Genomic DNA, 288,358 nt, shown 5'->3' with positions numbered 1-288,358 from the left:
CGAATATCTTGCATGACGCATTTTCGTAGAAAACATTTCAGATAAAATCTTGATTTTAGAAGGTATTAAGATTACGCCAAGATTAACTTTGACTTTTTTAAATAGGAATTACATTTTTATGACATATTCAACGATATGTCATATATGTAGCTGATGTCAAGACGTCAGATTCGAAACACTAGTTACAAATTTTTTTTCGATAAGAACTTCTTGAATTATGAATCTTTAAAGTTTAACTACTGTCAACATTAACAATATCATACAAGAAATACCATGCAGAAGTACTTAATCTTTAAAAATTTATAATTCAAGAGAAAGTTCTTTTTCTTAAAAAAGTACTGTTACGAGGGTTCGCTTACACAAAAAAGGATTTATAACTAATATTTCGAAAACATTTCAATGTTAACCATATGGATATGAAACGTCATAAAAAATACAGATTCTTATTTTAAAAAACCAAAATACTTTCACTCAAGATTAAACAAACAACAGTTTTTTATGACCGACGCAGAACTAAACAAATTTTATGTGAAACATTTTCCACGAACATGTCATTTACAAGATATTCGAAGTGAATAATTAAAATGGCAAGACATCCAGTGTATATTACATATGAAATATAAATAATTATTTAAAAAATAAATATAATATTCAAGTAAGACGTTCTACTTCACTAAGCTACTTAGATTTATTTTACAAAATTCAACAAATAGCTTTAATTAAAAAAATTTTATAAAAAACAAAATCAATTTTACCTTTAAAATAATGATGATTATACCTTTTAAAATAATGATGATTAATGTTTGTGGATTATCTCTGATTAGATAAACTAATACTCTACAGTGAATGAGATGAATATTGAAACTGAATTTAAAGTATAAATTCAAACGTTGTGCACGGTGTGAAGGCGGAACGTGAACTCCTTGAACAAGGATTCGGCATGCAACAATTCGGGAGAAAGTTTTTATGATAGGCAAAATCTCGTAGGGATGGTAAACGGTCGCGTCGGAAAATGCCGTGTGTTCAACATATGTTAATTGTTTTGAAGGAGTTAAAGGATCGATAGAAAGCTAAGGTAACTGAAAGTGCCATGCAAGAGTTGTAAAAAAATTTCTAAGCAGTAAAAACAGATGTCGGATACACGCATGCGAGTATAAAGAAAATGGAAAGAAAGTTGAATTTTATAAAATATATGAAGAAGAAAATTTTGAATTTTGGAAAATATATGAAGGAAATGGACATCATGAATGTAAAATTATATACAATATTTAATTTATACACCTAAGTTTAATTTATACATGTAAATGTACGTGTGCGTATATGTATGTATGTATAACAAAGATGGAGTGGAAAACATTGATTTCTACATGTTATTACTCAACTAATGTGTTTAATGACAAGAATATGAATGACAAGAATAAAATCGATTTGAATGAAATAAAAGTCAAGCGAAGACTAAGTGTTCCATCTGAGCATTCGAGTGGCTCGGATGCGTATGCCGCAGTGACATGAGATAGTTGAAGTTTACCACGTACACAAGCTGAGAATAGCGTTCGTATATCGGCTGCTAAGGTTATTATTTATTTCGCGTTCTTGAATTCGTCCGTAGCATCATGTGACACTTTCAATTGACACTTTCAGTGTTTCACACACATACCCGAGCTGCAATGGCAGCAATAGTATTCCTCGATGATTAGATGCGTAGTCGAAAGAGTCATACGCATGAAACGCGCACGTATTTGTTCTTTGAAGCGCGGAGGAAATCGGGTTGCGAAGAGGAAAATGGGGGATACTTCGATGTTGCGTAAATCGCATGATCGAGAAAAAAAGCAATGTAAGACATGGTGTCGGGGCCAGCTTCTTCATTAAATTTCAAGTTTTTATATTATTAATAAAATAAATACCGGTCGAATATAATATAATATTCTATAGCTGTCTCACTCATTCTACCGACATTTATTTTATTATAAAATTTAATGAAAAATATAAATTCTTATAATAATTATAAATATTATAATTACAAATGGTTAGATTCTCATATCTTTGGCGCCATAATATAAAAGTAAATTCCAATAGTATTTTTAGCGGAGAATATAGGAAAAATAGTTTAAAAATTCTACAATTAATAGATATTATTAATAAACAATATTAATGTTAATGAATATGTAATTTCATGACACTGTATATAAACTATATACGTTTTCGTTTGACATTATCTTTGAAATCAGATGGAATAATGATTGACTTCTATGTTGTTGATATTTTTTACGACTTTGAAAATTATTATATTTTTTACGACTTGAAGGAAGATGTTGTCAGGCGTACTTTTCAAGACGAGCTAAATTTTAGTTATAAATCAGAATAGGTTATATCTTCCGAAAGTGGAACCCCCCCCCCCCGTAGGGGAAGCAGAACCCACGCATATATTTTGCAAGACGAAACGAAGTTCACTCTCAACAAGGATCAAGATTAGATATAAAATAAATTTTGTTTATTAATGATATTTATTGGTCGTAGAATTTTTTAAATATTTTTCCAATATTCTCCGCTAAAAATACTATCGGAATTTATTTTTACATTATAAAGGCGCCAAAGTTATGGGAATCGTGCCTTACAAATATCATAATTATTATAAAAGTTAATTATTATAAGAATTTGTTCTTTATTAAATTTCAAATCTTTATATATTTAATTACTATATATAATAATTATGTATAATAAATGTTATAAAAAATATTCTAATATTATATTTATTTTTTTATAATATTGGATTGATTTGACATCGTGAATAAAATCGCCTATTAGGCATTTCACTCGCTCGAATAATCAAGTAGACAATGCGAGTGAGATAGTTATAGAACGCATCCAATGATATTCGATCAGCGTTCGATAAGAGACAATTTGAGTTATTTTTTAAATATAATCATTCAAAACATTTTCTTATTCAAAATGCTGAAATTATCTTAAAAATCTATACAACAGATTATTTATAAGGGAAATATGCAACATATATTTTGAGGACATATTCTTAATAAAAATATTCGGATTTTTCATTTCTTATATTTATAAAAAAAGAATCGCGGACATGTACAGAAAACATGTACATAAAAAGTTCTATAATAATAAAATTTGTAGAATTAAATTTATTTCTTCAATTATTATCAATTATCCTTAGTGCTAGGTAGCAGTGGCATTAGTATCATACTAAGGCGCAGATAATAATCATCGGACCGGCTTAGGAAAGGGAAACTTGGGTATGGCCATACTGGCACAAGTTGCCAAAGTGCGATGTACACTGAGAAAAAAAGTTGTTAACTTGACCAAACCATTCAACTAAATTATTATTTTTTTAATTAAAATATTAAAATATTTAAGTTAAATAGATGTCATGTTAGATTTAATATGTATTACTTAATTTAAATAGTTAAATATTTCAATTAAAAAAATTATTTAGTTAAATGGTTGTCAAGTTAAAAACTTTTTTTTCTCAGTGTAGAAAAGAGAGGGGCCTCACTATATTATCTACCTAGGAACATTCAATGGATAAAGTTTAGATCGGTGCTGTTGATGAGTTGTGCGATCCGACTGACCATCGGCCCTGCGTAGGGTCCGGACCCCGCGGTGTGAAATGGACTACCGGACATATGGCGGTAGACAACCAGACTGCATGATTCTATGGTTACTGGAAAATATCTTGAAAATAGCCGCATGGAACGTTCGAGGGATACTGGTCCCGAGTAAACTCACTATCATCGAGCAAGAGCTGGATCGGTATGGAATCTCAATAACGGGAATATCGGAGACATACTGGAAAAGTAGTGGTCACTTCATGAATAAAGATCATATATTTTTCTGGCAATGAAGAACAAAGTCAGAATGAAATGTATTGATCTGTAGAAGCTTAAATCATTTCGTAGCAGGCTATAATCTAGTAAGATATAGAATAATCACTGTTAAAATCAAAGCAAAACCAGTGGAAGTTAATATCATCCAAATATATGTCAACATTGAAAGTTCCGGACGACGAAGCGAAAAGTTTCTATCAACAGTTAGAAACAATTTTGTCAACGATGCCAAGCTGCGAAATAACCATAATTTTAGGCGATTTTAACGCCAAAATAAGTGAGATAACGCAGGACGTGCATGCTACATCAGCCGTTGGAAAGTAGAATATAGGGCTTTGAAATATAAGAGGCCAAAAACTGTTGGAATTCACAATAGAAAATGTGCTCAAAATTGCCAATAAAATGCCTTGTTCCGATACGATATACGTCACATGTACACTCACCAGGCGATCGGTACAGAAATCAGATAGATTACGCAGTCATTAGTCTACGCTGGAAATCCTCAATTAATGACATGAAAACTTGTCCTGTAGCGTATTGTGGCTCAGATCGTATCAATTCGTTATATTTTTCCTCCAAAAGATTGAATGACTTGAATAAGGGCACCAAGCACGAAATTCGCATGACTCCAAAAAGATCTTTCTACATAAAATTAAACCGATAATTAATCGCGACAGCAAATAAGCTTCTTCGGCTCAGTCACGGAATTGGTAGAAGAGATAATAAGAATAACGAGTGCGTATTATCGCTTGGCAGCGAGTTCGGCCGCGAGCGAGTGGAAAAAAGATATCAATTATGCGCAATCCTCCGGAATTTGGAAAAAATCGATGTTGGATGGATTGGAGTTTCTCCTCAGCGCAAGGCTTATCTAAGCCCTGGCAACGACAAATTTTCATTAAATTTATTATAATTAAATTTATTTATATTATCAATTATCATTCGCCTTAGAAATCAATATTTCGATAGATGAAGTAATCGCACGATAAGTAAATGCTCGCGTAAGAAAGATCAAACAACAATATTCTTCGATATATCGCAAGATAATAAAATAATAATAATCACGACTCGAGACAAAAGTGATCGGCGTCAAATCAGAATACAGTATCGGCCAATTGAGGCCAGCTGGACACTCAACGTATTAATGTTTTCTCCGGCAAGAATATATAAATTATAAATCTGTAGCATATAAATTTCAAGCATCAACTGGGAAATATACATTTTGATTGATGATAATTGAAGAAATAAATTTACTTCTACAAATTTTATTATTATTAAAGAACTGTACATGTCCGCGATTCTTTTTCTTTTAATAAGAAATGAAAACTCCGAATATTTTTATTAAGAATATGTCCTCAAAATATGCGTTGCATATTTATATACGTATATCCCTTATAAATAATCTGTTACATAGATTCTTAAGGTAATTTTAGCGTTTTAATCGAGAAAATATGTTTTGAATGATTATAATTTAAAAAATAACTCAAATTTGCCAAAAATATAGGAATTTTTAAATTATGTGCTTAAATGTTAATGATGTATACTTTTTATAAATATAAGTAATTAAGAAATCTTATTATATTTAATAAGCATGTGGCCTTGAAATATGCGTTTCGAGATATATCGAACAATTTATTGAATATTCTAATTGTAACTTTTTCACTTTCAAAATATATTCTTTCATTGATGAGATTAAAAATAATTTAAATTTAACCAATCGTACTATCAGACTCTTTTTAATTGTGATAGTCATAAATTAAATTTAACCAATCGTACTATCAGACTCTTTTTAATTGTGATAGTCATAAATTACAATAATGCATTTTCACAGATGTAAAAAACGAGAGATATAAAATATTTTATATTTTATATCAAAATATGTCAGATTAAGATATAAAATATCTCATAAACTATTCAACTTTTAACTATTTTATTTTAGCTATTATAACTTTTTATGTCAAATATTATAAGGAATCTATTTACATAAAATATAATTAAGATAGTTCCATTAAAAAAAAAGTTAATCTTGAAATAATTTTGAAAAACGCTATTCAAGCTACGCAATTCAAACTAAGATCATGCTATTATGTCTTGCTTGAAATTATATAATTTATATAATTATATAATTATATATTTTCCGTCTAAAATATTTTTTTCTAAAATTTTGCTCTTATGAAATATTTCGATGAAAAAATTAAAATGAGACAACCTGTATATATGTAAATTAAGAATTAAAGAAAAAATTTAAATCAGGCTTATAGGATCTATCGGACAGATTGTTCATAAATTATATATAAAACGCATACATTGAGGTCACCTTAATATAAATATTTGAAATATTTTAAAATCAATATTTTCATTGTTTAAAACTTATTTAGTCACAAAAATTTATTTACATTTACATTATCTAAAATTGTTATATTATTTATTAAAGATAAAAGATCTCGATTGAGCTTCGTGGATCAGAATATTCTCAAAACGGCCAGAGTGGCGTCATCTATTAGTAATTGATAAAATTTATGCTGGCCTCAAACTATGCGTATGATATATATACGAGATTGTCTCCGAACAATGCGTTTGACATATGATTAGTTTGAGACCTGTCCTCAAAGTATACAAATGTCCCCAAAGCATACATACGCTCGAGATTCTGTCCTCGTTATATGCTCACGACATATATATATATATATATATATATATATATATATATATATATATGTATATACAGGGTAGGCCATTTTAATCTTCGGACGTAAATATCTCATATAGTAAGCAAGATGGAAAAATATGTTTAAAACAAAAGTTTTTTGACTATGAGGGGGACATAAGATGGTGTCATTGATTTGACCTTGTGTAATCATTTGAAGGTCACGTGAAGGTCATTTCAATTTTTTTAAATGGAACACCCTATATATTTTTGCACATTCTTGTAGCTTATCTCGAGAGCTTTCCAAAACACTATAATTAAGTACCTTTTCGTTAAGTACTTTTTGAGTTATGAGGCTTGAAATAATTTCTTAATTTTACATAAACCGTAAAATATCTTGTAAAATATTCATTTTTCGATTATCTTACCTTAATACTTTTATGTACAAAATAATGAAAGGAATCAATTGGTGTAAAGAAAACACATAGTTGTTTTTAAGAAAAAATATGTAATTTGCAATTAACAATTCCATATTTTTTCTTAAAAACAACTATGTGTTTTCTTTACACCAATTGATTCCTCTCATTATTTTGTACGTAAAAGTATTAAGGTAGGATAATCGAAAAATGAATATTTTACAAGATATTTTACGGTTTATGTAAAATTAAGAAATTATTTCAAGCCTCATAACTCAAAAAGTACTTAACGAAAAGGTACTTAATTATAGTGTATTGGAAAGCTCTCGAGATAAGCTACAAGAATGTGCAAAAATATATAAAATACATAAAAATATATATAGGGTGTTCCATTAAAAAAATTGAAGTGACCTTCACGTGACCTTCAAATGACTCTTCAAGGTCAAACCAATGGTACCATCTTATGGCCCCCTCGAAACCAAACAACTTTTGTCTGAAACATTTTTCTCTCCCGGGCTTGGTTTTCGAGATATTCGACTGGATGGATTAAAATGGACCACCCTGTATATACACACACACACACACGCACGCACGCACGCACGCACGCACGCACGCACGCACGCACGCACGCACGCACACGCACACACGCACGCACGCACACGCACACGCACACGCACACGCACACGCACACGCACACGCACGCACACACACACACACACACACACACACACACACACACACACACACACACACACACACACATATATATATATATATATGTACACGTATATACAGGGTGTCTGATAACTTTTTGCAGTCCCGAGGTGTGAAGGTAGATTAGCTCAAATTACCTTCACACTTCAGGACTGCAAAAAGTTATCAGACATCCTGTATATAAAGTCAGATATGCAATTGTATCAAACGATAACATTGCATTTAGATATATTAATGATTTAACCAATAATTCTTATAAAATTTTGAATAAATAATTTTTTGAAAAAAATGAAGATTAAGAGAAATTTAACGAAATACGAAATTACTTGTATATGTATATTATACCATTATATCATTATTCTATTTTTTAATAACTTATAAAAATTTCAAATATCTAAAGAATTTTTGATTAATTACAAGCACTTTTACTGTAGACACAGATAATGCAGTTAATAGCGACAATTATGGGCATTAATATCAAATAATAATAATATTGGCTGTAAAAATATTGCCTAATAATAATAAGAATAATACTTAATAATAATTATTATTATCATAATAACCACAATGACGTCCATGACCATGAAATTATCAAACGTGACTAACATATAATGGAGTCAATATTTATCGCACGATAAAATGATATAATTGAAACGCTTATTAGCAACATTATCACAATAACTACAATGGCACCTATGAAACTATCAAACATGACTAACATATAATGGAGCCAATACTTATCGTACGATAAAGAGATATAGTTGAAATGTTCTAGTGACACGTTATAAACTTTTTTCTCTCTTACTTCCATAATATATAAAAAACTTATATTAAATGCGATGTGTTAAAACTCGTTGTTTTATCTTAAAAACTTTAAATTTTGTTGTATTTAACATCTCCATATTATATAATTTTGTTGCAATTGTAAGATCACAAATTATCTGTCTCATCGAACGAATTTCAAATTTTATCTGATTAAAAATCAAAATAACTGACTTCAAAACATCACTTTCAATCTTATTTTATTTTTGTCTAAATCTCCAGTAAATTTTATGGAAAAATTTCTAAAAGAAACAATCGCACTACAGTTATAAGAAAACAAATTATCATAAGTAAAATCTTACAACCAGAAGACATTGTACTTTGAAATTATTCATCTATCCATTTCGCGACTAATCTATGAATTATATGCGAATGTTTCTTATGATCCTCTACCAAAACAACATACAATGAATCGATTATTGCGGAAGATATCGCTTGCCATAAGGCGTTCAAGTTCATTAAGTATCATTCAAGAACGAGCCGATTATGCACGCCTTCGATAGATATGTGCAATTCCTTCTTAGAGACGTGCGATCCGATCGATGTTCATACGCAATAATTTGAAATTACTCTCGTAATATTTTGTTGCTTATGTCCAAAATTTACGAGTTTCGTTTGTTAGAATAAAAGGCGAACGAAAATCTTGATTTATGATAGAGCAAGGTAAGTAATAATAGGTTGCAGTAATAAAGACGTACAGTGCTAATCAAAAAATTAGGCAAATTTAATATAAAACTCAAAAACAATTATATATTCTTATCTGTATTTAATTCACTGCAAGTTGTGATTTTTAATTATTTTAACGTTTCTTAAATGCTGTAGTATTTCTATTCGAGTCTATGTAAGATAGTCGTATATAAGAAACATTTAATAAAAAACAAAGGTTTCATAAACGATTAATAGATCTTTAAATAAACATTTTATACAGATCTAATTTAAAGAACACAAAAACCTCTAATCAAAATTTTATGTCTATATCAAATGATCTCTTTGATTAAAAAGTTGTTGATTCATCTCTACATGATTTCTTACTGGATTGCATTTTATAATTTTGTTATTATTATAATATAGCAATCAACACATTAAATCGTGTTTTTGACTCTTATAAGTCTAGTTTCTTATTATTTTTTCATATATAAGGATATTATGCTGATATAAATATGCACAAAGTATTGTTGCATGTAAACTATATTGCTATGTTGCTGCAATGTTACATTGTAATATTTCCGTAAGCGGACATTTTACTGTTGCTGCAATACTGCAGCAATGTTGTAGCAACATTTCACAATGTTTCACACATCAATTTTGTTTTTGAGGGAGACATTTAAGTACATTCAATGCAACGAAATATTTTTACCCCCTTCATCGGGGTAGCTACCCCTTCAAAAATCTTAAATGACGATATAGAGGTCAGACGAAATAGAGATCAGAATCATAAACATCTTTTAATTCTTTGTACGACTCTCTTACTTTTTTTTATTTTTTATTATTTATTTAAGTGAATATTTTTCGAGGAATCGCGCACTTGGAAATTTTAAGTGGCTTAAGTTTTAAGTTCATTTTAAAGGAATCAAAGAATCGTCAAAAAAAAGGATACGACAGCCAATCTCTGTCGCTTTCTATTCAACGCTTAGAAAGAAAGAGAAATGACGTTTTCTCATCTATCATTCTATCTCTTTCAATTTTTCTGATCACACTTTAGTACACTGTTTAATACACTAAACTTTTAGTTACGGATAGCGCAGTCTATGTCGGTGGAAAAAAACAATTTTGAGAATATTTAAAATAATTTTTAAGAAAAAGTAAAGAAGAAAAAGAAAAAATTACAACTTGTCGAACATTAATAGACTCAGTTTTAATAATAATAAAAATAATAATACATAATATATAAAAAGACAGTACACGTAAAGATGCTCTTTTTGCATTTATCTTTATTATTTTATTAAATTTTAGTACTATACTTATTTAAAATGTTATTTTACGTTATATACAAGCTCTATAATGATATTAAGAAAATATTGCAAATTAATCGAATTAAGAGTAATTAAAATGACAAATATACAAAGAATATGAAATCTATCTTAAATTATACAAATTTAAATGTTAATATTTCTTTATCATCAATTCATCTCCTGAAAGCACTCTATTATTATAAATATGTCCAACAATAAACATGGATTTAAGAATATTTGGATTTAATATTAATAGATTTATTAATATAACTGATATTTTTACACTTTTATGTCATTATTTTACATTTCTTCGTTATTATTAATTTATTATTTATAAAATTCGCGGATAAAATATTGTTGCCTTATGATGAAGGTTATCGTAATGGTTTCCAGTCAAAGTCAACTAAGGACCAAAATCAATCAAATAAATCATATAACAAAAATTCATCAAAATCAGAAGTAATAGGGGAACTAGCACAATATATATTCGACAGACTATTGTTTGTGAAATATATAAGTATATAAACATATAAGTATATAAAAGTTAATAGTTAAAAAGTTAAAAGTTATAAGTTAAAAAACTGTTTGGATTAGGTTAAGACAGAACACACCTTGCTATATAACTGTATATATTTAAAAAGAAAGAGATTTACAAGGAAGGATGTACACGACGCACATGTGTACGTCCTGACGCGTGGAGGAAGAAGTAGTAGCGGACCCCGGCACCGGAAGAGAAAAGCGAAGCGCTACACGTGGGGCGGATCGCGAAACAGGGTGCACGGAATGGCGCGACTTACAAAGATGAATCCCAATCCCCACAAGAAGGGCGGATTGATTAGCAAACCTATTTTTGCTCTAACACTCCTCCTATCAATACGACCTAATCGTTTGATACGAACTAAACATAATTCTTTGGATTAATTCTTTGGATTAAGTATAAATCATATGCACTAAATTCTATCTTCTCCTTAAAGTTATTATTCTTTCAGACCTAACAATCTAACGCACTCTTCGTGCTTCGCTTTGGTTAAAGGCTTTGTCAATATATCTGCTGTCATTTTTTCAGACGGTAAATAATTCACGCTTATTTCTCCTTTATCTCTAATCTCTCGCGAAAAATGATACCTGATATCGATGTGTTTACTTCGGCCATGAAACACTTGATTTTTATTCAACTCTATCGCGCTTTGGTTATCACAATATATCTCTGTTGCGTCCACTACGCAAGATTTAAAACCTATATGATCTAATAGACGTCTTAAATATACTATTTCTTTACATACTTCAGAGAGGGCTACGTATTCAGCCTCCATCGTGGATAGAGCAACAGACTTCTGTTTCTTTGATTCCCAACTTATCGGGCCGCTGGCTAACATAATTACATTTTCACTACATGACTTACGATCCTCTATATCGCCAGCCCAATCCGAATCCACATAAGCTCGCATTTTCTTACAGTCTTTAATATACGTTATACCATAATCGATGGTGTGTTGCAAGTATCGAAGCACCCTTTTAGCGAGTTTCCAATGGATCTCTTCTGGGTTCGTGCAAAATCGGCTTAATGCACTAGCAGCAAATGCCAGATCCGGGCGTGTCGCATTCGCCAAGTAGATTAAGCTCCCTATTAGCTCTCTATATGGCTTGTATTTCATGCTTATTCTTTCTTCTTCTAATTGCATCCCTTTCGTTAGCTTTTGGTTTGGTTCAAATGGGGTAGATATTGGTTTACAATCTTCCATTCCAAACGTTTGTAACATGTCTGTGATGTATCTTCGCTGCGTTAGCCTCATTTTTCCCGTAGGTCCATCTCTTTTTATATTTATTCCGAGAATATCATTCACAGGACCTAAATCATTCATCTGAAACTCATTTCTCAGGACTTCTTTTAGTTTTTGTAGTTTATGAAGGCTTTTGGATGCTATAAGTAAATCATCTACATAAATTATGATAATTACTCTATCATTTTCATTTGTACTCACGTATACGCAAGGATCCACGTTGCTATTCGTCATGTTTATTCCTTTTAGGTAATTATCTAATTTTTCATACCAACATCGACCCGCCTGTTTCAGGCCATAGAGTGCTCTCTTCAATAAACAAACCTTGTCCTCTTGTCCTTGAACTTTGAAGGCCTCAGGCTGCTCCATGTAAATTTCATCTGGTAAGTTGCCTTGTATGTAAGCGGTCACAACATCCATCTGATGTACATGCATCTCCTCCTGAACGCATCCGGCGAGAAAAGCGCGTATCGTCTCATATCTGGCCACAGGTGCAAATATTTCGCTGTAGTCCACGCCTTGTCTTTGTTCGCAGCCTCGTACTACTAAGCGTGCTTTATGTTTGTCTATTGATCCATCTTGCTTCCTTTTTATTTTGAATACCCATCTATTAGATAATATCTTTTTAGATTTGGGTCGCGGTACGAGTTCCCATGTTTTGTACTTCATTAGGGAATTGTACTCCGATTGCATAGCATTTAGTCATGCTTGTTTATCAGTTCTATTATTTATTTCTTCTACATTTGACGGTTCACCTGACGTTTCTTCATCGTATCTTATTTCTCGATATAGTTTTCTCGGTCTACCCCTTTTTCCGGTTTTTAATAACTTCGGTCGACCGGAGCATCTTTTGGAGATTATCGGGGTAACAGTCTGTTCTTCTTCTCTGTCCTCTTCACTTTCTTCATTCGATTCTTGCTCGAAGGTTACGTCACCATTCGATTCTTCATCTTCATCTTCATGAATGGTGATCGGTTCCGTTGGCTTAGTATTCATTGACTTCGTCGATTCATTCCAATCCGGGTTCAGTAAAACTCCATAGTTTTCTTCCGGGCTGCTCGTTTGACTCTCTAAGTCTTCGATGAATCGTACATCGCGTCTCTTTATTACAGTTTTTGTACCAGGAGTCCACAATCTGTAGGCCTTTGATTCCTGTGAATAGCCAACTAATATCTATTTCTTTCCTTTTGGCTCGAACTTACCTCTAAAAGGTTTCTTCTCGAGGGCTATGACTTTACTGCCAAATATGCGCATGAAACCCACGTATGGCTTCTCAGTTGACCAGGCTTCCATGGGTGTCAAATTTTCCAATAACTTCGTCGGACATCTGTTGCGAATATAAGCTGCAGTATTAATAGCTTCGGCCCATAGGCTATCGGGAACTCCAGATTGCAATAGCATGCATCGTGCCATTTCTACTAGGGTTCTGTTGGCACGCTCAGCAACGCCGTTTTGTTGGGGGCAATACTCGACACTTAGTTGTCTCTTGATTCCTTCCTCTTCAAGAAAATCGTTGAATTCCTTGGATATATATTCCTTTGCGTTGTCGGTACGAATCTTCTTTATTTGGCAACCTGTCTCCTTTTCAGCACGTTTTTTATAGGCTTTGAAGGCCGTTATTACGTCCGATCGCTTCTTCAACATCACGACTTCCACGTATCTGGATTTGTCATCTATGAACGTGACAAAGTATCTGGCTCCGCCTAAAGAAGGAACACTCATGGGGCCGCAGATGTCAGAGTGTACTAAACCGAGCCTTTTTTTCTCTCTTTTAGTTGAATTTTTATAGGGGAGCTGATGAATTTTGCATTTATTACAAATTTCACAATTAAGTTCTTTGGAATTACCTTTCATATTTAGACCAATTACCATTTCCTGAGAATTTAATTTATTTAAAAATTTATTTAAAAAAATCTCTTAGGTTTAAGTGGCCGAACCTTTGGTGCCAACGTAGGAAGTTGTCATCCTTAACGTCGCGTGCCGCCAGGACCTGTGATTGTTCAGCTTCATCTACAACATACAATTGACCTTGTCTTTTAGCTACTAACGCTGTAGAGCCATCCTGTCGATTCACAAACGCGCACTTCTCCTTGAATGTCACTGTATAGCCATTATCAGTCATACGGGATACCGAGAGCAAATTACTTTTAAATTTCGGCACTAACATTGTGTCTTTCAACTTAATGTCATTTACTTTACTGTTTCTTAATGTCACTTTCATCTTCACGTCACCAGTGCCACCGGATTCAACGGTGTCTTCCATAGCGGTATGGACATTACACTTCTTATTCGTGTCTAGCTCGTGAAATTTTTTCTTATCATGGCACATGTGGCTTGTCGCGCCGCTATCTAAACACCATTGCATCGATCCTTGTGGTCCAGCATATTGGGCACTCGCGAACATAGCATCCTGCACGTTGTTTCCTGCGTGACGTTTTGACTTGCTCTTGCATTTCGCCGACTTATGCCCAATTTTATTGCATTTGTAACACTTTCCTGTGAACTTGTAGTTTTTTGTATGTTTCGTATGAGTATCCTTTGTATTTTTATTGTATCCTTTGTTATTCACCATTAGAGCGTTATTTTCCGAATCGTGATTTTTACAATCATTTTGATCGATGCGTCGTGCTTCTTCCTCGATGAGTTTTGCCTTAAGAAAATCAATTGTCGGTATGTTATCTCGTGATTCCATGGCAACACAGAAGTTCTCATATTCAGTCGGTAATGAGTTTAGCATCATTATCGACGTTAGTTCTTCCGGTAGTTTTATTCCAGCATCTTCTAGTTGCTCTACTTTATCGACAAAACTATTAATATATTCCATCATGCTTTGTCCTTGTTCCTTTTTCATGCGATATAATTGTTTGTACAAAACGGATTTTCTTACCGGGCCCTTAGATTCATACGCTTTTCAATTTCTCCTGTGCCTCGTGCGATGTAGTTGCCTTTTTGATGTGGTTTAATTGATTCTTCGACGTACTCAGTAGAATCAGTGCCAACGCTTTTTCGTCTCTTAATGTCCACAGATCACTGTTTTCGGTTGTACGAATCTCGGCTCCACTCGTACTTCCACAGTTCGTTGCATACGAGTATACTTTTTATTTGAATCTTCCATGATTCATAATTAGTGTCGTTCAGCTTCTCGATATTTTGCGTTCCGATAGTAACCGACATGGCGTGCTTCTTCAGAGCGTTACTTCTTACAAAGGCAATAAGAGTTAGGCTATACTCACGCACACACTTTTCGTCTCGTTATATACTGCGTGTCCTGGGCCCATAACCGTTTGGATTAGGTTAAGACAGAACACACCTTGCTATATAACTGTATATATTTAAAAAGAAAGAGATTTACAAGGAAGGATGTACACGACGCACGTATGTACGTCCTGACGCGTGGAGGAAGAAGTAGTAGCGGGCCCCGGCACCGGAAGAGAAAAGCGAAGCGCTACACGTGGGGCGGATCGCGAAACAGGGCGCACGGAATGGCGCGACTTACAAAGATGAATCCCAACCCCCACAAGAAGAGCGGATGTTTGATTAGCAAACCTATTTTTGCTTTAACAAAAACATATACGTATAAAAGTATACAAGCATATAAGTATATAAAAGTTAAAGATAAGAGATCTAAACTGTAAAATTTTAGACTTATATTGTAAAGTCAGTGATTACAATAATGCATACTTTATGCAAATTTTGCTCTTAAATTCTTTGTAAATTAAATGAATATTAAGAACGATGTAATAAATATTTTGAAAGATTGTGTATAAAATATTCCGATGTTTTTTTATATTTATATTAAAATTTTAATTTATACAAATTTATTTTTATGTTGTTTAAACTTAGATATTCGATAATTACACATAATATTATTAATATATTACTTATTTATGTATTATGTATAGTTTAACATTGCATTTAATATAAGTTTTTTTATATAATATGGAAGTAAGAAAGAAAAAAGTTTATAACGCGTCATTAGAGCGTTTCAACTATACCATTTTATCGTACGATAAGTATTGGCTCCATTATATGTTAGTCATGTTTGATAATTTCATAGTCATGGGTGTCATTATGGTTATTATGATGATAATATGCGTTTTAATTATATTAAATTATCGAGCTAGTTGAAGTTTGGAACGTTCTTGGAGCAATTTTTAGAAAGTACATATATATAAATAACAAAATACATCATATATATGTAAAATAGTATAATATAGCACAGCATAAAACATAATATTTCAATATGCCCTACAAAAGACACCCTTATTATCGAAAAACCACCCTTCAGATAATTAAAAAAATTCCAGCTTCAAAAATAATTTCTCCCATTTCTACTATCACACTCGGTGACTTCCAAGTGCCAAGTGCATAAAATGGGACCGATATTAGTCCGGTACACTCTGTGGAAGACATCCTTACTATCAAAAAATCACCCTTCAGATAACTAAAAAAATTCTAGCTTCGTCAAAAATAATTTCTCCCATTTCTACTGTCACACACGGTGACTTCCAAGTGCCACGCATAAAATGGGACCGATATCGGCCCGATATATCCTGCGGAAGACACCCTTACTATCGAAAGAGCACCCTTCCAATCATTAAAAAAATTCTAGCTGTCCCATTTTATGCGTGCCACTTGTAGTAAGGGTGTCTTCCGCAAGGTGTATCGGGTCTTAATATCGACAAAGTACTAAACACACATTATTTATTTCAAATTTCTGACAAAAATTATAAAAAAAATTTATGAACATTTACGGCGTACAACAGTGTCTTCATATGAATTGATATCGGCCCCATTTTGTGCGTGGTATTTGGAAGTCGTCATGTGTGACAGCAGAAATGGGAGAAATTATTTTTGACGAAGCTAGAATTTTTTTAGTTATCTGAAGAGTGGTTTCCCCATAGTAAGAATGTCTTCCGCAGGATGTATCGGGCCAATGTCGGTCTCATTTTGTGCGTGGCACTTGGAAGTCACCGTGTGTGACAGTAGAAGTGGGAAAAATTATTTTTGACAAAGCTAGAATTTTTTTAGTTATCTGAAGGGTGGTTTTTCGATAAAATAGGGTGTCTTTCGTAGGGCGTATTGAAATATTATGTTTTATGCTGTGCTATATTGTACTATTCTACATATATATGATGTATTTTGTTATTTATATGTACTTTCTAAAAATCGCTCCAGGAACGTTTCAAACTTCAACCAGCTTATTATTATTTGATATTAATGTCCATAATTGTCGCTATTAATTGCATTATCTCTGTGTCTACACTAAAAGTGCTTGTAATTAACCAAAAATTTTTTAAATATTTGGAATTATTTTTATAAGTTATTAAAAAAATAACATAATGATGTAATATACATATACATTAAGTAATTTGTTATACAAATTTCTCTCTTAATCTTCATCTTTATCAAAAAAAAATATTTAATCAAAATTTTGTAAGAATTATTGCTTAAATCATTAAGATGTCTAAATGCAATGTTCTCGTATTTGATACAATTGTATATCTCACTTTATATATATATATATATATATATATATATATATAATTCTTACAAAATTTTGATTAAATATTTTTTTTTTATAAAGATGAAGATTAAGAGAGAAATTTGTATAACAAATTACTTAATGTATATGTATATTACATCATTATGTTATTTTTTTAATAACTTATAAAAATTATATATATATATTAATTCTTTTTCATTTTATATGTTAAATTATGTAATAATTATATTGATCAGTTCTAATATACTTTTCATATTATTTTAAATTAAACAATTATTAATAAAAAAATATCTCTCTATATATATTCTATTTCAAGAATTTAAAATTATTTTTATAACGCACAATAAGATATCATAAATGATGTTTAAAATTTAATTGCACAAACATAAAAAATGCATTATTTGCAGATAATTTATTGTAAAAGTTGCAATTAGTTGGAAATTACTTTGTTGCAAATAAATTTAATAACATATGCAATTTTATATAATTATTTGACTGTTTTATAAATACAGAACTGAATATTGGTACGTCATTGTATAGCAAAATTTAACGTGCAACTTTTCATTGCAATTTAACTTGAAATTTGCATTACAAATTTGTCGAAGAAGAATTAAAAGTGAGTATCAAATATATAAATTATATACGTTGAATTCTATTAGATGATTTTAACTTAAATGTCCACTTTTCTAAGAAAAATAATCATTTATTTTTAATAAACTAATTCTAATATAAATAATTCTCTTTAAAAAAAATATAGAAAATAAAGATATTCCGAATCTCTTTATAAACTCTTTATTACAATATCTATCAAATTAATAAGCTATCCATTAGTATATCTTATTCTTTATCTCTATTTTACACATACACACACATACATTTATATATATACTTATATGTATATTCTTTAATATATATTTTTGTCAATATTTGTGAAATAAAAACAAGTGAAAATGTATTTCAGTGCACAATTGAATTGGACAGATGATATTAAATAAATTAATTAATCACGAAAAAAATGGATCAAATTTTTAGAATTATATTTAAAATAATTTGAAGAAAGAATAACAAGAAAGAAAGAGAAAAATTAAAATTTTTAATAATATTATAAGCTATTATTTTCTGAAATATTTAAATAATATATCTAAATTCAAAAATACGTATTATTAATTATTATTATATGAGTTATCGAAATTTTAAAATTTGCAAACATACCCAAAATATTTGGGAGCTTATTTACATCTCATCATTGTAAATAAATTGAATAATATTCCTCAAATTCTTATGTTTCAAGATCTTTTAAATCAAAACATTTTTTTGTTAATATTTTGTTACTGTATTAGTTTCATTCTTATAAAGAGAGTAATTATAATAAGCTACTTTATAATCGTATGTTTAAAGATAAATAAAAAAAAATCTACGTCTAAAAGTGAATCTTTTAAAACTATGTCATTTATATCTATCGAAATTATTCAATAGCTCTTGTTTTTAGGATAGATAATGTATTTAAAACTCTTTAAAGACTTTAAAAGACTTTATTTCATCTTTAATTATTCAAAATTTAAAATATTTAATAGACTTTTAGCTTTAGTAAAAATGTATAACAAAACAAAGTATACTTGATATTCTTCTATTAACTCTTTATTATTTTATTAAATTTAATTTAATCTTATATCTATTCAAATTGTTATTTTACGCTACATACAATAGAACTTATATATAGTCAAAAAATGTCGTAAATTAATCGATTTAAGCAACATTAAATATACGAACAATATATTATCTCAAATTAAAATCGAATAAATAGTTTAAGGTTCAGTGTAAAACAAATAATAAAAAAGTAATTAAAATTCCGGGTCAATGAACCGAGATCGCGTATCTTGTGGCGACAAACAAAAAAAACAGCACCTATATATTATTTTGGCAAAGATGGAAAAAACTATGAAAATAACATATGGATCAAGTGCAAGATTTATTGACAATAGACAAACGTTTCTACCCCATTCGGGTTCTCTTCAGTGAAAAAAATAATTAACTAATTGACAAACGCAAACAAAAGAGTCGAGTAGTACAAAACATTATTAGCATGTAAAAGTCGCAAAAATAAAATAAAAGTGTCATTGCGCATCAAAGATTAATTTATGCCTGTGAACGTGTGCAGACATGACGCTCGAAAATTATTTATAATAACTTACAAATTAACAATTATGGAGTTGCCGGTATATAAAGGTATCGGAACGCATAAAAGACAGCGACGAATCTGTTTACGCATGAGAGACAATAACCAATCAGTGTACATGTGCAAACATGACACTCATCTTAGGCGTTGAAAAGTCTCTAAAAAGGATCGTTCCTCAATATAAAAGCATGGCAAAATCCAAGAATTTAATAATCAGAAGTAGCAAGTCATTAATGTGTTTATGGTCCTGAAAATTACCGTGGTAAATCTGTAAAAATTACAAACAGAAGGAGTCAAGAAGACCCAACATACATGTCAACAGATGTCGCAAAAATAATATGTTATATACCGAAGCAATAAAATAACAAAGACGAACCGTTATACTTTTGAAATTAGACGCAAAGATACATAACATGAAATAAGAAATAAAAATAATGTGAAAAGGTTCGTAAATTAATGAAATTAATGATCTTCAGGATGAAGGCTGTGATGTGACTTGCAAATGTGATAAGCGCTCACCAAGAAGATGAGGCCAGACAAAAAAAAGGAAAAAAAAAAATCGCAAAATAATAACCGTTGAAACAAAAGGTAAGAAGCAATTGAAAAAATTCGATAGAAAGCTCACCAAGACGCCCGAAAGAAAGCAGAAAGGAGTTAACCAAATTAGGCCCATCCAAGAGCCCGAGAAGCGTCGAAACTCATGTATCGATGGATCGCAAGTTCGAACAGTAATAAGACAGGCATGCCGAAATACCGAAGCTAGCTGTTAGAGAGGGAGGGGATAAAGGAAATAAAAAAGGGGGGGAAGGAAAAAAGGAAAATGAGGAGTAGGAGGAGAGGGAAAGGATAGAAATAAAAGAGAGATAAAAGATATGCTAGACTAAATTTCTAAAGGAGTTAAACTAATTTTTTTTAAATGGGAAAGTAAGAGCTATCCAGCAGATCCGTATCCTCTTTGATATTAATACTATTAGATTGATTTTTGATATGCAGCATTTCAGATACCAGTCTTTTGATGTAATGTGGTTCGTTGTCTAATATGGAAACGTTATTCCAATCAAATTCATGACCTGCTAATCTATGCTCCGACACAACGGTTAAATTAGCAGATGGATTATCTCTGTTAGAACGATGTTCTTTGAGTAATGAGTTGTCTCTTAGTTTGTCCTACGTAAGAGGCATTACAGTCAAGACAATTAATTCTGTAAACTACATTGGTTTTTTGTTCGTTGGGTAGGGGATCCTTGTGTACTTTGATGAAACAGTTTAGCTTATTAAGAATGAGGAATGCTAATTTTTTATTAAGGTGATGCGACAGAGGTATAAATTTAGGAGCTATGTTTTTAATGAAGGGGATCGCAAAGTAGGAGGGGGGGGGAGGATCAGATGTAGAAAGACAAGGAGAAGTAGACGAAGGAAAAGAGTTGACTGAATTAGGAATAGAAAAAATTAGTTTGTGAATTCTATTGCCGATAACTTTAAAAATTAAACTAAGAGGATAACTATTTTCAATTAAAATTTTAATGATGAAATGCAGATTTTTTTCATGGAACTGCGGGTGCGAGACGTGGAACACTTTATCAGTTAAGCTCACAATAATACCTTTCTTATGGGCCATAGGATGGTGTGAATTAAAATTTAAGAAACGTCCTGAAAAAGTAGGTTTTCTGTACCAGTCCGTTACGATTTTATTGTCCTGAATAATAAGTGAAACGTCAAGAAAACTCAATGATCTATTTTGTTCAATTTCTACTGTAAATTGAATTCTATGATAGAAAGAATTAAAGATTTTTTTAATATCTGAAATGAGTGTGAGGGGAGCAGCCGATATAATATCATCGACGTATCTAAAGTAGAAAGGAACACTACAAGGCAATTGTTTGAGTGCTTTCTCCTCCAAATCACACATCACTATATCCGCTAAAATCGGTGACAGTGGAGATCCCATTGGTGTGCCAAATGTTTGTTTGTAAATAACATTATCAAAAGTAAAAAAAGTGGAATTCATTACTAATTTTACACCTCTTACAAACTCATGGAACGGAAGGGAGCAGCCTTTTTTTATATCATGCCATCTCTTGGCAAACCCTCCCACTGCTAAATCTAGAGGTATGTTAGTGAACAGAGAAATCACATCTAGCGAAAAAAGGTTTAAATTTTCATCAAAAGGCAGATCCTGCATAAGTTTAGCGAGGTTAAAACTATTAGTAACATGACTAGAAGGATTGGGGATATTTTTATAAATGAGATTGTGTAAAAATAAAGCAAAGGAGTGTAAGGGACTTCCTATGGAAGAGACTATAATTCTGAGCGGAATGCCAGGTTTGTGTATTTTAGGCAGGCCGTAAGCTCGTGGTAAAGTTCCCGCACTAGTTTTGAGAGACTTCGCTTTAATATTAGTAATATAATTTTTATCAACCCAATCCTTCAACAATGTTTTTAAATTGTTATTTAGACTGTTCAAGGGATTTCTGTCTATAGTCTGGTATGTGTTCAAATCGTGTAACATCTCATTCATCTTGTTTTTATATAGAGATTGGTCAAGACAAACAGTAACGTTACCTTTATCCGCTCTGGTGAAAAGTAAGTTAGGGTGGTCTGCAAGGAATTTTTTTGTTTTAACAATCCTGCTTTGAATCATTTTATCTAAACTGGAGGAAACCGAACTTGAGGAAAGAAAGCCCTCCAAAATATGTATCGTATGGTTGCGAACATTAGTGGCTACATCCGGATGTACACCGCGAAAATGTTTTTCCATGTTTTTAATGTATTCGTGGACAACATAATTTTTTTGAGGAGCAGAGACCGGCAAACTAAACTTTTCCCCAAGCTGAAGCAAAGATATGACCTCTTCCGAAATAACTGTGGAAGATAGATTTTTAAACCAATTAGGTTTTAATGTGAAAAAATTTTTTTCAAGGTTAAGACAAGAAGTAAGAGAGGGATAATTTGAAGGATGGAGGGACACACAATAAGATTCAAAGGTTGAAGGTGAAGGGGTTGACAGGAATATTGGGGAAGGAAGGAGTGAGACGAAGATTTTACAGCTGAACGGAGCTTCGAACAATAATATGAACGTTTATCTCTTGGAGGAATCGACACATGATAACGAATCGCATCAATGTCCTGCATAATATTTTCTTCATGTTTCTTAGTCAGCCAGTTAAATTTGCTTTCCATAATACGATTTTGTTTATGTTGGAAAAATATAAAAAAGCGTGATTGGTAGTAAAAAAACTGAGACAATAATTTTCGCGGAAAAAAGTTGCATAGTTTACCATGTGATATCAATCTGAATTTGTGTAGAGAAGTCAATTTACGGTGTGCATCTTCAATTTCAAGAAAAAGAGATTTATAGAGGAAAGCAGAAGTAATCTTATTATGTGAGTTCCTAATTCTATTGTTAAAAAACGTAAGAGACGTGCTAATCTTATTGTTACGTAAATGTGCTGGTAAAACTTTGTGTTGTTTGCACATTTTAAGAAACCACAGTTGAGACTTGCAAATAATGACACTTTTAGAGATATTCGTCCAACTCTTCAACAATCGTTTGCCCTCAGTGCCAAAATGTTGTTCGATATATATAAAAAAATCGTTGTTAGCAAAATTATTGAAACGCATTGTTTAGACCTGCATAAATTAAACAAATTAAAAAACGAATAAATAGTTTAAGGTTCAGTGTATAACAAATAATAAAAAAGTAATTAAATTTTTTCACATTAAAACCTAATTGGTTTAAAAATCTATCTTCCACAGTTATTCCGGAAGAGGTCATATCTTTGCTTCAGCTTGGGGAAAAGTTTAGTTTGCCGGTCTCTGCTCCTCAAAAAAATTATGTTGTCCACGAATACATTAAAAACATGGAAAAAAATTTTCGCGGTGTACATCCGGATGTAGCCACTAATGTTCGCAACCATACGATACATATTTTGGAGGGCTTTCTTTCCTCAAGTTCGGTTTCCTCCAGTTTAGATAAAATGATTCAAAGCAGGATTGTTAAAACAAAAAAATTCCTTGCAGACCACCCTAACTTACTTTTCACCAGAGCGGATAAAGGTAACGTTACTGTTTGTCTTGACCAATCTCTATATAAAAACAAGATGAATGAGATGTTACACGATTTGAACACATACCAGACTATAGACAGAAATCCCTTGAACAGTCTAAATAACAATTTAAAAACATTGTTGAAGGATTGGGTTGATAAAAATTATATTACTAATATTAAAGTGAAGTCTCTCAAAACTAGTGCGGGAACTTTATCACGAGCTTACGGCCTGCCTAAAATACACAAACCTGGCATTCCGCTCAGAATTATAGTCTCTTCCATAGGAAGTCCCTTACACTCCTTTGCTTTATTTTTACACAATCTCATTTATAAAAATATCCCCAATCCTTCTAGTCATGTTACTAATAGTTTTAACCTCGCTAAACTTATGCAGGATCTGCCTTTTGATGAAAATTTAAATCTTTTTTCGCTAGATGTGATTTCTCTGTTCACTAACATACCTCTAGATTTAGCAGTGGGAGGGTTGGCCAAGAGATGGCATCATATAAAAAAAGGCTGCTCTCTTCCGTGAGTTTGTAAGAGGTGTAAAATTAGTAATGAATTCCACTTTTTTTACTTTTGATAATGTTATTTACAAACAAACATTTGGCACACCAATGGGATCTCCACTGTCACCGATTTTAGCGGATATAGTGATGTGTGATTTGGAGGAGAAAGCACTCAAACAATTGCCTTGTAGTGTTCCTTTCTATTTTAGATACGTCGATGATATTATATCGGCTGCTCCCCTCACATTCATTTCAGATATTAAAAAAATCTTTAATTCTTTCCATCATAGAATTCAATTTACAGTAGAAATTGAACAAAATAGATCATTGAGTTTTCTTGACGTTTCACTTATTATTCAGGACAATAAAATCGTAACGGACTGGTACAGAAAACCTACTTTTTCAGGACGTTTCTTAAATTTTAATTCACACCATCCTATGGCCCATAAGAAAGGTATTATTGTGAGCTTAACTGATAAAGTGTTCCACGTCTCGCACCCGCAGTTTCATGAAAAAAATCTCCATTTCATCATTAAAATTTTAATTGAAAATAGTTATCCTCTTAGTTTAATTTTTAAAGTTATCGGCAATAGAATTCACAAACTAATTTTTTCTATTCCTAATTCAATCAACTCTCTTCCTTCGTCTACTTCTCCTTGTCTTTCTACATCTGATCCTTCCCCCCCCTCCTACTTTGCGATCCCCTTCATTTAAAACATAGCTCCTAAATTTATACCTCTGTCGCATCACCTTAATAAAAAATTAGCATTCCTCATTCTTAATAAGCTAAACTGTTTCATCAAAGTACACAAGGATCCCCTACCCAACGAACAAAAAACCAATGTAGTTTACAGAATTACCATAATTGTCTTGACTGTAATGCCTCTTACGTAGGACAAACTAAGAGACAACTCATTACTCGGATCAAAGAACATCGTTCTAACAGAGATAATCCATCTGCTAATTTAACCGTTGTGTCGGAGCATAGATTAGCAGGTCATGAATTTGATTGGAATAACGTTTCCATATTAGACAACGAACCACATTACATCAAAAGACTGGTATCTGAAATGCTGCATATCAAAAATCAATCTAATAGTATTAATATCAAAGAGGATACGGATCTGCTGGATAGCTCTTACTTTCCCATTTTAAGAAAATTAGTTTAACTCCTTTAGAAATTTAGTCTAGCATATCTTTTATCTATCTTTTATTCCTATCCTTTCCCTCTCCTCCTACTCCTCATTTTCCTTTTTTCCTCCCCCCCTTTTTTTATTTCCTTTATCCCCTCCCTCTCTAACAGCTAGCTTCGATATTTCGGCATGCGTGTCTTATTACTGTTCGAACTTGCGATCCATCGATACATGAGTTTCGACGCTTCTCGGGCTCTTGGATAGGCCTAATTTGGTTAACTCCTTTCTGCTTTCTTTCGGGCGTCTTGGTGAGCTTTCTATCGAATTTTTTCAATTGCTTCTTACCTTTTGTTTCAACGGTTATTATTTTGCGATTTTTTTTTTTCCTTTTTTTTGTCTGGCCTCATCTTCTTGGTGAGCGCTTATCACATTTGCAAGTCACATCACAGCCTTCATCCTGAAGATCATTAATTTCATTAAGTTACGAACCTTTTCACATTATTTTTATTTCTTATTTCATGTTATTTATCTTTGCGTCTAATTTCAAAAGTATAACGGTTCGTCTTTGTTATTTTATTGCTTCGGTATATAACATATTATTTTTGCGACATCTGTTGACATGTATGTTGGGTCTTCTTGACTCCTTCTGTTTGTAATTTTTACAGATTTACCACGGTAATTTTCAGGACCATAAACACATTAATGACTTGCTACTTCTGATTATTAAATTCTTGGATTTTGCCATGCTTTTATATTGAGGAACGATCCTTTTTAGAGACTTTTCAACGCCTAAGATGAGTGTCATGTTTGCACATGTACACTGATTGGTTATTGTCTCTCATGCGTAAACAGATTCGTCGCTGTCTTTTATGCGTTCCGATACCTTTATATACCGGCAACTCCATAATTGTTAATTTGTAAGTTATTATAAATAATTTTCGAGCATCATGTCTGCACACGTTCACAGACATAAATTAATCTTTGATGCGCAATGACACTTTTATTTTATTTTTGCGACTTTTACATGCTAATAATGTTTTGTACCACTCGACTCTTTTGTTTGCGTTTGTCAATTATCATAATTAATTATTTTTTTCACTGAAGAGAACCCGAATGGGGTAGAAACGTTTGTCTATTGTCAATAAATCTTGCACTTGATCCATGTTATTTTCACAGTTTTTTCCATCTTTGCCAAAATAATATATAGGTGCTGTTTTTTTTGTTTGTCCCCACAAGATACGCGATCTCGGTTCATTGACCCGGAATTTTAATTACTTTTTTATTATTTAATATATTATCTGTCTTATATTCTACAAATTTGAGTTTTCTTCATTATCGAGTCACCTCCTAAGAGCATTCTATTATTAAATAAATAATGTCTAAGAATAAACATAAAAATCAATAATACTTAAATTTAATATTAATATATTTAATAATATAATTGTGGGATATTTTTTAATTTTTGTATTATTATCTTGTATTTCTTCGTTAATATTAATTTTTTATTTATAACATTCGCAGATGAAACTTATATTTGCTTTCATGATAATGATGGCTATCGGAATGATATCGACTGTTACAAGTCAGGACGACTCTGGTTCATCAGGAGGAAATAACAATTCTTCAATCGGAAAATTAATCAATGCGATCTTATCATTTGTATTCGCACTTTTATCGTCATTGTTACCTGATTCCATATATAGACTCTTGTAAAGTGACTAAAGTTTTCGTCTATAAATATGTTAAACATAATAATATAAGTGAACTTCAGTAAATAAATGTTAAACAGCATGTCATATAAACTTTTTTGATCAGTTGAATAAAACTGATTGTCAGCAAAAGAAAATAATGTGTAATTCTGTAGATATTATATCACTCCACATACAAACCTTTCGCTTGAAAAAATCTTATTTTATTTTTTTACAAAAGTGCTTAGAGAATTATCTTCCTAGATTTTCAGAGCTTTCCTATAATCTTCTTTTATTTTCTTATTTTATCTTAAAAACTGAAAATTTTATTGTATTTCTAATGATTTCATAACTGAATGATGTCAAATTGAAAAAAGAAAGAAAGAAAGAAAGATGGAAGACTGTGCTAAATAATCCGTTTAGCTTTTGGAATTTTTTAAAATTTTCTATGATATTTCATTAGATACTCTAAATCGCATATTTATTCGCAAATGTATGAATATATAGTGTGTGAATAAATTAATTTCTTAATTCTTATAAAGAAATTTATTTCTCAATATCACATTCATATAATATAATCTTCTTATCTTTCTGTTAGAATTTGATGAATATAAGTATATGTATAATATCTCCACATCTCATATAATTTTGTTGCGATTATAAAATCTGTCTCATCGAGCGAATTTTAAATTTTATCGGATGTTAAAAATAAAAATAACAGTAATTATACAGAAAGAGGGCAACCTCATGTACTTTGACCTTGACATATGTTATCAAGAACATGACCCTGAGTAACTTTTCCTTATGACTTAATCGGCGGTCTCTTATAATTTCTGAGATATTTAAAGTTAAAGTTGGATTTGAAAATTTGGTTTGTGTTATATAACGTAACCCAAACGAAATTTTAGTTTTAAATCAGAAAAATGGCGGTCGAACTCGCAAGTTGAAGAAAAACGCAAAAAAAGGTAAACAATTTAAATTTGTATAGAATTTAATACAATTTAATATAATTAAAAATATCACAAATGTATGTGTACACACACACACACACGCGCGGGGGTGCAAGGGGGGGGCCTTCGGCCCCCCCTCCCGCAACCGCCCCGCCGGTAGGCAAGGTGAACCTCGCTTTACAACTTACAGCATATATCCATTGTAATTGAACTCTTCGCAATGCGTCCTCTACCGGCGGGGTGTTTGCGGGAGGGGGGCCGAAGGCCCCCCTTGCACCTCCCGCGTGTATGTGTGTGTGTGTGTGTGTGTGTGTGTGTACACATACATTTATGATATTTTTTAATTGTATTAAATTGTATTAAATTCTACAAATTAAATAAGAAAAGGCTTAGAACCGTGACGTAGAGTGGTGGTACAGAATGACAATTCAAAAAATTAATAATGCTAAGACAGAGCCATGAATGTTAAAAAATAATTTAATAAGGAAATATCTGTCAGAGCAAATAATCATTTAAAAACATTTAATAGACAAACGCACGTTTTGACCTTCTACAGATCCTTTTCAATTTTCAATTTTAAATTGAATAAAGCGTTGTCTCGATTGTGCTTGCTCTTTGTTCTCTTTCTTTTTTACAGGCTGCCACCTCGTTATCGTTTTACGTTCAAATTTATTCCGTTTGACGTGCCTAGACAGATTGGATATTAGAGAGACTTATCATGGAATTATATCTTTCTTTTTATCACTACGACTTTCATTTTTATGGACATCCTTTAATCTTTTAATTTTTATCTTTGGACTGATTCACCGAGGGATTTTTAAAACCAGACGTTCTTCTCTCTTTGATTCCATCTACATATAGCGGTTTGAGGTTTGATAGCGAGGTGAGCTGTGCTCTCATTGCAGCATTTTATAGCCATTGATTATGTTTTGTTTGACTATTTATTTCGTTTATGCATTTTTATCCGAGCGTAATACCGACCGTTATTCTTTGCGTTTTTAAATAATTTTTATCTGTTGTTAAGGTCCTTCTGACCTTCTTTGTTTTAAGCTTCAGCGTTTACCTTTATAATTTTATATGACATTGAAAAGGATCTGTAGAAGATCGAAACGTGCATTTGTCTATTAAATGTTTTTAAATGATTATTTGCTGTGACAGATATTTCCTTATTAAATTACTTTTTAACATTCATGGCTCTGTCTTAGCATTATTAATTTTTTGAATTGTCATTCCGTACCACCACCCTACGTCACGGTCCTAAGCCTTTTCTTATTTAATTTGTGTTATTACTGTACGGACCGTTAACCCTTTTCGTTTTTTAAGTTTTGTATTAAATTCTATATGCAACTTTAACTTTAAATATCTTAGAAATTATAAGAGACCGCCGATTAAGTTATAAGGAAAAGTTACTCAGAGTTATGTCCTTGATAACATATGTCAAGGTCAAAGTTATACATGAGGTGCCCTCTTTCTGTATAATTACCCAAAATAACTGACTTCAAAAACGTCACTCTCAATTTTATTTTATTTTTGTCTAGACGAGCCTCCATATAGAAAAATTTCTGAAAGAAACAATTAATCGCACTATAGTTAGACAATATTAGCATACAGAATCTATCTTGAGGATATTGAACTTCCCATGCTTGCAAAACGAGGAACAGGTATAATTCATTGTCCATCTTCGAATATAAATCTGAAAAGTGGTCTTTGCGATGTGCGAAGATTAAAGGCTAATAATATCGATGTCGGTCTTGGAACAGGCAAGAATTTTATTTTGTAAAAATTTTATATTAATAATGACATATAAAATTCAATAATCAATATTAATCAACATTCCAATGTAATAATTAATCAAATATAATGTTTATATATTCAATGCAAAATTAATCGATATAATGTTCATTATAATGTTAATAATAAATGTATCTTCTCTCAGATATTTCAGCTGGATCAAGTTACAGCATCTTGGATGAAATGAGATCGGCTTTACACGTATCAAATTCTGTACATCTAATGAGACATGATTATGTACCATTTGATTATAAAGATGTCTTCTCTATGGCAACATTAGGAGGTGCTAAATGTAAGGTTCGAATACATATTAGAAATGATAATTATCATAATAAAATATGTCTTTTTATATAATAATATACAGTGATGGGAAAAAGTTCCGGAACGGTTAAATAACTTTTGAACGGTTCGAGATATAGGGCTAAAATTTATATGAGTTCAATGGGACTATAATATCGTTCGTTTAACGACAAAACCCCTCATCCAGCCCCCAATGGTGGGCAGGGGGCGACGGGGGGGCGAATTTTTGTAATGGCACGGGGGGTCGAGTGACGGCTCATTTGAAAGGGTTTTTCAAGACGAATACAACGGATTTTGGAAAAGTTCGCTACGATTTTTTTTCGCGGACTTATGATGATTTAAAAGTAGTCAGTTTGAGCACTTAATACATTAAACACAACACATACGCAGAAGCACACACATCAGAGGGGGTTTGGAGTCAATAAATACCATGGAAATGACGAGCTATGGGGTCCCTGTCTCTGCTGTGACACACGCGCACACACACACACACACACACACACACACACACACACACACACACACACGCACGTGAGAGGCTAGGGGATTATTCACGTTAAACCAACACCCCGAAGGGATCAGTTTCCTGCTACGTCCACGTCGTTGATCCTGGGTGACGCCGAGAGCAGGACACACACACAGTCACACACACACACGCGCGCGCGCGTCTGAGACAATTTTGAATCAATAAAAATTCCATGGAAATTTTTATCCCGTCCGTTCGTGGGCTGTCGCAACCGACTACTTTTAAATCATCATAAGTCCGCGAAAAAAAATCGTAGCGAACTTTTCCAAAATCCGTTGTATTCATCTTGAAAAACCCTTTCAAATGAGCCGTCACTCGACCCCCCGTGCCATTACAAAAATTCGCTCCCCCGTCGCCCCCTGCCCACCATTGGGGGCTGGATGAGGGGTTTTGCCGTTAAACGATCGATATTATAGTCCCATTGAACTCATATAAATTTTAGCCCTTTATCTTGAACCGTTCAAAAGTTATTTAACCGTTCCGGAACTTTTTCCCATCACTGTATACTATAATTTTCAATCTAAGTGTATATTGACTGTGTTCCCAGATAGCACATGAACGTCCCATTGACGTCCAGTGGATGTCCGAATTCGGACATTGGGACATCCAAAAGACGTGTGAATTAAGTTCGACGGACATCCATTGAACGCCCATAAGGTGTCGGTTTGTCACAACTTCGGACGTTCAAAGTAATACTCAAAAAGGGACCTAAAATGGACATCATTTTCAGTGCCCTACTCTTCCAAATTATTGTTGAAATAAACATCAAAAATTCATAAACTCAGAAAAAAGTTTATATTTAATTATGTATAATTGTGTAGATATAATTATGTATGGATTTTGACCTAATTTAATCATATATAAAAAATTATTCTTTATTATACATAAATAAATCGCATTATGCATCCTTTATAACATATAAAACATAAATTTTTGGCCCAACAAAATTAAATAATATAATAAAATAATATAATTTATCTATTTCATATAAAACTTTACATAAAATTCATGTAAAAATTTTATTTATATTTATACTTGCTTATTGCACTCTACATTTTAAATAAGTAATTTAAAAATGTAAAGTGCAACAACCAAGTTTAAATAGGTACCGTATTATTTTCGTTTATTCGCCGGACATTTACTTGTCCGATTTATAAAATCAATTTAATATCTGAAGCTCTTGCAATGAGATCAGAAATTAAATTGAACAATATATCTTTAATTTTATTTATTACCCTTTGCAAACTTTATATAATTCTCATAACTAAAACTTAAATACGAGAAAGATTGCGCATCGCACGTAATTTCAGATAATTTCATAGATAATTTCAGAGAATATACACTCGAGGAAAGACTCCAAAGATTTATATATTCCGGCAATGATCATAATATGGTATCAGTTTATGTAAAGGGTAAAAAAATTAAATAAGAAAGATTTTATTTTATAAAGCGTTACTGTTACAATTATTAAATATCATTTCGTAACGAAAATAAGCTGTTGAATGAATTATAAAATGCTCCTATGTTATAAACAAATTTATAATTCTCGAACAATAATAGACTCAGTTTTAGTAATAATAAATATAAAAAGACAATGCACGTAAAAATTTATCTTTATTATTTTATTAAATTTTAATACTATATTTATTTAAAATGTTATTTTACGTTATATATAAGCTCTGTAATATTAAGAAAATATTGCAAATTAATCGAATTAAACGTAGTCAAAATGTCAAATATACAAAGAATATGAAATCTATCTTAAATTCTACAAATTTAAATGTTAATACTTCTTCATCATCGAATTATGTCCTGAAAGCACTCTATTATTATAAATATGTTCAATAATAAACATGGATTTAAGAATATTTGGATTTAATTTTAATAAATTTATTATTATAACTGATATTTTTTAACTTTTATGCCTCTTAAATTCTTCGTAAATTAAATGATTATTAAAAACGAAGTAATAAATATTTTGAAAGATTATGTCTAAAATATTTCGATGTATTTTTTATATTTATATTATAGTATTAATTTATATAAATTTATTTTTATGTTGTTTAAACTCAGATATTCGGTAGTTACATATAATATTATTTATATTTTACTTATTTATGTATTATTTATAGTTTAACATCGCATTTAATACAAGTTATTTTTATATTTTTTAAGTTATATACAGAGTGTTCTAAAAAGATATGTCAAAAATTTAAGGAGATATTCCTCACACCTGAAGGATGAAAAAATGTTATATGGACATAGGTGCGGAAATGCTTATTTCAGGAGTTATGTTGAAAATACTGTTAGCTGTATTACACAAGGAAAAATTTAGGATTAATTATTGTAAACGACAATTGTTTAATTAGGCTTATTTACATTTGATTTTAATGTGACCTTGAGTATGTTACAATAAATGTTGAAAATGTTCACCATTTTCCTGAATACAAGCAGTGACACGTCGACGCATCGATTCACGGACACGTTCAAAAATGTCTGACGTACAGCGGATTGTCTCGCAACCTGCAGTGATACGGTCACGAAGATCTTAAAAAAAAAAAAAATGAAATTGTAATAATGTTGCTAAAAAGTGTTTTAACTATATCATTTTATCGTGCGATAAGTATTGGCTCCATTATATGTTAGTCATGTTTGATAATTTTATAGTCATGAGTGTCATTATGGTTATTATGATAATAATAATTGTTATTAAGCATTATTATTATTATTATTAGGCAATATTCTTACCGTTAAACAATATTATTATTATTTGATATTAATATCCATAATTAATAATTGTCGCTATTAATTGCATTATCTCTGTGTCTACAGTAAAAGTGCTTGTAATTAACAAAAAATTCTTTGGATATTTGGAATTATTTTTATAAGTTATTAAAAAAATTACATAATGATATAATATACATATACATTAAGTAATTTCGTTATACAAATTTCTCTCTTAATCTTCATCTTTCTCAAAAAAAAATATTTATTCAAAATTTTGTAAGAATTATTGCTTAAATCATTAATGTATCTAAATGCAATGTTCTCGTATTTGATACAATTGTATATCTCACTTTATACATATATATACAGGGTGTCCCTGAGCAAGAGCTCACGAACTTGTGAGGAGGTAGAGCGCAGTAAATTAAATAAAGAAATCCTATTTTCCATGTAACGATTTTTGTAATAATAATAGAAATATTAATTTATTGAAAGTTCATCACAGTTACTTTCAAGGTCAATTTTAAGATTGACAGAGGCACTTTTAGAAAAAACGTTTGATACAAAAGTTTCTTATTTTTTCACGTACAATTCGAATCTGTAATAAAAAGTAGCATGTTCCCCTAAAAAAATTCAACATCCGATCCGGATGGCGTATTTCCGGTCGGAATCAAAAGTTGAAAATATCACCATTTGATAGAACGTACCCGATTTACTTAAAAATTGTTCGCGATTTTTGACAAAAGCCATTTATTTTCATTTTAAAAGGGGTGTACGGGTGGTCTGAGACACCCTGTATATATACATATATATATATATATATATATATATATAGTAATTCTTTTTCATTTTATATGTTAAATTATTTATTAGGTGTATAACTAAATTCCCGCCGTTTTTTTACTTGAAAAATGCATTTATTTCAATAAGAAAATGAATTAATATATTAATCAAAATATAATCCTTTGTTTTCAATGACTTTTTCCCATCTTTTTTGCAAAAGTTGGATTCCGCGACGATAGAACGACTTATTTTTTTAAGCAATCCATTGATCGATACATATTTGGATTTCTTCGTAATTGGAGAAGTGTGTATCGGCGAGCACGTGTTGCATTGATAGGAAAAGGTGATAATCCGATGGGGCCAAGTCTGGAGAATAGGCGGCTGCGGAAAAACTTCGCATTCGAACTCCAATAGTGTTTCTTTTACGATTCTTGCAACATGAGGTCACACGTTGTCATGCAAAAGAATCACTTTACGTCGATTACTGACCTTTTTCGCATCAATTCATCATTCTCAATCAGTATAATTGTTGTTGATAGCCATCAGCCGTGACTGTTTCAGAAATCAATCGATGAGCTTCAGCTGCAGTTTTATTTAAATCAAAGCAGTAAAGAAGTATATATCGAAAAAACAACTTATCACATTTTTATTTTAAATCGATTCAAAAAATATCTCTTTCACAAAAAATGAATTCTTGCGCATTCAATTTTATTGACAAATGCCTAACTTCACTACATTTGCAGCTGGAACCATTTAATTATGAGCGGCGGGAACTTAGTTATACACCTAATAATAATTATATTAATCAGTTCTAATATACTTTTTATATTATTTTGAATTAAACAATTACTAATAAAAAATATTTTCTCTGTATACTCTTTATAAGAATTTAAAATTATTTTTAAAACTCACAACAAGGTATCATAAATGATATTTTAAAATTTAATTGCACAAACATAAAAAATGCATTATTTGCAGATGTCTTTTTAAGAGTTGCAATTAGTTGGAAATTAGTTCGTTGCAATAGAATTTAATAATATATGCAATTTTATATAATTACTTGTTTTTCTGTTTTATAAATGCAGAACTGAATATTGGTATGTCATTGTGTAGCATAATTTAACGTGCAACTTTTCATTGCAATTTAACTTGAAATTTGCATTACAAATTTGTCGAAGAAGAATTAAAAGTGAGTATCAAATATATAAATTATATCCGTTGAATTCTATTAGATGATTTTAACTTAAATGTGCTCTTTTTTATACAAAATAATCATTTATTTTCAATAAACTAATTCTAATATAAATAATTCTCTTTAAAAAGGATATAAAGATATTCCGAATCATAAACTCTCTATCACAATATCTATCAAATCAATAAATTATTCATTAGTATATCTTATTCTTTATCTCTATTTTACACATACACACACATACATTTATATATATACTTATATGTATATTCTTTAATATATATTTTTGTCAATATTTGTGAAATAAAAACAAATGAAAATTTATTCCAGTGCACATTTGAATTGGACAAATGATATTAAATAAATAAATTAATCACGAAAGAAATGGATCAAATTTTTAGAATTATATTTAAAATAATTTTTAAGAAAGAATAACAAGAAAGAAAGAGAAAAATTAAAATTTTTAATAAAATTATAAACTATTATTTTCTTAAATATTTAAATAATATATTTAAATTCAAAAATACGTATTATTAATTATTATTATATGAGTTATCGAAATTTTAAAATTTGCAAACATACCCAAAATATTTGGGAGCTCATTTACATCTCATTTTTGTAAATAAATTGAATAATATTCCTCAAATTCTTATGTTTCAAGATCTTTTAAATTAAAATTTTTTTATTAATATTTTGTTACTATTAATTTTATTCTTATAAAGAGAGTAATTATAATAAGCTACTTTATAATCATATGTTTAAAGATAAATAAAAAAAAATCTACGTCTAAAAGTGAAATCTTTTGAAACTATGTCATTTATATCTATCAAAATTATTCAATAGCTCTTGTTTTTAGGATAGATAAAGTATTTAAAATTCTTTAAAAACTTTAAAAGACTTTATTTCATCTTTAATTATTCAAAATTCAAAATATTTAATAGACTTTAGCTTTAGTAAAAATATATAACAAAACAAAGTATATTTGATGTTCTTCTATTAACACTTTATTATTTTATTTTATTTAATTTAATCTATTATATCTATTCAAATTGTTATTTTACGCTACATACAATAGAACTTATATACATTCAAAAAATGTCGTAAATTAATCGATTTAAGCAACATTAAATATACGAACAATATATTATCTATCTCTATTATATCTATTCAAATTGTTATTTTACGCTACATACAATAGAACTTATATACATTCAAAAATGTCGTAAATTAATCGATTTAAGCAACATTAAATATACGAACAATATATTATCTGTCTTATATTCTACAAATTTGAGTCTTCTTCATTATGGAGTCACCTCCTAAGGGCACTCTATTATTAAATAAATAATGTCCAAGAATAGACATGAAAATCAATAATTCTTAAATTTAATATTAATAGATTTAATAATATAATTGTGGGATATTTTTTAATTTTTGTATTATTATCTTGTATTTTTTCGTTAATATTAATTTTTGATTTATAACATTCACAGATGAAACTTATATTTGCTTTCATGATAATGATGGCTATCGGAATGATATCGACTGTTACAAGTCAGGACGCTGGTTCATCAGAAGTAAATGCCAATTCTTCATTCGTTAGTGCAATCATAAAAATAATCCAAGGGATCCTTTCATTAGTAGGGACAGTAATATGTACTGTCACACCTTTGAGTCTGATATGTTAAACATAATAAAATAAGTAAACTTCAGTAAATAAATGTTAAACAGCATGTCATATAAATTTTTTTGGTCAGTTGAATAAAACTGATTGTCAACAAAAGAAAATAATGTGTTGTAATTCTATAGATATTATATCACTCCACATACAAACCTTTCGCTTGAAAAAATCCTATTTCTTTTTTTACAAAAGTGCTTAGAGAATTATCTTCCTAGATTTTCAGAGCTTTCCTATAATCTTCTTTTATTTTTTCTTTGTTTTATCTTAAAAACTGAAAATTTTATTGTATTTCTAATGATTTCATAACCGAATGATGTCAAATTAAAAAAAGAAAGATGGAAGACTGTGCCAAATAAATCGTTTAACTTTTGGAATTTTTTAAAATTTATTTTCTATGATATTTCATTAGATACACTAAATCGCATATTTATTCACAGATGAATGAGTATATAGTGTGTGAATAAATTAATTTCTTAATTCTTCTAAAGAAATTTATTTCTCAATATCACATTCATATAATACAATCTTCTTATCTTTCTGTTAGAATTTGATGAATATAAGTATATAATATCTCCACATCATATAATTTTATTGCGATGTAAAACTTTAGAAAAAGACACCAGGGTTGAATCGTCTTGACCTTGACATATGTTGTCAAGATCACTGTCCTGAGTAACATTCAAAAGATTTTAGCCGTCGCTCATTATTTATTAAAAAGTTATTAACAAAAGAATTTCCATGAATTATATGCAATATGCGACTATACGAATTCCTAAGCAATGTTGATTTGACTTCTAGAAGGTCAAGATTATTTTAACTTTCTATGCAAAACGAGGTCCACCCCACACCACCCCTGAATCAGTGCGAAACGAGGTCTAAATGAAAATATTTCAAGAAAGGGAATTAATCAGGTAGTGAAACAATGATAGGTTTCTGTGTTTTTGATATTTCTTATGACTTTAAAATTATTTAAGAAAAGATGAGTTAATACAAGACAGATTGTTGTACAGTTAACCTGAAATTCTACGAGTTTCTCGCTTTAACAACAAAATATGATGAGTTATTAAACTACTTGTACGCGAAAAATGTTACATTTGTAACTTTCTATGCAAAGTGAAGTGTATCCCGCATCACAAACACGGGTTGGGTTAGGTTATATCTTCTGAAAGTGGAGCCCCCCGCAGAAGAGCGGAACACACTGTCCACGCATCTACTTCCTAATATGAAGCAAAATTTACTCTTAACCAGTTCACTGGTAATCAACGTCACCCGAAATCAATGTTTTGTGCCAAAACTGGTGAGAGCAAATAAATTCGTATTTTACATAAAAGTTTATCTATAAGGGGTTTTTTGCGTCGCTGGTGACGAATCAAAGGTCGAAATTTCAAAATTCAAAATGGCGAATCCAATATGACGGACTAATTTTATTTCATTATGGAGAAGATCAAATTCGATATGTTCGCGTTTTTCGAGTCTCTTATGATAAATCTATAGACAAAATTGCAAAATTTAAACTGGCAGATCCAATATGGCGGTTTCTAGTGATTAACTTTGATATTCCATTATGGAAATATATCACACTCGGTACGTTTTTTGGTCGCAGATAACAGATTAGTTCAAGACATTCAAACTTGAACATATCGAATTTGAATCTTCTCTAATGGAATAACAAATATAATAATAGAATAACAAAATTAATTCACCATACTAAATCCGCCATTTTGAATACGCGACTTACGTCCTTAGTTAAGATTTTGAAAAATGCATATATATTTTTTGCAGAAATAATATAAACTTTTACAAGAAGGTGGTGATATCCCTCTAGAAACCACCTTATAAAGATAAAAAAAATACGTCAAGTACATAAAAAAATATCTTTAAGAAAATTTAACATATATTTTCTGTAGAAATAATATAAATTTTTACAAAAAGCGGTGAGATCCCCCTAAAAAACCTTATAAAGGTAAAAAAATACGCCAAGTACATAAAAAAATATCTAAAAATATCTAAAAAAGTGATAAAAATAAAATATTTAAAAACCGATATGAGATCAATACTATTACAATAAATTATATGATGTTAATTCGTAATCGATACTAAATGAGTTAAGATTACTTTAATTCCTAAAGTATTTTTTATATGATGTATATAATTTAAAAAAGAAGGAGGGGAGGGGCACGCCAAGATTTCATATTTTACTTCGACTTGAAGGTCATTTATGCGATTTAGAATTTGTGTGTAAAACTTTTTTAAATTATATACATCATATAAAAAATGCTTTAGGAATTAAAGTAATCTTAACTCATTTAATATCGATTACGAATTAATATCACATAATTTATTGTATCTTGGCTATAGTATTGATCTCATATCGGTTTTTAAATATTTTATTTTTATCACTCCTTTAGATTTTTTGATTTTTTTAATGAATTTTTTTTTACCTTTATAAGGTTTTTAGGGGGATTAAGTAATTTCGTTATACAAATTTCTCTCTTAATCTTCATCTTTCTCAAAAAATTATTTATTTAAAATTTTATAAGAATTATTGCTTAAATCATTAATATATCTAAATGCAATGTTTTCATATTTGATATAATTGTATATCTCAATTTATAAATATATATATATATATATATATATATATATCATGATTCTTTCTCATTTTATATGTCAAAATATGTAATAATTATATTGTGTGATCAATTCTTATATGCTTTTTATATTATTTTGAATTAAACAATTACTAATAAAAAATACTTTCTCTATATATTCTTTATAAGCATTTAAAATTATTTTTTAAACTTACAACATGGTATCATAAATGATGTTTTAAAATAAATTATATAATAATTAAAATAATTTATATAATAATTAATTCCACAAACATAAAAAAATGCATTATTTGTAGATAATCTATTTTAAAAGTTGCAATTAGTTGGAAATTAGTTTGTTGCAAAAGAATTTAATAACATATACAATTTTATATAATTATTTGACTGTTTTATAAATACGGAACTGAATATTGATGTGTCATTGTGTAGCAAAATTTAACGTGCAATTTTTCATTGCAATTTCCCTTGAAATTTGAGTTACAAATTTCTCGAAGAAGGATTAAAAGTGAGTAGCAAATAAATCAAGTACATGTGCGTTGAATAATATAAATAATTCTAATATAAATAACTCTTTTTAAAAAGAAAAATAAAAAATAAGAACAAAGATACTCCGAATCATAAACTGTTTTTATCACAATATCCTATCTAATCCATAAACTATCTATTAAAATATCTTATTCTTTATGCATATCTCTTATATGTATATACTTTAATATATTTTTATCGATATTAGTGAAATAAAAACAAGGAAAGATTTATTTCAGTGTACAATTGAATTGGACTAATGATAAATTAATCACGAAAAAACGGATCAAATTTTTAGAATTATATTTAAAATGATTTTTGAGAAAGAATAACAAGAAAGAAAGAGAAAAAGAAAAAATTAACATTTTTAATAAAATTATAAACTATTATTTTCTTAGATATTTAAATAATATATCTAAATTAAAAAACACGAATTATTAAATATTATTATATGAGTTATCGAAGTTTTAAAATTTGCAAGCATATTCAAAATATTTGCGACCTTATTTACATCTCATTATTGTAAATAAATTGAATAATATTCCTCAAATTCTTATACTTAAGATATTTCAAATCAAAACACTTTTTCATTAATATTTTGTTACTATCAATTTCGTTCTTATATTGAAAAGGAAATAATTATAAGCTACTTTATAGTCGTATGTTTAAAAATAAAAAAGAATCTAAAAAGTAAAATTTTTTAAAACTATGTTATTTAGATTTATCAAAATTATTTAACAGCTCTTATTTTTAAGATTAGTAGATAAAGTATTTAAAACTTTTTAATAGACTTTATTTCATATCTTTAATTATTTAAAATTAAAAATATTTAATAGATTTAGCTTTAATGAATATATGTAACAAGATAGTATACTTCTTTTTATTTTCATCTTTATTATTTTATTAAATTTTAATATTATATCTATTCAAATTGTTATTTTACGCTACATACAAAAGAACTTATACAGGGTGACCCATTTTAACTTAGGCAGCCAAATAACTCGAAAAATAAGCAAGATAGAGAAAAATGTTTTAGACAAAAGTTGTATGGTTTCGAGGGGGCCATAAGATGGTATCATTGGTTTGACCTTGAAGAGTCATTTGAAGGTCACGTGAAGGTCACTTCAATTTTTTTAAATGGAACATCCTATATATTTTTATACATTCTTGTAGCTCATCTCGAGAGCTTTCCAAAACACTATAATTAAGTACATTTTCGTTAAGTACTTTTTGAGTTATGAGGCTTGAAATAATTTCTTAATTTTACATAAACCGTAAAATATCTTGTAAAATATTCATTTTTCGATTACCTTACCTTAATAGTTTTATGTACAAAATAATGAGAGGAATCAATTGGTGTAAAGAAAACACATAGTTGTTTCGAAGAAAAAATATGTAATTTGCAATTAACAATTCCATATTTTTTCTTAAAAACAACTATGTGTTTTCTTTACACCAATTGATTCCTCTCATTATTTTGTACATAAAAGTATTAAGGTAAGATAATCGAAAAATGAATATTTTACAAGATATTTTACGGTTTATGTAAAATTAAGAAATTATTTCAAGCATCATAACTCAAAAAGTACTTAACGGAAAGGTACTTAATTATAGTGTTTTGGAAAGCTCTCGAAATAAGCTACAAGAATGTACAAAAATATATAGGGTATTCCATTTAAAAAAATTGAAGTGACCTTCACGTGACCTTCAAATGACTCTTCAAGGTCAAACCAATGATACCATCTTATGGCCCCCTCGAAACCATACAACTTTTGTCTAAAACATTTTTCTCTATCTTGCTTATTTTTCGAGTTATTTGGCTGCCTAAGTTAAAATGGGTCACCCTGTATATAGTAGAAAAATATCGCAAATTATAATCGAATTTAGCAACGTCAAATATATGTCAAGTATAAGTTATCTGTTTTATATTTTACAAAGGACCCCGCACATTTTATATGAAAAAAGTGGCTTCGGTCAAATTGGCTGAAATTGAAATAAGTTGTAATTTAGGTGATGCTGATCAAAAGTTTTCGTTTCTTATTTTATTGTTGTCTAAACGAGCCTTCAGTAAATTTTATGGAAATATTTCTGAAAGAAACAATTAATCGCACTACAGTTATAAGAAAACAACTTATCATAAGTACAATTTTACAACCAGAAGACATTGTACTTCGAAATTATTCATCTATCCATTTCGCGATTAATCTTTGAATTATACGCGAACGTTTCTTTTCAACCTTTATCAAAACAACATATAATGAATCGATTATTGCGGAAAATATCGCTTGCCATAAGGCGTTTAAGTTCATTAAGTATCATTCAAGAACGAGACGATTATTCGCGCTCTCAGTAAATATGTGTAAAAATCATTTTCTTATTGTATGTGTGCAATGTGTTCAATATGTGTGAATTAACATTATGCGTGCAATGTGTATGTACGCAATAATATAATGTGTGCAATATACATGTATGCAATAATGTGTGCAATGTACATGTGTGTAATAATATTATGTGTGCAATGTGTATGTGTACAATATAATGTCATGTGTGCAATGTGTATGTGCGCAATAATATCATATGCGCAATCGTACTTCCGTAATTTTATTTTTTTTGTGTGTACAATAATACATGCAATCGGGATGTAGGCAATCGGGAATATCGACAAAAGAAGCTGTCCTCAAAATGTTGTGCGCAAACGAAGCAGCTGGCAAATGGGAATGTAGGCAACTGAAGCCTTCTCTAAAGTTAAATGTGAAAGATTCAGACTGTAAAATTTTAGACTTATATTGTAAAGTCAGTGATTACAATAATGCATACTTTATGCAAATTTTGCTCTTAAATTTTTCGTGAATTAAATGATTATTAAAAACGATGTAATAAATATTTTGAGAGATTGTGTATGAAATATTCCGATGTTTTTTATATTTATATTATAGTTTTAATTTATACAAATTTATATTTATATTGTTTAAACTTAGATATTCGGTAGTACATATAATATTATTTATATTTTACTTATTTATGTATTATTTATAGTTTAACATCGCATTTAATACAAGTTATTTTTATATTTTTTAAGTTATATATTATGGAAGTAAGAAAGAAAAAAGTTTATAACGTGTCATTAGAGCGTTTCAACTATACCATTTTATCGTACGGTAAGTATTGGCTCCATTATATGTTAGTCATGTTTGATAGTTTCATGGGTGCCATTATGGTTATTGTGATAATGTTGCAAATAATAATTGTTATTAAGCATTATTATTATTATTATTAGGCAACATTCTTACCGTTAAACAATATTATTATTATTTGATATTAATCTCCATAATTGTCGCTATTAATTGCATTATATCTTTGTCTAGTAAAAGTGCTTGTGATTAACAAAAAATTCTTTAGATATTTGGAATTATTTTTATATATAAGTTATTAAAAAATAGCACAATGATATAATATAGATATACATTAAGTAATTTCGTTATACAAAGGACCCCGCACATTTTATATCAAAAAGTGGCTTCGGTCAAATTGGCTGAAATTGAAATATGTTGTAGTTTAGGTGGTACTGATCAAAAGTTTCTTGAGGCAAAAAGTCCAAAAATCAAAAGTATAAAAAATACGATGATTTGAAGTGGGTGGTATTGAAGTTTAAAAAAACGTCTGTTTTTGAATACATAGATTAAATTAATATATAAATGTTTGAAAAAAAATATTTATATATGATGTGTGTCATTTCTACAATATTTAATGATTCTGAACTCTTTTTGTCATGCGTGTCTGTTACGCAGAGATCAGGTACAGCGCGCGCGCGCACGCGCATCTACGCGTGCACGCATACATAACAGAAAGGATTTGGAATCATTAAATATTGTAGAAATGACGCACATTATATATAAATATTTTTTTTCAAACATTTATATATTAATTTAATCTATATATTCAAAAACAGATGTTTTTTAAGCTTCAATACTACCCACTTTAAATTAGGGCTAGTGATGTATTTCGAAGTCTTCGACAGTCGAACTTCGAAGCTTCGATATTAAAATCTTCGAAGATCGAAATTTCGAAGTTTCGAAGCTTCGAATAATTAAAATTATACAATTTATTAATTTAAAATAATAATAATTATTATAATACCGCGATACATTTATAAAATTATATGACAAAATCTGAATAAAATATATTCTATTATATGTTTTACTATTTTTATTTTTATTTTACAATAATATCAATTATAAAAAAATGCGCTTTAGGAATTAAAGGAATCCTAATTCTAATTTAATGTAAATTATAAATAAATAGTATATAATTTATTGTACTTGGCTAATTGTGTTGACCTCATATCTGTTTTTTAATATTTATGTACTTGTATTACCGCGTCGTTTGATTTAGTTTTAGTTAATAATAATTTTCCAAATAATAATCTTCCAAAGTCATACATTCCAGAACTATAAAATAAAAGTTTTAGAAATGAGAAATAGCGAGTCAGAAATAAATGCTCAAAGTTATTTTTAATTCATAATTTTTTATGTTTAGAATTCTAGAAATAAATATTTTCTTTTTTTCCCGATAAAGTATTTATAATAAAATTGCGAGTAAAAGCAAATATTTGTAGGTCATGTGACGTTATGTTGCTTTTCGGAACTCGTGATTTCGAATTCTTAAATGTGAAATATAAAGTGTGAAATAGGAATTTTGAAGTCAGTGTGTGATTGTTGAGCGAGTAAAACACACGCATCTAAGCTAATAACGAGCCACGTAAATTTTTTTATCTCTTTTTGGAAATATTTATTATATCATTACTGTTGCGTAGAAAGTGACGCATATAAATTATTGAATTATTTGTAGACATATAGTGATTATTTGTTCTATATTTCTCTCCAAAAATTATATTTTCTTAAATCCAATTATATTATATATTCTTCTTATATATAATATAACCAATAAAATTAATTTTTTGAAAAAAATACAAAATTATATATTTTATTTTATTCTTAAAAATAAAAATACATGACTACTTATTCTAATAAGAATTTATTTTGAAATATAAAAACACTCGTTGAAACATTTTCAGAGGCAAGGCAATTCCGTTGTGACGAAACAATATTGCCTGCAGCTGAAAAAATTCTCTTTGATGCAACGGATGCCGCGGGAATACATAAATATTTTTTTCGCCAACCGAGCTAAGTGTGGAAATTTTTTTTCATGTGATTTCCACCATTGAAAAGGATCCATATTAATATCAATTTGTAGCTTACAAAGATATAATTGAATCTGCTGAGCTGCGAATGTTAAATATATATTTACAGGCTTTTTAAAAAGAAAGTCTAATGCACTATTTGACAATGTTTGCGCTTGATTCTGAGTCTACTGGAGTAAAAGATTTTGCTTCTAATTCGATCATTTCTCTAATCGCGGTTCGTTGTAAAATTGGCTCAGCTTGGAGATCTTTATGATGAGGATCTAAAAACGATGCTTTTTGATATATCTCCTTGCGACTCCATCTGAAAACGAGTAGATAGTGCCTCTGCCAATGCTTTTGATATATTTTCAGTTTGACAAGAAAGATGATTGACAATCACAGTTCAAATTACTGGACGCACCATTGATAATGAATCTCCGGATAATACCGTTATTGAAATTTCAAGTGGTTTAAGAACTGGTCTTAAATTTTCGAGCATATTCCATTCATTTTCATTTATCTCTAAATTTTTGGCTTGCAAAGGAGTTATCAGCGTTCGATCCGCAAGAACAGCTGTAATAGCGCCACGATTCTCTATAAGTCTTTCAATCATAAGCAAATCTGAATTCCATCGAGTACGAACGATTTGGATCAGCTTTCCTAAAGATAAGCCTAATTGTTCTTGTTTTTTTGCAAGAGCTTGTGAAGCAATAACAGAATGATGAAAATGAGATACAATTTTGCTTCCTTTAGCAAGCACGATGGAAATATTATCTTCCTTCAGCACATCTCTCACGGCTAAATTTATCGTGTGTGCTGCACAACTACAATTGAATTCAACATTCATCATGTTCACTGCAGCAACAATATTACTTGTGTTATCATGGACATTAGATACAATTTTGGTGTCAATTTGCCATTCAGCAGCAATATTTTGTAAGCTGTCAGCTAAATTTTCCGCGATATGCTTTTCGCTAAGTTTTTGCATTTAATGTGAAGATTTTTGGCTCCCATAAGTTATTTAAAATGTGAGCATTTATATTCATGTAACCTTCTTTGAGATCGAGAAGTCCAACAATCCGTATCCAGAACAATAAATTCACACATATCTAATGTGTGCTGGATCTTCGATTTTAGTTCGTCTTCAAGAATACGTAAACGACGAAGTATTGTTTGACTGCATGGGCATTTGTATCTAAGTTCAATTTCTTTCATGAATGTTTTAAAAGCAGGATTTGAAGAAAAACTAAAAGGCAATCGGTTAAATACAATTAATTTAATTAGCGCTTGTGTGATCTTCTCGCTGCGTTCTTTGCTAAGAGATGTAACCGTGCGTGCGCGTTTTTGTAGTACAGTGGCGGAATCAATGGAAGAAATATTGTTTATATGTTAGAAGAAGATCCTTCCATTGGATCATCCATATCCGTGCTATCTTGTACTCTATAAATGAGGCAAACATGTAAATTATGTATTATAATATTATTAAAAACATGTAAATTATGTATTATTTATTGTATTATTAAAAACATGTAAATTATGTATTATTTATAGTATTATTAAAAACATGTAAATTATGTATTATTTATTGTATTATTAAAAACATGTAAATTATGTATTATTTATTGTATTATTTAAATAATAATCAGATTGAAAATTAAAATAGTACTTACTAAATAATACTTACTTTCTTTTGTGAACGCGTTGTTGCCTTGCATTTTCGTTTGGTATTAAAGAATGAACTTTTTTTAAATGCTCTATTAAAGTGCTTGTAGAATTATGTGTTCGAAGTACGGCATCACATATTTCACAAGTTGCTGACTGGCCGTCAGTAGCTTTCAAACAATACTACCCAGCTCTTCATTTTCTCAATTTGCTAATATTCACACTATAAATCTCGATTGCAACTTTATTTCACTCGAAGATTTACACGAATCTACTTCAAAGAGGTGTGTGTGTTGTATAGAGATTTGTATATACAATAACCACAAGCGACTGAGACTGCTCTCAAAATGTCCTGTCATGTCTCTCTTACAAAGGAGAAGAAAGACAATCGCATGATAACGCGTGTAAATAAATATCGTGTGATATACGAGGTGTGATATGTGTGCCATTCAAGAAATATACACGGTGAGTCATTTTAATCTATAATCCCAATTATCTTGTTGGCAAAGCATGACAGAGAAAAAATTTTCCCACAAAAGTTGTTTGTTTCTTTGGGGGCCATAAGATGGCACCATTGGTTTGACCTTGAAGAGTCATTTAAAGGTCACGTGAAGGTCACCTTCAATTTCTTAAACGGAACCTACATTTTCTCATTACATATTCTTGTAGCTTATCTCGAGAGCTTTCCAAAACACTATAATTAAGTATTTTTCCCTCAAGTACTTATTGAGTTATGAGGCTTGAAATAATTTCTTAATTTTACATAAACCGTAAAATATCTTGTAAAATATTCATTTTTCGATTATCTTACCTTAATACTTTTACGTACAAAATAATGAGAGGAATCAACTGGTGTAAAGAAAACACATAGTTGTTTTGAAGAAAAAATATGTAATTTGCAATTAACAATTATGTGTGACTGTGTGTGTGTCCTGCTCTCGGCGTCACCCAGGATCAACGACGTGGACGCAGGAAACTGATCCCTTCGGGGTGTTGGTTTAACATGAGTAATCCCCTAGCCTCTCACGTGCGTGCGTGTGTGTGTGTGTCACACACGCACACACACACACACGCGCGCGCGCGCGTCTGAGACAATTTTGAATCGATAAAAATTCCATGGAAATTTTTATCCCGTCCGTTCGTGGGCTGTCGCAACCGACTACTTTTAAATCATCATAAGTCCGCGAAAAAAAATCGTAGCGAACTTTTCCAAAATCCGTTGTATTCGTCTTGAAAAACCCTTTCAAATGAGCCGTCACTCGACCCCCCGTGCCATTACAAAAATTCGCCCCCCCGTCGCCCCCTGCCCCCCATTGGAGGCTGGATGAGGGGTTTTGTCGTTAAACGATCGATATTATAATCCCATTGAACTCATATAAATTTTAGCCCTTTATCTTGAACCGTTCAAAAGTTATTTAACCGTTCCGGAACTTTTTACCATCACTGTATATATATATATATATATATACAGGGTGGACCATTTTAACCTTTAATGGAGAATAACTCGAAAACCAAGCCCGGGAGAGAAAAATGTTTCACACAAAAGTTGTTTGGTTTCAACACATAGTTGTTTTTAAGAAAAAATATGGAATTGTTAATTGCAAATTACATATTTTTTCTTTAAAACAACTATGTGTTTTCTTTACACCAGTTGATTCCTCTCATTATTTTGTACATAAAAGTATTAAGGTAAGATAATCGAGAAATGAATATTTTACAAGATATTTTACGGTTTATGTAAAATTAAGAAATTATTTCAAGCCTCATAACTCAAAAAGTACTTAACGAAAAGGTACTTAATTATAGTGTTTTGGAAAGCTCTCGAGATAAGCTACAAGAATATGCAATGACAAATAGTAGGTTCCATTTAAGAAATTGAAGGTGACCTTCATGTGACCTTCAAATAACTCTTCAAGGTCAAACCAATGATACCATCTTATGGCCCCCTCGAAACCAAACAACTTTTGTGTGAAACATTTTTCTCTCCCGGGCTTGGTTTTCGAGTTATTCTCCATTAAAGGTTAAAATGGTCCACCCTGTATATATATATATATATATATATATATATAATGTATAAAAAATATATAAAATTTTATATTAAAATTTTATAAAAAATTTTATAAAAATAAGAACATATGAAAAATTTATAAAATTTTAAGTTAAAAAATTGTTAAAGAGGCAAAAGAAAACATTAATAAATACATACAGAGTGAGTAAAAAGTCTCAAAGAGCATTTATTTCTTAATATTTCAAAATTATAATTCAAGAATAATTTTGTATATGTGAGCATATATGTTAATTAACTCACATTTATTCAGAATATTTTCATGATTTTTTATATAAATTCGCATTTGCATAAATGTAATTTCGAAGCTTCGAAGCTTCGAAGTTAACTTCAAAATTTGAAGCTTCGAAAACACCTCAAACTTCGAAGCTTCGAATTCTTTCGAAGCTTCGAATCTTCGAAGTTGTCAAAAGTAACAATCCTACTTCAAATCATCGTATCATTTATACTTTTGATTTTTGAACTTTTTGCCTCGGGAAACTTTTGATCAGCACCACCTAAACTACAACATATTTCAATTTCAGCCAATTTGACTGAAGCCACTTTTTTCATATAAAATGTGCGGGGTCTTTCTCTCTTAATCTTCATCTTTCTCAAAGAAATTATTTACTCAAAATTTTGTAAGAATTATTGCTTAAATCATTAATGTATATAAATGCAATGTTTTCGTATTTGATACAATTGTATATCTCACTTTATATATATGTATATATATATATATATATATATATATATATATATATATATATATATTGTAATTCTTTTTCATTTTATATGTTAAATTATGTAATAATTATATTGATCAATTCTAATATACTTTTTATATTATTTTGTATTAAACAATTATACTAATAAAAATGTTTTCTTCATATATTCTTTATAAGAATTTAAAATTATTTTTTAAACTCACAATAAGGTATCATAAATGATATTTTAAAATTTAATTGCACCAAGATAAAAAATGCAATTATTTGCAGATAGTCTATTTTAAAAGTTGCAATTACTTGAAAATTAGTTTGTTGTAAAAGAACTTAATAATATATGCAATTTTATATAATTATTTGACTGTTTTATAAAAACAGAACTGAATATTGGTACGTCATTGTATAGCAAAATTTAACGTTCAATTTTTCATTGCAATTTCCCTTGATATTTGCGTTACAAATTTCTCGAAGAAGGATTAAAAGTGAGTAGCAAATAGATCAATTATATGTGCGTTAAGTAATATAAATAATTCTAATATAAATATCACTCCTTAAAAAGAAAAATAGAAAATAAGAACAAAGATACTCCGAAACATAAACTATCTCTATCACAATACCAATCTAGGTTACGTTCCAAAACGTAAGTAACCGAGGGAAATTTTACTCGAGGGCTGATTAGGGCTGATTCGCTAGGGCTGATTCGAACCAATCGGAAAAGCTTAAAAGAGTTTCGAAACGGCCATCCAAGTAAAATTTCCTCGGTTAGGAAACGTTTTGAAACGTAACCCTAATCAATAAACTATTTATTAAAATATCTTATTCCTTATATGTATCTCTTATATGTATATACTTTAATATATATTTCTATCAATATTAGTGAAATAAAAACAAGTGAAGATTTATTTCAGTGTACAATTGAATTGGACTGATAATAAATAGATAAATTAATCACAAAAAAACGCATCAAATTTTCAGAATTATATTTAAAATAATTTTTAAAAAAGAATAACAAGAAAGATAGAGAAAAAGGAAAAATTAAAAAATTTTTAATAAAATTAAATTTTTAATAAAATTTTTAATAAAATTATAAACTATTATTTTCATAAATATTTAAATAATATATCTAAATTCAAAAACACGAATTATTAATTATTATTACATGAGTTATCGAAATTTTAAAATTTGCACACATACCCAAAATATTTGCGAGCTTATTTACATCTCATTATTGTAAATAAATTGAATAATATTCCTCAAATTCTTATGTTTCAAGATCTTTTAAATCAAAACATTTTTTTGTTAATATTTTGTTACTATTAGTTTTATTCTTATAAAGGGAGTAATTATAATAAGCTACTTTATAATCGTATGTTTAAAGATAAATAAAAAGAAATCTACGTCTAAAAGTGAAATCTTTTGAAACTATGTCATTTATATCTATCGAAATTATTCAATAGCTCTTGTTTTTAGGATAGATAAAGTATTTAAAACTCTTTAAAAACTTTAAAAGACTTTATTTCATCTTTAATTATTCAAAATTAAAAATATTTAATAGACTTTTAGCTTTTGTAAAAATATATAACAAAACAAAGTATACTTGATGTTCTTTTATTAACACTTTATTATTTGATTAAATTTAATTTAATCTTATATCTATTCAAATTGTTATTTTACGCTACATACAATAGAACTTATATACAGTCAAAAAATGTCGTAAATTAATGGATTTAAGCAACATTAAATATACGAACAATATATTATCTGTCTTATATTCTACAAATTTGAGTCTTCTTCATTATCGAGTCACCTCCTAAGAGCATTCTATTATTAAATAAATAATGTCTAAAAATAAACATAAAAATCAATAATACTTAAATTTAATATTAATAGATTTAATAATATAATTGTGGGATATTTTTTAATTTTTGTATTATTATCTTGTATTTCTTCGTTAATATTAATTTTTGATTTATAACATTCACAGATGAAACTTATATTTGCTTTCATGATAATGATGGCTATCGGAATGATATCGACTGTTACAAGTCAGGACGCTGGTTCATCAGAAGTAAATGCCAATTCTTCATTCGTTAGTGCAATCATAAAAATGATCCAAGGGATCCTTTCATTTGTAGGGACAATAATATGTACTGTCACACTTTTGAGTCTGATATGTTAAACATAATAAAATAAGTAAACTTCAGTAAATAAATGTTAAACAGCATGTCATATAAATTTTTTTGGTCAGTTGAATAAAGCTGATTGTCAACAAAAGAAAATAATGTGTTGTAATTCTATAGATATTATATCACTCCACATACAAACCTTTCGCTTGAAAAAATCCTTTTTTTTTTCTTTTTAACAAAAGTGCTTAGAGAATTATCTTCCTAGATTTTCAGATCTTTCCTATAATCTTCCTTTATTTTTTCTTTGTTTTATCTTAAAAACTGAAAATTTTATTGTATTTCTAATGATTTCATAACCGAATGATGTCAAATTAAAAAAGAAAGAAAGAAAGAAAGATGGAAGACTGTGCCAAATAATCCGTTTAACTTTTGGAATTTTTCAAAATTTTCTATGATATTTCATTAGATACTCTCTAAATCGCATATTTATTCGCAGATGTATGAATATATAGTGTGTGAATAAATTAATTTCTTAATTCTTATAAAGAAATTTATTTCTCAATATCACATTCATATAACATAATCTTATCTTTCTGTTAAAATTTGTTGAATATAAGTATATAATATCTCCACATCATATAATTTTATTGCGATTGTACAATCGCAAATTATTTTTCTCATCGAGCGAATTTCAAATTTTATCTGATGTTAAAAATCAAAATAACTGACTTCAAAAACATCATTCTTAATCTTATTTTATTTTTGTCTAAACGAGCCTTCAGGAAATATTTCTGAAAGAAACAATTAATCGCACTACAGTTATAAGAAAACAACTTATCGTAAGTACAATCTTACAACCAGAAGACATTGTACTTCGAAATTATTCATCTATCTATTTTCCGATTAATCTATGAATTATATGTGAACGTTTCTTATCAACCTCTACCAAAACAACATATAATGATTCGATTATTGCGAAAGATATCGCTTGCCATAAGGCATTCAATTTCATTAAGTATCATTCAAAAACAAGCCGATTATGCACGCCCTCGGTAGATGTGTGCAATTCCTTCTTAGAGACGTGCGATCCGATCGATTCATACACATTAATTTGAGATTACTCTTGTAATATTTTGCTCCTTATGTCCAAAATTTATAAGTTTCGTTTCTTAGAATAAATCGGGAACGAAAATCTTGATTTATGATGACGATGAGCAAAGTAATTAATAATAGGTCGCAGTAAGACGTACGATGCTAATCAAAAAATTTAATATAAAATTAATAAAAAATATAAGACTCGAAATATAAAATTAAACAAATCAGTTTTAATGGCAATACGAGTCAAGTGTCGATCTTATAACACAGTTATTTATTATACAATCAAATAAGTATGGAAAAAATTACAAAGAAAAGTTTGCGAAATATAAAATTAATATAAAATTATTTATTTTTATTTTTTTATCCAAGTGTATGTAAGATAGTCATATATTTATATTTAATAAAAAACAAAGGTTTCATAAACGGTTAATAGATCTTTAAATAAACGTTTTATAGAGATCTAATTTAAAGAACACAAAAATCTCTAATCAAAATTTTATGTCTTTATCAACCGATGTCTTTGATTAAAAAGTCGTTGATTCATCTTTTCAACATTTCTTAGGATTGCATTTTATTTTTCGTTATTATTATAATATATGAAATCAACAAATTAAATCCTGTTTTTGGTTTTTGTAGGACTAATTTCTTATTATTTTTTCATATGTAAGGATATTACGTTGATATAAATATACACAAAGTTATTGCATATATATTAGTATTATTGCACATATACTATATTGCTATATTGCTGCAATGTTACATTGTAATATTTTCGTAAGCTGACATTTTATTGTTGCTGCAATATTGCGGCAATGTTGTAGCAACATTTCACAATGTTTCTGCAATGATGTTTCTGCAATTAAAATTTATATTTTATTTCCTGCATATCTCATGATAAGACAATATAATTTTCTAATTTTATTTATATGTGTATAGATAGAAAATTTTACATTAATACATAATCTCACGTAAACAAAAAATATGTCATATTACTCAAAATTTCTTGTAGAATCCCCTTGTGAGGGCAATTATTACGCGAAAATTTGCATTGAGCTGCAGCATGGAATTAATGCAAGCTCTAGCAAAGATTGTTAAAGAAAAAGATTTACATATACAGGTATATTAAACTCGCGTAATATTCATCACACATTAGTATTAATTTAACATGTTTTTCTTTTTCTGTAGAGTCTCATTTCTGAGATTAAAGACCAGGTAAAAGGAATAAAAAGAATATTCGGAGAAACCACATGCACAGCTGTTTATGAATCCGTTGGTCTTCTTACCAACAAGATAAGACTTAACTTTATTTTGTCAATCTATTAAATAGGTTGTGAAAAAAAGATATTATATTTATTATTCTTATATATAATAGAAATGTTCCGACTAAATATATGTATATAAAACATATTTAATGTTTTTCTTTACAGACTATATTGTCTATATTGACTATATTTTAGCGCTTTTGATTCAAGACAAAGACGGGCGCTCTCGTCGCTATCCGAATCCTTGCATAACTATCCTTCGCGTACCCACATCCTCACGCGGGCACCGCGAACGCGACCGATTAATTAAAAATCGAATCATTAAGACGTACGTCAATAACCGCGGAATCATTTCGACCAATATCTTATTGTAATAAAAAAAATATAATTTGTTGTAATTTCACCGTGCGCCGCAAAAACCATCAAATCGAACAACTGACACTTTCAATATCCTTGCATCGATTAAAGCCGCGAAACCAGCTGATCGCCGGAGCCACGCGCCGCAAAAACCGTGTCAAAACAGTGTCAAAAACTCGGCCAACCGTCTTGCGGCCGAGACTCGCGCGACCCGTAATCGCCTAAGAATTATATAAAGGCGGTTTAAATACACAAATAATCATTACCTGCGTATACGCTATAGACTCGCACGCGCACACACATACACACCCACACACACACACACACACACACACACACACACACACACACACACACACACACACACACACACACGCACGCACGCACGCACGCACGCACGCACGCACGCACACACACGCACACGCACACGCACACACACACACACAATTGTATTCAATACACATAATAAACACTCACATTAAATAAGACATTGTGTAATTTTTCTTTTTCGTTCTCTATTCCGTACGAACCCCGATTTTCGACGAGCTGTCCGTCTATAATTATAATCAAATTCACCGCGGAAAACGAGAAGTTACAATTTTATATTTTAGAAATGTTGATCATAATTTTATGTAATACTGAAATATATGAACTACTCATATAAATTGATAAATATATAAGTATATAAATATATAAGCATATAAGTATATAAAAATTAAATGTGAGAGATTCAAACTGTAAAATTTTAGACTTACATTGTAAAATCAGTGATTACAATAATGCATATTTCATGCAAATTTTGCTCTTAAATTCTTCGTAAATTAAATGATTATTAAAAACGATGTGATAAATATTGAGATTGTGTCTAAAATATTTCAATTATGTTTTTTTTTATATTTATATTAAAGTTTTAATTTATACGAATTTATTTTTACATTGTTTAAACTTAGATATTCGTTAGTTACGTATAATATTATTTATATTTTATTTATATATTATTTACAGTTTAACATCGCATTTAATATAAGTTCTTTTATATATTATGGAAGTAAGAAAAAAAAAGTTTATAACGTGTTATTAGAGCGTTTCAACTATATCATTTTATCGTACGATAAATATTGGCTCCATTATATGTTCGTCATGTTTGATAGTTTCATGGGTGCCATTGTGATTATTGTGATAATGTTGCTAATAATTGTAATTCAGCATTATTATAATAAAAGGCATTATTTGCAGATAGTCTATTGTAAAAGTAGCAATTAGTTGAAAATTAGTTTGTTGCAAAGAATTTAATAATATATGCAATTTTATATAATTATTTGTGTGACTGTTTTTTAAATATAGGACTGAATATTGGTATGTCATTGTGTAGCAAAATTTTACGTGCAACTTTTCATTTTTTTAATACATATGCGATTTAGTATCTAATGAAATATCATAGAAAATTTTTAAAATTCCAAAAGCTAAACGGATTATTTGGCACAATCTTCCATCTTTCTTTCTTTCTTTCTTTAATTTGACATCATTCGGTTATGAAATCATTAGAAATACAAAATTTTCAGTTTTAAGATAAAAGAAGATTATAGGAAAGCTCTGAAAATCTAGGAAGATAATTCTCTAAGCACTTTTGTAAAAAAGAAACAGAATTTTTTCAAGCGAAAGGTTTGTATGTGGAGTGATATAATATCTACAGAATTACAACATATTATTTTCTTTTGTTCACAATCAGTTTTATTCAACTGATTAAAAAAATTTATGTGACATGCTGTTTAACATTTATTTACTGAAGTTCACTTGTTTTATTATGTTTAATATTTACAAACGCTAACCTTATAATTATAACAATATCCTCTATCATTGACACTCTATATATGATATCCTGTACAAATGATAAGATCGTATAGACTAAATTTATTTCACTGAGTGAAGAATTGTTATTTCCTTCTGATTCATTTTCTCCTAATTCATTTTCTCCTGCTTCATTTCCTCCTAATTCATTTCCTCCTAATTCATTTCCTTCTAATTCATTTCCTCCTAATGAATCAGAGTCAGCCTGAAACAGTCGATATCATTCCAATAGCCATCATTATCATAAAAGCAAATGCAAGTTTCATCTGCGAATTTTATAAATAAAATATTAATAATAACAAAGAAATACAAGATAATAATACAAAAATTTAAAAAATATCAATTATATTATTAAATCTATAATATTAAATTTACAGTATTATTAAATTCATGTTTATTTTTGAACATAAGTATGATAATAGAGTGCCCTTAGAAAGTGACTCGATAATGAAGAAGTATTAAGACTCAAATTTGTAAAATATAAAATAGATAACATATTGTTCGTATATTTGACGTTGCTAAATTCGATTATAATTTGATGATATTTTTTTACTATATATAAGTTCTTTTGTATGGAGCGTAAAATAACAATTTGAATAGATATAATATTAAAATTTAAAGAATAATAAAGATGAAAATAAAAAGAAGTATACTGGCTTCTTATTACTATTCTATTACTTATACTGTCTACTTTTATTAAAGCTAAGTCTATTAAATATTTTTAATTTTAAATAATTAAAGATATGAAATAAAGTCTATTAAAAAATTCTAAATACTTTATCTACTATCCTAAAAAGAAAAGCTATTAAATAATTTTGATAGATCAAGATGGCATAGTTTTAAAAAATTTCACTTTTTAAATTCTTTTTTATTTATTTTTAAACACACGACTATTAGGTAGCTTATAATTATTTCCTTTTCAATATGAGAACGAAACTAATAGTAAAATATTAATGAAAACGTATTTTAATTTAAAATATCTTAAGTATAAGAATTTGAGGAATATTATTCAATTTATTTACAATAATGAGATGTAAATAAGGTCGCAATATTTTGAGTATGTTTGCAAATTTTGAAACTTCGACAACTCATGTAATAATAATTAATAATTCATGTTTTTCAATTTAGATATATTATTTAAATAGCTAAGAAAATAATAGTTTATAATTTTATTAAAAATTTTAATTTTTTTTTCTTGTTATTCTTTCTTAAAAATTATTTTAAATATAATTCTGAAAATTTGATCCGTTTTTTCGTGATTAATTTATCTATTTATCATCAGTCCAATTCAATTGTACACAGAAATAAATCTTCCCTTGTTTTTATTTCACTAATATCGATAAAAATATATTAAAGTATATACATATAAGAGATACGTATAAAGAATAAGATATTTTAATAGATAGTTTATTGATTAGATAGGTATTGTGATAGAGATAGTTTATGATTCGGAGTATCTTTGTTCTTATTTTTTCTTTTTCTTTTTAAAGAGAGTTATTTATATTAGAATTATTTATATTATTCAACGCACATATAATTGATCTATTTGCTACTCACTTTTAATCCTTCTTCCAGAAATTTGTAACATAAATTTCAAGGGAAATTGCAATGAAAAATTGTACGTTAAATTTTGCTACACAATGACATACCAATATTCAGTTCTGTATTTATAAAACAGTCAAATAATTATATAAAATTGTATATGTTATTAAATTCTTTTGCAACAAACTAATTTCTAACTAATTGCAACTTTTAAAATAGACTATCTGCAAATAATGCATTTTTTATGTTTGTGCAATTAAATTTTAAAATATCATTTATGATACCTTCTTGTGAGTTTAAAAAATAATTTTAAATTCTTATAAAGAATATATGAAGAAAACATTTTTTATTAGTAATTATTTAATTCAGAATAATGTAAAAAAACATATAAAAATTGATGAATATAATTGATCAATATTATTATATAATTTAACATATAAAATGAAAAAGAATTATGAGATATACTTTATATATATATATATATATATATATATATATATATAAAGTGAGATATACAATTGTATCAAATACGAAAACATTGCATTTATATACATTAATGATTTAAGCAATAATTCTTACAAAATTTTGAGTAAATAATTTTTTTGAAAAGAGTAAGAGCAATTAACAATTACAATTTTTTTTTTCGAAATAATTATGTGTTTTCTTTACACCAATCGATTCCTCTTATTATTTTATACATAAAAGTATTAAGATAAGATAATAGAAAAATGTAAAATTAAGAAATGATTTCAAGCCTCATAACTCTGAAAGTAGTTTATGAAAACTAACTTAATTATAGTGTTTTGGGAAGCTCTCGAGATGAGCTACAAGAATATGCAAAAGCATATAGGGTAACCCATTTAAAAAGTTGGAGGTGGCCTTCACGTGACCTTCAGGTGACTCTTCAAGGTCAAACTAATGGCACCGTCTTATGTCCCCCTCGAAACCATACAACTTTTATCTGAAACATTTTTTCGTATCTTTTAGACTTTACGTGATATTTCGATGGCAAAGTTAAAATGAAACACCCTGTATATATACATATATATACATATATATATACAGGGTGTTCCATATATATATATATGGAAATAAATAGCTTAAAATTATTCCAGCAGACACTGGTTTTATCTGTAATAGGTTTTTGGAATAATTGTAATGTTCCCTTTTGTAATTTTTTAATTATTTCTTCTTTTTTGTACGCAGACATTTTATAAAGATGATTCACTTTTATTTTAACACAGACTTAAGCTTTACTATTCGAAGGCATGTATATGACTGATGAACTGAGTATTTTTCATTATGCGTAATTAAACGTTCGATTATTCAAACAAGGTCAAGGTACTAAAGATAAAAAAAACAATATTTTTAAATAAAAAAATAAAGACATTAAATAAAATCATGTTTCTGCTACAAATATAATTATTTTATTTAAAATATAAATATTTTTATTTATTTAAATCTTTTCTTTACCAGTGTATTTATAAATAAATATGGATATATATTTTTAATTATATATATAATTATCTAAATAACTAGAAGCGAACTAATAATAGTCAATACGTTGCAATTCAGGCGCAAGGATATATTTTAAAAACAATAATAAAAAGGTTATTATTCTCAACGAATTTAAGTAACACAATCGTGTCAAAAATTAAAAATCAAAAATTGAAAAATAAAAAATCGCTTAATATTTATTATCCAAGTATATACAATAAAAAAAGAAATTTTGTCACGATTTATTGTTATTTAAGTTCGCTTAATAATGTGCATTCGAATAATAAAGTTGTACTGTATGTTGATTTAAAAAAACAAAAATAAATAATATCTTACTTAAATTTACAATAATAATAAATTTTCCTAATTTTATAATTACATATAGATTTATAATTATACATTTTGTTTATTATTTTCTGTTTTAATAATTACATATTTTCATTTTACAATTACATATTTTATGTTTACTTATTTATTTAATTTATTTATTTATTTGATAGTTTTTAATAATTTTTATTAAAGTAGTTGCTTACGTTTCGTACATTTCGGATATAAATATACACACATGTTTTCTAATTAATTTTATTTATTTTAATATTTTTTATTAATAAATTTTATTATTTAATATTAAAAAATTTTATTTATTTTATTGCATTTTTTATTTTAATTTATTAATAATTCTAAGATTTTTAGTAAAAATTTTTCAAATAAATGAATAAAAAGTGAAATTGCAATTTTATTCGAATTCATTATTGTAATGTGTTGCGTACGCCGGATCACACATCTCGACTTCAGGAATCATCGGGAACCGTCGAGAATAAAAAATCTCGATTTGTCCCGAGTCCCGATATTACCGAAAGGTCTCGGTTCCCGTCATAGCAGGTAATCTTTATCTTATCCCCACTCTATCCACTTACGAGTTCGACCGAGACCCATGGTAAAGACTGTCGAGACCGAGCGGGAATAAAACGATATTTGCTCGCCTTTAATGGGAGTACATAATATCTCTACATCATATATCATTTTATCGCGATTGTAAAATCACAAATTATGTGTCTGTTTTGTTGCGATTGTAGAATCACAAATTATCTGTCATCGAGCAAATTTCAACTTTTATTTGTTAAAAATCAAAATAACTTAATATATAGTTTTCGTAATAATTTTATATATATGTATATATTTATATGTATGTATGTATATGTATATATGTATGTTTATATGTATATATAATTTGAAATTAATTTGAAATTAATTAAAAATCAGTTGTTATTCTGTTTATAGAAACGTGAAAAATACGTTTCTTTAATTATAATTTTAAAAACGTTTCTCTCGAAACGATTTTTATTAATGCTTTACGGTTAAAAAACATTAGATACATTTAAGAAACGTATATAAAAAAATGTGTGCTATCTGCTAAAGGTAAAGTTTGAATATTACATATTAGAAATAATATAATTATCGTCTATAAATATGTCCTTTTATGTAATAATATATACTATAATTTAATTAAGTGTATATTGAATGTGTGTTTTAGCGCTTTCGATTCAAGACAAAGTCGGTAACTTAATGCAAAGCAAAGAATTTGATGCTCTCATCATAGATTTGAACGCAAAAAACAGCTTGTTGGATAATTTTAGAGAAAATTATTTATAAATTATTTATAAAATACACTCGAGAAAAAAACTCCAAAGATTTATACATTCCGGCAATGATCATAATACAGTATCAGTTTATGTAAAAGGCAGAAAAATTAAATAAGAAAAATTTTATTTTATAATATGTTACTGTTACAATTATAAAATATCATTCCGTAATAAAAATAAGCTATTGAATGAATTATAAAATGCCCCTTTTTTATAAACAAATTTACAAATAATATTCTCTAATAATATTTTAAAGATTAAAAATAAATGATTCATTAATTTTTCGCTTTTCTTTTAATAATTTTATTAATTTTATTAATATTAATTTTAAATATTAATTTTATTAATAAGTATCGCAATAGTTATCTTAAGTATAATATATTAAATATCTCTTACGATTAAAATTGCATGCTTATTATTATGTTAACAATCGAGTTTGTTCATTTATCTTTAAGATCTATGTAATATTCTTTTAAAGATGATCTCACTGTAAACAAAATAAAAAAAAAATACGCGCTCTTTTTTGAAACACCGGACATGACTTTTGCATAAAAAGCGCCACCTGGACGATCGATCACAATCTTCTTCCGTGATTCACGTGCAAGAAAGAGGTTGAAAAAAGTAACGTAAGTATATATGTTTGAGAAATTTTTCGTCCTTTCACGTTTTATACTATAACAAAATAATCCTTGCATATTAATCATATAAGATGTTTAGAAAATGAGTATTCTTACACATAAGAAATTATGTCAAAATGTCTTGTCAAATTCATTGACACGTGTTGACGTGTCGCGTGTTCACGCTTTATGATTAAAAATAAAGAATAATGTAAATATCAAAAAATATAAATTATATTTTCAAGTTCTATTTCATTATAATATGATTTCTGTTTTCTTTATATTAGCAGTAGCGATTATAAAATCAAATTTTATAATCCCTAACAAATTAGGTTATAGTCAAATAGAACTTGAGAATATAATTGATATTTAGATTATAATTGATTATTACATATTCTTGATTTTTAATCATGAAGCGTGGCTCTCCAACATGTGGAGTTTGACAAGACCTTTTGAAACATGACAGAACTTCTTATGTAAAAATATAGTGATAAGGCTATATCTAGCATGGCAATTATCAGTAATACTTTCAAGGAATCCCAATGTTTCAGGATAAATATTATCTATAATTTTAAGAAGCATTTTCTTTATAATATATTACTCAATCACAGAATGGCGGACGCTGCTCCAGCCACACGTGGAGGTTTTCGTGGAGGTTTTGGCTCTCGTGGAGCAGGAGGTGATCGGGGAGGCCTCAGAGGTCGTGGTCGTGGTAGAGGCAGAGGACGTGGACGTGGACGTGGGAAAGAAGATAGCAAGGAATGGGTCCCTGTCACGAAGCTTGGTCGTCTGGTTAGAGATGGCAAAATCCAATCACTCGAGCACATCTATCTATTCTCCTTACCCATCAAGGAGTACGAAATCATTGACAAGTTTCTTGGTCCAGATCTGAAGGATGAAGTTCTGAAAATCATGCCTGTACAGAAGCAGACTCGAGCTGGTCAACGCACGCGTTTCAAGGTAAAATTAAAAGTGTCTTCTTTTTTCAGCTTATATTATTAAGATATCTCTAGCGATTAAAGTTGATAAAAAGATATGGAATATGAAAATTTAGAGGCATTAACAAGAATATTAAACTAGAAAAAATTATGTAAAAGGCTAAGGATCAGGCTTTGATCCTTAGCCTTCTATATAATTTTTTCTAATTTATCATTCGGACCTTTGTTTGCTTATATTATTAAGAATATTAAAAATGCAAATATCCTATAGGCTTTTGTTGCCATCGGAGACAGTAACGGACACATTGGATTGGGAGTGAAGTGTTCCAAAGAAGTAGCCACTGCCATTCGCGGTGCTATTATTCTCGCTAAGCTCTCCGTCGTTCCGGTTCGTCGCGGTTACTGGGGCAACAAGATTGGCAAGCCGCATACCGTGCCATGCAAAGTAACTGGCAAGTGCGGTTCCGTGCAAGTGCGTCTGATACCTGCACCCAGAGGTACTGGTATCGTGTCTGCTCCAGTTCCCAAAAAACTGCTTCAAATGGCGGGTATCGAGGATTGCTACACCTCAGCTAGAGGATCCACCTGCACACTCGGCAACTTCGCCAAGGCCACTTATGCCGCGATCGCCAAAACTTACGCGTATCTGACGCCCGACTTATGGAAGGAACAAGCTTTGGCTAAAGCACCGTACCAAGAATTCGCTGATTTTCTGTCAAAGACTCACAAAGGTGGCGTGAGAGCTGCTGAAGTTGTTTAAATAAACATCCAATCTCCATAGAATGTCTTTGAAAAAATGGATTTTATTTTCCTCTCCAATCCTTTAATTTCTTGTACTATTATTTAGTGTACTGTATATCTTAGTTTGTCTTTATCCTTTATAAGAATTTATTTAATTAATAGATATCCAAATTTGTATATATTCTATATAATCCATTATTTCAAAATCTATTATTAAATTTATTATTAAAAATCCATTATTAAAAAGAGCCAAGGCTATATCTGAGTAAATATATGAAGTTTAGTAGTATATTTTTATATATAATTAGAAAACTTGTCTATGATACATAAATCTAAAAAAAGATGACAATGTTACGTAGTGTCCATAGGAATGTCATTTGAGGATTTGAAATTTTTGTAAGCTGTGTCAAATGTTTCAATGGTATGATCACATATTCTTTCAAGATCTTGTAGACCTCGCTTCAACACTTCAATAGCACTTTCTCCAGTTGTTTGAATGTTGAAGTGTATTTTGTTCTCTGCCGGATGAGGCACAGTGTAAGCGCATATTTTTATGCCAGGACTGCAAAGAAAATGGATTAAAAGAATTATTAGAAAAGTTTAATATATGCTTACTATTTTATTCATAAAGTCCAAGTAATACGTACTATTGATTTATCACGTAAGAAAGTGCATTTCCCAAAGTATGTCCCTCGTCGACGAGGACGAAGGTACCGTATGTGATTCCTTGATTTCCTGGTATCTGTATTTACAATTAATCATCGAATAATTTCCATTTTTGTAACTTTAGATTCTTAAAATCGATCGAAACATATTTAATTGCCAATTAATATTATACAATAAAATAAAAATTCGTGAAATCAATTACCCTTGAAAGACGCTTTTCCATTGTATATAATCTTCACACAAACACCTTTAGCTTCTAATATTTCTCGTACTAATCCACGTGGTACAGAGCTGCGTGGTATAAGAGATCTATTCTTTTTGACTGAACTGACTGCACTAGAGAGAAAAAAATAGTATAGTGCAGTTAGAGAACAAATCTCACACATGAGTAATCCCTCGAACGCCAGCTGACGCTCAGTCATGTACGCCTTTCATGAAATAAAGGATGTCATTGGATCTTGTGCGGAAGAGAAATATGAAATATTAAATAATGGAAGCAAAAATAATGTAAAGATTTTAAAAAATAAAGTAAATAAAAAAATAAATATTTATACATAAATATTATTAACACAGATCGTAGTAAAACTATTAATAATTAATAATATATAATCGTAGTAAAACTATTAATATATAATCGTAATAAAACTATTAATAATAATAACATAATTATATAATTATTAATTAATAATTATATTATTATATTATTATTATTATTATTATTATTATTATTATTATTATTATTATTATTATTATTATTATTATTATTATTATTATTATTATTATTATTATTACATAATTATTATTTTATATAATAATATATAATATTTTATACAATAATAATTATATAATTATTATTATATAATTATTTTATTTATAATTTATATGGGTCCTCCGAAATTAGAGTTACGAGCCTGTTAAAGCCGGCCACGTGCTCAATGACGGTCGCGCATGCGCACGAGAGTCTCAGCTGATTGTGAGATTTGCTCTCCATCAGAGAGAAGACTAAAGGTGAAAGCACATAAAATTGCAGGAGCACATAACCATAAGCATAAGAAAATTGATTGGTTCATTTTCTTATGCATATATTTGTGGACCAATCAATTTCTTTATGCTTATGGTTATGCGCCTATGCAATTTTATGTGCTTTCACCTTAAAGGTGGAAGCACATAAAATTGCAGGAGCACATAACCATAAGCATAAGAAAATTGATTGGTTCATTTTCTTATGCATATATTTGTGGACCAATCAATTTCCTTATGCTTATGGTTATGCGCCTATGCAGTTTTATGTGCTTTTACCTTAAGGGCTCGTTCCCACTGAGCGCGTCACGCGTCGCGTCAACCAGCGTGAGCCAATCAAAACATCCCATTGTAATAACACGGAAAACATGTTATTACAATGGGATGTTTTGATTGGCTCACGCTGGTTGACGCGACGCGTGACGCGCTCAGTGGAAACCATAGACATAGGAATACAGAGACCGAGCATAAGTTCACGAGATAGGCGAGAGAGGTGAAGCCAAAATGCGGGAGGGAATGTGCCTGCTTTCTATTGGCTACGAATCTGCGCATGGTCTGTACCGCTATATATGAAAAAAGAATAAAAGATATTCGTAATATGATTTAATAGCAAAAATGTGTAACAAAATATATAAAAATTTATAATTATTCTGAAATTAAAATCAAGGATAAAGAATGAATTTTGAAACAAATTAAATTAATAAACATAATGAAAATATTTATGAATCAAGATACAAAAATTTCTTTATTGTCCTTCAAACAGTACAAGTTTATTAAAAAAAATGGCGTTTGCTATTAGACTTATCTATACTATTTAAAGCGAGGTAATGTAATCTAATTTTTACATATTTTGAATAATGGTACGCAATAAATGTACGGCATGATTTTCCATCGCTAATTGGTCGTGCACATGATCATTTAACTCGTTGAATATATTAATTTGCATAAATTTCTTTAAAACTTGAATCGTTATATATTCTACGTTATATTTTCGTTTCAGAAATATTTCACTTTCATGAATGATACTTCGAATTTCTGATTCACATTTACGTGCAATTTTTATGACATCACTGGAAGGTTGTATTAATCCTCCACGATTTTTGCGATTTATGAAATTGTTTCTTTCTGCTTTTGCTATTAATACGGCCAAACAATTTTCGCAAAGTAAACTTTTTTGTAATTGTTTAACAATATATCCAGCAATATATTCTATAATATTATGTGAAAACTCTGTTATTTCTCTAATATTGGAAACATAATTATGATCACAAAATGTTTGTAAAGTGTTATTATTTTCATCGAAATTTTCATTAAATTTATCATATAATCTTGAAAATCTACTTGTGGAATTAATAATGTCTTGTGATTGTTGGATTTTACCGGCTGATGAAACATGTAAAATAGATATTTCCTCTAACGGTATACAATTTCCCGTATTCGAACTCCGTATGTCTGAGTAAACTAGAATTTTTTTCATCGCTGCTTTAAACTGCCTCACCGTGGGATTATTATTACCTCCTCCATGATGTCTTAAGCACCCAAACAATAACTCTACATGATCTTGACTTAATTTATAAAATGGTAAATACTTTAAAAATTTGTTTTTTTCGCAAAGCTCTTCATACAATATGAATGCACTTTCAATACAAATTAGAAAACCTAGAAACTCAGTTTTTCGCCGAGATTCAATTACTAATTCGCTATTATTATTTTTCAATGATAATATGTACATTTTGCATTCATTTAACTTGTCTTTTATCAAATTAATATTTTCTGAATTTATTACTTGCTTAAGTCCAGCCTGGCGCATACTTTTTGAATTTAAAATATCAAATAAGATCAATAATATCATTAAAATTTAATAAAAACTGAATTGTTCCGTTGCATGACTCAAATTCTTTTAACATCAAATTATCTTTACAAAATAAAAGTGAATCGGCTACAGACTTACTGAAAATTTGTGTTGCCAATCGAACTTTCATTTTTTGTTTGAAATAGTTAACATGAGCACTTCGTAATTTATTCCCTAAATGCATTCCCTCACTTTCCTGCAATTTATGTAAAGTCAAAATATGAGACCATTGTATTTTTTGATTATTTATATCAATCAAATTGTGGATGTCTCCAAAAGTATTGCGCACTAGTTTCAACATGTGACAAGGATCAAGAAAAGCTACAATTTTGTCACTCGTAACTGGATGTGGAAATGACGTCTGCAAGGAGGAAACATTGTTAAAATCACAACCAAGGAGTTTTAATACACTAAAATTGGTTGGGGTTCCATCACAAGTGACCGATATTATTTTCAAACCAGTATCATGCAAAGCTTTGAGACACTCTATCAGTAAATTACTTTTTTCTTTTGAGGCTAATCCTTTCACAACATAGTATGCAATTGGAATTTTCCATGCACTATTTATACATGTAACCATGAAAACTAACGCTTCACGTGCTAAAGTAGTATCTTCACAATAAATATCTGTACCAAGATCAATATAGCCATTAAATTTTGTTCCATCGTATTCTAAATGCTCCCGAATTGACATTTCATCAAATTGCAGACTTCCAAATAACATATAATTTGTATTTTTCACACGTTTTTTAATAGACTCTATTCCTTCTATGCTAATGCCAGGGTTTCCATGCACAGTTCTATACCACGATGATATGGTTTTTACATGCGGTAAACACAAACCAAATTCCCTACGAACATATTCCCTGGCAAAAATGAGACGTTTCATGAACGTTTGTTTGGCGTTTACATGAACGTTTGTGGAAGTTCGTCGAGAGTTTAAAAACGATTAGTAAAGAGTTTGTAGAACAAAAATTGCAACACTGCAGCGTTTGAAAGACGTTTGTACATAGCGTTTTTGAGAGTTTGCATAGCGTTTACATGGCGTATGCAAAGAGTTCTTTAAACATTTATAGATTCTCTATTAAGTGTTTAATTTCATCTTTGGAAACTGCGTGCATCCTCTATTAAGCGATTACCCGACAAAAACAGTACGTGAAATCCACGTTATTACCACGTAGATTAATATCGTTGAATCTACGTGGATATTCGAGTGGATAATCCGCTCAAAAACGGTACTAGAATCTACGTGGAATCTATGTGAAAATTTCATGAACTTTCGAGACATATTACTTTTTCCATTTTTGATAAGTGAATATCTTGGACATTTATAAAAGTATATAAATACACTCGGCCATAAGAATAATTTTATTTTTATTTATATTTTATTTTTAATATACGCAATAAATAGGCTATCTCCCATTTATCCGTTTAATTTCAAATAATCTGTTCCATATTCTGAATCCCAACAAGCGATCCAGATTATTAAACAAATTATTTTAAATTAAATCAGTTTATTAAATTAAACTGACTAAAGAACCGTCTACAATGAAAATAATATCGGTGCAGTGGACGGTGGAGTAAGACTAAGAGTAATGCGAAATGGAAAAGAATCATTCGCTTACGCCTTACTCCACCGTCCACTCCATATTACTTCCATCGTAGACGGTCCTTAAAAGAAAAAATAAACTTCGGATCGTGTTAGTATCAGTTCTTTATATACACTTTATGACGGAAAGTTGAATACGAGTTAGCTAATTTGATGCAGCGCCGCATAGCGGCAAAGCGAGGAAGCATATTCTATATACATACATATGTACTATTACATTTCTTAGGCGTTTCTTAGGCGTTTCCAAGCCGTTTGTGTAAACGCCGTACAATTCGCCACATTGAAAAAGTATTTGCTGAAAGTGAAAAAACGGTATTGGAAAAAGTGTTTGTTAAACGTTTGAAAAGTCTGATAGTAAACTCTGTACACGAAGATGTATCAACGTTTACTGAACGTACTCTGAAAAATGTTACCTCAGCATTGCAAAACTTTCATGTAACATTATATAAAGATAAACTTAAATTTAAAGGCCATAAGAGCTAAACGCGGATGATAGTGCGTAAGTTCAACGAGAAAATAAGTTTTTCGTTGAAACTTATTTGTGTGCACAGGGCACAAATTTTCTTGGTACGATACCAAGCAAATTTAAATAATTCTCAATTCGAGAATTTATTTAATTATTATCCCTCTTTCCCCCCTGTAATGTTGTAGGCGAGAAAAAGCTCAGTGGTAAGAGCAGTCGCCCGGCAAGCGAAAGACTCGGGTTCGATTCCCGATTCAGCGACTTTCGGCCCGATATTTTTCTCGCCTACAACATTACAGGGGGGAAAGAGGGATAATAATTAAATAAATTCTCGAATTGAGAATTATTTAAATTTGCTTGGTATCGTACCAAGAAAATTTGTGCCCTGTGCACACAAATAAGTTTCAACGAAAAACTTATTTTCTCGTTGAACTTACGCACTATCATCCGCGTTTAGCTCTTATGGCCTTTAAATTTAAGTTTATGTTTTATACACAGAGCCTAATTTCTTATATAGTTATTATATAAAGAGTTTGTAGAACAAAAATTGCAACACTGCAGCGTTTGATAAGCATTCAAAACCCAACAGCGTTATGTAAGTGCTCTTACAAAGTTTGAAAAGCATATAAACTCTCAGAAAACCCTCACTCAACGGTTGTTAACGCTTTATAAAGTTTCTTATTTTCGCCAGGGTTCATAAGCCCGCGGAGAATAATAGTGTAGCGTTAATGCAAATGAACGCAAAGCTGCCTCATATTGCTTAGGCACAGGTTGATTAGTTTGCTTCTTAATGAAGCATTTAAACATTGCACTTTTTGATCCACCTAAAGTATTCATCACGTCGGCCTGTGTTTCATTTAGCAAGTGTTTTTCCTTTAAGACACGTAATATGTGTTTCAATGAAGTCACTTGATCAGTAGATCGACGTAACTTTTGTTGAAACGCTCGTAATTTTTTTGCATGAATCTTCTTCATATTTACAATTTGTTGTCTCAATCTTTTCTTTTCTGGAGAATTATAAATTAGTTTTGGTGATACCATTGTTGCTTTGTCTTCTTTTGATGTTGATGATTGGGCTAAAATGCGAATAACAATAACGAGAAGTAATATATGTAGATTCAAAATTATTTAAAAATTATTGGATTACACATTTTTAAGATATAGATAATTTTTTAACATATACATGTATCAAACAATTCATTTTCGGCTCTGTCTTCGTCGATTCTAAAGGGCGATGCTTGTGGACTAAGTCGAATTTCGTCGATTCTAAAAGGCAATGCATTTGGCCTAAGTCGAATTTTCGACGGATTACTTTTATCTAAGGATTCTTGTTTGAAATGAGCAGAACAAATACGTGCTCCATTTGGAATGGGTGACGAATTAATACCCAAAATATCGAGCCACAAATTGCGAATTGTAGCATCTTTTGGAAAACTGAAGAGAAAACGATATTTGAAACAACAACTTTCAAAATGAACAAATAAACAATAAATTTTAAATTAAAACAAACGTGTGAAATGACACTTGTGCATTACGAATGCTATTTATTCTTTTCTTCCAATTTTGGCAATCTGATCTGTTTTTACAAGAAGGCACATAGCATAACACCATTTTAATATTTTTAGAACAAAATTATAAATTTAACTGAATTTTTGTAAGTTCGTTGCACAAATAGACTGTTTTTCAGTTCACTGAATTATAGTTCTACGAGATTAGACTTCAAGTTCATGCAGTTATGTATATCATTGCGCTTGCGCAAAATAAAAGCCAATCAAATTTAGGCACAATTTACCTCGTCTCACCGTCCCGCAATGGCTTCCCCCCCGCGAGCAAGAGCTCCGTCCCTTTATTCCTATGTCTATGGCGGGAAGCGTATTGGAGTGCTTCGTTTACATTTTATGGAGCGTTTAGGAAGTGTAAATGAAGAGTTCCTAAAATGTCAATCATTGAAGTGTGCGGGAAGCGTATTGGAGTGCTTCGTTCACATTTTATGGAGCGTTTAGGAAGTGTAAATGAAGAGTTTCTAAATGTCAATCATTGAAGTGTGTGGGAAGCGTATCGGAGTGCTTCGTTCACATTTTATGGAGCGTTTGGGAAACGTAAAGAAAACATGAAATATTAAAGCGTAAGAGAAGCGTAAGGAATGTTTCGTCCACACGTTATGGAGCGTTCGAGAAATATGCATGAAGATTTAAAATCGCGAAGAGTTAATGGGAAGTCAATGAAGCTTCTAAGAAGCGTTTATTCTGTTCGTTTACGCTTCTTTGACACTTCGAGAAGCGTTTAATTTTCACCAAGGATGTAAAGAATCACGTTTAAAACAGTCATTATTAAAGTTATCGATCGTCTTTTAAATTATAGAAGAAAATATTTGCACTATCAGCATTTTGCATGAACTATTAAAAACAATATTCAAAGACGTGGAAAGATAAACAAAGCTTCAATGTATAAGTCAACGATTAAATTATAAGATAAATCGCGATTTAAAATTCCCGAGAAAACGCGACGAATAAATAAATCGATAATATTCGGAATATCCGCTTGTGATATGTATACCTTTTATAATATAATAATCGAAGCTCTCAATAGACACGTGCGCGATATAATTATTATCACGTAAATATAGAAAATCGAAAATATTTCGATAAACATTTGAGGTCTGTAATGTTTGTGAATATGCAATTCATCGACCGATTTACTTACGAATTTTTATAAGATAAATCGCGATTTAAAATTCGCAATAAAACGCGATGAATAAATAAATCGATAATATTCAGAATATTCAATTGCAGATACACGAGTGACATACCGGTAATCCGATAAAAAGAGGAGCGATCTTAAAAATGGAGAACGATTAACATCTTGTTTCTACATCAGATTTCGTAAGATCAATTTGCGAAGAAAAGTTAAGTGATCCATTGAACGTCGGGAACTTCACTGTAGGAGGGAACGAATCCTGGATCTTCCGGACTATTCCCGATAGCAATGATTTCAGTAATAAATCAACGACAATTATCCCTCGTCATTATCTTCCATTCACGAAATTGATATGCACATCAGAAAACATGTTCTTCCATTATTAAGAAATATATTTCTTTATTGAAAATTACCCTGGCGAAAATAAGAAACTTTATAAAGCGTTAACAACCGTTGAGTGAGGGTTTTCTGAGAGTTTATATGCTTTTCAAACTTTGTAAGAGCACTTACATAACGCTGTTGGGTTTTGAATGCTTATCAAACGCTGCAGTGTTGCAATTTTTGTTCTACAAACTCTTTATATAATAACTATATAAGAAATTAGGCTCTGTGTATAAAACATAAACTTAAATTTAAAGGCCATAAGAGCTAAACGCGGATGATAGTGCGTAAGTTCAACGAGAAAATAAGTTTTTCGTTGAAACTTATTTGTGTGCACAGGGCACAAATTTTCTTGGTACGATACCAAGCAAATTTAAATAATTCTCAATTCGAGAATTTATTTAATTATTATCCCTCTTTCCCCCCTGTAATGTTGTAGGCGAGAAAAATATCGGGCCGAAAGTCGCTGAATCGGGAATCGAACCCGAGTCTTTCGCTTGCCGGGCGACTGCTCTTACCACTGAGCTTTTTCTCGCCTACAACATTACAGGGGGGAAAGAGGGATAATAATTAAATAAATTCTCGAATTGAGAATTATTTAAATTTGCTTGGTATCGTACCAAGAAAATTTGTGCCCTGTGCACACAAATAAGTTTCAACGAAAAACTTATTTTCTCGTTGAACTTACGCACTATCATCCGCGTTTAGCTCTTATGGCCTTTAAATTTAAGTTTATCTTTATATAATGTTACATGAAAGTTTTGCAATGCTGAGGTAACATTTTTCAGAGTACGTTCAGTAAACGTTGATACATCTTCGTGTACAGAGTTTACTATCAGACTTTTCAAACGTTTAACAAACACTTTTTCCAATACCGTTTTTTCACTTTCAGCAAATACTTTTTCAATGTGGCGAATTGTACGGCGTTTACACAAACGGCTTGGAAACGCCTAAGAAACGCCTAAGAAATGTAATAGTACATATGTATGTATATAGAATATGCTTCCTCGCTTTGCCGCTATGCGGCGCTGCATCAAATTAGCTAACTCGTATTCAACTTTCCGTCATAAAGTGTATATAAAGAACTGATACTAACACGATCCGAAGTTTATTTTTTCTTTTAAGGACCGTCTACGATGGAAGTAATATGGAGTGGACGGTGGAGTAAGGCGTAAGCGAATGATTCTTTTCCATTTCGCATTACTCTTAGTCTTACTCCACCGTCCACTGCACCGATATTATTTTCATTGTAGACGGTTCTTTAGTCAGTTTAATTTAATAAACTGATTTAATTTAAAATAATTTGTTTAATAATCTGGATCGCTTGTTGGGATTCAGAATATGGAACAGATTATTTGAAATTAAACGGATAAATGGGAGATAGCCTATTTATTGCGTATATTAAAAATAAAATATAAATAAAAATAAAATTATTCTTATGGCCGAGTGTATTTATATACTTTTATAAATGTCCAAGATATTCACTTATCAAAAATGGAAAAAGTAATATGTCTCGAAAGTTCATGAAATTTTCACATAGATTCCACGTAGATTCTAGTACCGTTTTTGAGCGGATTATCCACTCGAATATCCACGTAGATTCAACGATATTAATCTACGTGGTAATAACGTGGATTTCACGTACTGTTTTTGTCGGGTAATCGCTTAATAGAGGATGCACGCAGTTTCCAAAGATGAAATTAAACACTTAATAGAGAATCTATAAATGTTTAAAGAACTCTTTGCATACGCCATGTAAACGCTATGCAAACTCTCAAAAACGCTATGTACAAACGTCTTTCAAACGCTGCAGTGTTGCAATTTTTGTTCTACAAACTCTTTACTAATCGTTTTTAAACTCTCGACGAACTTCCACAAACGTTCATGTAAACGCCAAACAAACGTTCATGAAACGTCTCATTTTTGCCAGGGAATATGTTCGTAGGGAATTTGGTTTGTGTTTACCGCATGTAAAAACCATATCATCGTGGTATAGAACTGTGCATGGAAACCCTGGCATTAGCATAGAAGGAATAGAGTCTATTAAAAAACGTGTGAAAAATACAAATTATATGTTATTTGGAAGTCTGCAATTTGATGAAATGTCAATTCGGGAGCATTTAGAATACGATGGAACAAAATTTAATGGCTATATTGATCTTGGTACAGATATTTATTGTGAAGATACTACTTTAGCACGTGAAGCGTTAGTTTTCATGGTTACATGTATAAATAGTGCATGGAAAATTCCAATTGCATACTATGTTGTGAAAGGATTAGCCTCAAAAGAAAAAAGTAATTTACTGATAGAGTGTCTCAAAGCTTTGCATGATACTGGTTTGAAAATAATATCGGTCACTTGTGATGGAACCCCAACCAATTTTAGTGTATTAAAACTCCTTGGTTGTGATTTTAACAATGTTTCCTCCTTGCAGACGTCATTTCCACATCCAGTTACGAGTGACAAAATTGTAGCTTTTCTTGATCCTTGTCACATGTTGAAACTAGTGCGCAATACTTTTGGAGACATCCACAATTTGATTGATATAAATAATCAAAAAATACAATGGTCTCATATTTTGACTTTACATAAATTGCAGGAAAGTGAGGGAATGCATTTAGGGAATAAATTACGAAGTGCTCATGTTAACTATTTCAAACAAAAAATGAAAGTTCGATTGGCAACACAAATTTTCAGTAAGTCTGTAGCCGATTCACTTTTATTTTGTAAAGATAATTTGATGTTAAAAGAATTTGAGTCATGCAACGGAACAATTCAGTTTTTATTAAATTTTAATGATATTATTGATCTTATTTGATATTTTAAATTCAAAAAGTATGCGCCAGGCTGGACTTAAGCAAGTAATAAATTCAGAAAATATTAATTTGATAAAAGACAAGTTAAATGAATGCAAAATGTACATATTATCATTGAAAAATAATAATAGCGAATTAGTAATTGAATCTCGGCGAAAAACTGAGTTTCTAGGTTTTCTAATTTGTATTGAAAGTGCATTCATATTGTATGAAGAGCTTTGCGAAAAAAACAAATTTTTAAAGTATTTACCATTTTATAAATTAAGTCAAGATCATGTAGAGTTATTGTTTGGGTGCTTAAGACATCATGGAGGAGGTAATAATAATCCCACGGTGAGGCAGTTTAAAGCAGCGATGAAAAAAATTCTAGTTTACTCAGACATACGGAGTTCGAATACGGGAAATTGTATACCGTTAGAGGAAATATCTATTTTACATGTTTCATCAGCCGGTAAAATCCAACAATCACAAGACATTATTAATTCCACAAGTAGATTTTCAAGATTATATGATAAATTTAATGAAAATTTCGATGAAAATAATAACACTTTACAAACATTTTGTGATCATAATTATGTTTCCAATATTAGAGAAATAACAGAGTTTTCACATAATATTATAGAATATATTGCTGGATATATTGTTAAACAATTACAAAAAAGTTTACTTTGCGAAAATTGTTTGGCCGTATTAATAGCAAAAGCAGAAAGAAACAATTTCATAAATCGCAAAAATCGTGGAGGATTAATACAACCTTCCAGTGATGTCATAAAAATTGCACGTAAATGTGAATCAGAAATTCGAAGTATCATTCATGAAAGTGAAATATTTCTGAAACGAAAATATAACGTAGAATATATAACGATTCAAGTTTTAAAGAAATTTATGCAAATTAATATATTCAACGAGTTAAATGATCATGTGCACGACCAATTAGCGATGGAAAATCATGCCGTACATTTATTGCGTACCATTATTCAAAATATGTAAAAATTAGATTACATTACCTCGCTTTAAATAGTATAGATAAGTCTAATAGCAAACGCCATTTTTTTTAATAAACTTGTACTGTTTGAAGGACAATAAAGAAATTTTTGTATCTTGATTCATAAATATTTTCATTATGTTTATTAATTTAATTTGTTTCAAAATTCATTCTTTATCCTTGATTTTAATTTCAGAATAATTATAAATTTTTATATATTTTGTTACACATTTTTGCTATTAAATCATATTACGAATATCTTTTATTCTTTTTTCATATATAGCGGTACAGACCATGCGCAGATTCGTAGCCAATAGAAAGCAGGCACATTCCCTCCCGCATTTTGGCTTCACCTCTCTCGCCTATCTCGTGAACTTATGCTCGGTCTCTGTATTCCTATGTCTATGGTTTCCACTGAGCGCGTCACGCGTCGCGTCAACCAGCGTGAGCCAATCAAAACATCCCATTGTAATAACATGTTTTCCGTGTTATTACAATGGGATGTTTTGATTGGCTCACGCTGGTTGACGCGACGCGTGACGCGCTCAGTGGGAACGAGCCCTTAGTCTTCTCTCTGATGGAGAGCAAATCTCACAATCAGCTGAGACTCTCGTGCGCATGCGCGACCGTCATTGAGCACGTGGCCGGTTTAACAGGCTCGTAACTCTAATTTCGGAGGACCCATATAAATTATAAATAAAATAATTATATAATAATAATTATATAATTATTATTGTATAAAATATTATATATTATTATATAAAATAATAATTATGTAATAATAATAATAATAATAATAATAATAATAATAATAATAATAATAATAATAATAATATAATAATATAATTATTAATTAATAATTATATAATTATGTTATTATTATTAATAGTTTTATTACGATTATATATTAATAGTTTTACTACGATTATATATTATTAATTATTAATAGTTTTACTACGATTATATATTATTAATTATTAATAGTTTTACTACCCACACAGCAGTCTATATCTCAGACGTAAATCAGATATCATTTCGTCAATAAATTTTTGTTGTATTTGAGATATCTTGATATCTGATATATCTTGAATATCTTCAGAATATCTGATATCTTCAGAATATCTGATATCTTAATTATCAAAATATTCTAATAATATTTTTACGAAAATATAGTCTTTTCTATCTGATTTGTTGCAAGATCAGATATCATATCTCAGATGAAAAAATTATACATTTTTGCAGTCTGGAAGATATCTTATAGATATCCCAGTCATATCTGAGTAGCATTATTTAAATCAGATATTCTGATATTTAGATATCTCTTAGATCTCTCTATGATATATTTTGCTGTGTGGGTACGATCTATGTACCCATTCGATTTGTCTCGAAATTTTTAAGTATTCGCACATTTTATGTAACATTCACGTATAATTTCGCTTATATATAATATATAACATTATTAAAAATTATAAAAATATTTGGATACGTGAATTTGTGCATGTATTTTATTATACATATATATAAAATGGTATATACCTAAAAACTAATATTTCAAAATGGCGATGGATGTCCTGCTGGAATACCTGCAAATAGTTTCTTAAAAGAAACTAAAAATTAATGTTAATAGCCCCACCACCTAGAAATAATTTTTCAAACGAGACAAATTATATCAATTAAAAATATCGTTCGTAATCATTTTTATCAAAAAATTTATACAAATTAATTACAATATGAAATTACTTGAAAAATTAAAATTTATACTCAACGCTATATCCATATTTAATCTACTATTAAATTTTTCTGGCATTATATATATATAGACAATAATAATACCAATCCTAATGTTACGTCCGGCGGACTCCACAATTCTTTTCTTTCCTCGAACTTATACGATAAACATTGGTAGGGCTAATTCTTATTCGTAGATATCTGAGACAAAGAATAATAAATGGAACCTGACATTAAGCGGATGACCAGTCGCTGTCAACTCAAATTTTTTACTATAAAATCAAATAGTCGTATATGTTTATAGTTGGTACTTCCGATGAAATGTAAAATCACTTGCGCTCAAACGATCCTTATCAAGTACCACGTCAACAATAGGCATATGATACTCTGTCTCTTATAGTAAGAAACAATAAATAAAAGTAATACTAAGAGTGACCAGTAGCTATAACCTAAGATTTTTTAAAACAAAATTATAGTTACAGCTGTCATGTAAAAATTCAAGTGCTTCGCATGTTTATAATGGTCCATATGAAACTTTTCTATTTGACAATTTAGACAAAAAGCATACTGGATCTTGGAAAAATTATCAAAAGGGAAACTAAACAATCTTTGAGACGACACATATGTTTGACTCATGAGCAAATTCTCATGAACAGTAAATTAGTCATCCTGCTCCCACTCTCTACTGGATAGAGCTAAGTCTCAACCCAAAAGGTTTAACCAATTAAAAATCCTAGAAAACGCCTCTCCTTCAAAAGATCAACCTCCTTGCCCTTGAGAAGGGAATCATTGAAATTATGTCATTCGTTAAAAAAGATCCCTACTATCTATTAAGGAGGAGGAGGAGCAATGATTTTAAAATACGCGAGCACAAGTTGCAGCGGGGGATTCATTCATTCATTGATTAGCACTCTTTTTCTTAGTCACACAGTCGAGATTCAGTTATAGTTAAATACAGAATTTTGAGAATTCAATCTTAATCTGATTCAAATTATATAACCTCGGGGATCCTTTCTTGTGTCACGCAATTGAATTATTAATTCGCTTTATGTCTTAGCGAAAATGTCTTATTAAGATTTAATTGTGCATTATGTGTAAGTGGATATTTATTAAAAATCTTCTGGTGGACATCTTTATTAGCCAGCTCTTCATGTTATAATGGCGAAGATCCGACTTCAGCCATTGCAATTTTATCAAAGCATTCATTCTTGTGATGTCAACGAGTAGTGAATAAAATTGAGTAATTTTTATTTTCTCTCTTTCACATATCTTATTATCTCACCATTTAAATTGAAACATTTCATCTTTTATTTATTAACTCCTTGCTTTTCTCTCTGAAAGATGGTTCTCGATTAACTTCTTGATTCCTATTTCTCTTTAACTGTTCTTTCTGATTTATTCAGCGCGAATTTGTATAGTTTTCTAACTTTATACCTCGTTTCAGGCTTTCCTTATATACATATATTTAACTCTCCATTTCTATTTTTCCCATTCACTTTTCTTTAATTTCTCATCTCCTTTATATTATTATTATTATTATTATTATTATTATTATTTTCTTTATATTATTTTTCTTTATATTATCACTACTTTTTGAAGAAACCGTTAAAGTAGATGAATGATTTTCGAGCTCAGACTTGCCGAATCTCTTTTCTTAATTTTATTATTGTATTTTAATTTAGACCTGTGTTTCAGCGAATTTAGAAAATTTTAATTCTAATTATAACACATATGCGCAAGCGACGAATTTTGTACTTCCTTTAATGAGTAAGCGTTATTCATATTCTTATTACATATTCGGTTTTTATTTTTGTTTTATTTCTTATATTATATTAATTATATATATATATATATATATATATATATATATATATATATATGTATATATATTGTAATAACCAGTCAGAACTTGATTCTTAACGTAAATTCCTCCTTGTATATTCTGACTGATGACCTCCGAACGATTGTAACACCCGCAAGAATATATACATACACACAGATATCCACACATACCTAGTTATAAGCGCTAACATATACTTTTCATTCTTTCTTTATCAGTAGTTAGCACTAGGAGAATTCTAACGCAGGGATCTCAGGGGGGTGAGGGGCGAGGGGATCTCAGCGGCGCGGGGGAATGACGTCACGCAGGATGGAGGGGGGATGACGTCACGTGGGACGGAGGGAATTTCTATGGCGCGGGGGCTGCGGGGCGGGGGACGCACGTATAAACAAAAATGGCGGTATTCCTATGAAGAAGATTTTGGGTCTCTCTCTATTCCTCCCTCTCTCTCGCTCTCTCTCTTTATCCCTTTATATTTCTATCCCTCTCTCTCTCTCCCTCTCCATCCCTCTATCCCTCTATCTATCTCTTTATCCCTTTTATCTCTCTTTCTCTCTGTATTATCGCAAGTATACAATATTAGTCATAAACTTATATTTTGAGATATTTCGTGGTCCGACGTTTTCGAGCAATCTGTGAATCATAGCGAGATAACAACACATTTTTGAGATATTATACAATATTACCAGTTAACAAACAATATAAATAGAAGTATTCTTTGAAGGATTGGGTGGATGGAAATGTGTGCGAAGAAAAATTACGTCATGATTTTGTTACAATTAAAAATATATATATAATTTATTTAAATGTGTGTTTAATAAAAAGTATACAATATAAAAAAATAATAATAATAATATATAAAATAGACCGTCGGGCTATGTTGGGGAAGCCGTTTCTGAAAACAGAAGAAAACATACGCATTTCATTAGTTTAAATTATTTTAATAATTTATTTTAAAATACTTTTGATATATAATAAATTAAGATACTTACAATGTTATCCATCATCTATTTTAATTTGTGCAAATAGGGCACATGTTGCAGGCCAATATTTGATTCAAAGATCTTCTGCACTCTTTGCATGACATATTTTCCAAATGTTCATAATATGTGCATCTATGTTCCCGAACAATACCAGCTTCTAAGAACAGGAATGATAATCTGTAGAAGCACTCGGTACAATATTTGGACTCATCTTTTACATAGTAGTAAGATATACAACATATCTTCGTGTGATCCAATGCCATTATTTCAGTCAAGTCTAAATTTCGATGTTTAGTGTGTATTAGTTCATCACTACTATCACTCTCATAATCACTGTCTGCTATGGGTTCTATTTCTATTTCCTCGTCTGATTCATAGAGATTATCATCTTCCATCTCTCTTCTCTCTCTCTCCTCTCTCTCTATCTCCATCCTCTCCGCCACAACTGGATCCATCCAATCGTAATCATCATCATCAGTATCGTCGTCGATGATAATTATGTTTTCTTCAGCCATTGCACAAAACCACCGAAACACAGAAGAGCAACGAAAGAAATGATACTCTAGTGCAGCAGACTACCGAAACACAGAAGAGCAACGAAAGAAATGATACTCTAGTGCAGCAGAGTTCTCTTCATTATATTTTTTTTTTAACATACACAATATAAATAGAAGTATTCTTTGGAGAATTGGGCGGATGGAAGTACGTAGATAACAACACATTTTTTGAAATATTTCGGGGTCCGACGTTTTCGAGCAATCTATGAATCATAGCGAGATAACAACACATTTTCAACCCTAGGTTCAGTTACAAAAGAATTTTTCTTTTGTGCCTCCAACAATCTCTGAATATCCCTCTCTCTTTCTCTCTTTATCCCTTTTATCTCTCTCTGTCATCTCTGTATTATCGCAAGTATACAATATTACCAGTTAACAAACAATATAAATAGAAATATTCTTTGAAGGATTGGGTGGATGGAAATGCGTGCGAAGAAATTACGTCATGATTTTGACTTAAAACTCTTTATTTATATTTTATATATTTTTCTTACGTACTATGGACTAAAAACTAAAGCTGCCAGTTCGCAATCGACGAGTTGATGCTTGTTGAAAGCAGCACTCGCGCGTATTACATTTGATATTTCTTTCGGATTTATTACAGTGGACGCGATATTGGAGAATTGCGTAAACTTGACATCAACTGTTTGGATAATTTTATCCAATCGATCAAAAGTTACATCTATGCAGTGATCGAGATCGAACATGCGATGTAACGTCGATTCGACCATCATCAAGCATACGTTTGAAGATTCGAGACTTATGAGTTTGACGTCGTTAATCGTACGAACTCTCACTGTTAGCGGTCCAACGCTTATGAAATTGAAGTCATCTTTAGAGTCGTTCCGAAGGAAATTTTGAATATTACGACGTTGCTCGTAGAGTCCCTTCCACGTTTCGAGAGATAATATCAGTTCCTTTCCTCGATGATCTCCTATGGCAATCTCCACGTAACTCGGTGGACCCACGTTGATACCAATGTCGAGGAATTTGAATCCCGTAGCTGTCAATGCGTATCGTCTACCTAGTATACGAACCGCACGACGTTCCAACGAAATGCTACAGAAAAATTAAAATTAAATAATAGTAATACAATTTGTAAAAATATAAAAATAGAAAGAAGTTAAACGAAAAACTTACTCGTCACATTTGTTCTCAAACGATCGAGTTTTATCACGACTCGATACGTAATTATTCACGCGTCTTCCGACGCCGCTGCCGCTGCTGCTTCTTTCGACGTAGTACATTTCTCTGGGAGTTATGAAAAGTGAACCACGAGAGCGGTGTTAACGCGACACTGATCGTATAAGAAATAACCGAGTATGGATGACGCTCATCTTCCAAAAGTATAATGTGGTGGAGGGATTAATACTTCTAACGTTTTGAGTTTTAGGAGAAGGGGAGATAACGCTCAGACAAAAAATTCTTAGAAACGCATGGAAAGGTTTAGGGAGGGGAAATAAGAGATAAAACATATTAATGTTTACATATTTTATTTTCTTGCAATTCTTTCAGGCGTTGCGACCACCAGTTAAATATTTTAAATACATTTTGTAATGCACAATTCTTAACATGTTTTCCACATCGCATACTATTGGTAATATCTAATTTATTTAGAGAATCAATATCTTCATAGTCAGCATCTAAAGTTTCAATAATATAGCCGTTTCCCACATCGCCTAGTATATCGGTCAACCATTTTCGCTTTTCAAGTCCTTTAACGTACACGACAGACGATTCTTCTTCTTCTTCTTCGTGTATCATACCAACGATAGCTGTTGTAATTACACGCTGAGCCAAGCCATACGGAACGTTTCCGTCTTCCCATTGTAATCCGTGATGATTTCTAATCACCCATGAGACTTGACATCGCTCAGATTTTGTTAGCACGCTCCACGGTACAGGACTTGCGAAAAAATAATGCGAGAGAACATATCCCTTCCTCAGGACTGCCGCTTCTTTCACGACAAAATTTCTCCCGACAATAAATCCTTGCAGATCCACAAACGTTGGTATAGACATGACGAGATCTCTCTCTTTCTCTCTTCGATACGTCAGTCGAGAGGAATGGCAAACTCTAAAATCATCTCGCAGCACTTTGATTTATATCCTCCTCCTCCTCCTCCTCCCCTCTCTTGTGTCGATGTTATCGCTTAGGTGATTTTGCGTACAACGTTGGTCAACGGATTGTACTGGATCACACGATCGTGTATGATGAGACAGTACGCAGTAGTATTCGCCGGTACATTCTCCTTACATTCGAATTCCAATCTCACATCCACCGTTGCGCTCTTGACCGATTCGTTTTGTCGAGAACAATCGATAATCACGAACGGACCGAGTTCTTGAAACGTATAGACGGAGAGACTCGGCTCGAGATACTCGTATCCGTAATAGTTCTTGCAGAAGCGCGCGTACGTGTCGTACAGAATGGACCATCTGTTTTTATCGAAATCCAGGTTCATATCGTCGTACGGATAACATTCCGAGTTCAGATAGAGTTTCACATTGATCAATTTGCAGTCGTCGAATTGAGATACATTCTTAGACAAGGCATTCTTCCGGCCTGTTTGCAAGGCGAAGACAACGTAGCGTGGTTTCTCCAGCTGAGTCGAGGTCTTAATGGCCCACGAATGCTTCGTTGTAAGCTGCAATAGCGGATACTCGTACAGATCCCACGAGCGAAAACCCATGCTGAGATATCGTCCGCTTTCCAGAGCACGCAGCATCGACAGTTTTTCGATCTCGCTCAACAGCACGTGAGGCATTCGCCATTGTATCTTGAATATGGTCATCACAGGCTCCAGCGTTGAACTTCCAACCAGACAATTATTATCGTTGCGCGATCGTATTAAGATCAATTCGTGACGAGCGTTAATCACCACTCGTTTATAATCCTCGCAAAATCCCAATAACATGTGGAGCGGTACGCAAAAATTGAAATGACCATGCGAATAGGTCGGCGGCTCCCAGCCGGCGTTTTTCATAATCACAATTCTATCGGATGATACCGTTACATAGTTTTTGAGCGTAGTAGTTATTCCTACGTTTCTATTGCGATCAATCTCAACGCCATCGAGTTCGTATCGAATCTCATCGAACATGAATGCGACGCAATTATGTCCCAGTATCACATCACTTTCTCCTTCAACTGTTGTTCTGTTTTTCGTTAGTTGTCCCTCGATGTATAGGAAACTCTCGTACGGCAGCGTATACAGATCCTGTTGTTGTATGGGTATTCTTATCTCGTCACTGTGTCCGAACGTTGTATTGGCGAACGGGTTATACGTGTGAGTCTCGATCTTGACGATACGGTTGTCAAAGATCGGTTCATCACCGATGTTGAGAATGTCGGTCATCGTTCAGCTGTTTCGCACCGCAAATCCCAAAGATTGTAAAAACGCAACGTTCGATGCGCTGAGTTTCTTTTTCTTGGATGATTTGATATTAGCAAACGTCGACGTTGTTGTTGTTGTTGTTGTTGTTGTTGGTGGTGGTGTTGCTGGTCTCGTAAAGATTGCGTTATCTCTCACGTCTTTCGATCCGTTCAATACGAGCATCTCATACGTCGCATACGTACATGCAATCTTACGGTGATCTCTTCTCCTCGAAAATCGAGCAATCGTCCGTTCTGGTCGACAACGCGTAACGTTAAATCCGTAATGCTCCGCGCGATGATCGGCAGGTAAATGATCTGTGCAGGCGTTTCCGATATCTTATATCCCGGTGGTACCCTCGGTGAAAATTCATGTATCGTATGAACGAGTATGCCGTTGTTGTACGCACCCGCGGTCACGTTACACTCTATACGGATAATATTCACGTTGAGAATGTTAATCGGCAGGTTTGATTCGTACCATTTTCGCGGCTCGAGAATACGATTCGAGAATCCTAGCAGCGATCCAATGTTGACGGGTTTGGTAAAGTTTATTCTGTAGGCACATTTGATCTCGCTCCTCATTGTATTGTAATTAGCGCGGAGCACTATCGGATATTCATCATCATCTTCATAGTCATCGCCGTCAATGTGTTTCTCATCGCGATGTTTCCGTGAAATTGCATGTTTCAAAAATTCATGTATATTTTGCAACTCATACGATCCCTCGGGAATCGTAATTTCTTCGTCGTCTTTGCCAAAGTAAAATTTATTATTCGAGGAATTCACATTCGGTATCGTGTGATAAGTCTCAAAATCCGTTAGACCGAGCTCGTATTCGCCGTCGCTCAAATCTACGGTGGGAAAGAAGTTTGCCGTGAGAACGCTACTCTTCCCAGTCAACGTGAATGTCATAGACATGTCGACGAAACTGTTTAACGAATACTGAGTTAAATAGCGCAATATCTGTCTTTAAATTCACATGCATCGACCGTTCGAAGAAACTGCAAGCACAATTGTCCGCAGATGCTCTGATCGTAAGTTTGAACAGGTGTGTAATTGTACTGTATCTTCGTTACGTTTCGTCCGAGATATCGCACCAATTCATTCGGCGGTCGAAGATTGCCGAAACTGTCGAAATATATAGCGCGATTCCCCCTCTTTGCATACGCTACCCAATGAGTACCTGGTCCTTCGACGCTATCCAAATTTACGATGCCGCTCTCGTTTCGATATATACCACCGATCGGTAAAGAGTCGCGCATGAAAACACCTCTAAAATATGGAATGCGCATACGTTTTGCCAATTGTAGCAATTGTACGTTGGTAGTTGCGCCCTGCGGCATTTTTAGCGTCTCTTTGACGTTTTTTTTTTTCTCCTTGTTGAGGCTCCTCGTCCGTATTTGTAAGGAGCGAGATATAATCCGTGACCTTCCATAGCGCGATTGTGACGTAGCATCTCTTGCAACTGACGTTGCGCGGCTTTTCCGTCGTTCACCACCTTCGCTACACCAGCCGCTCCACCGATCAGGGATCCGAGCGCACCCAACATTGGTAGAATCGGCAATACACCGCCGCATTTCGCTACCGGAAGTATCCGTTTCTTCACCGTTCTTTTCTTCGTCTTCGTCTTCAGACCCATACCGAGCTTCGTCTTGGCTTTCATCGCTGCCCAGACAGTTGTGGCGGCGGCTCTCTCACCGAGAGTCGAATCTTTCGCAACGATGCGATTCCGCGCTTTCTCAGCGAGTATCCTATCCGCCGCGTGCCTCTCGGTGAGATCGTTGCTCCGAGAGTATGCTATATCGTGTTCGCGACACGCCGCGTCCAATGGGTTGACACCTCGATCGCCTCTGACTAATCACTTTTGCAACCGCGTGCCTGGTCCGCAAAACTGATAGCCGGGAATATGGAATTCGATCGGAAGTGCGTTTATCGCGTGATTTAATAGGCCTCTACCTATTTTCGTTGACATTCGCCGCAATTCTTTATCAACGGCGCCGGACCGTCGATGTGCGTTTCCTGACACGGCTGATTGTAGTGTTCGTAACAGCGACGATACGTCTGAACCTCCGGATCCGCTTTTATGTGTTCCGGAAGTTTGTCCCACACGTAGTGGACGTAATCACCGCACGTTCTCAATAGAACTGCTTTCGACACAAATTGTAGCTGTTCGACGCTCAAATCGCGAATATCGGAAGGATTTGTTAGCAGGATGAACATTTTTTCTCTACTGAGCGACTCGTGATTTCGCGCACCTATAAATAGGCAGGCGTTCGATCCAATCAGCAGTGTTGAAAAAATGAGATTCGTACGACAACCTTTGACGATATGCGTGACAAATTGCGACGACAGATTACGATCAATGGAGGACAACGCGGAGATGCGCAGGCATGGTACGATGCTACCGACTACTATACAAAGCTGCCAGATCTCCGCCGCAAGCAACATGCAACACGGCGTGGAGGGGGTAATGAGGATGGGAGCGTAAGCGTACGTGTGAGCTCGGCGCTTCGGCTAGCTTCGGTTAGTAGAAGAGGACAGAATACAGTCTTCTGTCTCCTTCCTACCAAGCTGGCAACGAAAGACGGGCGACGCGCGACGCTGCTCGCTTCTCGATATCTCAATGCGTGCGACAGCGTTAAATGTTTTTCCTTTATAGCTTTTTATATTACACACATATTTTTTAACTGATAAATATTAATCTATTTAATATATTTTTTAACTAATAAATATATTATACATTTATCAGTTGTAAGAAAATATCGATATATTTTTTCATGTAAAAAATTAAATGACATAATTCTTATAAACAAATGTATATATATATATATATATATATATATATATATGTATGTATATATATTCATTTTTAAGAATTATACAATTTGATTTTTTAATATGAAAAGAAATATCATAATATTTTCTTACGATTAGCAAATATATATAATAAATTTACCAGTTATAAAAATATCTAATATAACAAGCTAAAAGAGAAAAACGTTTAATTGAATTAATTTATTTGCTATGCAATGAGAACTATAAATAAATGTTTATTTCATAAAAAGAAAATTAATTCAATGATTTTTAAATATATTTTATAATTAAAATACTAATTTGTCTGTTAAAATAATAAAAATATATAGCACAATAATAAGATAAAAAAAACTCAATGGTAAGATTTGAACCAGCGACAGGCAGCGTACTGATCAGGCGCCTTACCCACTTTGCTACGCTGTTAGTGTTGACAATTCGTTCTTTCCGCTCGATACATAACGAGCATATAAATTTTCGACGCTGCTTGCGTTTCGATATCTCGATACGTACGACGTTAAACGTTTTTCTCTTTTAGCTAGTTATATTAGATATTTTTATAACTGGTAAATATATTATATATATTTGCTAATCGTAAGAAAATATGATATATCTTTTCATATTAAAAAATCAAATCGTATAATTCTTAAAAATGAATATATATATATATATATATATATATATATATATATACATTTGTTTATAAGAATTATGTCATTTAATTTTTCACATGAAAAAATATATCGATATTTTCTTACAACTGATAAATGTATAATATATTTATCAGTTAAAAAATATATTAAATAGATTAAGGCCCTACGCACAATAGGAAAAATATTAAATATTAAATATTAAATATTAAATATTAAATATTAAATTTATAGAACGAGAGAAAGAGAAAGAAACTCTTCTCTTCTATTTTTCTCTTTCTATAAATTTAATATTTAATATTTAATATTTAATATTTTTCCTATTGTGCGCAGTGCCTAATATTTATCAGTTAAAAAATATGTGTATAATATAAAAAGCTATAAGGGAAAAACATTTAACGCTGTCGCACGCATTGAGATATCGAGAAGCGAGCAGTGTCGCGCGTCGCCCGTCTTTCGTTGCCAGCTTGGTAGGAAGGAGACAGAAGACTGTATTCTGTCCTCTTCTACTATCCGAAGCTAGCCGAAGTGCCGAGCTCACACGTACGCTTACGCTCACATCCTCATTACCCCCTCCACGCCGTGTTGCATGTTGCTTGCGGCGGAGATCTGGCAGCTTTGCTACTATACGCGCGATCGTTTGCGGCCCCTCGAATTGTGGTAAAACCAACGTTCTGATAAGTCTACTGGAAAGTCCGCATGGTGTACGTTTCGAGAACGTGTACGTGTACTCGAAGTCGCTGCAACAGCCGAAATATCGATATCTGGAGAATTTGTTGACGCCGATTGACGAAATCGGTTATTTTACGTTCTCCAATAACAGTGACGTCATTCCACCGAGCGAGGCACGTCCAAACTCGATTTTCGTCTTCGATGACGTGGCGTGCGACAAGCAAAATACGATAAGAGAGTACTTCTCAATGGGTCGTCACTCGAACGTCGACTGCTTCTATCTCTGTCAGACGTACGCGAGAATACCAAAACATCTTATACGCGACAACGCGAACCTGCTGATCTTGTTTAAACAGGACGGTACCAACTTGAAACACGTGTACAACGATCACGTGAATACCGACATGTCGTACGGGGATTTCAGTGAATTATGTCGTACTTGTTGGCAACAAAAGTATGGATTCCTAGTGATAGATAAGGACAGCTCATTTACGAACGGGCGATACAGAAAAGGATTTAACGTGTTCGCGATACCGCAAAACGATTAGTCGCTGCCGACACACTCTGTCGACATGGCTGAAAACAATAATATTCGCGAGCGTGAAAAGATTGCGAGGGAGATTGAGAAAACGAGCGAATCGATCCGCAAGAAACATCGCGCTTTGAAGACCGGTAAGATCGACGACGATATCGCGGTCAAGACCCATTTTAGGCCTATTATCGAGCCACTACAAAAAATCGTCGACAACTCTAGCTTAATCGCGGTGAAAAACGAGCCGGAGAGTAACGCTGACGCTATAATTAAAACGTTACCCATCAAGCGGTACAAGGAGGAAGAGGAAGAGGAGGAGGAGGAGGAGGATACGACACCGAAAAAGAGACAACGATTGAAGGCGAATCGTTTATCGACACCGCATACATCGGATGAACCGCTGATAACCTCCACACCGTCCGCGACAACGAGAATCGTACAACCCACGATACCCGAATCACTCGCAATCGAAAATGTTTTCGAAACCACGGGCAACCCGCTCGAATCACCATCTGTTCGAAACATGTTACAAACGTTGGAAGGTCAAAAAATGTTACGAGAGCACTTCGGGCCACTGGCACAAAAGTACATGGGCGCTCTCCTTAGTGGCGATAAAAAAAACCAGATCGATCACGTGTACGGTGTCTATTTCGACGAGAATGAAATGTGGCTCGGTAACAAACGATTCGACATCGGCGCAGATGACTCTATAATCATAGACAAAGTGAGGTACATTGGTACACCTGGATTATACGAGTTGATCTTCAAGAGAATTCCCGATGATGACATATACACTGAGGACGATATGCAAAAATATAAGAGCATATTAATGGCGACGAGTGCGCATAAACGTCAATATGATGCGCAAGGTCAATTAAAGAGCAACAGGGGATACAAGTATAAACACATAATTGCACCGTTGATGTCGATCGAATTGAAAAAGAAAAAATGCGGTACGGGAGTATTCATGCCTCGCGCGATGACGCTAACCGACAATAAGATCGATTACGTGCACTGGGACGATCCCAACGAGCTAGTGGATCGTCTACGATTGCTCGACGCTTCGCGCCGAGCTGGCCACAACGCTCACGACAACGAGATCCTGTCGATTATAGAGGAACTTCGCGAAGTCGGCCTTATTATAAATTAAACGGTGTCTCGACGAAACTAATCAGTCGATCGACGTCACTCGCATCGAGAAAAAAATGCCCATCAACAAATTTGGATTATTCGAACAGAGAAATGAAGCAATTAGAACTAGCGATCATTGGGGTAAATCGGTGACAAGTTACTTGCGTCAAAACGCTCTGTGTCGCGTCGCTACGTACTATGACGCGAGGTCGCGCAAGATTCGCCGTGTAGCGCAACCTGAGGCTGATACCGATGCAGTCAACAAACTGTACGTGGAACAATGCGTTAAAACGTTGAAGAATCAGCAGAAAGAATCAGACGAGAAGCTGACTGCGTTCGAGAAGGATGTGCGAGCTTTGCAGACTGCGATAAACGAGCTTCGGCGTGCGATTAACACTAATTCAGAAACGGCTATCAACCTGTAATGAGCGGCTGTAGTGAACGGTTTAGGAACGGCTATTGTACAATTATTAAACATCTACAAAGGTTTATCGAACGGGTTGGGAATGGCTATCGAACAGCTAGAACGGTTATCGAACAGCTATGAGCATCTACAAAGGTTTATCGAACGGGTTGGGAACGGCTATCGAACAGCTATGAATGGCTATCGAACGGCTATGAACGGCTATCGAACAGCTTTGAACGGCTATCGAACGGGCCAGGAACGTCTAGCAACGAATGATAAAACGCACGGTGATACTCGAGGCACACATCGTTTGATCGACGAATCGAAACAACGATGGATCGGCGATCGGGAATAACCGAGGAAGTGAAGAAACAACATAGTTTAGAGAAACGGCAGTTGGTGAACGAATTGCACGCGCCAGCGAGAAAAAATTTTCCCCGAAGACACGTCATAGTGCGGGGATACGATGACCTGTGGCAAGCTGACATTGTCGAGATGCGTCCGTACTCTCGTTTCAACAGAGGTTACCACTACATACTCACAGTCATAGATGCGTTGAGCAAGCACGCGTGGGCCATACCACTCAAGAGTAAAGGTGGAAGCGAGACAGCTGACGCTATCGCCGAGATAATTCGAGATAGCAAAAGATGTCCGAAAAACTTACAGACTGATATGGGGAAGGAATTTTATAACGCTGACGTGCAACGGCTCATGCGGAAACATGACATCAATCACTATTCTACATATTCGGTATTGAAGGCATCGATCGTTGAGCGATTCAATCGCACGCTGAAAAACGACATGTGGAAGATGTTTACGCTGAACGGATCTTACAAGTGGATCAGCGCGTTGCCGCGACTCGTATCGGATTACAACGCGCGCAAGCATCGAACAATCGGTATGCGACCCGTCGACGTTACTCCCGCGATCGCTGAAAGACTCTTGGCTACTGTGTACAACCATGTAAATATCGCGGGTCCGGCGAAATTCAAAGTAGGTGACTCGGTACGCGTTAGCAAGTACAAGACAGTTTTCGAGAAAGGTTACACGCCAAATTGGACAACCGAAGTGTTTAAAATTGCAAAAGTACAACATACTAATCCCGTAAGCTATCTACTGGAGGATTATCGCAAAAAATCTATTGCTGGAGCGTTCTACGAGTACGAGTTGCATCGCGCGAATTATCCGGACGTGTATCTCGTGGAGAAAATACTGCGTAGGAGGGGTAACGAGGTTTACGTGAAATGGTTGGGATTTGACAATTCGCACAATTCTTGGATACATAAGGACAATGTGATTTAATTCATACAAATTGTATTTATTTTTAAATTTAAGAAAAAATATGTACAACATATAAAAAATATACATGAAATATATAAAAATACAAAAATCTTTATTAATACATCCTTTCCAATAATCGTATATAATACAATATATGAAATACATATACATATGAGATACATATACAAAAATAATATCTGACATTATATCACATACTATATTACATTACATTATATATATTATATTATAAGGGTATCCTATAATGTCCCCATGGTAATGTGTCGGTCGAATCAGGTACGATATACCGCTTGTCATCGTACGGACTCAGAGCAATTTTCGTCTCGCGGACGGTATACACTTTGTGCAATTTCGATCTTATGCAAGATTGCTGTCGTGTCATTTCTATTTCGTCATTCAGACACCGCGTGTAATCGTCGAATGTTATCGTTCTCGCAACAACGTTACTTTTGACACCTTTAACCTTCTTCGTATCCTTTTTCCCGTCCACTCTCATCGCATACATTTTTGCTCTAAGCCCGACGAATTCGGTCATTATCGCGCCGTTATTTTCATCTTTCATTAAACCCGGTACTTTTTTATTCACGAGCGGTATACCGTACGCGTTATCAATTGGATAATCGCTCGTATCGAAACTAGCGATATCATGTTTCATATTTTCATAGACATCTTCGCACTCAATGTGGTATATAAGACTGTCTGTGTCGGTGTACATTACCCGGCATTTATCACGATATAGCGGTGACATGTACTCATGATGAAATTCGTACAAGCACGTTTTAGAAATGTCGAGTATGCACATGCCGACATAGATTGGTTTATAAAATTTCACTTCAAGTTTGCGTAATTCTATGGCAACCAAATTTTCCGAAAAGACGCTTCTACTATGAAAATTTGGTTTCGCTATCATTGCTTCTGCTCCGTATCGTCCGTCCCACTTTGTTAATAATTTTACATCGACACGATTACGCACATTTTCCATCGTCTTACCAAATACCGCGTTATTCATCAGTTTATATAAATTTTTTTCAAAATCATTTTTCGCGAGTGTTCTAAACTGTGTATTTAATTCGATATAACTGCGAAGCCACGGAGATTGTGTAAATTGTAATATGCGATGTATTTTTGTAACGCGAAGGTCGTGTCGCGTACATTGCTGTAGGTTACGGTAGTGTATCACGTAACGCTTCTTATCGTATAGCGTTGCGAGGAGTTTGTCTTGCCGCTTGCCGGGCGGCTTGTCGCGTGTCGGGCAAAACGGTAGGTCAATGTGCGTATCGTGAAGATGTTGCGGATACTCGAGATCGGCTTCGAGGATATAACCCGTAGGCGAATCTAACGCGATCGATGCTACGTCAAAATTCGACACGTCGTCGACCCATCGAAAATCGGCATAGGGCAACGGTTGACACATTGCCCATCCGTACAAATTATTTACATCGAAATACATCAAGTACGACGATGGTTTCGATGGATCGTACGATTGTTGCATGTACTTGTTATTAGCGCGCGCGTATCTGTTGGAACACTAACTCAGACCACCGCGTATACCGCGTTCGATAAACATGACCATGTCGATGTCGGTAAGCAATTCGAATGTAATCTTTGTATGCTTTAACATGGCATCCCACGTGTATCCGGGAAGAGTATAATAATACGCGGGGTCGAGTCCGTAACTTTTGATGCAACTATCGCGAAAGTTTTCAAAAATATCGGCTAATAACAAGACGTCGATTTTCAGGTACAAATCGCTATACTCGTCTAGCGTTCGAATGGAGAATCGCGTCCAGATGTTCTCGGCGTGCGCGTAATCGCTCTCGGATATAGTTTCACCGGTCAAAGAACTGTAAAACGATTCGCGCGGTGGTAAACACGTATCTTGCAACCTATCTACAGAGTCGACGTATTCGTACGGAAAGACGCCTTTCCGTGTTAATAAACTGAAATTTTCTGCAGATAAATTTTGAAATTCTGATTTTAAAATTTTGAATTTGTCTTTGTCTAGATAAGATGCCAATTTGTCGAGACTTGCCGTAAGAAATTTGTACGAATCGATAAAACTTAATTTTATATAATTTTTCCAATTGTCTTGTGCAACTTTAACAGTTTTTGTAAACGATATATATTTTTCCTTGGTTATTGGAAGTAATTCGATTTCCCCTTCGAACGCTGTGGCTATATCCTCGATAATGAAATGCGCGTCGTAACCTGATAAATTGTGGAAGACTATCGGAATATATAATGATTCTTTGTAATTTAGATTGCAATTTGAGTGCGCGGGACCCCTATATCGTCCGGTCAAATGACAATGATCGCGTACGCGTGTATCGTCTTCTTGCGTAAACGGTTTTTCGCAAATATGGCAATGCGTTGCGCTGTGAAATTTTTCCCACTCGTCCGATGTTAAATTTACCATGGAGACATTTGTAGTCATTAAAATAGTCTTTACACGTAACGCTAAATTTTTAAGTTCTTCGGCGAACCACGCGATACAATCAATACTGCGGCGAGAATGGTACGCGGATAACGAGTCGTCGAACGAACAATGCATATAATACGCTATACTAAATACCTTATGATGCTGATAATTTTTTTCTTCGTCAGTCTTTGTCAACGCACATTCCAAATCGGCATAGATCACAAATGGAAGCCGCTCTTTCCTCGTGTAGTTGTTGAACTCGAGCCACTTGTCCTTATCGCTCGGCAATCGGATAGCGCAGTCGTTTATTTTTCCGCAGTCTACCGTATGTGACTGCAACTTGTCCTCCGATCCGAAATAGTGCAAGCATCTGTAAAAGAATATTTAAATTAAAGATTTATGCAATGCATTATATTTTATAATTACATAAATTATTCAAATTATACATACCGATCACAGATATATCTTCGGCCGTTGTGTTTGCTCAGTTGCGAGCTCACGAGCCGGGATAAGTTCTTGATCCATGCGAAATGTCCGACGCTGTTACCGTCTTCCACATACAACAGGTTGACGTGTTTATCCCGTTTCTGCTCCGAAAGACGTATCGGGACAATGCTGTTTTCTTTCTCGATGCTGTACACGTTGATGGAGATATTGTTTATATGTTCAAACTTTTTTAGTTGGTTCAACGTCATCGGAAACTCAATATTTTGTACATTTAACACCGTCGTATAGTGGGGATATGAAGATTCCCGATTTGTGTCTCTTTCAGCGGGGTATAGAGCGGCCACCACTGCCCACGCGAAACACGCATTGTCTCTAGATTGTACATTAATTACAGCTCTCTTCATCATAATTTCTCGCGGCAATTTAATATAACATCCCGCGCGCATAGGATTATACTTATTTATATTTACAGTTAAATTCTGTATTCGCGACAATGCCCAGCCACTATCGCGTTCCTGAAATTCTTCTAGCAATGCTAGAGTGGGCTCGATAACGCTGCGCTCGTACCACTCGTGTAAATCAGACGTGCGAAAGAGTTCACAGTTTCTCGTATTGATACTTTTATTCGCACGCTTATCACCCGACACAAATTCACCGTTGAATATAGTGTTCAATTTTACACTGTTGTATCTTCTTATAACGTCTTGCACTTGCTCGAGCGCGATGTCTTTGGCGTCCTCGAGAAATTGACGAGGTTCGATATGGTTTGCGTTAATCACAGCACCGGTTAGAATACGGTTATCGAACGCGGTATCAATCTCGCGCCACACAAGTTCATTTTGATGCGCGCTACATCCGGCACCCGCGTTATTGTCGCCACTGTAATTACCACCACTGGGCATAAACTGTCTCTGCAATCGAGTCTTTGCACCTTCGAGTCGCGCGATTCGAGCAATCAGCGATTGTCGATTCCCGATCGATAATCGCGGTCGTTTGATCCGACTTTGCTCTTCCAGCGACTCGATGTACTCGTTGCATCGTTGTAGCCATGCAAAATATTCGCCCAAGGTGGCAATTTGGCGGGACCGCTCCACCAGGTCGCATTCAGTCTGCTCGACGTTTTCCATTTCTTCACAGAGTGCAAATTGGGCACATATTGCACGGAAATCTTATATACAACGGCTCGCTACAACTTGAACAGAATCGGCCATCCATCGCATCAAGTGTCTCAATTTTATGCTTTCGAACAGCATACATCATTTGGCTATCCACGCCTTGCAATGCAATCATACGCGAAGGACATACAGCTAAAGCACCACCCGTGGAATAATAAAAGTATATGATACAAAATTTTGTACTACGTGCGTTTAAAGCATTAATTTCCGCAACAGACACTATTTTCTCTCTGAATTCCGTGGAGTTCTCACTGCAGTCACTAATGCAATCACTGTCAGATGACAACGCGTGATCTTCGTCTTCCATTTTTATATTATCACACAACACTGACAGAACATTACTTTCTGACAGAACACTATAATTTTTGACTATACTTTTGCTATACCGTCGTGTCGATGCGCTTTCAAATCACGTACTATGATCTGATGCGCTTCGATCCTTCTTATATTCAACCAACAAACTTTCAGAGATTGTTGAAGGCACAAAAGAAAAAAAATTTTGTAACTGAACCTAGGGTTGAAAATGTGTTGTTATCTCGCTATGATTCACAGATTGCTCGAAAACGTCGGACCCCGAAATATCTCAAAAATGTGTTGTTATCTACGTATTTCCATCCGCCCAATCCTTCAAAGAATACTTCTATTTATATTGTGTATGTTAAAAAAATATAATGAAGAGGACTCTGCTGCACTAGAGTATCATTTCTTTCGTTGCTCTTCTGTGTTTCGGTGGTCTGCTGCACTAGAGTATCATTTCTTTCGTTGCTCTTCTGTGTTTCGTTAGTCTTGTGCAATGGCCGAAGAAAACGTAATTATCATCGACGACGATACGGATGATGATTACGATTATTGGATGGATCCAGTTGTGGCGGAGCGGATGGAGATAGAGAGAGAGGAGAGAGAGAGGAGAGAGATGGAAGATGATGGATCTGATATAGAACCCTTGGCGAAGGACAGTGATTATGATAGTGACAATAGTGTCGATATTCTTGATGAACGGTTACAAAAGAAACAGCGAGATTTAAGCATATCTGAAATAATGACATACAATCAAGCAACAAAGATATGTTGCATTTCATATTACTACATGGAAAATGGATTAAAATTTTGTATCGAATGCTTTCTAGAAGCACCGGATCAGTATGAAGAAACTAGTGCTGTTCGAGAACATAGAACCATAGCTTATGTTCATTTGGAAAATATGTCATGCAAAGAGTGCAGAAGATCTTTGAATCAAATATTGGCCTGCAACATGTGCCCTATTTGCACAAATTAAAATAGATGATGGATAACATTGTAAGTATCTTAATTTATTATATATCAAAAGTATTTTAAAATAAATTATTAAAATAATTTAAACTAATGAAATGCGTATGTTTTCTTCTGTTTTCAGAAACGGCTTCCCCAACATAGCCCGACGGTCTATTTTATATATTATTATTATTATTTTTTTATATTGTATACTTTTTATTAAACACACATTTAAATAAATTATATATATATTTTTAATTGTAACAAAATCATGACGTAATTTTTCTTCGCACACATTTCCATCCACCCAATCCTTCAAAGAATACTTCTATTTATATTGTTTGTTAACTGGTAATATTGTATAATATCTCAAAAATGTGTTGTTATCTCGCTATGATTCACAGATTGCTCGAAAACGTCGGACCCCGAAATATCTCAAAATATAAGTTTATGACTAATATTGTATACTTGCGATAATACAGAGAGAAAGAGAGATAAAAGGGATAAAGAGATAGATAGAGGGATAGAGGGATGGAGAGGGAGAGAGAGAGAGGGATAGAAATATAAAGGGATAAAGAGAGAGAGCGAGAGAGAGGGAGGAATAGAGAGAGACCCAAAATCTTCTTCATAGGAATACCGCCATTTTTGTTTATACGTGCGTCCCCCGCCCCGCAGCCCCCGCGCCATCGAAATTCCCTCCGTCCCGCGTGACGTCATCCCCCCTCCATCCTGCGTGACGTCATTCCCCCGCGCCGCTGAGATCCCCTCGCCCCTCACCCCCCTGAGATCCCTGCGTTAGAATTCTCCTAGTGCTAACTACTTTTATCTTTTTAAATATTATATTGTATTTTTAATTTAATATATAATTTAATTATTTAACCCGTTCTCTTCCCTAAATCCTGAGATCGCACTAGGTCCCATCCCGCATAACAAGGATTAAATTCCTTTACCGAAAAGGGATTACCGAGCGAATAGGCTTAAAAACGCAGCGTTAAAGAGACTTTCGGTCGCTGACCTGTGTCAGGCCCTTCACATTCGTGTTCGATCCATACACACGCCCGAATAAAATGTGTCACGGGGTAAGTAAGTTACGTTCTTCCATATGGCCCATCCATTCCAGGGCCTGGACGTAACACTAATAACGATAGAACATTTTTAACGAAGCAAAGAAAAGATACATTTCTCTCATCTAAATATATATTATTTATAATTAATTCGACGTTAAAGAAGCGTATCGTCGTTGAATTACTACCGAAATCATTGCTTTTGGAAATTACCAGGAAAATCTGGGATTAGTTCCTTCAATCTTACAATAAAAATTCCCAATTTTCAACCGGACATCGAACTAGACGTCGCGAATGGATCTCACAAGAACCGGTGAAAAATAATTCTCCATGATAAAAATCGTTTCGACTCCTCGGCGGTACGAGCCACGCAACTTTCATTAACGTTTATTTAACGGAAGGATCAATGATAACTCTTTTATTAAAACGACAATCTCGTCTAGGAACGCGAAAAAGAACGCGAGAAAAATACGGTGTTTTCGCAACGGTAATTTATTAATTTATTTATGAATATCTTCCGATACGAAAAAAAAAAAATCGTAAATACAAATATAACTGAAAAAACAAATTATTAAATTCATAATAATTAACTCGCGATTCTATAATGTCGAAGGTGAAATAAATTTTGTTAAGCTAATATTTAATCGTTCACTTATCACATCGAATCTTCACTCTCTTATTCGACATTTCTTTATATTTAATTAGCAATATTTAGGAATATTATCTGACGAGAGGGACAGCGATAAAATTCTTCTGTTAAAATGATAATCTTGTATAAGGACGCAAAGAGAACGCGGAAGGAACATGGTATTTTCGCAATCATAATTTAATAATTTATTTTAAGAATATTCAGTTCCGCACGATATCGAATTCATAAATAAATAAAGCTAACGGAAAGCATATCATTAAATTTATAATAATTGACTCGCGATTCTGTAACGAAGGCGTCCGTCAAATTTTATAATGCTTATATTTAATCATTAATTTAGCATCGAATTTTTACATTTTATATAAAAATTTTCCGAATTTATTAATGACTCTTTCACATGAAAATACAAACAGTTACTCTTTTATGAATATTTCAAAAATATATACTACAGAAACAAATACTTTAATTTAATGAATTACTATCACAGGGATGGGAAAGTTACTTTTTAAAAATAACTCGTTATCGTTACTCGTTACCGAGTAAAAAAAGTGACTCGTTACCGTTATTAGTTACTTATTTTTAAAAGTAACTAGTTACCGTTATCGTTACTTCAAAAGTAACGATTCGTTACTTTTCCCTTTTTTTACTTTTAATGTTAAAACAAGATAGAATTAAATAAAAAATTTACTTTAGTAATATTTTTTATTAAAATATTAATAAAAGCAACAAATTTTTTATTTTAAATTTACAAAACCGTAAAAAATTTAAAGAGATATAGATTTTAAAGCACTTAACATGTAACTTCACATGTAAATAAAAAAATTTTAATTTCCATTAAATTTATAAATACTGCTAAATTTACATTCTTTTTGTGCGCTCTCGTCCGATATTACGTCAAACTTAAAAGCTGGCCAATCACATCCATTCCTCAGAAGAATGGAATAACTGTGATTGACCAATGATGTCATTAATCGCTCTCAGAGGTGTCTGTGAAGCCGGCACGACAATCTACGAATTTCAAAAAAATACTAAGAGTTCTGATAGCACTTTTCATAGTTCTACAGTTCCTGAAAATTAATAAATAATTAAATAATTATTTATAAAATGGTAAACGGTTGGAACTCTGCGCAAAAATGTTTCTAAAGGGTAGAACTTTTATAGAACCGTCCAGAACTGCCGTTAAAACTATGGAAAATCATTAGCACGACACATTTTCACTAAATGTCGTGCTGGTCAAGAACATTAAAAATTCATAAAAAATTATTAATTTTTTGAATATCGATCTGAAATTGCATATATAGGCTGAACTATAGCAGAACTATCGGAAACTCTTGCTAAAAATAATAATATTCAACGCGTTTTGGTATTTTAGAGGGAAGAGTGTCGTGCTAGATTCGCGAAGTTAGCACATTTTTTCGATTTCGATTTTTTAATATAAGGAATGTGGAACTCTTTTTAATTTTTATCAGGAACTGTAGAACTATGAAAAGTGCTATCAGAACACTTAGTATTTTTTTGAAATTCGTAGATTGTCGTGCCAGCTTCACAGACACCTCTCAGAGCAATAAATTTCATCCGAAGTATTATCGAATTTTATATGAATGTCGGTCGAATGACTAAAAATTGAATATGACAGAAATACGATGTCATAAGTTCAAAATATGAAAAGTAACGATAAAAGTAACTGTTAAAAAAGTTATCGTTACTAAAAAAATGTAACTACGTTATCATTACAGTTACAGAAAAAAAAATGTAACGCCGTTACCAGTCCGTTACCAAAAAAAAGTAACTATAACGGTAATGGCGTTACAAGTAACGCGTTACTTTCCAACCCTGATTACTATTATGTTAATTACTATTATATAATCATTATACGTATACTTTCGATAATTTTTCGTGTAATTTACATAAGAATTTACAATCGTAAATACAATTTCATATAATATAATTATAGTCATAATTGTATTGTATTTTACAATTAAAATATTAATGTTAGATTATAATTAAAATACAATTATAACTATTTATAATTTACAATTTACAATTTACAAATTTATGATGCTACCAATATCAAATAATAATATTCCATTTATTCAAATATTTAATAACATCGATATAATAATTTGATATTGATAGCATTAACATTTGGATTTAATATTATATTTGATTTAATACACATATATTTTTAAGTTTTAAAATAAAATACAACATGTTAAGATTTCTTAAACGTTAATAATTATGCAATTTCTTTAATATTTCTGAAGATAATTTTGATAATTTAAATTTCACTTTTAAAACATTTTTATTTTTAAAACATGTTATATTTATTTTTACAACGTTTTTAAAAATAAATTCAACTTAATTAAAATAATTTTAATTTACCCCTAGGATTATTGGAATATTAAAAGAAAGAATGAATCTTACTTAATAGCCCTAACAATCCTACTATTAAAGGATTCTAATAATTTTAATAGCTCTAACAATCCTACTATTACAGAATTCTAATGATCTTAAGAGCCCTAAAAACCCTAATATTAATAGAAGAATTTTAATGATTTTACTTAATAGCCTTAACAACCCTACTTCCTGATTAACTAAAATTATTCGAGATTTGAGGAACCTATCTCTAATCATCACCTCACCTAATCACGTATATATTTTGGTCAAGTGCCCTAACCGCGTACCCTAACCGTACTTTTCAGGCCAGTTGAACCTACCTTTCGTTGATCCTGGCCACTTTCTTCTCTAATCAGAGATCGAAGAAGGAGATAATTACTCCTTCTTTTGCCGGATAATTACCGACAAAAGAGCGTGAAATATTTACGCTCATTTAGTAACGATTTCACGATCGTTCGTTAAATATTGAATATAACTTTATTTTAACTGAAATAAAGCCAAATTACTACAAATTTCTATAAATTATATTTTATAATAAAATATAAAATTAATGTGTGTATTTATCATATTACAAATTATTTAATTAATTAATCATTTGGCTTTATATTAAGTTAAAGTAAAGCTTAAAAACAATATCTACAAACAAATTCTACGATGGATGAGCTATGAGCAATTAGAAGATAAGTGCGTATTATACACGGTAAAAAACATTTTGTATTTCTGTTAAAATTTTCTCGTGTAAAAATTTTTGTGTTAAATTTTTAACATACTCTTATGTTAATGTAACATATTATCGTTGCGTTATTTTAACATTTCTGCGTTGAGTTAATATTCATCGTTTCTAAGAGTTAAAACAACACAATTAATATGTAAATGCACGAATTTTTGATGAAATATGTTACAATATATGTTAAAATGAACAGATAAGTTGTGTTATTTTTCTCTCTATAACAGTTTCCATATGCTAAATCGACATATCTCTTCTGTTATTTATCATAAAAATGTAAGAATAACATTTTCTTTTAATTAAATTTAACATTATAAATATGTTAATTTAACATAAACTTTATTTCCAGATAACGTTTAAGTGTTACACTTTTGTGTTAATTTTTAAACATATTACTTGTGTTATTTATTTACATACTTGCCTTATGTTAAATTAACATTAAAATTAGAGTGGATAAATTGGGACATGTGAAATATGTTAAATTTAACACCAAATTTTTTACTGTGTAAGAATAAATTAGCATCAAAAATTGATAAAATTGATAATTGTTAATGCGTGTCCTTTATTTAATAAATTAGACAAAATCTTTACAAAAAAATCTTTTCTTGATCTCTTCTTTATTTAATTAATATCTCAATATATTTTCGCAATAGATGCAAAGCATAAGTTCGAAAGAACTTGTTAAATTATTTAATTTAATTTAATTAATATAATTTAATTATTTTATTTTATTTATTTAATTTAATTATTTAATTTAATTAATTTAATTTAATCCATCCTAGCTCATCCATTTTAAGGCAACGGATTTATCTACAATCTACAATCTACAATCTACATCTACATCTACATCTGCAATTTCTACGAATCCGTTACCTTACAGTTAAATAAAAGTTTTTTTCACTCACCGGCACTGATGCGCAACAGCGGAGTTGTTGTTATCGAAGCTAGTTGTCTGTAACATACAAATATAAAATTCATTTATAATAACACAAAATGCAATTAATATATTAAAAAATTTTTATCGCGCGGAATTTTATATCCGATGTGTAAAATAATAAGCAGATAAACACGTATGGAAAAATTTTATATTTTATTTTTGAAACTGTTTTTTAAATAGAAAATTTCATGACTTTTATAAAAATCTTTCTCTTTAATTCATTTAAATAATAAGATCGAATTATTGTTCGTTTATAACAAGTTAACGATTTATAACAATTAATATATAAATAATAATATTCACCATCAGGTTGTTTCGCCGGTGCAGGATGCCTCTCCTAGGCCTGCTCCTCCTCTCAGATCATCAGGGTTATTGCATCGATCTATAACATACAAAAGAAGATTCTAATGTAGCAGCGTTCAAAATAATTAATATTTCAAAAATTATTGTATACATTGAATTTTATATTCGATGCATATAATAATAGCAGATTAATAAAATAATTCTATAAATTTTAAAAAACATTACTAATAATTCTCTTATAACTTTATAAAAGCTTACACCTTTACAAGATTATAGCTTTAATTTAAAAATCTTTTTCTTTAATTCTCTCTTATTTAAATATAAATAAAAAAATATAAATAAAAACATCAAATTAATTGTTGCGATTAATTGTTTAATTTAAATTATAATAAATATATTTAATATTTAATATATAATACAATTACAAATTACAAATAAATAAATTGCTTACCAGAAGGTTGCTCTGCCGGAGCCTGATGCCTTTCCTAGGCCTCCTCCTCCTCTCAGTCTTAGACGCGCGATACTTAACGGCACTCCCGCACTCACGAGCAATATTTTTATATCGCTATTTTCGCTATTTTACGCGCGATACTAAACGGTTCCTGCACTATTTCGGTACGATAAAAAATTTTCTATTTGATCGCGCGATGTATATACTTAGTATGTATATACTTTGAATGGCACTCCCGATTTCGGTACGAGCGAAAATCCCATTTCACTTACGAGAATTAACTTCGAGTCAACAGGTCGGGAATGCAACGATACAACGAGCAAAGATTAAGTCCAAACCGGAAAGAAGACGAAACGATTGACGAAAATAGAGGAAAATGAAGTTCACCAACTCTTTCTCGCGCATAATTATCCTATCTCGTATCGAACCTGGACCCACTAAGCACGATTTCAGGTGCTCCGCCCGGACATATTATGCCTCCCGCGGTTGCTATATGCTACACCAGGCTGGTAGACGGCAAAAGAAGAGGATACCCACATTTTTTAAATGCTAACATTCAGCAATTTAGAAAATGGGGAGGACAACCCCTTTTACCGAGCGAAAATCGTGCCTAGGGGAATCCACTCGACTCCTCGACAGGGTTAACACACGCAGTGCGTGTGGCCGTAGACGAGCAAAGAGAAGGGATCCATTAACGACCATTCCGAGCAATCGATCGAGTTCTAACTAATTCGGGCCGAATCACTTGACGAAGCACGAAGCATGAGTGTACGTTGCATAGCAACGTGTGCAAACCCGCAACATCCCAGTTAGTTGGCATCGGAAGTAGAGACTCGTGACAATAAATGAAATTGGGATTTTATATGAAAAAGTTCAAAATTTGCGCGAAAACGCGACGACGCGAGAATACTACGCGAAAACGCGGTAACGAAGCGCTTGCCGTCCGCGGCACGTTGACGGCATCGACGACGCGAAAGGGTACTTAGCTTCCCATTTAGGCACCTTAAGATTTATCATAAATAGAAAAATTTAAGATAAACCTCAAGGCACCATCCAAGTACTAAGCCCTCCCACCGCGACAAGGTGTACCCCATGGGAGGGTTATATTATATATAATTTTATATATAATATAATATATAATTTATTTTGTAATATACTATATAAATTTTAATTCGCAAATATAAACGATAAATAAAGATATAAAAGATAAGAAAAACTCTATTATATAAAGCAATGTTCAAAATAATTGATTTTAATACTAATTATTGCGCGCAATTAATTTTTACATGTTTACTTTTAAATAGATATATTCTAATGTTATAAATTACATATTACAAAATAACTTATATTTCTTAGACATAAACTTTTAAAAACATGATAAATAAAAAAATTTCTATTTTTTTCTATTTTTTCTGTATTACAATTTAAAATCACTATTGAATCACAATTAAAGAAATAAAACCAAACGAGAAATATGTAAATTTTCAATATATTGTTACATCCGCGGCGGCGACTTCGAGATATCGGAGCGCGTTCAACACAATCGGGCACTCGCGTACCGCGTAAAATAACAAGACACAAGAAATTCAATCGGATGGCGAATACATCCAGGGGGATGGGACGCGGGGACGCAACAATATAATAAATAATGAATGCGATAAATAATTTATATTAATGACACATCATATCTTATTAATCCATCCATTTCTAAGAGCTCCTTTTTTCTTTTGCTTTCTTCGCTTTTTCCTCGTGGCACTTTAATCCTCGTTGCACTCATTTGAATTCCTCGTTTCACTTACACTCATTCACGAAAAGTTCCTCGTTGCACTTGCAATTGTGTTCAGAGAAAGAATTTGATAATATATGATACGTCTCACATCACTACTTCACTGTTCAAGAGCCACTGAGCGAATGATAGCAAGTCAGAAACATTACCGCGGTACTGTTTATATCGCCAAGGTTGACTATGTAAAGAAAGAATTTGATAATATGTGAAACGTCTCTCACGTCACTACTCAAGGTCACTGTGCGAATGATAATAAAGCCGTGTAATATATTAACAATAGCGCTGTACTGTTTATCAGGGTCGAACACGGTGTTATTGATTATTCTCTCGTTGCCGAAATATTTTCTGTAATATAAAATATTTGCGCGAGGAATATTAAATTATAGAAGTATTTTAATTTATTGATTAAGATTAATTGATTATTTATTAAACTATTTATCATGAAGTCTTTCGTTATGCTTGTTTGATTTCTTGCGTGGAAATCCCGGGTGGTTCCACGGGCGACGCAAGTCGAGGCATAAGCCTCTAGATTTCTTTTCTGTTGTAGCGACAAGCTCCTTTGAGGGTGTATGAAATAAACTTTTTTCTTCTTAATAATTTCTATCTTTATTGTAAGAATTACTGTGGTACTTGTTCTAACGAATAATTCGTGGCGGCGGTATGATTAGCAAGACCCTGTACACCGGCTCCGAGAAGCTTATATACCGCGAATCTCCCGAATCTCGAATGTTCCGAGAATTTACGAGATCTCACGATCATCTCGTTTCTGTAGCGAAGATTCATCTCGTTTCTGTAGCGAGATTCTAGGCGAACGGGGAATCGTTCGCGAACCACCTTGCGGAGATTCGAGGCGAACGGGGAATCGTTCGCGAACCGCCTTTCGGAGATTCAAGGCGAATTAGGGAGAACAAGGAATGAGACTGGGGGAGAAGTGAGACAAGGATTGATTGATTGATAGTAATTAGTAAAAATTTAATGGTTATTAAACCGTTTAGAATTATTTATCAGACATAGATTTTAAATAGTGAGATAGTAAGGTATGGGAAAGGGAGAAATAAAAAATAAAAATCACTCAATTTTACTCACTACTCGTTGGCATCACAAAAATGAGTGCGTTGATAGAATTGCAATGGCTGAGGTCGGAGCTTTATAACATGAAGAGCTGAGTAATGGAGATGTTCACCAGAAAATTTACACGATGCACAATTAAATGTTAACAAAATCCTTTTTGATGGTGATATAAAACAGATTTAATAACTCAATTGCATAAGGAATCGCAAAAGGATCCCCGAGGCTATATAATTTGAAATATATTAAAATTGAATGACTGAATCTTGACTGGAACTGTGAACTGAACTGTCAACTGCACTGCTCCTCATCGGAAAGATTAGCGTACTGAACTGTCAACTGGCACGTGCTGCGCCTTGCGCTTGAGTTTTTAAAGTTATTGCTCCTCCTCTTTTCTGGATAGTGGGAATCCCTTTTGGGCGAATGAGATAATTTCAGTTACTCCCTTCTTAGGAGCAAGGAGGCTGATTTTGGAAGGAGAGGCGTTTTTAAGATTTTTAATAGGTTGGCCCTTTTGGTTCAAGATTTGGCTCTATCCAGCAAAGAGTGGGAGCTTAGCGGACAGATTTATGACTCGCGAGAATCTTCTCGCGTTTTGGCTAGCCCTTAAGGGTGCCAGGCGAATTGTTTAGTTTCTCTCCCTTTTTTTGATAGCCTGCCTAGGATACTGCAGGCCTTTTGTTTTAACAGAAGAGTTTTCGATTTCACTCGGGCTTCACGTGTGTAGCGCTATAAAAAAAAATTTTATTGCGGCTCTGATTCCGATTTTTGTTTAGAATTTCTAAGTTCCAACGACTGGCCAACCTTAGCTCTAACTTTTCTTATTTATTTATTGCTTCGAGTCTCTTGGTCTTAGATATCCGCTGCAAGGATTAGATATACATATGTTTATCGTTGGCGCGATTCTTAAGAAGGATCGCTTTGTTTCTAGAGTTTCAATGGTTCTAATGGACGTCCCAACTGTAAACATATGCGACAGTTCGATTTTATTACAGCTCTTTATTTTAATGGAATTTCTTATTTATAGCGACAAGCTGTTCGCGTAGTCTAGGCTTATTTATTATTTCTCATTTCCTTGGTTCAAATATCGCCAAGAGTTACCCGCACACATGGTTATCGAATAGTTTTTTATGGTTTCGAAGAAAGAAAAGAATCGCGACGCCCATTGGACGTAATAATTAATTCTTTTTAGTTTTTAAATGTGTATACGTATTTTGTGGGTGAGCTTATAAAAAATCTGACGGATATTTTTGTCGAAGAAATAGATTTAGTCATCTTGAAGGAGATTTAGTGGATCTTCGATGATTTTTTCTTCAGGACTTCCTAGTGACTGATTTATTCATGGTCAAACTCGATGCGATCATCGTCATATTTGTCTTCGAGTCTTTGACTTATGATCTAGAATACACATGTTGCAAATAGTTGATAAAGAGCCTGCATATAATGAGTGGTTCTATCGGGGAATAATTTAATTCTATATTTTAAAGCAAAGTTTTTTGTGAATTTTCGTGTATTTCTAATCTTTTATATATATGTATATTTCTATTTGCATATGTTTTACTTTCGTTTCTAGTTCGACGAAATTAAAGAGACGAAAATACATTTATATGAATATTATTAGCTTATCAATCTTAATAGATTTTTGAAAATCGCCTCATAAATATGGATAATACAGCTGTTTGTCGATTAGACATAATTTCCGTATGTATTCTTGATCCAGACTTTGCAATGCTGGCGATTGTTTTTTTTTTTTTTTTATAGAAATAAGACAATATATATATGAATACTTTATATCTTATTTCTACAATAAAAAATACAAGAGCTAGCATTGCGAGGTTTGGGTCAAGAATACATTCCGCATATATTATTGACCTAAACCTTGCAATGCTGGCGATTGGTTTTTTTACCGAACAATATATATATTGCATCTCATTTCTACGGTATCAGAAGGGAGGAACGATATATAAGACCTGAAGAGATAATTTACAATTTGTCTGATTGTCGCCTTCGCTTCCTGATATTTTTCTAAGCAAGAGAAAAGACGATGAAACTTCACTTCGTGATCTTGTTGCTGGTAGGCTTGTTCGTTCACGCTACACTAGGTAAGTTTGCGATAACTTGGTGATTAATAAAATATATTGAAGAAGAGATGCAAATCCGGATGCCACGAAATTAAAAATATATGGTACTATACGTGGTGGAGCAGCTTAAGATTTCGCGAACGATTTGGAGAAGCGAGATACTGTCCTTTAAATAAATATTCCGAAAACGAATGTTATAAGGCTAATGATGTTTCTAGCGTATGAGTGATTGGTGCGAATGATACGATTTTATTTACTCTAGGATTTTATTTACATAGGTGACTGTCCGTTTTTTGGGAACGAGACTCTAAGTGTGGGTGAACACATTCGTCAATGCTCAACGGTCACTTGTCGTAATGATACTACAATAATAATGGTTCCATGAGTCCAAGTTTCATTTCTCAAATTATTTCTTCTTCAAATATCTTCTCGTTACACCTGTAGAGATATGAGACTTGATATCCTGACGTGATATTCTGAAAGAATAAATTCGCGTCGCTTTTAATTGGTGCTTTCGATCGTTTAATTATCTATTCAAGCAAGCCGATTATTACATAACGAGCTTTTGTTAACCGGTTATCCCGACCTTCGACTGTGCAATTGATTGCAAATCGATTTTCAGGAAATGCGCGACAATAATAATTGATACACGATTGATCATCTAATTTAATAGAATTTAACAAAAGAAACAATCGAGTAGATTCTACTTGAGATTGCGATACAGAGAAAGTACATGATTTATAAAACATGTTTTATTTGCCAATAAATCAAAGAGTTTATACGGTTTATTTTAGTTATATTGCAACAAGACGATACTCTATGAAAAGAGAGATATCTTGTGTATTACTTAACATTTACAAACCTCATATCATTCTCTTCCATGTGGCAATAGATATAATAACACTAATGATATTTCTGTTTTTTTAATAATCAATAAAGTTTCCTGTCAAAATTAATTATCCTTTTTAATTTTACTTTATTTATTTTCTGATCCCGTTGAATTTCGACAATATTCAATTATAATTATGTTTCTCTCCAGATGTCCTTTATTCCAATGTGCAGGAGGAAAGCAAATCGGTTGGAAAGAATTGGATCTCAGCAAGCCTTACCCAGAGTGCTGCGCAGGTCCGATTTGTGCGGAGTAAAAGTAAACTGTAAAAAACTATTGTAAAAAACCTGTCTCCAAAATAGTGTTATTTTTAAACTGTAAAAAATTACTGTAAAAAACCTATCTTCAAAATAGGATTATTTTAATCTACAAAATAGTTATTTTAATCTGCACAAAATAGTGTTATTTTAAACCGTAAAAAATTGTTCTACAAATTATTTTAATTTTGTGTAAAATTGTATATCCTACAAAAATAATGATATCAAAAAAATTGCGCTAAGTGAAAATAAAAACTTATAAAAATATTTTAACCAAAAAAAGTTATACAAAATAGTTGTTTTAATTTTCTACATTATATCCTAGAAAAATGATGATATCCAAAAATTACGCTAATTGAAAATAAAAACTTAAAATATTTTAACTAAAAAAAATTGTACAAAATAATTGTTTTAATTTCCTACAAATAATATTAAAAAGTTGCGCCAACTGAATAAAAATTTTCACTATAAAATATACATTTCTTTTTTATTTCCAATATTAAAAGAAAAATGATATTAAATGAATTGTAATATATCTATTATAAAAAATCGTTGAAAATATGAACAATCATATACATTGCAATAATCATATGCATATATCCTGAAAAGTTTAATTAAAAAAAAAAAAGGAAATGATAATACAAAATACAAAATTAAAAATTATTAAAAAAATTAAAAATTAGAAATTAATAAAAAAAAATAAAAATTTATATAAAAATTAAAAATTAATACATATAAAAAAATTTTAGTTAAAAAACTTAGCGCTGCTAATTTCATTAGCACATTATTCAACGTAGCAGCGCTAAGTTTTTTAACTAAAATTTTTTTATATGTATTAATTTTTAATTTTTATATAAATTTTTATTTTTTTTTATTAATTTCTAATTTTTAATTTTTTTAATAATTTTTAATTTTGTATTTTGTATTATCATTTCCTTTTTTTTTTTTTAATTAAACTTTTCAGGATATATGCATATGATTATTGCAATGTATATGATTGTTCATATTTTCAACGATTTTTTATAATAGATATATTACAATTCATTTAATATCATTTTTCTTTTAATATTGGAAATAAAAAAGAAATGTATATTTTATAGTGAAAATTTTTATTCAGTTGGCGCAACTTTTTAATATTATTTGTAGGAAATTAAAACAATTATTTTGTACAATTTTTTTAGTTAGACTTAGCACCTTTTTTTACCTTTTTTTTAAAAGGGTAATTTTTTTAGGGATATCTCTTTTTTGTACTATATGTTAAACATCTTTAAATAAATGAGCAAAGAAGCCGCCACCACCCCCGTCATATTTCATTAAAATTCGACGGTCCTCTTTGCTTACTATATAGATATTCAGATCCTTCAAACTTCTTTGCTATTCTTATTGCAAAAATAACGGATAATTACAAATCAATATGTCATTAGAAATCTACATTTATTATTCACAATTAATACTTATAAATCCATTAATGAATAATCGTTGCTTTGCTTATCTAATTTATCATTGAATATATAAATGGAACGGAGAAAAAGTGAGTTATTTAATTCTATTTTTAATAGTAAGGAAAATAAAGACAAATTATCAAGAGACACGGTAGTGTTGGCAACTTACCTAAATATTTTTTCACAGTTCATAAATAATGCAGAATATGAAGCAGTCTTCACGAAATTATTGTTGATACATTACAACATTCTTTTATATGGGACTGATCGAAATACAATTATTAAATAATTAAATATTTTTTACAATGGCTAATCGCAAAAGGTAAGCATGAATATAAATACATTATATATATATATATATATACAGGGTGATTCAAAATAACCCCTGTGTCCCTGAAATGACATATTCTTGAATCAATTCTAAGACGATTTTTCCTTCGGCAAAATTTCGTCCGAAGCTTAGTTTTTGAATTATTAAAGGAAGTAGTTAACGTATGACGGGTCGAATACAAGAGGCAGGCAAGGGTGGCGCGATTCACCGTCAGACGCGGGAGCTTACGCGGGGCGCCTGCTGCGATCAGCTGATCGCTATACACATACAGACACACATGCGAACACATACATTCTCTCTCTGTCTGCTGTCTGTCTGTCTGTCTGTCTGTCTGTCTGTCTGTCTCTCTCTCTCTCTCTCTCTCTCTCTCTCTCTCTCTCTCTCTCTCTCTCTCTCTCTCTCTCTCTCTCTCTCTCTCTTTCTCATTCGCTCACTCACCTGTAAATTTTTTTTTTTTTTTTACGAGAGAGGGGAAAATGCATTTTATGCATACCCACCGGTCGATCCAGTGAGATATGTGGGACTCGAGTACCAAGTCGAATTACCAACTCGGTACTCCCTACCCACTAAAAACCCCTCTCTTTTCACGAATTTCCTTTAACACACTGTCCCTCTGACTTCCCGAGATCTGTTTTCACATAACGTCAAAAAATAGTTATTATTACCTTGTTCGATGACTTTTGATGTATTGCTGTAATTGCTTGAAGGAGAAATGAATTTTCCGATAGATCGTACGTTCTCAAATTTAACGTAGATATCACGTTGCAAAAGACAAGAAATCCACACTAAATTATTAACTGAAAGTTTTTCTTCTTTCATAAACTGTATTCTTTTATTAAACTTTAACGTAATCACATTTATTTACTCACTCGATGAGACGAGAAATTTACTAATGACTCTATCACTAATCACTATTAATCACTGTCGAATAATAATTGTTGGCGATTAAAAATCACTCGATGAAAGAAACACGCGCGGACACGTTACTACACGACGCGACGACGCGACAATGCGACGATAATTACGACTCGGCGACTGCAAGCAATTTTTTGTCATGGTAGGTTGCGGTAGGTTAAGGTACTACTGGCGCTATCGAACGCGATCATGTGTTCGATTGAAGAATGCGGTAAACATAATAAACATTTAACATGTTAATATTATTATTATGTTAAATGTTTATTATGTTTACCGCATTCTTCAATCGAACACATGATCGCATTCGATAGCGCCAGTAGTACCTTAACCTACCGCAACCTACCATGACAAAAAACTGCTTGCAGTCGCCGAGTCGTAATTATGCCTCTGTATGTCTCGTCCGGATGGAGACTATGTAGTCGTGCTTCCGCACGCCCTCTCGACAACAGATTTTAAAGTACCGCCAAAAAGAAAAGCTCGCGCCTCTGCGAGCGCGAGTCGCCGCGAGCGCCACGCCACCTCATTGTGTTTTGTTCGCTCGTGTCGACAACGTGTACCGTAGTTATTATTTTCATTTTTTAGTCTCTTTTCAGGCTCTACCCATTAGAATAATGCCTAAGCACAAAAGCGCAAAAAAGGGATCCTTCTCGAGGCATTCTAGGGACAGAAGAGCGTCCCGTAAACATTCCTCAAGGGAAAAATCGCGCGAACGTGCTCGAGGAGAGAGACATAGGAGAGAAAGATCTAGGGATGCTCATTCATCGGACAGCATCTCATCGAGGGATTCTTCGGTACGGCGTTCCCGATCCAGGGAAAGTTATAGCGAAATTCTCAGAGATTTTCGAGATTTTCTTGTGCGCCGCAACAGCCCACATAACCTAGACTTATGTCAGGTTAGATCGCCTATAGAGGTTATCCCGCCACAGGATGAGGGCCCAGCATCGCCCTTAGCAGCAATTAGACCAGGCGCCGTGGAGCAGAATACAATAGAACACACGGTCGCACAAGCTGACCGAGGCGTTGTACCAGGTATGTCCTCCTGTTGACCCAGCCCCCCCTCTGCAACTGACAAAGGGAGGACATAACCGATGTGATTTCTATTCTGTCTCCTTCTTTCCATACATAGATTCGCCGACGATTCCTAGCGTCAATGAGGTGAGTCCCACGCCAACTGGCAGCGTATCCTTTGCCTCCCCTCTTGCCACAGACATTCCGGAATCCCAGGTTCCGGAAGTTGTTCCCGTGGCGTATACCTTGGTTGAGGATTTGTTCGGGAGAACTCAGACACCCCCTACGTCATCCTCCTGGAATCCTACGGTTCTGAATGCAATCCAGACGGAGTCGCGAGGCGGTCTCAATAACGAGGTGCGTTCTAACCTGCTGTCTAAATATGAACCTAAGGGGGAGCTATCATCGCTGGCTCCACCAAAGCTGAATAAAGAGCTAATCGCAGCACTGACCCCGTCGGTCATTAAACGGGACGAATATCAGTCATCTTCACAGGCACAGGTGGCTGCTTCCCTCAACGCCCTCGGCTCGGGCATGTCGCTCTTGCTGAAGCCGGAGATCTTGCAAGATCTCAAGAATGAGGCAAGGTCGGCTCTGACAAATTTCTCAGAAGGCATTCATCTGCTAGCGGACCACCACTACCGTCTCTCACTGGCGAGAAGAGCTTTCACCAAGCCTTCTCTCAATATCGTTGGCAAAAATGCTGCAGAATCAGCTCCGATCGACGAGTTCTTATTCGGGCAAAATTTTGCCGAAACGCTCAAGGCGGCTCAGGTCTGTGAAAAAACTGCCCGTGATGTCTCCAAATCAGCTCCCCCGATAGGAAAAAAGGCGTTACAACCGGTCCGCCAGTCAACACAATATCGATCTCACCAACAGGCGTCTAGGATTTCGGGAAACCGGAAGGCCCCTGCCCGTCCTTCGTCGGCTCGCCGAACAGGGGCTCATTATCACCAGAGCCAACGCCACCGCTCCCGGTCTCAGACCAGATCTCGTCGCCGTCACTAGACAACGTAAGTTCGGCCGGTCGCTTACATAGATTCTACGAATCTTGGTCGAGTATCACCTCTGACCCTGTTGTATTGAGTGCCATAAGAGGCTACCGCATTCCTTTCACTATTTCGCCTCCATCAAGGGCTCATCTTTCTGAGCCCAACTTGTCGTTATCTGCTGCGCTAGCCTGTGACTTGGAAATAGATCGTCTACAGCGAAAAGAAGCCATCGCACAGGTTGAACCTAGCAAAGACCAGTTCCTCTCATCTTTCTTTTTGATAGATAAGTCATCAGGAGGGAAACGCTTTATTTTGAATCTGCGAGACCTCAACGTATACATCGAGCCTCCACACTTCAAATTAGAGGATTGGCGTACTGTGGTTCGCCTCATGCTTCCTGGAACGTATATGGCAACCCTCGATCTGGAAGATGCTTACCTGTTAGTTCCAATTTTTGAGGGCCATAGAAAGTTCCTTCGTTTCCAATGGCGCAATAAGACCTTTGAATTCACGGCTCTGCCTTTTGGCTTGTCCACAGCTCCCTACATATTCACAAAGATTCTTAGACCTGTATTTACCTATCTCCGTAAAAAAGGCTATCAATCAATAACTTACCTGGACGATTTTCTCCTCTTAGGTTCGTCCAACGAAGAATGTCGGGCTAACGTCAACGCTTCAGTTAACCTTCTTCACTCTTTGGGGTTTGTGGTAAATTACGCTAAATCGCATTTGGAGCCATCAAATAAAAGCAAGTATTTAGGTTTCATCTTCGATTCAAATGAGCAATCAATTACGATCCCTCCTTCACGTAGAGCAAAGTTACTAAGTTTAACAACATCGTTGGCCCTCAGAACAAGATGTTCCATTCGAGAATTTGCCAGCCTTATCGGTTCTCTCGTCTCAGTCTGCCCTGCAGTTCAGTACGGACTTCTTCATACGAAGAGATTTGAAAGAGAAAAGTTCTTAGCTCTTGTCAATAACAATGAGGATTACTCAGCAGAAATGGACATTTCTTCACACTTCCAGGAAGACTTCAGATGGTGGATCGACATCTTTTCCAATCCCAAACAGACGAACAAAATCCGCTCAGACAGATTTGTGCAAGAAATATTTACGGATGCATCTTTGAACGGCTGGGGGGCTTCTTGCCACGACAGGCGCACTCATGGCTGGTGGTCTGAGTGTGAGAGGACGCTTCACATAAACTCATTAGAGCTTAAAGCGGCCTTTAACGGCCTGCTTTGTTTTGCAGCAGATCTTCACGACTGCAACATATTACTCCGCATTGACAATACTACTGCTATAGCCTACATCAATAAGTTTGGCTCTATTCAATTTCCTCATCTCTCTGAAATTTCTAGACAAATCTGGCGTTGGTGCGAGGATCGCAACATATTCGTTTTTGCCTCTTATATTTCATCTATAGAAAACTCTATCGCGGATGCCGAATCTAGAACTTCGGATCCTGATACGGAATGGTCTTTATCGGTTACAGCATTTCGTCGAGTGGCAAGGGTCTTTGGTCCCTTTGATATAGATTTGTTCGCGTCTTCAATAAATAACAAATGTGATTTGTACGCTTCCTGGTATCCTGACCCGGGATCAATCTCTGTAGACGCGTTCACTTTTTCGTGGGAAAATCTAAACTTCTATGCTTTCCCACCTTTCATTTTACTACCACGTGTTCTCAGAAAGATAATTGACGACGAAGCAACGGGAACACTGGTAGTGCCTTGGTGGCCCTCACAGCCCTGGTTCCCGTTGTTTAGTCGTCTTGTGATTTCCGAACCATTAATCTTACCTCCTAATTATTCACTCTTATCGTCACCTTTCAGGACCTGTCACCCATCATGGAGGTCACTTTCCCTGGGGGTCGCGAAGTTATCAGGGAGGCATTCAAGGCTCGCTTAGTACCAGATACAGCAATACCAGCTTTACTAGCCTCCCTATCGGAATCGACTATCAAACAATATTCCTACCCACTTCGTGCCTGGTGGAAATTTTGCCAGCGTCATAGGTCACCGCTCTATTCACCGTCGGCTGCTCAGACCTTGCAATTTTTAGCCCAGGAGCTACCCAAAATCTCTTCCTATTCATGTCTGAATACGATGAGATCAGCGATCTCCTTAATTTCGCAGAACGAAATCGGCAATCATCCTATGGTTAAACGTTTCTGTAAAGGCGTTTCGGTAATCAAACCGCCCCGTCCGCGATACGATTTTGTCTGGGACCCCGCCCCCGTGATAGCTAAATTGTCCTCTATTTACCCATATGAAGGAGTTTCTTTGAAAGATATCACCAAAAAACTGATACTCCTCTTAGCTCTCGCTACTGGTCATAGAGCGCAAACGCTTAGTTTAATAAGAGTGTCGCAGATCTCTTTGGAAGAGAAATTGATGATTCGCGTTCCAGATCGGATAAAAACTTCAGCACCGGGTCGCTCTCAACCCTTTTTCCTTTTTTCACGCTTTGCAAACCATGAAAATCTTTGTGTTGTTCGCCTCATGGAACATTATATAGAGCTTACCAGGGAGTTACGCCCTTCTACATGCGATTTTTTGTTTATCTCTTTTTCTAAACCCCATAGGGCGGTTTCGTCGCAAACTATTGGTCGCTGGATTCGTCTGGCTTTGGAGGAATGTGGCATAAATACTTCCCTCTTCTCTGCACACAGTACGCGACACGCTTCAACGTCTCAAGCAGCCGCTAAGAGAGTCTCTATCGAGATTATTAAACGCGCGGCGGGTTGGACCGGCGAGTCCAGGGTCTTTGCAAATTTTTACAATAGGCCTCTTATTAACCCTGAGGATTTTAGCGATGCGATCTTAAAACCCTAATTACTTCTACCATGAGATCGCTACGTAAGACCATGTTGTCATTAGTCTTAGAAGTTTATTTTAATTTTAAGTTTATATGGCTCTTAGAACATGCAATTTTAATTTTTCTATAAGACCACAGCGTACTTTTTGTATACTTAGATCTATAAGACACTTTATACTTACACATCTATCTATTATTCTTAGATAATATATAGTACTCGCTCACAGTCTCTCATAATAATATTTATATTACTCCCACTGGCAAATCCCTAGTCTATAAACAGCTACATAGTCTCCATCCGGACGAGACATACAGAGGCATAATTGTTAGATTGAACGAACTTACCTGAAGTGAAGTTCGATCATAATTATGCCCTTTGTCTCGTCCGGATGGACACCCACCCATCAATTATTTCCCACTCCCAGGAAGGGTGATTTGCCGAAATGATTGGAACTTATGAGGTGGCGTGGCGCGCGCTGCGCCGGCGCGCGCGGCGACTCGCGCTCGCAGAGGCGCGAGCTTTTCTTTTTGGCGGTACTTTAAAATCTGTTGTCGAGAGGGCGTGCGGAAGCACGACTACATAGTCTCCATCCGGACGAGACAAAGGGCATAATTATGATCGAACTTCACTTCAGGTAAGTTCGTTCAATCTAACAATTATCGTCGCATTGTCGCGTCGTCGCGTCGTGTAGTAACGTGTCCGCGCGTGTTTCTTTCATCGAGTGATTTTTAATCGCCAACAATTATTATTCGACAGTGATTAATAGTGATTAGTGATAGAGTCATTAGTAAATTTCTCGTCTCATCGAGTGAGTAAATAAATGTGATTACGTTAAAGTTTAATAAAAGAATACAGTTTATGAAAGAAGAAAAACTTTCAGTTAATAATTTAGTGTGGATTTCTTGTCTTTTGCAACGTGATATCTACGTTAAATTTGAGAACGTACGATCTATCGGAAAATTCATTTCTCCTTCAAGCAATTACAGCAATACATCAAAAGTCATCGAACAAGGTAATAATAACTATTTTTTGACGTTATGTGAAAACAGATCTCGGGAAGTCAGAGGGACAGTGTGTTAAAGGAAATTCGTGAAAAGAGAGGGGTTTTTAGTGGGTAGGGAGTACCGAGTTGGTAATTCGACTTGGTACTTGTTCGCGAGCGAATCCGACAGTGCGTTGATAGGACCGGAAGGTCGTAAAGCGAAAAAAGTGCGCCTCGTTCACACAAAAGACTGACGTTTATTGGAGTCAAGATTAAAAGACAAGAGTTTAGTGCAGTGATTTCGATTAGCGAAACAGCGGTGTAACAAAGTGAGCGCGGTTTCGCGAGCGGTATCGCGAGCGGTGTAGAGACACAAGAGCGAGAAAAATGCGTTGTCCAAAGTCGTAAGCGGTCGTGTAATGCGGTTAATCAGCGGTTTGATACAGAGATTGCGAAAGTCCAAGAGAATGAGCGGTTTTTACTATGCGGAGCGGTTTTAACTAAGCGGTTTGACAAAAAGTGCGAGACTTCGGCTTGCTCGCGTGCGGTGCCCGTTATAAGGCGAGCGGAATTTTGGGCCCGTTGCGACGTGGCCCAATAAATTTAATTGTTTAGCGGTGACCTCATGGCGCCGCGCGTAATTGGCCGCCGATGAGGTCTGACGTCGGCTTTTTCGCGGTTGCCATGCGCGCAGTCTTTTTAGAACAGCTGATTGGCAATCAGCTGATCGTGACGTATGGGCGCGCATGCCCGTACGTTACGCTGATTTTGTCGACGGTTGATATTATTATTGTCAATGTTTATGACACGCGTTTCTTATGACCAAAAAAAGTTAGAGATAACTCGAACGATCGAGTTTTTCTGGTGAATAGAGATCTCGAGAAGTTTCTCGATGCCCGTTAATTTTGAATTCTCGAGTTGTAGAACATTTTGAAATATTCTAAGAAATTTAATTCGGGATGAATTTTATGATTTTCGAACATCCCGCCCGCCTCGTCAGTACGTGACGAAATTTTCGAGTGTGTTCGGGCTCGGGCAGGTGTCGCGAACGGTCCGATTGATGGTTATTGATAGCGATCATGAATGGAATGCGTGACGTAGTACAAAGACACGTGTTGCTCAGTTCATTCGAGACTTTCGCGAGAATAAGTAACGCGTGAATGTGATGAAATATCTACAGTGGTGTAAATGTACCGAGAATGTGTGAATTTGTGAACGTCGAGAATCGCAACGTAAAGTGCTGTAACAAGTGATTCTAGAAATTAATCGCGTGCGGTGTATCGAGAATTCGACGATCAATTTTTGCATCACTTGAAGATGCGCGGTGAGTAGTGTTGCGGATAACGCGGCCACAGACACGATAAACAAAACGCGGAATGAATGTGACGGACAGATGCTATATATATAATATATACAATGTGTATGAATGAACAGTAGCGCGAGACAAAGAACTTTAAAAGTTGCGGCGGTCTCGCGTGTCCGGAGGTGACGGCTGCGTCGTATTGTACGCCCCAGGAAGCTGACCAGAGGGACGTTGTGTCGCCATCGGTGACACCCGGCAGTGGCTCGCAGAAACCGATGCAGCGGAGAAGAGCGGAGGGTCGTCTCGGGCTCGGTGAACGGTTGGCCGACGGCGTTGAGCGATCCGACGGCTCGATGCTCGGGAAGCTCTCCGTCGGGCACGTCGCGGCTGTTGCGTGGCCAGAAGGCTTCGTCCCGGAGGAGCCAGGCTGGGGTCATCCACCGCAGCGGATGGCTGACCTGGTCGCTGAATACTGCGGATAGACCTAGAAAAGTGCGGATGTGAGTTCACAGATTTGATGTGAGGGTGGACGCGCACAGTTATAGTCGCGGCAACGATCTTGGCTTCGCCGGGGCGACCTTGCCCTTGGCAGCCAATTAGTGTGGTGCGGTTTGACCCTTTTGTTGATCGCTTCTCCTGCGGGACTCCAGCCAGGATGCTGTCGTCGGTGGCGGCCCTCTTTTTGCAAGGGATCCCGCCCGCCGTGCACGGACTGCGAAGTGAGAGCGGTGTGAGAGCGTCAGGAGCGGACGGTTCCTTCCCCGGCTCTCAAGGTCACTGAACTGGCTCGTTCAGCTCGAGGTTGGCGGAGCTGTTGCGATAGCGGAGAGTGGTCCTGCTGCCTCCTGACAGGATCCAGCCCAGAGTCGTTTTCTGGGCGATTGGCTCGTCCGCACGGCCCTTGCGGAGTCCATCCTGAAGGATGGCTGAGTGGACGTCGGCGCCGAGCAGAAGATCGATCGGATCCTGGTCGAAAGGTCTTGGATCAGCCAGAGAGAGTCCGCGGATATGCGGCCAGGTGGACAGGTTTCGCATCGTCGGCCCGGAATATGAGGAGAGGCGCGGCAGAACGTGCGCGACGACGGAGAGAGTAGCTCCGGTCGTCTCAGAAGAGAGGCTCACGGAAATCCTTCCGCGGGTGGCTCTTGATGGCGCTCCTCCGATCCCATCGATTGCAATCGAGGAGCGGGCTCGCGGCAAGTGGAGGCGTTGTGCCAGGGCTTCCGAGACGAGAGAGACTTCGGATCCCTGGTCGACCAAGACGCGGACAGCTTGAGGCTTCCCCCTGGAGTCGGCGATGGTCACGCGTGCGGTGGCGAGGAGGGTCGCCTTGCGATCTGATTTTGGCAGCACAGCGGAGAGTGAACTGACCTCATTAGAAGACGTTGCGTGATACGCATCATGCAGCAGAGTGTGGTGCCGAGATTGGCACAAGACGCACGTCTTAACTGACTGGCATTGCGCCATGAAATGAGTGCCGAGGCAGTTGAAGCACAGTCGGTTGGCTTCTATGAAGGACTTCCTATCGCTCGCGGACTTCGCCTTGAATTGTGAGCACTGCATGAGTGAGTGCTCTCCCTTGCACACGACGCACTTGGAGGCGTTGGAAGTGTGCTGTGTGAAGTGCGACTTCGCTGACCGTGCGGCATCTTCGGACCTTGCGGCGGACCTTGGCTTGGCGGCATTCAAGGTAAGTATCCTTTTGGATATGAAGTCTGTCAAGGTGTCGTGGCTCGGCGGATCGATGGAGTCACACGTTGAGGACTCCCACTCGAGCCGAGTTTGTGGATCGAAGAGCTCGACAATTAGATAGTTAAAGAGGTCCATCCCATGGGAGGCAATGGGCCTGTCGATGCTCTCCTGCGCGTTGACGGCGGTGGTGACGGCGTTGAAGATTCGGCTCAGCTCGTCGGCGGTCTCAGCCTTCATCCTCGGCACGGCGGTGAACGCGGCGAAGTTGGAGCGGATAAGTTCTCGCTTATTTTCGAAGTGTCGGCTTAAGATTGACCATGCTCGCTCATAGTTGCTCCCGGTAACAGGTAACGGACGAATTAAACTTTCCGCAGGTCCTTGGAGGCAGGAGCGGAGATAGTGGAGCTTTTCCACTGCGGATATGGACGAGTTATCGCCGATTATTGACAGAAACAAGTCGCGGAACGCGGGCCACTCCTCGTACGCGCCCGAGAACGTCTGGAGTTTGATGCGCGGCAACGAGATTCTTGAAGCTTGCTCTGGACTTGGCTCGCTTTTGGACGCGGTAGGCGCTTCGCCCTTGAGTTTTTCGGCATAACTGGCTAGCGTGCTGCGTTGCGTCACGTATGTATTCTCCGCGACATCAATAAAATCAGATTTGGCGTACTCACTCTCATGGTACCTTTCTTTCAGAGCCGCCCGAATGAGCTCGTGCTGAGCCTCGATTTTTCCCCACAGGTTATCGAGGATGGTGAGACGAGCTTGGATGGCGCCGAGGGTGATATTGTTGACCCCCATTTTGCGGAGATTGTCCACGGAGCGAGACATTCGTCCGTGGATGTCGGTTTGAGCCTCCAACAAAGCCTTCAGATCGGCACTCATTGTAACTGATTTCATGTCTTTACAGAAAACTCACTGCACAAAACTGATCGGCACTGTCGATGTCACCCACGAAACTGCGGATGAGGATGATAAAACTCCGGCTCGAAGGACCAAAAATGTTCGCGAGCGAATCCGACAGTGGGCAGTAAGAGCGGAAGGTCTTTCAGAAAAAAAAGTGCGCCTCGTTCACACAAAAGACTGACGTTTATTGGAGTCAAAATTAAAAGACAAGAGTTTAGTGCAGTGATTTCGATTAGCGAAACAGCGGTATAACAAAGTGAGCGCGGTTTTCGCGAGCGGTATCGCGAGCGGTGTAGCGAAACAAGAGCGAGCTAAATGCGTTTTCCGAATTCGTAAGCGGTCGTATAATGCGGTTAATCAGCGGTTTTATCTAAGAGATTGCGGAAAGTCCAAGAGAGTAAGCGATCGTTATAAGCAGTTTACTATGCGGTTTAACTAAGCGGTTTGACAAAGCGGTTTGACGAAAAGTGCGAGACTTCGGCTTGCTCGCGTGCGGTGCCCGTTATAAGGCGAGCGGAATTTTGGGCCCGTTGCGACGTGGCCCAATAAATTTAATTGTTTAGCGGTGACCTCATGGCGCCGCGCGTAATTGGCCGCCGATGAGGTCTGACGTCGGCTTTTTCGCGGTTGCCATGCGCGCAGTCTTTTTAGAACAGCTGATTGGCAATCAGCTGATCGTGACGTATGGGCGCGCATGCCCGTACGTTACGCTGATTTTGTCGACGGTTGATATTATTATTGTCAATGTTTATGACACGCGTTTCTTATGACCAAAAAAAGTTAGAGATAACTCGAACGATCGAGTTTTTCTGGTGAATAGAGATCTCGAGAAGTTTCTCGACGCCCGTTAATTTTGAATTCTCGAGTTGTAGAACATTTTGAAATATTCTAAGAAATTTAATTCGGGATGAATTTTATGATTTTCGAACAGAGAGGAATCAACTGGTGTAAAGAAAACACATAGTTGTTTTGAAGAAAAAATATATAATTTGCAATTAATTCCATATTTTTTCTTAAAAACAACTATGTGTTTTCTTTACACCAATTGATTCCTCTCATTATTTTGTACATAAAAGTATTAAGATAAGATAATCGAAAAATGAATATTTTACAAGATATTTTACGGTTTATGTAAAATTAAGAAATTATTTCAAGCCTCATAACTCAAAAAGTACTTAACGAAAAGGTACTTAATTATAGTGTTTTGGAAAGCTCTCGAGATAAGCTACAAGAATATGTAATGACAAATAGTAGGTTCCATTTAATAAATTGAAGGTGACCTTCATGTGACCTTCAAATAACTCTTCAAGGTCAAACCAATGATACCATCTTATGGCCCCCTCGAAACCATAAAACTTTTGTCTGAAACATTTTTCTCTAAAATGCCTTGTTTCCGAAATAATTGCGTGCGTTAATTAAAATGGCTCACCCTGTATATATATATATATATATATATATATATATATATATATATATATATATAATCTGAAATAATAATATAGATACAATCTAATCTAAATATATAAATGTTATATGTATATTATTATTTTATATAATTACCTGAAGTGACACACTTAACCTTTTACAACATATTTATAAGCACCGTTAACACCACAGAGCGCTACTAACGCTGCGTCGCGTGAATCACTGCTAGCGCATTCTTGTGGCAGACGTTGGAAACGTATTTCTGTATATTCTTTGTTACGTTAAGAGGAGTTGACGATGACCATGACGACGTTTCTTAATCGAAATTTTCACATTTCAGACTTTGCATCATGATATCTCCGTTTACAGAGCACGTAGCGCAAAAATAAAAACACTTTTATTATTTAATTTAAACCCAAGCTATCGATTAATTCTACTAAGAACTCGATCCGTTGAGCGGTTATATGAGAAATAAAAATATCGAGTTATACTCTCAATCCGACTCGCGTAATAATACACGGAGTACATTTTGCTTACGCTGGGACTTAGCAAAGACACTACCGTGTCTCTTGATAATGGAACTCCTATATATAATATAATACATAAGAGCCTCTTTTATATCAAATATTTTCGCAGAATAAAAATATCGTTTTCGTCTGTACTTAAAAAAATCGCCTTTTTCTTTGCTTGCCTGTTATTTATCGAAACTGAAGAAAAATCACGATGACTCGCACAATAAAATCGAATATATCTATTTGCATCCTGGCGCCTCTCGTCGCTTATACTGTTTTTAGTTCGCGTCATCATCGCATTTCAGTTGACGATTCTTTGCGATTCCTTCGCGCGACGATGAGTAACGCAAAAGGACCTTCCTCTCTTTATTTAATCGTAAATTCCGCAAATATAAATAAAAAACATTAGCTTTAATGCAAATAATCCATTGTCCGAATTCTCGTTTGCTCGTGAAATTTCGCGAAATTAATGAGAAGCTACAGCGTTTTTCAAACATAAAATAAAAAATTCTTTATATATAATATATTCTTTATAAATAAATTAAAATTCTAAAAATCTCGGATAAAAGAGATATTCATATTTATTTATATAGATAAATTCTCGTCTTTTTAATTCAAATCAATCGGAGAGTACATCGACTTTTACATTATTTACATTTCCTCTACTTGCCTTCCATTCTCTCGAAATTGACAGATAACAGTCGAGGAATAGAAATTTTACAGACCATGTTTTGCGAAAAAGCTTACGTTAGATTTATTATATAATACATATATTTCTCTCGCGGGACTGATTGTACTTTCACTCTGGCAATTGTAATTTTCCTTGAATAAATCCTCGTTAAATGGAACAAAGTAAAACAGTAGCACGATGACCATTGTAGTTATATAAATTTAAAATTAATTTGTACATATCATGTGTTTAGAAAATAGTAGTCCGTGTGAGACGGAAAACAAATCGGATTTCGCTATATCAATGCAGAAAAATTCTTAGTTATGTAATCGTAATCGGATCGTTCGATGATTTGTTCGACGTAAATCTATTTTTGTATAATTTGTCAAGTTCTAATTACATGAATGTATCGGATGATCTTTTTTTTTCTTTCGAGAAATTCTAGCAAATCGATCGCGTGAATCAAAGAAGAGATACGGTGAGGGCAAACGTAGAGAAATTTTTTTCCGATTCTGCCCACATCTTCATTCATCCAATTTAATCCAGATTATCCGTCTTCGGAGATTCTCATTTTTCCCTAGCTACTTCGATTTTTTCTCTATCGCTTATTAATATGCAAATATTTTTAATGAAACGCACGCCATTTTTAATGATTTTATTACACAAATACAAAGAACAAAAGTTCATGAAAAAGAATTTCTTCTTTCTTTTCTCTTTAATGAAATTTTCTATGGATAAATTTCTATCTTTTTATTTTTTTAGTAGTAGAATTTTCTTAGTAGTACCTTTTTTAATTTGAAATATAACTTTCTAAATAGGGGAGACCGGGGACAAAAGTAACAACGTCATGAAAGTAACAAGCCTCGTAATAAACTACACAATATGTTGAATAATTTATACTATATAGTCAAACGCGTACGCCCCGATTCTCTTCCTTTTCAGCTAATTGTTGTAGAACGATCGCGCCGGTTGCACATGCAATAGTGAAATTAATGTATTTGCATTATTCACCTAAGTATTTCTTGTTTTAGTTTTTTTGTATCTATGCCTAATTAAAGTGTATATATTGACGTAATTATTTGCCGGTGTATTCTTCTAAAATGTATTCATAAGTTTTTATAGTTGATTTGGCTAAGTCTTGCATCATATTTAGGTTATAATGCTTTTATTCTAAAAAATGTGTTTGAGGACAAAAGTAACACGACACTCTGTAGACGAAAGTAACAGGTTTCAATGCTTAAAGTATAAGGACTGGTCCCATAATAACTGTACCAAAGACGATTCTTATTACGTATGCCATAATTTTGATTCGGAATAGATACCAATCTCTTTTGTATAAGTAGTTATCATACAATTTTTATATTATTATTTAGAATTAAATTATTATTTAGACTTAAAAAAGTACAAAACTGGTGTGATATTAAGTATAATTATTTGATATAACTTATAATTATTTTGCTTAACGAAGATTATTTCTTTTAAGTTTTTCAAAGATGATAAAAATAAATATTTATTTTATTTTTTATTTTAATATAATATAATACAAAAAAAATTTATAATAAAAGTTATCTTGCTTAATAAAAAAGTATAATAAAAGTTGCCTTAAATTGAAAAAAGTCATATTTATTTTATTTTCCCGAAAATAAGAACTGGTACTTTTATCCCCAGATTATGTTACTTTCGTCCCAGGCCCCCAGGATAAAAGTAATATCCTGCAAGTAACAACGAACTTGCGAAAAGCTATAGTAGCTCTTTAAATATCTATCATTTGAGATTGAAACATAGGTATAATAATAGAGCAATAAATGGAGCTTTTTAACATATAATCTTTTTTTTTATATCTCTAACGATAATTAATTAGTGACCTATAATACAAAAAATGTTACTTTTGTCCCCGGTCTCCCCTATATATTTATATGTATATATGTATATGTATATGTATGTATATATGTATATATAATTTGATTAATAAATATTAGTTTTTATTTTGTCTATATTAGAAACGTGAAAAATATGTTTCCTTAACTATGGTTTTAAAAACGTATTTATAGAAATGTTTCTTATTAATGTTTTACGATTAAAAAATATTGGATACGTGTAAGAAACGTATATAAAACGAATATGTGCTACCTCGGGCATCATAGCATATCTTAAGTTATTTATTGACGACAGCCACGTGTCATAAAACGTTGTTTTACGTCATCTATTGACAATTGATAATTAAAGGTTAACTGTCCATTTGATATCAATGCTGTCTTGTTGCAATGCAGCGGAAATTAAATCAAACTTCAAATTTTGTCTCGAAAATATTATAGTTCTAAGAAGTGACGTAGAAGAGATGATATATTGAATCCAATAAATATTATTGTTATATGTATTATCTAACTGATATAAATAACTTATTGTTAGTTAATGAAGAAAAAATTATAGATGGATATGCATGTACTAATAATTGAATGTTTGTTTTCTTACGATACTTATTAGATATTCAACATGTGTATTTTTGTATTTTATATATTATATAAGATCTGCACACTTTTTAATGTAATATTAACTATTTTGTAAATTCATAAATGTTAACACACAATTGTAATTTTCTTTTCAAGCTTCTTTTATATTATGTTTTGGAGCTTTCTCCTATTTCAAACTGTACATATAAATCTTTGTACATACATATATCATTGCTGTGAAGGGAATAAATTTTTATAAATTTATAAAATATTTGAAAATACGTCTATTATTATGCATGAATTTAAAAAGAGACCATTATGTAAATACTTGTTTAATTTATTCTTAATTATTCTTAACATACAGAATTATTCTTAATTATTCTTAGCAGAATGTTTCTTTAATAATATAAAAATATGTTTGAAAATAAAAATGTTGTATATCATTTAATATATAAATGGACTAAATAAGTCACAAAAGGAGACCGGAGCATTACAAAATTATTTTCAATTATATTTCACGTAATTAAAGTGTTTATCACTTTTTTGGAAAAAGTAATTGATTTATAGCGGGAGAAAGAGAGAATTTGATTGGATACACTAATGCACACTGGTGCATATAAAAATTGTCGTATATAAAATTACAATAGTATAATTAAAATAATAAAGTAATTAATATTATAAGTTTTTTATTTTATATTATATTATATATTATATTAAGTATATTATGTTAAGTTAATATTAAGTAAAGTTATATTATATACGTTATTATATTATAAGGTTATTCGATGCAAATAACGATAAAAATAACTCGTACCATTATTTTAGTTATTTTAGTTATTTATTTGCTTTTGGAAATTTGTATTTATTTATACTAGAACTACTAGATTTATACTAAAAACGCTACATATTGATTCAAATTGCATTATATGAATGTCACAGAAAACGTATAAATCATTTTTTAAATCCATTATTACTTTTCTTATAATCAGAATATCTTTTTATATAGTAAACGTGCCTCTTATGCCAAAGAGAAGATACTCAGAAATAAATTAATATAAAAAGTTTAATAAAATTCATTAAACAATTATATATACATATAATTATTTTTATTTATACATAGAACTATTTTTGTTTTATACATATATAACTTTTTTGTGAAACAGTTTTTAAAGATTTTAATTCTTTTTGAAATAACGCGAGTATCTCCGTGGATAAAAATAAATTACAAACGGAATGCAGCTAATAAGACGTCATGGCAACATATGATCAGATTGATCATTCGAAGTCAGTTAGTATTGTGATCGCTAGCCAAACACACTACCGCGTTACTTATCGTTTGATTCAAACTGCATCATATGAATATCACAAAAAATTGTGTACAAATAGTGGATTTTGAAAAGCATACGTAGTAACACAGTCGTACGAACGAATTGTCATAATTACATATTTAATAAAACCAAAGATATAATAAATATTTAAGTGAATTCGATTACACGCTGCATGTGCTTGAATATGGCTGAAAATGTTACAAGATATCTATAATTCTATAACTTCTTTGATAGTTTGTAATTTGATTGGGGTTATCTTTTTATTAACGTTTTTCTACTATAATATTAATGAAAAAGGAAAGGTGATAATAATTATATTCCTCTGTTCGCTATAAAATGATCATTTTGTATCATTTTGCATCGTCATTTGTTCCCCTAAAAAAAATAGAAATTATTTATTTACTAAGAATTCCCTAATTTAATCTTAAGATATATATTGTGATCGCGACCATAAAGAGAAATCTAAGAGCATAATATTAGAAGATAATAACTTGCGATTTTTTAAAACTGAGTTTTAAGGAATTTATCAAAAATATATGTATATATATGAATTAATATCAATTCGATTAACACAACAGAATTAGTAGAGTGAGAAAAAAACTAATTGAGGATTCAACGGAAACCGATTCAGTGCAAACGTTTACGAAAAATGCAAATTATGTTTGGAACAATTTTATGTATTTTATTGAACGGTTTAGTACTGACACACACGCACACACACACGCACACACACACACACAAAGGCAACTATCACTTTTATACCGAAGGATTATACCCCTTCAAACAGCCTCCAGGAAGAAAGTGTTTCCATGTGTTCGGATTTAAATTTCACCCAGGTAAGAGATATTTTTCGCTTGATTAAGTAACAATTGAATGTTATTGCAGTAGTGTAACTAAAAATGAATGATAATAAATTATATATTCTACCTATAATAAGATAAGATAAAACAAAACAATTCAATATGAAAGAAAAAAGTATGTATGATGTTGTAAAAAAAAGATGGATAAAGTTTCGAAATTTTGTTTACAAAAAAAAAATGGATGTTATATAGTATATTAAATTTAATTAAAACGGTATTTTAAAATTTGACTGTATTATTTTGTCTCTCTCTCTCTCTCTTTATATATATATATATATATATATATATATATATATAATTACTATTTCTAAAAATAACAATTTTGAAAATTAATAAAGTTTTCTACTATCTGCTACATTAATATATACATACGATGGCACTTCAACAGATTTTCATGTTATTCTTTTTCAATTTTTGAAATTTCTTTATTTTCCTAGATATATATAATAATATTTATTGATATATAGTAAGTTTTATACTAATGTAGATTTTATTTTATGAAATTAATTTAGAAATTTAGCATCATTTCTTTGTGTTAAGCATAATTATATAACGGAACAGAGCTACTAAATATCGAGATAGAAAATCTGTCTAATAAAGAAACCATTCATCAAACATTCTTCAAGTTGTATCTAATAACGCTAATATTTCGATCGACAATATATTCAATAACAAACTAGAATTTATATTAATTTTCATTGTACATATATCCATTTATATACAATTATATCCACATAATTTTATGGAGGCATTATCAGTTTATACTATCGGTTTATACTATCATTTCCAGGATTTGTTTGTGTTAAAAATATATCGACATTCGAGAAAAAACTTGACAAGGTAATAAATAAAAGAATTTATATAATTTTCTATGACTAATATTTAATAACTGTAAAGAAACAATATTTTTAACCTTTTTATTCTTGAAGTACAAACGTTATTAAAACTTTAGTAATATCGGCAAATTTTTGAAAAGAAATTTGAGTTACGGTAAAATTGAGAAGAGTTAACTAACCTATCATGAGAAAGAATCAAATCGTTAAACAAAATTGTTTTAATAATTGCAAAGAGCTACACTTTCGCTTGTACTACTTGCTAAAAGCTGTTATGAATCCTCATTGACTCTCGTTAAGCTATTGATTGATTTTCTTTTTGACTTGAGTTATGTTTGATATACAAGATGTCTTTAAAAAAATAAATAAAAAATAGATTTTACGATATGAATAAAACTACATCACGTTCAATTTATATTATTTAGGAATAGTATATATCAAACCGGTATTATTAAGCAAACAAAAAACGAATGGCAATTTTTTGTTTAATTTTATAATTTATATAATTTATCAGTAGATATGGGCCACTATGGTGCGTCAAAACAAACCCCCACCACTCGGCCCCTGGCGCCGTGGGCGTGGCCAGGTGAAGTGGAGGGAGGCGTTCTGATTGGTGGAAACAATGCCCCACCTCCCGAAGTCTCGATTTTGATTGGCTTGCACCATAGTGGCCCAGAGTTTGATTGGCTTGCACCATAGTGGTCCAGAGTTTGATTGGCTCGCACCATAGTGGCCCAGAGCTGCGATTGGTCGACGCCGGCTGTGTCGCCGTTTTATCAAATTTTTATTTCCCTACCTCCGCGGTACTAGACTCGAAGAAGCAATCCTCCTCCCACTCCAGCCCTGGCCCACCTGTATAGGGTTCCGAGTCAAATTCCCGTTACCTAGCTCCTAGTCGCTCTCGCTACGTCTTGGCAGAACGAACCCCCCCACCTACCGACTTTCGGAGGGTAGCCGGCGGTATACCATATGTCTCGAGGAAACAATCCTTACCTCCCCACTCCGTCTCGGGGCCCGCTATGGAATATCGAAACAAGCCCCCTCCGCTCGAACGGTTCATGACGCACTCGGAAAAAGAGACAAAGCATCTCAGTAGGAGACAATAATTATTATAATTATTATAATTATTATAATTAGACTACATTGCACTACAGAGGTAAAAAGATGAACATGCGAATGATTGAACGCGAGGCGGGGGTGTTATAAAGGAAGAAGGGAAAAGTTAAAAGTATTAAACACGAATTAAGATAAAAAATTTTCACATTTATTAATATACCCGCATACAATTCGTAGTACTTCGCAAAAATTTTTTTTATATCTTCTTACAATTAAACACGCTATTAATTAACATTATATTTTTCATGTTTTTTTTCGCGAAGAAAAATTTTATGAAATAATTCTACGATTAAATGATCGTTATATATATTTGCAATTTTCGGAAAAAAGACTAAGAAATCCATCGAGATCGTAACCGCTGCACATATAATATAAAAATACACAACTGTAGAGTCCGCAGGTTTGAGAGAAAAGCCCTTGTAGTTGTTCGGTATTCCATCGATAAATGTTGGAATTTCGCCGGAGACGTAGGAAAAAACCCGGATACAAGGGCGGTATTCCGTAGCTATCGAAGTATGTCCCTGTACCGTCTTCGTCGAGGAAGAAAGCGATCCAGTGTTCTCCAGGGCGATTATGATTGTCCGTATTAGCGACGATGGCCGTCGACCTCGTCCACGCCATCGGCAATCTGTCGGCAGGATAGACTCCCACATGTTTGACATCTAGCTGACGCAATGCTTGCAGAATTTCGCGAGAGTCCATTTGTTTGCAGCGAAGACGAGCGAACAAGCGGTATTATTTGAATAATTTCTTTTGGTGGCTTGTTTTCGGGTTGTACAGCTAGCGGATTTTCTGTTTGCGCGGGGCGGTTAATAGCCGCACGTTCGATTTTTTGCAGATTTTTCTTCTCTATTTTATTATTTGATTGTGCTTTAATATTTTCATTTTCATCGTCGTCGTCGTCGTCGCTTACTATCAAAATTTCGGGAGAACTGCAAGTCGTTCGAGTAATGCTGTCTCCGTCGCTGCTGAAATTATTTTGCGCAACAATCCAGCTTTTTAATTTGTAAGCGTTGCGTAATGCACAATGAAAGATTCCGAATTTTCGAAATCCGTGATGTCCGCACTCTTCTTCTACCGTCAGATTTTTGAATGCCGGTGAGATGCCTTCCAAATTATATATATTTCTAGAAAGTAGATTCCTCAAATAACTCGCTTTCTCGTTTCCTCTAACATAAATGTGACGCACGCATCTTGTAATTTGCCGCAGTTGCGATGTAAAATATTTCGGATTAGTTTCGCCATCGAACCATTCAATGCCGTGATGATTTCGCGTGAGCCAGTTGTTTTCTTGTCTTATTTTTTCAGGTAATTCGGCAAACGAATGCGTCGGTATCATAATCCAATGATCGACGATTGGAGCGTCAATCGCTACAATAGCAACCTCCTTAGGGATAAACTTTTTCTTCGCATCGCGGAAACCCTGAATATCGACGACTATATCCATCTTACGAAAAAACTTATGTGATTCGACGCGAGGCTCTATGTAAAACAACGACGCCGAGCGTGTCTCCAACGAAACTGAATATTTTTCGAAACGTTGCGCACTGATGTCGGAGTTTTGAGCGAAGTAGAGGGGGAACAATTTTAAGCGTCTATAAAAAATTTACCCCGAAAAATCGACGATGACCTGACGAGACGAGTCGATTTCTATGACATTATCGAATTCGGCATAGATAATACAATTAATCGTCTCGGAAAGTGCTCTTACGAATCGCACTTCTAATCGTAAACTACCATGTTTGACGAGATTCCAATGTCCAGCGCAATTAGCGGATAGATCGGGAGTAAGATCAAAAGCGAATAAAGTATATCCTTTGAAATAGTCGTCTCTGCTTATAGAATTTCCCTCGTTCAAAAAATGAATACCTGTTCCCGAGAAAAGCGTTTGATAAGCTTCGATGTAAAGCGGTTCCTCCTCGGAGAAAGCTGGTTGCAAAGGCCTACTGAGGATTTGCGTGCCATCGACGTACAGCGAGAAGAAATTTATTCCGTAGTTCTTGAAATTAAACGGATTTAATTTTCTGTCACCGTTAAACGCTTTATTACTAACGAAACCGACTATTACTCGCTTCGGTAATTGACCGAGTATTACATTATCTAACGATTCACCCATAACGCCGCTATGAATCGTGAATGTTTTAACCTCGACTCTCGTGAGCGGATACTTGGCTGTAACTTTACTCATCATTCTAGCATGCGCGAGTAACAAACCCGAGCTTATTTTCGCCCTTCTAACGAGCAAGGTAGCGTCGAGAATGTGAATTTTCGATGTTCCGCTACTTTCCATGAGACAGAACGAATCTTTCGAACGAACGAATCTCAACCGTACTTCTACACCGTTAATTAAAAATTTGTCTTGATTGAAAACGTCGCAATGGAGATGTCCTACGAGATCTAACGCCTTTCCTCCGGAAATGTAACGAGCGCGTCTCGCGAGAGCGGGATTGCCGGGATTTGTTTCCAACAGATCGTCCATGTGTCCGGGTGCATCCATGTCCCATAGACAGGAAGTTAGATGGGAAGTTTTTGCGGGTGAAGAATAATTTAACAACGCCTCTATGTACGCTCGGTACGCGTAAGCGTTGTTTGGAGGCGACACGAGCAAATGATTTACAGGGCCTACGGCTATTCTTTCGGCGCTTGTTCCTGAAGCCTGTCTCGCGGAATCGGCGTTTGTTTCTACACGTAGACGAAGACTCAGCATGGTGTGCGTGAGATCTAAATATTCTTCTCCGTGTCCGGGGATGACGAATTCTATCGGCGAGTCGTCCGAGAGAGAGGTCACGGGTTTGTAATGAATCCATTGCGAATTTTCGATGCTAGTTTGCGTAGGTGGTAGAGAGAAGAGATCTAGTTCGCTCTTTAAACACTCGCTCGAATGCGTGTGAAGAAAAGACATATTTCTTTATCGCAAATTGCTCGCTGTCGTCCGTCGCTCGCCACCGTCGTTAAATTAGAATGCTCCGAATATAACCGCTTAAGAAAATATATCGGATACGGTACGTTTTTTACCGATTTACGTCGTTTCGCAGACGTCTTAAGTCTTTTTTTCACAACCGTACGACTTTTCTTCTTCTTTTTATTTCTCTGCGCTTTTGTACTCGTTCTTTTTTTCCCAACCGCTTTGATTTTCTTACTCGTCCGTCGTCGCTTGCGAGCCGATGTTATTGCGGATCGTGCGATGTGATTATCAAGCCCGACAAAAGGGAACTGAGCTACATGCATTTTCGCATCAGACTTATATCCCGAACCCTTCATTAGACTACTTATTTTTTCTTTGGCTTTTCTCTTGAGTTTGTCTCGCGATTCTTCAAAACGGTGTTTGGCCGCTACCTTAAATGGCGTATTGTTTTCGACGTCTTCGATTACATTAACGCCAGCCCGTAAAGCTTCTTTTCCCACAGCTCGCGCGGCTTTACCTAAATATGGTAGTACGCGTCTGAATAATCCCCCGAGAAAACTGCCAATTCCGTGACCGCGCTGATAGGGCGATCCGACGAAAACTCGCGGGATTCCGCCGCCGCGACCGCCTCCGTTCTGTAATTCGTCGCGATATACCGAGTAATAGTCCATTAATAATAATAATAATAATAATGAACGGTCAAATGCGTTTTTCTCTTTCGCGGATTCCGTGTATTTTATAATATCTAATCGATACACCTAAAATGCAAAGTTACCGTCAACGTTCCGAATTCGAATGATATGCTCTTCCCCAGCTGATCTCTGATATCTATTTCGATCGTACGGAAACTCGTTCGCCGCAGCGCGATGTATTGCGCGGGCGAAAAATGCTTTATCTGAGTGGATGCAAACGGATAATCGTTTCGTGCATCGTGCGCGACTATTCGAAGAAGAGGCGATTGTACATCGCCCGTAATATAAGGTTCGCAAATGTCGCAGTAGACGAAAAGTTTGTCTGGAATACCTCGCAACAAACTAGCTGGTATGTCGGCTATTATATAGTCGTCACCCGTGAGTACAAAAGGAAATTTTGGAAAAGCAATGCTCGAAGAAGGAGGAATGTCAGGATTGTAGTAGATCGGTAATAGATCGTTCGAACTTCCACAGTGTGAATCAAAACCGAGCATACGACAAAGCTTGTCGGAAAAATGCACATGATGTTCCATATCGCATTTCCTCTCTTTGCAGGAAAGTCTCATAACAACTTTACCACCAGCTTTTAATTCCCAAACGACATGGGCTTTTACGGGTTTGCACGCGTCATTCATTGTCTCTATAATATCGCGTACGCTCGAATAAACGCCTGGTGATACTTCGACATCCGCATGAGAAAACGCATCGATGCTCTTATTAATATCGATAAATTTTATTGTTCCTTCTCCAGGGCGTATATGTAAAAAGCTACACGGAAACTGGATCTCCGTGAGCGCTACTTCCCAACGACCGCTTAAGTCTATACGTTGAGGTAATTCGGTGGTGAAACACGTTGTTTTATTTTCCGGAAAGTAGCGCATGCTACTATTACTCGGGAGGATTATGTGAAATTCTTCCCCTCTCATTTTGATATTAAACTCGAGGCTGATATCCAAGAATCGAATTTAGAAGGATATCCCCGCCAACTAACTAGTAATTGTTTATTGTCCCCCCGTCCCTTGGTTTTTATCACGTGGTCTACGATAAATTCTCCCTCTCGTAAGTCTTTAATAACTTGCGTTAATTCCTGCTCGTAAAAAATCCCGTCTATAACCTCGCCCTGTAAATCGCTTAGTTCGTATACAGGAGGTCTTCTCCATTCGAGAACGCGATGAATTCGAAATATTTCTTCACTCCATCCCGCCTCGTATCCTTTCTCAAACGCTGCTTTTGCTCTACTAATGCGTACGAGCTCGCCCGCTCTGTATTTACACTTTTGTTTGCGCCCGCGATTTTTTCTTCCTTCAGCATCTTCGGCATTGATATTCCAACGTCGATTCATATTTTCTCGCGCGATACGCGCATTTTCCAACGTAACGATCGCTGGTTGCATTTTAATGCTAGAATGACGAGTATGATTGTAAGCGTGAACAATATCCTGCAAAATATCGATATAACGGCGAGTATTTTTATGTGTAAAATAGCGCCACATCCTCTCCTTAAGTGTTCTATTGAAACGTTCGACTATAGCTGCTTTGATATCGGGATTTCGCGCTACACGAAATCGGATGTTTTTTTCTTTTAAGAATTTTTGTACAGCGCTCGCGATAAATTCTTTACCTTTGTCGGTTTGTAGGTAAACGGGTAAACGTTTTTTGTTTCTCGAGAATATGTTCTGAAAGGCCTTTATCACGCACGCCGAAGTTTTATCGCGCAAAGGTTCTACCCAAGCAAATTTGCTAAGTACATCGATAACCACCAGTAGATAGGAATATCCGTCGTTATAACTCTTAAGATTACGAAGATCGATTAAATCAGCCTCCCATAAATCATCGATATTTGTCACGTTATAATGTAAACGCGGAAATTTTCGTCGTACTGGACGATGCAGCGTGTACGCGTCTTGCGATTTAAGCCAGTCGACAACATCGTTACGCGAGAAATTCGGCTTAGCCGCTCGTGATAAATTGACCGTCGCTGAATAACACGCGTAGTGCGAAGGATCGTAATATAATTTTTCGAGTTCCATCTTATTAGAATTTGCTCCAACCGAATAAACCTCTTGCTTTCTTCGTCGGGGAATTCTCGTCCTTACTTGCTAATGTTTTATCGGCCTCATCCTCATCCTCATCGGCAGATATAAATATCGTATCTCCTTCGGATACAACCGTCTCGTTTAACCTGCTACGTGAACGACGAGTTTTCGGAGTGGAAGTAACAGCTGCTAATTCGCTGCTTTTAATACGACGAGCTATTTTGCCTACGTGTAAAAAACTACGATTTCCTATGAGACTGGAAGGTGTGTTTATGTCCTGCAGTAATCGCGCAAACTGAACTCTTCCGATTGCTTTTACTGTTTTTCTCTCGCGTATCGCGTCATTTATGAGATCGCCAATATTCGAACCCGTTACAACCGCACCGTTTATAGTCACGAGTCCTTGTCTATCCCAACCGATCTTTGACGACGGAGCATCGAGTAAATATTTCAATAGCGTGTGAGCTTTGTAGCGATAAGTTTTCGGCACACTTTCGATTATATTTTTAATCATTTCCGCCGATTGATCGCGCTTTTTTCCGAAACTATTAGCGTCACCTCCTCCTCCATCTTCAACGCTACTAATTAAAGTACGCGTAAATTCTTCGGTATCGTCATCTTCCAAGTACATGTCCTCGTCTTGCTCAGTTTTATCATCGGCGTCGCCGTTTAAAGCCCCACGCGAATCTTTGCGAAAACGCTTTTTTGCATCCCGAACAAAGTAAAGATAACGTTGAAGTACTTCTTTATACATTTTCCATCTTTCACCCTCGTCGGCGGGAGTCGAGAGATTGAGAATACGACACATCTCCGCATCGAGTCGCGATAAAGGGGTTCCCGGTGTCCGTACAGATTTATTATTATCATTTTCCGTATTATTAACATTTTCCGACTGTTGATTTTGCTGCTGCTGCTGCTGCATTCGTTGCATTTTTTCGAGATTTTCCATAGAAATTAAAACCATTTTTTTAGCCTTTTCCATTTTTAATACTTTTCCAAATATTATTATTTTTCCTCACAAAGAATATAAAGAATTGTATTTCTTTTCACTCGCCGATAATTCGTGATAATAAAGCTCCGAGTATAGGGCCGATAATATAGGGTAAAAATCCTCCGCGTTGTACCAATAGTTTTCTTTTAGTCTTCAAATTACCCCGCTTTGCCGCGATGCGCCGTAAAGTCGTTTTATGCTTGGACAAGCGCTTTTTTTCGCTAGATTCGAGTGGTACGTTACCTTCGAGCGTATTGAAAATACACTCCTGAATACACTTTACAAATTTATTGTCGGCATCGCGTAAGAACGCCGCTCTTTGATTTTTTTTCAAATAGCATAGAGTTTTTAAGAAACACAGGTTCTTCTCTCCGATGCAACGTTTTGCAGTCTTTATTGCGCTATTCGGTAAATTCCTCGCTGTCGCTGTCGATGATGTTTTGTTAGGGTCTGCTTTTTTCACCATTGCGTCGTAATCGCACAACTACAACTCGCGGCTGCGAATACCTTTCTTTTATACGCTTCCGGCTCTAATGACAGATTTACGTGGTATGTAGACGTAATGTAGAGTATCCTCCGGAAAGATACACGTGCGAAATCGGTATTCGTCTGGAGTCGATTGTTTCAAATCGAGCAATAAATATCCATGCGGCTTCGAGGTAGCGTCGTAGTACGCTTCTTCCATAAATTTTGGATCGTCGGGATATACCTGACGCGCTAAATGACGAATTTGCGCACGATCGCGCGGATTTTTGAAAACTACTATATAATTCGCGTTGAGAGATATGTCGCGCTGTCCACGTCCCTGATGGAAAAGATTTTGCGAAATGAGTATAACGCTGAGATTCTTATGATGACTTCCTTTCGTAAATAGATCCACGATAGCGTCGCACGAAGACGATTCCCTCATAAGATCGTCGATTATCACCAATTTCGGAGAAAGCGCATCGTTAGAATAATCCTCCGGACGCGGTAACCCTTCGCGAAATTCGATTATATTTTTCCTCGATTTTATTAAAGCATTATCGCTATATTTGCTCTCGCTTTTCTCTTCTTCTCTCTCTCCCGTGTCGCAATGTAAGCACTGATACGCATCTTGCCACTCGGCGTAATAAAATAAAATTCTCTCGAATCGGACATCGGACATGCGGGATAAATGTCGAAGAAATGTTTTCACGAAAATTGTTTTCCCGCATCCCGTAGAACCGCAGACGATCGACGTCCAAGGATGTTTCCAGCGCACGTCCATTACACAAAATAATCGATTTCGCGTTTAGGAACAATCTCATAAATAAAAAAGTAAACGACGATATTTAACAACAATAATCTAAGAAAGAAAAAAATGCGCATGCTCCTCGAATATTATTTGCAGGAATGTAAGAAGAAAATAAGCTTATTCGCGTGGGGCCCCATCCGCGCCGGCCACGTGCTCGCGCTAGCGTTCTCTGTTACGCGTGCGAGCGGAAAGCACCGCTGATTAGATGATACACGACGCGCGACCGCGAGTAAGCGTATTCGCGCGAGGGTAAGCTCGCATCGGCGACTTTCGCGAGCACCAACGCTAATGAGCTTATAATTGATTCTCCATATACGCTTATAGTAAAAATAAAATGCTTAAATTCTGGAAAATATATTTTAAATCGATGTATCGCCTAAATTACAAAATACCTGTACATACTCGTATTTTATGAATCAGCAGATAGCTGACTCAGACAAACACTATCCCCCCGTGATATAATAATAATATCTAGAGATTCTTAAAACCCTAAACACACGTTAAAAAACTAGAGACATTCAATAAAATAATCTCATCTTAAGATAACCGTCAATGGTTTTCATTTTAAAATAACCCCGCTATATTTGCAATAGTGATTAAGAAAACAATTCTGTTTCCAAATAATTTAGGAAGATATGGAAAATCTTTCTCACCTTGAATCTACCCTAGCGAAACCCTCATCCTAAATCCTCAACCTATTTTTTTCTCATGCTGAAACAGCATATATACCGTATCGACTAAGAAATCTGATAAGATTTCACATTTTTTTTAAATTAAACATTCAGATATACCCCCGCCCGTAATATCTATAAATTTATCATTCGAATCTTCCTTAATAAAACATCCCCTAAATATTTTTCCCGTGGTGAATCACTCGAGATATAGCTTAGAGAAAATTTTTAGAAGTTTCTAGAAACGTTTATAGAAGTTTCTCGGTATTTTTCTTTGATTATTGTAAAATATTTTGTTTGAATACGCATTTATGCTCACTTCTGCCCATATTATTTCCCCCCACTCTTTTTGCTTAGATTTTTTTTAGGTGGGAGAAGCAGTAATATAAGCGCGAGGACAAACCGTGTATTCATTCGAATTTCGTCGTTAACAGAAGTTAAGTCTCGAGCGAAGAAGAAAAATTCTACGCAAATACGCTAACGTTGTTGTTGTGATTATTTTTTGCACAGTACATTTTTCGAGTTTGTTTCGAGTGGTTAATAGTAATGGCCGGAACGACCGAAATAGCCAGTTTTGTGAAATCCTCGCATGTTTGCGATATTAAGGAGCCGGGAAATGGAGACAATAAAATCGGCAACGGTGGAAGAAACCGACATTTGTTGCTATCAACAACATACGGACTTAATTCATCCTTCACTAAGAAGATACAAGTGGGATTGCAATCGACGAAGGAAGACTGTTTTGTTCCAATTGTTAAATTAACGAGCAATAATGCCGATGGGATTTGTCTCGACTCCGACACGTGGCAGCAATTTCAATCCTGCATGGAACATATGAGACAGTATTTGAACGACGATCAAAAAAGAACGGGAGGAATAAATCCGATTATTATTAACAATATCACCATCAACTTTACCAGCGCTTATGGCTCGAGGGCTATTCTAGTGGCATACAAGGAAACCAACGAATATTCCGCGAGTAATGTCGAGAAGGAAGAACAACCTCCGTCGAAGAAACGAAAAACTTATAACACCGCTATCGTGATGCAGAAAGTTACTTTCCTCGGCTTGGAAAATATTATAAAATGCATAGATACGCATTTGTCGCAATTAATTAATATCGTTGATACTGTCAATACATGTGCTAACTATATAATAAACGAAATAGAATTAAAACTTCCCTCATCGTACATAGATTGCGAAATTATAAAACTCACAATTAAAGGAAATTATGAACAAATCGAACAAAGTGTTCGAACTCAAATTAATAATTTAACATTTTTAGATGTATATTTCAGCATTATATTTGTAGAGATACTTTCGCTTAAATTTAATGAAATTTCTCGTGCGATTTTACAAAAACGAAAATTTTATGAAAACCAATAAATAAATGTACATCGATAAAATATAATAAATAACATAACAAGTTTTTCTTAAAAAAAAAAATTCACAGAGTACTTTTTACTACGTTTTCAACATATTTCCCGATATCTCCTTCTGTCCTTTACTGCGAACACGCAGCAACACGTCGTGTATTATTATTATTATTAGCATTAAACGTGTATTTTTTCTTATAAAGAAACAAATAATTTTAAAAATTTATTATATTCGAGCAATAGCTATGGTCGACGCAAAATAAAAATCTTTGACAAATAAAATAATTACAAATTTTTTTTATTACGCCTAGTTTTTAAGAAATCATATGCGTAAACCATTACTTAATTAAGGTAATTAGCAAAATGTTTAGCGTCAGTTGCTTTCTCGAAAAACAAAATAAGAAATGAAATAGATTATTCGCGCTACGGTAAAAAATATAATTACAATACGGTATATACGACTACAAGAAATTTCAAACTTCTACATTTTTTATGGACTTCTCCGTGCGCTGATAAAGGTTTGTTTGATTTTCCTTTTTGAGTGGGGAGGAAAATATATAAAATGGACAACGCTTAACCGAATATAAGCATTTTCGAGATTTTCTTTGCCCGAGGAAACTTGTACGATTTTCACTCGCGTGTTATTCCTTTAAGAAAAAAAATGGCGTGTAATAAAAATTTGATATCGAGTTGTGCAAAGTTGGCTGCGAGTTTATCTCCAAAGATAAATTCCGCGAGCTACATTTCCAAATTAACGGAAACAAGTGAACATAATTACAGCGTATTTTCGAATTTCGCGTGTGCCTGCTCCGATACATTGCTTGCAATTTTATATAAATTGGGGCATTTCGGCGGCGACGCGAAATTACTAAATATTGCCGGCGAAATAATTAGTGCACGAAGAGCCTTGAGCGAAGATGAAAAATATGAAGAAGAGGAAGATGTAGGTGGACATATAACCTACCTACTTCAAAACTACAGTAGGATCCAGTCGACGGGTAATTATTTTACTTATTTTATTTATTTTTGCTTTCAAAGAAAAAATACGAAAAATCGCGATTATAAAGTTAAATATTTAATTACTAATTAATCACAGGAAACAATAATCTCGCGAGAACAGCGATAGTGCGACCTTCACGTAGACGCCGCGCAGAGGAAGAACCCGAGGCAGGTCCTTCGCGTAAGTTTTGCACGTAATGAAAACGAGTGCTAATTTTTCTCGGATAGAATGTTCGGTAGTAATAAAAATAATCAATACTAATAAAAAATATTCTACATTTCAGGAAGACCGCGATTACTCGAGGAAAATCCGGCGATTCCCGTTGTCGTTCTTGACGACGACGACGACGACGAGGAAAACATGAACGCTGACGACATCACATATGCAATCAGTAGCCCTGATAGCGAAGTGTTCTCGCCGGGTAAAGATGATGATTATGTAAAAAATAGGCTAAAACGAAAATTCAAATATAAAAATAATTTTAGAACTGTTTTAAATTTTGTTTCTATAATATTAAATATTCGAATCTTGAAATATTATTAGAATTTCCGCGAGAGATGGAGGAGCGCGGGAGAGTGAAGATTAACGAAGAAGAGCCAGAAGAGAGTGGGGAAGAAGAAGAAGAAGTGCAGGAAGAGGAAGAAGTGATAGTGCTGGAAGAAGAAGAAGAAGAAGAAGAAGAGACTGTGAGAGAGGAAGAAGAGGAAAATATATACGCTCCCTCCAGAGAAGGTAACTTTAATAATTTATTTCTCGATATATTTTTATGCTCGAATTTAATCCAAATTCTTAATTTTTCTTTAGAAACTCGTCGCTGGGGGATTAGCTATTCCCCAGAATATTAGTAGCGGAATAAAAAACAACAAATATTGCTAAAATGGTGAGATTATTTCGTTGTATTATAATATTTATAGTACGGATTACATTCGAGTATAAAAATATTAAAATAATAAAAATAACAAAAATAGTATTTATAATTTATACGGTTTTTTAACAGTACAATACGGAGGTGGTGTTGACGGCCAACAAAATTCTGCGCTCTCCCACACCAATGAGGAAGAAGAAGCGGAAGAGGATGAGACTGAGGGGGAGGTAGCCGAGTTACCCCGCTCGGAAAATATTTCATCCGAGACCGAGGAGGGTGAAGAGGACGAGGAGGAGGAGCATGAGTACCAGCAGCAACAGCAACAACAACAACAGCAACAACAACAACAGCAACATCAGCAGCAGCAGCAACAACTTCACCAACAGGTCGGAAATAATAATTTTAATTTTGTAAATTTAATATCGGAAAATGCGCGACAATTTAGAAGATTCCGGGTAATCGGTAGAGAAGCGAGTTTCGCGATACGTCCGTTGACTGAAGGCAACGATATATATCACTCGTTAGAAAACGCGTTTCGCGAAATTCACGCGTATGCGTTAAATTCATGTGAACCGGGCGATTACGTAGGATTATCGTTTGATTCGCCGAATTTATCGCATGGTCCTGCGGGTATATCTTTTCGTCCGGCGCGTGATTTGAGTTACGAGGACATTTGGAGACTTGTGAGTTCGTTAGCACAGAGCGCCGGTGGTCTCGATATCGCCGACCAATTTAACATACGGGTTTATAATGTCTCGATGCCTTCGGGTCGCGGTCGCGTCACGTTAACACGGGAGGATGTCGCGAAACGTTCGATAGTCGAAATTAATAATTCCGATAACCTGTGCTTCCCTCGAGCTCTCGTAGTAGCTCAAACTTATAGCGAGCGCGGTAATATCCGTACGGGTGAGCTGCATGAGAAATGGAACGCAATAAGATATCAGCATTCTTCGTTACAACGCGAATGTGCATTGCAATTAACGAGAAATGCCGGTGTCGCAATACCGGAAGAGGGTTGTGGAATTCGTGAAATCGAACGTTTCCAGCGTTATTTCGCCGCCGACAATATCGCGATTATTGTGTATAATTTTAATACTTTCGGTCGCGGCGAAAAACCGATGTATGACGGTGCCGAAATACTCGCTTCTCTCGGACGCGAGTCCTCGCGGCGATTAAATATCATGTATTACGAGGATTCGCGACATTATAATCCTATTTTAAATTTAAAAGCCGCCGCTGGTACTCGCGATTATTGCGTAGCGTGTAATGTAGGCTTCCGAAACGATAGACCCAATAGTCACCGGTGCTTAAATAAATGCCCGCGATGCTTATCCGCACCACCGTGCGATTCCACTTACGCCGAAATAAAATGCGACGCGTGCAATCGGCTATTTTACGGTGCAAGGTGTTTCGAGCGTCATCGTAGCGAGAAATCGTACGACGGTAGAACACGCGCTAATGTTTGTAGCATCGTGCGATTTTGCGATAGTTGCGGGCGTATCGTTAAATCGAATTTAAAACACGAATGCGGCGTTTCTTATTGCAAATTATGCCGTTCACAACAACCGCGCAATCATATGTGTTATATGCAACCTCTTCGACAACGTGTCGATATTTCCTCTGCCGGGCCATCTTCATCAGCGATGGTACCGGATGAGGTAGATATATCTAGCACGAGAGAAGAAGAAGCACGGAACATATGTGATAACGCGGAAAAGAACGAACGTGCATATGAACGCGGAAAGGGACGTGTGGCTTTCGTATTTTACGATTTCGAAACGCGGCAGGACGAGACGGTCGAAGGAACGGGAAATATAAAAAAACATATTCCGACGCTATGCATCGCGCAACAGATTTGTGAAGCATGCGTGGGGGAAAATAACATGCCCGTGTGGTGCCGTTGGTGCGGAGTGCGAGAGTTCGTATTTCAACGCGATCCGATTAAACAGTTTGTAGATTTCGTTACGCGTCCGGTAAAATATTTTAAATACATAATTTGTATAGCGCATAATGCGAAAGCGTTCGACGCGCAATTTATTTTGAAATATATCGTGGAAAATTGTAGGGATATTGAACCGAAAGTAATTTTAAACGGCACAAAAATTATTCTTTTAACCACGGGACATACAAAATTCATCGATAGCGTTAATTATATGCCGATGCGCTTATCCGAATTACCTAAGGCTTTCGGGCTAAAGGATACTGAGGATAAGGGCATTTTTCCGCATTTATTTAATACTATCGAAAATCAAACGTACGTCGGACCGTTACCCGATGTACAATATTATTCTCCGAATAACATGAAATCGCAAGAGCGCGAACGCTTTCTCACATGGCATACCGAAATGAGGGAAAAAAATACCGTGTTCGACTTCCAACGCGAGATAGTGCGCTATTGTCGTAACGATGTTGATATTCTTCGACGAGCGTGCGTAGCGTTTAGAAAAATTTTCCTAGATCGCGGAAATGTATGCCCGTTCGAGGAATGTACAACTATTGCTTCGACCTGCATGACGGTTTTCCGGAAAAACTTTTTGCAAGCCGATACGATAGGCATTATTCCTACGGGGGGATACAGATGCGCGAGCAATCATTCGCGTAAAGCCTTACAATGGCTGATATGGATGGAGCGCGAACTCGACCGCCGTATAAATCACGCGGGGCGTGCGCGGGAATATCGCACGATCGAGGGTACGCTCGTCGATGGTTATTTCGAAACGTCTGTTGCGGGAAAGACGCAGCGTCACGTGTTGCAATTTCACGGTTGCTTTTGGCACGGATGTCCAACTTGTTTCCCTGTAAATCGCGATAAAGCGCTTTCGTCGGGGGAGGATCGCGGAGATACATTAAATTCGCGATATGAACGAACTCTCGCAGTTTCATGGCGCCTTCGTCAGCGGGGATACATAGTGTCGGAAAAGTGGGAGTGCGCCTTCGACCAAGAAATGCGCGACAATCGCGTAATGTATGATTTTCTCGCGAACCATCCGATGGTAGAAACACCACCGCTCGATCCTCGCGACGCGTTTTTCGGTGGGCGTACGGGAAATATCGCAACTCAATACGAAGTCACAGGTACGGAAAAAATACGCTACGTCGACGTATGCTCATTATACCCGTTTGTATTGAAGACGGGCGCTTTTCCGATCGGTCATCCGGAAATTTACGTCGGCGATGAATGTAGCGCGTTAGTCGGAAGGTCACCGAATTATAATTTCGACTCGCTCGAAGGCCTCATACGCTGTAGAGTACTCCCTCCTCGTGATTTATTTCACCCCGTACTTCCGCATCGCGTACGAGGAAAATTACTCTTCGCGTTATGTCGTAGTTGCTGCGAAACATTTTCTCAGACACCGTGCACTCATAATGATAGCGAGCGTGAATTCGAGGGTACCTGGGTAACCTGCGAATTACGCAAGGCCGTCGAGAAAGGTTATCTCGTAACGTCGGTAAGCGAAATTTGGCAATATAGAGTTAGTCAATACGATCGCGCGTCGCGGCAAGGTGGATTGTTCGCCGAATATATTAATACGTTTTTACAGCTTAAACAGGAAGCCAGTGGTTGGCCGAGCGAATGCGGGGAAAACGACGATGAGGCAAAAGAGCGATACTTGAGGGAATATGAAAAAACTGAGGGTATCGTTCTTGATAAGCGAAACATCGCGCGGAATCCTGGTTTACGCTCGGTTGCGAAACTATGCTTAAATTCATTCTGGGGAAAATTCGGCCAACGATCCAATTTGCCGACTACCGAAATCGTAAAAACACAACAACGTTTCGCGACATTACTAACGAGCGCCGAATACGAGATAACCGACATATTACCCGTGAATGACGAGGTAATGTATGTTTCGTGGCGACTGCGACAAGAGGCTCTCGTTCCCTCGCCGATAACAAACGTCGTGATAGCAGCGTATACGACTGCACTAGCGCGTTTAAAATTGTACGAGTACCTAGAACGTTTAGATCGTCGTGTATTATATTACGATACGGATTCGTGTATTTTTATAAGCACCGGTGAATCGAACGAATACATGCCGCCTACGGGAAATTTTCTAGGCGACATGACGGATGAACTCGAAAGCTACGGCCGCGGTAGCTATATCGAGGCGTTCGTGTCCGGGGGCCCGAAATTTTACGCCTACATCGTGCGAACACCGGAGGGTAATACTCACGAAACTTGTAAAGTTAAGGGTATTACTCTCAATTACGAGAACTCGCGACGAATTAATTTTAATGCTATAAAAAAGCTACTATTAGCGAGAGAAAAAGACACACAGGAAAACGAAGAAGAAGAAAATAACGAAACTTCGATAAATCTACGCTTTAATGCGATTCGACGTACGGCGTTTCATGAAATTGTTACGCGAAGTGAAACAAAAATATGTGCGCCGGTATTAGTAAAGCGTAGATTTATCAATAGCAGATATTCGCTACCATACGGATATGTGTCGGTATAACAATATTCTTATTTCTTGGGTGACTTTTTCTTTTTTAAATAAAAGCGCGCATTTTCCGATTTTATTTTAAAAAATAGAATTATAAATATTGTAAGTAGCATAAGAAAAATGTAAAATTTATAACAATATAAATATAATTCTTCTTTGTATATATTTCTGTATATTAATAATAAGCAAAAATTTTATTAAAAAATGGCTGGTTTTGAAAAATATTAATAAATGTAAAAATTTTTTATCTTAATTCGTGTTTAATACTTTTAACTTTTCCCTTCTTCCTTTATAACACCCCCGCCTCGCGTTCAATCATTCGCATGTTCATCTTTTTACCTCTGTAGTGCAATGTAGTCTAATTATAATAATTATAATAATTATAATAATTATTGTCTCCTACTGAGATGCTTTGTCTCTTTTTCCGAGTGCGTCATGAACCGTTCGAGCGGAGGGGGCTTGTTTCGATATTCCATAGCGGGCCCCGAGACGGAGTGGGGAGGTAAAGATTGTTTCCTCGAGACATATGGTATACCGCCGGCTACCCTCCGAAAGTCGGTAGGTGGGGGGGTTCGTTCTGCCAAGACGTAGCGAGAGCGACTAAGAGCTAGGTAACGGGAATTTGACTCGGAACCCTATACAGGTGGGCCAGGGCTGGAGTGGGAGGAGGATTGCTTCTTCGAGTCTAGTACCGCGGAGGTAGGGAAATAAAAATTTGATAAAACGGCGACACAGCCGGCGTCGACCAATCGCAGCTCTGGGCCACTATGGTGCGAGCCAATCAAACTCTGGACCACTATGGTGCAAGCCAATCAAACTCTGGGCCACTATGGTGCAAGCCAATCAAAATCGAGATTTCGGGAGGTGGGGCATTGTTTCCACCAATCAGAACGCCTCCCTCCACTTCACCTGGCCACGCCCACGGCGCCAGGGGCCGAGTGGTGGGGGTTTGTTTTGACGCACCATAGTGGCCCATATCTACTTTTATCATTAAAAGCACCAGAAACAACCGCTTCAACGATATTCACTTAATTCTTTTCGTATGTTACACTTTATGAAGGGTATTTCAATGTCCGAGAAAAGTGATCATCATATACTAAATTTCAAATCTGACCGGAGTCATTCTGATAGTACTGTGAGAAATGAGCGAGAAGTCGATGAAGTTACACTTGCAACTATTTCTATCATGCCAGAATCTATCGGTAAGTTGCAAAAAAATGCATAAAACATTAATAACAAAATCTATGACGAAAAATTGTAAATATAATTTCAAGAGAGAGTGGAAATCAAATCTAAAAATATCTTCCAGTAGTGAGAAGAATATAAATTCTAATTCCGTCCAAAAAGAAATGGAAAAGCATAATATAAACATAACATTGTACATAAAAATTGTCATAATTTAAGGTAAAGTCAATTTTATTAATTTGCTACTTTGTTTTAAAGCAGTCGCAAATATTATACTTCTGATTTCTTAAGCTATAGGAATTTTTCGAAAAGTACTTGTCATTTTATTAAAACTTATTTATTCGTTTTTGCCATGAATTAACGATTACATTTCTAAATCTTAAATGAAATTCTTATATTATTTTTTTAAAGGTCAATACTGTGCTAATTTCCATATTTTGTAGTTTACATTTATTTTTTCTCTTTCCTTTATTTTCACATTAAATTGTATTTTTTTGATTTACTGAGATAATCCACTTAATCTTATATGTATATAATTATGTTAATATGTACGATCTTAAAATCTCTAGAAAGCAGTTTGAGCAAGCCAGCATCTCTCAGAGCATTTGTACAATTCGACAGTCAATTAACAGAAAAAGTAAACGACATTTTTGTGACATTGAGGTAAGGAATCTAAATTCTCAGTTTGTATTCCTTCATTTTTCTCTCTTTTTCTTAAATTCAACAACATAAATATATCAATATGTTAATTCTGTTATAATTTTGTTAAATATAAAATGGCTAAAATTTTATTTTTTTACAGATGGAACCAACCTGAATTTACCGATGAAATAATAGGGTACCAAGTGCAGTGTTTCTTCGAGGACTTTAAAGAAACCTGCGACGATGAAAATATCACAGCTACAAAATTGGAGCACACGGTGCACAATCTAACATCTAACACGACATATTATTTTCGAGTACGTGCATATACTAAAATTGTTGCTGGTCCTTACACGGATTTAATCAATGTGTCGACTACACATGAAAATCCAATACCTAAATTATTACTCACAACAGACAAAAGTATCCGCATATTAGACGTGGATTCAAACACCATTACTAATTTAGTAACGTCGAAGTACGTATACTGATAAAAAAATAGTTATTATTATCTCTCTCTCATAAATTATTTTTAACACTACCTATAGAGTTAAAGTTATTATTATTATGCAAGTTTATTATTATCAACATTATAGTAGTAATAACTTTAAAATTAGAAATCTCAACTATAATTTTTTACTATACAATTATAGTTCCTTTTTTTCAGATTAGTAATAGATGCCGCTTATTCGATACAAGACAATAGAATTTATTGGATAACACGAAGAGACCTAATGACATTCAAGATTAATGAAAATAATATCACAAAAATGGCTAGCTTAGATCATTATCTAAATAATCTCTGCATTGACTGGGTAGCAAGAAATCTATATTTTACCTACGATCAAGGGTCAGGCTACTATTGTATTTCAAAGTTCGACTTAACAATGTGGGAAAATGGCATAATTAAATTTGATGAGATTTTTAAAACAAAAATTTTTATCAACTATTTAAATGTATTACCGTCTATGGGGTACGTTTACTACCGTTCACCTGAAAAAATAATTTTCCATTAAAGATTTATGCAAATTTGTAATTTTTCTATAATTTTACGTTTCATAATTAATATCATAAGTAAAAAAAATAATAAGTTATTATATAATTATAACAATTTCGAATTTTTACTACATACAAGTTTCTGTTTTTGTTAAAATAATGCTTTATAATAAGTAAAATAATTATATATTTTTTAGAATTTTATATTCCCTATCACACAATGTGATGAATGGTACATATGATATGATGCAATATGATCTCGATGGAAAAAACGAGCAAATTGTTCAGATAAATGCATCCTTTTGCCTATTTCATTATATGTATTCTTTTCGTGATATGATAATTGATAACATGAATAATGAGGAGCCGTTAATTTACTGGTTAAGTCGAGATCACATAATTGTGACAGACATTAACGTTTTTGTGTGCAATATGATTTTAGACAGGAGATACATAAGTGATAAGATCTTATTCCATTATATGACGATTGACAAAACAAACATTTACATTTTAGAATATAATTCGCGTACTATCGGCGTTTTGAAAAAGAAATACGCAAGTCTCAAGAGCGTAAATGCAGACAAATATTTTGAAGGGATAATAGGCGAAAATAAAAATATGATTGATAAAATTTACGCTTTTGATAAATCTTTACAACCATATCCTCCAATGAGATGTCTGATACCTTACGAAAATGTTTATAATTTTGAGAATGTGACTGCAACGACAAACAGCACCATTGTAAAACTTCCGGAGCCGGTTGTAAAGAGTGGATGCAAAAGATATAATTTACCAACTACTATATATAACATCTCCGTAAGCTGTTTAGACAACAATCTCAACAAGTTTGAAAAATTCAATGTGACGTGCGAGCGATATTACAAGATTCAGAACTTAACCCCATTTACAGAGTACAAGTTGAAGTTTACTTTAAGCAATTTTTACTTTGAATTATCAATAAATCCATTCGATTCGAATGTGATACCAATAAAAATTAAGCTTAATGCACCAGAAAACATAAGTGTTCTAGCTTTGACGCCTACTATAGCAGTAGTTCATTGGATGCCACCCAAGAAAGTGAATCGCGTGGCCGTGATCTACGAAGTGCATTGGAAGTTAATGAACGGAACGCAACAAGAGAGTAAACAATTTTCAATTATCAAAGTGCCGAAACGTATGGAAGACGGCAGATTTTTCACAAAGATTAACTTGTCGCTACCAGTACAAGATTATTTGATATACGTGCGTGTGTATCCAGTTAATTTCAGCGATTTCTACAACGAGAGTTTAAACGAGATCGTTCACATATACTCAGAACCAAACAATATTACTTTGAGTGGGGTCAACATAAATAGCATGGACATTTCATGGATCTCAAACATTAATCTGACAGTCTTTTCTACACTAGAGTACAAAGATGTTGCAACAGAAGAGTGGCAAACAACGAATGATATTAAAATGAATTATAACAAAGAAGTAACATACCATGTCGGAAATTTACAATCGCGAACTTCATATAAGTTTCGCTTGATATTGAGATATCCCGAATATGAGGAAAATTTTACATGGCCGGCTGATGGAAAATTTATTTTTTCAACACTTGGTAAGCAAACGAAGATACCCATAGAGCACAATAAGGTTGCAGATATATCAAAGAATAATTTCATTGAAACATTGCAATATTGTAAATCGATTGCGAAACTCTGCCGAGTCATTGTTATAAGATTGAAATGAAGTTAAGATGTCCGCTTTTTGCAATGAAATATTGTAGCAACATTGTAGTGTAATATATTTGGAAGAATATAATGTCATTGCAACCATTTAATAATATTACGTATAAAACATTTATGTTTTTGATGGATGAATATCTTGGAAACTTTATAATTAAATTAAAAAGCTTAATATAAATAGAAACTTGAAATAAATAGAAGCTTGATATAAATAGAAGCTTGCAATGACTTCATATCTATGATAATATATTGCAAAATTATATTTAAACAATTATATAACATAAAATATTATATTTTGGATACACAATTACTTTAAACTCTTACTTATATGAATCACTTTTTTTATTGGAAATATCGTATATATTCATATAATCAGATACAAATACAAACATTAATTAGAATTAATTATACATTTATTTCTAATTATACTTTTATTTAAAAATTTTAAAAATTTGTTACAATCACATATATATTTGCATAAAAAAAACATAAAAATGCATTAAAAAATAAAATGATAAATATAAAAGTATCTATTCTTAATATAATAAAAAGATATCGTATTCGTACATGAAGTAAAAATATATCATAAAATATATTGTAATATTGATATAAAATGTTATCTATATTTTAATAAAAAAATAGCAATGCTTATCTTTAGCTTAAAATTATATTTACTCGACTGATATCTGTGTCATTAATTCATTTGACTTCTGCAAAAAATTAAAAATCGTCGGACATATATAGAAACATAAAAAAATATATTATTACATTATTTTTATAGATAAATTAAAGAGTGTTACAGTTTTGCAATGCTTCTAAAATATAAATATCGTATTGCTAATATCTAACTGATATTTTGTTAATTTATATTTCTATAATGTTTTCGTAATGTTGCATTGCAATTTGTAATATTGCAACATTGTTGCAAAGTAGTTGTAATATTCTGTGCTGCATAGATATTATAATATTATGTGCTAATTTTCTTAGATATGAATAGGCCTAAAATAAAAAAAAATTAAATATTTATAATAAAGTTATAAGTAAAAATAAATTTTTAAAAACACACACACACGAAGATATTAAAATTATATTTTTGCGTAATATAGATGATATTTCGAATATTCCTGGAATAACAGAGACAAAATATTACCTACTATTGATGTTAAGTTTGATCGTTATAGTTAGTACTATAATCTGCCTCTGCTACTTTTATTGTTGTAAGTAAATTTGATGTAGGTATCGACTTGAATTGTAAATTATACATATATATCTAAAAATTTACTGAAAATAGTAATTTACTTATATAAAAGTAAACGAATAAATTTACTAAAAAACGAAAAATTTTATAATACATATTATTACATAATTAAGTCGAAATTTTATAACAGTGTATCGTCAACACAGAAGTAATAATGAACTTGAAGTAATAATGACTTACAGTCCTACGTTACATTATAATCCGGAATGTACGATAACTAAAATCGCACGTAAACAAATTACATTTACAAAACTTATTGGTAGTGGCTCATTCGGAATGATAAAAATTAATTTTTTCAAGCAATGTTTCAAATTAATTTCTGAATCAACAAAACAGATATGTATTTTCTAATAAAGATATAAATTACATGAACTTTTATAATAGATTATAAGTAATATAAAATTTAGATGAGACAACAAACATGCACTTTATTATATATTTCTCGTTGAATTATTTAATATAAAGTAAAATATAATATTACTTGACATTAAACTATATACATTTTCCAATGAAGTACGCATGTAAATTTGTGTGAAATATTTCGCAGATGTTTCAAGGAAAGGTGAAGAACTTAGAAAGATCGGTAACAGAGATATCCGTTGCAATAAAAACGCTTCAGAAAAATGCTTTTTCCCAGGAGAAAAAGAAATTGTTAAAGGAAGCCGAGCTTATGAATCATTTTCGACACAAACATATATTAAGATTGTTGGGCGTTTGTTTAGATGGGATTTCTCCGTTTCTAGTGTTGGAATTAATGGAAACTAGTGATCTTTTAAAATATTTGAGAGATTGTCGAAATTTGGAAGCGTCAGATTCGCACGCTCTGCGTTTGCAGGATTTGCTCGCCATGTGCGAAGATGTTGCACGAGGTTGTTGCTACTTGGAAGAATTGCGTTTCGTACATAGAGATCTAGCGTGTCGCAATTGTTTAGTATCTTCGAGAAATCGCGAGAATCGTGTCATCAAAATTGGAGATTTCGGACTAGCTAGAGATATCTACAAGGATGATTATTATCGCGTGGTAAATACAATTATTAAAAAAAGTTAATGATTAAAAAATGAATTCTTTTGAAAATACTTTCCATTTTTTTATCATAATAGTATCGCGCATTGTTTCTTCAAGTAACATAGAATACAAATGATTTTTATTTATATATAGCAAGAGATAAATGAACGTTTTTCATTTTGCACATATTGTAAAAATGAACAACTTGTACGAGAAAATTTAATTTTTTTTTAAATCATGTTTTAGAAAGGAGAAGATTTGCTTCCTGTTCGCTGGATGGCACCCGAATCTTTGATGATCAGAATATTTACTTCTCAAAGCGATGTTTGGTCATTTGGGGTATTAATGTGGGAAATTACATCGTTGGGTGAGAAACCTTATATTGCCAAGACTGATAAAGAAGTGATAAATTATGTCCGTGCTGGAGGCCGATGACTCTTAACTGTCCGTCAGCATTGTACCAGTTGATACTACGTTGCTGGAGTACAGCGGATGCTAGACCAAATTTCAAATTTCTTCTGAAAAATATTATAGCATTAAGAAAGAACATAGAAGATGCCTTACTGAGTCCAGTCGATACTATTTAGCCGATATAATTAAATTAATGTTTATCTTCTTTTCCGAACGATTCGATAAATCTTAATGTAGGAAAAATATATAGATGTTGCAAAATATTTTAAATGTCTCTTTTTTTATATAAAATATAAAGAATTCATATGTACTATTATAATATAGTCATTATTTATATATTTTTATTATAATTTTCATATCAGCATAATATTTTTTAAGCTTAATGTGCTTTATATAACTAAATTATAAAATTTAATATAATTACAAAATAGTATTATTATTAATAAGTAGGTTGTGTATGCACACAGTCTTTTAGTTTCTAATCATTTCTAGTCACTATGCATTTCTATTCAATATATTTTCTTCTTCGAGTTCTTAGATTATTATATGGTTTATTGTATTCTTTTATGTTAACATCATAAAGATTATCATCACTTGTCATGCTTATTCCTTCCTATGGAGTTCATCGGAATATTTAAATCACTCAGGTTTAAGATATATTCAAATCACTGTAATTGCCTTTTATCTGTTTTCTCGATTACTGTCTCTTTTTCTTTCATTTTATTCAAAAGTATTAATGTAATTAATATAACATATATATATATATATATATATATATATATATATATATATAATTTTGGTATCTCTCTTAGTCTGATTCTTTCCCTTCGACTTGTCCGGCATGGGTAACCCTACCAGTAACTACGGCCGATTTTCATAATTCACTCTTATATTTAAGATCGTCTTAAGTAAGTTGGAAAATGTTGTACAACTATTTTAATAACTGAACGAAATCTTAAGACGCGATCTAAGAATATGCTTAAAATGATCTTAAATATAAGAATAATCTATATGAATATCGACGTACATTACTACCGGCATAGGTCTCAGGTTCACGAGAGTACGCAAACCTCTTCACCCGGCAAATGCCTCCGTTAAGGTGGAGATACATCGAGGAGGAAAAATTTTTTTTTAATTTTACTTTTATTTTCTTTCAATACATTTTATTTTCTTTTAATACAAAAGTGAATATAAAATATAATTTGAAACTTAATACAAAATAAGTTATTACATGGAATAATTTACTACGCGAAAATGTCCAAAATATACGTATAATATGAAATTTTCTAAAATTTTTATATAGTCCAGACAAGCCTGATTAGCGATGATTAATTACGCGACATTTATCGTTAATAATCGATATGCATTAATAGAATTTAATAAGTTTTATGTAACGTATATAATCATGATCAAAAGAGTCATTAATAAAATTATTGATCATTTCTTCGATTGTAGAAGAAAATATTTGCATTACTGGCGCGTTTTGTGTAGATTATCAAAGAAAATATTCAAAACGCGAAAAAATAAAATGAGCTTCGATGTAAATCAACAATTAAATCGCGATTTAAAATTCGCGAGAAAACGCGACGAATAAATAAATCGATAATATTCAAAATATTCATATTGCGTATAATTTTTATAATATAATAATCGAAGCCATCAGATACGCGGGTGACAAACCGGTAATAAAAAGAGGAGCGATTTTAAAAATGGGGAAAGATTAACATCTTGTTTCTATATCAGATTTCGCAAGATCAATCTGCGAAGAAAAGTTAAGTGATCCATTGAACATCGGGAATTTTACTGTAGGAGGGAACGAATCCCGGATCTTCCGGACTATTCCCAATAGCAATGATTTCAGTAATAAATCAACGACAATTATCGTTAATAATCATCATTATTTTCAATTCACGAAATTGATATTCACGTCAGAAAACATGTTCTTCCATTATTAAGAAATATATTTCTTTATTGAAAATTAAGTGGATATAACAATTTTTTATAGAAATGTGATTACGAACGATTACATTTATAAATAATAAAATCCAATGCATCATTAGAGTTTGTGTTGAATGTGCGAACACATATAATAATTTTTGGGTACCTTTTCGCGCGCGCAAAACGAATCGAACCCGATAACAGCAAGATTTAAAATTTCAATTGGAATAGTTTGCAAAATAAAATAAATCAAATAATTTTAATTAATTAATTCTAGAATAATTCTCTAGATTCTTATTCTTATAACGTTTAAATTAATAATTTTTTTCTTTTAATCAATATCTTACTGATATAGGGGTACCCATTCGATTTGTCTCGAAATTTTTAAGTATTCGTACATTTTATGTAACATTCATATATAATTTCGTATATATAATATATAATATTAATAAAAATTAGAAAAATATTTTGGATACGTTAATTTGCGCATGTATTTTATTATACATACATATATAAAATGGCATATATTTAAAAACTAATGTTCTAAAATGGCGATGGATGTCCAATACCTATAAATAGTTTCTTAAAAGAAACTAAAAACTAACATTAATATTCCCAATACCTAGAAATAATGTTTCAAAAAGGATATTTATATTAATAAAATTATTTATATTAATAAAAGGATAATTATATTAATTAATAAAATATATTCGTTCGTAACCATTTTTCTCAAAGAAGTTAATAAAACCTAATTACAATTTGAAATTACTTGAAAAATAGAAATTTATACACAACGCTATATCTATATTTAATCTACTATTAAATCGTTCTGGCATTAGATAATAATAATACCAATCCTAATAATAATAGAACATTTTTAACGAAAAAAAGAAAAGATTCATTTCTCTCATCTAAATATATGTTATTTTAATTCGACTTTAAAGAAGCATATGGCGTTCGTCGTTGAATTACTACCAAAATCATTGCTTTCGGAAATTGCCAGGAAAACCTGGCATTAGTTCCAATCTTACAATAAAAATCCCCAATTTTCAACAGGGCACCGAACTAGACGTCGCGAATGGATCTCACAAAAACCGATGAGAAATAATTCTCCATGATAAAAATCGTTTCGAAAAAACTGCTCGGCGATACGAGCCACGCAACTTTCATTAACGTTTATTTAACGAAAGAAACAACGATAACTCTTTTATTAAAACGACAATTTCGTCTAAGAACGCGGGAAAAACATGGTGTTTTCGCAACCGTAATTTATTAATTTATTTATAAATATTTTTCGATACGAAATTCGTAAATATACAAACATAACTGAAAAAACAAATTATTAAATTCATAATAATTAACTCGCGATTCTATATAATATCGAAGGTGATCGTTAAATTTTTTGAAGCTAATATTTAATCGTTGACTTTTCACATCAAATCTTCACACTCTTATTCGATATTTCTTTATATTTAATTAACAATATTTAGCAATAATATCTGACGAGAGGGACATAAAATGGGGGACAGCGATAAAATTCTTGTATTAAAACGACAATCTTGTATAAGGACGCGAAAAAAACGAGCACGGTATTTTCGCAATCATAATTTATTAATTTATTTTACGAATATTTAGTTCCGCGCGATATAGAATTCAAAAATATAATAGATAAGTTTAACGGAAAGCATATCATTAAATTTATAATAATTGACTCGCGATTCTGTAACGAAGGGGTTCGTCAAATTTTGTAAAGCTTGTATTTAATCATTAATTTAGCATCGAATTTTTATATTTTATATAAAAATTTTCCAATTTTATTAATGACTCTTTGATATGGAAATACAAACAATTACTCTTTTATGAATATTTCAAAAATATATACTATAGAAATAAATACTTTAATTTAATGAATTACTGTTATATATATATATTAATTACTATTATGTAATCATTAGACGTATACTTTCGATAATTTTTCTTGTAATTTACGTAAGAATTTACAATCGTAAATACAATTTTATTTAATATAATTATAGTCATAATTGTATTGTATTTTACAATTAAAATATCAATATTAGATTATAATTAAAATACAATTATAACTATTTATAATTTACAAATTTATAATGCTATTAATATCAAATAATAATATTCGATTTATTTAAATGTTTAATAACATCAATAATTTGATATTGATAGCATTAACATTTGGTTTTAATGTTTGACTTAATACACATATATTTTTAAGTTTTAAAATAAAATATAACATGTTAAGATATTTCTTAAACGTTAATAATTATGCAATTTCTTTAATATTCCTGAAGATAATTTAAATTTCATTTTTAACACATTTTTATTTTTAAACCATGTTATACTTATTTTTACATTTTTAAAAATAAATTCAACTTAATTAAAATAATTTTAATTTACCTCTAAGATTATTGGAATATTAAAAGAAAGAATGATTGTTACCTAATATAGCCCTAATAACCCTACTATTAAAGAATTCTAATGATCTTAATGGTCCTGACAACCTTAATATTAAAAGAAGAATTCTAATGATCTTACTTAATATAGTCCTAACAACCCTACTTCCTGATTAACTAAAATTATTCGAGATTTGTGAAACCTATTTCTAATCATCACCTAACCTAATCATGTATATATTTTAATCACGTGCCCTAATTACATGCCCTAACCGCGTGCCCTAACCGCGTGCCCTAACCGCGTGCCCTAACCGCGTACTCTAACTGCGTACTCTAACTGCTCTTCAGGCCAGTTGAACCTACCTTTCGTTGATCCTGGCCACTTTCTTTCTCGATCTCTAATCAGAGATCGAAGAAGGAGATAAAAACTCCTTCTTTTGGCGGGATAATTACCGGCAAAAGAGCGTGAAATATTTACGCTCATTTAGTAACGATTGTTCGATTTCACGATCGTTAAATATTGAATATAACTTTATTTTAACTGAAATAAACCCAAATTACTACAAATTTCTATATATTATATTTTATAATAAAATATAAAATTAATGTGTGTATTTATCATATTACAAATTATTTAATTAATTCATCATTTGGCTTTATATTAAAGTAAAGTTTAAAAACAATATCTACAAACAAATTCTACGATGGATGAGCTATGAGGAATTAGAAGATAAGTGCGTATTATAAGAATAAATTAGCATCAAAAATTGATAAAATTGATAAAATTGTTAATGCGTGTTCTTTACTTAATAAATTGGACAAAATTTTTACAAAAAAAATCTTTTCTTGATCTCTTCTTTTTACTCCCGACTGCTGCCAACCTACGGTTGGCAAAAGACGGAGGGAGTATGCGTTTCACCAAGCTCGGATCGATACTCACAGCTTTTCTCGATAACAATAACATAGTTCGGTGCATCTGTTGCACATCAATTTTTTATTAACCAAGGATGGTTTAAAACATATAATTATTATTCTTTATTCTATTAATAAAAAGCGAAAAAACAATATTATTTCGCCGATACGTTCTCTCATTGGCTGCGAGCGGAACTAAGAAGCAAAAATGATTCACCAATAAGATTCGTTCTAAGCATCCGAATAGGGAAATATAGTAATTTGAGTTGGAGACATGTCGAAGTAGCGGGAATAATAATTGACATAACCCTATATGTCAAATTATTATTTTAATTAATATTTTAATATATTTTCGCAATAGATGCAAAGCATAAGTTCGAAAGAACTTATTGAAATTATTTAATTTAATTTAATTAATTTAATTTAATTATTTTATTAATTTATTTAATTTAATCCATTCTAGCTCATCCATTTTAAGGCAACGGATTTATCTACAATCTACAATCTACATTTACATCTACATCTACAATCTCTACGAATCCGTTACCTTAAAGTTAAATAAAAGTTTTTCTCACTCACCGACACTGATGCGCAACAGCGGAGTTGTTGTTATCTAAGCTAGTTGTCTGTAACATACAAATATAAAATTCATTTATAACAATGCTCACAAAATGCAATCAATATTTAAAAAAATTTTGTCGCGCGGAATTTTATATCCGATGTGTAAAATAATAAGCAGATAAACACGTATGGAAAAATTTTATAAATTTTTGAAACTGTTTTTTAAATAGAAAATTTTATGACTTTTATAAAAATCTTTCTCTTTAATTCATTTAAATAATAAGATCGAATTATTGTTCATTTATAACAAGTTAACGATTTATAACAATTAATATACAAATAATAGATATTCACCATCAGGTTGTTCCGCCGATGCAAAATACCTCTCCCAGGCCCCCTCCTCCTCTCATGTTGTTGGCGCGCGATACTTTTAACGGCACTCCCGCACTCGCGAGCGATATTTTTATATCGCTATTTCCGCTATTTTACGCGCGATACTGAACGGTTTCCGCACTATTTCGATGCGATTAAAAATTTTATATTTGATCGCGCGATGTATATACTTAATACGTATATACTTTGGACGGCACTCCCAGTTTCGATACGAGCGAAAATCCCATTTCACTTACGAGAGCTCACGCTTCGAGTCAACAGGTCGGGAATGCAACGATACAACGAGCAAAGATTAAGTCCAAACCGGAAAGAAGACGAAACGATTGACGAAATTAGAGGAAAATGAAGTTCACCAACTCTTTCTCGCGCATAATTATCCTATCTCGTATCGAACCTGGACCCGCTAAGCACGATTTCAGGTGCTCCGCCCGGACATATTATGCCTCTCGCGGTTGCTATATGCTACACCAGGCTGGTAGACGGCAAAAGAAGAGGATACCCACATTTTTTAAATGCTAACATTCAGCAATTTAGAAAATGGGGAGGCAACCCCTTTTATCGAGCGAAAATCGTGCCTAGGGGAATCCACTCGACTCCTCGACAGGGTTAACACACGCAGTGCGTGTGGCTGTAGACGAGCAAAAAGAAGGAACTCATTGACGACCATTCCGAGCAATCGATCGAGTTCTAACCAATTCGGGCCGAATCACTTGACGAAGCACGAAGCACGAGTGTATGTTGCATAGCAACGTGTGCAAACTCGAAACATCCCAGTTAATTGGTATCGGAAGTAGAGACTCGTGACAACAATGAAATTGGGATTTTGAAAACGCGAAAACGCGATAACGCGAGAATGCTACAACGTGAAAACGCGGTGACGAAACGTCGCCGTCCGCGGCACGTTGACGGCACCGACGACGCGAAAGGGTACTTAGCTTCCCCTTCAGGCTCCTTAAGATTTATCCTAAATAGAAAAATTTATGATAAACCTCAAGGCACCATCCAAGTACTAAGCCCTCCCACCCCGACAAGGTGTACCCAATGGGAGGGTTATATTATATATAATTTTATATATATTATAATATAATATATAATTTGTGAAATTTATTTTGCAATATACTCTATAAATTTAAATTCGCAAATATAAACGATAAATAAAAATATAAAAGATAGAAAATCTATGTAAAGCTATGTTCAAAATAATTGATTTTAAAACTAATTATTGCGCGCAATTAATTTTTACTTTTAAATAGATATATTTTAATATTTTAAATTGCCTAATTACAAAATAATTTATATTTCTTAGATATAAACTTTTAAAAATATGATAAATAAAAGTTTCTATTTTTTTACGTATGAAATATTTAAATAAATATATTAATATGAAATATTTTGTAAAATATAACAAGTATCTGAAAACATTAATTAATAAAAAACTTTAAACGCTTTAATTATTTTAAAATAAAACGGAATATTTTTTATATATATGTATTATATATATTAGATTCTCTCTGACAGACTCTCTGACAGTCGTTGTTTATAACATCTTGACAACGCGCGCAGAAACAATCTTCTTCCGTCGACGTAATTCCCGCCGAAAGAATTCAACGGGTAGCGAATAGATCCACGGGGACAGGACGCGGGGACGTAACAATATAATAAATAATGAATGTGATAAATAATTTATATTAATGACTTACATCGTATCTTATTGATCCATCCATTTCCAAAACCTCCTTTTTTCTTTTGCTTTCTTCGCTTTTTCCTCGTGGCACTTCAATCCTCATTGCACTTATTTGAATTCCTCATTGCCCTTACACTCATTTACGAAAAGTTCCTCGTTGCACTTGCAATTGTGTTTAGAAAAAGAATTTGATAATATATGAAACGTCTCACATCACTACTTCACTGTTCAAGAGCCACTGCGCGAATGATCGTAAGTCAGAAACATTACCGCGGTATTGTTTATATCGCCAAGGTCGACTATGAAAGGAAAGAATTTGAAAATATATGAAACGTCTCACACCACTACTTTACTGCTCAAGGTTACTGTGCGAATGACCGTAAGTCAAAAACATTACCATAGTACTGTTTATATCGCCAAGGTCGACTTATACTTATAATTTATTGTTGAAATATTCTATGAGTGACTGTCGATTAAAAAAATTTAAAGCATTGGTCGAAATTTATTTAATTCCAATAAGTATCGTTAGTAAATTGTTATAATAAGCATCAATAATTGAAAGATCATAACAAAATTAATTCTTTTATCCGCTTTTATATATCCCCTGTTTCAATTTCTATTCACAGTAATTAATGATTGCGATTCGATAAAGATATATCGTTGCGATACAGTTTCATGTCCTTTATCTCATAAGTTAATTAATTTATAATTATTAATAATTATTTCAAATTATGTTTCGATACTAATTTCAATCGTATTTAGAAAAAATATTCGACAATATGCGAAGCGTTTCGAACCATTACTTTATTGCTCGAGTGTCACCGTGCGAATGATAATGAAGCCGTAACATATAAACAATATCGCGCTATTGTTTATATTGCCAAAGTCGAACACCGTGTTATTGATAATTCATTGCCAAAATATTTTACGTACTGTAACATATACGTATATATGAAAATATTAAAAAAAAAAAAAAAATTGTAGAAGTTTTCCAATTTATAGATTAATTAAACGATTATTTATTATACAATTAATTAACATACAAAGCATTCCGCATCATTATTTTAGATATTTTCTTTAGAGAATATAAAACTGCGCCACAAAATATCGCAAAATATCGCAATATAAATAAATTTAAACTACTCCTAAATACAGAATAATACTCTGCGCCCCCAGATATCGCAAAATATCGCAAAATATCGCAATATAAATAAACCTAAACTACCCCTAGATAATTAATATTACACTGCGTCCACAAATATCGCAAAATATCGCAATGTAAATAAACCTAAACTACTCCTAGATACAGAATAATACTCTGCGCCCCAAGATATCGCAAAATATCGTAAAATATCGCATTGTAATTAAATCTATACTACCCGTAGATAATTAATATTACACTGCGCCCACAGATATCGGAAAATATCTAAACTTTACTGCTCGAACATCATCGAGCAAATGATAGCAATACCATAACATACAAACAATAGCACGCTATTGTTTACGTCGTCAAAGTCGAACATAATATTATTGATAATTCGTTCCTGATATTTTATATAATATAAGATATACACGAGCGGAATATTAAATTATAGAAGTATTTTAATTTATTGATTAAAATTGATTATCTATTAAACAATTCATCACGGAGCTAATTATTTGAATTTATTCGATTGTTTTACCGCGCTTTTCCGAAGTCAAATTCTATAATATTTAATTTTGCATTTTAAAAGACTCATTGACGACCATTCCGAGCAATCGATCGAGTTCTAACCGATTCGGCCCGAATCACTTGATGAAGTAGAGCGTGATCATCACTAAGCCGACTTGAGCACGAAGCTCTAAACCGCGCGCCCATGCACGTTCCGTACTGGACATACGTTCTGCGCGGCCTATTGTTTAATTAACAAGGATTGCCGATTAAGAAAATTTAAAACATTGGTCAAAATATATTTAATTATAATATTTTTTTAAAGAAATATTATTATAATAAGCATCAATGATCGAAAGATCATAACATAATTAATTCTCTTATCCTCTTGTATGTATCGCCTGTTTCAATTTTTATTCGCAGTAATGAATGATTTTGCGATTTGATAAAGATTTATCGTTGCGGAACAGTTTCATGTCGTTTATCAAAAGTTAATTAATTTTTAATTATTAATAATTATAGCAAATTATGTTTCGATACTAATCGTAATCATGTTTAAATTACAATATACGAGGCGTTTCGTACCACTACTTTATCACTCGAGTGTCACCGTGCGAATGATGACAAAGCCCTAACATAGCGCGCTACTGTTTAGATTTTATATTGCCAAAGTCGAACATTGTATTATCGATAATTCGTTGCTGAAATATTTTATATATTATAAAATATACACTAACGCGGAATATTAAATTATAGAAGTATTTTAATTTATTGATTAAAATTGATTATTTATTAAATGATTCATCATGGAGTTTTATGCATAAAATATCTAAATAATATATTATTGTGAAGCAGTTTATAAAATATTACTATCTGTATAAAAGTATTAATTAATACGAGAACTTTTTATAGATATTTTAAGTATATTAAAATAAAATCCAGAATATTTTATATGTTATACTAATATAATTTAAAAATTTAAATAATTTAGATAATTTAGAATGAGGGAGAGAGGGAGAGAGAGATTCGTAATATAAATAAATGAAATGAATTATTGAATCAATAAAATAAATAATTGCAGACCCGAGATAACATCACATAAACAGAATCATTAAAATTGAAATTGAAATAGGCGATCTCGGCATCACAGCACATGAAGTAATTATTGACGACAGCTGTGTTTCATAAAATGTTTCGCCGTCTTTTGATGACAACAATTGATGGTAGTTAAAGAATTAACTATCCATTGATTTTAATACTCTGTTGTTGCAATACAGCGAAAATTAGATCAAACTTCAAATTTTTTCTCGAAAATATTATATTTCTAAGAAGTGACATTGAAAAGATGATTTATTGAATCCAGTAGATATTATCAAGCTGATATAAATAAATTAATTATTGAGAGGAATAAATTGTAAACAGATATTAATATTGGAATGTTTGTTCTTTACGATATTTCATTAAACATTCGACATGCATATTTTTGCATCTTATATAAGATTTGCGCTTTAATGTATTAACTAGTATCAACTATTCTGTAAATTCATAAATATTAACACATACAATTGTAATTTTCTTTCAAGTCTTTTACATTATGTTTTGGAGCTTTTTTCTATTTCAAATTATATATATAAATTTTTACGTACTTATATTATTTTTAAAGAGAATAAGTTTTTATAAATAAGAATAAGTTTTTATAAATTTATAAATATTTGAAAATATATATATTATTGTGCATTAATTTAAAGTAAACATTATATAAACAGTTGTTTAAATTATTAAAAATATTCTTATGCAGAATGTCTCTTTAATAATACAAAAACATTTTTGGAAATAAAAATGTTATATATCATTTTATATATGAATGGACTGAATGAGTCACAAGAGGAGACCGGTTAATATCACATAATTATTTTCAATATTATTTAACAAAATGTGATTAACGTGTTTGTTCCAATCTTTTAGAAATAAAGCAATTGATTTTATAGCGAGAAAAAGAGAAAATTTAGTTTTATGCAATAATGTACACTAGTGCATATTATAAAGGTTGTCATATATAAAATTACAGTAGTATAATTTAAATAATAAAGAAATTAATACTATATAAGTTGTTATAATATATTATATTATATTAATTATAAAGTTATATAAGTTATTATATAAGATTATTCAGTACAAATAACGATAATAGCTCGTAGAATTAATTATTTTATTTACTTTAGTTATTTACGTGCTATTGTACATTTATTGTATACTTATTTATATTAGTGTAAAAACGCTGCCGTGTTACGTATCGCTTGATTCAAAATGCATTATGTGAATGTACAGAAAACGTGTAAATCACTTTTTTTAAGTCCATTATTACTTTTCTTATAATCAGAATACTTTTTTATATAATAAATGTTTTTCTTATGCCAAAGAGAAGATACTCAGAAATAAATTAATATAAAAAGTTTAATATATAAAATTCAAATTAAACAATTATATATACATATAATTATTTTTATTTATAGAAGTATTTTTGTTTTATACATATACCTTTTTGTCAAACAATTTTTAAAGATTTTAATTCCTTTTGGAATAACGCCAAGTATTTCCGTAGAGAAAAATAAATTACAACGGAATGCAGCTAATAAGACGTCATGACCAGAATCCGGATCTTGGTGTCGTTTTCCCCACTCCAAGTGCATGCTAGCGGCTGAACGCCACGGAAAGCAGTACCGTCTATGCCGGTCTAGTGATGGTGTAGCAAAGAGGGCAAAAAAAATATATATATATATTAACATAGAATATATGTTTATTTAATATTATACATAATATATAAAATAATATAAAAAATTATATATATATATATATATATATATATATATATATATATATATAATATAAAGTATAAAATAATATAATAAATTATTATATTTTCTTTTTCTACGCGACGGTGCTCTCTTTGCTACCATCACTAGACCGGCATAGACCGTACTGCTTTTTGCGACGCTCGGCCGCTAGCATGCACTTGGAGAGAGGAAAACGGCATCAAGATCCGGTCTCTGAGTCATGGCAATACATGATCAGATTGATTATTTGAAGTCAGTTACTATTGTGATCGCTAGCCAAAACACGCTACCGCGTTACTTATCGTTTGATTCAAACTGCATTATATGAATATCACAAAAAGTTATGTACAAAGAGTGGATTTATATACCGATTTTTACTCACCAATAATGGATTTTGAAAAGCATACGTAGTAGCACAATTGTAGTAACACAATCGTACGAACTAATTGTCATAATTACATATTTGATAAAAGATATAGCAAATATTGAAGTGAATTCGATTACACGCTGCGTGAGCTTGAATATAGCTGAAAATGTTACAATATCTATAATTCTATAACTTCTTTAATAGTTTGTAATTTGATTGTGGTTATTCTTTTATGGATTGCTTTTCTATTATAATATTAATGAAAAAGGAAAGCTGATAATAATTATATTCCTGTATTCGCGATACAATCCAATGAATATATACCATTTTGCATTGTCATTTGTTCTCCTAAAAAAAGAAATAGAAATTATTTACTTACTAAGAATTCTCTAATTTAATCTTAAGATATATATTGTGATCGTGAACATAAAAAGAAATCTAAAAACATAACATTAGAAGATAATAACTTGCGATTCGTTAAAACTGAGTTTTAAGGAATTTATCGAAAATATATGTATATATGTGAATCAATATCAATTCGATTGACATCAGATCAGAACTAGTAAAGTGAGAAAAACAATTAATTGAGGATTGAATGGAAATCGATTGAGTTTCCGAAACGTTTACGAAAAATGCAAATTATGTTTGGAACAATTTTATATGTATTATTGAAAAGTTTAGTACTCACAAAGGCAACTATCACGTTTATGCCGACAGATTATACCACTTCAAACAATCCCCAGAAAGAAAGTGTTCCCATGTGTCCGGATTTAAATTTCACGCAGGTAAGAGATATTTTTCGCTTGATTAAGAAACAATTGAATGTTATTGCAGTTAGTAGTGTAATTAAAAATGAATGATAGTAAATTATATATTCTATCTATATAATAAGATAAGATAAAATAAAACAATTCAATATAAAAGTAAAAAGTATGTACGATGTTGTAGAAAAAAGATGGATAATGTTTCGAAATTTTGTTTACAAAAATGGATGTTATATAGTATATTAAATTTAATTAAAACGGTATTTTAAAATTTGACTGTATTATTTTGTAAAGAAAGAATATTTTTAACATTTTTATTTTCGAAGTACAAACATTATTAAAACTTTAATGATATCGAGCAAATTTTTGAAAAGAATTTTGAGTTACAGTAAAATTGGAGAAGAGTTAACTAACCTATCATGAAAGAATCAAATTGTTATGCAAAATTATTTCAATTGCAAAGAGCTACACTTTCAGCTTACACTTATATTATTTGCTACAAGTAGCTGTTATAAATCCTTATTGACTTTTATTAACCTATTGCATGACTTCCCTTTTGAAATATGAATCTTGATATACAAGCTTGATATACAGGATATTTTAAAAAAGAATAAAAAATTGATTTAGCAAAAATAAAATTACATTGTATTTAACATATTATCAATTAGGAATAGTATATATATCAAACCGATATTATTAATTAAACAAATGGTAATTTGTAATGGTTTAATTTTATAATTTATATAATCTTAGCACACATTAAAAGCACCAAAAACAATTGCGTTTCTATCTCAATGATACTCACTTAATTCTTTTCGTACGTTATACTTTATTTAAGGATATTTCAATGTTCGAAAAAAGTGATCATCGAAATTTGAAATCTGATCGGAGTTATTCTGATAGTATGACTGTGAGAAATAAGCGAGAAGTCGATGTGGTTCCACTTGCAAGTAATTCTCTGATCCCAAAATCTATCGGTAAGTTGCAAAAAAATGCACAAAACATCAATGAAAAAATCTACGACGGAAAATTATAAATATAATTTAAATATATATACGATTTAAATTCAAGAGAGAGTGAAATCACACAAATCTAAAAATACTTTCTAGTGGGAAGAATATAAGTTCTATATTCTGTTGAAAAAAGAAATAGAAAAATATAATATGAATATAACATTGTATGTAAAAATTGTCATGATTTAAGGTAAAGTCAATTTTATTAATTTGCTACTTGGTTTTAAAGCAATCGCAAATATCATACTTCTAATTTCTTAAACTATAGGAATTTTTCGAAAAGTACTTGTCATTTTATTAAAAGTTATTTATTCGTTTTTGCTATGTATTAACAATTACATTTCTAAGTCTTAAATGACGCAAAAATTTTTTATATTATTTTATTTTTTAAAGATCAATACTGTGCCAATTTTCATATTTTGTAATTTAGATTTATGTTTCCTCTTTTCCTTATTTTCACATTAAATTATTCTTTCTGATTTACTGAGATATCCACATAATTATTAATATGATTATGTTAATATGTACAATCTTCTCTAGAAAGCAATTTGAACAAGCCAACATTTCTCAGAGCATTTGTACAATTCGACAGTCAATTCACAGAAAAAGTAAACGACATTTTTGTGACATTGAGGTAAAGAATCTAAATTCTCAGTTTGTATTCTTTCATTTTTGTCTCTTTTCTTAAATTCAACGACATAAATATATCAAAATGTTAATTCTATTATAATTTTACTAAATATAAAAAGACTGAAATGTTATTCTTTTATAGATGGAACCAACCTAACTTTACCGATGAAATAATACAAGGGTATACAGTGCAATGTTTTTTCATCGAGGACTTAAAAGAGATTCAAATCTGCGAGGATAAAAATATCACAACTACAAAATTGGAGCACACGGTTCACAATCTAACATCTAACACGACATATTATTTTCGAGTACGTGCGCATACTAAAATTATTGCTGGTCCTTACACGGATTTAATCAATGTGTCGACTACACATGAAAATTCAATACCTAAATTATTACTCACAACGGGTCGAAGTATCCAAATATGGGACATGGATTTAAACATTACTAATTTCGTAATTTCAGGGTACGTATAAAAAAAATAGTTATAATTATCATAAATTATTTTTAACACTAACTATAAAGTTAAAGTTATTATTATTATGCACAAGTTTATTATTATCAACATTATAGCAGTAATAACTATAAAATTAGAAATTTCAACTATAATTTTTTTACTATACAATTAAAGTTGACTCCTTTTTTTCAGATTTGTAATAATGGATGTCGTTTATTCGATACAAGAACATAGAATTTATTGGAGTGTCGGAAAAGACCTAATGACACTGAAGATTAATGAAAATAAAATCACTAAAATAGCTAGCTTTGATAAATATCTATATGATTGCTGCCTTGACTGGGTTGCAAGAAATCTATATATAACCTATCGAGACTTTGACAACTCTTACATTGGAAAGTTCGACTTAACAATGTGGGAAAATGGCATAATTAAATTTGATGAGATTTTCAAAGAAAGAGTTAATGGAGTTCATTTACATGTATCACCGTCTATGGGGTACGTTTACCACCGTTCACCTGAAAAAATAATTTTCCATTAAAGATTTAAGCAAATTTGTAACTTTTCTGTAATTTTACGTGGTTTTATAATTAAGATCATAAGTAAAAAAAAAGTGTTATTATATAATTATAGGAATTTCGAATTTTCACTACATATAAGTTTCTGTTTTTGTTAAAATAATGTTTTGTAATGAGTAAAATAATTATATATTTTTTAGAATTTTATATCGCACATTATACAATCGGAAGAACCGAGAATATGATATGATGAAATATCATCTCGATGGAAAAAACGAGCAAATTGTTCAGATAAATGCATCCTTTTGCCTATTTCATTATATGTATTCTTTTCGTGATATGATAATTGATAACATGAATAATGAGGAGCCGTTAATTTACTGGTTAAGTCGAGATCACATAATTGTGACAGACATTAACGTTTCTGTGTGCAATATGATTTTAGACAGGAGATACATAAGTGATAAGATCCTATTCCATTATATGACGATTGACAAAACAAACATTTACATTTTAGAACATAATTCGCGTACTATCGGCGTTTTGAAAAAGAAATACGCAAGTCTCAAGAGCGTAAATGCAGACAAATATTTTGAAGAGATAATAGGCGAAAATAAAAATATGATTGATAAAATTTACGCTTTTGATAAATCCTTACAACCATATCCTCCAATGAGATGTCTGATACCTTACGAAAAAGTTTATAATTTTGAGAATGTGACTGCAACGACAAACAGCATCATTGTAAAACTTCCGGAGCCGGTTGTAAAGAGTGGATGCAAAAGATATAATTTACCAACTACTATATATAACATCTCCGTAAGCTGTTTAAACAACAATCTCAACAAGTTTGAAAAATTCAATGTGACGTGCGAGCGATATTACAAGATTCAGAACTTAACCCCATTTACAGAGTACAAGTTGAAGTTTACTTTAAGCAATTTTTACTTTGACCAATTATCAATAAATCCATTCGATTCGAATGTGATACCAATAAAAACTAAGCTTAATGCACCAGAAAACATAAGTGTTCTAGCTTTGACGCCTACTATAGCAGTAGTTCATTGGATGCCACCCAAGAAAGTGAATCGCGTGGCCGTGATCTACGAAGTGCATTGGAAGTTAATGAACGGAACGCAACAAGAGAGTAAACAATTTTCAATTATCAAAGTGCCGAAACGTATGGAAGACGGCAGATTTTTCACAAAGATTAACTTGTCGCTACCAGTACAAGATTATTTGATATACGTGCGTGTGTATCCAGTTAATTTCAGCGATTTCTACAACGAGAGTTTAAACGAGATCGTTCACATATACTCAGAACCAAACAATATTACTTTGAGTGGGGTCAACATAAATAGCATGGACATTTCATGGATCTCAAACATTAATCTGACAGTCTTTTCTACACTAGAGTACAAAGATGTTGCAACAGAAGAGTGGCAAACAACGAATGATATTAAAATGAATTATAACAAAGAAGTAACATACCATGTCGGAAATTTACAATCGCGAACTTCATATAAGTTTCGCTTGATATTGAGATATCCCGAATATGAGGAAAATTTTACATGGCCGGCTGATGGAAAATTTATTTTTTCAACACTTGGTAAGCAAACGAAAATACCCATAGAGCACAATAAGGTTGCAGATATATCAAAGAATAATTTCATTGAAACATTGCAATATTGTAAATCGATTGCGAAACTCTGCTGAGTCATTGTTATAAGATTGTGATGAAATTAAGATGTTCGCTTTTTGCAATGAAATATTATAGCAATATTACAGTGTAATATGTTGGAAAGAATGCAATGTTATTGCAATCATTTAATATTATTACGTATAAAATATTTTTGATTTTGATGAATAAATATCTTCGAAACATATAATTAAATTAAAAAGCTTGATATAAATAGAAGTTTCCAATATCTAAGATAATCATATCTAAGATAATACATTGCAAAATTATATTTAAACATAATCATATAAGATAAAATATTATATTTTTATACAAATTACTTTAGTCTTACTTACGAATCACTTTTTTTTATTTTAAATGTTCTATATACTCTTATAATGGGTACTTTATACACATATGAATATTAGTTATAGAATTAATTAAACATCACTAATTATATTTTTATTTAAAAATTTTAAAAATCCGTTATAATTATATATATTTGAATGTGAAAAATACATAAAAATGCATAGAAAAATACAATAATAGATGTAATAGTACCTATTCTTAATATAATAAAAAGATATATTATCTTTGAAGATTAATATCATTTTCGTACATGAAGTGAAAATATGTCTAAAATATATTGTAACATTGATATAAAATGTTATCTATATTTTAATAAAAAAATAGCAATGCTTATCTTTAGCTTAAAATTATATTTACTGATATCTGTGTCATTAATTCATTTGACTTCTGCAAAAAATTAAAAATCGTCGGACATATATGGAAACATAAAAAAATATATTAGTACATTATTTTTATAGATAAATTAAAGAGTGTTACAGTTTTGCAATGCTTCTGAAATATAAATATCGTATTGCTAATATCTAACTGATATTTTGTTAATTTATATTTCTACAATGTTTTCGTAATGTTGCATTGCAATTTGTGATATTGCAACATTGTTGCAAAGTAGTTGTAATATTCTGTGCTGCATAGATATTATAATATTATGTGCTGATTTTTTTAGATATGAATAGGCCTAAAATTTAAAAAAATTAAATATTTATAATAAAGTTATAAGTAAAAATAAATTTTTAAAAACACACACATACACGAAGATATTAAAATTATATTTTTGCGTAATATAGGTGATATTTCGAATATTCCTGGAATAACAGAGACAAAATATTACCTACTATTGATGTTAAGTTTGATCGTTATAGTTAGTACTATAATCTGCCTCTGCTACTTTTATTGTTGTAAGTATATTTGATGTAGGTATCGACTTTTGAATTGTAGATTATACATATATATCTAAAAATTTACTGAAAATAGTAATTTACTTATATAAAAGTAAACGAATAAATTTATTAAAAGACGAAAAATTTTATAATACATATTATTACATAATTAAGTCGAAATTTTATAACAGTGTATCGTCAACGCAGAAGTAATAATGAACAATTTTTGTCTTCAACAATGACCGATATAGAATTGGAGATTCTACATGAAGTACCTTGCCAATACACCCCATTCAATACGATTTACAGTCCTATGTTACATTATAATCCGGATGAATGTGCGATAACTAAAATCGCACGTAAACAAATTACATTTACAAAACTTATTGGTAGCGGCGCATTCGGAATGGTAAAAATTAATTTTTTCAAGCAATGTTTCAAATTAATTTCTGAATCAACAAAACAGATATGTATTTTCTAATAAAGATATAAATTACATAAATTTTTATAATAGATTATAAGTAATATAAAATTTAGATGAGACAACAAACATGCACTTTATTATATACTTTTCGTTGAATTATTTAATATAAAGTAAAATATAATATTATTTGACATTACTCTATACATTTAATATAAAGTAAAATATACATTTAATATAATATTACTTGACATTACACTATACAATTTCTAATAAAGTACGCATGTAAATTTGTGTGAAATATTTCGCAGGTGTTTCAAGGAAAGATGAAGAACTTAGAAAAATCGGGCACAGAGATATCCATTGCAATAAAAACGCTTCGGAAAGATGCTTCTTCCCATGAGAAAAAGAAATTGTTAAAGGAAGCCAAGCTTATGAATAATTTTCGACACAAACATATATTAAGATTGTTGGCCGTTTGTTTAGATGGGGATTCTCCTTTACTAGTGTTGGAATTGATGGAAACTGGTGATCTGTTAAAATATTTGAGAGATTGTCGAAATTTGGAAGCGTCAGATTCGTCTGCTTTGCGTTTGCAGGATTTGCTCGCCATGTGCGAAGATGTTGCGCGAGGTTGTTGCTACTTGGAAGAGTTGCGTTTCGTACATAGAGATCTAGCATGTCGCAATTGTTTAGTATCTTCGAGAAATCGCGAGAATCGTATCATCAAAATTGGAGATTTTGGACTATCTAGAGATATCTACAAAAATGATTATTATCGCGTGGTAAATACAATTATGAAAAAAATTTAATGACTAAAAAATTAATTCTTTCGAAAATACTTTCAATTTTTTTATCATAATAGTATCGTGCATTGTTTCTTTAAGTAATATAGAATATAAATAGTTTTTATTTATATAAACAAGAGATAAAAATGAACGTTTTTTCATTTTACACATTTTCTAAAAATGAACAACTTGAATCAGAAAATTAAATTTTTGTTTAAATCATGTTTTAGAAAGGAGAACGTTGGTTTCCTATTCGCTGGATGGCACCCGAATCTTTGATGATTGAAATATTTACTTCTCAAAGCGATGTTTGGTCATTTGGGGTATTAATATGGGAAATTACATCGTTGGGTGAGAAACCTTATATTGCCAAGACTGATAAAGAAGTGATAAATTATGTACGTGATGGAGGCAGGTTACCGATGACTCTTAACTGTCTGTCACCATTGTACCAGTTGATGTTACGTTGCTGGAGTACAGCGGATGCTAGACCAAATTTCGAATTTTGTCTGAAAAATATTATAGCATTAAGAGAGAACATGGAAGATGCCTTATTGAGTCCAGTCGATATTATTTAGCCGATATAATTACATTAATGTTTATCTTATTTTCCAAACGATTCAATAAATCTTAATGTAGAAAAAATATTTCTAGAATATTTCTAAATTGATTCTGTTATTTTTAGGTTTAATCTTAATATTAGATTTATCAATGAAAATAAAAGAAATTTTTTAATCTTACCGTCCATAAAATTTTGATTATTAAAAAATATCACATCCGTTTTCATAATTGTAAACAACGTAATATATTGATATATCTAATTTGTGTTTTTGAGTAATGAAAGCGAAACCTAATAATTGCGATTATATATATATATATATATATATTGCGACGTCTTTTTATTTTTAATTTTTCGATCCTCCTCGGGTGTTGGAGAGGAGGATGTTAATGGGGAGCGAAAACGCCGTCAAAAAAAAAGACACAAGGTGGATAGAGATACTCGCGCTCGGAGAAACTCAGATGGAGGGTGTTCTCGCGCGAGCCGCGGCGAAGCGAAGGCCGTCTCGAGATCTCGAAGTTGGGCGCCAGATACGGTCTTCCACGTATCAGTTCGCAAAATCGTCAGAATAACGCGAAGAACGTTAGCCTGTTTCGCCACGGGCCGACTAGCTCACCTAACGGTAGAGGGGCAGGGTCCGTTGAAAAGGATCCAGAATTATTTTATGCGAGGCGGTCGGTGATTACGAAAATTGACGAACACAACGGGATTTAACGCTCACGACAAACGAACACTCAAATAAGTTACGCGAATTTAATAGAAAAGAGAATGTAACAAATTTATTTAGAAATATAATAGAAAAGAATATAAAGGGAAAGAAATAACAAGTTCTAGAAAGAAATAGTAATAATGACATAAATTAGCGAGACTGAATTAACGAAATATAACTGAGTTTAAAATAAATGCGAAAATTTGAAATAACGTACAACAGATCGACAGCGGTGATAACAATAGCAATACGAAATCGAGATCATAAGACAGCGGAGATATTTATCGTCCTTCAGGCCCGTTTTTATGGCCGGACTTTGCGAAACCGAACGGCGTTTCGAGAGCGTAACGGAAATTTCGACAATCTCCTCGAGGACGCATTTAACAGATCTATTCCCTTTGTTACTCGCTCTTATAATCGACAGCACTATGTTTGAAATGAGGCTTAATAATTGAGCGATAGTAATCCAGCGATTTGCGAAGACGAAAAATCTCGCTTGCTACGAGCAAGATCGATTCACTCGGAATTCGATAGCCGTCGGACGCCGCTTCGCCTCTTTTCGGCGTAACGCTTTCTATCTACGCGAAACCCTCGAATTTCGACACTTTCTTAATCTATTATGCACCGCGACACACTCCAACGTACGACAAATACCGTGCAATAAACGCAATTCGTACAAGTATCAAGAGCGACAAGGACAGCACGACATTTGCCACGTCGTCACACGCACACGGTTACACGCTCACATACACGCTAATTACAGACGAAAATTGCCCGGAGATCGATTGCGGGGATGTCTTACGCGGTTTCGACAACTCTTTTCGACAGCACGGATAGCGGACGCATTCCCCGCGATTTACCGCGCACGTGGTCGATATACGAGAGCCGGTCACTACGCGTTTTACGACACCCCGAATCCCGGAGAGAGACGAACGGTTCCTTATCAGCTACGGCCTACGTTACGATCGTCCTTGATGCCTCGGTCGCTTGTCTCCGGTCGCCCGAAATACACGAAAATCGCGAGCTCGGTACACTGCCCGAGCGACAACGAGACACGAAAATGGCGACGGCGACAGAACGGCCGGTCCGCGGACGGAATCGCGTACGTGGCGTACAAAATAGCGATGGGCAACCTCACCGATACTCGCTCCCGTTGACAGGGGATGATCCTCGGTCTCGTCCTCTCGACAACCTCGGCTGCGACACACAAAACGACAACGACAAAATACGTTTCGCAGAACGACTACAAGCTGAGAGCGCCCGCACCAGAGTGATTCCCTGGATCTCGCGATCCAGGGTCGATAGCGGCGTCAATTCTGCGCGCAGGGGTGCGCGGGTTAGCGGCCAATAGCGCCGCGACACGCGAGGTATTACTGCGCCCCGCGACAACGCCGTATCGGGGGTCGTAACGGCCCCGATACTTTAAAAATGCTGACTTTCGGCGATCCTGTTATCCACGATCGTCCGGAGGTAGATTTTCCGTCCTCCCTCCTCTGAGGGTGGCGCCGATCCGGCCCGGTTATTTCGGCCCACAAGACAGATGATTTCCTTCCTTTATTTGAAGGGGGCGAAATCCACCCGCGACTCTGTTCCTCCGGCGTTGTCGTATCGGCTGTCGTAATGATTCCTCTTGGGCCTCTTCTGGTTTCCCTCCGGCGGGTTGCCCGACGTACAAAAATGATACAAAAAAATAATTAATACTAGCGCGAAAAAGGATAATGACTCGTCTCTCCGGAGATTTCGATACGGCTCTCGCAATCTTTTTCTGGCGCGGCCGCTCGGCTCGCGCCCCGTGAAGATTTCCGGGGCGGGTGGACGCGCGTCGGGACGGCAACGTCACAATATATATATACTATTATTTAAATATACTATTATTTAATATATATACTATTATTTAAATTAATTCGACGTTAAAGAAGCGTATCATCGTTAAATTACTACCAAAATCATTGCTTTCGGAAATTGCCAGGAAAACCTGGGATTAGTTCCAACCTTACAATAAAAATTCCCAATTTTTAACAGGGCACTAGACGTCGCGAATGGATCTCACAAGAACCGGTGCGAAATAATCCATGATGAAAATCGTTTCGACTCCTCGGCGGTACGAGCTACGCAACTTTTATTAACGTTTATTTAACGGAAGGAACAACGATAACTCTTTTATTAAAACGACAATCTCATCTAAGAACGCGAAAAGAACGCGGGAAAAACATAGTGTTTTCGCAATCGTAATTTATTAATTTATTTATTAATATCTTCCGATACGAAATTCGTAAATACACAAATATAACTGAAAAAACAAATTATTAAATTCATAATAATTAACTCGCGATTCTATAATATCGAAGGTGATCGTTTAATGTTATGAAGCTAATATTTAATCGTTGACTTAACACATCGAATCTTCACACTCTTATTCCATATTTCTTTTATTTAATTAGCGCAATATTCAGGAATATTATTTCACGAAAGGGACAGCGATAAGATCCTTTATTAAAATGGCAATTTCGTCTAAGAACGCGAAAAGAACGAGGGAAAAACACGGTGTTTTCGCAACCGTAATTTATTAATTTATTTATGAATATTTTCCGATACGAAAAAAAAAATTCGTAAATACAAATATAACTGAAAAAACAAATTATTAAATTCATAATAATTAACTCGCGATTCTATAATATCGAAGGCGATCGTTAAATTTTGTGAAGCTAATATTTAATCGTTGACTTATCACATTGAATCTTCACTCTCTTTTATTCGACATTTCTTTATATTTAATTAGCAACATTTAGGAATATTATCTGACGAGAGGGACAGCGATAAAATTCTTTCATTAAAATGGTAATCTTGTATAAGGACGCGAAGAGAACGCGGAAAGAACACGGTATTTTCGCAATCATAATTTAATAATTTATTTTAAGAATATTCAATTCCGCGCGATATGGAATTCATAAATAAATAAAGCTAACGGAAAGCATATCATTAAATTTATAATAATTGACTCGCGATTCTGTAACGAAGGTGTCCGTCAAATTTTATAATGCTTATATTTAATCATTAATTTAGCATCGAATTTTTACATTCTATATAATAATTTTCCGAATTTATTAATGACTCTTTGACATGAAAATACAAACAGTTACTCTTTTATGAATATTCCAAAAATATATACTACAGAAACAAATACTTTAATTTAATGAATTACTATTATGTTAATTACTATTATGTAATCATTATACGTATACTTTCGATAATTTTTCGTGTAATTTGCATAAGAATTTACAATCGTAAATACAATTTCATATAATATAATTATAGTCATAATGGTATTGTATTTTACAATTAAAATATCAATGTTAGATTATAATTAAAATACAATTATAACTATTTATAATTTACAATTTACAATTTACAATTTACAAATTTATAATGCTATCAATATCAAATAATAATATTCGATTTATTCAAATATTTAATAACATCGTTATAATAATTTGATATTGATAGCATTAACATTTGGATTAAATATTATATTTGATTTAATACACATATATTTTTAAGTTTTAAAATAAAATATAACATGTTTCTAAGATTTCTTAAACGTTAATAATTATGCAATTTCTTTAATATTTCTGAAGATAATTTTGATAATTTAAATTTCACTTTTAATACATTTTTATTTTTCAAACATGTTATATTTATTTTTACAACGTGTTTAAAAATAAATTCAACTTAATTAAAATAATTTTAATTTACTCCTAGGATTATTGGAATATCAAAAGAAAGAATGAATCTTTCTTAAGGGGTATCCTGGTGTAGCGGCTTCAAAAAATCGATTTTTTTTGTCTTAATCGATAGTATACCACTTGTAGAATATGCTCTCAAAGCCCCAAGTATGAATTTGTATTTTAGCGGGTCAAAATGAGCTCGAAAAGTACGCATGCCCGAGCACACTGTACAGTAAAATTCGAGAGGGAGCCGCGCAACGGCTTTTACTAGCATTCTCAGTCAGCTGGTGTTTGTAAGGGCATTGTATACATTCAACATATAGTATATACACTTTCTAAACGTATTTTCAAGTCAGCTGTAACGGCTTTCTAGCTATAATTCGATTACCGACGCCGAACGTGGTTGCTCAGTTGTTAGCACGCGTGCTCGTGTTTTTTCATTTACAGCATTGAATTTTATTTAATTTCAAGATGAGTTATTCTTCTAAAGGATCGAGAGAGTCTACTTATCGTCCATCAAGACCGCGAAAACGAAGATATTACGGGAATAAAAGTGATGAAGCGATAGATGAAGGGAATGATTCAAGCGCGTCGGCACAGAAACTAAGAACAGCTGACTGCGAGGAAGTTCCTGTGAAATTAACACATTTTTATCGAATAATCGAGTTTGTGAGTGTTTTCTCGGCTCTTCAAGACATCGTTCAGTGTAAATTTTGTAAAAGAGAGATGACTTTCGATGAAACTGGAACTAGAGGATTGGGATTCAAAATTGCTGTAAAATGTGCATGTGGTACTTCTATGATTCACTCAGGGCCACTAATACATAATGGTTACGAAATTAATCGCAGAATAACTTTTGTTATGAGACTTTTGGGAGTAAGTTTGCAAGGAATAAACTTATTCTGCGCATTAATGGATATCGGCAAAGGTCTTAACAAAGATGCGTATGATAGGATCGTGCAGCACATACACGAAGTCGCCAAAACTTCTTTTGATAAAATGTGCGTAAAAGTCGCGAAGCAAGAGAAGGAAGAAAATGAAAAGAGAGGACTCCCTTCTGATGATTTGAAAGTGTCTGGCGACGGGTCATGGAAGAAACGTGGCTTCACATCTCTTTTTGGCGTTACAACCTTGATAGCACACTATAGTGGAAAAGTAATCGATCTTTTGGTGAAAAGTAGTTTTTGCAAGGCTTGCATGGGATGGAAAAATAAGGATACAGAGGAATTTCGCGAGTGGTACGAGGAGCATAAGGATGAATGTTCTTCCAATCATACCGGCAGCGCCGGAAAGATGGAGGTCGACGCCGTAAAAGATATGTTCTCTGCTTCGGTAGAAAAGTATGGAGTCCGTTACCGAAATTATATCGGTGACGGAGACTCCAAAACTTTCAAGGCTCTCTTGGATTTAAATCCATATGGAGATGAATGTCCTGTCCAAAAAAGTGAGTGCGTTAACCACGTTGAAAAAAGAATGGGCACTCGCTTACGCAACGTCAAAAAAGAGCACAAGCTTGGAGGAAAGGGCAAATTAACAGACAATCTGATAAAGAAACTGACTAAATATTACGGGTTGGCCATAATTAGAAATCCTGATTCAGTTGAGAATATGCAGCGCGACATAATGGCTACGTATCATCATTACACATCCACAGATAAACACCCGAAGCACGAAAACTGCCCTGCTGGAGAAAATAGTTGGTGTAAATATCGCCGTGCTGAAAGCCTCGGACAAGAATATACTCATCCAGAGCCTCTACACCAGGATATGGCAAAATATATATTGCCAATCTATGAAGATTTATCAAAGAAAGAACTGCTTGAAAAATGTTTGGGTGGGTTTACACAGAATGCTAATGAGAGTTTCAACTCCACCATTTGGCGACTTGCACCGAAGCACTTACACTGCGGCCGAAAAATCATCGAAATCGCTGCTTATATAGCAGCTGGAATTTTTAATGAAGGGTACATGTATGTACTAAAGTTGATGTACGACTTACAAATACCCTGGCAAAAATGAGACGTTTGTTTGGCGTTTACATGAACGTTTGTGGAAGTTCGTCGAGAGTTTAAAAACGATTAGTAAAGAGTTTGTAGAACAAAAATTGCAACACTGCAGCGTTTAAAAGACGTTTGTACGTTATAGCGTAAACGTAAACGTTTGAAAAGTCTGAGTAAACTCTGTACACGAAGATGTATCAACGTTTACTGAACGTACTCTGAAAAATGTTACCTCAGCATTGCAAAACTTTCATGTAACATTATATAAAGAGTTTGTAGAACAAAAATTGCAACACTGCAGCGTTTGATAAGCATTCAAAACCCAACAGCGTTATGTAAGTGCTCTTACAAAGTTTGAAAAGCATATAAACTCTCAGAAAACCCTCACTCAACGGTTGTTAACGCTTTATAAAGTTTCTTATTTTCGCTAGGGTAGTTATTGGTACAAGATGCAGAGATTTTGCCGATGAAATCAACAGTAGTCGTACAGCTTCTCAAAATCGTCGCAGTCGTAACTCTGCTCGAAAAATGCAAAACCACCAAAAACAAAAGCTGCTAGAGGAAAATGAGTTGTATGAGGAAGCTGAGGAGATTTTCTATGGTCCAGGAATAGTAGATTAACAAAAAAGTACAGGTAAAGTTGTAATAATTATCTTCTATCTACCTTTTTTCCCGTTCGGAAACTTTAAATGCATTTTTCTCAAAACCATGTTTTTGAAACGCGTGTGCAAGATAACTCATAATTTTACAGATGAATTCATATGATATTTTTTTTAAATGAAAGGTTAGTTAATTTGCCACTTGATGAATGTATTTTTAGAAGTTAAAATTTTGTTTATAAAAAGTTATAAACAAAAATAAGTTGAAAATTTTCGCAAAAAAAATTACTTTTTTTTCAATCACGTTTTTTTATAAAAAAAATTTTTTTAAATACCTTAAATACTCATCAATTGACTACACACATAAACTAAACAAAACCATTTTTTTTTTACAGATCATCCAACGAGGCTCTACACTGCACACCGCAAAAAATTTTTTTTTTTTGGCGCTGATGTCTTTTACTTATAACTTGCTTGTTTATGCATAAAATTTAATGAAAAAATTAATTTAAACACTTCTATGTATGCACAATAAATGCTCAAATTTGCAAAAATATATATTAAATAGTTTTTTCTAAAAAAAATCGACAAAATCGGCTTTTTTTTGGCCTTCTACACCAGGATACCCCCTTAATAGCCCTAACAACCCTACTATTAAAAGATTCTAATAATTTTAATAGCTCTAACAATCCTACTATTACAGAATTCTAATGATCTTAAGAGTCCTAACAACCCTAATATTAATAGAAGAATTCTAATGATTTTACTTAATAGCCTTAACAACCCTACTTCCTGATTAACTAAAATTATTCGAGATTTGAGGAACCTATCTCTAATCATCACCTCACCTAATCATGTATATATTTTAGTCACGTGCCCTAACCGCGTGCCCTAACCGTACTCTTCAGGCCAGTTGAACCTACCTTTCGTTGATCCTGGCCACTTTCTTTCTCGATCTCTAATCAGAGATCGAAGAAGGAGATAATTACTCCTCCTTTTACCGGATAATTACCGGCAAAAGAGCGTAAAATATTTACGCTCATTTAGTAACGATCGTTCGATTTCACGATCGTTCGTTAAATATTGAATATAACTTTATTTTAACTGAAATAAAGCCAAATTACTACAAATTTCTATAAATTATATTTTATAATAAAATATAAAATTAATGTGTGTATTTATCATATTACAAATTATTTAATTAATTAATCATTTGGCTTTATATTAAGTTAAAGTAAAGTTTAAAAACAATATCTACAAACAAATTCTACGATGAATAAGCTATGAGCAATTAGAAGGTAAGTGCGTATTATAAGAATAAATTAGCATCAAAAATTGATAAAATTGATAATTGTTAATGCGTGTCCTTTATTTAATAAATTAGACAAAATCTTTACAAAAAAATCTTTTCTTGATCTCTTCTTTTTTTAATTAATATTTCAATATATTTTCGCAATAGATGCAAAGCATAAGTTCGAAAGAACTTGTTAAATTATTTAATTTAATTTAATTAATTTAATTTAATTATTTAATTTAATTTATTTAATTTAATTATTTAATTTAATTAATTTAATTTAATCCATCCTAGCTCATCCATTTTAAGGCAACGGATTTATCTACAATCTACAATCTACATCTACATCTACATCTGCAATTTCTACGAATCCGTTACCTTAAAGTTAAATAAAAATTTTCTTCACTCACCGGCACTGATGCGCATCAACGGAGTTGTTGTTATCGAAGCTAGTTATCTGTAACATACAAATATAAAATTCATTTATAATAATGCTCACAAAATGCAATTAATATTTAAAAAAATTTTTATCGCGCGGAATTTTATATCCGATGTGTAAAATAATAAGCAGATAAACACGTATGGAAAAATTTTATAAATTTTTGAAACTGTTTTTTAAATAGAAAATTTTATATAACTTTTATAAAAATCTTTCTCTTTAATTCATTTAAATAATAAGATCGAATTATTGTTCGTTTATAACAAGTTAACGATTTATAACAATTAATATATAAATAATAATATTCACCATCAGGTTGTTCCGCCGGTGCAGAATGCCTCTCCTAGGCCCGCTCCTCCTCTCAGATCATCAGGGTTGTTGCGATCTATAACATACAAAAGAAGATTCTAATGTAGCAGCGATTATTTCAAAATAATTAATATTTCAAAAATTATTTTATACATTGAATTTTATATTCGATGCATATAATAATAGCAGATTAATAAAATAATTCTATAAATTTTAAAAAACGTTACTAATAATTCTCTTATAACTTTATAAAAGCTTACACCTTTACAAGATTATAGAATTTCATTTAAAAATTTTTTTCTTTAATTCTCTCTCATTTAAATATAAATAAAAAAATATAAATAAAAACATCAAATTAATTGTTGCGATTAATTGTTTAATTTAAATTATAATAAATATATTTAATATTTAATATATAATACAATTACAAATTATAAATAAATAAATTGCTTCCCAGAAGGTTGCTCTGCCGGAGCCTGATGCCTCTCCTAGGCCTCCTCTTCCTCTCAGTCTTAGACGCGCGATACTTAACGGCACTCTCGCATTATTTCAATGCGATAAAAAATTTTTTATTTGATCGCGCGATGTATATACTTAATATGTATATACTTTGAATGGCACTCTCGATTTCGGTACAAGTGAAAATCCCATTTCACTTACGAGAATCAGCTTCGAGTCAACAGGTCGGGAATGCAACGATACAACGAGCAAGGACTAATTTAAGCCCAAACCGGAAAGAAGACGAAACGATTGACGGAAATAGAGGAAAATGAAGTTCACCAACTCTTTCTCGCGCATAATTATCCTATCTCGTATCGAACCTGGACCCGCTAAGCGGACGATTTCAGGTGCTCCGCCCGGACATATTATGCCTCCCGCGGTTGCTATATGCTACACCAGGCTGGTAGACGGCAAAAGAACAGGACCCACATTTTTTAAATGCTCACATTCAGCAATTTAGAAAATGAGGAGACAACCCCTTTTACCGAGCGAAAATGTGCCTAGGGGAATCCACTCGACTCCTCGACAGGGTTAACACACGCAGTGCGTGTGGCTGTAGACGAGCAAAGAGAAGGGACCCATTGACGACCATTCCGAGCAATCGATCGAGTTCTAACTAATTCGGGCCGAATCACTTGACGAAGCACAAAGCACGAAGCACGAAGCGCGAGTGTACGTGGTATAGCAATGTGTGCAAACTCGAAACATCCCAGATAGTTGGCATCGTAAGTAGAGACTCGTGACAATAAATGAAATTGGGATTTTATATGAAAAAGTCCAACGCGGAAGCGCGAAAACGCGACGACGCGAGAATACTACAACGCGAAAACGCGGTAACGAAGCGCTTGCCGTCCGCGGCACATTGACGGTACCGACGACGCGAAAAGGTACTTAGCTTCAGGCACCTTAAGATTTATCATAAATAGAAAAATTTAAGATAAACCTCAAGGCACCATCCAAGTACTAAGCCCTCCCACCGCGACAAGGTGGGGTACCCCATGGGAGGGTTATATTATATATAATTTTATATATAACATAATACATAATTTGAAATTTATTTTGTAATACAGTACATAAATTTAAATTCGCAAATATAAACGATAAATAAAAATATAAAAGATAAAAGAAAATCTATTATATAAAGCAATGTTCAAAATAATGGATTTTAAAACTAATTATTGCGCGCAATTAATTTTTACTTTTAAATAGATACATTTTAATGTTATAAATCGCGTAATTACAAAATAATGTATATTTCTTATAGATATAAACTTTTAAAAATATGATAAATAAAAAAATTTCTATATTTTTATATATAAAACATTTAAATAAATATATTAATATGAAATGTTTTATAAAATATAAGAAGTATCTGAAAATATTAATTAATAAAAAATTTTATAAATGTTTTAATTATTTTAAAATAAAATGGAATATTTTTTATAAGTATATGTATTATATATGTTACAATTTAAAATCACTATTAAATCACTATCAAAGAAATAAAACGAAACGTGAAGTATGTATATTTTGAATATATACTAATGATAAATAATTTATATATTATTGCGTCCGTGGAACGATATATATCGAATGCGCGCGACACAATCGGCATACGTTGACGTTCATGCACTCGTAAATAATAACGCGATTTAAGGTGCACAAGAATTTTAATAAACCGCGAGTAACATACAAGAATTCAGAATAATCGTAAAACGGATCACAAATAAACGCACAGCTTGACAGCTAGGCTCAGATTCTCTAACGGTCGTTGTTTATAATATCTTGACAATGCGCGCGGAAACGATCTTCTTCGAAAAAATTCAACGGGTGACGAATACATTCAGTGGGACGGGACGCGGGGCCGCAATAATATAATAAATAATGAATGTGATAAATAATTTATATTAATGACTTACATCATATCTCTTATTGGTCTATCCATTTCCAAAATCTCCTTTTTTCTCTTGCTTTCTTCGCTTTTTCCTCGTGGCACTTCAATCCTCGTTGCACTTACACTCATTCACGAAAAGTTCTTCGTTGCACTTGCAATTGTATTCAGAGAAAGAATTTAATAATATATGATACGTCTCACATCACTACTTCACTGCTCAAAAGCCACTGAGCGAATGATCGTAAGTCAGAAACATTACCGCGGTACTGTTTATATCGCCAAGGTTGACTATGTAAAGAAAGAATTTGATAATATGTGAAACGTCTCTCACGTCACTACTCAAGGTCACTGTGCGAATGATAATAAAGCCATATAACATATTAACAATAGCGCTATACTGTTTATCAAGGTCGAACACGGTGTTATTGATAATTCTCTCGTTTCCGAAATATTTTCTGTAATATAAAATATTTGCGCGAGGAACATTAAATTATAGAATTTTAATTTATTTAAGATTAATTGATTATTTATTAAACTATTCATCATGAAGTCTTTTGTTATGCTAATTATTTGCATCTATAATTCGATTGTTTTATTTCGTGTTCTCTCACAATTCCCCCCCTCCCCCAAATTATATTTAGATTGTCAAGTAGAATGATAAAGTAATACGGATGGAGTATATTTGTGACTCTAAGTATTAAAATAATAATTATTGTAAAGATTGCAAACATCGATGTGATTATTTGATATGTTGGATTCCTATCATTAAATCGATTCTCGATTAAATTGTATATTATTATGTTTAATTAACCATGATTGAGAAAATGTAAAGCATTGGTTGAAATATATTTAATTCTAATATTGTTAAAGAAATATTATAATAAGCATCGATGATCAAAAGATCATAATATATTTAATTCTTTTGTCCCCTTTCATATCCCTAAAAAAATTACCCTTTTAAAAAAAAGGTAAAAAAAGGTGCTAAGTCCGCGTAAAAAACAGTATATGTATTTGCAAAATAGTGTATTATTAACTGTAAAAAACTATTGTAAAAAACCTGTCTCCAAAATAGTGTTATTTTAAAACTGTAAAAAACTACTGTAAAAAACCTATCTTCAAAATAGGATTATTTTAATCTACAAAATAGTTATTTTAATCTGCACAAAATAGTGTTATTTTAAACCGTAAAAAATTGTTCTACAAATTATTTTAATTTTGTGTAAAATTGTATATCCTACAAAAATAATGATATCAAAAATTGCGCTAAGTGAAAATAAAAACTTATAAAAATATTTTAATCAAAAAAAGTTATACAAAATAGTTGTTTTAATTTTCTACATTATATCCTAGAAAAATGATGATATCCAAAAATTACGCTAATTGAAAATAAAAACTTAAAATATTTTAACTAAAAAAAATTGTACAAAATAATTGTTTTAATTTCCTACAAATAATATTAAAAAGTTGCGCCAACTGAATAAAAATGTTCACTATAAAATATAATTTCTTTTTTATTTCCAATATTAAAAGAAAAATGATATTAAATGAATTGTAATATATCTATTATAAAAAATCGTTGAAAATATGAACAATCATATACATTGCAATAATCATATGCATATATCCTGAAAAATTTAATTAAAAAAAAAAAGGAAATGATAATACAAAATACAAAATTAAAAATTATTAAAAAAATTAAAAATTAGAAATTAATAAAGAAATAAATAAAAATTTATATAAAAATTAAAAATTAATAAATATAAAAAAATTGTAGTTAAAAAACTTAGCGCTGCTAATTTCATTAGCACATTATTCAACGTAGCAGCGCTAAGTTTTTTAACTACAATTTTTTTATATTTATTAATTTTTAATTTTTATATAAATTTTTATTTATTTCTTTATTAATTTCTAATTTTTAATTTTTTTAATAATTTTTAATTTTGTATTTTGTATTATCATTTCCTTTTTTTTTTTAATTAAATTTTTCAGGATATATGCATATGATTATTGCAATGTATATGATTGTTCATATTTTCAACGATTTTTTATAATAGATATATTACAATTCATTTAATATCATTTTTCTTTTAATATTGGAAATAAAAAAGAAATGTATATTTTATAGTGAACATTTTTATTCAGTTGGCGCAACTTTTTAATATTATTTGTAGGAAATTAAAACAATTATTTTGTACAATTTTTTTTAGTTAAAATATTTTAAGTTTTTATTTTCAATTAGCGTAATTTTTGGATATCATCATTTTTCTAGGATATAATGTAGAAAATTAAAACAACTATTTTGTATAACTTTTTTTGATTAAAATATTTTTATAAGTTTTTATTTTCACTTAGCGCAATTTTTGATATCATTATTTTTGTAGGATATACAATTTTACACAAAATTAAAATAATTTGTAGAACAATTTTTTACGGTTTAAAATAACACTATTTTGTGCAGATTAAAATAACTATTTTGTAGATTAAAATAATCCTATTTTGAAGATAGGTTTTTTACAGTAGTTTTTTACAGTTTTAAAATAACACTATTTTGGAGACAGGTTTTTTACAATAGTTTTTTACAGTTAATAATACACTATTTTGCAAATACATATACTGTTTTTTACGCGGACTTAGCACCTTTTTTTCCTTTTTTTTTAAAAGGGTAATTTTTTTAGGGATATCACTCTTTTTTGTACTATATGTTAAACATCTTTAAATAAATGAGCAAAGAACCCGCCACCACCTCCGTCATATTTCATTAAAATTCGACGGTCCTCTTTGCTTACTATATAGATATTCAGATCCTTCAAACTTCTTTGCTATTCTTATTGCAAAAATAACGGATAATTACAAATCAATATGTCATTAGAAATCTACATTTATTATTCACAATTAATACTTATACATCCATTAATGAATAATCGTTGCTTTGCTTATCTAATTTATCATTGAATATATAAATGGAACGGAGAAAAAGTGAGTTATTTAATTCTATTTTTAATAGTAAGGAAAATAAAGACAAATTATCAAGAGACACGGTAGTGTTGGCAACTTACCTAAATATTTTTTCACAGTTCATAAATAATGCAGAATATGAAGCAGTCTTCACGAAATTATTGTTGATACATTACAACATTCTTTTATATGGGACTGATCGAAATACAATTATTAAATAATTAAATATTAATCACAAGTTAGATATTACATAAATATATTTTTAATAAAGAATTTTTTAACTGCTTCTTTATTTTATAACTTTCGATATATATTATTTACTAGCCATCTTCTGTAAAAAAAGTAAGTAAACATTTTTAGCACCTCTAGGCCACTGTCTTTTTTTAACTTGAGCATCATTAGCTTCGATCCAAATATTAGATGTTCCTTCTCTGCACATACTTATATAATAACCTTCATCGATACTTGAGCCATGATCAAATATAGCATTCATCACTTTATACAACTGTCCATCTATTAATACTTTAGTTGTTGGAATAGCACTCAAATTAAAGTTGTGTGTTGCTTTCATTAATTTATTATCCTGTGATAAAAATATTAAACGAATCACAACTATCTTTTTTGTCAATATTATTTCATTTTTTAATATTATATTACTTTCAGTACAATATTCACACGATTCATTATGCGACTGACACCAATGTGAAAACGTAATATTTAACAAATCATTAAGATTATAATTTTTCTTTTTCAAGTTATTAATAGGAACAGAAATAATAATATTATTATCAACAATAGTTTTTGTATTATCACAAGTTTTACACCGTCTAATAGAAGTTATTTGATGCCTTACCAAACTTTTTATACAATCATATTTTTCGCAAAGAGCCATAAAAAAATCAGATGCATTTCGTTTTACGGGACTTGAAAAATATTCTCCTAAACATTGTCGTATTGCGTATGTATTTAGATTACATATTCCATTTTCATATCGATGCATTAACACACGTAAAACATCTGATTTATCACAATTGGACAATTGCTGCCTAATGGCATTTAAATTCAATAAACACTGTAATACTGCATTTGCATAGCATGAAACCTTATCTGTATTTTGGAAAACCATGCATGACCCAAGCAGTACTTTGTCGAACATTTTGATCTAAACTTGATTTTTGAACAGAAGCAACTACTTTTGGTAACGCCCATAAAACATCTTTCACTTTGTAATACTGTTCCTTTGACATGGCAATAATTTCTGCTTTTGGTTTGTGTATCTGTTTTAGACGATTATATTCAATAATTGCGTCTTCGCTAGCTATTACCGATGAAGGATCGAAGTTAATTAAATATAATCCTTCTAAAGATGTTACTCGCGATAATGCAACGTAAGTTTGGCCACAATTAAATACAGAGTTACCAATGTCCATAATAGCACTTTGCAAACTTAATCCTTGGCTTTTATGAATAGTGATGCCGTAACTCAAAGATAATGGAAATTGTTTTCTGACAACGTACGCTCTATCCACTACCTCAAATTTAACACTTACTCTTTCAATTAAATATTCTAAACCTGATGGTAAAAGAAGTTTGATCTTTTCTACGTAATCATTATCTTGTACAACTGAAATCACTTTAGCAATTGTACCGTTTACAAGACCCAAACTAGCATCAATATTACGCCGTATCATAACTTTCGCTCCAATTTTAATTATAATTTTTTTCGAAAGCCCAGCTGTTCTAGAATTATCATCATCATTATTTGATAATACTTTTAATACTTTCTTTTTTACATATGAAATACAGTCAATCGTGTCTTCAGCAATTAATATTATTTCTTTAGAAACAATGCGGCTTAACATTGCATCATTGAGAACATCACACATATGACAAGTGGGTAGTAAACAAACGGTGTCTGATGACAGATTGTTAATGAAAGTACATAACTCATTTAATCTAGATTCGAAGGAATCAGCTTTAAAAGAAATTTTTTTATTTTCCAGAATCTTACAATCAGATTTTGTGAGTAAACCGATACGAATTCTCGACAATAACTCGCGGTAAGAGTCATCTCCTTGCTGGCGCATATTAATTGTCAATTCATCATAGTCAAATAATGTAGTCCATAAATTAACCGCATTTAAGGAACTAAGATATTTAGCAATTTTTTCATTTGATAAATGTTTAAAAATAGGATCATCTACAGGAGGTAGTTGAAGCAAGTCTCCAAATAAAAGAATATGCTTTCGACCAAACCAACCATCATCGCAATCACTAGTGTCAAATATTTCAGACAATCGAAGATGTATATACATTAAAGTCAAATTAGATATCATTGACACTTCATCAATTATAAAAAGAATAACATCTTTAAGATCTACTCGTAAAACTTTCAATACATGATCAGATAGTTGTTTATATTTAGGAGTATGATCATGTTCAACGGGTAATTGAAGCAATCTATGAACTGTCAAACCATCTATATTAAATGCTGCTATACCAGTAGGTGCTGCTACAGCAGTATCTTTGTTGAGATTTTGTTTTATCCAGCATTTAATAGTCTTGATTAAGAAACTTTTTCCAGTACCACCTTCTCCGCTAACATATAATCGTAATACTGATTCATCTGACTCTACAGTATTGATAACTTTATCGAATACACGTTTTTGATCCGTATTTAATTTTGCTATCATTTCAGATACATCAATTTCGCGAACTGCTTTATCACCAAGATCTTTAAAATCTTGCATTGCTTCACCAGCCTCTATATTTTGAACACCTATCGGATTTTCAGGATCATCCTGAGACTGTTGTTTTTGTAAATCGTCGTCTAGGCATTGCTGAACTAACTGTTTTGCGGTTTCAAATGCTTTTTGCAATTCTTCTAATTTTTCATGATATCGCAACGCTTCTACAAGATGCAGTTTTTCTTTGTGAAACGATTCGGCATAAGTATCGTCTCCGTTTCTAAGATCTTCTAATTTTCGCCATGGTTTAAACATAAGTAGTAACGAAAAGAAATAATTTTCTGGTTGTGTATTAACATTAACTTTATAATGATCAATAAGATATCCACGCTGTCGTCGCTTAAGATATTTACCATTATCTATTTTATAATACTCAACATACTTATTTTTAGGTTTGATCTTCGAGATATCATACCACTGTGCAAATTCATAAAGAGATATATTTTCTAGTTCATTTGGTCTATGTGGATAAAGATCATCTACTAAAGATGGATAAAATATATCTATAGATTCAGGATCAAGAGCTTCAATTTCCTTGCAGTTTTTTATTCTTTTACGTCGTATTTGGTTAACATCTAACCATTTGATAGTTGTATTTCGATCAGTTCCATACAAAGGAATACTTAACAATGTATCAGCAGCTTCTAGAGCTCCACATTCTCTATTATTCATAAATCGCAAACCCATATTCCAAAGACGACTTGCTAATGATTTGTTCTTATTATTTTCAATATTAAGAACAGAATCAGACAACTCACATTTTCCCGCTTTATTTATATATTTAGTAATGTACCAAGTAAGAAGCGATGATTTTTCACCAATAAATTGTATATCCATATTACCTTCCCATGCAGTAAGAAGAACAGGATTATAATCATTAATATTAACTTCATTATCCATTCGAGGAAGATCATAAAGCCTACTTTTATGTTTCAATTGTTTTCTACCTGCTATCGAAGTTGCCACATCTCTCATATTGAAAGTTTCAGTAACGGGAGGAAATCCAAAACGACATCGACGAATAACTTTACGTCCTACTTTTTTAGAGCGAAGACAATAATCGTTATGTTTATGTCGCTGATGCGTATCAACACGTTTATACAATAATGGTGAAATATTTTCATCTGGCATTTTGCAGCTTATATATTGTAAAATAAATTTGGAGACTTCTTCAATTGTAGATTCACCAAAAATCGGTGCATTTTTAATCCAAATTAATAAGTGGAAATGTTGTATACCTCTACCTTGGTATTCTCGTCGCCAAAAATAGTGCGTTACTTCTCCAATTGGATGATCTTTGGAGTTAATGAAGTCAAGCATTGCCCGAAATTTATTATCGAGAAACCTGGACGTTGATACAGAATCTTTAACAACAAGTACGCTAACGGATAAGGAAGCATCATGCCATCCATTTACTTCACGAATATATTCACCTAAATCTTCCCATAACCATTCACTCGGACTTAGTGTTAAAAACCATGTCGCAGGTCCGTAATGCTGCGTCATACACCTTAAATTACTTCTCGGTTTACGCCAATATTGTTCCGTATTTCGAAGTGTGGAAAATATTGTTGTTAGATCAGATTCCAACTGTTCTTTTGACATTGCTTCTAAATACTCTGCAGCCGTATAACGAACTTGAGGATTAGTTACATTCAATTTATGATAAATTCCACGGCTTAACTGACGCATATTCGCATTATTCAACAAATAAAATAAGTATTGTTGATTTAATCTGTACTGTGGATGTTTAGATGTCAAACGACATTTAATAAATTCATAATCATGAAGTTTAACTTCCCTAATCTCATGTTGTCCATTAATACCAAAAGGGTATAAATCTGGAAAACACATTAAATCTAAATCTTTTTCACGATTATCCAAAGGCGCATTCTGAATTTTTATCATTTGATACAAGTCTGTCGAAGTTTTATTTGCTTTCTTTTCATATAAGGGATAAATAGTATATTGTTCATAATAGCCGTCATTTTCATCAGTAACTTGAGTTAACATTGCCTTCTGCTGATCGTCTAATGTAACTTCTACATCATTTTTCGTTTCTTCTACCAGATTATTTAATGACTCATTGTCAGATTCGTCACCTAATATCGCTTCTGTCTCTTCCATTTGAAACTCTGAACTTTTTAATTGTTCTAAAATGTTTAATTCATTATGATCATTTGGCAGTATAATTTGGGAGTATAAAGCATTGTTGCGCTTTAACCACGTTAAAGCGTCAAATATTTTTTTAACATCAACCATCTCTTCCCAAATAATCTTTGATTTGGTCGGAATACCTCTAACTAAAATATATAATTCGTTATTAATATTTATTGGGTCAGTATTCAAACATAATTTATTCAACGTCTCCTGTAACGGAAGTGGTAAATGAAATGTTCTACCTTTAACTTTTTGTACCATTTGCCTTTGAGGCAACTTTTTATTAATAACAGTTCCCATTTTGACGACAGTTTGAAACGCTTTAGCTCTCTGTATAATCATTTTTTCAATGTATTAAGAGATGATATTACTTTGGGTACATCATTTGTAAGGAGATTATTCAAGATGCAATACGCAGGCATTAAGCCTTTACGAAATTTACCTGCACAATAAGTACATATATATTGCGCATTATTTTCTTGTTGTTGTATATGTGCCATTAAACCTCTCCAACTTTGAATATTTATTTGTTCTCGAAGAATATTGACTTCAGAAACATTTCTCTTATAACACAATTTTTCGCATGATACGCAAGCATGCCGTGGTGTGTCTGTTGACCGCTTAACCAAGGCCTTAAACGCTTGATGATATTTAAAAATAATATCATCATCGCTCAGAATTGTATCTGCCTGTTGATGTTTGTACATATCTGCTTTTTCTTGTGCAGAAGTTACAATTTCATTTAATGTGTTTAAATCAGCATGAGTTAATGCTTCATCCAGATTATCCATCTTTCGATAAAAATCTGTAAGCTGATAAATTAAACGCTTAATATATCTTACTCGTGGAAAATGAGGCAATAATAGTTGAATTGGAAGAAACATTCCTTCGCAAAGTGTTAAATCAATATGGCAGCTACGCGTATGGCCCAATTTTTCATTTGAAATTTTCATAGTACATTTATGAATATTTTCTATCAATTTGGGTACATTCTTTAAAGTACATGTATTTATAGTTTCAAGAAATTTCTGATAACGATTAATTAAAAATGGATCGTCAGTTTTACATGAAGTATTGCACGACCACGATTTTTTCGCTTCTATTTCTATCAACGGTAATATATTTACTACTTGTCTTTCTGCATTCATTGCCAAAGGTTCCAATGCAGTTTTTATTAACGGTAGATTTGCTACTTTCTCTTCTGCATTCATTACCAAAGTTTCCTTTGAAGTTACATGACGATATGTAGAATCAATAAAATAGTTTTCAGATGAGGCTGTATGGCTGGATTCGCCACATAACACATTTAATTTCTCTTCAACTGTGGAACATTTTACGGCTTGAGTCAAACTTATTTCTGTTTTTTTTTTAATCAAAGATAACATTTTGTAAATATTACGAAGATAACTTCTTCTAACATGCATACACCAACGTACGATTTTTTCGGCTTTTAATCGTTTTTCGATATGATTTTTAATACCGAGTTTCTCAACAATATTTTTAGTAAATGTTTCTAAAGAATGCTGAAGTTTTATGGTGTTTTTCGACCAAAACTTTTCATATTTTTTTATAATTTTTTTTCCAACATCGTTATTTTTTATTGCAGATTTTTTATTTTTCTGATAATATCGTTTGTTATAAAGCCATTTGCGATTAGAATCTAATGCTTTTTGTCTGTCCTGTTCACGCTGAAAGTTTATAGAATAACGTATGCGTTTTTGTTCACATTGTCTTACAGAATCCTGTTGATATCGACATCGTTTCTTACGGCGATTATTTTCTACATCTTGTTGATATCGCTGTTATTGTTTAGTACGATTATTTTCTAAATCTTGTTGATATCGACATCGTTTCTTAAGGCGATTATTTTCTAAATTTTGTTGATATCGCTATCGCTGTTTAGTACGATTATTTTCTAAATTTTGTTGATATCGACATCGTTTCTTAAGGCGATTATTTTCTAAATTTTATTGATATCGCTGTCGCTGTTTAGTACGATTATTTTCTAAATCTTGTTGATATCGACATCGTTTCTTAAGGCGATTATTTTCTAAATTCTGTTGATTTTGACGCCGCTTTAATGCACGATTATTTTCTAAATCTTGTATATATTGATGTTGCTGTTTAACGCTACTATTTTCTAAATTTGTATATTGGATTGAAGGCAATTGTATTTTCATGCAACTATTGGTTATTTCTTCCTTAGATTGATTAATATCAGCAAGTTTTTTTAACTGATTTTCTTTTTGTTGCTTAGTTTCATCCTTTGTATATTGATGTTGCTGTTTAGCGCAGCTATTCTCCAAATTTGTACATTTGATTGAGAGGGATTGTGTTTTCATGCAATTATTGGTTAATTCTTTCTTAGATCGACGAATATCAGCAAGTTTTTTTAACCGATTTTCTTTTTGTGATTCAGTCTCATATTGCCGTATACTACGGGCACGAGCAGCTTCTATTTCTCTGAATTTTACTATTGCTAATGGAAGCACTTTTTGAGGAACATATCGTGGATCTTGAGGAAAATGTTCAATTATATTTGATTCAAAAATTTTTATCAAATGTGAACGCATTAAACTATGATTATATTTTACTCTTTCAGGTTTAATATTAAATAATAATGAAATCGCAAATGCTATTGCAAAAACACCACAATCGTTACCATTTGGTTGTTGTTGCACAGTAGGAAATCTAACAAGACATTTCTCAAAGTCATATGTTGGAAATAATCTTTTTAAAAATTGTTCATGATGCTTATGCAGTCTTTTAGAATTTAACGAATCATAAATAAATATATATTTTGTGTTATAGTAACTACATACCCAATATCCGTCAAACGGACCTAATGAACTATGCAATATTTGAATATGATTTTTATCTTTTGGCATAGATTGAATAGTATCAAGACACTGCACTCGCCAGGATTCGACAGGTGTATAATCTGAACAATTTTGTAAAAGATGACCAAAATGTTCCATATGAATGTCAGTTAACCAATTGCCTCGAATAATTATTAGGTGCGCAACTAAGTTCTCGCTGTTTTTTTTATGAAAATGCAACTTTATTGTGAAAAAATGGTTACAAATGAATCATTCAAAGTATTGCCCATCGCTAGCTACAACTTTTTCCCATCTTTCTGGCAGAGCTCGAATACCGTTACGGTAAAAGTGTTCATCTTTTGAGGCTATCCACGAATCAAGCCATTTTTTGATGTCTTCATATGAGCGGAACTGCTGATCAGCCAGACCATGTGCCATCGAACGGAACAAGTAATAATCGGACGGCGCAATATCTGGGGAATATGGCGGGTGGGGTAGGACTTCCCATTTGAGCGTTTCCAGGTAGGTTTTAACGGGTTTGGCAACGTTAGGCCGAGCGTTGTCATGCTGTAGAATCACTTTTTCGTGCCTCTGCTCGTATTGTGGCCGTTTCTCGCGCAGTGCTCGGCTCAATCGCATCAATTGAAGTCGATACCGTTCCCCAGTGATGGTTTCGTTCGGTTTCAACAGCTCATAATAAATAACATCGACCTGGTCCCACCAAATACACAGTATAACCTTCGCAGCGTGAATATTCGGCCGAGCCGACGACGTAGAAGCATGACCGGGCAGTCCCCATGACTTTCTTTTCTTTGGGTTGCTGTAATGAATCCATTTTTCATCACTCGTCACGATGCGATGAAGAAAACCCTTCCTTTTTTGCCGCTGGAGCAGTTGTTCACAGGCGAAAAAACGACGCTCAACGTCCCTTGGCTTCAAATCATAAGGAACCCAAGTTCCTTGCTTTTGAATCATTCCCAACGCATGCAATCGCTTGGAAATGGCTTGGCGGGTAACTCCTAATGCTGATGAAAGCTCTTGTTGCGTTTGGCATGGATCCTCATCGAGCAATGCCTCCAATTCAGCGTCTTCGAAGGTTTTTGGCCTTCCTTCACGCGGACGGTCGTCAACATCGAAATCACCGTCTTTGAAGCGACGGAACCAATCACGGCACGTTGTTTCACTTAGAGCAGCATCTCCGTAAACTTTGTGGAGCTCTCGATGCGCTTCAGCCGCCGTTTTCCTCGAATGAAAGAAGAAAATCAACACTTCCCGCAAATGACGATTATTTAGCACAAAATCAGACATTTTCACACAACCAAAAGTATATGACGCCAAAACAAAATCACTACTGTGTCAAAACGGTTTGTTTACCATATGTCTAAGCTTGGTTCATGACGTTTTGGATATGTCGAAATCGACCAACACTTATTGGTGGCGCAATCTATTGACAAACAGCGGGAACTTAGTTGCGCACCTAATATATCTTTTTCTCTAGGCATTAAGACTATTTGTTTGTTTATCTTTACAGACATTTTGTATATATAAAGTAAACGTTTTTTATACAAACAACAACTTTATATAGACTTTATAAAAACTTTATATATATTAGTTTTATTTATGTATAACACCTTTTTATGAGCACACAGCAACTCTATAACGGCGCACAGCAGCCTTTTATTGGCGCACAGCAGCCACTTTTTATAAGCGCACAGCAGCTCTATAACGGCGCACAGCAGCCGTTGTTTATAGGCGCACAGCAGCCTTTTATTGGCGCACAGCAGCCACTTTTATGAGCGCACAGCAGCTCTATAACGGCGCACAGCAGCTCTATAATACCGCACAGCAGCCGTTCTTTATAGGCGCACAGCAGTCTTATATAAAATAAGTTAAATAAAATTTTATACTTACCTCTATTCTCAACGAAGAAAAGTGAAAAAACCTGCGTAACACCCTATATAAATATCAGTATTGTACAGTATATCACATTTTCAACATCTTCCTTAATAAAAATAAAATACATATCTCTTTTTAATCCTTCAATCGTGCGATTTTTCACGAATCACGTGGAATTTTGAGAGCTCCTAATGAATTAAACGGTACATTCTCGTTTCGCAAAAAACTGAGTTTTTGCCAGAAAGATATCGAAAAGATTAAACAATTAAGTATTGTATTTTGTTAAAGATCGTGCGCAACGGCTGAAGGTTTAATCAATACTTTAAATATCCAATTCATAAGTTATATCACTTAAAATATCTCCAATATATAGAAATTTAATTTTGCAATAAATTTTGCAACAAGCAAATGTATGTGCAATTTAAAATTATTTTAATAATTATTTTAATAATTATTTTAATAATTATTTTAACATTATTTAATTCTAAAATACGTAAGATTTAAAATTCATTATAATTTATGAATTTAAATATTACAGGAAGTTGTTTTTAAGATAATGAAGCTATTACTTTTTTTTTGTATATTTAAATATATTGAAATTGTATGAAATTTAAGATTTGCAATTATAGAGATATATTTATAAAAATAGATATAAAAATATTGATCTTTTAAAAAATGTTTATAACTATTTGCACATTTAATTTCTAAATAGTATTTCGATAAAACTATAACAATATGACAAATTATCTTAGTAAAATATATTTGCAAAATTAAATTTACAAACACATTGCATCTGTATATAGTATTTATTTGTTAGACATAAATTATTAATGTATATACTTTTACATATGCAAAATAACTTGTATAATACATGCTTTACGAAATAATTTTAAACAATAAAAATCATAGAATATTTATGGAATATATTATTTAATAAAGGTATGTAGATAGGGTTCAAATGTATAAAAAGTAATGTGAAATGATTACTTGACGAATTACCAGAAGAATATAGCCACACTTCTTTATATAAGCAAATCCTGCAATATTTAAATTAGATAAATAATTTTGAACCCTATCTACATACCTTTATTAAATAAAAATGTTTATAATATATAGAAACATATTATTCTTATTGCTTTTCAACAAACTCAATTATTTTGTAAAGTATGTATTATACAAGTTATGTTGTATATGTGAAAATATATACCAATTTATAACAAATAAATACTATGGATACAATGTGTAAAAAATAAAATAAAGTAATTACCTAACTGAGTCCACAATAAAGTGTATAAACGACACTTGTTTGTAATCAAACTTCCTGTAATATTTTAATTAGATTAATAATTTTAAATTTTATCTACATACGTTTATTAAAACTAAACGAACAATATATACAGTTTTTGCAACTTTTTAACGGATAAAATTATTACGTAAAGCATTATGTAAAACATATATATAAGTTATCTTTTATATTTATTTCTAATAAATCAATACTACTTGTATGTATAAAAAGTAATGTGAGAGGTAATTACCTGATAAATTATCCAGAAATATTATATATAACCAGTGTGTAATTGTGACACCAGTGTGATATTTGTTTATAACCAAACTTCCTGCAATATATAAAGTAGATTAATAATTTTGAACCCTATATCTATACATACGTTTAATAAAACTAAATAATAAATAAACAATACATATCATAAATATATCTTATATATAATTCTTTCTAGTTTCAAATAGATCAAAGTATTTTGTAACACTGCATATATCACAAGTTATTTTATATTGTTATGTATAAGATCATATGCATTAATGATTTATTTATATGTATTGATTTATTTATAATAAATAGTATGGATGTAATGTAAAATAATTACCTAATTAAAATATTAGAAATGTTATCCAAGAGAAAAATATCACGTTCTTATTACTCTTTAGCGCTAATATATTCACTTTCTGAACATTGGCAATAATATATAAACATATTACCAACAATATAGAGATTACAATAATATAATTATCACGCCCTCTATGATAACGTGAGCAGACAATGCATCAGTATTGTCAGATTTGGCGCTTAAAAACAAAGTGATGGGGGCGCGATCACCAAATCTAATAACATTTAATTTTATACGTGCAATTGTGTTTACGCAAGTGATTGCCGATTGAACAGATGGCCTTATAGAGATTCATTTCTAATTAGTTTTATGTTTATGGAATAAAAGGCAACCATTGTGCTTTCTCTTTGAGACACCTCCGATTAGACACAGTACAATTGGACACAACTGGCTTTCATTGGCTAATCGTGCTTGATCGTGCTACCCTAGGCATCGGTCGATATGATTGGCTGTGTCTAATCGTACTGTGTCTAATCGGGTAATCCCCTTTCTCTTTTGGCTAACCTCCTTTATAAGTACTTTATCGAGAGTCATCTACTTTTTACAATGGCTAATCGCAAAAGGTAAGCATGAATATAAATACATTATATATATATATATATATATATATATATATATATATATACATATATAATAAATTTTATTAATATACAAATAATAGATAATATTGGTTAACCTTTATTTTAATCTTTTATCGTAATACACACATTATATGTTGCACGCGTGATACATATTATAAGAAAATATTAAAATAAAGATAAACCAAAACGTTATCTATCATTTTTATAAAAATATTTTATAATTTATATTATATATTTTCACTTCCAATAAAAGATAAAAACAAAAATTAATCACTTATCTATCATTTCTATAAAGATATTTTATAATTTATTATTTTATTATTTTATTAATCTTTTATTATAATGCATATGTATTGCATGCACAATACTTGGCTAATCTTTATTTTAACCCTTTATTATAATACATAAAATATATGTTATACGCAGAAATACATATAGTTATTCATCGCAATAATTAATGATTATTTTAATCCTTTATTATAATACATTTGTATTGTGCACGCAACATATAGCAATATAAATGCATTACAATAAAAGTTAACTAAATATTGTGCACGCAACAAATATGCACAATAAAAGATTAAAAATATATAAAATAATAAAATATTATAAAAGATCTTTATAGAAATGAAATAGTTTATCTTTATTTTAATTCGTTATTGTAATATGTATATGTTGTGCATGCAATACATATGTATTACAATAAAAGAATAAAATAAAGATAAATCAATACGTTTTCTATCATTTTTATACAAATATTTTATAACTTATATTATACATTTACAGTTCCAGAAACGAAAAAGAACCAGCAACAATTAATGATAATGAAACTCACAAAAGGTAAGCAATAATTATTAATAATATCTATAAAGATATTTTATAATATAATTTATTATTTTATATATTTTATTTCAATCTTTTATTATAATCTTCTATTATATATGTTTCACGCATGATACTGTTTAACTTTTATTTAAATGTCTTATTATAATTCATATATGTATTATACATACAAATACATATAATTACTCATCGCAATAACTAATGATTGTTATAATACATATATATTACTATATGTTGCATGCGCAATACAAATGCATTATAATAAAAAATTAAAATAGACCATTAAAATTAAAACTAACCATTAGTTGTTGCGATACGTAACTATATGTACTTCTGCGTATAACACATACATATGTATTACAATAAAAGATTAAAATAAAGGTTAACCAAGTATTGTGTGTGCAACTCATATGCATTACAATAAGGATTAAAATAATAAAATATATAAAATAATAAAATATTATAAAATTTTTTATAGAAATGATAGATAACAATCTATTATTTCTTATAAAAATGTTTTATAATCTATTTTAATATTTTATTATCTTAATCTTTTATTATAATGCATATGTATTGCACACACAATACTTGGTTAACTTTTATTTTAACACTTTATTGTAATACATTTTGTAATACATATATATAATAAAAATATAGAAATATATAATAAAAATAGATGACAAAGAATTAATTTTTATTTTAATCTTTTATTGTAATACAAAAATATTTTATATTGTACAATATATTTTATACATTTCTATTTTCAGATCTAACGAAAAGGAAAATGAAGAAAATCCTAAAAAGTAAGTGTAACACATTATATTATTATATTATTATATTATATTATATTATATTATATTATTAATACATATGCGTAAGAAATGATAGATAACAAGGGAATAAAAATTTATTTTACTATTTTTATTGTAATTCACTTATTGTAATTACTTATTTTTTATTGTAATTCATATTTGTGTTGCACACACAATACATATATGCATTACAATAAAAGATTAAAGTGAAGATTAATCATTTATTATCTATCATTTCTACTATCATTTCTAAACATATTTTATAATATATATTTTATATGTTTCCATTCTTTCAGAACCTACAATATGGAAGAAATGGAGCCAGAAATTGAATTGTCGTCCTTTTTACGCGTTGAGGCTGAAGCGGCTTTAAAAGAAAATATAATACTTAAAAAAAAATACAAAAATTAATGGAAACACAAAAATTAATGGAAACACAAAAAGAATCGCCGCCACCAACGATGGCATCACTACCACCGCCACTGCCGCCGTCAACGTCGTCACCGCTGCCATCGCCGTCAGCGTCGTCACCGCTGCCACCGCCGCCGTCGTCACCGATAACGACAGCGGAGCAAGTAAGAGGTAAATAATTTTGAATTATATAATTGGCACGTTAATTATAAAGGAATCAGCTAAATGAATCAGCTATGTTAAAAGTTAATAAATCTATTACATTTTCAGATTTATGAATTTAACATTGCCCAAAGTATTTTTAGCCTTCTATAGAATTAAAATTTTTATTTTCATGAATTTTTGTGTCGTATAAATTATATTTTACAAAAGAAATTTTTAATTCACAAATAATTATTTTTATATTTTAAAAGGCTAAAAGTATTTTGCGTAATGTTAAATTCATGAATCTGAATGTACATATATTAAAATTAGATTTATTAACTTTCAATATAGTTAATCCGTGCAGTTCTTCTTTAAATATTATATTCAAATAAAATAACATTAAAATATTTCTTTTATTGTAGAACAACCGCGTGCACGATGGGCTAGAGCGGGACGATCGAGAGGACGAGCCCGAGGCCGAAGTTCCAATCCAAGAACCTCAGCCCGTTATAGAAATAAAATTTTTAATTTTTATTAATATTTAAATTTGTATGCGTGTGCGTGTGTGTGTGTATGCGTGCGCGTGTGCGCGCGCGCGCGCGCGTGTGTATCATCATACATAGAATATTTTTTATAAATGTGTCTTTTTGTTTTTTCTTTCTATGCTTTGCATAAACTACTTTTTATTTTTCATTTCCTTTTGCAAAGCATAAGCTATTTTTAATTTTGAAAATTTAAATATTCTACGTTATGATGATATAAAAATATGTTTGTATATGTGTACATGCGTGTGCGTGTGTATGTAATATCATCATAGCATAGAGTATTTATTTTTTCTTTCTATGCTTTTGCATAAACTACTTTTCATTTTTAATTTTCTTTCGCAAACCATAAATTATTTTTAATTTTGAAATTTTGAATTTCAATATTCTATGTTATAATGATTATATCAATTGCAATAAAATGAGCATTATATTTTTTCAATGCCATTGCTAGAGCTGTGATGACTATACCAGAACCACTACCTATTTCTAAACAAATCACAGGTTTCATCGCATGCAGAATGTCTAAATCTTCTTCCAAAGCATCTATTAAAAGATACGAATCCTCAGAAGGATCATAAACTGTCTTGAGTTCTTCATCTGATAAATAAACTACTGGAGTTTCCATAATTTACAGTGAAAATTGTAAGAAATTTCTTTTATAAAACTTGCAAAGTAATCAATGTTAAGTAATAACAATCCGCTGCTTCAGCTCTATTTGACATATCCTATAACAAAGAGAATAGTTATGCATAAAAAATAATACTCTTCGCAACTTTTGTACGCAACTTGTAGTACATGATAGAAGCACAATTTTTTATAACATTCCAATAATTATATATGAAAATTGAAAATGATTTTCAAAATGCTCAAGAATTCTTGTAAAATAGGTAACAATAAGATATATATGTTGCTTGTGTAAGTAAATCGCAATTTTTTATCGTTACAATTCGATGAATAAACATATATTTTGCAATAAATAGTACGTACTGTGAAAGAAATATAAGAATAATAAATATACGTAAATTTGCAAGAAGAAACGCGAAAAATAAATGTTACTATTATTGCATGCGCGCTGAACAGAAAACTTAACGTCACCTTGTGGCGCGAATTCTCTCGTCCAGTTGATCCACCGTAGGTTTCAAGAGACTCATAAGACCTTCCGTTAATGCATCCTGCGTCAGATTTTCGCAAAAGTCATCTATCTTGTCGTCGATAGATGTATTGTCACTCGCTGTGCCCACGTCCATGTTATAGCTGTAGTGAAGTAGACACTACCGTGTCTCTTGATATATATATATATATATATATATATATATATATATATATATATATATATAATCTGAAATAATAATATAGATACAATCTAATCTAAATATATAAATGTTATATGTATATTATTATTTTATATAATTACCTGAAGTGACACACTTAACCTTTTACAACATATTTATAAGCACCGTTAACGCCACAGAGCGCTACTAATGCTGCGTCGCGTGAATCACTGCTAGCGCATTCTTGTGGCAGACGTTGGAAACGTATTTCTGTATTTTCTTTGTTACGTTAAGAGGAGTTGATGACGACCATGACGACGTTTCTTAATCGAAATTTTCACATTTCAGACTTTGCATCATGATATCTCCGTTTACAGAGCACGTAGCGCAAAAATAAAAACACTTTTATTATTTAATTTAAACCCAAGCTATCGATTAATTCTACTAAGAACTCGATCCGTTGAGCGGTTATATGAGAAATAAAAATATCGAGTTATACTCTCAATCCGACTCGCGTAATAATACACGGAGTGCATTTTTGCTTACGCTGGGACTTAGCAAAGACACTACCGTGTCTCTTGATATCCCCTGTTTCAATTTTTATTCGCAGTAATGAATGATTACGATTTGATAAATATTTATCGTTGCAATACAGTTTCATGTCGTTTATCAAAAGTTAATTAATTTTTAATTATTAATATTTATAGCAAATTATGTTTCGATACTAATTGTAATCATGTTTAGTACAAAAATTATAATATACGAAGCGTTTCTCATCACTACTTTATTACTCGAGAGTCGAATGATAACAAAGCCGTGACATGTATAGCGCGCCTTTGTTATACGTCGCCAAGGCCAAACATGATATTATTGATAATTTTCTGCCGAAATATTTTACGTACTACATATACACGCGGAATTTTAAATTATAGAGGTATATTTTATTTTAAATTAATTATTAAACGATTGATGTATCACGGAACCTTTTGTTATGCTAATGATTTGAATTTATTCGATTGTTTTACCGCGCTTTTCCGAATATAAAATTTTATAATATTTAGTTTGGCATTTTAAAAGACTGACTTAGGCTAATATTACATTGTCGTACGACAAATTTTTTAAGCACATTGATTGGCTGCGGGGTAGAAAGTTTCTAAAGATTCAAAAAATTATTATCCCGCAGCCAATCAATGTGTTTAAAAAATTTGTCGTACGACAAATGTAATATCGGCCTTAGAGTGAAACTAAATAAATAAATAAATAAATAAATAAATGATGTTGAGAAAAAGAAAAAGAAGACACATAAATAAATAATAGCGTGAAAAAAGAGATCATACTAATATTTTTATATAATAAATTATTATTAATTAAATTATTTATATTTTTATTTATATTATCAGAAGGACATATATGTTATCCTCTGAGAACATTCGTGGACATTGGTTTTGTAGTTCATGTCCACGTTTTTAATGTCCACAGAGGGAGTATCGCTTCCAGGGATCACCTAAAGGTGCCAATTCATGTAGCGAATAAATCGCCGCGAATAGAGATCACGTGATCATTCGCAGTTCGCTAGCGAATAAACGCTATTCGCTGGATTTTTTCAGCTTTTTACGAATATTCGCTGATGCAACATTTTGAAAATGGATTCAACACAAGTAAGTCATTGAATTTATAAAAAGAAATTATATTTATTGTATATAATTATATTTATAGAATTTTTATAAGGAATTGAATTTATAAGTACTTTGTATGTTTATCTATTTTATAAATGCCTTTCTTAATTTCTTTTTTTAGGATTAAGTCTTCTAATTGAGTTGCAGATATACGTATGTAATTATGAAATCTCAAGTCTTCTAAAACCAGCTTGGGTAGCACCATGCTCTTTTCTTGCTTGAAAAATGGGTGCTATCCAATATTTTTTATGAGAATATTTTCTTTTTTTCACATTTAAGAGTACAGCAACTCTCCTTTTCCGTATATTATTTTCTTGATAAAAATTATTTGTTGATTATACCAACGCGTCCAGGTAGTGATTGAATTTTCTTCCATTTTAGAAAAATAAAAATTCAGCTCACTTCTTACTATTCGCTTATTCGCGACGAATAATTCGCTACTTCACGGAGAATTATTTGCTACTCGCTATATATCATTCGCAGCGAAAAATTCGCTGCATGAAAAGGCACCTTAAAAGCGGGCCATGACATCTCTCACAGTCTTCTCTTTGCTCACCATGTAACCTAACCTAACCTAACCTAACAATTGGGTAAGTGCCGAGTTTCATTTATAATTTTAAGAAAAAAATACTGTGAACACAAATAAATTATTTTCTATTTAACGTAAATGCGATTTCTTCAGAAACACCTCTTGTATGTATTTTTTATTCTTCATACATAACATTCTTTCAATGCATGTTTGTTTCATCTGTTATTATATCTGTCACAATCTCACAATATCTTTACGCAATTAACTGATACTAATGTGTGCCTTATAGTGATCACACATAGATTTTATCTGGTGGCGAATCGATGTCACGATGAGTCTGAGGCGAATCTACGTCGTCGTTCGTCCGAACCTGCGAGTCCAAGGCATCCTCGGGAGATTCTTCGCTACAGAGTCGATGGAGCCTAAGAATAAGGTCGTCGACATAACCACTGCCGACGAGAAACCGGTGTACTCTTCAATGGACGATCCGAACTTCCAAGAGGAGCTTGCCAGGAAACGGAACAAGTCCCGATTGAATCCACAAGACAGGAACATCCTCATGGGCCTGCGTCCTTACGACACACCTATGGCATGGCATCACCATAAAGTGAAGTACAAGAAACGTATGTTGGGTAGATATGGATTAAAGGCCAATGATGAACCGGCAGGATTTGCTTGGCCCACACAGGATGAAATCGATGATGCTAAAGAGTACGAGAGAGTTGCTTTCCCATTATCTCTTCAAGAAAGGTGGAAGCAGCTGGAGGAAAAAAAACGAAAACGAGCTGAAAGGATTAAAGCAAGGTATGTGTTTTTATCAATTGTATTACTTATCGATGCAATTTTACTGATAATTTATAATGTTTAATTATATACTATGAACTTGCAGGGATGATGAGATACATGCAAAAATGATGAAGATGGAAGAATGGACAGAACAGTTGAAAGCTAAAATCGCTAAGAAAGAAGATGAACTACAGGCTGCGAGAAAGCGCAAGGAACGTTTGGTGGAGGAAGTCAGGAGACACTTTGGCTTCAAAATTTCACCTCATGATGAAAGATTTAAAGAGATGTTACAGAAGAAAGAAAAGGAAGAGAAGAAGAAGAAGAAGGAAGCTAAGAAACAGGCGAAAATGGAGAAGTTAGGTATGATCTATAAAGAAGCCGAAAGTGAGGGTCAGGAAGAAGTAACCGATTCAACAAAATCTGCAGAATATTTTCATTCATGAAAAATAAAATGTAAAACTTTAATTGTAGCTAATAGATTGATAATTCTTAACTCCTCTCGATCAGTTTTAATTCTTAGTTAATTTGAATGTTTATACCAGACTAATATAAACCCTGTAACTCTTTTCTTTATATTTTATTTCAGCGTTTTCACATAACGAGACATCCCGAGATTGATTATGATCAAAACATATCCCGAAATACTATCTCTGTTTTACATTTTTACGAAAGCTTATCTTTTTAGTAGAAACTTTTCAACAGATATTTCACATTTACTTGCGAGAATAATACAAATGTCAAGGACAATATACACATGTAATAGTAAATATATATATCATACTTTCTTTACTAATACAAAAACATTACACACTGTTTCGCAAAAGACTAGAAGAAATTAATGCATAGTTGATGAGTGACGCTTATCTTAAGATACTTAACCAGGCACACGTTGGACGATAATTGCTTCATTCATGTCGGATTTTGTGCTATGGTCCTTCGGCGATCGTTATAAACATCACAATCATTGTAAATCATCAAACTACATTTGTGGCATCAGATTTCAAAGATTTGACTTTCTCATACTTGCACTGTAGTTGACTCGTTATTTCACTCTTTAAGCTTATCAATTAACTGGTTCAGTTAAGCTGGTTTCTAGCTATTCTAACAGTCGCATTGTGAATAAAATGATCGAACATTCCTGAAAATCGTTATCGTAAAAATTTTGCGCAATTCGAATAAGATCAGCTTGTCGTTGCGCACTCATCCTGGTCGCTGTTAACAGGCGATCTTCTCTGCGAGTTTTCGCTCTCCGAAATGTTCCCCTCGGTTTCAGCAATACTGCAGACCGGTCGGTCATCATCATCGAGTGCCCGCGTATTTTGTATCTGGAGTTCGTCGATCACGATAAAGTGTATCTTGTTGCTCTCCGTGTGTCAGGCGGATTGCAGCTGCGACGGTGATGTCAATTCGTAAAACTGGAAGCTAAGCTCCTCGCCGAAGAGGTTCTCCGAGCCTATGATCTCGGGGTCGATCACGTTCAAGCCAAAGGCGTTCGGATTCAGATCCGTCACCAGGTATCCCTCGCTCACGAGTCCGCATTCCTCGGCGACGACTTCCTTGGACACCGGGTTCAGGAAATCTGCAAGTCACTTCGTTAATTTCGTTTCATAAATGTGTATTAATCTTTCTCAATAATTCCCTGAGATGCATAACGTTATGATTCTCTCACCGCTCTCTTTGAAGGGACATTGAAACTCCGTTTGTTGAACGATTTGTTGATTCTGCTGATTCGCCTCGTGATCGTTGTTGGCCACCATCATGGGAACCAGGTATTGCACTTCCACCTCGCGTTTTATGCCGTTGAGTATTTGCTCGGCAGAGTCCTCGAGCGTTACAGGGTTCAGTATATTGTCAGTATCCTCCTCAGGATTCGGCTGCGCGATGCTCGCCGTCGCAGCCTCCACCTCGTCCATGATCTCGCTGTAATGTCAAAGCGAATGTATAAATATATTATAATTTAAATATATTATTTTTACAAAATATATATTTTAAATATATTATTTTTACAAGATACGATAAGGAATTTAGAATTAGACTGTTCACCTGATGATTTTGTTACTCCTGGATTCGTCGCACTCGTTCTGTGCAACTTGTAGCGTCGGTGTAGTGATTGCTGATCCATTAACAGCGAGCGGACGAGGTCTACAATCGCTACGATTCGCGATTGCCCAGAGATGACCGGCTCCATGAGGTGCCTTCGAGCCTTTGCGAAAATGCGGATTTATCGAGAGATTGTGCCGGACGGAGTTCTTCCAACGATCATCATTGCTCTTGTAATAAGGGAAATGCTCTCTGAAAATAATAAATGTATACTTTATATATATTAAAATTTATAAAAATTTTATAAAAATATCACCGGATATTATAATACAATCTCTGCATATTTTTTTCTTATCTGAACAATTTTGAATTTAATAAATATCCATGTTTAATAATTATACGATAATAAAAGTTCTCTTTTATATATAAATTAGGATTTCAGAACTCATAAGACAATATTCATAAAAATATTGTATTGGTATTAACAATTTTGAAAAATTTAAATCTTGTCTTAGTCTTGAGTAAATCTGTAGCAAAAATTTCGTCTTGTATTTAAATATAAATTTTGTCTTGTTTATTTTGTTTAACAATTGTTATCTATTATTAATTAGTTTTATTATTTTGTATTAATTGTTTCTAAATTTATTAATATAAATACTCTTATTTATTAAATAAAATTTTTTTAATTCATACATAATATAATACATGATTTTTTTCATTTAATTTACAAATATATACATTTTAGCTTTTTTTAAAAAATCAATAATCTTTACAAGACTAATAATCTTGACAATTTTAATCTTGATATTGTCTTGATTAATTAAAAATCTTGTCGTAATCTTCTTCTCTTAAATTACGAATTGCATGTAAATTTTCTCTTGTTTATTTTGTTTAACAATTGTTATTTATTATTAGTTATCTTTATTGTTTATTTTGTTTTAATTGTTTCTAAATTTATTAATATAAATATTCTTATTTATTAAATAACTTTTTTTTAAATTCGTACGTAATATCATGCATGATTTTTTTTCATCTAATTTACAAATATATATATTTTAATTTTTTTTTTAATCAATAATCTACAAGAACTAATAACAATCTTAGATTTGATATCGTCTTGATGACTAATAATTAAAAATCTCGTCTTGATTTCTTCCAAATTACGAGACAAGACAAGACAACAGACTAGTCTTGGTATACCCCTAATGTAGGATCAAAGGGAAACGCGATTAGAGATATCGCGCGTAAAAACGCACGATAGCAATTTGCGTCCCCACGAAACTAATTTCCTTCACCTGCTCGCAGCGATGTCACGGTGCGTTACCCCCTACGCGATTAATTCCACGGGTTTTGGTGGAAGACGAAGAGAGACCGAAAAGCGCTCGAATCGAGGGTGCATTCAAAATGCTAAACGACGTGTTTACTCGCTCCGCTGATCACAATGATCGCGACAAATGGTGTCACCGATCTTACAAATCTGTTTCATACCTTTCACATATCGCACATAAACTTCAAACTTATGGAAAAAAAATATTGCAAGCATCTTCGAAAGAAACATCCTTACATTCTCGATTTAAAATATCTGTTTTAATCTCTTTTAATCATGATGGAAATTTCGGATAACGCAAACGAAAAAAAGGATTTATAAGATATGACTTTAATATAGTTAATACAAGTCTGTCTCTTTTGGTGCAAAGTTCTTATATATTTTTTATAACTCGAATGATAGTACGTTATACGGATGATCTATATAGGCTTTTCCCAAGGAGCTCGAGGCGATCGAACAGGTGAAGGCACAGGAGCAGTAAATTGTGCGCATTCGTGTTGAGGGCTGCAGCAAAGGATAGCTGAAGGGTGAGGAGTTGGTGCCAGGTGGTGCCAAGCAACGGGGGCAGTGGTACCAATGGGTACCATCCAGGAGCAGCTCACCCCCTCGTCAACCCACCCCCGACCACAGTGGGCCATGCTCGTGTAAATTCGTAGGAAGCTTCCTGCGCGGTCGCAACATAAATAAGGAAGGCATATTTTGCTTGTAAATATTTTCCTCTCAATCTTATCGATTTTTTAATTAATGCATTAATTTATTGCGGATTATTTTATTCCACTCAATAATTACCATCTTAAAAAGAAAATTATGTAAAAAATATAGAAATCAAACTGAAAAGAAGAAAAAGAAAAATATATTTGAAATTATTTTTGATATTGAATTAAATACCTAATTTTTTGAAAAACCGTGATTAAGGAAGGAAATACATGAACACTATATAATATTCCACTGCGCCGGCCATAGATAATAATTTCGGCAAATCTTCACAAGAAAGACGAATAAAAGATCGATAATAAATTTTCCGCTTGATAATAAATTTTTACCGAATAAACTTTTACTGATGACACTTACGAGATCCATTGGTAGATCGCAGAGACCGTGAGCTCGCCTCTTTCTTGCAAAGCATGCTCTATCAATTCCGTGTAGGTGAAGGGAGGTTTTTTCGGTCCGTTGGATCGCGAAAAATTCCGGTTGTCGAATCCGTTGGCGGGATAAATCGTCTGATTCAAGTCTTGTCGATACATCGATGAGTTCTCGTGTCCTCTTCTGACGTCATTGGCATAATTGGAGCTGTGCGACCGTCCGTTCGATTTGCTCTTGTTGCCTGAAAATGCGGAATCAATTTCAAGATTATAAAGTCCATTAGACATTTTCAACATAATTTAATTTAATTAAAATAAAATAAAACACACAATTTTTCAACTTTATTTGCTATTATTCGGAAAAGAGGCAACTGCAAATAAAGAATTATCTAGTTTAAGTGACTTGTTTTCATGTAAAAAATTTCATTTTTAAATTATTTAAAATTGACATTTTAATTTTGCGCTAAAGTATAAATAATATTCACCTATTTAACTTTAATATTCAAGAAAGCACTAATGTATTACTTTGTCCTTTGCATTTTTCTCACCACAATGATTGTCCTTCATCAAGGTGGGTCCCACGGTGGATCTGTCGTCCGCGGCTTCGATGAACGAGTCGAGTTTGAAATCCAGCAGCCACGACAGATTCCCGTTTTCCTGGTCTTCGAACTGTTGCTGTTGCTGATTATTATTCATCGTTCCTTTAGTTTGCTGAAAGTTCGAGTTGGCGGGCGATGCCGCGGGTGCGACGCCAGGTTGCCAATAATTCATCGACATCGCCGGCTGATAATTAGTCTCCTCGACGGCGTAGGTTTCAGGCGGATGACGCTCGGAGGTGGTCGACGATGAGGACGACGACGACAAGGACAACGAAGAGGACGAAGTCACGAGAACGTCCAGGTTTTGCTGTTGCTCCAGTTCCGACATGGTTGTCCAGGTGCAGTTGGTGCCGTCCACCAGTAACACCTCAAGATGCGCCACCTGCGACTCCTCGACGATTTCCTGAGCGGACATCGGCGAGAAGAGGGTCGCCGCGTCGGTGATGATTTCGTTCGACGTAGCTACTAATTCCTCCGGAGTCTCGAGTTCCTGGAGGTAACGCTTGCGGTTCGTCTGGCGGATCTCCTCGCAGAAACTGTCGATGTCCAGCTCGTCGAAAATCTTTCGTTTGGGACTGTCGATGTCTAGATCGTCGAAGACCTTCCGTTTGGAGGACGCGCGACTCTCGGTGACTTCACCGGTCGTCCCCGACGAAGGCCCGATCATCCTGTGTCGGTCTTTAAACCGTAGAAATGGCGAGGTGGCGAATCACTTTGCAAAGAGTGGGCGAATCAAAAAAGGACGTGCAGTAAAAAATTATATTTTAGGAAATTCTGGAATTGAAATTTTTAAATAGAGAATTTAGTGAATGGGCGAATCAAAAAAGGACGTGCGATAAAAAATTATATTTTGGGAAATTTTGGAATTGAAATTTTCAAATAAAGAATTTAGTGAAAAAAAAATTTAATTTAAAATTTCATTTATTTTTTTTTAATTTTGATAAAAATTATTTTTTTCGGAATGAGATAAAGATAGGATATTAGTCGACGTGCACGTGAAGCTGTTTTTTAATTTAAAAAATATTCCTCTCAGCTGTGATTTGCGTGCGATATCAGCTGAGTCGAAAAAATATACGTCACATATATGTTTTTTTATATTTTTATATAAATATGAGACGTATATTTTTTTATACAAAATGCAAAACGCACCGATTGGTTATGCAAGACTCATCATTATAAGCTGTCAATTAAAGATTGCAAAATTATTCCCCTACCTTGCACCTCCTCGCCGTCCTTTTCCTCTTCCTCTCGACAGGATCCAAAACACGCGCGAACTTACACCCGTTTTTTTATTTGCCCAAAATAACGGTCGGAGCGATCATCATCGTGAGACGGCAGAAGTACAATTTTTCAATCTCAAGGCTCTTCCCCGAGGCGGCCTCAGACGCGCCCCGCCATCGCGAATTCACGTGGACTACCCCCTGTCGATCGACGTAATCGGACACAACCGACACGGGGCGCACTTCGGAAGTGAATCGTCGATTTTTCTCGTCGCGGATCCCGAGCCGCTCTCATTCGGAGCGCATCTACGTGATCCCGGCGCGGCGCGCGCGTCTCGTTTGTTTCGCACGTCGACTGTCTCGCGCCGTGTGCTCCGCGCATGCGCGGCCGCGCCGCGCGATTTGCGCATGCGCGCCGCGCGATTTGCGCATGCGCGCCGCGCGATTTGCGCATGCGCGCCGCGCGCCTTGCGCATGCGCGCCCGCGCTCCGCGCGTGCGCGCTCGCTCGCGTGCCATCCGGGAAGACGGCGCGAATTAAAACGCCTCGCATCCAAAATTTGGGTATTTTTGCGCCAACAAAGGGCGCGATGTAAAGATCATATCTTGTGATGTAACAGTCTTATCTCTTCCAGATGAAAACCTGAAAGTCTCAGGACGTGCAGAATTATTTGAAAAATAAATAAAAGTTTATTTCGTTGAAAACATGTTGAACAGTCTTTGAAGCACTCCTCGATTGTGGAAAAATCCACCACATCGAGATGCGCGAGTTATTATTCATTTTCAAAAAAAAAATCTGTCTTCCGTGACGCCGACAAGGTCAAGGTAGGTCGCTTTATCGCGGCTTTATTGCGGACTGTCACAGTTTCATGCGTACGCATGAGAGAGACAGAGAAAGAGAGAGAGAGAGCAGAGTTGTTGCGTAAGAGCGTAAAGGTGAAAGCACATAAAATTGCAGGAGCACATAACCATAAGCATAAGAAAATTGATTGGTTCATTTTCTTATGCATATATTTGTGGACCAATCAATTTCTTTATGCTTATGGTTATGCGCCTATGCAATTTTATGTGCTTTCACCTTAACAGAGAGAAGAATGAGAGGTGTCATGGCCCGCTTTTAGGTGATCCCTGAAAGCGATACGCCCTCTGTGGACCTTAAAAATGTGCACCTAAACTACGAAGCCAAGGTGCACGAATGTTCTCAGAGGGTAACATATAAGGTGCACAATTTCTGGTTCTGTTCCGTGTTATGTGCACAAAATGGCGGTAGCACCAGTGCTGTATAGCAAGACGCTTACGTATATTAAATAAATTTTTAATGAGTTTTGTATGACTCTCTCTCTCTCTCTCTCTCTCTCTCTCTCTCTCTCTCTCTCTCTCTCATATATATATATATATATATATATATATATATATATATATATAGAAATTTATTCATTATATGATTGCAACACTTGAAAATAAGATATTTTATTAGGCTATTAATAAATAATTTATATATTTACAGAGAGAAAGTTTGATATTATTTTTAATGTAAAACGCGTACACATTTCTTAAGAATAAAAGTTCTAAATAATAAAGATTTATGTGTGTGTATATATATAAATGTGTATGTATATATTATATATATATATATATATATATATATATATATATATATATATATATACACATACATCTTTATTATTTAACATTTTTATTCTTATATATATATATATATATATATATACAGGGTGCGCCAAAAGTCTGGATACACCTAAATATCTCACAAACGGTGCAGTTTAGAAAAAAATGTTTCAGGCAAAAGTTGTATGGTTTCAAGGGGGACATAAGGTGGTACCATTGGTTTGACCTTGAAGAGTCATTTGAAGGTCACGTGAAGGTCACTTCAATTTTTTTAAACGGAACACCCTATATATTTTTGCACACTCTTGTAGCTTATCTCGAGAGCTTTCCAAAACACTATAATTAAGTACCTTTTCGTTAAGTACTTTTTAAGTTATGAGGCTTGAAATAATTTCTTAATTTTACATAAACCGTAAAATATCTTGTAAAATATTCATTTTTCGATTATCTTATCTTAATACTTTTATGTACAAAATAATGAGAGGAATCAATTGGTGTAAAGAAAACACATAGTTGTTTTTAAGAAAAAATATGGAATTGTTAATTGCAAATTACATATTTTTTCTTCAAAACAACTATGTATTTTCTTTACACCAATTGATTCCTCTCATTATTTTGTACGTAAAAGTATTAAGGTAAGATAATCGAAAAATAAATATTTTACAAGATATTTTACGGTTTATGTAAAATTAAGAAATTATTTCAAGTCTCATAACTCAAAAAGTACTTAACGAAAAGGTACTTAATTATAGTGTTTTGGAAAGCTCTTGAAATAAGCTACAAGAATGTGCAAAAATATATAGGGTGTTCCATTTAAAAAAATTGAAGTGACCTTCACGTGACCTTCAAATGACTCTTCAAGGTCAAACCAATGGTACCGTCTCATGGCCCCCTTGAAACCAAACAACTTTTGCCTGAAACATTTTTTTCTAAAATGCACCGTTTGTGAGATATTTAGGTGTATCCAGACTTTTGGCGCACCCTGTATATATATATATACAGGGTGACCCATTTTAACTTAGGCAGCCAAATAACTCGAAAAATAAGCAAGATAGAGAAAAATGTTTTAGACAAAAGTTGTATGGTTTCGAGGGGGCCATAAGATGGTATCATTGATTTGACCTTGAAGAGTCATTTGAAGGTCACGTGAAGGTCACTTCAATTTTTTTAAATGGAATACCCTATATATTTTTGTACATTCTTATAGCTTATTTCGAGAGCTTTCCAAAACACTATAATTAAGTACCTTTCCGTTAAGTACTTTTTGAGTTATGATGCTTGAAATAATTTCTTAATTTTACATAAACCGTAAAATATCTTGTAAAATATTCATTTTTCGATTATCTTACCTTAATACTTTTATGTACAAAATAATGAGAGGAATCAATTGGTGTAAAGAAAACACATAGTTGTTTTTAAGAAAAAATATGGAATTGTTAATTGCAAATTACATATTTTTTCTTCGAAACAACTATGTGTTTTCTTTACACCAATTGATTCCTCTCATTATTTTGTACATAAAACTATTAAGGTAAGGTAATCGAAAAATGAATATTTTACAAGATATTTTACGGTTTATGTAAAATTAAGAAATTATTTCAAGCCTCATAACTCAAAAAGTACTTAACGAAAATGTACTTAATTATAGTGTTTTGGAAAGCTCTCGAGATGAGCTACAAGAATGTACAAAAATATATAGGATGTTCCATTTAAAAAAATTGAATTGACCTTCACGTGACCTTCAAATGACTCTTCAAGGTCAAACCAATGATACCATCTTATGGCTCCCTCGAAACCATACAACTTTTGTCTAAAACATTTTTCTCTATCTTGCTTATTTTTCGAGTTATTTGGCTGCCTAAGTTAAAATGGGTCACCCTGTATATATATGTGGGTGGGGGTATGTGTGGTATGTACGTATGTATGTACGTATATATGCATAAAAGCGATGCGAGAGTTACGTGAGGAAGCGAGAAGGACGAGTGAAATAAGAGCGAACGAGATAGAAATAGCACGAGCAACGAGGACTCGAGCTCGAGAATCAGATTTTTCTTGCGCGCTATTATTTTCCTCTCGCTCGCATCTATTACTGTCTCGCTCGCTCCTATTACTGTCTCGCTCGTTCTTGTTACTGTTTCGCTCGCTCTCGATTCTTGGGTCCGCTTATCTTTCCGAGCTGTCTATCACGATTGTCAAGTGTGACAGAGAAAGCAAGACCATGAGTAGAGAGCGAGCGAGATGACCTACCATCAAAGAGTTCCGAAGTCTCTTACAATCGATTTCTTCGCTTCCTCTCCATTCGCAATTCACGAAAATGTAAACATCTTATAAAATAAAAATTGAAACTTTTATTTTTAATTTCATCGGTTTGAAAGTAATTTTAATGAATTAAAGAGATTTTTGCGATTAAAATGATATCAAACACGACGTAAATCGGGTAATTTTTAATTAGTCTGATAATAAAAATTTTATAATTATATTTAACTAAATTTATGCGATTTATATCGTGTTTGATATTATTTTAATCTCAAAATTCTCATTATTCCATTAAAATTACTTTCAAATGAATAAAAAATGTATTTAATTTTTTGACATATATTCGTGAATATTATAAATGAAGTCTCATGTAAGAAACTTCGGAATCTGCGACATCGGGAATTTTTTCATTATTTATAATAATTATTATAAACACGATATAAATCGCATAAATTTAGTTAAATATAATTATAAAATTTTTATTATCAGACTAATTAAAAATTACCCGATTTACGTCGTGTTTGATATCATTTTAATCGCAAAAATCTCTTTAATTCATTAAAATTACTTTCAAACCGATTAAATTAAAAATAAAAGTTTCAATTTTTATTTTATAAGATGTTTACATTTTCGTGAATTGCGAATGGATAGAGGAAGCGAAGAAACCGATTGTAAGAGACTTCGGAACTCTTTGATGATAGGTCATCTCGCTCGCTCTCTACTCATGGTCTTGCTTTCTCTGTCACACTTGGCAGTCGTGATAGATAGCCCGGAATGATAAGCGGACCCAAGAATCGAGAGCGAGCGAAACAGCAACAAGAACGAGCGAGATAGTAATAGGAGCGAGCGAGACAGTAATAGGAGCGAGCGAGAGGAAAATAATAGCGCGCAAGAAAAATCCGATTCTCGAGCTCGAGTCCTCGTTGCTCGTGCTATTTCTATCTTGCTCGCTCCTATTACCATCTCGCTCGCTCCTATTACTATCTCGCTCGCTTCTGTTATTGTTTCACTCGCTCTTACGTACTCATATACTGTCATGTTCATCTCGTTATCAAGCCTGCCGCTGGCAAGCGGCCGATGACAAATTGTGACAAATAAATAAGTTAATCATTTTAAGATATATTTATAAGGGTATGCGAGTAATTTTAATGGAATAATAAAAATTTTGCGATTAAAATAACATCAAACACGGTATCAATCGGATAAATGTATTTAAATATATATAATCAAAATGTTTATTATCAGACTAATTAAAAATTATCCGATTTACGTCGTGTTTGATATCATTTTAATCGCAAAAATCTCAATAATTCATTAAAATTACTTTCATATCGATAAAATAAAAAATAAAAGTTTCAGTTTTTACTTTATAATCTCGTAAATTGCGAATGGATAGAGGAAGTGAAGAAGCCGATTGTAAGAGACTTCGGAATTCTTTGATGATAGGTCATCTCGCTCGCTCTCGACTCGCGGTTTCGCTGTCGCTCTCGCACTTGACAGGTCGTAAAGATAAGCGGACTCGGCTTCCTCGCGAATGTAAACATCTTATAAAATAAAAACTGAAACTTCTAATTTTTATTTTATCCATTTGAAAGTAATTTTAATGAATTATTGAGATTTTTGCGATTAAAATGATATCAAACACGACGTAAATCGGATAATTTTTAATTGGTCTGATAATAAAAATTTTGATTATATATTTAACTACGTTTATCCGATTGATACCGTATTTGATGTTATTTTAATCGCAAAATTTTCATTATTCCATTAAAATTACTTCTATACCCTTATAAATATATCTTAAAATGATTAACTTATTTATTTGTCACAATTTGTCATCAGCCGCTTGCCAGCGGCAGATTTGATAACGAGATGAGCATGACAGTATATGAGTACGTAAGAGCGAGTGAAACAATAACAGAAGCGAGCGAGATAGTAATAGGAGCGAGCGAGAGAGAAATAGTATGCCAGGCTGCAAGAAAGACTCGATTTCCGAGTCTTCGTTGCTCGTGCTATTGCTATCTCGTTCGCTCTTATTGCCATTTCGCTCTCTCTTATTACCTTCTCGCTTGCTCACATAACTCCCGTATACGCTACACACGCGCGCGCGCGCACGCACGCACGCACGCACGCACGCACGCACGCACGCACGCACGCACACACGCACGCACGCACGCGCACACACACACACACACACACACACACACACACACACACACACACACACACACACAAAACTATATATATATATATATATATATATATATATATATATATATATGTATATAAAACTTTGCTCACTTGAAATATCTACGCTATTTTTACAGATATGAAAAAATTGTAATTACGAAAATTGTACGATTAAAAGGACCATGATATGCTAGTAATATTGTTTTCGTAAGTGGAAGCGTTTTAGAAATTTCAAGATTATTTTCATATTTTTTAATGGAACCATCCTAATTTTTTTATATAAATCGATTCTTCGCAATATTCCGTGTAAAAAGTTATAAAGATAGTATAGTCAAAAATTGAACAGTTAACGAGATATTTGATTCTTTAAGTTGACATAATTTTATATAAATTATAAAATATCTGATAAAATGTTCATTTTTCGATTATTTTACTTTAATAATTTTATGCATAGAATAATAAGAGGAATCAGTTAATGTAAAAAAAACATATAATTGTTCTTAAGAAAAAATATGTCGCTGCTCATTGCAAATTCATATATCAAAAAAAAAATGTATATATATATATACACTCACCCGCAAAAAAAGCGGTACACCTAAAATTTGAGAAAATTTCATCAAATTTTAAATGATCATAACTTGGTAAATAATGATGATAAAAATATGTTTAAAAAAACAAAATGAAGGCTGTAATGTCCACTTTAAGAATATTTAAGTGGCAATTATGCTCAGCCATTGTTTTCAAAATGGCGGATAAGGAAGTGAAAGGATGTAAAATTGATTATTAAAGGATCGAGTTTGGGACGGTGCACGGCGTAAATCAGGTAACGCAGCCCAATGAGACCAAATGCTCGTGAAAGTGTGGAGTGTTATCTTTAAAATGTTTTTTTACCGAGCTCGATACGATGATTTTTCGCTGAGTTATTCCGAATTTAATTAAAAACGCTCTTTTTTCTTCTTCAATTTGCAGCTCAGCGAATAATTATCGTATCGAGTTCGGTAAAAAAGCATTGTAAAGGTGATACTCCACACTTTCACATGCATTTCGTCCCATTGGGCTGCGATACCTGATTCACGCCATGCACTGGAGCAAAGCGGGAACCTTTATTTATCGGTTTTGTATGCTTTCATTTATCCGCTATTTTGAAAAAAAATGGTTGCACATAATTTCAATTTAATTTAGGTGTGTGTGTGTGTGTGCTCGTTTGTATACCACAAGGATAAGGACCCCGTGGTTCGTCAGCTCCACAGTATTTAAAGACTCCAAACCCTCCTTGTGGCGTGTGTGTGTGTGTGTGTGTGTGTGTGCTCGTTTGTATACCACAAGGATAAGGACCCCGTGGTTCGTCAGCTCCACAGTATTTAAAGACTCCGAACCCTCCTTGTGGCGTGTGTGTGTGTGTGTGTGTGTACGGGCGCACGCATGTGTGTATTAATAGTGGGTATGACCTCCTCGTGCGCGTATTACCTCATTCATACGATCAGGCATACTCTGTATTAGTCTTTTTATTTCATCCTGCGTAATTGCATCCCATGCATTTTGAAGAACTCTTTGAAGTTCTTGCAGTGACTGAGGTGCAGGTACGTGATTTCGTACTTTCTTGCCGAGATTGTCCCACAAATGCTCAATGGGATTTAAATCCGGACTACTTGCTGGCCAAACAAGTCGATTTATGCCAACTTCATCGAGGAAATCAAACACTCTTCTCGCAGTGTGTGGTCGAGCATTGTCTTGCATAAACAAGAAGTTCTCTCCGATAAAGGGTGCATACGGAACAACATACGGAAGGAGTATGTCTTCCACGTATACATCTGCGTTCATGTTCCTGTCAAAAAAGTGCAAATCTGTATGAGCGTCCGCTGAAATACCTGCCCAAACCATCACAGAGCCTCCATTGTAGCTGTACCTTTCACTTACAGTACAATCTGCAAATCGTTCTCCACGACGACGATAAACTCGTTCTCGTCCATCTGGAGAATAGAGACAAAAACGAGATTCATCGCTAAAGAGTACTTTGCCCCAGTCTGCGTAATTCCAGTCTCTATGCGCAACTGCAAAATTGAGTCGAGCTACGCGATGACTGTAAGAAAAGGTACAGCCGCTGGCCTGCGCGAAAACAGATTTTGTTCCGCTAATCTTCTCCGAACGGTGTCAACGGATACATTGCAATTGTGGACATCCCTTAAATTGTTTCGAATTTGAACAGCTGTTCGATGTCTGTCTCTTAATGAATTTAAAACAATAAATCGGTCATCGTTTTCATTGGTACGTCGAGGGCGCCCAGAACCAGGCCTCCTCTTGAAAGAATTGGTGTCAATGTACCTGGCATAAGCACGTCTCAAACGGAAAAAACATTGAAAGACTATAGTACAAGTTATGCGATTGATTTGCTAGCTCTCTAGACGCGTTGCTCCTTGCGACTTCATCTATTGAAACCATAATTAATTACTTCTTCTCGAAATTACTTCTCGATTATGGCAACGATAACTCCAGAAAAAGCTGCTCAAGTTGTTGCTTTAATTGAAGATGGCAGAAGTCGAAGATACGTTGCTGAGGCACTTGATCTGTCAGTGTCAACTGTGCAACGTGCTTATGCCAGGTACTTAGACACCAATTCTTTCAAGAGGAGGCCTGGTTCTGGGCGCCCTCGACGTACCAATGAAAACGATGACCGATTTATTGTTTTAAATTCATTAAGAGACAGACATCGAACAGCTGTTCAAATTCGAAACAATTTAAGGGATGTCCACAATTGCAATGTATCCGTTGACACCGTTCGGAGAAGATTAGCGGAACAAAATCTGTTTTCGCGCAGGCCAGCGGCTGTACCTTTTCTTACAGTCATCGCGTAGCTCGACTCAATTTTGCAGTTGCGCATAGAGACTGGAATTACGCAGACTGGGGCAAAGTACTCTTTAGCGATGAATCTCGTTTTTGTCTCTATTCTCCAGATGGACGAGAACGAGTTTATCGTCGTCGTGGAGAACGATTTGCAGATTGTACTGTAAGTGAAAGGTACAGCTACAATGGAGGCTCTGTGATGGTTTGGGCAGGTATTTCAGCGGACGCTCATACAGATTTGCACTTTTTTGACAGGAACATGAACGCAGATGTATACGTGGAAGACATACTCCTTCCGTATGTTGTTCCGTATGCACCCTTTATCGGAGAGAACTTCTTGTTTATGCAAGACAATGCTCGACCACACACTGCGAGAAGAGTGTTTGATTTCCTCGATGAAGTTGGCATAAATCGACTTGTTTGGCCAGCAAGTAGTCCGGATTTAAATCCCATTGAGCATTTGTGGGACAATCTCGGCAAGAAAGTACGAAATCACGTACCTGCACCTCAGTCACTGCAAGAACTTCAAAGAGTTCTTCAAAATGCATGGGATGCAATTACGCAGGATGAAATAAAAAGACTAATACAGAGTATGCCTGATCGTATGAATGAGGTAATACGCGCACGAGGAGGTCATACCCACTATTAATACACACATGCGTGCGCCCGTACACACACACACACACACACACGCCACAAGGAGGGTTTGGAGTCTTTAAATACTGTGGAGCTGACGAACCACGGGGTCCTTATCCTTGTGGTATACAAACGAGCACACACACACACACACACACACACACACACGCCACAAGGAGGGTTTGGAGTCTTTAAATACTGTGGAGCTGACGAACCACGGGGTCCTTATCCTTGTGGTATACAAACGAGCACACACACACACACACACACACACACACACGCCACAAGGAGGGTTTGGAGTCTTTAAATACTGTGGAGCTGACGAACCACGGGGTCCTTATCCTTGTGGTATACAAACGAGCACACACACACACACACACACACACACGCCACAAGGAGGGTTTGGAGTCTTTAAATACTGTGGAGCTGACGAACCACGGGGTCCTTATCCTTGTGGTATACAAACGAGCACACACACACACACACCTAAATTAAATTGAAATTATGTGCAACCATTTTTTTTCAAAATAGCGGATAAATGAAAGCATACAAAACCGATAAATAAAGGTTCCCGCTTTGCTCCAGTGCATGGCGTGAATCAGGTATCGCAGCCCAATGGGACGAAATGCATGTGAAAGTGTGGAGTATCACCTTTACAATGCTTTTTTACCGAACTCGATACGATAATTATTCGCTGAGCTGCAAATTGAAGAAGAAAAAAGAGCGTTTTTAATTAAATTCGGAATAACTCAGCGAAAAATCATCGTATCGAGCTCGGTAAAAAAACATTTTAAAGATAACACTCCACACTTTCACGAGCATTTGGTCTCATTGGGCTGCGTTACCTGATTTACGCCGTGCACCGTCCCAAACTCGATCCTTTAATAATCAATTTTACATCCTTTCACTTCCTTATCCGCCATTTTGAAAACAATGGCTGAGCATAATTGCCACTTAAATATTCTTAAAGTGGACATTACAGCCTTCATTTTGTTTTTTTAAACATATTTTTATCATCATTATTTACCAAGTTATGATCATTTAAAATTTGATGAAATTTTCTCAAATTTTAGGTGTACCGCTTTTTTTGCGGGTGAGTGTATATATAGAGAGAGAGAGAGAGAGAGAGAGAGAGAGAGTGTGAGAGGATCGCAAATTCGTCATTTCTCATTTATATTAAAATTTATTTGATATACGTAAGCACCTTGCTATACAGTACTGGTGCTACCGACATTTTGTGCACATAGCACGGAATAGAACCAAAAATTGTGCACCTTATATGTTACCCTCTGAGAACATTCGTGCACCTTGGCTTCGTAGTTTAGGTGCACGTTTTTAAGGTCCACAGAGGGCGTATCGCTTTCAGGGATCACCTAAAAGCGGGCCATGACACCTCTCATTCTTCTCTCTGAGCGTAACGTCAACTCCCGGAGCCCCGTTTCCATAATACTACGATACGTGGAGAAATTTTCCTCGACACTAGTGTAATCAAATATCAGAAATAAAATGAAAAAAAAAGGAGACTAGATATACCTGAAACAAAAAAAAATTAAATTTCGAAATCAACATTTTTTTCGAAAACAATTTTCATTCGAACGGTGTCTCATTATCTCTAAAAAATACTTTACTTTATCGAAAAGACGCGGAAGGACATCTCTTTAGGAGGGACGGAGTCAGGATTATAGAGATATCTACATTCCGGAAGTGACTCCCCCCTCCCCTTTCCCCCCCCTCGTCCCGTAATCTTACGGGAAATCATCCGGATCGTTCCGACAGGTCTCGTCACAGCACTGGCCTGGTACTGCGGATATGCGTGCACTGTATATCGGACACGGCCGAGTGTCGCACGGAGAGAATGACATTTAAAATTCGTGACTGAGAGAGAGAGCGCAGCCGAGGCGAGCGAGGAAAGCAAGGAGAACGACGACGTTGACAGCGTCACTGTGACGTCGTCACGTGGAGCGTATCGAGGATAGTGATATCGGGCCGACGATAATATCCCAGCGATTATGGACCTCGACAACGATCTGGACCAACACTTGCTGCACCAGTTCAGCTGTCTCGGCACCACGGACAAAGACGACCTGGTGAAGCAGCTGCAGAAGCTGCTGGCGGACAGCCACCTCAACGAGACCACCGCCGCCTTCTTCCTGGACATGAACAATTGGTAATCCCGGTCCCTCGAACGCCGTCCCGCGATCGTTTACGCTGCCCACGCAGCATATAACCTTGCATCGCCATGTTTATTGTCACTCCTCCCCCCATCCCCCTCTCGCGAGGGGATTTGCTTTGCGTCGAGTCTCTCTTCTTCCTCCCGTCTTTCTTCAACTTGATGAATTTTCTGTCCTGAATTAAAATACTACACTACGCTTTATTCTCTGTCGCCCATCCATTCTGTTTTCTTTTTCTCCCTTTGATATATTCAGGTGCCATTGTCCTTTGATATCTGCGTCAAGAGATTGCTTGCTTTGCTTGAGATCTTACTTTCTTGGATGTAAGATTGAACTCCTTGCCACTTATTTGCAAGTCTGCATCTTAAGTGGGGCTTACTTATATTTTTACGCTTTGAAAATAATTTGAAAATAAAGAAAAAGGTCAGAAAGCGTTGCTAAAAAGAGAGTACATCTTTTCGGATAATGTTGGTAGTTAGATAATTAGTATTTAATTAATTTATTTGATGTATTAATATTTTAAATTATGGAATATCAAATTATGAAACAGATTGATATTCCAGTTATATCTAATAGCACCTAAATTAGCCTCTAAATTAACCTGTATTTATCTCCCACTTGTTTGCAAACAATAGAAGCAACAACAGAACTATTGTTATTGTATTGGAACAAATGAGATTTGTTCTGTTGTTTGGATTCATAAATAAAGATATTTTCTACGTGCAACTTTAAGTTGTATTGTTAAAAATTTTTATTCCCCAGGAATCTGCAAGCAGCGATTTGCAGCTACATCGATTTTGCAAACCCTTTCAACACTCCTTGCATGACATTGATCTGCGACAGCACAATTGGTGAGGGAGAGGCTGTGCCACCTAGTACAAATTTCCAGAAGTCATGGCGTGTACAAAACAGTGGCACAGAAATTTGGCCGAGTGGAATCCATCTGCAGCATTCTAGCGGAGTATTGATGGGTTGTGCTAGGATACCAGTTCCACCATTGGCTCCCAAAGAGACTACAGAGTTAAGCGTAACATTGAAGAGTCCAGCCGAAACTGGTGTCCATCAAAGTAAATGGAGAATGATGACATCTAATGGTGTCTATTTTGGTGGTAAGTTTGGAGGCAAAACTTTTTGCAAATTTAAGAATCAACATAGTATTCCCATAAAGTAGAAAAATCTAAAAAAAATAAAATTGTTAGAAACATGTAATATTCTACAAAGATAGATAAAAAAAATGTAGTCGAAACAAAAAGATTTGTAACTCAACCTTGATTTAAGAGTAGATCTTATTTTATAAGAAACCAAATGCAATATATATAGTTTGATCAACATTCACTTATCTTATCAATATTCTAGATTGATAATTGGACACTCAAGATTATTGTTTATTTTTCAATTGTTTCCTATGAATAAGAAGATAAAAGTTCCATTGTCTTCCTAGATTAGATTTAGATTGATTTTCGTAAACTCGATTAGGTTGCACCTTGTAATCAACTGTCCATTGTTTTTCTTTGTAGATGTTATTTGGGTGATTATAACAGTGAACGAGTGTGGCACATTGGCAGTCACTCAGCAACTGCATCAGTTAAGTACACAGTCCAACGATGTACAAATGTGCTAGCTCCTTTGACGTACAAAAACCTCTCCTGAAAAAGATTTATGAAATATTGCGTGAGATATCTCTCGGATCATTGTAAGTTCGCGATAATTTATAGTTTTTAAATTTTATATAGAGAGGTCTTTTTTTTCACAACGGAGCTTTGTTTATTGCTCCAGCACCTCGTAAAAAAAAAGAAAAAAAAATTACTGTATATTCGAAATAACTATCAATAATAAAGAATGCAATGAATTTGGCCATTCCTCTACACTGATTATAATATTAATGAGATGCAGAGCTAGTTGAAAGATGCAACTTGCAAAATGTATTTTTGGTAAAAGTTTTGTTGGATCTCATTTCGTTAGAAATAATTCCTATAAAGCTAATTTACATAAAGACATATAAACAATTTATACACATATATTGTACGGGAATTACATTTTGTTATACTTAGCAGCTGCTTATATATAAGGCCTTTTATGATGTTTGCGGATCGTATCGCGCGTGATTGAGTGAAATTAGATTTGTATAATAAAAATTGAAAAGTGTGTAAAGTGCGACAATTTTGGAGTAAAGGAATGAACATAAGAGATGAATTTGCAAGAACCGCGCGCGATGAATTTTGGAGATATATTGATATATTATTAAGAATATAATTTTTATTAGAAACTAATGTCTATAGAGAGAATTATACATATATGGCTAGGGAATTACATATAAAATATATTCATTTTACACTTTTATCAGCCTGAAAGAAAAAAAAAAGAAAAAAAATACTAGAAATAATTTTTTTGCATTTCTCTTAAATCGAAAAATAATATTTTAATTGAAAATACTATTTAATCAGTACAGCTTAATATTAATTCATAGAAAGTTGAATGTTGATTTACTTAAGTATATTAAAAATAACATTAACAATGTTGTGGAGGTGAAATGTTAATGTTATAGTTATACACACAAATTTTTCCTTGAAAGATTTTATGCAGGAAACTTTCAAAGAGTGCAGCTTAAACAGCCATTTTCATATAGAGTTTGGGATAAGGTTTATAATCTATTAATTCAAAATCTTCAGCAACAAAGTCATCGATATTTTTTATCTCTCTAACTATCCTTAATTTCGGAAACTCTCGTGGTTCGCGTTTTATCTGTTCCTCAAGGGCACTTATATGGTTGACATAAACGTGACAGTCTCCCATTGTATGTACAAATTCTCCTGGCTGAAAATAAAAGAAAGTAGAAAGTAAAAGAAAGACTTGTCTGGAATTTAATGCAAATCAAGAATTTACCCTCACCTTCAAACCGGTAACATGAGCGATCATATAAGTCAGTAAGGAATACGACGCTATGTTGAATGGCACTCCTAAACCTATGTCTGCGCTTCTTTGATAAAGCTGCGCGGACAATTCACCGTTATTTACATAAAATTGTACCAAAACATGACATGGCGGTAATGCCATTTTTGGAATGTCTACTGGATTCCAGGCGGACATTATAATACGCCTATCATCTGGACAATGCTTTACTTTATGAATAACTTCTTTCAGCTGATCTATTCCTGGTTAAACAAATATATTCAATGTTAGTTGTACTTTTGTTTCCAAATATTTTACTTGAAGATTGAGAAGAAAGATATAATTTAGTAATTATAATTTAAAGAACATATATATCTTTCTCAAAAAAAAAATACCTTGTCTCGTATAATCTGTGCGCATATCTTTGTACTCAGCACCGAAGTGTCTCCATTGGAATCCATAGACAGGTCCCAAATCACCTTCCTCTCTATCTGTGAACCCGCAAGAATCCAAAAAGGCACGCGAGCCATTTTCATCCCAAATATGAACATTCTTATCTGACAGTTCTTTGGAATTTGTCGATCCCTTGATAAACCACAGTAACTCTTCAACTACTGCTCGCCAGAATACTGTTTTCGTTGTCAATAATGGGAAAACACCTGTGGAAATAAATTTCCTGAAACAAAATTCTCAAATCCCTCTACAAAGGATCACACACATAAATTACTTTATAAGGAAATTTGATGAAAGATCTGCAAATGTAATTGTCACGAGTTAAAAATATAAATTTATAATTATAACTGTAAATGTAGAATCTTTTCAAATTATAAAAACAGAGAAATTCAGTTATTTATATTTATATATTAATCTTATCTTTGCTTTATATATACATTATCAAAAATTATATTTATATATTATCAAAAAAATATATTTATATATTAATGACTGATTATATTAATAATTGACTATTAATCTGATGATTGTTTTTATTTTATATATACATTATAAAAAATTATATTAATTATTATTAATATTAAATTAAATTATAAAAAATTTTGTAAATTCAATACGATTCCCTACGAGTGATTAAAATGTATATATCTTACATATATTATTAATATATGTATATATTTACCGTCTCGTAAACTGAATCGAATTTGAGTGCCGAAAATGGAATAAGTATCGACGCCGGTACGATTGTTCCTCTTTGCTCCGGTTCTAATGACTTTCTCGACGAGCCGCAAGTATTGATACTCGTCATGTTCCTCGTTTTTACTTTCCTTTCCGTTATGCATATTTCTCGAGATGATCTACTTCAACATTAATTCACCCATCAAATCACCTATCAATATCGAATCACGTGTTTCACTATTAGAAGCGGTTATAAAGCCTTACAGTTTCCGAGATATAAGGCATTAAAGAGTGGAAAAATGAGAGTTTCAGGTTTCAGCTAATGGCAGTTTGCAACAGGAATATATCATGATAAGCCATATCTTTTTGATATTAAACCCACATGCAGGTATGAAAGAGAGAGAGAGTTGTTTGTGTGTGTGTGCGAGTTTATGTGATAATGAACACGTACAACCTGCTCTTAGCGTAACCCAGGATCAACGACGTGGATGTTGCAGGAATCTGACCCCATGTGTGTGTGTGTGTTGAAAGCTAATTACTCAGGATGGCTCTGAATTTATGATAATTCCGCGGCTGCCGTCAACCAGATTTGAATTATTCGTCAAAGGAGGATGATGACGAGAGAAACCGGACGGATGGAATAGACTCTTTTAATTGAAATATATACTTTATTGATCACAGCTTGAAAGACTTCTTTATTCCGCTATTCGGAGGCGAGAGAGAGCTGTGCGACTCCGCACACGCGTTATATTGGCGCCGCCAGCTTTCACTGCCACCCGTTACATGAAGGCGGCGGCAGTTACCGGCTTTTCAATTAACGCCATCTGTACGTGACGGCTTTACAGCTTCGGCCATCTTGGCCTTACGCACCGCCTCGGTGCGTCGGTTGGTTTCTACTTTACCGACCACATATTTTATATTTTTAACGTTATTTTTTTACATTAACAGTTAACGTCGCAATAAGTGAGAGTGATGGTTATTACAATACTAGTGAGTGCTCTCAGTGTCTTATACAGGTAATTCGCACGTTTCTTTGGCCTTAAGCGTATGTAGTGTCTTATTCAAATTAATTTAACAATAATATCTTAAAATAAACGTAGATTTATGCCTTATTACTAACTTATTACGATATTTATTTTAATTATTTGTAGAGCCCTTTAGCCTGACCCACGGCTTAATCCGATCCGCGGAGAGAATTGTGTCCAATGGTTTAGCTGTCAGATTGTAGCCAGGGATGTCACGGATGACATATCTATTATTTCCCAGGCTTTTTGCAACTAGGTAAGGACCTTTATAATTTGGCTTTAATTTAGTGTTTTTGCCGGGTATATTACGAGTATCCCTAATTAATACGTAGTCGCCTTCTTTATACATTGTTGGCTTAATACTACGCTGGTCTTGATAATTTTTGTTATAACTTCTTATCGCATCTGTTGCCTGAAGGGCTTTATCTCTATATTCCTCTCTTTCTTTTTCTAGATCAGAATCAACGTTAGCAAGAACCTGAGTAAACTGAGCAAAGGTTGAATCGGTGTGGTTTCGATCAAAACCTAAGAGGAGTTTTGCTGGACTCGTCTTAACACTTGAGTGGTAAGTATTATTTATTATATATTGTAATATTCCTAGATGTTGATTCCAATCAGAGGATGTGTGTAACAGCTTCGTGAGAGAAGTTTTGATGAACCTGTTGACTCGCTCTACCATACCATTTGCCCATGGTGCCGCTACTGCTACTTTTCTGTGTTTTATACGATTATCATTGACGAAATCAGCAAATTCATGTGACGTGTAAGCCGTGCCTCTATCTGTTATTAATTCTATCGGTCTTCCAAAAGTATTAAACATTTTTCCCATATGAGATATAACTTCTTTAGAGCTTGTCGACTTTGTTGCAAATAACCACGTGAATCTGGTAAAAGCATCTACTATCACTAATATATGTTTGAAATTTTCAGGAGTATCTTGCAGCGGTCCAAAATGATCAGCGTGCAGTATCTGCATCGGGGAACTGGGCAAAGGATACAGAGCAGTCTCTCTCTGGAATCTGTTTGTCGCACTATTAGCCATAAGACAGGTGAGACAATTTTCTATATACTCATACGTCTTTTTCCGCATAGAAGGGAACCAATAATTCTGTTTTATGCCTAATAATGTTTTTTCCGCGCCACAATGTGCCATGTCATCGTGATGAGCTCGTAAAATGCTCATTATCATTGATTCAGGCACTACAAATTTCATATGTTCGTTTTCGCGTCGATATACTAGTCCATCTATTAAGTTAAATCGGTCGCTATCTCGCATTTCTAATTCTTTCGCTATTTCGTGTATCCTAGGGTCAGCCAATTGACGGAACTCCAACTCGCGCTCGAGAGGAAGCTCATTTACGTATGCGACGCTACGGCTGAGTGCATCCACGTGAGACATGCGTGAACCAGGCCGGTGAGTTATATTAAACGTATAATTTTGAAGCGCGAGAGTCCATCTCGCTATTCTCGGATTAAGATTCGCCTTTTTTACCGCATATACAATCGCATTACAATCCGTTATTATAGTAAAGTTTAAACCATACAAATATAAATGGAATCTTTCTATAGCTCGCACAACGGCTAACATTTCCAATTCATAGCTATGATAATTTCTTTCAGCACTGTTCGTAGTCTGGCTGAAATACGCAACTGGGGCCCAGGACTGGTCATCCTGTCTCTGAAGTAAGATCGCGCCGAGGCCCGTACTACAGGCGTCTGTGTGCAGCTGCGTTTCTGCTGCAGGATTATACAGGCGTAACACCGGCGTCGAAGTGAGTTTCTCTTTCAATTGATTAAAAGATTCGATACACGCGTTGTCAAATTCAAATTTTACATCTTTCTTTAAGAGATTTTGAAGCGGTTGTGCTATCCCCGCGTAATTATTAATGAATCTCCGGAAGTAATTTACGAGACCGAGAAATCTCTGCAATTGAAGCCGATCTTCTGGTTGTTTGTAATTTTTTACGGCTTCCGTGTGCCGCGAGCTTAACGTAAGTCCGTCTTTTGAAATTATGTAACCGAGGAACTCTATCTTTTCTCTAAGAAATTTGCATTTAGGTAAGTTTAACGCGAATCCGTATTTCTTAAGTACGAGCATAATTTCTTTTATTGTCTTTAAATTTTCTTCAACGGTTTTTGACGGGATTAACACATCATCGATATACAGAATTACTTTATCCTCCCGAATGAATGAACTTAGAATTTGTATCAGTCTTTTCTGAAATTCGGCTGGTGCTTCACAATAACCGAACGGAAGTCTTTTATATTCGAATTGTCCGTCGGGAGTCGCGAACGAAAAATACTTCATCGAATCTTCATGTACTTTTATTTGATGAAAGCTATCTTTTAAGTCTAACAAAGAAAATACTTTATTGTCCCCGAGTCTCGCGAGACATTCTTCGATTACGGGGAATGGATATTTCTGTTTTATAATTTTATTATTTAATGGTCGTAAATCGACACACAGTCTCATGCTACCGTCTTTTTTCCTTACAGGGACGACCCTTGCGCAATACGGGGATACGCTTTGCCGTATAATATCCCGTTGGAGGAGATCGTCGGTAATTTTTCTCATCTGAAGGCGCTCGGTGTGCGCGAATCTCCGGGGAGCGTACGCGTACACGGATTCATCTTTGAGCCTGACCTTCACGCAGTAGTCATCTTCTACCGGTATAATCTCTTTATTTTCTATATCGCAAATCAATGTTTTTAATCGTTTTTCTGTGTCATATCCGAAGTCTGTTGTAAGGTTATCGATTGTTTGTTCTAGGCTATTATTTCGCTCCTCAACACAAAGAGGCAAGTGGGCAAACAATTTGACCGTGTTGTTTTGCCCTTGAGCTGAAGGCTTCAATATCAATGTAAGATTTTCGTTTATAAAAAAGTCGCGACCTATGATCAAGTCAGCGCTAAAAGAATCGTTTTTTAACACAAAGAAAGATATCAAAAATTCAATTCCTGGTATCGCTCGCAATGATATATGAACTTTAACGGTTCCGCAAATTTCTAATGCTCGATCGCTCAAATTTTTTAATACCCTATTTGTCGAATTCAACCTTACTCGCGCCGGCTTTACAAAATTACAGAATATATTAAATTTCATGAAAGAAACGGGACTACCAGTATCAACTAACGCCGTTAATTGTCTGCGTTTGCCCAACAGACTATCGACGTCGATCACGGGGTCTTCGATGATGAGCCGGCGAGGACCCTCCTGGACGACTGCCACCACGTCCGCCGAGGAACACTCCTCCGAGACTCCAGCCGCCACCGCCGACGTTACCGTCTGTTTCTGTCCTTTCCCGTCTTTCTTGAGAAGCGGACAATCGAAGCGTCGATGTCCCTTCTCTTTACAATAAAAACAAATAATCTCACCTCTGCATTCTTTATGGCCGTGACCCTTCTTCCCGCAATTCCTGCAGGCTCCATCCTTGGGCTTGGCCGTCGAGTTCGTCGCCGTCGGCTTCCTGTCCTGGTCCATGACGCCTTGCGTGATGCGCCTCATGTCCTCCATGAAGCCGTCCACCGTCGTTGCGTTCAAGGATAACGCCGTGCCGCGCAGCGAGGACAGTGTGATGCCGCCAATCAGCAGGTGGATTTTGTCTTTCTCCGTCAAGTCCACCCGATGCATGAGCGCCAATTTATCTATGGCGTACTCATCGTAGGTCTCCCTGGCCGGTAACCATTTTCTACCTTCAATCTTCTGCATGACCTTGAAGAATGGCACCTTCTGATCAAATACTTTGACCAGCTCGTCGCGGAGACCCGTCCACGACTCGATCGCCGCTCCGCCCTGGATGTCGAACCATCTCCGGGCAGATCCTGAAAGTTTGCTGGAGGCTGCTAGCAACGTAACGCCGTCGCCAACTCCGTGCACCTGGACGATCTTCTCGATTCTGCGGACCCAGGCTCGCACGTTTTCGTCCTCCTTTCCGGAAAACTCTGGAATCTGTGAGGCCAACGCTTGAATCGCGCTGCCCGTCGACCACGCTGACGCCCTGGCAGGGGCTGCCTCCTGGCTCGAGGTCGATCTTTCTGAAAAACCAGACGGCCCAGGAACTGGATTCTCACGTTCTGAAGCGCCGTTCACCGCCGGCGCGCCCGTGGTCCTCTGCGTCGTGAGGACTTCCAGTAGCTGGCCGAACTGCCGCTGCTGCTCCTGGAAACAGCGCCTTTACTCCTCTCGTTCCTCGTCCTGCCGTCGGATAACATTCTGCAGCGCGTTAACCATCTGGCGAAGGACATCGCTCTGCTCCGGCGAATCCGGTCGCCTCGAAGGGCCTGCTCCGTCTCCGGGGTCCTCTTGACCCGGAGTTGACCCCAACAGATCTGCGACAGGGCCGTTGTCCTCGAGATGTGAAATGATCGTCTCGATCAAATCGATTTTTCTCCCTGTCGTTGGAAGGCGGTACCTGGCTGCTTCCTGTCGCAGTTGCTCGACCGTGAGCCTCTCCAATGCTGCTCGATCCATTTTTATTTGCCACGTGCTCCGTATTAAGACGCTCGTTTTTCTTTACGCAGGTGTCCCGATCTTGACCTTGGCCTGTGTACGTACAAGGATTCCACCAGCCGGTGATCCCACTTCTGACGTTGAAAGCTATTAGCTCAGGATGGCTCTGAATTTATGATAATTCCGCGGCTGCCGTCAACCAGATTTGAATTATTCGTCGAAGGAGGATGATGACGAGAGAAACCGGACGGATGGAATAGACTCTTTTAATTGAAATATATATACTTTATTGATCACAGCTTGAAAGACTTCTTTATTCCGCTATTCGGAGGCGAGAGCGAGCTGTGCGACTCCGCACACGCGTTATATTGGCGCCGCCAGCTTTCACTGCCACCCGTTACATGAAGGCGGCGGCAGTTACCGGCTTTTCAATTAACGCCATCTATACGTAACGGCTTTACATAAGGCATTAAAGAGTGGAAAAATGAGAGTTTCAGGTTTCAGCTAATGGCAGTTTGCAACAGGAATATATCATGATAAGCCATATCTTTTTGATATTAAACCCACATGCAGGTATGAAAGAGAGAGAGAGTTGTTTGTGTGTGTGTGCGAGTTTATGTGATAATGAACACGTACAACCTGCTCTTAGCGTAACCCAGGATCAACGACGTGGATGTTGCAGGAATCTGACCCCATGTGTGTGTGTGTGTGATTGTGTGTATGTTCCCAAGGCACAGATAAGGACCCCACGGTTCGTCACTCCCGTAGTATTTATAGCGACTCCAAACTCTCTTTGCCTTGGTTTTGTGTGTGTGTGTGTGTGCGCGTATGTGTCAGGTTCTTCGCATAAAACGCATATACGTGCCCTGTCAATGCTTTCATTTTAGATCCTTTTATAGATCCACATTTTCAGGTGGATGACGGTTTCCTGCATCACGAACGCTTTCAAGCAGCATGTTCGAAGGATATCGAATATTCTCTTCGTGACGCGCATACCCTAGATACCATAACACACTGGTTATGTGTGCACAGGTACCTAGAGTTCGAGCTCCAGACTTACACGTGCAGAAGTGTCCTCGAATAGGAATGCGTTCTGTACATATTTCATCAGCTGGTTGATATGATATCCAAAGCTGATGCTTGGTAGCATTTCGAAATCTAGAAAAAATCCTTACTCTTATAAAGCCCAGTTCAGGCACTCTATCTACATCTCTTAACATTTCTAGATGAAATTCTTTATCATCCCTTCGCAGTTTGTCTTGGACGTATGATGGCGCAAGCTTTATTTGATATATTCCAATGGTAAGTTCTTTTAAATACTCTATAGTGAGTTGTGGAAAGTCTAGTAGTTGTTCCGCATTTAAGGAAACCCATCTTTGGGCATTTCTGGTACATAGATTTTCAGCTTCAACCCGAGCTTGAACGACATTTGGTTCCCTTGCTTTCTCAAGTAATTGCCGAGCCATTTCCTCGTTGGCTGATTCCATATGAATCGGAGGGTGGTACCTATTAATGATTGCGCCGGCAATTCGATAGAAGTCTCCTAAGTTCGGAACATGTTGTATCGGAATCATCAATTGTAAGAATTTAAATATGGATTTAATGTGGCCATTTCTAGCTTCTACAATCCACCTCGACTTTGTAACGATCCGCGAATCGTTAGCGTCTTCTGTACTAAGTTGGCGTTCTCCTGGCGGAAGGTGAGCTGGCATTTTCCACATGACACCTAAATGAACAAGCAGTTCTGTAGCGTCTCGGTATCCTCTATCTATGAGGACTATATCGTTTTCCTGAAACCAGTGCCTCATTCTTTCTGCATCTCTTAAAAATTCGCTCTGAAGAATTGCAGCGTCGTTGTTGCGACTGTCTGAAAAATATGGACCTTGAATGTCCAATATGTAGCCATCACCCTGGCAAAAATGAGACGTTTGTTTGGCGTTTACATGAACGTTTGTGGAAGTTCGTCGAGAGTTTAAAAACGATTAGTAAAGAGTTTGTAGAACAAAAATTGCAACACTGCAGCGTTTAAAAGACGTTTGTACGTTATAGCGTAAACGTAAACGTTTGAAAAGTCTGAGTAAACTCTGTACACGAAGATGTATCAACGTTTACTGAACGTACTCTGAAAAATGTTACCTCAGCATTGCAAAACTTTCATGTAACATTATATAAAGAGTTTGTAGAACAAAAATTGCAACACTGCAGCGTTTGATAAGCATTCAAAACCCAACAGCGTTATGTAAGTGCTCTTACAAAGTTTGAAAAGCATATAAACTCTCAGAAAACCCTCACTCAACGGTTGTTAACGCTTTATAAAGTTTCTTATTTTCGCCAGGGCAGGTGCAACTATGAGAACTGGTTTCATTAGATGCCGCCCTTTGTGCACACAATACGACTGTCGAAGCGCCTTAAAATTACTGGATTTTGGGATATAACAATAAGTACCGTCAATAGCTGCAATTACTCTTGGAACATTCGGTTCCGGATTGTACAATTCATTCGCGAATTCTGTCACATGTCTAGCGATGTAATTTTCCCTTGTAATTGCATCGAATCCGATATTTTCTGGTACGAAATGTAACATTAAAGACTTCCTGACCGTAGCAATAGAAGTACTCACTGCTTGCCTTTTTTTTTTTTTGTTTTTTACGAGAGAGGGGAAAATGCTTCTTACGCACACTCCGGGCCCCGTAGCCCGGAGTAGTGTGGGACTCGGCCTATCTAGCGGCCCCTACCCACTAAAAACCCCTCTCTGTCCGTTCCTCCTGTAAGGCTCTCTCCCCCGAGCGGTACCCGCTTGCGCATTACCCGCCCGGGAGGTTAAACGCCAAGTGGGCTCACGCCCTCGTCCATTTCGGGAACTCTCCTGTACGTCCTGAGTGTATGGTTCCTGTCTAAGTGTGTATGTATGTGTGTGTGTAAGTGTAGATTCAAATGTGCATGTTGTGTATGACACATGCATGCATAAAAGCATGCATGTGTATGAGTGTAAGTGTGTAAGTGTGATGATGAAAAGATGATTGAATGAATGATCCCAACCCCGACCCACACCAAAACCCCCAAAATATCCCTTCCCCCCACTCCACTCCAATCTCCAACCCAACCTCCCTCCATAATGACCCCGGTGAATTCATGTCCCTGTATACGTACGTGTACTTGTGCGTGTAGTGTGTGTGGGGGGCTCTATGTGTGTGTAATTAGGACGTTTCATTTCAAGACACAAAAAGTCGAATGATCAATTTGTTGGTAATACCATTACGCAATATCTAGCTACCTGCGAAATACAGGATCCTCCATGGTCCAATGTATGTGTATATAAAATGTGTAAATGTGGGTGTGACTGTGTGTTTGTATGTGAATGAATGTGTGAATGAGTGAGTGAGTGAATGAATGAATAAATGAATAAATGAATGAATGAATCCCAAACCCCCCACTCCAAACCCCAAAAACCCTATCCCCCAACCCATTCCTACTCCATCCCTCCTCCCTCCATACTCACTGCTTGCCTACTGGGGTATTGAAAAATGGCAGCTAAAAAACTATCGGAGAGACCTTGACGCATTTTGCATAGAAACATCAACAGATCCTTTTTACTAATATTATTTCTATACCCATCATTACGTCGCACACCTTCGCAAGAAGTGAACAGCTCTCGAAATTGTTCTTTTGACATAGGACAAAAACATTAAAATTCTTCGTCTGACAGACTATTTTCATTGTCGATTCTCTTCATATTGTTAGCGACTTTGCGAAGCCCTTGTAAAAATAACTGAAGTTGAGGTCCTCTGATAACGTATGGCCTATTGACAAATTGCAAACCGAGAAGCAAAGGTTGCAATATATACCTTTCAATGTCCATATGTCGCCGACATGACCTTACATCATCAGGAATAAAAATAACTTGCTTAATAAAAACATCAGCTTTGCACTCTACTGATAATCGATGTATATCATTGATGTTACTGAAAAATAAGCATATACTATTCCTAGTTTGTGTCAGGACATTTAGCTTAAGACAACCAGGATCTTCCTCCAATGCTACAATTTCATGAAGAATCGATTGGTTGCAGTTTGTGCATATTCTTGTCAGATTTTTTACTTCGAGAGGAGGTCTGTTGAAGGAATCTCTTCTCTGAATAGCTATTTCAAGTTTCGCAGCATTCTCGTCACCATCTATTCGAGTCATTAATCGTGGGACAAACCGCCTGTCACATATATAACAACGAAGAACGTTTCTGAATGCCATGCTTTTACTAAAACATTTACTTGATTGCTGGATGAATTATACTTATGCACAGTATGCGTGTTCACATAGTCAAGTCAATGCTCAAACCATACGTAATATAATGTTATTGCATCGAATAGCATGTATGTAACATGTATAACAAGCAAGAATCATTTACTTACTTAATGTGAATTTTTGCAATGTATGAAAAGTACAATATAATACTACTAAACCGACTTGTGAATTACACTTATAACGTGCTTACAGTTGTACTTTATAAGGGATTTAAAATATGCGATATTGCGAATTATTACGTTATATTACTGTTAACATAAGGAAATAAATGTTATAAAGAGATATATAACATCCTTCAAAGCTGAAAAATAATGCGTATCTGTTAACGCACGGTACTAGCATCCCAGTGAGAAATGATAAGTTGAATAGACGTCTAAGATGTTTAATAGATGTCCAATAGACGTTTATTAGACATCTTAGACGTCTAACAAACGTCTATCCGACTTGTCATTTCTCACTGGGTATGAATTACTAACGATATAAATAAAGTTACATGGAGTAATAACGATAACATTTACTGGAATTAAAAGAACTTACCATTGGAATATATCAAATAAAGCTTGCGCCATCATACGTCCAAGACAAACTGCGAAGGGATGATGAAGAATTTCATCTAGAAATGTTAAGAGATGTAGATAGAGTGCCTGAACTGGGCTTTATAAGAGCAGAGAGGAGAATGAGAGGTGTCATGGCCCGCTTTTAGGTGATCCCTGAAAGCGATACGCCCTGTGGACCTAAAAAACGTGGACATGAACTACAAAGCCAATGTCCACGAAAGTTCTCAGAGGGTAACATATAATGTGCACAATTTCTGGTTCTGTTCCGTGCTATGTGCACGAAATGCCGGTAGCACCAGTGCTGTATAGCAAGACGCTCATGTATATATGTATATTAAATAAATTTTTATAAACTTTTAATCAAAAGATCAAATTAAACATAAAAGCTTTAGTTTTTATTTTATGGCAATTTAAAGTCGTACATTATTATAAATAATGAAAAAATTCCCAATGTCGCAGATTTCGAAGTTTCTCACATGAGACTTCATTTATAATATTCACGAATATACATATGTCAAAAAATAAAATGCATTTTTTATTCATTTGAAAGTAACTTTAATAGAATAATGAGAATTTTGAGATTAAAATAATATCAAACACGATATAAATCGCATAAATTTAGTTAAATTTATAATTATAAAATTTTTATTATCAGACTAATTAAAAATTACCCGCCCAGATAGCACAGATGATCATTATGAGTTCCAAAAGAATTCACTTTTCCTAATTCTTTAAGAATTCGCGTAATCTGTTCGAAATGAGTTGAAAAAGGATTCAATATTCAAGTTCGTTATGAATTTACATAATTTAGTCGAAATGAGTTCAAAAAGGATTCGACATTCAAATTCGTTATGAATTACCGTAATTTATTCAAAAAAGAATTCAAAAGAAGTTTTTTTTGGTACTTTAAAAAGGATTCTATACAAGTATATCTTTTGACTTTTTATAGAATTAAATTTAAGTTCTAAAGTTGTTCTAAAGTTGTTATAAAGAAAGTCTTAAAATATTATATCAGGCGACAGTCTGATTGGTTAATGAGCGTCAGCTTTTTTACTCGTGCGAAGAAGGCGCGCGGATAGCTATACGCATCTTTTGTGGTTCATGTGGTTTTGTGTGTGATCGTTCGAGGAGAGGTTGTCCCTGATCTTATCGGTTAATATATACGGTAAGTGCCTAATGGTTTTTCGTGATTATTACTATATAATTGCGTTCCGATATTCACTGCCAATATTGAAAATTTATAGTATATATACATGACATACTGGCAGTGAATATCAGAACACAGCTTGTGTATTCCTGCGGACTACCAGTTTATGTGATTCGTCTCAATCTATTTATTTAATAAATCTACTATTTTATATGCCATTAGTTGTGTATATGTGATCAGTTGTATATTTGATTTTACAATTTTTATCCATGTTGCTAGTATTTTGCAAAGGATTATCAGCATACGAACATAACCTCTCTACCAAGGGGTCTACCGCACTAGCAATAGGTGTATAAATCTGGCAATAAAATAACAAAGGCTATAATAATGGAAAATAATATATATATATATATATATATATATATATATATATATATATAGAGAGAGAGAGAGAGAGAGAGAGAGAACAAGACCCCTTGATATCTACAATTATAATATATATTATATATATAATATTACTGTATCCAAATTTTTTATATGAATGAACAAATATATATATAAATTATATTTAAATTATATTTATTATCTATATATATTTCTTAAAATTCTTGTTTTTATATGAAATTCTTTTTATGTTGCAGATACCTGCACTCTTGATTTTTGGAATTGTAGAATAGGAATAGATCTACATTTGCTCTACATTTTTCCAAAATTGATAGCATACTTTCAAGGTAAAGAGATATAAAAATTTTCTCCCAATTATAGTTATTTTACAATTAATTATTTTTATATTTTTTTAACAAAGCTTATACTTTTTTAACAAAGCTTTATATCTTGCATACGTTTTAAAAAGACGTTTGTGTCGGTTAATTATAATAACGACTAATGTATTGTTTATGGCACTCGTGTTTACGTTGTTCGTTGAGGAAGACGAAACAGAGTAAAGTTAAAGCCTTATCAATAACGCACCGTATAAGATCCTAATATCTGATTATTGAAGTTGTTGAGTTTTGACATTGAGGTTTTGTGTAAGCTATCTGGCTTATATTTTCTTTCCTACTTTTTGCTATTTGAGGGTATTTTACAATAATAAAATTGAAAAAAAAATTATAGTGCCAGGAAAATGCCAAATCGAAAAAAATACTCCAATCTTTCGAAAAGACAGATTTATCGTCGACTGGCTGCCCAATCGAAAGCAGATATGCATGATCTTCATAATTCATCTGTACAATTAGCAAATAAGCTGCAATCTGAAGATGATAGTTTTTACGTCAGACAAAGGATATGTGAAAGAAAAAATAATCTTCAACCCAATATTGAATCTGGAGGCATACATAATACCATAGAAAGTAACATTGATATTGAGAACGAGTTGAATGACGAAGATAATATTATACAAGAAATAATATTACATGATAGATGTAATACCGATTCAGAAGAGGAAGCCGAAGAAGATAATTTTGATGAAAAAAACGCTTTTAATTTTATTGAAGAATTACAATTGTTTGCGGTTGATTCTCAAATTAAACACATACATTTAAATCGCCTTTTAAAACTGCTTAGAAATTTATTAGTAAGATTTATTAGTAAGATTTATTAGTAAGATTGATTTTTAGAAATCTCTGAATTCTTATTATATCGATTGGTATTCCGAAGTGTTCTTGGTTTTAAGAATGAGATAGCCAAAAATGTAATTTTATGATACTATGCTATTTAAGTACATATAAAATATTCAGTTTTTATCTAGAAAATTGAAATGTTCTTACAGCTGCAAATGCTGAATTGGAAACAAACGTGAATCCTGTTCTTGCCGAAGATCGGAGAAGAAATGCGGAAGATTACCCGGCACAAAATCACCAGGTGCAAGAACACAATCGTACACAGTGTAAGTTATTAATTTTTACTTTATGCTATTGGGCAAATGAAAAATTGCTCTATTTATATATAACAATAAAATAATTCAATAAAATAATAAATTTTTTACTATTGCATATGCTATTGTGTTTTTTGAGATACTATATTCGCACGAACACACGCACGCACGCACGCACGCCGCACGCCGCACGCGCACACACACACACACACACATGCACGCATGCACACGCACACGCACGCACGCACACACACACACACACACACACACACACACACACACACACAGAGACACGTAAATAATAATATATATCAAAGAGTTGTTTGTATTTCGACCAATACTAGCCATTAATTTGTTTATTTATAACAACGTTTCGACCATCGGTTTTGGTCCTTTTCAAGTACAAAACTAAAATTATATACGAAGATTTACAATTAACGGTTTGCAATACCCACACAAAAGATAAGAAATACATACGTTGCAGTTATTATAATTAAAGCGGAGGACTCCTCATTCTTTAGATTTTCCACAGAAATTATTAACAACTTTGTCAAATTTGCAAAAGAGAAATCGTTGTGTCATGATGAAATTCAGTTAAACATATGAGCCTTTTTTAGTCTAGCAAGTTAAACGACCTTTATTATTTTGTCATAAGTGTTATAACACTTATGTGTTTTGTCATAATTTCTGTGGAAAATCTAAAGAATGAGGAGTCCTCCGCTTTAATTATAATAACTGCAACGTATGTATTTCTTATCTTTTGTGTGGGTATTGCAAACCGTTAATTGTAAATCTTTGTTTATAATTTTAGTTTTGTACTTGAAAAGGACCAAAACCGATGGTCGAAACGTTGTTATAAATAAACAAATTAATGGCTAGTATTGGTCGAAATACAAACAACTCTTTGATTTATTAATTTACTAGCGATACAAAAATATTCACTATTAATAATATATATATTAAATTAATAATAACAGTTTCAGAACCGATGACAGAAGAGCGATTTCAAAAATATTACAAGGGCCTCAATACAAAGTTGAACCATATTATCAATTTACTGAAAGATCGTTCTACAGACATGCAAGTAGATGAAGGAGAAAATCTTTTGCCTAATTTTCCTCTAAGAACTGTCCAAGAGTTTGAAGAGTTTGAAGAAAATCTTGTTATATCTTTGGAACTACAAAAATTATATGTAAGGAAATCATTTTTGTTATTTCCTGTATGTACAATATTCAAAGTATGATAATAATAATAATAATCGTTGCCTGTTTTTACAGATTCATGAAATAAAAATGATTGGAGGATCAGATCCAGGCAAATGTACAAGAGCCACATTACGCTTTTTTATATCAAATGAGGTAGCTTTGAAGTATTCTTGGTCTGGCCAAAAGAATACGCGGAACTTTCGAGAAACCCTAATTTCCCAACTTATTGTCGGTAAGTTAATATAGATAATATTTAAGATATATCCAAATAAATTTGCATAGATGCATAACATAATATGTATATAAGTATATTACATAAAGAAATGGTCAATTTCTTTATACGTATTTTTATGCGCTATGTAAATTTGTTTGCATATATTTCAGCTTTTATACAGTGATAAACGATATTAATTAAAAAAATATCAATTTTTTTCAAATCATCATTTTTTATTGGATAAATATATTCAAATATTAATATTAAATTATTTTTGTCATATCTATATAATTAATTAGAAAATTTTCTCTTACAGAAACTATTTCAAAAATAAAAAACGTTACCAAAAACGATATTGAAATAATTATAAAGAAGTGGCTGCAGCATGCTAGTGACCGATTAAAAAGTAAAAATTGATTTCTTTTACTTTTTCAATAACGGTATAAAAATTTTTCTTTCATAGTTTATTAAAATATAATATATAATATATATAGTGATTGATTCATACATTTTGTTTTCAATTCTAAGTTTTTATCACAAAATATTTTCAAGATTATTTTGTGTGTCTTAACTCTCTTATTTATATAATGTTTAGTTTTTTATAATATTTTGAACATTGTCATTATGTATTGTTCTTTTCAATGTATTTAATTTTTTGCTGTTAATGTATTATTTTAATTTGGATACGTCGTTTTGATAAAAAAAGTATATTACTTATTATTTTATAATAACATTTATATATTAAAGATATTTATTATTTTATATTTTAAATAAATTAGTGATATAATTAATAGAAACAATTAAGTTTTCAAACCAAAGAATATAAAATGTACAAAGATGTACAACATATACATTTTAAATAAAAGTAATATTTAATTTGTAATAAAAATCAAAGTATGACATTCTTTAAAATTAAGAAATATAAATTAAAATATATTTTGCGTTAAAAATATATTTTATGGAATAATGTATTTTATACGATAAATCAGTTTGTTACTATAATGCAAATATTTTACTACATTTTCCGTATTGTCATTTTTTGTTGCAGTGTATTTTTATATAGTGAATTAAAGAAAGATTTATATAATATACATACATTTACCGTATAAAATACATTTTTCCATAAAACATATTTTTAGCGCAAAATATATTTTATTTTAAGCATCCAAAAAGAATCCTTTACAACCTTTCCAAGAACCATTTTCAAATCCAGAAAGAAAATAAAGCGACCTCTTATGGAGCTCTGTTAGAATACTATTTCGAATTCTTAAAAAATACTATTTCGAATTCTTATAGAATACTATTTTGAATTGTTATGGAATATAAAAAGATTTCTTTTTGTATTCGAAAAAGGACTTACAATTGGTGACATAAAGGTGAATTCTTTTGGAATTCTGAAGAATACTTTTAGAACAGAAATGGCGATGAAAAAAGAATTCTTTTTGAAAATATGGAATTCAAAAAAAATTCTTTTTGGATTCTCTGTGCTATCTATTTACGTCGTGTTTGATATCATTTTAATCGCAAAAATCTCTTTAATTCATTAAAATTATTTTTAAACCGATGAAATTAAAAATAAAAGTTTCAATTTTTATTTTATAAGATGTTTATATTTTCGTGAATTGCGAATGGATAGAGGAAGCGAAGAAACCGATTGTAAGAGACTTCGGAACTCTTTGATGATAGGTCATCTCGCTCGCTCTCATGGTCTTACTTTCTCTGTCACACTTGACAATCGTGATACACAGCTCGGAAAGATAAGCGGACCCAAGAATCGAGAGCGAGCGAAACAGTAACAAGAACGAGCGAGACAATAATAGGAGCGAGCGAGACAGTAATAGGAGCAAGCGAGACAGTAATAGGAGCGAGCGAGACAGTAATAGATGCGAGCGAGAGGAAAATAATAGCGCGCAAGAAAAATCCGATTCTCGAGCTCGAGTCCTCGTTGCTCGTGCTATTTCTACCTCGTTCGCTCTTATTTCACTTGGCCTTCTCGCTTCCTCACGTAACTCTCGCATCGCTTTTATACATATATACGTACATACATACGTACATGCCATACACACACACACACCCACACATCCACACAGCTACATATATATATATATATAAAAGAATAAAAATTCTAAATAATAAAGATGTATGTGTATATATGTATATACACGGTGAGTCATTTTAATCTATAATCCCAATTATCTCGTTGGCAAAGCATGACAGAGAAAAAATTTTCCCACAAAAGTTGTTTGTTTCTTTGGGGGCCATAAGATGGCACCATTGGCTTGACCTTGAAGAGTCATTTGAAGGTCACGTGAAGGTCACCTTCAATTTCTTAAATGGAACCTACATTTTCTCATTACATATTCTTGTAGCTTATCTCGAGAGCTTTCCAAAACACTATAATTAAGTATTTTTCCCTCAAGTACTTATTGAGTTATGAGGCTTGAAATAATTTCTTAATTTCACATAAACCGTAAAATATCTTGTAAAATATTCATTTTTCGATTATCTTACCTTAATACTTTTATGTACAAAATAATGAGAGGAATCAATTGGTGTAAAGAAAACACATAGTTGTTTTGAAGAAAAAATATGTAATTTGCAATTGACAATTCCATATTTTTTCTTAAAAACAACTATGTGTTTTCTTTACACCAATTAATTCCTCTCATTATTTTGTACATAAAAGTATTAAGGTAAGATAATCGAAAAATGAATATTTTACAAGATATTTTACGGTTTATGTAAAATTAAGAAATTATTTCAAGCCTCATAACTCAATAAGTACTTGAGAGAAAAATACTTAATTATAGTGTTTTGGAAAGCTCTCGAGATAAGCTACAAGAATATGTAATGAGAAAATGTAGGTTCCATTTAAGAAATTGAAGGTGACCTTCACGTGACCTTCAAATGACTCTTCAAGGTCAAACCAATGGTGCCATCTTATGGCCCCCAAAGAAACAAACAACTTTTGTGGGAAAATTTTTTCTCTGTCATGCTTTGCCAACGAGATAATTGGGATTATAGATTAAAATGACTCACCGTGTATACAGGGTGACCCATTTTAACTTAGGCAGCCAAATAACTCGAAAAATAAGCAAGATAGAGAAAAATGTTTTAGACAAAAGTTGTATGGTTTCGAGGGGGCCATAAGATGGTATCATTGGTTTGACCTTGAAGAGTCATTTGAAGGTCACGTGAAGGTCACTTCAATTTTTTTAAATGGAACATCCTATATATTTTTGTACATTCTTGTAGCTCATCTCGAGAGCTTTCCAAAACACTATAATTAAGTACATTTTCGTTAAGTACTTTTTGAGTTATGAGGCTTGAAATAATTTCTTAATTTTACATAAACCGTAAAATATCTTGTAAAATATTCATTTTTCGATTACCTTACCTTAATAGTTTTATGTACAAAATAATGAGAGGAATCAATTGGTGTAAAGAAAACACATAGTTGTTTCGAAGAAAAAATATGTAATTTGCAATTAACAATTCCATATTTTTTCTTAAAAACAACTATGTGTTTTCTTTACACCAATTGATTCCTCTCATTATTTTGTACATAAAAGTATTAAGGTAAGATAATCGAAAAATGAATATTTTACAAGATATTTTACGGTTTATGTAAAATTAAGAAATTATTTCAAGCATCATAACTCAAAAAGTACTTAACGGAAAGGTACTTAATTATAGTGTTTTGGAAAGCTCTCGAAATAAGCTACAAGAATGTACAAAAATATATAGGGTATTCCATTTAAAAAAATTGAAGTGACCTTCACGTGACCTTCAAATGACTCTTCAAGGTCAAACCAATGATACCATCTTATGGCCCCCTCGAAACCATACAACTTTTGTCTAAAACATTTTTCTCTATCTTGCTTATTTTTCGAGTTATTTGGCTGCCTAAGTTAAAATGGGTCACCCTGTATATATATATATATATATATATATATATATATATATATATATATACACATACATCTTTATTATTTATAGAACTTTTATTCTTAAGAAATGTGTACGCGTTTTACATTAAAAATAATATCAAACTTTCTCTCTCTGTAAATATATAAATTATTTATTAATAGCCTAATAAAATAAATTTCTATATATTGTATATAGCTGTTTTCAGTAAATTTCAGTATAAATCTATATATATATATATATATATATATATATATATATATATGAGGGAGAGAGAGAGAGAGGGCATACAAAACTCATTAAAAATTTATTTAATATACATATATACATAAGCGTCTTGCTATACAGCACTGGTGCTACCGGCATTTCGTGCACATAGCACGGAACAGAACCAGAAATTGTGCACATTATATGTTACACTCTGAGAACTTTCGTGGACATTGGCTTTGTAGTTCATGTCCACGTTTTTTAGGTCCACAGAGGGCGTATCGCTTTCAGCGGTCACCTAAAAGCGGGCCATGACACCTCTCATTCTTCTCTCTGATAAGAGTAAGGATTTTTTCTAGATTTCGAAATGCTACCAAGCATCAGCTTTGGATATCATATCAACCAGCTGATGAAATATGTACAGAACGCATTCCTATTCGAGGACACTTCTGCACGTGTAAGTCTGGAGCTCGAACTCTAGACAGATCGCCAATGACCCGGATAAAGACTGGACCGCTATTTCTGTGCCACAGACTTTGCCCCTTATCGACACACTTTGCCCCTGGTTCGAATCCGTGCTAAACTTCATTGACTTTACCAAAAGACTTTGCCCCTGGTGCGAATCCAGGCTAATCGATTATGAGACGAATGAGAGGTGAGAGATTTAGCCCCCGCTCGCACCCACTCACCAGAGATGGACAAAAAATTGTTAAAAAATTAATATTACTTGATTGCTCGAATAATTAGTAATCAATTTAAAAAATTATTTGATTACTTGGATAATCAGTAATCAAAGTAAAAAATTATTTGATTATTTGGATAATCAGTAATTAAAGTGAAAATTTCAGTAATCAAACTTAAAAATTTTTTAATTATTCAGTAATTATAAAGGATCAGATGTTCATTGATTAACTATATAAATAATCAAATTAGGGTCAGATATTTTTTGATTAACTAAAAACTAAATAATCAAAGAACATCTGACCCTAATTACTAAATAATTGAAAAATTTTTAAGTTTGATTACTGAAATTTTTACTTTAATTACTGATTATCCAAATAATCAAATAATTTTTTATTTTGATTATTGATTATTTAAATAATCAAATAATTTTTGACTTTGATTACCGATTATCCAAGTAATTAAATAATTTTCTACTTTAATTATCCAAATAATAAAAAAATTTTCTAAATTGATTACTGATCATTTGAGTAATCAAGTAATATTAATTTTTTAATAATATTTTGCCGATCCCTGCCACTTACATGCCGTGCGTTGCAAAGAAATTGTTCAATTATTAAAAGCTGTTCTGTTTGCTCCGTCTGAATCACATGTAATTAATTGTACATTTGCGTTTATATTGTTTTATTTTATAAACATATATTTTGGCAAGTTGGGCAAAATCTTTCTTATGCGTTAAATTTATGCGTGCGTGTGTGTGTGTATGAGAGAGAGGGAGAGAGAGAGAGAGAGAAGTTTACATATATATACAATTTATTAAATATTAAAAATAAATTTTTTTAAATATGAAATGCTTTTTTATTTAGAAAATCATTATTTCAAATGTGAAATAAATCTTTTTAAATATTTTGCACATTATACATTTGTTATTTTATTACTCAACACGGTGTTCCAAAATTTTTAATTAAATTTTATTAAAGAAAATTACTTGACATTTTTAACATAAAGAATTTAAAAGCTCCTTATATTAAAATAAACTATAAGAAATAAATGGGCTATGTGAGCTGTGCGTGGATGTAAGGCAATCTTCTACAAAATTTCTTCTGGCTGATGCGAATCGTTTCACAGTCTCGAATAAACTGGTAAATACAGTAATACAATACTTATACACTTTTATATGATATATATATATATTTTACGATTTCTTTCGGAATCGTTTGTGACTTGCCGCTTGCCGAGTATAAAAGCGCGAAAAGTGACACCTCAGGGCCAGCGCACAAACATTGCCGTAGCGCCTTACGCCACCTTACGTAAGAACCTTATGTTACGTGACACGTAAACCAATCCTAAGGCAACGCACAAGAAATTCTTACGTTACGTTAATTACGTTAATTAACGTAACGTAAGAATTTCTTGTGCGTTGCCGTAGGATTGGTTTACGTGTCACGTAACATAAGGTTCTTACGTAAGGTGGCATAAAGCGGGGAGCACACACTTTTGCATAAGCGCATAAGCGTATGCATAAGAAATTTGATTGGTCAATGAACATATGCATAAGAAATTCAACCAATCGAATTTCTTATGCATACGCTTATGCGTCTATGCAAAAGTGTGTGCTCTCCGCTTAAGGCGCTACGGCAATGTTTGTGCGCTGGCCCTAAGGGTCTCCGCACAAGGTGTTCCGTATCGCATTACGTTACGTTAAGTATAGATTGTAAATTTAACTCCGTACGTAAAATTAAACGACATGTCTTTACGTTACGATTTCTTCTGTGCGTTAACTGAAGTTTAATTTTACGTACGGAGTTAAATTTACGATCTATACTTAACGTAACGTAATGCGATACGGAACACCTTGTGCGGAGGCCCTTACTCATCTGTCTGTTTCATCTTGAGAACGTAGTTAGTAGTTACTGCATTGGCCACTACTACGGTATGGCGCTGAAATCAGTGAGAAATGCCGGTCCAGTCTTTATCCAGGTCATTGGCGATCTGTCTATTAATCTGTGCCTGTGCACACATAACCAGTGTGTTATGGTATCTAGGGTATGCGCGTCATGAAGAGGATATTCGATATCCTTCGACATGCTGCTTGAAAGCGTTCGTGATGCAGGAAACCGTCATGAAGAAAAAATATGTAATTTGCAATTAACAATTCCATATTTTTTCTTAAAAACAACTATGTGTTTTCTTTACACCAATTGATTCCTCTCATTATTTTGTACGTAAAAGTATTAAGGTAAGATAATCGAAAAATGAATATTTTACAAGATATTTTACGGTTTATGTAAAATTAAGAAATTATTTCAAGCCTCATAACTCAAAAAGTACTTAACGAAAAGATACTTAATTATAGTGTTTTGGAAAGCTCTCGAGATAAGCTACAAGAGTGTGCAAAAATATATAGGGTGTTCTATTTAAAAAAATTGAAGTGACCTTCACGTGACCTTCAAATGACTCTTCAGTGTCAAACCAATGATACCATCTTATGGCCCCCTCGAAACCATAAAACTTTTGTCTGAAACATTTTTCTCTAAAATGCTTTGTTTCCGAAATAATTGCGTGCGTTAATTAAAATGGCTCACCCTGTATATATATATATATATATAATTATAAATATAAATTAAATTATAAATACAGAGAATGCAGAGTATATTTATATATCTATATATGCACAATTTAGGTGTGTACATATAAAACGTGAAAGGATAGGAGATTCCGAGCGTCCAATATCCGGATATGGCTCGTTCCTGTGATTTTTGTTCAATATATATCGAGAGAAAAATAACATCATCTGTATTGGACGTGTAATAAAATTTCATGCGTTGGTCGTTCGAGGTATATACAAATATTCTAGAGATACAGTATTTTTCTACATATATCTATATATAAATGTATGTACATTATTTGGTAGTACATCATTGGTAACATATATAATTGTATTTGTGAGTCACTTTCGCAAAATGAGGATATAGCAAGCAATTTTTATGCTCTTCGTAAAATTCGCTGCTCATTGTATCAAATTTCTTAAATCGTAAACATTTAATGGAATGCTCCGAGACCACAGATGTTCTTTTCGCTACAGATTTGTCAGGTCGATTCAAATTTAATATTTTGACTGAAAATGTAAACAATGAAATTATATCTTTCATATACATTCTAATAAAACTTGATATAATTTTACATTGTTAAGCTTAGATGAAAAGAAAAGTATACAATGTCAAAAATTGTCTCGATATTCTCGCTAAGGAAAAATTGTTCCCGTATTAATCGTGAAAAGGACATCTCATGACATCAGAACATACGTCCCAATGCGATATGTAATGTGGTGATAAATGACTATAATGATTTGTACAATAGCGTTGGAAAAAATTGTTATTGCAAAACTATGTACTTTTTTCCGTTTAAAAAGTAATACTAAAGATAATTCTTGTCAAAATACGTTGGTTTCTTAACGCGCCGCAATTAAATATCGTCTTCGCGCGGATGGATTCAGACATATTGGCTACGTAATAACGGTATTACTATTATCCTGCGCATCCGGGGTCGCCTCTTCGGATTCCCCGACGGATGGATTATTGTTCAGTCCGGCTTCGGCCGTGTTGTAGCCCGAAAACGAGCAGGTAGGCGCGCTTCTGGCTTGGCTTATCACCGTAGCCTCGGGTAGAAGCGACGTACGTTCCGTGGCGCTTCCCCAAGCCTGCTGATAAGCGCCTCGTCCACGTATTCTGCGGCTCAAGGACGAGCCTACGACGCCCAAATGTTCCTTTATATCGTTATGCACGTCAGAAACGTCCCACATTGCCCTATAAAATGTATACATATGCTAATTATATAACGAAAATATCACTAAATATTAATATCAGTGTCATAATACACTTACATATTAATATATACACATATATATTAATTTATTAGAGGATATATGAGATTATTGAAAAAAAGTGTTTTAATTTGTTTCAAAATATATTCATAATTGTTTTATATACCTAAATGCGTCCCACCATGCTTGACCCTGGGCTAAATTGACAAATGGTTTGTAGGAGAAGCTGTAGTGATGAGCTACCGCGGCTAGAAACATCTCTATACAAATTAAAAAGTCTTGCAACTTGGACGATATATTCTTGATGTCGTCTGTACTCTTTATATTAAAAATACTTGATATCACGTCGAAATAGACCAATAAAGCTATTAACACTCCTTGACTGAAAACCGAGAACACATTGTGTTTTTATTTCGAATTTGAGGCTACATAGACACATTACGATAATAAACTTACAAAAACGAGAAGAATACTACAGCTTTGATGCACAGAAATTTTCCAATTGGTTTCATTGGCTTCAAGGCCTCCACATTGGCACGGTAAAAGAGTACCAAACAGTACATGGCAACAAATTGTGACAGATTGTTTAAAGCGATCATGTATGGGAAAGCGACGTCTCCTCTAAATTCACCCTCTCCATACACTCCATTCAGTTCGCAGATGCTGCAAAGATAGAAGCACAGAATAAGCAAATGCATTCAAGTATATTACAACCTAAAATTAAATGAAGATATTTCTCTTACAATGATACTAAAGTCGATATAGGCCTAACAGCTGTATATTGTAAAATTCCATGCTTGCACATGTGTACAAACTCTCTGCCCATCTCCCAATCGGGAAGACAGCACAAAGGAAACATATGATGCACTTGAGGGGAGATCTCCAGTCTATGTTCCAATTGGTGATCGGCGTTCAAATAGGCCAGTAGATACATCATGAAATTATATATCACATAAGCTTCGTAGCATTCTCTTAAGCTGTCCACATATATACTGCCCGCAGGATATACTAAGCCTAACCACTGTGCAAACAAGAAATATTTATTAAACGAATAAATAAATACTTATGCATTTTCTCTGATATACACAAGGACTTGTAACTTTTTTTCTTACAGCATTTACTGCGTAAATGGGCACCATCCATAATATCCTGAAAAATAATGTAATATAAAATAAGAAATCCATATTTAATACTATATAATGATAGGGAGAAAAAATAAATAAAATTAAATCAATACAAATTTTCTTGGCGACAGAAGACTCACCTTATTATATATTTCTGTAATCTAGGTTGGGTGTAATATATCATGTGCTGGACAATCTCGTAGAAGGCGATGGGTAATGCTAGCAAGACAAAAGCACCACCCACCAGCGCACCCTGATCCTTCTTCTCTAAACCATTCTTGATGGAATTGACTAGCAAGATTGGTACTAGTACAACAATAAGAAGCGCGTACAGGCAGGTCAGTACGGGCAATATCCATAATCTCCAACGTCGACAGATCGAAGCCATCACTTGGATGCTTTGTACACTGTCACATCATAATTTTGGACTATGACCAGAGGCCGGTTCTGAAAATACAAGTCATTAGATGATGTTAAGTTTCATCATTTTATTTTAATAATTGGAAAGCTCATAGATTCGTGGGTGAATTGAAATCACATTATCAATATTGCAGAGTTTACAACACTTTTTATCATCCATTCAATGAATCATCCTGATGTTTACTGAAGACATTCGCTCGATAACTTTCTTAGCAGCTACGAAACATCCAATGTGCGCATTTATTATTCGTCCTTTATTGACAATATTAAGCTGATAAAAGTCTTGGTATGATTTTTACTATAACTATTGTGTAAAAAAAAAATAAAAGTACAACAAAGGAATGTCGTCCGGCGAGGTGAATGAATCAGCTGAGAGTGACAGTTAGATAGGTAGGTGCGAACTTCCCCTCTTCTAACCCTACGCAGTTCGAGTGATTGGATAATATAATATACGCATATTGGATTATTTACTGTTTCGCTGCTTCAATCGACGAATCAAGCCCCGATCTCGAGATGTCGCGAAGGTCTCGTCGCCCTCGACGAAATCTTTCGCCGGCCGCGTCGCGCCAGGAAATGTCATGCATACGCTCTCTTTACCGCGCGAATATATCAATTTGACATTTCGCGATACGTCGCACGGCCATCGGAAACCGGAAGCTCACCGTCGTCCGGAAGAGACGGGGTCCGATCAGCGTCGCCAAGACACCAACGAAAAATACTTCGTCCGGAGCGAAATCTGTCAAAAGAGGACGATCCGAATAAATAAGAAGGCGTCGAATAAATAAGGAGGAGAATCGAAGTGATCCTGACGATCGGGGCGAGAGGATCGCGGAGGCTCGCGAGGGTAAATCGAATCCCGGATCTAGGGATATTTTTTCTATCTAGGGACTTTTTCACTCGCCGGCGAAAAATCCCTAGACCCGCGATCCCCCCTGCGTGGGCGGCGCGGGTGGGGTACATCCGGTCTAATGGCGTCGAGGGCCAAGCACTGTTGTCACATTTTGTCCTACAGTGTTTCAATATTTCGCTTTGTTTATGTCACGCGAATCTCACGGAGCGAAGACGAGGACGAGGGCCGGACGCGCGAATTATCCTAAACGAAGGTGAGAGCGAGGGGATTTTCGAGCGGGCGACGCGTATCAAAACGCCGCTGAGATTTTCCGACTGGTCCGGGTGCAGTGACCTTGGTCCCGCTGTCAGACCCAAGGTACGCACACGCGCCAGATTTAAACCTCGATCGACGTCCCCCTCAATCAGGTGACCCTTTAAACTGCATCTCTCGCATTTTTCTCTCATCGAATGAACGCGATCCTTTCATTCGGATGAAACACAGCTCTTTAACAGCTAGTAAAATATTTTAAGTATTAATGTAGGACTTTTTATTAATTTAGGCAAATTTAAACTTGCTATTATTATAAAATGCATAAATTAAATCATTGCTTGACATTAAAAAAAGGTTACTTCTTTATTAATCATGAAGCTTATATTAGTGTTATAATCAGAATGTTCAATGTAATATAAGTTTGCCGCTTAATCTTGATATTATTTCATTATTTAATATTAATATTAAGAATTTTGTTATAAAAATGTGAGAAAAATGTTGTGTTCCTTGAAACATGATATATTTTTTATTGTTCTATGGTTAAAGAAATTAATGAAAAGTATCTATTACTTTTAAAGTTACGTTGGAAATGGATTCTACTCTTTGACAGCTAATAAAATATTTTAAGTATCAATGCAGGACTTTTCATTAATTCAGACAAACTTAAACTTGCTATTATTATATGAAATGCAATTATAAATTATAAATTTAATCATTGTTTGACATTAAAAAAAAAGATAGAAAAGTCATTGAATCTTTAACAATTGAATCTTCTCATATAAACTATATTTTATTTATTTTAATTACAGAAAGAGAGAGTTTGAGCACAAATGAATTTTTTTATTAATAAATGATATTTCTTTAAAGTACACAATCCTTTCGTTTAGAATAAAAAGGACAGAGCTTACTGCTTCATTAGTCATGAAGCTTATAATAAGAATGTTCAATGTTAATAAAAAGTTTGCCGCTTAATCTTAATATTATTTCATTATTTAATATCAATATATACAGAGTTTTATTATAAAAATGTAAGAAAAGTATTGTGTTCCTGGAAAAATGATATATTTTTTATTGCTCTATGGTTAAAGGAATTAATGAAAAGTACCTACTACTTTTAAAATTACAATTACATTGAAAGTGGATTCTACTTTTTAACAGCTAATAAAATAAGTCAAGCATTAATGCAGGACTTTTCATTAATTTAGACAAACTTAAACTTGCTATTATTATATCAAATGCATAAATTATAAATTAAATCATTGCTTGACATTAAAAAAAAAAAGGATAGGTTCATTGAATTTCTAATAATTGAATCTTTTCATATAACTATATTTTATTTATTTTAATTAGAGAAATAGAGAATTTAAGCACAAATGAATTATTTCATTAATAAATGATACTTCTTTAAGGTACAAAAAACTGACTTCTTCTATAAATCGGTAGAAGATTTTGCGAAAGACAACATTGGACATTGTTGTCCAGGGATACACTCAATTATGGAAGTCACAACAGAGGAGGCACAGGCTGTGCTCTTGGAGGGAATGGAAGGTGCACAGTACATCGCCATTCAAAGGGCTGACGGAGAAGCTCTAAGTAAAGGAGTACCACTGTTATCCTTGAACGGTGAATTAATCTCAGAGGGTATGGTCGTGGACATGATTAACGCCGGTGTTGGCACAGATTACGGCGCGGGGGCACAATATTACGAGTCAGACGACTTGTTGCAACAGGAACTGACAGAGGTTGTAATATGCTACTTAGTGCTTGTACAGTTGCATTTATATCTTGCATGTAGAATATGAATTATGTGATGCAGGATGATCGTAGGCTTGCTGCGGCTCTGGTTGCGGTACAGTTTCATCACCAGAAGCAGCAGCAACTCCACATCCAGTCCCAACACGAGGATCCAACTCTTCCAGACGTTTCTCACCTAGAAACTCTAGCGCCTGTGAATTCGTACTCGATTCAAACAGTGCCGGAACCGAATACCACCTCTCCTGTATATCCACCTTTGCAACCCTTTAAAAGAATAACGCAAAACGTAAAGCAAGAGTTCATCAATGTTAAGAGCGAATATGACGTTGAGGTTTCCACAGAGAGCAGCGAAGATGCCACATCAGTGTCCGGACCTAAAAAAACTTTGCCACATAAGAAGAGGATACCTCGTAAGCTGAAGCAGCAACAGACCAAGAAGAACGCGTCGCGGAAGGACAATAGCAAATCGGGTCAAGAAAATACGACAGTTGAATTGGCTAGTGAAATCCAAGTTAATGTCTTCAAGTGTGAATTGTGTAGTTCTAAGTTTAACAGTCAGCTGAAGTTCTTTGAGCACTTAAAGGTATATTTCATTTACATTGAAATTATAAAGCAACCAATTTGATTCTTATATTCAATTCAATACAAGTACATATATGTGTAAATTTTATATATATAAAATTTACATACATATAAATATTTACAAAAAACAAAAAACAAAGATTAAATTTAATTTATAGGTACATTATGAACCGGTAAAACAGGAGACACGAATAGCGCAAGCGACGAATACCAATATCACAATATCAGTGCCAGAAACAGTACATAGTTTAGAAAATACTGTAATCGAAGAATTCAGCGAACCCGAAGATCTTATGGAAGGTATTCGGGGTGTAGGTAAGAGATAATGCTTTTTCAATGTTAATATTTTAAAAAATTTGGTATAGAAACTATTTACAGACAAATTTTTCCTTTTTTATTCTCAGTGGAAGAAACTGGTGCGCATATCGATGATGATACAGACTCTCCGCTACCCATTGCAAACAACGAATCATCATTGTGGACCATTACCGATGCCCCAGAGGTACAACAGAGGGACCAACAACAAATAAAACCACCGGCCGTTAACGAGAATAAAACTTCCGACGAGAAGGCAAAGACTGACATTCCACAGACAGCTAAGAAAAAGAAATCACCAAAAACGCGAAAGTCAAGTTGGTATTAATTTTTTTCAAAAAATTCCTTGGTGCTGAAAGAAAGGTTCAAGTGATATATATATTCTCTCGTAGGTGACGATTTAACGTGTCGTGAGTGCAATCGTTCATTCCATCATAAAAATAGCTTAGTCTATCACATGCGATCTCACAGTGGAGACCGACCGCACCAGTGCGAGGTTTGCAGCAAGCGATTTTTCGCTGCTAGCGCATTAAAAGTAAGCATCGATGTCACCAGCGAAGTGTATCAAATTGCATAATAATAATATAACTTCTTTTATCAACGATCAGGTTCATTTGAGACTTCATAGCGGCGACAAACCGTACAAATGCGAGGTGTGCGGCCGACATTTTCGACAATGGGGTGACCTGAAGTATCACTCGACGAGCATTCACTCGGAGCAGAAGCAATATCAGTGCGAATACTGCGCCAAAGAGTTTGCGCGAAAATACTCACTGATCGTGCACAGGCGTATCCACACCGGAGAGAAGAACTATCGCTGCGAGTACTGCAGCAAAACGTTCCGGGCGAGCAGTTACTTACAAAATCATCGTCGCATACACACGGGTGAGAAGCCACATCCGTGCACGGTCTGCGGGAAACCGTTCAGAGTGCGAAGCGACATGAAAAGGCACATGCACACGCACTCTCGAGCAAAGACGAATGAGAAACAACAGTCGCTGAACAGGATCCTAACCGGGAAGAACGTGGAGGACATGGAGGGCGATAAAATACAGGCGAAAACGATTCAGGATCTCGTGAGAGACCTGAAATTAGAGGTTGAGGCATCAGGCAACGCTATCGTCCCACCGGACGATAATCCGGAGAGCATCTTGCCTCACACTGGCGGACAAAATCTGGAGTACACTATAACGTCGACGGCAGACACTATAATCGCGGACAGAGATCCCCTGGAAGCCGTTGCGCGAACGACTGATAACATGTGAGTAGAAGGAAATTTTTGTCTCTAAATTGCTTCGATCAGTTTCTTAAATGTAGCAAAAATGTTTAATTATTTTCCTGTATTTTTGCAGACAATATTTTTTTGAACCGATATAATGTTGGACTATTTGATGGAACGAAAATATGTGTCGTATGTTGTACGACAAGTTGGATCACTTGCGGAATATTGGCGCTCAATCGGTCTGTAAAATATTGCATCTTTATCGCGGGCTTTTGAGCAGATTGTCCGGAAATATATTAATAACAGCTGTAATTCCATTTTATAATAAAAATTCTGTTATGCATAACTTTATAAATCTTTTAAGGTTTAAAGATTTTCACTTCCGGACAATCTAATGTAAATTCAACGACTGACAAGTGAATTACATTAATGCACTGCCTATAAACAATTGTAACATATTTTCCAATATTTCTCGAATGGAGTAAATAACTTATGTAAAAATATATAGGTCGTTACCGTTTCACACAAATGAAAATCGGAAAAACGCAGGTCTATAAAACAATATCACACACACAGATACATATACATATGTAGTAATCAACACTAATCACGCAATTGTACATTTTTAAGTCTAGACAATTTAGTGGTTTATATATTGTGAATCATCGTTAAAAAAATATATTTTTTACTTGAATATGTTTATAGAAATATATTGGTCCACTTCTTTTGCGACTTCTGATACGTTTAAATAGCCGCAGGTATTAGTGTCGACCCGATCGCATCGGTTTTACCGGTGAAAATTTGCAAGATAGTGGCTAGATCCCTGGATTCAAGAGCATTTTGAAGTTTCGCCATGGCTTCCTTGCTACTAATCCTATTTTATATAAACAGCATTATTTGGATTAGGTAATAATATAATTAGGTAATAATCCTTTCGTAAAAAATCATCTATCATCACCTTCGAGATCGCTTCGCTCGTTCCCAATCTACGTATAAGTCAGTAATGATCGCGTATAATCTGTTCAGAATCTCGGTATCCTTGATCATAAGCGATCTGATCTCCGTTTCCTTCTCCAACAATTCTTGATACTCGGAACATAAATTTTCCTTCGGATTGAACTTGAGCTCCCATTCCTCGAGAGCGTCCAGAATTTTTATCTTCTGTATTAAATCGTAGGCCGCATTCAGTCGCGGAAGAATCAATTCTAGAACTCTAGATATACTTCCTTCTACTACTTCTGTAAGAAAATTTATGTTCAATCTATTCAGTTCAATTTCGAAGAGAAATATTATAATCGACAATTACCGCAGAATACATCTAGCTTTATCTTTCGTTTCGTCGCTTCCTTCGTCAATATATCTCTAAGAATTATGATGCTGGATATATTCTCGCCGAGAAAAAGCGCGCTTCCTTTTCTGCAATTTATTGAAAGATGGATGACGAATGTTAATTTATAATTTTACGTTATAAATTAATTATTATTATGTAACTAACTTATATTTGCATTTGAGGACCGTCCCGATGAAGGATGAGATGTACACTAAGACAGCTTCGCCCTCGTGAATGTGAGGTCTTTCAGGCACATCTGGTAATATCAGCGAAAGCCACGCATGCATCTGAAAGGAAGATTTAAGAAGAATATGGAAAAATCACTTTTTCACAACAAAATGAAAACAACAGAATGAAAAATCGCACCTCGGCAATCGTGAAATTGCCGTTTAATTTCAATTCGTTAAACGGACCACTGAACTGCGTGATGTCATCGTCCTCGTCCTCGTGTTGCCTGACGTGCAAAGACAAGGCGTAAATAGGAATCAAGATTTTACGGCAGCGCTTCGGTTGTACCTGAAGATTATCAAAGATATTAACAACATAAACAGACTCAAGATTCGGAAAACAATGTGTAAAATATACCTGGGATGTTACATAAATCTGCAAGGTACCCGGTTGACCTTCAATTGATCTCAATCGCATTTCCAAACGATTTGTATTAATCTAAATGCAATTTTGATAAATTATTTAAAAACTGATTGCAGATAAAAATGTTAAATCTTTAAAATTTTATAATTCCAAAAAAAATTGCATGTAAATGTACGATACATTACTTGGCATCGATAAGTAGCAAGAACAAAATTGCTCTCTCTAGGATCACAAGCGGACAGACTGACTACTGCGCTATTGTTCTCCGTCTCCAACAGGTCGATAGGTGTATCTGATTGTATGAGAATATTGTCGATCGACGCATCCAACTCTACAGAGAGGGAATACGACGCGTCCTCCTTATGCAACATCATCCTAATTAATTTGAATTCTAATTTTAATCTCAATTAATCAGTTTTATATTTCAATAAGAGAAAGCGAGAGAGATAAAGAGAAAGAGAGAAAAATAATTTGCAACGAGTTTTACTTATGATTCAGTGCCAATATCAAGGGTGCTAGAGGATCCGACATAAAATTGGACGACTCTTTCTCCTCATTCAATTTCTCCTGCAGTTGTTGTATCTCCAATTTTAATCTGGCCAATCCAACATCGCTCTGTCCTGCTTCTAGTAAGCCAGGCGGACTGGTAGTCAGTCCGAATACTCGGCCTGAGTAAGTCGTTACGAGAACTTCAGCATAATTGGCGATGCCAATTATACCACCCACGACTGTACTAATACTTTCGCCTGCATTCTGTAATATATCCACTAAATTAATCTATTTCTTCAATTCAATGAAAATTTAGATCCTGATGGCTTACGTAGTGATAGCGTAGAGTGGACGTTACATCTTCATCGGGAAACGTGTACACCTCGACGGTTCCGTCTTGTCGACCCACAAGGATGTCTATGCTGTCCTGCAACTGATGAGTATCCACCGAAGTGATTCCCGAGCCTGTCGAAGTCAACAGCCAAGTGATTCGGAGAGTTTTATTACCTTGAAGAATCAGCAGTCCGATTCTACCATCCGCGGTGCCAACCAACACGCGATTCTTCGAGTACACCTCTCCTTCTCTGAAAAAAAGTAGCATATAATAGTTAATCTGAAATAATCTTTTAATTTAAAATATTGTATGCGATCCAAGCATCAATCAGACAACCTATATACAGAGAGCACCGTAGGAGCACTCGGCAATCTCAGGACTGTCGGACTTCTTGTGCCATGCAAGACGCGTACCTGGAGAGCAGAGAAAAAGAGAATGCATGTGGTATAATAATTTATATAATTAGTATTAGTGTCTTTCTCTTAATTAACATCTAGAACAAACTATTTTCCAGCTGATACGTCTGATATCGTCGAATATTACCGCGCAGTCTGCACAAGCGAGGATAGCGTACACCACGTTGCCGTCTCCGGGTAAGAGCACGACGTCGTGCAAAGTTTCCCCGGCCAGGTAGGAGTCGGCGTCCTTGCAATCCCTGTATCTGTGATAGAGATCGCGCGCGCACGCAGCGAGATCAGGACCGAGGACATACCTGGATGGAGCAAATCCACGACGATAATTAATGAGATATTATTGAGGAACGCAAAGAGAGAAACAGAGTGAGCTTACAAGGCGGAAATTGGATCTATAAGGCTGGTATCGAACTCCAAGAATAGCTTGCCCTTTCTCGTAAATCCCTTCACAGAGCTATCATATGCTAAGAAAATCTTGTCCCTCGACAGACCTATCGAGCCACCAAGAACCATTTTATGGATTTTTGGACCGGGCAAAGATTTAAATGACAATTGCAGTTCACCTCTTTTCATGCCTGTAACAAAATAATTTCGTATTTTTTTTTTTTGCATATTCAAATATTTTTTAATATTCGTTTTAATACTCTCAAGAAAAATAGTTTATTATAATCTTAATAGTATTTTATTATAATTATTTCAATAATACTTTATTATAATTTATTATAATTTTAATAATTTATTATAATATACTAATATAATAATACTTATTATAATATAAAATATTATGCAATCTAATCACACAAACTTGAAATTTTCTAAAAAGAAGTACAAAATTCTTCTAATTATTTTTCAATTATTCTTATTATTTTTCTTATATGAGAAGACAGAAAAAGATTTTCTTTTCTAGCTATATTGATATTAAAATATTTTTTGATGATTATTACAAAATGATTTTTTTGATATTAGTTTTTTTAATAAATCACGAAAATAGATACCGTAAATATGCAGTATGCCATCGTGATCTGCAACGGCGAATTTTTGCGGCTGCTTCGTTGCTTCATTAGGCGGAAATATGATAGTTGTGCCACGTGAAGTAACACCTACCGTGGTGTAATCTATTCTTGAGAGCGCCAATGTCATCGTTATTAATTAACTTTAATCTTGAACTGCTTATCGAGCAGAATCGATTCGATCAGATTGTCATTACCTTGTTAATTAAATTAAGAGAAAATAATAGTTAAATTGAGAGAAATTAATAGTTTAATTCATCGATTTTACAGACTCTCTTAACGCAAAGTGGTAATAAGAATGTAAAGACGGCGATAGAAATGTGTCGCCGCGACGATCGATTTAACCATAGCAACCTACGGCATAACAAACCTGATTTTCGAAATTAGAAATCGCAATAAAAAATTGAAATGTCCACTGGTAAATAGAAGAAAAAACAAATCTCTGCCAAAAGATTTTTTTCGATGTTAAAAAATCACCGTTTGATGTGTCCATGCTACATTCATAATTGTGAATAGAGAATTTATGAGATAAATACGCACGTTTAATAAAATTTTTTTTAATATGATGTAGAAATTATCTACAAAAAATTTAATTATTTTATTATTTATTTTATATTCTATCTGTTATGTTATCTATTATATTTTATTATTTATTTTATATTCTATCTATTATATTATCTATTATGTATTTTATAATTTTATAATTTATTATTTATTTTATTTTATATTTTATTATATTTTATATTATTCATTTTATTTGTCTTATTATTTTTTATTATTCTCTTAGAACAAAAATATCAAGCATATCAAGTAATGAAATCAGGAGAAGAAATGATAAATATTTCTCTGTTCTGATTGATCATGAGTAATAGATAAAAATACATACGAAAGATTTTTGGAAAACATTTTCCAGAGAATCGTTTTTTGAATGTTTTTGAGATTTATGGCTTTATATGGCTTTGAGACCCAATTATTTAATTTAAAAATTGATTGCTATTTCGGATTATAAATAATTTTCGCAACTATATATTTACAAGTTATATACATTCTAATATAAATATATTTAATATTTTATGATGATAAATAATGTATAATAAATAAATATATAAAGTCGATAAATATATAAATATGTGTATAACGCGATAAGTTTAAGTTAAGTAACTTTTATCTTCTCTTATTTTTTATATTGTAAGAAAAATAACTCAGAAAATAACATAACAATCTGTATTTGTTTTTATATAGATTATTGTAAAAAAACAAATGATATTCTTTTATATTATTTATTTAGATATTTTATATATGTATATATATATATATATATATATATATATATATATAAAATTAGTTAAATAAGTAATATATACCAAAATAATTGGAAAAGAATAGCTGATTTGAATTAAAAATGATAAGAACCCAAAATCATTAAGGCGCATTTTCATGCTGACGCTCGATGCTGATTTTTACCATTAAAAAAAAATATCACGTGACTAAAAATAAAGCTATCAATTCATTTTTAGTGTCTTTTGGCAATGAAAATGAGCGCTAAGTATCCCATGAATTTGTGTCTTTATATATATAAAAGTGTACATTTTTTTACATCAGTGCAAGAAGTTTAGTTAAAAAGAACAGATCTGTTATTATTAATTAATTAATTATTTATTATTCCTCACCATTGTAATCGACTCTCAGCTGTACTTTTATTTGAAATATATATATGTTAAACTTTGAAAACGATGAAAGGGCGAAAGAAATTAAATACACAAAGTGCATTTAGATATATAAAAGAATTTATGAGAATTTATGACAATAATAATAATATTAGATAAGAAATTACGAGAATAACAATATTGAGCTAAAGAACGATTATGAGATTATATTGCAATGAGAAAATCTCAAATTATTACATAATAATTTCATAAAAAGATTATATAAAACGGGTGCAGGTGTAGTTCGCCTCTTGCGCCATCTGCTGTCGCGGCGTCAAACTAATTGCGGATCGAACGGTTCTTCAAAAGAGCCGTTTCGCCGCTCTAGATGCATATATATACACATATACATGTAGCTACCTTTTTGTTTGCGTTTCCTCTTGACAGTTAGGGCCATGTACTACATTTGAAAATTCGAGGTAACAGATTTTAATGGCCGCTGGAAGGTCGTGAGGGAGCGAGTTGGCGTGAAACCAGCGGCTTCGAACTCGCGTTTCGTGTGTGTCTCGTCTTAAAGGGCGGCTCGGCCGCCTCTTCAAGTAACCCGTCGATCGTGTGGGACTTGGATTCATGTTCGTTGTCGTCTTGCTAGGTAAGCCCGACGCCAAGAAGCCGCTCTTCGGATCACGATGTTGACGTTGAATCGCGCGTCGAGCCTCTTCCCGGGTCTCTCGCATCGAATAACGAGACTTCTTGACTGAAAAATCTTTCGATTATTATTTTCCCTTTGTACGAATTATAATTACAAACAAAAAAATTCTTAAGGAAGGAGAGGAGGCAACTGTTGCAGTTTCAACGTCGTTGCACTTGCGTTTCCATTTTTAGCTATTTTGAGAATTGTTTCTAAAAAGTCGCTATTGAAATAGGAAAAATCTTTCATTGAGATTTTGTTGGAAGGTCCAGTTTAATTTAAAATATATTTTTATTTAATTTAAAATATATTTTTTTATCGAACATTTTTTTTTAATCACTGGGTAGATATCAAATTACCCATATTTATTAAGGTAAAATCGTGTGCTTTAGATTACATATTTATTTTGATTTGCTTTGTGAATATAAAAATTAAACGTACTTTAATTATTGACATAAATGTACTTTAATTATCTAGTGTTAAGTATGCTTTTCATACTTTAATTTGACCTTATTTCATGATGAAAGGATATTTCAAATGAGTCATTCTTTTAGGCAAGTTAATCAATCATGGAACAAGACACTGAGTACGTGAAATTGCCTTTGGAGGAACGCTGTACACACAAGGTATATAAAATAATTGTATTTTATCTTAAAATATTTATGGTATTTGTCACTCTTTGAAATCTAAACTAGTTGTATTTTTATCGATAAGTCTGTGATTATAATAAATTAAATATTGTCTATGATAAATTAAATATTGCAAAACCATGAGATATCACTGATGTATAACGAGAGAAACATGAAACTAATTGTTCAATTTATATAAATATATTTATTAAGCGAGCTATTATTTTCAAAAAGTGACATTATATTGTGCATCAGGAGTAATTGTATTAAATAATTGTATTAAATATATAGAATAGATATATAGAATAAATATATAGAATAAATATATAGAATAGATATATTAAATAAAGTAATACTAATCTCTACCATGATGTGTAGTCTTGGCGAGCGCGTTTGCACGGATACGAGGAATGCGTGAAGACATTCCAGTGCATGGACGATGAAAAGTCACCAGAGTGGAACAAGTATGTGGGCTTCATCAAGAAATTCGTGGTGGATAGCAACGCGGCTGCGCAGGAGAAGGGCTTGGAGGCGACCCTGGCCTTCGTAGAAAACGCCGCAGTAGCTGGAAAGATAGTGGCCGAGGTGATGAACGGTATCGTGTCCAAGTGCATCGCTGCGCCTAAGGCTAAAACGAAGGACCTGGCCGTGCAAATCACATTGATGTACATCGAGATCGAGAAGTATGAGGCGGTGCAGGAGGAGCTGCTGAAGGGCACTGACGCGAAGAATCCGAAGATCGTCTCAGCGTGCATCGCTACCTTGACGCTGGCGCTCAAGGAGTTTGGGCCAAAAGTGATCAATCTGAAGCCATTAATGAAAAAGATTGGAAACTTCCTCGAAGATAGGGACAAGACGGTGCGAGAGGAGGGCAAGACTATGGTGGTAGAGATGTATCGGTGGGTGGGCGATCGCTTGAAGCAGCAGCTGAATACGTTGAAGCCAGTGCACATCACCGAGCTCGAGGCAGAGTTTAACAATCTCGGTGATGAGAAGGTGACGCCCACGCGTTACCTACGTTCCCAGAAGCCGAAGAATATGGGCAACAATGCGGACCTAGCGGCAGGAAGCGACATTAACGGCGAGGATGACAACGAGGACGCGGATGGTGCTTCTATCCCGGATATAGATCCTTACGATTTGTTGGCGCCTGTGGACATTCTGTCGAAGCTGCCAAAAGACTTCTACGAGAAGGTCGAGGCAAAGAAATGGCAGGAACGAAAGGAAGCTCTGGAAGCGCTCGAAACACTCGTTAAAAATCCGAAACTAGAAAACGGCGATTATGGCGATGTTGTGAGGGTCTTGAAGAAGATTATCTCCAAAGACAGCAACGTAGTGGTGGTCACACTAGCGGGAAAGTGCCTGGCTGGCCTAGCCACAGGTTTGAAGAAACGATTTCAGCCATATGCTGCTGCCTGTCTGCCCACCGTATTGGAAAAATTCCGTGAGAAGAAGCAGTCGGTGGTGCTGGCGTTGCGGGAACTCGCCGACGCCATCTACGAGAGCATCAGTATTGATCTCATCCTCGAGGACACTCTGGCCGCCCTGGAGAATAAGAATCCGGCTGTGAAGGCTGAGACGGCCGCTTTCCTGGCCCGATGTTTCGCGCGCACGCCACCGGCCAATCTCAATAAAAAGCTGCTTAAATCGTACACCAGCACGTTGCTGAAAACGCTAAATGAACCGGATCCAACGGTGCGCGACAACTCGGCGGAAGCGCTTGGTACGGCGATGAAATTGATCGGCGAGAAGGCAATGATGCCATTCCTCACAGACATCGACAACCTGAAGATGACGAAGATCAAGGAGTGCGCCGACAAGGCGGTGATAGTAGTAAAAGTGACGGGCAGCACGAAGCGACAGGAACGACCCAACACCGCTCCGGCTAAAGTGGAGTCGCAGCAGGCGAATAAAGCGAGCAAAGACAATTTGAAGAACGCCAAACCGAAAAGACCCAATACCGCGACCGTGAAGAAGTCGGCGGCCAAGAAACCCGGCGGCGCCTCGTCGCTCACAAATTTGGCGTCCACGAAGAAAGCGGTGCAAATGGAAAGAAATTACAGCCCGGAGGAAATTGACGAAATGGCGGCGCAGCTCTTGCCGGTCGAAGTGATCACTGGTCTTGTGGACAGTAACTGGAAAACGCGTCTGGCTGCAGTTACACAGCTATTGGAGACCATCAAGATGATGGATTCGACAGAGGTGCCGGCCCAGGTGATCGTGCGCACTCTCGCGAAGAAGCCTGGGTTCAAGGACACGAATTTCCAAGTAAGGATGACATTTTAAAGTTTGATTTATAAGGTTTTTTATTAGTGATAAAATTTGGTTTATTAACTTTAGAGTCAACTTCCAGTTTTTATCTTGATTATTGCTAAAAAATATTATTACTGAAAAATATTGCACATTGATATGCAACTTTATTGATACAGTAGTTTTAGTTCCTGCTCAGATATAGAGTTTATAAAGAATTGTATTGCTATTTGCGGATTGATAGATTCTTCGGATCTACTTGCAAAATCTACTATTTCTATTTTCAGGTATTGAAATTGCGCGTGGAAATCGTCAAGTACCTGGCGGAGAGTCATCCCTTTACTGCCACCGTTGCTGAATACTGTCTTATGGATATCACGGAAAAATTAGCGGATGGGAAGAATAGTTTGATCGCTACCGAGACCTTGTTAGCAATCGCTGATGCTATAAGCTTCGAGTATGTGGCGGATGAAATAGTAGCATTTGCGTTCAATCAGAAAAACCCGAAAGTGCAGCAGGAGACACTGCTATGGCTCTGCCGTGGACTCACAGAGTTTGGTTCGTAACGTTTGGTTTAATTTATAAGAAATAAGAGTATAAAGTAGACGAAATATCCTGACAATTTTCTTCAATATTGTGTAATGGATAAATGTGTATGGATAAAGAGAGAGCAAATGACTATTGTAATGATTAATATTATATTTTCATTTTATTATATTATATTCCTTACTAATCAAAAGTGTCTCCACATTATATACAATTTTTTTAAAAGTATTAAAGTAAAAAATATAAAATAAAATGTATCAAATTTTTATTAATGTGAAATCTTATAGGTTGTACTTTCAACATCAAGTCCATCATCGAGAATATCAAGAAGGCAGTAGCGGCGACAAATCCCGGCGTACGCACCGCTGCAGTTACCCTGCTGGGCACTTTGTATCTTTATATGGGCAGACCGCTGTTGGCGTTCTTTGATAATGAAAAAGCCGCTCTGCGACAGCAGATTGAGCAAGAGTGCGAGAGGCGTAACGGCGAAACGCCGCCGACGCCCATTCGCGGCGCCAAGGCTAGGAAGCTGAACACCGCCACCGCCGAAGACGAGGACGAGGACGCAGAAGAATTATCGTCGGAAAAGAGAGTAAGCGGCAGCGAGCCAGACCTCGATGAATTGATCCCGCGCGTCGACATCAACGCCCAGATCACCGAAGCATTGCTAGCCGAATTGGCCGACAAGAATTGGAAAGTGCGTAACGAGGCGTTGCAGAAGGTGAACGCTTTCCTCAGCGAAGCGAAGTTTATCAAATCGACTATCGGTGATTTACCGCAAGGACTGGCTCTGCGTCTCGTGGACAGCAATAGCAAGATTGCGCAAGCAACCTTAGGTTGGAATTTATTTTATTAACTAAGTAATACATTTTATTGCATATTAAATGATTTAATCGACTAATAATTAAACTAATTATAATTAAAATATTTATTAATCATTAAGATCAATCATTAATAAACAGGCTTTATAAGCTATAATTTCAATCCTGGATTATATACATGTATTAAAGCCTTTTAGGCTCTTAAAATATAATCCAATAAAAAATTTTATTATGTTATCTTTAGTAATTAAGATTTAATTATGATTTTTAAAAGTCTTATCGCTCGATAATCAGTCAATAATTCAATGAGTCAATTTATTATATTTTGCCCTTGAATATGCTTTTAGGTATATGTGAGATGTTGGCAACAGCGATTGGTCCGCCAGTGAAACAGCACGTTCGCATTCTGTTTCCCGGGTTTTTGCAGTGTCTAGGTGATAGCAAAAATTGGATCAGAACGGCCGCGATCTCCTGCATCAACACATGGGGAGATCAATGTGGCTGTAAAGAGTTCTTCGATGGTGAGATTATAGGAGACGCTCTGAAAGCGGGCTCGCCGATGCTGCGAGCTGAACTATGGAACTGGCTGGCGCAGAAATTACCCTTGATACCGGTGAAACAGATTCCCAAGGAGGAACTTCTTGTGTGTCTTCCCTACTTGTATACTAATCTGGAGGACCGTAATTCGGACGTACGAAAGAACGCTCAGGAAGCTGTTCTCGGGTTTATGATTCATCTCTCTTACGAGGCTATGGTGAGAAACACCGAAAAACTGAAGGTACATTTAACTGATTAATACTTACATGATTAATAATTTTGTTTATTGATCTAATTGAAACAAATAGAATATATTTATAATAACAATAATAGAAATAAATAGAAACAAATAGAATTTACTTATAATAACAATAATAAATATATATAAATAATAATAATAATAATAATATATATTTATAATAATAATAATAATAAATAAAATAACTTTTATAGCCAGGGTCACGGACGGTAGTAATTGCCGCACTGGACAAAGCTCGTCCCAGTTTACCTATAAAGCCTCTGCCCAAGAAAGAACCTTCAGATGACAATATCCAAAAGGGTGGCGCGAAGGGTGCAAAAGTTGCAAAAGTGGTTAAATCGGTAACGAAATCTCAAATATTGATATATGATCTGATAATTAAGCTTATAATTTTGAGCATAAATTTGAATGTATTACTTATTATTTATATATCTATTTAATTATTTTAAATTTATTTTTGTTAAATAATTTTTACACAATTTTTTGTTTTTATGATATATTATTACTATTTATTATTCCAGAAGGGCGCGTCATCGAAACCAGGCAGTGCTCGTAAGAAAGATGACGATGTAGATAATAGTCCTCTGCTGGTGGTCAATAATTTGAAGCATCAACGTGTGATTGATGAGCAAAAGTTGAAGGTGCTTAAATGGAACTTTACTACGCCTAGAGAAGAATTTGTCGAGCTTCTGAAGGATCTTATGACTGCGGCGAATGTCAACAAGACTTTAAGAGCAAACATGTTCCATTCCGATTTCCGATATCATTTAAAGGCTATCGAAGCTCTTACTGAGGTAAATATTTATTAATTTAAATTCATATATTTATATACGAGAGGAAAACAATGTAATTTAGTATTCAATAGTTTGTAAAATTCAATTTTTATTTATACATAATAAATATAATCTTTTTATATTTTTATAATTAAATTTTATAATTTTTGTGTAATAAATGTACATATATACTTTTAAAAGCATCAATATAAAATTTTGAAAGCTAGTTATAATATTTTACAAGATATAATTATTATTCTACATTTTACATCTTACACAACACGATTCTTAATTCTATTTGTATTTTTATCAGGATTTGCCTGGGAATAACAAAGCGTTGGTGTCTAATTTGGATCTCATTCTCAAATGGTTGACATTACGATTTTTCGATACTAATCCTTCGGTGCTTTTGAAAGGATTGGATTACTTACAATTGGTCTTTAACAAGTTAATTGAAGATCAATATCACATGCTGGAAACAGAGGCAGCGTCGTTTATTCCCTATCTTATTATCAAAGTATGTTACAATATATAACGTTTTTTCATATTTGTATATATTACTAGGTACACAACAAGTAAGTTTAATTATATTTGTCATCAATCAACAGATAGGCGATCCAAAGGATGCTGTACGTAATGGCGTGCGAGCTCTATTTAAACAAATGGCTCTAGTATATCCCGTGAGCAAGTTATTCTCGTACGTGATGGAGGGTTTGAAATCAAAGAATGCACGACAACGAACAGGTTAAAATCTCAGGTTTTTATTAAGAAATTTACAAAATTGATATGTGAGTTAAAAACGTGTTGTGGTTGTCTTGCAGAATGCCTGGATCAATTAGGCTCGCTAATTGAAAATTACGGAGTTTCTGTCTGTCAACCCAGTCCATCCGCGGCGTTGAAGGAAGTCGCGAAGCAGATAGCGGATCGCGACAATTCCGTACGCAACGCCGCGTTAAATTGCATTGTCCAGGCCTATTTCCTACAAGGAGAGCGTGTATTCAAGCTCATCGGCCAGGTATACGCAATTGAATTTAATTAATTAACAATTTAATTTAGAAGGAGAGAAGCATATAAATAAATTATTGTTGTTTGATGTAGATATCGGAGAAAGACAGGTCTCTGTTAGACGAGCGGATCAAGAGGGCGGCGAAGAATCGGCCTACAAAGTCCGCGTCCTCTATGAGACTCTCTACGCCCACGGTCGCGGCTTCCAGTCCGCCGACAGACGATGTGGAAGCGGACTATGAAGAGGAACAGGAAGAAATTCCTGAGCCAATGGAGCCAGCACCAGAGCTGTGAGTGATTTTTCTTGTACGACATTACAAAATTACTGATATATTTATTATTTAAAGAGAAGAGAAGAATTCTGTTCTTATTTAGTCGCATGTTTCGCATTTTCCTATATATTATTTTAATTTTTTAATTTTTGCGATTGTTATTCTTTCACTTTAGAGATAAGTTTGCTTCATTTGCAAAGCAAAGTGTATCAAAGTCCAATGAAAAAGGATAATTTTAATATTTATCATACATCTAATATGTTTTAATAGAGAAAAACGATTACATCAACAGAAAATAGTGAAAAATTGTTCTAATAATTGTAATACAATATCTGTTAGATTTAATAATATATAAATTTCCAAAAAAGTCTCTATAGTGCAGTGTTTAAAAACTTAAATTGATAATTCAGAATCAGAAATTCATTTAGAATAAAAGATTTGATAACAAATTTATAATCTTCCCTAATTTTTTATAAAATAGAAGAGAATAAAAAATACATGCTATATAGAGATATTTGAAATCTAGAAATTGTTTGAATACTAATTATCAATAATGTAATGACATATTTATTATTATTTTATGAAAACAATTATATATTTATATACAACACACATCTTTAATATGAATTATTTACATAATAATATAAATAAAATATAAATAATAATTTTATTAAATTATAATTATTTGAAATGGAATTTTTACTAAAAAAATGAAATTGAAAAAATCATCATCTCATCACAGAATTATTTTGTGTTAAACAGTTATTATTTTCATGCAGAATATCATTTTTAAGTTACTCACATTTGCATGTGCTTCGCTTTTAACATGCCTTTCGCAGGACATGTGTTACGAGCACTACTGATAATAATGAGGATGAGCAAGTGCCTCCTGTGGTCGTACAATCCGAATCGCCTTCAAAATCGGAACAAGAAATTATCAACGATTACGCAACTGATGAAAACAATTCGAAAACGTTTGTTACTTTTTTTTTTAATCGTTATGCAATTATGTCTGTGTGCGCGACACGCTCTAATAACATGGTATTGGGGAATACTATGAAATTTCATCGTGTATTCTGTTTGAATTGATTGTTGAATTAATCATTAGAGTATTATTTGTTGATTCATTTTAATTGCACTCTTTTTATGTTTTATTTTGTTTCTTTTTTAATTTTCTCTCTCCTCTTTCCTTTTTTCTTTCCCTTCAAATAGGTGGAATGTGCATCTGTTTTGTTTTAAAACTAGAAAATAGAAGAAAGTATTAAAAGTAGAAGAAAATGTAGGAAAGTACCTGAAATAAAGGATTAATGTTACACAATATTGCACAATGTGTTGTTGAATTTTAGAAAAATTATTATTAAATTTTAATTTTTATATGTAGAGAGAGAAGCATATAAAAATAAACTTCATAATATAAACAAAAGTTTTTATATAACAATTATATAAAAACTTTTTATTTGAGATTCTTGTACACACACACACACACACACACACACACACACACACACACACACACACACATATATATATATATATAGATGATATATTTTAAAACATATTTAAACGTATCTAAATATATATTTAAATACTTTTTATCTCAGAATTCTTTAAAATGTAAAACATTATTAGTAGTGACACTTGTGTATCGGTGGAAATGCAAATGGTAATTAGAGATGGGTAGCAGTAAAATAATGAGTATTGTTATACATATTTCCTAGTAATTATAATATTAGAGTTTTGATTTTTTTGTATGCATTATTTTCTTAAATTTCAAATTTTATTGCTCTATTAATATAGAATGTTTTTGTTTTTTTCCAGAAATTCTCCTACTTCGACTCAACTAAAGGTTCTCTCGGGTCCGTTTGGACTAGATATGGAATTTCTGCAAAAGATCGAAGGTCCAGTAAAATGTCGTAATCCGATACTTGCAGAACCAAGTTTATCAGATCTGAACGAGCCTCCAGTGAACATGTTGAATCCACCCAAGATACAGTAAGCTAAAGCTTAATGAGAAAATTAGTAGATTAATAGATGTTTATTAAAATTCTCTATTATTACAATATTTAATTAAAAATAATTTATTATTTTATCATATCTTAAACTAGTAATAATATAAACTAGTATAAAAGGCTATTAATATTGATTAATGTTGGTTAATTAATATTGGATTTGAGTATATAGCAAATAAAGTAATTAATATTATCTATAAATTATTATATTGCATGATAAAATATATATGTTACAAATTATATATCCAGAAATGTTGAATTATTTATTAAATAAATTAATAATTTTCTATGTTAAATTTTTTAGGATGATACCGATTTCGCCGCCGAAAATGTTAGTATCGAAATCGTCGTCTGTTGTATCACCTGCTACTACTAGCAGCAAGGATGATACACTAGAGCGTAACATCTTATCTATGGCCAGTATGGACTTGCCCACTGCGATACAATCTATGAATGCAATTGAAAATGTTTGTATCTACTGTCTTTAATATATATATTTTTAAAAAATTTAGAAATTTTTAGAAAATGTAGTAGTTGTCGCAGCATAATTTTTTCAAAATTTATTTTGCATGAACATAATCAGAATTGTTAGGCCAATAATTGTGTCTCTTGACCATGAATTGAATGAAATTAGTCTTATGTATAAGATAGAAAATTTTTTAAAAATCTCAAAGCTTTTTTTTCTGAATTATTATATATAGACATTTGTAATATTTATGTGATTTTATTTCTACATTACAGTTGTTAAAATCTCATCAAGCAGTTAGCTTGCAATGCAAGGAAGATAAATTTATTGGCTCGATAAACATGCAACTAAAGTTATTACAGACGTATCCGTTACGTCAGGAAAATGCGGATGTGTCGAGAGGTTTCAGAAATACATTCCTTATTATACTCGTGGTAAGTGCTATTACTTCAAATGTACATTATTTTATAAATTATGTATTTTAAATAGCGATTGTAATATAATAATACATTTTAAAAAGTTAAACTCACTGTATGTATATAAAATATTTCATTATAAGAGAGATGTTTATAAAAAATTTTGATAAATCAAAAATTTGTTTAATCAAAAAATAAAGTAAGCTTATTTTATGCAAGTTTTTAATAAAACTTATAAAATATATTAATAAGATTTTAGAAGCATGTTTGCGAATTAGAGATCTTGATAAAATGTATGAATAAGCGACGAATGATTCTTAATAAGGTTTTTTCTTTAGTTTTATGATACTGGATTTCTTGGAAAGAATGTACCATTTATTCACTTAAAAGAATTGGTAGATCAAATGATAAGCTTGCTAGCCGAAAATAAATTGGAACATTTAAACCAGGCTGGTGCCTATTACAGGGTGATTAATAATATCATGGTGAAAATTATCGATAATTCCAATCACACTACTATCATATGGTAAGAAAAATAAATTTATCATATTTAAATAAATTTATTAAACTAATCTATAAATTTCTTAATTTCTTTTATGTTCTATTTATTGTGCTTTTTTTCCAGTGTATTGATCAAGCTGCTTCATTCTTGCGCCGAATCGAATGTTCCCTCAAAGTATGAGGAGCTAGTAATGAAGTGTTTATGGAAAATAGTGAAAACCATGTCGAATTGGGCCACTGATTTGGATTATGATACGATACTTTTAGAAGTACATCGTTTCCTTAAGGTAATACAGTTTCTGTGTATGTTTGATTATTGAAATAAATGAGATTGTAATTCATAAGATAATTATTTGAATAATTTTATTATCATTGAATACTACTTCTTTTACTATCATTGAATATTACTTTTGTTATTGATATTATTCTTAATAACTTGTGTTTATAATATTTTAATTCCTAAAGATTGATTATATATATGTGTATAATTTTAATTTATACAGGATTATCCCACTACATGGTGGAAAAAACGAAAGTCCGATACTCCATTACGGACAGTGAAGACAGTACTTCACAGTATGACCAGAGTAAAAGGCAGCTCGATACTTAATCACTTGACGTTGATAAACAACACTAACGAGTCCGAGTTACATGCTTACTTAATAAGATTAATCGCGGTTAGTTTTGCTTCTTACGTGTACATTGCTTTTTATGTTCTATTTTATAAAAAAACATAGATAACATTGTATTACATTAGTTATATCATTTACATTGGATTATTTATTACATATAGATATCAGATAATAGATAACGGAAATTAATTAGCAACGTTTGCCTTAAACAGAGCCTTAAACCGGATGAGATTAATGCCACGGCGAAGGTGATGCCCAAATCGAATAATGTAGCAAGGACGCAGAAACACCTGTCCAAGTCTACACGTCAACAATTGGCAGAAATTTTTAAGAAAATCGGGTCAAAAGAGCACATGCAGGAAGTATGTATGCACACATAAAGAGAAATTTCTTTTAGTATAATAATAATTTCTTATAATTTCAAATTCTTCATTTTTTCATAATAACTTCAAATAATCTCTGTATAGCATAAATTTCAATTGCCAGAATTATAAAATATTAATATTTTTCGCTTCTATTGTCTTAATTGAAAATAGTTAATGTGTACTTCTTCCATAATTCCTTTCAAGTTTTTAATAATGTTTTTACAATTTAATATACGTTTTTAAGCAATGGATTTGGTTCTTTTCTTTTGTAGGGCTTAGTACAACTGTACGATTTCAAACTTCAATACCCTGAAGCTGACGTACAACCATTTCTGGTCAAGTCTCATCAGTTTTTCCAAGATTTCATAGAACAGGGATTGAAGGAGATTGATCAAGCGCGAAAAAGTCAGAACATTCTGTCGCAAGCTAACAATCAATATTCTATGGGTAAGTAATATTAATTAATTTCAAGGCTATAAAACAATTGAAAATAAAATAGTTCATTCATTGTTACACTTACCAATTCGATATATAAATAAAAATTTATAAAAGGTGCAATATATATAAAAAACAGAATTCTTTTTCAAATCTTTTTCAAATCTAACATGGATTAAATAATATAGAAACCACCGAGTCTCTGGCAGCAGTTTCCGACGAGAAAGACATGATGGACCCAATGTACAGGCTCGAGAAACTCCGAGCCCTCGAAGCACAATGTAGAATGACCTCTTCCCAGTCGAATCCACCTTGAACGATCGTGCAAAAGTATATTAATTAGGTAAGGGACACGATACACATATATATATATATATATATATATATATATATATATATATATATATACATATACATATGTAAGACGAGAAATATTTGTCTGAAATCTTTATTCGCGTCTCTTGAAACATTCGATTCCACCGTATTTTCCACCGCTGAATTTTTTCAATTGAAGCGAATTGTTTTGTGTATAAATGTTTCTCTTTTTTTCGTATGAGACAGTCTGATTACTTACGATCGGTGAATTAATGTCGCTCATTCATTAATTTGTCGTTAGCAGACTCGTGCAAACGTAGAAAAAACGATAATATAGTTGCGCCGTTAGATATATGTGCTACATCGAACATTATATATCGTAATGATCCAGCGTCTTATGTTATGTTTTCCACAAATGTAATGATAATGTTGCGTGCGTGTTAAAGATGTATGTTCCGTCTTTTTTTCTCACCAGTTATGTATAGTTGATAATAATGTTATTATTTACATAAGATCTCGAGTATAGCCCGGTGTATCCGGAGCAAGTACATATATATATATATATATATATATATATATATATATATATATATATATATATATATACACGAAGTTTACAAGATTCCGCGAGCGTTATTTCGTATCACGATCAGTCTGATTTTGTTTCATCTCGTTTAATTTAGGATTTTGCATTGTGCTCTAAATAAATTTGTTTCTTTTTTTTTCTCAAAAAATCAGATTCATGATTATTATGTGTTATTTTTGCGAAACCTTCCATTCTAGTAAATAGAAAAAAGCTTTCAGACAATATGTCATTAAACATCTTCGAGACTTTATTATTCGGAGACTTTATATTATTCAGATTTATCTGGGAAAATTGCATTAAAAAAAAAATAAATTTAAAAAAAACAGGTTTCGTGAAAGCAACAGTGACATGTCTTATTTGAGACGCAAAACTTTATCATATCCCTCTCAGTATTTATGGAGATAGCATCACTCGATGTAATAAGGTGACGTTGAGCCGTAAAAAGCTCATAACTAAAAAAAATTCAAAAATTAGAAAAATTAGGATCGTCAATCTTTAGAGATAAAAATATCCAAGTTGAATATTTGACTACGAGTTTCATTATCGATATAAATTTTCTAAAAAAAAAGTGTCTCGAGTTTTAATAATATCACTTACTTATGAATGAACTAAATCTCACAAGTTAACGGAATACATACGTATTTACTGACAATACAATTTTACATGAATTAATCGTCCATTACGAATTAACTTACGATAAATTAAATTATGTTATTTATTTTAATCAAGTTTAACAATACAAATTATCATACAAATACAAATTATATAAATTAATTATTATACTACACAAAGTATTTGTAATAATAAAAAGTGCACATACGCATATGAAAATGATTATTAACGTTAACGATTATTAATGTTAATCCAATCATTTTTTTCATTGTATTAAATTATCATGGTAGATATACTTGTGGCTAAAAAATTTTTAAGTTACAAGATTTTTATGGCTCGACGATGAAAAATGTACCCACCATTTCTATTATCGATCCCGAAAAGTAAAACAGAAGAGAACGTAGCTAGTAACATAAAAAAAAATTAGAATGTGCTTTACTATCTGAATATCTTACGAGTATACGACTCGAAATTGCTATATTTGAGAATTACTGCTTTTTCCGAAGACTTATATTCTGTAGTGTAAATAGAACATGTATATACATGCATTAATAAAAGTAATATTCAAAACAAAACTGTAAAATGTCTCATAACGAAAAAAAAATCGTGTATGGACACGAACTCTTAAATGGTTTAATTTTTTTTCTCATGTGCTTATAATATTCCGTATGAGATCTGTATTATTTTACATATGAAATGTTGTATTTCGAAAATTAACTTTAAGAGGAACATATTTTTATTGATATTTTCAAAATTTTTGCGATTTTCTAAATTACATTATAAATTTGTGGAAACACTAGAAAACTTATACATTACTCTATGATGTTCGTAAAGAACAATTTAGTATTTATAATCTCTCTCTCTTTATTTTGTAATATTTATTTCAGTGTAAGTTGCTGTTTCTTACAATTTTCTCTCTGTATACAATTAAAATAGATTTCTCTAATTTCTCATTAATCAGTTTTAATTAATATTGCGCGCATTGATGATAATTTACAAATTCTACATTTTCTATGTGTTTCATTAAAAGATGAACATTCTTTCTATTGCATTCTATTTCATTATTAAGTCTCATTTGTACAATATTATTTTGTATTATTCTTATTTACATTACATCAGTTTATCTTTACATGATAAAAAGCTAATTATCTTTAATATCTTACAAATAGTATATATAAATAGACACTTCATTAGCATGAACTGCGAGTGAATAATGTACCTCATATTTACGAAGTTCCTATATTTTATATTAGATATTTCATATATTACATAATAACTTGACAAATTAAATACTCAAATTTAAAGTGTCATTGAACCTACCAAAATTTTCATGCTCTGAATGTCTCACATTGATATTATCAATTATTGTTATACTAAGATTATTCGATAAAATTATTCTCTATAGAGCACATTATTTTAATAATAATAAAATAACATTTGCTAATTTTATATTTCGATCATTCTTGCAATTGATGCAAGATTTGTATATGTTTGCCTATGCTTTAATATATAATGTTTAACTAAAACATTCCCATTCGATATTCACAAACATTTATATATATGTACGTGTATTATTATCACATTTATTAAAAAGACAGTTCTCTGAGCCGATATTGGCCAATTCCTAATTAATCTCATGATTCTGTAAAAATGAGTATAGAATCACACTGTACACAAATATACAATATGCTCTTATACAATATACACGATGTACAATGTTCACAAAATAAATACTGGTAGAAGTTTGTGGAGTAAGTTAAGGAAGATCTTTTCAACCATCTTCCACGGGATTAACGAAGAGCGCCGTTAGGGCAAACAGTAGGAATACCAATCCACCAATAATGGTGACTAAAAATATCAAGAACATGCAAAGTAGTTATAGCTCATGCAAAGTGTGATAAAATCTTCTAATATGTTATATTTCTAATATATATTACCTGTTCTTACTGATATCCTTTGAGCTATTATACGTCCCCCTAATACCGCTAAGCCAGTACAAAACGAATGACCTAATACTCCACCCAATATAACTCCGTAAACATCCTGAAAAAAATGGTATCATCGTAATTAAACATTAATTAAAAGACGCTAGATGTTACAGTAAAATCGCTGCAATGTACCTCTCTCGCCGCGAGGATTATGGTTGTCAACTGAGAACGATCGCCCCATTCCGCGAGAAAGGTAAGAGTGAATGCTTGGAGGAATATTCTGGATAGCAGCATGAACGCGCTGGTTTTAGTGGTTTTTCGTATTACTCCTGTCTCGGGATCCTGAATCAAAGTACTTGCCGTCTCCTTTTCGTACTGAAAATGATGACATTTCATCAAGATTTAATCTTTCGCAAATTATTTTGTGTATTCTTACATTCTTAAAACATTGTTTATATATTGCAGATTTATAAACAAGATGTGGACCACAATGAGAAAAGTTCACAAGTTTACCTCGTCTTCTCTTTTCCTCAGGTCAGACTGAACTTCTTCCAACTCTTCCTGCGCTTCTGATGGCGACATGTAGTATCCGTCTCGTAACATTTTTAATCCGAATATAGCAAAGAGAAGAGTGGAAATGTAATATGTATATGCGCGGGGAATTATAGTGGCTGCATATCCAAACACCACTGAAAATAAATGATAGCTCAAAGTTCTCTGTGCAAGAATATCACAATTATATCTTCGACCAACATCTATTCATTTGTGGATATAAGTAAGTTATACAATATTATTATTATTATTATTATAAATTATAGAGATTATATTTTTGTAGACATTATTATAGAGATTAAATTTTTAAAAAATTTATATGTAGTAAAACACTAGATTATATTCAAAAATAATCTCCATAAAACTATTAACTAACTCCTATTAGTGTAGTTAATGTATATGATACCTGACAGAATAGTCATTAGTGCAAGGGCACTTATCGCTCCAGCGAATACAGTCAATCTTGGATGTTTCATTGCCATTATAGCGGCAATGAAGAATGTTTTGTCACCCAACTCTGACACCACAATCACCGACAAAGATGCTACGAAGGCATGCAAAAAGCCCAATCTATCCTGCGGCTTCTCAGACACGAACTCTGGCAATTTCTAAAAAATTTTACAAGTTACAATAAGGATTTGGATTTGAGTTACAAAGAGTTTTCTTTAGAATTGAAATACTTATATGTTAAGGTGTTTTTTCTTGAGAAATTTTTTTAAAGCGTTAGATTTAGATTTTAAGAGCTCTCTTAGGAATCTCTTTTGACGTTTTCCTTAAAATTTAGCAAGAAGAGTTAAATGCATCAAAATCACTTTCTAATTTCTTTTCAAAAATTAAGTTTTTTGAAGAATTTTTCAAAGCATTAGAAGGATGTAGATTTCAAGAGCTCTCTTGGGAATTTCTTTTGATGTTTTTCTTAAAATTTAGTAAGAAGAGTTAAATGCACCAAAATCATTCTCTAATGTTTTCCTTTGAATTTAATAAAATTTTTCAAGAATAGTTTTTTTTAAATAAATTACAAGCCAAAAAGATTTGAAAGATTATCGATAACTCACTGTCGATGTCGCGGCCAGTTGAAGTTTCTCATCATAACGAGGCTCGATTTCGCAGGTAACAGCTGAGAGGTAAAAAACGAAAATCAGAGAGCAAACGTAAATTAGGCGTTTCGCTCCCATTGTGTAATACTTAACGGCTCCTCCAACGCTTATTGCAGGTGACAAGCGTTGCGCGTGATAACCTCAAAAAAAAAACGGCCTCGATCCACATATCATGATCCACACACATACTATTATCGTTTCTCTTGCGATTCGTCCGTGAAAAAGTTAGTTTAGGTTAGGTTAGGTTAGGTTGCATTACCGCGTAAAGTGCCATACGTTTCATTGGCTGGTCATAAACGGACAGCCAATGAACGTAGATGTCAATATATATGATAAATCTATGATAAATCTATTTCTAAAGATTTCCTATGTACATCGATTTCCTATGTACATCGAAATATATATTATATATATGTTTATTTTATAAGGGGTGTATTTTTAAATTACACTCTCTTATATCAGATGGAGTAATTTTTTATTTTTTTTTATTCCAAATGAAAGAGAGAAATTCTAAAATTATTATAAAAAATATAATATTTGAGATAGAATTATTATAATATATAATAATATAAAAACAATTTAAAAATAAGAATAATTTTGAAAAACATCAAGACCAGAATGCTCGCCATTAATTCATGACATCTCGATATATTAATAATTTATGATTAAAAAATGAAAAAGTATTTATAGATACAGTTCGTGCCAGAGGATGCATGTGTGTGTGTGAACACGATAATAAAAAATCCTTCTAAAATATTCGTGTTTCAAAACCCTGGCGAAAATAAGAAACTTTATAAAGCGTTAACAACCGTTGAGTGAGGGTTTTCTGAGAGTTTATATGCTTTTCAAACTTTGTAAGAGCACTTACATAACGCTGTTGGGTTTTGAATGCTTATCAAACGCTGCAGTGTTGCAATTTTTGTTCTACAAACTCTTTATATAATGTTACATGAAAGTTTTGCAATGCTGAGGTAACATTTTTCAGAGTACGTTCAGTAAACGTTGATACATCTTCGTGTACAGAGTTTACTCAGATCGTGTACAGACTTTTCAAACGTTTACGTTTACGCTATAACTTACAAACGTCTTTTAAACGCTGCAGTGTTGCAATTTTTGTTCTACAAACTCTTTACTAATCGTTTTTAAACTCTCGACGAACTTCCACAAACGTTCATGTAAACGCCAAACAAACGTCTCATTTTTGCCAGGGAAGGAGAGAAATACGAAAAATTTAGATAAACTAAATTTAACGCGATTTTAATGAAACATCGTTAAATAATAAAAATAACCTTTTTATGTTGGAAATATCATTTTAATGTTTAATAATAAATAAATATATAACGGAAAATATTTCTTCTAAAAATTAATTAATTTAATTTTTGTAGTGTTTTATATTTTTACATAAATAATTTATGAATAATATAACCTATAGATAATATATCATGACGTCATAATATCTTCAAAGGCACGTGTGAGTTTCCGAATTTTTAATGATTAATACATATGTATTAAATATTATTTTGCATAACGTATTCGATATTTATATTAAAACTTAAGAAAACAAATATATATATATTTATATAATTTTTTATTTTTATGAATGATCCTATTTGTTATCGACTGAGCCTGTCAAATTTTTTGCGAGTATTTTATTCGTCGTATTGTCGCGCATGCACGAAAAACCTGGTCTGCTGACAATATTTATGACAATAGTGTTTATTAATATCCGTGAGAAGGTGCGTGGAGGATGAAGGTGAAGGGGATATCAAGATTACAGGCCAAATTTAAAGAGATTTTAAGACATATTTTTTTACATTTTTTCAAAATATACGAAAATAATCATTATATTAATTCATAATAAGAATAATAAGATGTGATAAATTAATTTTTTTTATCACATGGAAAAAATAATATATAATAATTTTAGTTCCTTTACATATTCAAAAAAAATTTACATTCTCGATTAATTTAAAATTATTAAAAATCGATTAATTTAGTTTCTTGATATTGCGCTTATTTATCGAGGCAAAATTTGCGGAGCAAAATAAAATAAATTAGTTTAAAGACTAATTTGAAGGTACAATTGTAAACAAAACGCACAGAGATATTTCCCATTTTATTTTCACATTATTATACTTCATACTTCTTGAAATCCAAACACATCTATTTGTTATCTATCGACGAGAGAAATGATACATAATAAATATCCGCATTATATCCTAAAATTAACAAAATATTTTTTCTTTTTTCATTTTTGTTTATCTCCCTTGGTCTAGAGTTCTAGAGTGTATGCAATTTGTTTTTCTATTATTTTCATTTTCCTTTTTTTTCTTTTTTTTTTTAGAAGCTTCTCTTTCCTTCAAAGACATCTTTTTATAAATTTAAATGCAGTGTATCCGTCGTAACAACAACCAGCCTTAGCCAATAGTTTATCCATTATTATTATTATTATATTATTATTAATAATATTATTACTAGTATTATTATTATTCGAGAAAGACGTTGCGAAGCGGATAAATTAAATGAATGACATAATTATATAAACTTTTACTGCACGCGTATATTGATTCTGAGATTAGCGAGAACATTAAAAGGAAATTAAAGACAAAAAAGGTGTGTATCAAGTAATTGTTTCCTTGCTATTAAAATAGCAATTTTTTAACAAGGAATACAAAGAAAAGGCAAGATCGCATACCGCGTCCACTAAAAAATTCGATATTGATTATTCACACATTTCTCTATGAAATTGCGTTTAAAAGGACTGAGCTAATAATGTCGGTCTAAAGATTCTCGAATATTTTGTCGTTTTACCTATATAGTTTAATTTACATCCGATTCTATACAATATAACATGTGTATTTGTATGTATGTATGTGTGTGTGTGTGTGTGTATCTGTGTAATAATGAACTAGAAAAGAGTAATCATCTCGTTAAAGATTTTCTACGCAAATCGAACTGTATTTTCTTCCTCGTAAAAATTTCAGTTATCAATATGCGGCTTCGCTTATTCTTTTTCTTCTTCTTTTCTATATTCGACGCTTTATAGTGTATTGTGAGCTGATTGAAATAAGATATAGAGCAAAGAAAAAATAAATGTTAACTAGGAAACCGAATCCGAGAACCTCCACAAAATAATAATCAATTATATCAGAAATGAGGAATCGATTTTATTTTTGCGGATATCAAAATAAATGAGAAATTTGCAATATAATTTTATGATTTACCCTAAATTTATTCAATTTATCCGTTGGTTTATATGTATTATTAATTTACATAATTAATAAGTTGTAATAAAATTAATTGAAAAAATAAACTTTTAAATTATTCTTTTTATTTGCTTTGTGTTTTTCACAAATTAAAAGAAGACATCCTACAACTAAAATGTTTTATAGAAAAATATAGAAATAGATCACTCATTCCGATGCTTATTTCGAAAGAATATGTGAATGAGAACAATTTTTTTGCGTCTT

At 33.2% G+C, this 288,358-nt stretch overlaps 30 protein-coding genes, 3 long non-coding RNA genes and 2 pseudogenes across 71 annotated transcripts in view; 17 read left to right on the top strand and 18 right to left on the bottom strand.

The window, feature by feature from the left end:
* Nucleotides 1-61,822: 61,822 nt before the first annotated feature.
* On the top strand, nt 61,823-63,642 carry Rps2 (ribosomal protein S2). Its single transcript, XM_083078293.1, has 3 exons — nt 61,823-61,930; nt 62,533-62,881; nt 63,131-63,642. The coding sequence occupies exons 2-3, from the start codon at nt 62,534-62,536 to the stop codon at nt 63,617-63,619; spliced, it is 837 nt and encodes a 278-aa protein (XP_082934419.1). The 5' UTR covers nt 61,823-61,930; nt 62,533; the 3' UTR covers nt 63,620-63,642.
* Nucleotides 63,643-63,874: 232 nt separating this feature from the next.
* L(2)37cg (RNA polymerases I and III subunit AC2 l(2)37Cg) lies at nt 63,875-64,698 on the bottom strand. Its single transcript, XM_083078294.1, has 3 exons — nt 64,469-64,698; nt 64,248-64,342; nt 63,875-64,162 (listed from the first exon to the last, which is right to left on the bottom strand). Exons 1-3 carry the CDS (start codon nt 64,487-64,489, stop codon nt 63,952-63,954), a joined length of 327 nt encoding a protein of 108 aa, XP_082934420.1. The 5' UTR covers nt 64,490-64,698; the 3' UTR covers nt 63,875-63,951.
* A 5,190-nt stretch (nt 64,699-69,888) lies between these two features.
* Nucleotides 69,889-70,821, bottom strand: LOC145959439 (uncharacterized). Its single transcript, XM_083078291.1, has 3 exons — nt 70,721-70,821; nt 70,394-70,644; nt 69,889-70,286 (listed from the first exon to the last, which is right to left on the bottom strand). Exons 1-3 carry the CDS (start codon nt 70,819-70,821, stop codon nt 69,889-69,891), a joined length of 750 nt encoding a protein of 249 aa, XP_082934417.1.
* Nucleotides 70,822-80,028: 9,207 nt separating this feature from the next.
* On the bottom strand, nt 80,029-81,216 carry LOC145971055 (uncharacterized). The gene is made up of 2 exons (XM_083098313.1): nt 80,651-81,216; nt 80,029-80,553 (listed from the first exon to the last, which is right to left on the bottom strand). The coding sequence occupies exon 1, from the start codon at nt 81,154-81,156 to the stop codon at nt 80,671-80,673; it is 486 nt and encodes a 161-aa protein (XP_082954439.1). The 5' UTR covers nt 81,157-81,216; the 3' UTR covers nt 80,029-80,553; nt 80,651-80,670.
* Nucleotides 81,217-81,446: 230 nt separating this feature from the next.
* On the bottom strand, nt 81,447-83,757 carry LOC145959425 (uncharacterized). Its single transcript, XM_083078277.1, has 2 exons — nt 82,339-83,757; nt 81,447-82,257 (listed from the first exon to the last, which is right to left on the bottom strand). The coding sequence occupies exons 1-2, from the start codon at nt 82,443-82,445 to the stop codon at nt 81,696-81,698; spliced, it is 669 nt and encodes a 222-aa protein (XP_082934403.1). The 5' UTR covers nt 82,446-83,757; the 3' UTR covers nt 81,447-81,695.
* Nucleotides 83,758-85,922: 2,165 nt separating this feature from the next.
* LOC145959424 (uncharacterized) lies at nt 85,923-86,324 on the bottom strand. The gene has a single exon (XM_083078276.1). The coding sequence runs from the start codon at nt 86,238-86,240 to the stop codon at nt 85,923-85,925; it is 318 nt and encodes a 105-aa protein (XP_082934402.1). The 5' UTR covers nt 86,241-86,324.
* Nucleotides 86,325-89,280: 2,956 nt separating this feature from the next.
* Nucleotides 89,281-90,392, top strand: LOC145959423 (uncharacterized). Its single transcript, XM_083078275.1, has one exon. It carries the CDS (start codon nt 89,283-89,285, stop codon nt 90,390-90,392), a length of 1,110 nt encoding a protein of 369 aa, XP_082934401.1. The 5' UTR covers nt 89,281-89,282.
* An 823-nt stretch (nt 90,393-91,215) lies between these two features.
* On the bottom strand, nt 91,216-93,367 carry LOC145959422 (uncharacterized). The gene has a single exon (XM_083078274.1). It carries the CDS (start codon nt 93,085-93,087, stop codon nt 92,305-92,307), a length of 783 nt encoding a protein of 260 aa, XP_082934400.1. The 5' UTR covers nt 93,088-93,367; the 3' UTR covers nt 91,216-92,304.
* A 239-nt stretch (nt 93,368-93,606) lies between these two features.
* On the bottom strand, nt 93,607-96,426 carry LOC145959438 (uncharacterized). Its single transcript, XM_083078290.1, has 3 exons — nt 96,250-96,426; nt 94,948-95,681; nt 93,607-94,867 (listed from the first exon to the last, which is right to left on the bottom strand). Exons 1-3 carry the CDS (start codon nt 96,424-96,426, stop codon nt 93,607-93,609), a joined length of 2,172 nt encoding a protein of 723 aa, XP_082934416.1.
* On the top strand, nt 96,244-97,777 carry LOC145959421 (uncharacterized). The gene is made up of 2 exons (XM_083078273.1): nt 96,244-97,415; nt 97,513-97,777. Exon 1 carries the CDS (start codon nt 96,913-96,915, stop codon nt 97,393-97,395), a length of 483 nt encoding a protein of 160 aa, XP_082934399.1. The 5' UTR covers nt 96,244-96,912; the 3' UTR covers nt 97,396-97,415; nt 97,513-97,777.
* A 5,299-nt stretch (nt 97,778-103,076) lies between these two features.
* On the bottom strand, nt 103,077-104,188 carry LOC145967447 (uncharacterized). The gene is made up of 3 exons (XR_014437428.1): nt 103,899-104,188; nt 103,448-103,526; nt 103,077-103,159 (listed from the first exon to the last, which is right to left on the bottom strand). It is a non-coding gene; the product is annotated as an uncharacterized LOC145967447 (long non-coding RNA).
* An 8,934-nt stretch (nt 104,189-113,122) lies between these two features.
* On the top strand, nt 113,123-117,947 carry LOC145959419 (uncharacterized). 6 transcript variants are annotated; one of them, XM_083078270.1, is made up of 4 exons: nt 113,123-113,458; nt 113,561-113,696; nt 113,794-114,688; nt 116,503-116,599. In XM_083078270.1, exons 1-3 carry the CDS (start codon nt 113,279-113,281, stop codon nt 114,681-114,683), a joined length of 1,206 nt encoding a protein of 401 aa, XP_082934396.1. In that variant the 5' UTR covers nt 113,123-113,278; the 3' UTR covers nt 114,684-114,688; nt 116,503-116,599. The 6 variants fall into 6 exon arrangements, with proteins under 6 accessions (XP_082934396.1, XP_082934398.1, XP_082934397.1 ...); XM_083078272.1 differs by having other exon boundaries at nt 113,123-113,696; nt 113,794-114,032; nt 114,171-114,688; XM_083078271.1 differs by having other exon boundaries at nt 113,123-113,696; nt 113,794-114,032; nt 114,159-114,688.
* Nucleotides 115,076-117,504, top strand: LOC145959434 (uncharacterized). Its single transcript, XM_083078285.1, has 2 exons — nt 115,076-116,392; nt 116,503-117,504. Exons 1-2 carry the CDS (start codon nt 115,076-115,078, stop codon nt 117,502-117,504), a joined length of 2,319 nt encoding a protein of 772 aa, XP_082934411.1.
* A 2,600-nt stretch (nt 117,948-120,547) lies between the features above and the next one.
* On the bottom strand, nt 120,548-122,347 carry LOC145959430 (uncharacterized). Its single transcript, XM_083078280.1, has one exon. The coding sequence runs from the start codon at nt 122,345-122,347 to the stop codon at nt 120,548-120,550; it is 1,800 nt and encodes a 599-aa protein (XP_082934406.1).
* Nucleotides 122,348-128,730: 6,383 nt separating this feature from the next.
* LOC145959418 (proto-oncogene tyrosine-protein kinase ROS-like) lies at nt 128,731-150,141 on the top strand. The gene is made up of 4 exons (XM_083078266.1): nt 128,731-129,589; nt 148,882-149,023; nt 149,576-149,669; nt 149,809-150,141. Exons 1-4 carry the CDS (start codon nt 129,563-129,565, stop codon nt 150,137-150,139), a joined length of 594 nt encoding a protein of 197 aa, XP_082934392.1. The 5' UTR covers nt 128,731-129,562; the 3' UTR covers nt 150,140-150,141.
* On the bottom strand, nt 131,879-133,010 carry LOC145959415 (uncharacterized). The gene has a single exon (XM_083078260.1). It carries the CDS (start codon nt 133,007-133,009, stop codon nt 132,149-132,151), a length of 861 nt encoding a protein of 286 aa, XP_082934386.1. The 5' UTR covers nt 133,010; the 3' UTR covers nt 131,879-132,148.
* Nucleotides 141,900-147,833, top strand: LOC145974531 (uncharacterized). The gene is made up of 3 exons (XM_083104427.1): nt 141,900-142,688; nt 142,792-143,240; nt 143,506-147,833. Exons 2-3 carry the CDS (start codon nt 143,066-143,068, stop codon nt 147,831-147,833), a joined length of 4,503 nt encoding a protein of 1,500 aa, XP_082960553.1. The 5' UTR covers nt 141,900-142,688; nt 142,792-143,065.
* Nucleotides 150,142-150,382: 241 nt separating the features above from the next.
* Nucleotides 150,383-176,074, top strand: LOC145959416 (proto-oncogene tyrosine-protein kinase ROS-like). 5 transcript variants are annotated; one of them, XM_083078263.1, is made up of 11 exons: nt 167,689-167,883; nt 168,533-168,600; nt 169,418-169,556; nt 170,133-170,226; nt 170,365-170,691; nt 170,875-171,180; nt 171,401-172,809; nt 174,033-174,143; nt 174,317-174,534; nt 174,858-175,331; nt 175,565-176,074. In XM_083078263.1, the coding sequence occupies exons 2-11, from the start codon at nt 168,574-168,576 to the stop codon at nt 175,910-175,912; spliced, it is 3,453 nt and encodes a 1,150-aa protein (XP_082934389.1). In that variant the 5' UTR covers nt 167,689-167,883; nt 168,533-168,573; the 3' UTR covers nt 175,913-176,074. The 5 variants fall into 5 exon arrangements, with proteins under 5 accessions (XP_082934390.1, XP_082934389.1, XP_082934387.1 ...); XM_083078262.1 differs by having other exon boundaries at nt 167,706-167,788; XM_083078261.1 differs by having other exon boundaries at nt 167,689-168,600.
* Nucleotides 151,077-155,301, top strand: LOC145959417 (proto-oncogene tyrosine-protein kinase ROS-like; annotated as a pseudogene). The gene is made up of 3 exons (XR_014435029.1): nt 151,077-152,247; nt 154,180-154,653; nt 154,885-155,301. The product of XR_014435029.1 is annotated as a proto-oncogene tyrosine-protein kinase ROS-like (transcript).
* Nucleotides 176,075-180,621: 4,547 nt separating the features above from the next.
* On the top strand, nt 180,622-183,443 carry LOC145959429 (uncharacterized). The gene is made up of 3 exons (XM_083078279.1): nt 180,622-182,336; nt 182,759-182,961; nt 183,322-183,443. Exons 1-2 carry the CDS (start codon nt 180,799-180,801, stop codon nt 182,946-182,948), a joined length of 1,728 nt encoding a protein of 575 aa, XP_082934405.1. The 5' UTR covers nt 180,622-180,798; the 3' UTR covers nt 182,949-182,961; nt 183,322-183,443.
* A 7,891-nt stretch (nt 183,444-191,334) lies between these two features.
* On the bottom strand, nt 191,335-198,051 carry LOC145959413 (uncharacterized; annotated as a pseudogene).
* Nucleotides 198,052-202,170: 4,119 nt separating this feature from the next.
* Nucleotides 202,171-206,422, top strand: LOC145959411 (uncharacterized). Of its 3 annotated transcripts, XR_014435024.1 has the most exons (5): nt 202,171-202,407; nt 203,212-203,265; nt 204,036-204,071; nt 204,377-204,662; nt 205,058-206,422. It is a non-coding gene; the product is annotated as an uncharacterized LOC145959411 (long non-coding RNA). The 3 variants fall into 3 exon arrangements; XR_014435025.1 differs by lacking the exon at nt 205,058-206,422 and having other exon boundaries at nt 204,377-204,667; XR_014435023.1 differs by lacking the exons at nt 202,171-202,407; nt 203,212-203,265; nt 204,036-204,071 and having other exon boundaries at nt 204,487-204,662.
* LOC145959412 (SNAPIN protein homolog) lies at nt 203,956-206,937 on the bottom strand. The gene is made up of 3 exons (XM_083078259.1): nt 206,595-206,937; nt 206,276-206,519; nt 203,956-205,905 (listed from the first exon to the last, which is right to left on the bottom strand). Exons 2-3 carry the CDS (start codon nt 206,425-206,427, stop codon nt 205,863-205,865), a joined length of 195 nt encoding a protein of 64 aa, XP_082934385.1. The 5' UTR covers nt 206,428-206,519; nt 206,595-206,937; the 3' UTR covers nt 203,956-205,862.
* Nucleotides 206,938-208,593: 1,656 nt separating this feature from the next.
* Nucleotides 208,594-209,940, top strand: Crif (growth arrest and DNA damage-inducible proteins-interacting protein CRIF). 2 transcript variants are annotated; one of them, XM_083078256.1, is made up of 3 exons: nt 208,594-208,717; nt 208,946-209,460; nt 209,546-209,940. In XM_083078256.1, the coding sequence occupies exons 2-3, from the start codon at nt 208,988-208,990 to the stop codon at nt 209,883-209,885; spliced, it is 813 nt and encodes a 270-aa protein (XP_082934382.1). In that variant the 5' UTR covers nt 208,594-208,717; nt 208,946-208,987; the 3' UTR covers nt 209,886-209,940. The 2 variants fall into 2 exon arrangements, with proteins under 2 accessions (XP_082934382.1, XP_082934383.1); XM_083078257.1 differs by having other exon boundaries at nt 208,706-208,820.
* A 262-nt stretch (nt 209,941-210,202) lies between these two features.
* Nucleotides 210,203-216,047, bottom strand: LOC145959409 (uncharacterized). Of its 4 annotated transcripts, XR_014435022.1 has the most exons (7): nt 215,705-216,047; nt 214,440-215,264; nt 213,881-214,133; nt 211,486-211,734; nt 211,112-211,362; nt 210,643-211,021; nt 210,203-210,580 (listed from the first exon to the last, which is right to left on the bottom strand). XR_014435022.1 is itself a non-coding variant. In XM_083078253.1 (6 exons), exons 2-6 carry the CDS (start codon nt 215,155-215,157, stop codon nt 210,816-210,818), a joined length of 1,677 nt encoding a protein of 558 aa, XP_082934379.1. In that variant the 5' UTR covers nt 215,158-215,264; nt 215,705-216,047; the 3' UTR covers nt 210,203-210,815. The 4 variants fall into 4 exon arrangements, 3 of the variants coding, with proteins under 3 accessions (XP_082934379.1, XP_082934380.1, XP_082934381.1); XM_083078253.1 differs by having other exon boundaries at nt 210,203-211,021; XM_083078254.1 differs by having other exon boundaries at nt 210,203-211,021; nt 214,440-215,202.
* Nucleotides 216,048-226,952: 10,905 nt separating this feature from the next.
* Nucleotides 226,953-229,278, top strand: LOC145959408 (protein ILRUN). Its single transcript, XM_083078252.1, has 3 exons — nt 226,953-227,425; nt 228,192-228,538; nt 228,947-229,278. Exons 1-3 carry the CDS (start codon nt 227,268-227,270, stop codon nt 229,048-229,050), a joined length of 609 nt encoding a protein of 202 aa, XP_082934378.1. The 5' UTR covers nt 226,953-227,267; the 3' UTR covers nt 229,051-229,278.
* Nucleotides 228,163-232,241, bottom strand: Ts (Thymidylate synthase). Of its 14 annotated transcripts, none has more exons than XM_083078238.1 (7): nt 231,714-231,889; nt 231,454-231,628; nt 230,714-230,977; nt 230,319-230,581; nt 228,913-230,243; nt 228,697-228,832; nt 228,163-228,606 (listed from the first exon to the last, which is right to left on the bottom strand). In XM_083078238.1, exons 1-5 carry the CDS (start codon nt 231,732-231,734, stop codon nt 230,034-230,036), a joined length of 933 nt encoding a protein of 310 aa, XP_082934364.1. In that variant the 5' UTR covers nt 231,735-231,889; the 3' UTR covers nt 228,163-228,606; nt 228,697-228,832; nt 228,913-230,033. The 14 variants fall into 14 exon arrangements, with proteins under 14 accessions (XP_082934364.1, XP_082934363.1, XP_082934367.1 ...); XM_083078237.1 differs by having other exon boundaries at nt 228,697-229,075; nt 229,917-230,243; XM_083078241.1 differs by having other exon boundaries at nt 228,697-229,075; nt 229,985-230,243.
* A 10,711-nt stretch (nt 232,242-242,952) lies between these two features.
* LOC145959406 (uncharacterized) lies at nt 242,953-246,995 on the top strand. 2 transcript variants are annotated; one of them, XM_083078234.1, is made up of 6 exons: nt 242,954-243,276; nt 243,570-243,659; nt 244,697-244,813; nt 245,779-245,993; nt 246,079-246,238; nt 246,537-246,995. In XM_083078234.1, the coding sequence occupies exons 1-6, from the start codon at nt 243,198-243,200 to the stop codon at nt 246,635-246,637; spliced, it is 762 nt and encodes a 253-aa protein (XP_082934360.1). In that variant the 5' UTR covers nt 242,954-243,197; the 3' UTR covers nt 246,638-246,995. The 2 variants fall into 2 exon arrangements, with proteins under 2 accessions (XP_082934361.1, XP_082934360.1); XM_083078235.1 differs by lacking the exon at nt 244,697-244,813 and having other exon boundaries at nt 242,953-243,276.
* Nucleotides 246,996-252,881: 5,886 nt separating this feature from the next.
* LOC145959405 (uncharacterized) lies at nt 252,882-255,240 on the top strand. Its single transcript, XR_014435021.1, has 2 exons — nt 252,882-253,274; nt 253,719-255,240. It is a non-coding gene; the product is annotated as an uncharacterized LOC145959405 (long non-coding RNA).
* Nucleotides 253,809-257,233, bottom strand: LOC145959404 (transmembrane protein 184C). Of its 4 annotated transcripts, none has more exons than XM_083078231.1 (7): nt 257,065-257,233; nt 256,123-256,429; nt 255,971-256,007; nt 255,602-255,879; nt 255,315-255,521; nt 255,025-255,240; nt 253,809-254,841 (listed from the first exon to the last, which is right to left on the bottom strand). In XM_083078231.1, exons 2-7 carry the CDS (start codon nt 256,368-256,370, stop codon nt 254,541-254,543), a joined length of 1,287 nt encoding a protein of 428 aa, XP_082934357.1. In that variant the 5' UTR covers nt 256,371-256,429; nt 257,065-257,233; the 3' UTR covers nt 253,809-254,540. The 4 variants fall into 4 exon arrangements, with proteins under 4 accessions (XP_082934357.1, XP_082934355.1, XP_082934356.1 ...); XM_083078229.1 differs by lacking the exon at nt 257,065-257,233 and adding an exon at nt 256,874-257,058; XM_083078230.1 differs by lacking the exon at nt 257,065-257,233 and adding an exon at nt 256,521-256,778.
* Nucleotides 256,815-262,072, top strand: LOC145959402 (uncharacterized). Of its 4 annotated transcripts, none has more exons than XM_083078227.1 (8): nt 256,815-257,505; nt 258,914-259,246; nt 259,300-259,842; nt 260,000-260,156; nt 260,246-260,473; nt 260,549-260,691; nt 260,765-261,417; nt 261,509-262,072. In XM_083078227.1, the coding sequence occupies exons 2-8, from the start codon at nt 259,001-259,003 to the stop codon at nt 261,531-261,533; spliced, it is 1,995 nt and encodes a 664-aa protein (XP_082934353.1). In that variant the 5' UTR covers nt 256,815-257,505; nt 258,914-259,000; the 3' UTR covers nt 261,534-262,072. The 4 variants fall into 4 exon arrangements, with proteins under 4 accessions (XP_082934353.1, XP_082934354.1, XP_082934351.1 ...); XM_083078228.1 differs by having other exon boundaries at nt 256,815-257,609; nt 259,321-259,842; XM_083078225.1 differs by having other exon boundaries at nt 256,815-257,609.
* Nucleotides 259,980-265,968, bottom strand: LOC145959401 (BBSome complex member BBS7). The gene is made up of 13 exons (XM_083078224.1): nt 265,531-265,968; nt 264,912-265,110; nt 264,666-264,834; nt 264,459-264,535; nt 264,120-264,372; nt 263,787-264,052; nt 263,485-263,674; nt 263,294-263,374; nt 263,075-263,224; nt 262,874-262,995; nt 262,685-262,794; nt 262,337-262,616; nt 259,980-262,252 (listed from the first exon to the last, which is right to left on the bottom strand). Exons 1-13 carry the CDS (start codon nt 265,673-265,675, stop codon nt 262,123-262,125), a joined length of 2,172 nt encoding a protein of 723 aa, XP_082934350.1. The 5' UTR covers nt 265,676-265,968; the 3' UTR covers nt 259,980-262,122.
* A 1,576-nt stretch (nt 265,969-267,544) lies between these two features.
* Nucleotides 267,545-280,850, top strand: Msps (msps cytoskeleton-associated protein 5). Of its 3 annotated transcripts, none has more exons than XM_083078219.1 (22): nt 267,545-267,843; nt 268,437-268,508; nt 268,890-270,779; nt 271,049-271,319; nt 271,595-272,143; nt 272,476-272,906; nt 273,119-273,265; nt 273,449-273,718; nt 274,011-274,214; nt 274,306-274,441; nt 274,519-274,712; nt 274,796-274,992; nt 275,814-275,948; nt 276,793-276,966; nt 277,288-277,450; nt 277,725-277,883; nt 278,204-278,391; nt 278,491-278,653; nt 278,870-279,043; nt 279,211-279,360; nt 279,636-279,810; nt 279,987-280,850. In XM_083078219.1, the coding sequence occupies exons 2-22, from the start codon at nt 268,452-268,454 to the stop codon at nt 280,112-280,114; spliced, it is 5,955 nt and encodes a 1,984-aa protein (XP_082934345.1). In that variant the 5' UTR covers nt 267,545-267,843; nt 268,437-268,451; the 3' UTR covers nt 280,115-280,850. The 3 variants fall into 3 exon arrangements, with proteins under 3 accessions (XP_082934345.1, XP_082934344.1, XP_082934347.1); XM_083078218.1 differs by having other exon boundaries at nt 267,546-267,843; nt 273,446-273,718; XM_083078221.1 differs by lacking the exon at nt 275,814-275,948 and having other exon boundaries at nt 267,546-267,843; nt 273,446-273,718.
* A 535-nt stretch (nt 280,851-281,385) lies between these two features.
* On the bottom strand, nt 281,386-285,113 carry LOC145959399 (putative divalent cation/proton antiporter TMEM165). The gene is made up of 6 exons (XM_083078222.1): nt 284,847-285,113; nt 284,198-284,399; nt 283,753-283,928; nt 283,432-283,614; nt 283,249-283,354; nt 281,386-283,159 (listed from the first exon to the last, which is right to left on the bottom strand). Exons 1-6 carry the CDS (start codon nt 284,964-284,966, stop codon nt 283,083-283,085), a joined length of 864 nt encoding a protein of 287 aa, XP_082934348.1. The 5' UTR covers nt 284,967-285,113; the 3' UTR covers nt 281,386-283,082.
* Nucleotides 285,114-286,991: 1,878 nt separating this feature from the next.
* The window catches only part of Uba1 (ubiquitin-like activating enzyme 1), an 8,409-nt gene continuing 7,042 nt past the window's right edge, over nt 286,992-288,358 (bottom strand). Inside the window, exon 5 of the mRNA XM_083078200.1 lies at nt 286,992-288,358. This exon is cut by the window's right edge and continues 1,115 nt beyond it. The gene's annotated coding sequence lies outside the window, so the exon portion shown is untranslated.

This window comes from Camponotus vicinus, unplaced genomic scaffold (genome assembly GCF_025532165.1).
Source record: "Camponotus vicinus isolate PSW18456_S1 unplaced genomic scaffold, iyCamVici1.0 SCAF_1, whole genome shotgun sequence".
Lineage (NCBI taxonomy): Eukaryota > Metazoa > Arthropoda > Insecta > Hymenoptera > Formicidae > Camponotus > Camponotus vicinus.
Note: the sequence above shows the minus strand (reverse complement) of the source record. Positions and strands in the feature narration are given on the sequence as shown.

Coding starts and splice junctions, on each gene's coding strand:
- Rps2 (XM_083078293.1), top strand. CDS start 62,534: ATGGCGGACGCTGCTCCAGCCACACGTGGAGGTTTTCGTGGAGGTTTT. Junction 62,882..63,130: donor GTCAACGCACGCGTTTCAAG/GTAAAATTAAAA, acceptor AATATCCTATAG/GCTTTTGTTGCCATCGGAGA.
- LOC145959439 (XM_083078291.1), bottom strand. CDS start 70,821: ATGGTGTTATGCTATGTGCCTTCTTGTAAAAACAGATCAGATTGCCAA. Junction 70,645..70,720: donor GCACAAGTGTCATTTCACAC/GTTTGTTTTAAT, acceptor TTTTCTCTTCAG/TTTTCCAAAAGATGCTACAA. Junction 70,287..70,393: donor AAATGAATTGTTTGATACAT/GTATATGTTAAA, acceptor TTCGCATTTTAG/CCCAATCATCAACATCAAAA.
- LOC145971055 (XM_083098313.1), bottom strand. CDS start 81,156: ATGGCTGAAGAAAACATAATTATCATCGACGACGATACTGATGATGAT.
- LOC145959425 (XM_083078277.1), bottom strand. CDS start 82,445: ATGTACTACGTCGAAAGAAGCAGCAGCGGCAGCGGCGTCGGAAGACGC. Junction 82,258..82,338: donor TTTGAGAACAAATGTGACGA/GTAAGTTTTTCG, acceptor ATTTTTCTGTAG/CATTTCGTTGGAACGTCGTG.
- LOC145959424 (XM_083078276.1), bottom strand. CDS start 86,240: ATGAAAGCCAAGACGAAGCTCGGTATGGGTCTGAAGACGAAGACGAAG.
- LOC145959423 (XM_083078275.1), top strand. CDS start 89,283: ATGGCTGAAAACAATAATATTCGCGAGCGTGAAAAGATTGCGAGGGAG.
- LOC145959422 (XM_083078274.1), bottom strand. CDS start 93,087: ATGAATAACGCGGTATTTGGTAAGACGATGGAAAATGTGCGTAATCGT.
- LOC145959438 (XM_083078290.1), bottom strand. CDS start 96,426: ATGGAAGACGAAGATCACGCGTTGTCATCTGACAGTGATTGCATTAGT. Junction 95,682..96,249: donor CCACGGGTGGTGCTTTAGCT/GTATGTCCTTCG, acceptor CAATTTCTCGAG/GACGCCAAAGACATCGCGCT. Junction 94,868..94,947: donor CGAAGATATATCTGTGATCG/GTATGTATAATT, acceptor ATTCTTTTACAG/ATGCTTGCACTATTTCGGAT.
- LOC145959421 (XM_083078273.1), top strand. CDS start 96,913: ATGGCCGAAGAAAACGTAATTATCATCGACGACGATACGGATGATGAT.
- LOC145959419 (XM_083078268.1), top strand. CDS start 113,279: ATGCCTAAGCACAAAAGCGCAAAAAAGGGATCCTTCTCGAGGCATTCT. Junction 113,697..113,793: donor TGACCGAGGCGTTGTACCAG/GTATGTCCTCCT, acceptor TTCCATACATAG/ATTCGCCGACGATTCCTAGC.
- LOC145959434 (XM_083078285.1), top strand. CDS start 115,076: ATGGCAACCCTCGATCTGGAAGATGCTTACCTGTTAGTTCCAATTTTT. Junction 116,393..116,502: donor ACGAAGCAACGGGAACACTG/GTAGTGCCTTGG, acceptor GTCACCTTTCAG/GACCTGTCACCCATCATGGA.
- LOC145959430 (XM_083078280.1), bottom strand. CDS start 122,347: ATGAGTGCCGATCTGAAGGCTTTGTTGGAGGCTCAAACCGACATCCAC.
- LOC145959418 (XM_083078266.1), top strand. CDS start 129,563: ATGTGTTCGGATTTAAATTTCACCCAG. Junction 129,590..148,881: donor CGGATTTAAATTTCACCCAG/GTAAGAGATATT, acceptor CACTTTATGAAG/GGTATTTCAATGTCCGAGAA. Junction 149,670..149,808: donor GACATTTTTGTGACATTGAG/GTAAGGAATCTA, acceptor ATTTTTTTACAG/ATGGAACCAACCTGAATTTA.
- LOC145959415 (XM_083078260.1), bottom strand. CDS start 133,009: ATGGATATAGTCGTCGATATTCAGGGTTTCCGCGATGCGAAGAAAAAG.
- LOC145974531 (XM_083104427.1), top strand. CDS start 143,066: ATGGAGGAGCGCGGGAGAGTGAAGATTAACGAAGAAGAGCCAGAAGAG. Junction 143,241..143,505: donor ATACGCTCCCTCCAGAGAAG/GTAACTTTAATA, acceptor GTTTTTTAACAG/TACAATACGGAGGTGGTGTT.
- LOC145959416 (XM_083078261.1), top strand. CDS start 168,448: ATGCAAATTATGTTTGGAACAATTTTATATGTATTATTGAAAAGTTTA. Junction 169,557..170,132: donor TCTGATCCCAAAATCTATCG/GTAAGTTGCAAA, acceptor AATCTTCTCTAG/AAAGCAATTTGAACAAGCCA. Junction 174,535..174,857: donor GTAGCGGCGCATTCGGAATG/GTAAAAATTAAT, acceptor AATATTTCGCAG/GTGTTTCAAGGAAAGATGAA.
- LOC145959429 (XM_083078279.1), top strand. CDS start 180,799: ATGAGTTATTCTTCTAAAGGATCGAGAGAGTCTACTTATCGTCCATCA. Junction 182,337..182,758: donor TACGACTTACAAATACCCTG/GCAAAAATGAGA, acceptor TATTTTCGCTAG/GGTAGTTATTGGTACAAGAT.
- LOC145959412 (XM_083078259.1), bottom strand. CDS start 206,427: ATGGACGTGGGCACAGCGAGTGACAATACATCTATCGACGACAAGATA. Junction 205,906..206,275: donor GAGAGAATTCGCGCCACAAG/GTGACGTTAAGT, acceptor TCTTTGTTATAG/GATATGTCAAATAGAGCTGA.
- Crif (XM_083078256.1), top strand. CDS start 208,988: ATGAGTCTGAGGCGAATCTACGTCGTCGTTCGTCCGAACCTGCGAGTC. Junction 209,461..209,545: donor GCTGAAAGGATTAAAGCAAG/GTATGTGTTTTT, acceptor ATGAACTTGCAG/GGATGATGAGATACATGCAA.
- LOC145959409 (XM_083078253.1), bottom strand. CDS start 215,157: ATGATCGGGCCTTCGTCGGGGACGACCGGTGAAGTCACCGAGAGTCGC. Junction 214,134..214,439: donor GATGAAGGACAATCATTGTG/GTGAGAAAAATG, acceptor CCGCATTTTCAG/GCAACAAGAGCAAATCGAAC. Junction 211,735..213,880: donor GCGATCTACCAATGGATCTC/GTAAGTGTCATC, acceptor TATTATTTTCAG/AGAGCATTTCCCTTATTACA.
- LOC145959408 (XM_083078252.1), top strand. CDS start 227,268: ATGGACCTCGACAACGATCTGGACCAACACTTGCTGCACCAGTTCAGC. Junction 227,426..228,191: donor TTCCTGGACATGAACAATTG/GTAATCCCGGTC, acceptor TTTATTCCCCAG/GAATCTGCAAGCAGCGATTT. Junction 228,539..228,946: donor TAATGGTGTCTATTTTGGTG/GTAAGTTTGGAG, acceptor TTTTCTTTGTAG/ATGTTATTTGGGTGATTATA.
- Ts (XM_083078236.1), bottom strand. CDS start 231,734: ATGCCTTATATCTCGGAAACT. Junction 230,978..231,453: donor TCGATTCAGTTTACGAGACG/GTAAATATATAC, acceptor TTATTTCCACAG/GTGTTTTCCCATTATTGACA. Junction 230,244..230,318: donor CTCATGTTACCGGTTTGAAG/GTGAGGGTAAAT, acceptor TTTTATTTTCAG/CCAGGAGAATTTGTACATAC.
- LOC145959406 (XM_083078234.1), top strand. CDS start 243,198: ATGTTGCTAGTATTTTGCAAAGGATTATCAGCATACGAACATAACCTC. Junction 243,277..243,569: donor GTCTACCGCACTAGCAATAG/GTGTATAAATCT, acceptor TTTATGTTGCAG/ATACCTGCACTCTTGATTTT. Junction 245,994..246,078: donor TGGAACTACAAAAATTATAT/GTAAGGAAATCA, acceptor CTGTTTTTACAG/ATTCATGAAATAAAAATGAT.
- LOC145959404 (XM_083078231.1), bottom strand. CDS start 256,370: ATGGCTTCGATCTGTCGACGTTGGAGATTATGGATATTGCCCGTACTG. Junction 255,522..255,601: donor ATATCGACTTTAGTATCATT/GTAAGAGAAATA, acceptor CTATCTTTGCAG/CATCTGCGAACTGAATGGAG. Junction 254,842..255,024: donor GCATGGTGGGACGCATTTAG/GTATATAAAACA, acceptor TACATTTTATAG/GGCAATGTGGGACGTTTCTG.
- LOC145959402 (XM_083078227.1), top strand. CDS start 259,001: ATGGAAGTCACAACAGAGGAGGCACAGGCTGTGCTCTTGGAGGGAATG. Junction 259,247..259,299: donor TGCAACAGGAACTGACAGAG/GTTGTAATATGC, acceptor TCTTGCATGTAG/AATATGAATTATGTGATGCA. Junction 260,692..260,764: donor TCGCTGCTAGCGCATTAAAA/GTAAGCATCGAT, acceptor ATCAACGATCAG/GTTCATTTGAGACTTCATAG.
- LOC145959401 (XM_083078224.1), bottom strand. CDS start 265,675: ATGACATTGGCGCTCTCAAGAATAGATTACACCACGGTAGGTGTTACT. Junction 263,675..263,786: donor ATATTGGCACTGAATCATAA/GTAAAACTCGTT, acceptor CAAATTAATTAG/GATGATGTTGCATAAGGAGG. Junction 262,617..262,684: donor AAAGCTAGATGTATTCTGCG/GTAATTGTCGAT, acceptor ATTTTCTTACAG/AAGTAGTAGAAGGAAGTATA.
- Msps (XM_083078218.1), top strand. CDS start 268,452: ATGGAACAAGACACTGAGTACGTGAAATTGCCTTTGGAGGAACGCTGT. Junction 275,949..276,792: donor GATGAAAACAATTCGAAAAC/GTTTGTTACTTT, acceptor GTTTTTTTCCAG/AAATTCTCCTACTTCGACTC. Junction 279,361..279,635: donor CAAAAGAGCACATGCAGGAA/GTATGTATGCAC, acceptor TTTCTTTTGTAG/GGCTTAGTACAACTGTACGA.
- LOC145959399 (XM_083078222.1), bottom strand. CDS start 284,966: ATGGGAGCGAAACGCCTAATTTACGTTTGCTCTCTGATTTTCGTTTTT. Junction 283,929..284,197: donor ACTAATGACTATTCTGTCAG/GTATCATATACA, acceptor ATTTATTTTCAG/TGGTGTTTGGATATGCAGCC. Junction 283,355..283,431: donor TAATCCTCGCGGCGAGAGAG/GTACATTGCAGC, acceptor CATTTTTTTCAG/GATGTTTACGGAGTTATATT.